At 51.8% G+C, this 286,976-nt stretch overlaps 3 protein-coding genes across 8 annotated transcripts in view; 1 reads left to right on the top strand and 2 right to left on the bottom strand.

Moving 5' to 3' along the window:
* The window catches only part of GLP2R (glucagon like peptide 2 receptor), a 49,913-nt gene extending 14,327 nt beyond the window's left edge, over positions 1-35,586 (top strand). Inside the window, exons 5-13 of the mRNA XM_059668617.1 lie at positions 7,573-7,679; positions 9,663-9,816; positions 11,893-12,052; positions 12,984-13,044; positions 14,905-14,974; positions 16,494-16,582; positions 24,120-24,258; positions 31,558-31,599; positions 32,746-35,586. Of these exons, the coding sequence (XP_059524600.1) occupies positions 7,573-7,679; positions 9,663-9,816; positions 11,893-12,052; positions 12,984-13,044; positions 14,905-14,974; positions 16,494-16,582; positions 24,120-24,258; positions 31,558-31,599; positions 32,746-33,081 (1,158 nt within the window). The 3' untranslated portion in view covers positions 33,082-35,586. The remainder of the gene's footprint in view (positions 1-7,572; positions 7,680-9,662; positions 9,817-11,892; positions 12,053-12,983; positions 13,045-14,904; positions 14,975-16,493; positions 16,583-24,119; positions 24,259-31,557; positions 31,600-32,745) is intronic.
* Positions 35,587-38,453: 2,867 nt separating this feature from the next.
* On the bottom strand, positions 38,454-44,026 carry RCVRN (recoverin). The gene is made up of 3 exons (XM_059671745.1): positions 43,557-44,026; positions 40,572-40,683; positions 38,454-38,909 (listed from the first exon to the last, which is right to left on the bottom strand). Exons 1-3 carry the CDS (start codon positions 43,935-43,937, stop codon positions 38,788-38,790), a joined length of 615 nt encoding a protein of 204 aa, XP_059527728.1. The 5' UTR covers positions 43,938-44,026; the 3' UTR covers positions 38,454-38,787.
* A 3,610-nt stretch (positions 44,027-47,636) lies between these two features.
* GAS7 (growth arrest specific 7) lies at positions 47,637-254,940 on the bottom strand. 6 transcript variants are annotated; one of them, XM_059668629.1, is made up of 14 exons: positions 254,289-254,940; positions 216,621-216,691; positions 127,527-127,647; positions 101,245-101,322; positions 80,034-80,087; positions 74,268-74,357; positions 71,874-71,989; positions 70,017-70,091; positions 65,960-66,038; positions 59,895-60,023; positions 58,826-58,949; positions 55,705-55,784; positions 54,286-54,384; positions 47,637-53,680 (listed from the first exon to the last, which is right to left on the bottom strand). In XM_059668629.1, the coding sequence occupies exons 1-14, from the start codon at positions 254,469-254,471 to the stop codon at positions 53,567-53,569; spliced, it is 1,413 nt and encodes a 470-aa protein (XP_059524612.1). In that variant the 5' UTR covers positions 254,472-254,940; the 3' UTR covers positions 47,637-53,566. The 6 variants fall into 6 exon arrangements, with proteins under 6 accessions (XP_059524612.1, XP_059524611.1, XP_059524616.1 ...); XM_059668628.1 differs by lacking the exon at positions 216,621-216,691 and adding an exon at positions 90,500-90,585 and having other exon boundaries at positions 254,289-254,635; XM_059668633.1 differs by lacking the exons at positions 216,621-216,691; positions 254,289-254,940 and adding exons at positions 90,500-90,585; positions 190,798-190,915.
* Between the last annotated feature and the right edge of the window lie 32,036 nt (positions 254,941-286,976).

Here is a 286,976-nt window from a genome sequence, read left to right as displayed (position 1 = left end):
TATTAAAATGATACCTGAATTAGATTCAGCTTATCTCAAGCATCTGTCTGATTTTCACCAGGAACCAGACGCATGCTAATTGCGTGGCTTGAATTAGACAAATTGTATGTCTTTCTTATCTCCCCTCCTGAACTAAGCTACTTGAGAACAATGACCAAATCGTAGTTCTCTCTGAATGCCACCACCCTGTCCCTGGCCTAGTACTGGGGTGCACAAAAGCCTTTGCATACGGTGGGCACCTAATAAACACTGAAGAAATGGTGTCACCGATTCTGAGTCAGCGGGTCTGTGGTGTTGCCTAGGAACCGGTTCTGGTGCTAAATGGGTGATTCTCATGTGCCGCTGAGGCCGGGCACCCAGGCCTCAGGGAGGAATTCACCGGCAGGTCCGAGATGCCTGCTGCTTCCTCTGGACTTAGGTCTGTAGCGGCCCAAGTGAGTGGACAGGGACAACAACACTTTCCAAGACAGGAAGTAAATATTTCTCTCTTAAAAAAGTGAGGACAAGGGCATTGGCTCCTCCCCTCTGCAAACGACCATATTTTGAAGAATTCAAATACTTAAAAGAAAAAACAAAACAAAACCAACTTCTGGCCATGTTTACCTGTGTTTCTAATAGAGGGTTGAACTCTTGCCCAAAAAAGGCTGGTGTTAGTAAATCTTTGTCCTTCAAAGTTTTGGCAAACAAAATATGTTCTCCCAACTGACAACACACTGGGGGTCCTTAAGCACATTAAAAAGTGCTTTTAAAAGGGATTGTGTATGTGTCTGCACATGTGTGTATGTGTGTGTGCACATGCATAAGTATTAACAAGTCTGGTTAGGTTCCTTGGTATAGAATTGTGCTTAGAAGTGTTTGAATAAATTGTTATCTTGCCTTACTTCAAGCTGTGGCCTTTGCCCTTATAAAAATTCTTTCTATTCTCAATTAAATACAAAATTTAATTGCTATATGTTATAATTTTAATGATAAATTTTAATTTTTAATATAACCTATAATATATATATAAATTGATACACATCTATTTTTCCAATATTTTATTTTGAAATAGTCAAACATATAGAAAAGTTAAAATAATAATAAACACTCCTAGATCCGCTATCTAGATTCAAAATGCATTCACATTTTGCCACATTTGCTCTCTCTCTTTCTGAAATATTTAAAAATAATTCGCAGACATTATGAGACTTTGCCACTAACTATTCCTCATGTATGAATTTTAAGAACATTATTCCATATAACTATACTGCCATTATTCCAACTAAATAAAATCAACAGATTCCATCATCTCAACTAATGTTTCATCGTATACTTCCCCCATTGTTCTTCCTGCCCTTCCCCCGTTTTTATAGCTTTTCTTCCCTGTTGATGTAATTGCTCCCCTGCTCTTCCTCACAAGTACCCATAGCCTTTGTCTCCTCATTAGAACATTATTCAGGCTTCTGCCCGGATCAGTGTGACAGGAATAGATATCCTTTGGATCTCACTTTGAAAGGCCTTTCTATTTTTAGGTTAACACAGCGTAGGTAGTGACAGCCAGGATCTCTCCCATGGCAAAGGCACATTTCTCCTCTTGCATTTAGTCACTAATTGGCAGGATGCTGCTTTGGTACCGTTGTTTACCTTGTTGCTGACACATCTTCATCAGTGTCCTACCTTCATTGATGACGCGTGCTTGAGGGGATTCAAACTCTATCAGTCCTTCCACATTTACTCGGTGGCAGTCTCCTGAAAAGAAGACCTCCTCCCCTTTCCCTCCTTTTTTTGAATATCACTATGGACTTAGAGATTGTTTTATTCACTTATACCCATTCTTTTTTGTAAATCCTCACCCAAGGATATGTTTTACTGATTTCTGGGGGAGGGGGGGGAGGGGGGGAGGTGGGGAAGAGAGAGAGAGAGAAGAGAATGCTGTATGAGAGGAACATTGTCTTCCATACATGCCACCAACAGAGATTCAACTCACAACCTAGGTATGTGCTCTGACCAGAAATTGAACCAGCACCCTTTTGGTGCACAGGATGATGCTCTAACTACCCAACCACACTGGCCAGGACTATCTAAACTTATTAGTTTTTATGATAAACTAGAGGCCTGATGGGCAAAAATTCATGCACTCGGGGAGGGGGTTCTCTCAGCCCGGCCTGACCCCTCGGGGGATGTTCACCTGCCAGCTTAGGCCTGGCAGCCCGGGAGCTTTCAGGAGATGTCCAAATGACAGCTTAGACCCGCTGTCTGCGGGGAGTGGGCCTAAGCCGGGAGTTGACATTCTTAGCGCTGCTGAAGAGGTGGGAGAGGCTCCCGCCACCGCCACTGCACTTGTAACCGTCAGCCCTGCTTGTGTCTGAGCAGAGCTCCCCGTGTGGAGCGCACTGACCACCAGCAGGCAGCTCCTGCATTGAGGGTCTGCCCCCTGGTGGTCAGTGTGCATCTTAGTGACCGGTCATTCCGGGTTGTGCCGCCTTTAGGGTCAATTTACATATTACCCTTTTATTATTTAAGATGTTTTCTAGATTTAGCTGGTGAAATCCCATCAAACTGGCTCTCAAGTCCTTTTGTTATAATCCTATTAGTCTTTGAGCACTTCCTTATTTTCTGGCAGAAGAAGGTGTTTCAGGCCCATCTTGCACAAATCAGCTGTTTCTTCAGAATCCTGGGCCCTTTAAGTGGAAGAATGGTATTTGAAACCAAGATCTCAGTGTTAGATGTGCTCATTGCCACTACTACAAGGTCCTAGAACCTTTAGTGTTCAGACTTCGAAAAAAACATTAAAAAAAAATCAAGGCTTCATATTGATAATTCTAATTCAAATCTAACATTTAGGATTTTACCTTATTACTTTGTATTCTATATCTTTTTTTCTTTCAGTGAAAATTTGCTTTCTAATAACATTACCATAATTATTTATTTACCTTATCATGCAATATACATAAAATAGTCTCAACCGGCTCAGTGGTTGAGCATCAACCCATGAATCAAGAGGTCCTGGGTTCGATTCTTGGTCAGGGCACATGCCTGGGTTGCAGGCTTGATTCCTGATAGCAGATGTGCAGGAGGCAGCTGATCGATGTCTCTCTCATCATTGATGTTTCTATCTCTCTGTCCCTCTCCCTTCTTCTCTCTCTAAAAAAAAATCAATAAAAACATATTTATAATAGTCTCAACCTTAATATTGAAATTTCCACTAAAAATATAAACCTATTTGGTAAAGTTTCAGATTTCTTTGAAGTGCTTTATATCCTTAGACTATAACCCATGGTTAGAGTACTATGTTCATAATACTTGAAATAATTAAATTCTCTATGTGGTCCTGTTATTAATTGGATATACAGTTTTATTTATTTGTGTCTATTAGTACTAGTGGCGTGCCTTTTTCATTTTTCTGTCTCTATTTTTTAAAATAAATAAAGTATTGGCAATGTTTAAAAGCCAAAACTATAGAAAAAAGTATATTCAGAGAAATCTCACTTCCATCACTGCCTCTAGCCCTATTTCTACCTATTCCCTATAGGTAACCATTTTTATTACTTTCTAGTTTATCCTTCCTCTCTTTCCTTTTTCTTTAGTTCTTTTTAAAATCAAATTGTAATATATATTTTACATTTCTTTGTGCCAAACTAAACAAATATATTAATATGTTATTTCCCCATTTTTCTTGCACAAAAGGCAGTATATCAGATACCCTATTCTGCATCTTTCTTTTCTCCCTTATAACGTGTCCTGGAAATTACATCAATTTCCAGAAATGGTTCTCTTCCTTTTTTTATTTCATAGCTGCGAAGTACTCCACTCTATATGTTTACTGTAGTCTATTCAGCCACTCTCCCATGGCCATTTGGATTATTTCCATTTTTTTTTTTTTGTTACTAATGATGCCACCTTGACTAACCTTGTGTATGTATGTCGGTTCATAGCTATGGGGGTGTATCTTTTGGAAGGTTCCTAGAAATGGGATTGCTGGATTAAAAGTAGAAGTACATATACTTTTGTCAGATATGGCCAAATCCCACCCCCCTTACAGGGGTTGTACTGTTTTGCCCTTCTTTGAGCAATATTTGAGAAGGCCAATTTCCCTGGTGGGTGCATACTACACACTGTTTACGAAGGATTTTATGAAGATATCTCAGTGATGTCAGATTCTCCAGTTGGTTCTGAGAGTGAGCTGGAGACTATCTGGGTGTTCTGAGACCGCTAGGGAAGTCGCCAGGTTTGGTAGAGCCCTGAATCTAGCAGACAGTTAAGGAACATTTTCTAACAGAGTGCAGTTAAAACCAACTGCCCCAGCTGGTGCCCATCTCTATCCCCTTGTTCTAACCCAGCGGTTCTCAACCTGTGGGTCGCGACCTCTTTGAGGGTCGAATGACCCTTTCACAGGGGTCGCCTAAGACCATCCTGCATATCAGATATTTACCTTATGATTCATAACAGTAGCAAAATTACAATTATGAAGTAGCAACGAAAATAATTTTATGGTTGGGTCACAACATGAGGAACTGTATTTAAAGGGCCAGAAGGTTGAGAACCACTTTGTTTAACCAACTCAACACACAGCTTTTTAGCTTGTTACCACTAGTAAATGCCTTTTTTTTTTTTTTTTTTTTTTTGTCTGCTGAAAAGCGGGCCAGATGTACTGGGGAATTCATGCCTCTGCTAACCCCAGAGCAGCCTTCAGAGGGACTGCTAATCTGCCACTTGGATTTTAGCCGAGGGAAACTGATTTTAGACTTCTGACCCCAGCCTGCAAGACAATAAATCATGTTATTTTAAGTCACCAAATTTGTGGTATTTGTTACAGCAGCCACAGGAAATTAATATAAAAGGGCATCTTTAAAAAATTGCAGCTGACATCATATAATTGGTGAAAAAAATAAATGCTTTCCCCTAAGATCTTTAACAAGATAATAAATTCACTCTTTCCACTTCTGTTCAACTGGAGATCATAGCCAGAGCAATAATGCAAGAAAGAGAAATGCATAGAAATAAAGAGTTTGGAAAAGAATAAGTAAAAATGTTATTCACAGAGAGCATGATCATCTATAGAAAATCCCAAGGAATCTACACAAAGTCCTACTGATATTAATAAGTGAGCTTAGCAAGGTTGCAGAATACTGATCAATATTTAAAAAACAGTTGTATTTTTATATACTAACAATAAGCAATTAAAATTAAGAAAACAATATCATTTATAGCAGCATTAAAAATATGAAACACATATGGATGAATTTGACAAAAGATAAGCAGGACCTATATACTGAAAGCTACAAAGCTCTGTGGAAAGAAATTTAAACAAAATCTAACTAAAGGGAGGGACATACTATGTTCATGGACTCTAAATTGATCCATAGTGTCAATGTAATCCAATTCAAAATCCCAGCAGAATTTTTGTAGAAAATAGCAAGCTGATTCTAAAATTTATATGGAAATGCAAAGATCTAGAATAGCTAAAACAAACTTGAGAAAGAACAAAAGTGGAAGACTAACACTAATTGATTTCAAGGCTTGCTATAAAACTATAGTATTCAAGCCAGTGCAGCACTGGCATAAAGATAAATATACAGAATAATGAAATAGAATATAGAGTCCAGAAACAGACCCACACATATAAAGGAATTTGATTTTTTACAGAAGTGCCAAGGCAATTCGAAGGGGAAAGAATAATCTTAGCAGCATATGGTTCCAGAGCAATTGAATATAAAAAACCAACTTCTATCCTTACCCCACACCATGAATGCAAATGAAATAGAAATAGATCACAGACCTAAATGTAAGAGCTTAATCTATTAAACTTCTAGGAAAAAAAAAACATAACTGAAAATCTTAAGGCCCTTGGTACAGGTTTTAAAAATAGGATAGAAAAATAAAAAGTTGATAAATTGGACTTCATATAAAAAAAACTTCTGCTCTTCTACAGACACTGTTAAAAAATAAAAAAGGCAAGCCACAAAATGAGAGAAAATACTTGCAAAACACAATCTGACAAGAGATTTATACCTAGACTATATAAAGAACACTTACAATGAGCAATTAAGACAAATAATTCAATTTAAAAGATGGAACAGATACTTTACCAAGTAAGATATACAGATGGAAAATAAGCACGGAAATTATTCTCAACATCATCAATCGTTCGAGAAGTTCAAATTGAAATCACAATAAGACACGGCTACACCCCCATTAGAATGGCTAAGATTTAAAAGACTGATGATATGAAGTGTTAATAGACTCTAGAGCAGCTGGAACTCTCATACATCGCTGGTGGGGATGTAAGTTGATAGGACTCCATTAGAAAACAGCTCGGCAGTTTTGTAAGAAGTTAAAACATACACCATCCTACTCCACCATTCTATGTCTAGGTATTTATCTGAGAGAAATGAAAATCTATGTCCATATAAAAACTTGTACAGAAATTTTTATAGCAACTTTATTTGTAAAAGCCAAATTCTTAAAACGATCCAAATGTCCATCAATAGGCGAGTGGACCAATAAATGGTGGTGCATTCCCAATGGAATGCCACTCAGCAATAAACAAGGAATGGGCTCTGACCTGGATGAATCTCAAAATAATTATTCTGAGGGAAATAAGCCTTGCAAAAAAGAGCACGTATCATAAAATTACATTTTATATAGAATTTTAGAAAATGTAAACTAACCTTTAATGACAGAACACAGACCAGTGCTTGCCGGGACGTGGATGGCAGGAACAGTGAAAGGAGAGGTATCACAAAGGGTCACAGAACCTTCTGGGAGGTGATGGAAATGTGCATTGTCTTGAATGTAATACTAACGTCACAGATATATTCATGTCCAAATTCATCCAGGTTTAGACTTTAAACATGTGCAGGTTACCGTACATCAAGTTTACTTTAATAAAAGGGATATGCAGAGAAGTGTAGCCATAATTTAGCAGATAGTAAGTATTTACTGTGGGATTTAAAAATAAATTTACTTAAATACACCATCAAGATTTTGTTTGTAAATACATTTCGTAGAACCCACAGCATCTTGATGGTGCTATGTATGACAGGCTGAATGAAAAGGTGAGATTCCATTGGAAAATCTCACTTAACAAAACAGAATTTCCAGTAAGTTATCCTCTTTTCACAATCAGGCTACCCTGGGACTCAGAGAAAATATTCCAGTGATTTGTAAGGTCTTTGTCTAAGAGGTCATCTATGAAAAGTTACTTTAGGAAGGAGACATCCCGTTGGAAACCTGGTTCCGTCTGAGAGAGAGAGAGAGAGAGAGAGAGAGGAGAACCATTATACTCTAGGGACAACACACCAGGGGCAAAGATCCTGCCTTCATTCCCAAGGTTCCCTCTTGGCCTGGCACAATTCTTCTATGACACTGTGACTCTTGGCGCACCAATGCTGGGCTGTGGGACCAGCCGTGAAGGTGAGCCCCAAGGTGGGCTCTTCACTCATCAAGGCGCCGTGGCCTCTGAGTTCTTTACTTGGGTGTCAACAAGGTGGGGTGCATGCCTAGAACCTTGGTGGTCTGGGCATGGAGCTCGGGGGTGGAGACCATAGCCATCTAGCTTGGTGATCATGGCTGCTCTTCCTCTGTGCTCAGGTGGAACACCACACCTTGCTGTCCACCTTGCAGCTGTTGTACACCGTGGGCTATTCCCTCTCCACTGTCGCCCTCCTCCTGGCTCTCACTCTCCTCCTGTTTCTTCGGTGAGTGGAACTCTGCGGGCGTGTGTTCAGGCGTGTGCCCTGGAGCTTGCGCACTGGCTACCTCCAGAATGCAGTAGAAGAGTGGGCCGGGTGCGGGCCTGGCTCATCAGAGCTGGAAAGGGGTCTGAGGGAGTTCCTAGTCCACCCATGCCCTTTCCAGAGGAAGGGGGTGAATATCAGAGGTCCACTGAGAGCCACGGAGTCACCCCAGTCACCAAGCACAGTGAGAGCTGGAATCTGGGGTCCTAACTCAGCTTTTGCCTCCTTTGGGTTGGATAACCTATGTGCCGGGCCCTGCTCCAAAGTCCTAATCACGCCCATTGCTACCACAGCCGGTTCTCACCACAGTGCTGCCAGAGGCATTATTTTTACAGCAGAGATTAAGAAAGCTCCCCAAAGCAGATGAATGAGGGCTAGAGGTGGGATTTCAGGCTCCAATTAGCTGTGTTTCCTGGTGCCCAGGCGCTGTCCTAAGCATGTTACATGCGCTGAGTCATTTAAATCTCATCCTGATCCGAATCAAGCTGAGTTCTGATTCTAGGGGATTAGCGCTGTTATTACCCCATTTTGTAAGTGAGTTACTGAACTGTGGAGAGATCGAGGAACTGGCCCAAGATCGCACAGCTGGTGAGCGATGGAGCCACGACCACAACCAGGCAGCCCAGCGCCTCAGCATTTTCACTCCCTAATACTCTCTGTCAGAACCCAAGCCTCTGTGCATTTTATTAAATCACGTTTTTAAAAATTCCCCGAGTGAGACATTTATAGAGCCACAGGGGGGCCCTCTCAGGCTCTTTCGGGAACATCACTGAGCACATAACAGGGCAGAAGGAGAGTTTGGCACGGAAGCAGGAGACCTGATGGGGACCGTGGAGACCTGGATGCCAGCTCCAGAGCAGCTCCCCTCCTCGGCTCTCCACGCCCAGGTCTGGCCCTCCCTGACCCTTAACCTCAGGGTGGTCGCTGGCTCCTGGAGCAGGGTAGCGACTTTCTGCTCCAGGGAGAGCAGTTCCTGAACAACAGGAGAATCGCACAGCCCGGGCCCACTGCTGCGGTGACCACCTCCACTCACCTTCCCAAAGTCTCAGACCCGAGCCAGGAGAAAGGCGCTGCCCGGCGCCGCAGGGAGTAAATTCAGCAGAACCCGGGTCAACCAAGTGTCCGTTTGTCTGAGGCACTGGGCAGAGTAAGGCCCCGTCCCTGCCCTGGAGTAGTCCCCAGTCTAGCTAGGGAGAAGGATGCATACATGCTGAAGTGCAAGGACCTGCTTCAAATCTGCCTTCAAATTTAGAAAAGACGAATAGCTCTAAAGCAAGGCATGTGCCGCCCAGGGGCCCAGGCAGGGCTGTGAGAGCCGAGTGATGCAGCTTTCATCAGCCAGGGCAAGGCGAGCTGCGGGAGGCTCCAGGCGGGTGAGGAGGAGGCAAGGAGAGCTGACCATTTCTGGGTGCTTGTTCTGTGCCTAAGTGAGTGCCTGTGTGAGCACTTCTCACCCAGGAACTGCCTGAACCCTCCCGCAGCCCTGGGAGGCAAGCACTCTTGTTCATTCAGGCCGCAGAGCCTGGGAGAACCTTACGTTACAGCCTCAGAGTTTCCGGGTTCAAATCTCAGCTCTACCGCTTACTGCTCTGGGACTTTGGACAAGTGACTTAACCTTCCTGCCGTGATCTCCCCAGTAGTAAAAATCAGGGCAATAATGGTACCTACTCCTTCAGAGGTTGGAAGGAGCAAGGGTACCCACAGGCACTGGCTTGGGACATAGCGGCATATGTGGGCCATGTTATAAAGGTGTTAGCTATCATTATCCTCGAATCGCGGTTGAGGAAAATGAGTCGCAGAGCAGTAAGGTCACATCTCCCAGCCAGCCCGCTCTGGAGCCTCCACCGAGCCTCCAATCTGTAGTGGGTACGCAGTGTTTCAGGCACAACCTGCTGGCCGGCACCGCCTTTCCTAAGAGAAGGAACGCGGTTTCCTCCCGCACAGAAAGCTCCACTGCACCCGCAACTACATCCACATGAACCTGTTTGCTTCCTTCGTCCTGAAAGCCCTGGCCGTGGTGGGGAAGGACATTGTCTCCCACAACTCTTACTCCAGGAGGCCCGACACCGAGAGGGAGTGGGTGTCCTACATGTCCGAGGTATGTCCTCCACCGGTGGGTCCGTGCGGGGACAGAGGGCAGGGAGGGGGGCTGGAGAGGGAGGAGGGAGATAAAGGGGGCCAGACAGGCATCACCTCTGGGAGTGGGGCAGGGTAAAGAGAACCAGCAGCAGAAACTTCACTGTGGGGCTGCTGAACAACCCTGGGGTGGGAAATGTCTTCGTCTGCACATACAAGAAGAACGAAACCAGATCCATCTTTTTTATGATTACTATTTTGTTGTTGTTGTTGTTGTTAATCCTCACCCAAGGATATTTTCCATTGATTTTTAGAGAGAGTGGAAGGGAGAAGGAGAGACGGAAATATCAATGTGAGAGAGACGCATCGATAGGTTGCCTCTTACACGCACTCCCATCAGGGCCGGGGGACCTGCAACCAAAATACTTGGCCTTGACCAGAATCGAACCCGGGACTTTTCAGCCTGTGGGCTGACGCTCTATTCACTGAGTCAAACAGGCGAGGGCTATTTTTATTATTTTTATTAAAGCAGCAAAGCTTTTCCACATTGAAATCTGCATCTGTGGACATGGTTTTTCCTTTATCCTGTTAATGACGAACGCAGTAGCCTGTCAAACTAACTGCATTCCTGGAATGAACCCAACTAGGTTCTGACTCATCGTTCTTCCTTTTCTATCGCTGGATCCCGATGGCTAATACTGTCTTTGGTTTAGCCTTTCTCACCTACATTCGTGAGTAATTTTCTTTTCTTGTAATGCCTTTGTTAAGCTTTTGGATAAAGTTTATGCTGACCTCTTAAATCGGACTTGTTCCCTCTTTCTCTAGTCTCTGGAAGAGTTGATTGAAGATCGGTATTATTTCTTCCTTAAATGTGTGCTAGATTACACCAGGGAAGCCATGTGGGCCCAGAGTTTTGTTTATTGGGAGGCTTTTAATTATAAACTAATTATGTCTCATATTTACATTTTCTATTTCTTCTGGTGTCACAAGGTAAAATTTATGTTTTTCTAGGAATTTGTCTACTTCACCTAATATTTTATTTATTTATTTTTTTAAAATATATTTTATTGATTTTTTACAGGGAGGAAGGGCGAGGGATAGAGAGTTAGAAACATCGATCAGCTGCCTCCTGCACACTCCCCACTGGGGATGTGCCCGCAACCAAGGTACATGCCCTTGACCGGAATTGAACCCGGGACCCTTTAGTCCGAAGGCCAACGCTCTATCCACTGAGCCAAACCGGTCAGGGCTACTTCATCTAATATTTTAAATTTACTGGCATAATATTGTCCATAGCTTCCTGAGGTCTTTAAAGGTCTATTGCGTCTGTAGTGGTGTTCCTTTCTTCCGTTCCGGATATTGATCACTTTAGTTTCACTCTCTTCCTCTGCCCCCTTTCTTGTCTTTGACTCAGTTTTATTAGATTTTCCAAAAACAGAACTTTTGGCATTGTTGATTCTCTTTATTTTATGTTCTCTATTTCATTAATTTCCACTTCCATCTTTATTATTTTTTTATGTGCTTTTGTTAGGTTTATTTGCTGTTCTTTTTCTGACATAATATTTAAGGTAATTGATTTTCAGCTTTTTGCTTAAATTATGTAATTAATGCATTTAAGGCTACATGTTTCATTCTGAGTGTGGAATTAGCTGCATAGCACACATTTTGACATGCAGTATTTTCCTTTCATTCAGTTCAGAAGGAAGTTCTAATCTCTGTTATCATTTCTTCTTTGATTCATGAGTTATGTAGAAGTTTATTTCTTCATTTCAATCATTTGCAGATTTTTTTGGTTGTTGATGTCTAGCTGAATTGAACTGAGATCAGAGAATAAACCCTTTAGTTTCTTTAGGGAAGTTGCTGATGAGATTCCTCTGTTTTTGTTTGTCTAAAACTGTCTCAAGTGTCAAGGAAGAGGCTAGGGTTTGAAACCCACATGAAGCCCTCCTGCACAGTTTGATATTGTGGTCACCTGTCTGAGAGGGAGAGAGGGGAGCCAGGAGGGAGGGGTTCTGCTCAGGGAGGCCCTTCTCCACCCTCCTGTGGCCCCGACTCTGGGGGAGCCTGGGCCCAGCTGCGGGCGCTCTGTCCTCTGCAGATTTCCACCTCCTGCCGCTCCGCCCAGGTTCTGCTGCACTACGTCGTGGGCGCCAACTACTCCTGGCTGCTGGTGGAAGGCCTGTACCTCCGCACGCTGCTGGAGCCCACGGTGCTCTCTGAGAGGCGGCTGTGGCCCACGTACCTGCTGGTGGGTTGGGGTGAGTGATGTGAGCCCCCAGCCTCTTTTTCTGGGGGCTCTTCGGATCATGGGGGCCCAGTAGAGCCTTTGGCCAGAGTTAGACACCCAACTGGAGTGTGCAAGCAATGCACACGCACACACAAACGTGCCGCAGACCCAACGCACACATGCAAACACTGGTAGAATCGTGACATTTCTCCTACCCTGTCCCCAGGGTATTGGGCTGCTCAGGACGTCATAACAAAATGCCATAGACGGCACGGCTTATACGATGGACAATTACTTCTCACAGTTATGGGGGGTGGGAAGCTTGGAATCAGGGTGCCAGCATGACTGAGTTCTGGCGACGGCCGTCTTTCTGGCTTGCAGACAGCTGTCTTCTTGCTGTCTTCACATGGTGGGGGGTGGAGGAAGCGAGAGAGAGCCTCTTCTTTCAAGGGCATTGATCCCATCATGATGACACCCCTGCCTCCCCGCACCTCTTCCAAATTCAGTTACCTCCAAAGGTCTCATCTCCAAATATTACTTTATTACGTTGGGGTATGGCTTCAACATATTAATTTGGGGGCAGGGAGGAGAGACATAAACCATAACACTAAGTCTTCAAGATGAGGTCTGGAACCCCTGCTGCCACAGCTTCTGGGGAATGTGAGGCCGCAGAATTCAGAGGAAATGACCTTGGCCTTCAGTTCAGAATATCTTGGTTAACGTCTCTGAATTGACTCCAAGCTGCTTTGTGACATGTGACAAGTCTGTCCTCTCTGCTTCCTGGTTTGCTGACAGTGAAGGGCTATATGCCACGCTAGGTCTATAGCCCTTGCAGCCCACCGTGCTATGATGTTCGGGCTTTTGTCAGATTCAACCAGCAGTGCTTGGCCCATCAGGCTGGGGCGGGGACAGGCAAGTTTGGCCAACCAGCAACTAACTGCACTTGCCTGTTCTCTCCCCAGGCTTCCCACTCCTGTTTGTTGTGCCCTGGGGCATCGCCCGTGCGCAGCTGGAGAACACAGGGTAGGCAATTCGTCTGTTTTCTCACTTCCATGAGCCAGTCATTCCCAAATATGCCCAAACGCAAGGCTACACATCATTTTTCCCAGAGACCACCCACCCCCTTCCATTTTGGCCATCTAAAATATACCTAGTGGGGGACTGGGTGGGGGTGATGGTGAAGGGATTGAGCGAAAAGAAAAATAAAGGGAAAAAACTCATGGACATGGACAACAGTGTGGTGATTGCCAGGGGCTGAGGGGTAGGTAGAGGACAGTATAGAGGGGATAAATGGTGATCAATGGAGACTTGACTTGGGGTGGTGAATACACAGTACAGTGTACAGATGATGTGTTGTGTGCACCTGAAACCTGTATAATTTTGCTAACCAGTGTCACCCCAATAAATTCAATAAAAAGGAAAAAATTAAAAATAAAATATATCTAGGAATGTAGATAAAAATAATCAAAGATTTTCCTTACAGCTTATTAAGTCATACCTGCAGATTAGCACAAAATTAGCTAGAACAAATTAGAAAATAACACAAAAATTTGCTGCATACCTTATCCGTGACCTGGGTATATAAGCATACAGGTATAAGAATGGTTATTGCATCATAATTCAAAGTGGGAGAAAAAAAAGCAAAGTGGAAAGGGTGGAAGTGGTCAAAAGATTCAAAATTCTGGTTATAAATGAAGAGTCCTGGGATGTAATGTACAGCATGGTGACTATAGTTAACATAACTTTATTGTGTATTTGAATGTTGCTAAGACAGTGAGTCTTAAAAGTTTTCATTATAAGAAAAAAAATCATAACCATGTGAGGTGATGGAGGTTACCTAGACTTATTGTGATGATCATCCTATATAATAAAAGCATAATATGCTAAGTGTCCGACCGATCTGTCGACTGTTCGGTCGATCGCTGGACCAGTCGCTATGATGCACAGGGGGCAGATGCTCTGACTGGTAGGTTAGCTTGCTGCTGGCGTTCGGCCAATTGGGGATTGGGCTAGAGGGCTGGACATACCCTGGAGTCCTCCCATGGTCCCTCCCCAGCTGGTCAACCTCCCACAGTCCCTTCCCGACTGGGCAGCCTCCATCGGCCCTGATTGGGACTGAGTGAGATGGATCTGATTGGCCCTGATCACCAGCCAGGCCAAGGGACCCCACCCGTGCATGAATTTGTGCACGAGGCCTCTAATTTCACTATATTTATATAGTAAATCATCACGTTGTACACCTGAAACTAATATAATGTTAATCTGGCAATTATATTTCAATTTAAAAAATAAAACAAAAACCTCTGTTTTCTCATTGTATCGTGTCATAAAAATAGTGTGGCTTCCTCAGAGGGTTATTGTGAGGATTAAATAAAACAAAAAGACCCTGAACATTCATCAATACAGAAATTAATGAATAAATTGTGACCTACCTATATTGTGGAATATTATGAGACTACTGAGAAAACATGTTAATTCTATATCTTCTGACTTCTAGGGGCTGAATCTCAATAGCACATTGTTAAGGCTGTTGCTGAATAATGCTTATGATCCCATGTGATCCCATTTTTTTCTCCAAATAATCCACCATCAAAAAGTCCTTTATGTAATTAAGAATTTATATTTCCATGAATACAAGACAGGTGTAGGAGGACATACACCAAGCTTTAGCATCGAGGAGCACTTTAGTGGTTAGAAAAGTCAACACTACTGTACTTGTAGGAAGGATTGTGAGTCCTCTCTTCTTCTCTTCCACCCCTCAGGAGAAGATGGCTTGAAGGTAAGTCTTGAGTATGAGCATCCTTTTTCCAGAGGTCATGCAGCTTTTGCATTCAACCTTACCTCGATTTAAAGTCTTCTTCTACTGTCTGCTCTTTGCTGTAGATGCTGGGTAAACAACCGAAATAAGGCAATCTGGTGGATCATCCGAGGACCCATGCTTCTTTGTGTAGCAGTAAGGACCATCCCATCTACCCTTTTCCTCCTCTGAGCTCAGCAGCTGTGGAGGACCATGCCCCCTCCCCCACCACCAAATTCTCTGGCTCAGAAAGAGCCCCTGGGCCAGATCCCTTGAGAAGGAGATGCTGAGCTGTGAGTAGGATCTGCTGAATGAAAAGGAACAAGTTAGAAACTTCTCTGTGTTCTGGTTCAGGACCCAAGTTCAGGGTTATATACAAGCCTCCTTCTCTCTGGGTCTTCAGACATGCCCTTGGTAACTACGGATTAAACGGTTGTGATGGGGATACAGGCGTATCCGCCACGGGCCAGCCCAGGGATAGCCTTGGGTTTTAACCCCACTAGTAGGAGGGAGGGGACACCCGGGAAGCTTCGTTTAGGGAGGAAAACATAGAATCAAGATTGACCCAAAGCTGTGATGGGCGTGAGAGTCAGGAGATGCTGCTACTGTGAGACCCTGAGGAGTAAGAGCCTTTATTCCATGTGGCCCAGGATTTGGGGGCTGGGGAAGGAATGCTTGGCCCAAAGTCCTAAAGCTTTCTTGGAGAGAGAGAGAGAGAGAGAGAGAGAGAGAGAGAGAGAGAGAGAGAGAATATAGATAAATAGATAAATAGACAGACAGACAGACAGATACCAGATGGAAGCCATCCTTTTGAGGACCTAGCCTTAGAAGACACATAGATAGCATCACTTCCACCATATTTTTTTCTTTAGATGCCAATAACGAAACCTAGCTCACACTCCAGAGGGAAGGGGGGACCTTAGGCTCAGCCTCTTGATGGAAGAGGCGTCAAAAATTCTGTAAACACATTTTAAAATTTCTACCAAGGCTGATAATGAAGAGCTGGCTTTTCCTAGTTCATGCAGTTGTGGGAAGTAGTCCAGATAGCGGAGAACATGTACTTTCCAGTGAACTCTGGGGCAGCAACAGGATCTCAAAATCAGACACCAAGAGCTCTGGAGTTCTTTCCAGAAGGGAGGCTGTGGCAGTTGTTTTCAAGTGCAGGGAGGTTTGGAATCACATAAATCTAGATTTAATTACCGACTCAGCCACTTACCAGCTGTGCCACCTTGGAAACTGCACTTGTCTCCTCTGTGCCTCTGTTTCCTCATTGTATCGTGTCATAAAAATAGCGTGGCTTCCTCACAGGGTTATTGTGAGGATTAAGTAAAATGATGTTTGGACAGTTAGCCAATGCCTAGCATGGTAAGTGCTCAATAAACATTAGATAATGATGATAATGTACGTGTCCTTCTGCCTTCCTCGGACGACTGTAGTGGTGGGCATTCCTGAGGCAGAAGAATAAACTAAATGACGTTTCAGGACCCTTCCCAGGCTTTCGGTGGAGGTGGCCTTAGGGAGAGTGGGGTTTACTGCAAGCTCTTTCTACCTCACCGCTGACTGCCAAGTTGCCCCCCGTTTACCTGGACAGGGATCTGATGGCCAGGCCCAGGGTGACCTCGCTATTCATAGCCACATGGACTCCATCACTTACCCTTGTCTGCTTTTTTTCAAGGTCAACTTCTTCATCTTCCTGAAAATTCTCAAGCTTCTCATTTCTAAGCTCAAAGCCCATCAAATGTGCTTCAAAGATTACAGATACAGGTGAGTAGCCTGAGGTCCGTATCCAGTAGTCTAAGACTGTTGTGACCCCTCTGGCTGTTCTGGCCGATGCCTGGGGTGTGTGGGAGGGAATGAGTTACATTAGTATGTTTATCTCCTCAGGCAAGGGTGTCAGGGAGAACCCCTCTGAGAAAGGAGTCATGGGATCATGTAGGGCTTTTGCCAATGGTGAGGACTTCCTGGCCCCAGGAAAATGAAGTAAGTGGTGAGTTGTCAAGGGCACACACATCCCCCCAGTAGGAAACTGTTGAGATGCTCCTAAGAATGGCTGGTTTACAGGGAAAGGGAAGAGCCACGTGAAGGGAAGTTAGTCACCTATCTTTGGGAGGGATTTGAGGTCACAGAATAAAAGACATATTCATAACTCAGAAGAGAATAGTTGGGTATTTTTGAAACCTTGGGATATCAGACCACAAACGTTTGAAGTCCCAGGAAATGCATTCAGCGCACAGTCACTCTTTCTTTGTGACGTGCCTTTGCTGTGTCCCATCTTCTGCTTTCCACCGTGACAGTAGTCCCAGTTCACAGCAAGTCAGGTCACAGGTACTGAGATCTGCATTGCTGCAGATACACATGAATGAATAAATGAAGGAACAAATAAACGAATAGGTGGCATAACAAGATCTCTCCTTCCTTTTCCAGTTACTCTTTACTGTCTATGAGACTTGTCCACTTCAGCAGGGCTCTTGGGAAAGGACTGTTTTAACTCAAAAAGGTAGCACTCAGAGTAGGGATTCTAGTCCACATGGTAGGACAGAGGCGTGGGTGTGAGTGGGGATGGCTATAGCTCTGTTTCTCACTCGCCTAGGCCAAAACGGGGCCTGACCCAGGTGTGTGGGAAGGTAGTTTTTCCCTTTACTTGACAAACATTTAACGAATGCCTCCAGTGTGTCTGAAACTGTGCTGGGAACAAAAGGTAAAGACGATGTGGACCCTGACAGCGAGGAGCAAACGCTCACTTGCCAAGTATTGGGACGTTGGTATGGAGCTCGAGTCAGCAGGGCTGATGCTGGCCATGACCTCAGACTCACTGACTGACGTTGGTCAAGTCACTTGGCCTCTCTGGGCCTGTTTTCTGGTGTGTAAAGTGAGAGTCCACACCAGGTTCCCCTCCCCCTCGTTATGAGGATAAAGGAGGCCATAGACACAGGTGTCCCAGTCTAATCAGATGTGGTGAGTGGTATTTGCCCAGGACTCAAGCCCCGAATCCTACCCACCTCCAGGAGGTCAGAAGAATAAACACATGTGGTTCAGGACTGGGAAAATATACACTGTAATTGGCCCAACTATTTTGCAAACACCCCAGCCCTGGGCCACTTGGGCTGGCCTGGACCACACAGGGCCTCCCTGTCCTTGGCGCCTCTGATCGAGCCTCCAAGTGCCTGACAGTTGCTTTGGCTCCTTTCCCAAGGCCCAGCCTCTCTTGCCACTCTCTGAGGGGGAGGCCCCAGGCCAAGAGCAGAGCTGCTCTAGTCTCCCCTGTGCGGGTCCATTCAGGGGGAGCCATTCTCTCACGAACTCCCTGGGAACCCCACAGAGGACAGCATTCCCGAAGACTTTCCACAAAGGCTGGGCGCCTAAACCCTGTCACGTTGTGCCCCCAAAGCCCACCATGTACCACTTGGTCCCCGTGCTCCAGGCCCAGAGCAGTCCTTCTAATAGCTTTCCATCTAATCGCTAAGTATCTCCTGACACTCGGCCAAAAACACAGGCTGGTGAGCCTCCACGGAGTGTTCTGACTCAGGGAGTGCGGGATGGAGTCCGTCGTTGGGCTTTTCACCGTCGACTTCTCCAGGAGATTCTGATACACAGGCAGAGGGGGGACCACCGGATCAGGTGCTCTAGAGCAGTGGTTCTCACCCTTCCTAATGCCGTGACCCTTTAATACAGTTCCTCATGTTGTGGTGACCCTCAATTTCATTGTTACAAATTGAACATAATTAAAGCATAGTGATTAATCCCAAAAACAATATGTAATTATATATGTGTTTTCCGATGGTCTTAGGAGACCCTTGTGAAAGGGTCATTCCACCCCCAAAGGGGTTGCGACCCACAGGTTGAGAACCGCTGCTCTAGAGAAACCAGGCCTGGATTGCCCGGTAAGGCCATGGCAAATGTGTTTCTAAGCAGCCTTGATACCTCTTTCCAAGGTCTCCTTCAGAGTTATCCAAGACAGTGGTTTCCAAACCTTTCTGGTCATGCATCTCTATTAGTACAGAAATTGCGAGCATGACCCTCATCATATATACACATGGTCTGTGGAACTGTTACATACATTATAACATACACCAAAAAATAGAAAAGGATAAAGGATGGGTAAAAATTAATATACATCGAACTTCTACTACCTTCTTTAGTTCTGTTTTTTGTTTTTTTTCTAACAGCACTGGAGTGTGCCACCCCATTGGGAGCAAGGATTGAGGGAAGTGGGACTAAAGATACTGGGGAGGCCCTCAGGGCTGAGCAGTGATTTAGGCCTGGCTATTTTGGGGAGAGAAAGAGTAACTGTGCCTGACGCACTCCATGCGTCTGAAAACTTCTTTTTCCTTTCCCCACTCTTGTGTGAGGAAAAAGCTTGAAAAGAGAAACGTGGGTTCATGCCTACCGGGAGGCCTCCCAGGATGAGACACCTCATCCTGGCAAGTTTGCTTCCACCTGGGACTGTACTGAGTGTGCAGGGGACCAATGAGTGTGCCCGAGGGCTGAGACTTTGTAGGGCTGACTGATGCCCCCTGAACTCACAAGAGACTAATATATAAACCAGACTATACACCTATTTATTCGTAGGGACTGTGGAAGGTGGGGGTGGGGTGGAGGCTCCTTCTAGTGCCCCCAGTCTTTGCAAAGTTGACACCAGAAGATCCAGAAACACAGTGCAGTCACTAGAACGTCATTGGTGATCACGTCATCCAAGTAGAGTAATTGGTGATGAAGGATCCTTGATGGTGGCCTGCGCAACCACCACTGTCCTCTGGTCCCACCTGCCTGGTGAGGGGAGGGTCACTCCTCAGTCCCCACAGGTAGAGCTGGCTAAGGCCTGAGACCCTCCTGCTTTTCTGTAGTATTTGCTGCCATTTGGGTTGGCCATCTGCTTTCTGTTCACTGACTTCCAATTGCAGAGTGCAGTGAAATCGATTAGCCTGTGCCTATTCATTAGCAAAATGTCAGGGCCCTATCTCTCAGGACACACCCAGGCCACCTTAGTTTACGCCCTGGGCTGGTGAGTCCTACAGCAGCGATGAACACGTTCGCCCACTCTTCTCTCCAAGCAGTGCTAGCGTTCTCATTTCCAAGTTCTGAGAGGGCTGCTTCTGGTTACCTCATGGGCCATCAGCACCCCAGCTCACACTGTCTCTTCCACGCTGGAAGGTTCTCCCCTGCACCCCCCTCCATGTTTGTTTTCTATGAGAGCCCTCTGCTAGGGTAGGGGGAAGGGGGTGACAGGGCCTCGTGCATTTTTGTACAAACTCCGGTAGGAACAGTCCTACCTCCAACTCTCCCAGATTTTGAGAACTTTCAGGAAGTCGCTCTCAAGAATTGATCCCCCTCCAGGAGTCTATTTTAGGAAAGTTTAAACTAAACACATTTAGACCTTGCCAAAGAGGCAAGCTGCTAGGACCTGGGGAACCTTCTGTAGGCCCAGCCCTTGTTTCTAAGCTTCTGCTCCTCAAGTGGAGGCAACTGTAACCAGCCTCAGACTGGGCTGGGAGGGACAGCTGGGCCCCACCTGCAGGCGAGCAAGGCCCTGGGATGCCCACAGACACCTCTGCGTGGTCCGTGATCTCTGTCCTTCGTGGTTCCAGCATGGCGGTGGCTCACTGCCTCTAGATCAGTGGTTCTCAACCTTCCTGATGCCGCGACCCTTTAATACAGCTCCTCATGTTGTGGTGACCCCCAATTTCATTGTTACAAATTGAACATAATTAAAGCATAGTGATTAATCACAGAAACAATATGTAATTATATATGTGTTTTCCGATGGTCTTAGGTGACCCTTGTGAAAGGGTCGTTCGACCCTCAAAGGGGTCGCGACCCACAGGTTGAGAACCGCTGCTCTAGATAAACCATCTTAACCATCCATGTGATGGGTGGGGCAGAGCGCTTATGGATTCACAAAGGAGAATCATTTAACATGCTAAACCCCAGAGCCCTTCTTGAAAGGACTTTCTGGCGGGCAAAAATGAAAAATATCACAAATGGAAGTAAAATTGATCAAAGTCATTGAGGTTGTAAGCAGCTTGAGGGTAGGGAGGGCTTCTTTAAATATTAGGATAGCTAAATTTTAGTGATCATTCATTATGTAGCAAATACCATTTATTTGGAGGGTTTACCATGTGTTAATCCTTATGATGACATTTCCAGTTGTTATTATTAGTAGTAACATTTTATTTTTATTTCAATATTTTATATTATATTAGTATTTGTATAGTCCTCATTTTTACCGATAAAAAGGTTAAATAATTTGCCCAAGGCCACACTGCTAGCAATTGGTAGCATTGGGATTTGAACCCAGGCCCCAGATACTCTACTGCTTTTGACCCTAGCTCCCCTTTCTCCACTGTAAATATTTATTGAATAGCTAAATGACTGCAATAAACTAAGCCATTTGGTGTGGCTGTTTTTAAAGATTTTTAATTGATTTTTAGAGAGGAAAGGAGGGAAGAGAAAGAGATACATGGATGTGAGAGCAATACATTGATCAGCTGCCTCCTGCACTCCCCCTACCAGGGATTGAGCCTGCAACCTGGGCATATGCCCTGACTAGAATCGAACCTGACACCTTTCAGTCACAGGATGGCATCAACCAACTGAGCCACACTGGCCAGGGCAAACTCAGTAATTTAAATAAACAAATGATTAAATTTGAAAAATAAGCATAAACCCAGTTCATAAGAGTAAACTGCTATAAATATTTATGGATTTTTATCTGAACAGGAACACAAATAGTACTTTGCCTAAGGAGAAGTTAGAATGAGGTGAGGCGACACCCATCCCAAGAAGTGGGGGTTACTAAAACACTCCAGAACTTTATGAAATGTGGTCATTCTTTAGAAACCATCCCATGCTAAATGGGAGGTCTTGGATTGGATCCTGTTATGAAAAAAACACTAGCAGAAAAACTGCTGAAATCCTAGTAAAGTCTGGACTATAGTTATTAGTCACCTACCCATGTGGGTTTCTCAGTTTTGACAAACATATGTGATTTCTGTAAGATCTGAACATTAGGGGACACGGAGTGAAGGGTATCCGGGAACTTTCTGCACTATCTTGGCTACCTTTCTCCACATGTAAAATTATTCTGAAATAAAAACTTTATTTAAAAATATAATGCTGGGGTGGGGACTGGGTGGAGGGGCTTCATGGGGAAAGAGAGGGGACATCTGTAATACTTTCAACAATAAAGATACAAAAAACCCCATAATGCCCTAGAAGCCCCTAAGAATAAGTTGATGGTAAGACAGGGGGTCTGAGGGGTCCAGAGCAAGGGTCACAAACTCAAACACTTGCGAGGGCCCAGCAGGCAGGTTGGGGGGTGGTAAGCATGTTCCCCCTAAAGGGACAGCCACCACCAGGCTGTAGCTGACGATTGCCGGGCAGGCATTTGGGCCTGATCTCCTCATTTTTTCAGAAGAAGCTGGAAATCTGGACATCATTGCTAAAGTCTCCTTAGCAATTAAAGGTGGCTTCAGTAACAAAAATCACTTCCTACAGCTCATGTTGCCACTGCAACCTCCGAGCGAGAGGGCTTTAAAGCACTCCTGGCAATTCTAAACAACAACAATAAAAAACTCTTGAAATGGACTCTCCGTGGGAGACCTTCCTGTTTGCTTAGCTCAGTGCCGTGCTGTGTGGGTGGACCTGTGGGTAGCAGAGCATGTGAGCGTGGCACAGGCCAACCACATAACCAGGCCTGTGTCTCAGGCTCCCACTCCTTGGCCGCTCTTTTTTCTTTTCTTTTTTAAATATTTTTATTGATTTCTTTACAGAGAGGAAGGGAGAGGGATAGAGAGTTAGAAACATCAATGAGAGAGAAACATCGATCAGCTGCCTGGGGCACACACCCCCACTGGGGATGTGCCCGCAACCAAGGTACATGCCCTTGACCGGAATCGAACCTGGGACCCTTCAGTCCCCAGGCCAACGCTCTATCCACTGAGCCAAACCGGTCAGGGCATCCTTGGCCGCTCTTGATGGTCAAGCCCGAGGGACACGCAGTCCAGGCGCCTGGGTGGGGTCCCTCTTTCTGGGTGACTCCTGCTCAGCTCGTACTGGCTTTAGATGCTTTTAGGGCGCAAAGGAGAGTGGTGTTGTTTCCTTGATGACATTGCATTTGAACGGCCCTCAGAGACACAGGATTCATGGTAAGCACTGTTCTCTCTTCGGCAGAGATACACCTTCTGGCAGACACTGCCCATTATCTGCTGCCAACCCTCCATGGTCCTACATCTTTAATTCCATGGGGTTTGGGGAAATCTAGTCTAGACCTTTAAGAAAGGGAGTTGGGCTAAAAAATATCATTAAAATGAGCTCTTGGCCCCCCGTAGGTATAAAACAGTAGCTTTGTTTGTGCCCTGAATATGAATCACGGTGCTAATGTAGTCAACTTCACATCAAGAAGCGGCTCAGTGATAAAGAGCAGTTGTTTCCAAAGGTGGCTCCTGAAAAATTCACATTCCCGGGACCCAGACTCCAGAGGTCTTGCTTCAGAGCCCCGTCCCTGGGACCAGGAGGATGTGTATGTGTAGACATAGCCCTGTAGGGAATTCTGATAGTCAGATAGCCATGTTTGGAAAGCACCGGTATGTGAGATGGGAGGTTGGACCCCAGCTGTGCGCTTTGCACGTGGGTGGTACAAAGCAATGTTTGTCCTTTTCGTGTACGGTTTATACAACAGGGAGCTTAGCCACGGCACTTTTTATGAGGAGGATCAGTTTCTCATTTCCTCGGCGTCACCAGGGTTCCAGGGCAGCATGGGGACTGGGGTGGAGCTGCGTGGAGTGTGCAGGGCCTGAATGTGAAGTCAGAAGCCCTGCTTCCAGGCAGGTTTTTGGTGCTTAGTGGCTCTGTGACCCAGGAAAGCACTGACATTAGAAGTCCTGAATAGAGAAAGAGACAGAGGCACCACCAGCTAGCCAGGTAATAAGACATTTGTCAAAGCTAGTAGAGGTGTAGGGCCCAGGGTGATAGCTGTGTGCATGGCAATCTACCATCAGGCAAAATGTAGATATATCTGTAGGTGTGTCATAATCCATATAGGGGAATTCATTCATTCATTCATTCATTCATTCATTCAATTCATGTTTTCTGAGCATCTGCCATGAGCCAAGTGTTCAGATGCACCAATAAACAAGACCACACAGGCCCTTAAGGCAGTCAATGTGTAGCCAAGAAAACAAACTGGAAAATCAACTGTTTATTAACATGATAACAGGTACAATAAAGGCATGCACAGGAGAGCAGGAAATGTTGCCTATTCCCAAATGGGGCCCTCATGATAGTAATTTGGTTGTCGTTGTAGGTTGGCAAAATCGACGCTGGTTCTCATCCCTTTATTGGGTGTTCACGAGATTCTCTTCTCTTTTGTCACTGATGATCAAGTTCAAGGATTTTCAAGACTTGTACGACTCTTCATCCAGTTGACTCTGAGCTCCTTCCATGTAAGTAGGCGTCTGAACCAGGATGCCTTGGCTTTGTAGAAAACAAAATGCTCTTGATCCAAACAGACTCAAAATTGAGAAAGCCCACAGATGGAAATAAAAGTTCTGGAATCAGCAGGCTTTATCAGTGAGGGCCTTTGGTCATAGAAGGGTATGTAGATGGAGGTGTTGCCTTGATCCTGCCAGCATGATGTGGTGACTAAGAAGGGAAAAGTGGCCTGTTTCCTGGGATGTAATAGTTGGTGTGACTCATGATCATATTAACTGTGAGTGTCAACATGAAACCTTTTATTAAGTGGCTATTTTTGCTGGGTCCTCTGCAGAACACTGTACAAAATGACTGCTGTGTATACTTCAGGTGATGTACTCAGAACACAAAAAACATAGGTAGGGACCAATGAGTTGAGACCAGGAGACTCTGAACCTTGACAGATGTGTGGGGGCTGAAACAAGAAACCAGAGGCCAGATGTGGTTAATTTACCTGGGTATTTTAATTACTCATTGCTTAAATTGTTATCCATTACTCAGCAGTTCGAAATGACAGTAACTATCATTCTCATGATTCTGGGGGTCTGAAATCCAGGTAGGACATAACAAGGATGGTTCATCTCGGATCCACATGATGCCTGCCAGGGTAGGAAGTTCCCAGATGGCTTTTCCACTCAGATGTCTGGAGCCTAAGCTGGAAAGGCTCGAATGGCTAGGGCTGGCCAGAGCGGCTTTATTTGGGTGAAGGTTCTGGGGCTTCATTTCTCACTGCCAACTACATCCCTCAGTCCCATACAGTCCTAAAGCCTTGCACTTGTCGCACGTCCCCTCTCCATGGTTTCTCTGGCAGGGGAGCTGAACTTCTACATGGAAGTTCAGGGCTCCCCAGGGCACAAAATCAGGAACTTTCAGGCCTTCTAAATGCCCGGGCCTGGAAGTCACTTAGTGATACTAGTAATGCATTCTACTATTTAAAGCAAGCCATAGACCCAACCTGGACTAAAGCGGAGGAGACTGAACGTGCCATGAAAACTGGGAGGCATGGCTCATCAGCAAAGGCCACTAATGCAAAAGACTACCACAAATAGTATGGACACACAAAAGGTCCTGTACAGTAGTAATGTTGGAATTAATGATCTCAAAATGCTAGCATAGGAGCAGGATTTTCAGAATGGATAAGAGAGGAGCTCAGCAAGTCCTATCTGCAAGAAACAAATACAAAATTGGACAAAATTGTCAACATCCATTTCAGGACCCTGGAAATCAACCAAAGGCACACAAAAGACTGAGAAGAGTTTATTCAAGAAGAATTACTGAACTTACTTGAGGAAGAGCAATGGGAATCTATGTGTGTGTTTTTTTCAGAGACTGTTCTGGTCCTCCAACCCTTCCTCCATCAATTAGCCAATTCTAGTGAAAACTATCAGCTTCATTGAAGAAACACCTGACTTAATATGGATCAGAGAGCATCTGGGCCTTGTCAGATACAGTAATGGTCTTAGTAGCAACAGAACAAGGAAAAACAATGTCACAGACTGAGGCTGTGATCCTAGCTAGGGCAGAGAGGCTCAGTATCAGATTAAGGTGGCAGAAGAAAGCATCAATGAACTTGAAGAAAGTTCAGTTACAATTACCCAGTCTGAGAAACAAACAAACAAAAAGAATGGAGAAAGATAATAGAGCTTCAGATATCTGTGGAATGCCATCAAGAAAATCAACATACACATAGAAGAGTCCCAGAAGGAGAAGGGAGATAAGAAAAAGTAGAAAAATCATTGGGGAAAAAAAATGGTTGAAAACTTCCCAAATTTGATGAAAAACATTAATCTAGGCATCCAGGAAACTCAATGAGCTCCAAATAGGATAAAACAAAGAGATTCACATTTAGAAACATTATAGTTAAACTTTTGGAAGCCAAATACAAAGAGAAAATCCTGAAAGTAACAAAAGAGCCCTGGCCAGTGTTTCTAAGTGGTTGGAGCATCTGCCTGCACACCAAAGGGTTCCAGGCTTGATTGCCAGTAAAGGACAGGTACCTGGGTTTCGGATTTGCTCCCCACCCTGGGTGGGGAGCGAGTGGGAGGCAACCGGTTGATGTGTCTCTCTCACATCCATGTTTCTCTCTCTCTCTCTCTCTCTCTCTCTCTCTCTCTCTCTCTCTCTCTCTCTCCCTCCACGCCCCCTCCACTCTCTCTGAAAAAGCAATGGAAAAAATATCCTCGGGTGAGGATTAACAAAACAAAAATGAACGCAATAAGGGAAAAATGACTCATTGCATATGGGGACCAACAATACAATTACAGCTGACTAAGATCAGAAACAATGGCGGCCAGAAAGCAGTGAGATGACATAATCAAAGCACTGCATGAAAAATTATTTAATCAAGGATCCTATATTTAGCAAAATTATGTTTCAAACTTAAGGTAAAATAAAGACATAAATAAAGACTCAGATAATTTATTGCTAGCTAGCAAGCCCTCCTTAAGAGAAGTACCATGGGACATCTGTCAGGCCGGAAGAAAATGACATTAGTCAATAATGCAAATCCACAAGAAGAAATAGGTAAACACATAGGTAAATGTGAAAGATATAAATATATATTTTCTTCTTTATTGAGCTGATTTTAAAGGCATAAGATTGCAAAAAATAATTATAAACTCTATTATTGTTTTAAACTGTATTGTATAAAGATCTAATATGTTACGACAATAGTAGCACAAAAGAACAAGGAGGAAATGGAGCTGTATTGAAGGAAAGTTTCTGTATTTTGCCAGAATTGTGAGTATTAATATGAAATAGATTATGATAAGTTAAGATGCATATTGTAATCTTTGGTACAAACACTAGGAAAATAACACAAAGAATATAGTAAGAATGCCAGCAGAGGCATTAAAATGGTACACTTGAAAATATCTGTTTACTCCCAAACACTTTCAATCTCATTGGATCCTCACATTATCTTGTGAGGGAGAAATTATTATACCATTTTCAAAACGAAGGAACTCAGACTCAGAGAACTTGCAAATACTAATAAGTGACAAATATGAGATTTGTATGCAGTGAGGTTAAGACCTTGCTTGTAACTATTATGCCATCATGCCCCTCAGGTGCCCATGAGGGTCAGAAACAGGAGATGCCCAATTCCCTATATCGGATTCTTAAAGATGTGCCCGCAGACAGGGTCAGGTGCTGCGATTCTGTGGACAGAGTGGAGACGTGTGCCTGCCCGCTGCACGCTCATGAAAGGCCCAGGGGATAGAGCCTGAGGCGGGGTCAGAGCAGTTGGACAGTGGCTCTTTTTAGAGCTGAATTTTGTGTAGCTTTGAACTAAAAAATAATCAATAACTATTTTTCATCATGAAACCATGTTTCATTTATGTCAGTCCTTTGGGAAATTTCAATAGCTAAGGTTTAGTAATTTGGGCTTCCTATGTTGTTTGGGCTTAATCTTCTTTAAAGGGTAATTCTAAATGAGAAAAAAACCAACACAATAAAAAGCTGCAGCTGTTATCTCATTAGTATTTGGTGGCCATTTTCCCCCCTAAAGGACAGATTTCTGAGAAGGAATTCTAGCCTATCGTACCCTCTTGGCAAGGGAGAGTGTTTGGATCATCTATTGCTATGCAACGAACTCCTACAAAACTTCCTGGCTTAAAGCAGTAATCATGTTATTATCTTTAATGATTCTATGAGCTGGGCCATCTGGACTTAGCAGGATGGTCCTTTTGATACGTGTAATATTTGGCTGGGGCTGCAAACATCTGAAGGCTCAATTGGGCTGGAACCTCCAAGATGGATCATTCGCATGACTGGACATTGACATGGGCGGTTGGCTGAGCTCAGCTGAAGCTATCCATTAGAGAGCTGCAGTTCATGTGGCCTCTCCATGCAATGTGGGCATCTCCCACCATGGCAGCTGGACCCTTGCAGAATCCCAAGAACAAATGTTTTGAGAGAGAGAAATAAGAAACTTCCAACGTTCTTGAGGCATGGGCTCGGAAGCCCCAGGATATCACTTTTACCACATGGTATTGGTAGAAAAAGTCACAAGCTAATCCCAGATCCAAGGGAAAAATAAGGCCCACCCACCTCTTGATGTGAGGATGAGCATATGCCTACTGACAGGGGAGGAATCGTTGGGACCACCTCTGGAGACCAGCTACCACACTGGATCCTTTGGTTCCACAGCCACGTAGAGCTCTGCTCACCACCATGCAACACTGAGGAATGTGACCAATCGGAGTGACTCGGTGGCCTGAGCCAGAAAACACGCTTGGAGGCCTGTGCGTAGTCAGAGGCATCCCACCTTCTGAATACCCTACACTGTTCCCCTCCACCCCACCAGGCAGAGGGGAGCATATGGGTGGGCAGGCGCGTGGGTGCATACATACATCCTGGTACATATTGTGGTGAATCATCAAGAATCAACATGGGATCTAACAGCTTCCTTTTCTTGCTGCTTTGGAGGGTCTTTCACTCTTCCAAGGCCTTGTTGCCTAGCAACTTTCACCAGCTTCCTCCCATCGAGGACTCTGGAGAGAGTGCCACTGGGTGGTGAGGTATGTTCTGTGGGACCTCTCCATTTGCATTTGCTTTACCCAGAATGCAGGTTAACCAGACTCCAGCATGTTCCTGAAACAGTGAATCAAGGACCCGAGGGAATGAAAGCCGTGTTTGTGATGTGGAATCCTATTTTAGCTAACTCGTTTATGAGAATTCCGGCACGCTCTCAGCCACCCTTCTACTATCAAGTGCCCAGAGGCAAATACTACTGGCCCTGCCAACTATCCAGGGCACCTGTGAACCTCCAATGAGATCGCATGTGTGAAGTGGTTGCTTGGTGTCACCATGCTCCTGTTTAGGAGCTATAGCCTTGGAATATCTAGCCACATAGGAGGGCAGAAATGCCACACGGGTGGGGAGGAGCCGAGCATTTGATTGATGCGGCAGCCAGATTTCTGGCTTCCACGGGGAAAGGCATAAAAATCTCCCCCCAGGGCAACATTTTATAATTCCTTCTCAATTTCATCATTTAAAAAAAAACAAACCAGTACTGAATCTCCCTTACCAGCAACAGGGCTGAGAGAAATATTCTTAAGAGAAGTGGGGGAGTCAGCCTGCACCATGACCTTCGTGTTGGAATGTGTTTTTTCCTTGTGAGTTCTGGCATTTCATGAAATTCTTCCTGTAAACCCTCAAGTAATTGGGTCTTGTATGCCTATCCAGCTTCATATGTCAGACACACAGCCCGGGTCCCACAGACCCTCACATCACAGGGAAAGCTATGGGAGGTAGGTTATCACATGTGCCTTGAACAAATCAGGAATTGCAGGAGTCTGGAAAAAAAAGAGTAGAAACAAACATTAACTCAAGCGTCTTTGATTGCAGACCTCTGGCAGTTAAGCAGTGAATCCAGAAAAATTTTCCCTTTATTGAAACTTCTCCTACACAAATTCTTTATCATTGAAAATGCCTTTTGCTTTCATTGTGATCCTTGTGTCCACAATTCTAAATAACTAGGAAGATGTACAGGGCAAGACTCTTAGTTGTAAGTTATAGAAACTGGACCCATTCATTCATCCACTCATTCAGTCATTCACGTATTTACTCAACACATATTGGTGAGCTCCTGTTATGTGCCAGGCCTTTGTTTCAAGTGCTGGGGATCTGGCAGTGAAAAGAGTAGATAAGGATGCTAGTCTTGTTTGGAGGGGCGGGGAATAAGGACAGATAATAATAATAATAATCACATTGACAAATAAATAATATAATTCTGGTGTTGTGAAAAAATATAGAATGGCCACCAAACATTGGGTGGTTAGGAAAGACCTCTCTTTTAGATGATATTTGGACTAAGACCTGAAGTTTGAGAAGTAAGTTAGGCAGAGATTTGAAAGAAGAATGACTCTGAAAACAAAAAGTGTGAAGGGGCCTGAGGAAGAACTCGGAAGTGGTAGCCGGTCTCCAAGATGGCGCCCAAGGATCTTTATCTCCTGGTATTGGAGGCTTTGTGTAGTCCTCTCGCACACTGAATGAGGTTCACATGTGTGACCATTGAAGTCGTGTAGGCATGAAGGTATGTGGCCTTTGCCTTGCTCCCTTGAATTGCACCTTCAGGGGAAGCCTGCTGCCATGTCATGAGGACAACCAACCCGCTCTCTGGAGACACACTGGGGCCTCCTACTAACAACTTGCCAGGCGTGATACAAGAAGCCAGTAACACAGACACAGCCCAGATCACCTTAATGCAGCGATTCTCAACCTGTGGGTCGCTACCCCTTTGGCGGTCGAACGACCCTTTCACAGGGGTCACCTAAGACCATCCTGCATATGAGATATTTACATTACGATTCATAACAGTAGCAACATGACAGTTATGAGGTAGCAACGAAAATAATTTTATGGTTGGGTCACAACATGAGGAACTGTATTTAAAGGGCCAGAAGGTTGAGAACCACTGCAATGTCTTCTGTGGTTATATTCTATTTTAATCTAAGTGTGATGAGAAACCACTGGTGCGACATTATCTATCTTTTCAAAAGAAATATTTTGACAAGAGCAAGGGCTATTTACTATCTCACATAAATAAAAATGTCAGAATCAGTCATAGCTGATCCAGATACTCAGACAATATCAGAATTCTGTCTTCCACCATCTCCAGCCTCCACTTTTTTCTCTGTTGGCATCCTTCTCAGATGGGTTTTCACCATGTAGCTGGCAAGACGCCCAGAAATATAAAGCTGTGACTATAAAGCTGGAAAATCTAGGAAGAGAGCACAATCCTCTCTTCTTTCCCAGTGAAAAGAACTCAGATTGGCTTCGCTTGGGTCACATGACCATTTGGACGAATTAGATTGTGGTGATGGTCATCCTAGAACATGGGGGCCCCATGATTGACCCCGGCAGAAGCCTAGGAAATAGGGGAGGGTCAGTTTCCAAAAGGAAAGAATTCAAGTGAAGGGAAAAAATTAGCTAATGCCTACTGTGGACAAATAGAAATGGGCAGTGGCCTGGCACAGTATTTGCATAGTTGAATGAATGATATAGGGTCTTTGGGACTTAATCATCATTGACCTACGAGCACCTAAGCAAACACTTAGGCTGATACGCATGGTGGGTGTCAAAGTAAGAAGAGACCTGATGGAAATCCAAGTTCACCTGTATGACTAGCTGTAGTTAGTGTGAGCAGTGTAGTTTCCTGCCTCCCCTGGGGACTACTAGGACCAGGGCAGGCCTTTGGACTTTCCCAGTAACTCAGACGCATCTTCTACCGAATCAAAGTTCACGCCGCCTCTTTTTTTTCACTCCAGGGACTACTTGTGGCCTTGCAGTACTGCTTTGTCAATGGAGAGGTATGTGTTCCATGCTGCCATCCTAGCTTCCTGTGAGGCTGGGCTGGCATCCTTCTGCCACCCAGCATTTCCTGTTTATGTGATGGTGCCATGGGGAGTGTGCAGTGACCATCAGGCAATGGGGCACATTTGTACCGTGAGTCCCAGGGGTGAGAGCAGGGGCAGCTGAGAGAAATGGGAAAAGGGGATGGGATGAGTGTAAGGAAGCTCAGAGCCCAACCTTGGCCCTGCTGGAAGTGCTAGTGTGATAGAGGAAACAGGCTTGAACTTGGCAGTCCAAAAATCTGGGCTCAAGCCATCACTCACCCACTTAGGAGCTTTGAGTTGGTTAGGTTACGGTGGCTCTTTGAGCCTCAGTTTCCTCATCTGTAAAGCGGGAATAATAACTGTCCCTACCCTCTAATGTTGTCCTGGGCATGCCAAGCTCATGGGAAAGGCCCAATACCTGATAGCTGTGATGGTTTTTATTATTAATACTAGAGGCCCGATGCATGAAATTCGTGCAAGTGAAGGCTTTTGCAGCCCCGGCTGCCTCGGCCCTCCCAGCCCCAGCTTCGTCCAGAAGGTCGTCCGTGTCCTGACGGTCTTTCCGCCGTTCGGCCATTCGGTCGATTTGCATACTATGCTTTTATCATTAAAGATTATTGCATATCCCCAACCAGCTCTCTGCTCCTCTGGAAAGAGTCTTGAAAGGGGCAGGGGCAGAGGCCAGACCAGTTTCTCCTGAACAGTTCTCCAGTAGAATTGGTGTATTTCCAGTCCCCTTTCATCTTTCCAGGTTTAGATGTTCATTTCTGTCTCCTCCCACTGGAACATAAGCTTCTTGATAGCAAACCCTCCTCCATCTTGCTCATGGCTGCCTCTTCTGTATCTTCTCCCATCAGGTGGGCCTCAAATGCCACCTTGGCACAGTCCTTTCCTTGGTCCTGCTTAATGGACTCCTCCCCGTGGTCCTGCTTAATGGACTCACAGTGTTACTGCCATGTGTAGGCTCATGGGTATTTGTTCACTCCTCTCTGTTCATCTCCCCCAATCTGATACGTTTCCCAAGAGTGGCACGGAGTTAGCCTCTCATTAATATTTGGTGAATGGACCCAAGACCAAATGACTCTGAGACAGTAACGCTGCCCTCTTCTCGCCCGGCAGGTGAAGGCCGAGCTGCGGAGGCACTGGGGCCGCTTCCTGCTGGCCCACCACTCGGGCTGCAGAGCCTGGGGCCTGGAGAAGAACTTCCGGTTCCTGGGGAAGTACCCCAAGAAGCTCTCCAAGGGAGACAGTGCCAGGGCGCTGCAGAAGTCACAGTCCTCGCCTGGCGGCGGGCAGCTCCTGCCGTTGACCACGCAGGGCCTGGGGGAGCCGGGCACCAGGTCCCACGGGGGCCACACACCCTGGCGCTGGGGTCGCAGCCTGTCCGAGAGCAGCGAGGGGGACTTCACCCAGGCCCACACCATGGAGGAGATTCTGGAGGAGAGTGAGATGTAGGCGGGCTCCTGCAACAGGTGCTGTGGGGTGCCATCATCGCTCTTCCTGGGCACCAGGTCCACTTCGACATGAAGTCTATCTCGAGGTTCTTCATGCTCTGATGAGGTTGTGCAAACAGTCACTGCTTCTGCCTGCCATTGTCATCTACAACCTCCACTGGCGAATTTTCTAGAATGACCATCAGCCCCTGGGGAGGCCCTAAATTAAGTGAACGGAGCCCCAAGATACAGAGAGATGTCCTCTATAAAAGAAGGGGTGGCCAATATCTTTTCCTTTATCCCTCATGGCAGAAGGTTTCCCTCTGAGGCTGGGTTTGGGGTGTATAAGGACCACATGGGAAGTGTTTTACATGCAGAGTTGGGCTCCTGGATGATTCTAAGAAAGTACGTCTGGAGTGATGGCCAGGGTTGGGAGTTGTGTAACAAGCATCCCAGATAACTCTGATGAAAGCCCAGTGTGCAGAAGCGAGCAGCCCCCTGAGTGATCAATGGTGTGACAAAGCCAGTGATGTCCTGGATTCAACAGCTCAGCTGTGACCCGCTCGCCCCCCTCAGACAGTGTGCAACCCCACGCCACCCAGAACCCCATTCATTTCCTTGTCCAGTCTTCCCCCCTGCCCCGCCCCCATCTCAGTTCTTCATCTGTGGTCAGCAGAAGTTCTGTTTGATTCTTAACAATGTCCTCCTTCCTGTCAGGGTTGGCCCCAGTCTCTCTGAAAGTCCCCATTGGTCCTTTCCTCCCTTTTTGGCTCTACCCATCTTTGCCCTTCTGAGCGTGGCTTCTTCAAGCCTAGCTTGCCCTCCCATTCTTGGCCATTTTTGGGTTGTCACTGACACACTGGTGCTCAAGGCTTGCCCACTGCTCCCCCTGACCCTAGTCCCCGCTGATAAGAATCCCACTGCCTCCATGGGAATGGGTGCTGACAGCTTGGTGGAGGGATGGGACTGTGCTGATCTGACATGCCAGGAGGGCACAGTGGGATCTGGTCTGGCTTGGAGCAATGAGTTGTGCTCCAGACCTTGAGAAGAGGGTGCTTCTGGAGGCTGAGGGGGGCCCAGGCAATTCGGGTCTGGCTCAGTGGCTGAAACTATAAGGCAAGAAACTGAAAGATCAAAGGAGGGGCATCCCATGGAAATGGGGTGTTAATGTCTCTTTCACAGTGTGCAAAACGTATGTGTATGTGGGTGGGGTATGTTGCCATGGGACTAAATACTGCCTCGTGTGAGAGGGGGGCTCTATGTTACTTCTCAAGTAGGGTTGCCAAATTTAGCAAATGAAAATACATGATGCTCAATTAAATTTGAACTCCAGATAAATAAACTTCCCGTATAAGTATATCCTGTGGCATATATTGTATTTAAAATTCCATGCTAATTGTGCGTCCTGTGTTTTACCTGGCAACCCTATTTTCAAGGACACTTTACAGTGGGACTGGGACTAGAGTAAGTGAGGGTGTCAAATTTAAGAGAGTACTACAAAGCCTCAACTGTCAAGATCAGGAATATTTTAATGCAATATTTTAAAAAATGAAATCTGCAAACTACAGCCCACAGGCCATTATAACAAATGTTCTATTGAAACCAGGGCCCAGGTGAGAGTGAGGAGAATTAGGCCAGCTCATGCAAGTGCATGGTCGGATCATGGCTTTATTTAACATTTTAATATTGCTCACTGTAGACTTCTTAACATTCATTTTTATTTTTAAACTACTGCATTAAAATGTTATTTATTTTGATTACTGAATTTTTGCCCCCTCCCCCTTAAATTTTGTATCTGAGGCCACTGCTCATCTTGCCCTCACCCTTGTCCTGGCTCTGCTTTGCAACAGGGGAAACTGAAGCAAAGGCATAGGCAAGTGCATAACCAAGGTTTGTTTTCCAGTGTCCCGATTATCCATAATTCAATCACCAAATCATATGTCCTTCAAATTTTTCCTTTCTGCAAATTCCTGCCTTTTCTCATGAGCCTACTAACTCCTAGAAAGCTGGGGCCATGTCGTATTCCAAGCTTGCTCCTAGCACAGCTGGTTCCGGGTAGGTTCGGGGGACACATGCATCGAATGAGACAAGACAGAAATGTCTCGGAAGTGATAGATGCTGTCTGGGGTCAATTATCCAGGACCCTGTCAAATAGGAGAAGTAAGTGGTTTTTTTCCATAGCATTTGTAAATATGTTTTTGACCCCTCACTCCACAAATGGGGTGGCACATACACACTACTTTCTAATAATTAAAATAACAGGTGCCCTAACCGGTTTGGCTCAGTGGATAGAGCAGGCCTGTGGACTGAAAGGTCCCAGGTTCGATTCCGGTCAAGGGCATATACCTTGGTTGTGGGCACATCCCCAGTAGGAGGTGTGTAGGAGGCAGCTGATTGATGTTTCTTTCTCATCAATGTTTCTAACTCTCTATCCCTCTCCCTTCTTCTCTGTAGAAAATCAATAAAATATATTTAAAAAATAAAATAAAATAACAGGTTTATTTGGTTTGTATTTTGTTGATTCTTTTACATTTGTTTCTCACTGGAGCTGAAGGGCACTGCACGAGAGGCTGGGATCCTGCGAGAGCAGGTGGTAACGGGGGGCAGGGCAGTTTGGGTTATTGTGATGAGACCCATTCTGCCCTGGAGTGCACATGTACTGGAGGAAGCAGAAATTCAGAAGTGAGGTGACTTCTGTTTCTATAATCCATCCCTCTTGTACTAAAAGCACCCAAATTTTCCTCTTGGAAACCATACATCTCCCACTCCCGGTCCCTGAAGCTGAATTGTCCCAACTCCATCCTCAGCCCTAAGGATGGACATGAAAATATGCCTGTCTAATCCGAGCATGTCTTTCTCCTGGCACCAGATACTGGATCAGGGATGGGCACATAACCAATCAGACACAGTCCTGGGATTTTGACTAAGACTCACTATAGAAAGGCATTTTCTCTTTTCGGCTGAAATCGGAACCATGAAGCCTGCTGGATGGCCATCTGGCCAGGCTGGGGTAAAGCCTGCCTGAGAATGGGGCCACCACAGCAGAAAGCAGATGCAGGAGATGGAGGAGCTCTGAATTGTTGCCGGAGTCCCTGGACTGAGCAAGACCCACAGCTAGTGCTCCTCCTGGCATTCCTGTTACATGAGTCAGTGAATTCCTATTTGTGCCATGACAATGCACGTTGGGTCTTCTGTCCTTTGCATCTGGGAGAATCTTGATGACATAGTTCATCACCACCTCTACCTCCTTCTCTTAAGTTGGACTCGCCACTGATTCTGGGTTCTCTGAGCAGCTTCCCCATAGCAGCCCTAGTAGCCCTGCCACCCAAGCTAACAGAAGATGTGCTAATTAGGTCACTACTCTTGGGTTCTCCACCGGCCAGTAGGCGATCCAGTGGCCCCTTTATGTCTCTCATTGAACCACAGGCCAACAAGGTCATTAGGCAGTGTCTATCATTTTAGACTCAGGGGACATGGATGCCCTGACCTCAGAGAGAAGTGAAAAGCCCGCACCTTCCCATCCCAACCAATCAGATTCATTCATGGAGGGCGGTGTGTGGGGTGGGGAAGGAGCTCTGGAGTGAGGCATTGAGCCCTTTGGCTCTATCCCGAGACCACCCTGGGGCACACCCAAGGTCTTTCTTCTCCCCCTGCATGGGCCCCTGGGTGGCCCACTGTGTCTGATACCAGAGGGGTGTCTTGGCAGATGATTCTAATAATAACTGTCCTTCTCCAAGAACTGCTGGACCAGATGCTGTGTAGCCCCATCAGCCTTCCACCTTCAACACTGTGGGAATCACAGAATTCTCGGTCCTATCATTTCCAGGTCAAAACGATTGAGGCAGCCTAGTGCAGTGGAAGGGATGCTGGTTTAAGTGCCAAATCCTACTCTCACTTTGTGGCTTCAGTGTCCCCATCTATACCCTGGGGATAACATCTCGAGCATCTTGCAGGGGTGCCTGCCTCCAAACCGAAGTGTTAGGGCTACTCTCAAGTTCACCCTCCACAAAAAGCAGCACTCTCTGCGGTGGTGAAAGTGCCATCACTGGGCTAAAGCTGGGTGTGGGGTGGAGCAGGAATGACCTCTAGCACCAGCAAGCGGGGACCCCCCTGCTTCAGGGGGTTGCATACAGGTCGGTCAAGTGTCCGGGACATCTGTCTATTTTCTGACCTCATCTTGGAACTTACAGCTGCAGACTACATTGGCCTTCAAAACAATGACTCCAGCGATCCTGAGAACCCCCTGGTGGAGTGATTTCTGGGGTGTCCCAGTCCTTGGAGCTCCGAGGCGACAATGTGGGCCGCTGGCAGCCTTGGCCTGGCCTCGGCTCATTAGCTGCCTGCTATCTGGGCTCCTCCCTTTCTCTAGAGTGAGGCACCTCCACCGAATCAACACGGAACTTGTCATTATCCCCTGAGGCCAGTGACTCTCCCCACTTCCCATCTCAGCAGGTGGCATCATTACTCACCCAGCACCCAAGCCACACACCTGACTGTCATCCTTGCTCCTCCCTCCTCCACCTGCAGCCCGTCAGGTGGATTCCACCTTCCGAACACCTCCAGAGCCACCCCATTCTCTCCATCCCGCTGCTGTTCCCCAGCCCAGGTCACCTAGGCCAGTGGTCGGCAAACTCATTAGTCAACAGAGCCAAATATCAACAGTACAACGATTGAAATTTCTTTTGAGAGCCAAAGTTTTTAAACTTAAACTATATAGGTAGGTACATTGTTATTAATTTATTTAGGGTCCTCCTAAGGCTTAGGAAGAGCCACACTCAAGGGGCAACTCCAAGGTGTCATCTCCAGCCCCCTGCCCCCAGCCTTGCCCCTCTGATTCAGTCCCACTCTGCCAGAGGGAGCCCTTCCAAACATAGAACCCTCTTATCCCAAACCCCACCGTGGTACCCACTCTCCCCACAGTGAAGCTCACTGCCTCCATGGGCTGCAGGGAAGGCCTGCTATGGTCTGGCCCCGCCTACCTTTCAGCCTTAACTCCCCATTGGCTGTCCCTCCTCTCTCTGCTCTCAGCTACCCTGGCCTCCACAGGAAATGCTCATTCCTGTGTTAGAGTCTCTGTGAGACACAATGCTTCCCCACCCCACCCTTTCCCCCACCAAGATCACCTTCTCTGATCCCCAGGAGGAGGAAGCCCCTCTGTTATAGCTCGCAGTGCTTTGCACGTCTCCATGGTAACCTCCCACTGGTCATGGCTGCTTCCAGGTCTGCAGTCCCCTCTGCACGCTTTTCCTGCGAGAGCAGGGCCGTGTCCACCTCCTTCACAACGGAGTCCCAGCGCCCTGGTAACCACTGCGATGGCAACACATTCTTGCCTTGGCGGCCGAGGCCACACAAATCATTTCCGTTTCCAGTTCAAGAACAACCAGGGGCTGTGTGTCCAGCAACTCTTGCATTTATTGGAACCTGCTTACCCAGCAATCCACAAAGGAGCTTACACAGGGGTGCTATTTAGGACTCTTGTGACCCAATCCTGGGATTATCATGGGAGGCCTGGGCTGGTGGGCAGGGCAGGGGAGGCGGCGTCATGGGAGGGGCTCTAAAGACAGGGAAGGGGGAACCAGCAGATGCTAAAGACACTCCCGTTTGGCGGGGAGCTGTGCTGTGGGTTTGGAGGCCTCTCTCTTGGCCGCTGGGGTGTGTGCGTGCATGCGTGTGCATTCGTGTGCTTATGTGAGTGGTAAGGGGAGGCAGGAGAGCTGAGCAATTGGCATCAGGGGTTCTTTTCCTTTTCCTTTAACCTTTCCTTCACTTTTTGAGGCTCAAATTGGATCAGCCGCAGAATTTCCTTGTTGGCCAGGGTCCCCTCGATGAACTCTTCCTCTGTAAGTTTATCTGCGGATGGGAGAAAATACCACAGTCAGGACTGGCTGTTTCAAGCTGCCACAAGGCTGACACCCGCCAGCATGTCCTGTGCAGATGTGTCCATCATGAAAACCTTGCGTCTTAGCGCCCCCAGGGTCCTCCCACCCCTGCCCCAGATACCCAACCTGCACCTCCCCCTGAACCAGCAAGGAGAGGGTTAATGGCTGGCACTACTGACGGGCCCAGGGTGCACTTCAGTTACGCTTCTCTTCTGATTGGCAATGCCCTGCCTTGCTGGTTATTAAGTATCTTGAGTATTACTCTAGGTCCGAGCCTCACGTTCTGGAAGAACTTTTGGGGCCTGGAGCAGAGCAAACAATTTCAGTTGACGAGGGAACAGCATCCACTCTAGAGAAGGGCGTGAAAGTTAAGGGGTCCAGGGGGGTGCCAGGGAGAGCCTGGCTTGTGAAGAGGCCCCTGATTCTCAGCTGACAGCTCCTCCACGACTCTTCCCTCTGTATCTCTGCATCTTCCATCCATCTCCCTGTGGGGCCAGGAGAGCGCCTCGCCCAGCCCCCGGGTTCAGTTCTGTCCAGTTCAGTGCTCTCCACTAGCTGTTCCTCTGAGCCAGAGCCACCGTGCTTGGGGCTGAGGTCACTTCAGAGGGTGGAGGGCAGGGTGTGGCATAGAGGGAAGTGAGGTAAAGTCCCTGGTCCCTTGGTGTGCTGGGGAAGACAGTCACATGTAGAAATAACTCTAAAAGGAGACGGTGCTCTTTCAGATCATGCGTACGCTCAGAGTTGCCTGCACGTAGTCGGTGGCTGAACCGAATTGCACGCCCATTAGCTTATGTTCCAGGCCTTTTGAACACCCGTAATCTTAATCCTGGATTAGGACCCAGGCTGGTTCCCTGCAGGTCTAGGTGGGGAAATGTAAAGTCCTAGCTGCCCTGTCAGCCTCACAAAGAGCTTGGAACCCCCACCATCAGAGCCGAGTTCTGGAGCCAGGCCTCGCCCCATGAAGGCACAGGGAAGGACACACACACCGCCTGGCAGGAGGAATACGGCAGCCCCCCACACCCACCGCCACCTCCTGTGACATCCACTTGGGTCAGCTTCTCCAGGACCCAAGTTAACTTCCTCAGGGAAACCACAGAACTGAAATCCCGCTTATTTGGGACCCCAGGCTAATTCCGACCCAGACTGGGCTAAAGTTTGCTCTAACTCTTAGAAAGCTTTTTGGAAAACAAGCGAGCAAACCCCAGTGTCTGGGAACTGACACCTTCTCAAACAGAAAGTGATTGGAATCCCTCTAAACTTGGCGTCCGCGTACAAACGTCTAAGGTGCTGTTGCCTTCACTTCTTCCTATTGCTTCACTGTGGCTGTTTTAACCAAAGCTGTTTTCTTCAGAAGCCCCCACCCCTCGGAGCCTTCCTTCTCCCCATCAGGCAGCCAGGGGCTATGTAATCCAGCGACGGGGCACCATGCCATCACAGTGGCAGCTCCATGGGGAGCAGGGCTGGACCTGTGGCCTCTGTCCACTCCCCGAGGCCCCAGCCAGCCCTGCAGCGCATGGCGGGGCGAGGTGTCCCCGTCCCCCGGGCACTGGCGCTGGGAAGGCTACAGGTTGGCGGGATCAGCCGGAAACAGCCGCGACTGTGAAGCGAAGGCCACGCGGGAGAAGGCATTCACCGTCATCTTTCTTTCCAAAGAAGCCCCAGATCTTGTCGGCTCGCTTCTCAGGGGTGTTCTCGTCGTCTGGCAGGTGCTTGGCGTCCTCGGGATTGATCATCTTGAATATCGCCTGCACGGAAGCAAGAGGAACAGAAGGAGCAGCGGAGGCTGCAGCCCTGGGTTGGAGGGCAGGTCCCAGGCCCGGCCGGCCTGTCAATCAGAGCTCCTGGGCGGGCACCTGTGTTTCTGGGACCTTCAGCTGGATGGGGAGCCTGGGGGAGGGGTGAGGAAAGCTTTTGCTTCTTATTTGTCCCTTTCTGTACTGTTTGCATTTCCTGACCATGTAGACATATGACTTTCATTTTATTTTTTTAAAAAATGGAAAAAGCTTCCTGGTGTCATCCCATGGCAGCCCGAGGCTGCAGTTCGGGAACCACTCCCTTGAGCCTACTGCCTAGAAATTTTAGAAAATCCAACAGCTTCTCCCAGGTCCATGTGGAACCTGGTTGCCCAGCCGGGTGGCCTGGCAAGGACTAACATTTGCTGAGCGCCTAACATGTGCCGCTTTCCTGAGCATTTTACATGCAACCGCCCCAGCCTTGTGAGGTGTGCATTCACGGCCCCCATTTTACAGATGAAGAAACCGAGCCCATTAACTTGCTGGGTGTCACGCAGCTGGAAGCACATGAGCAGAGCTTCTAGCCCAGCCGCTTTGGGTTTAGTTTGCCTTGCGCCACTCGCCAGCTGATGCCTCGGAGAGCATTCCAAGGCTGGGGAGGGAGAGGGGAGGCCTCAGCAGCCTTCCCAAAGGCCTCCCCAGGGCCCGGGAAGACCCTCAGTTCCCCTTCCGCCCAGGAAGGGACCCAGAGGGAGGTTGAGCTTTAGACTCTAGGAGCCTTCACTCCTCCCTCCACGCTCACTAACAAAGGAGCCGGATGTGCCCATGTGTGATGGGGGCAAAGCAGGAAGTGCCTCTGCCCCTGTGGTCAGAGAGAGGGACAGGTGGTCTCGAGCGGCCCCTCCAGCTCTAGGTCACTAGGATTCCACCAGCTGGGGGCAGGCTCGGGTGCAGGCACCATGTTGGGTGGCAGTAGGAAGGGCACCTTGGAGGCCCGGAAGCACAGCCAGGCAGGGGCAGTAATGCCTATAAATTAGCCTGGAGGGGAGGTCAACACGCTGAGAAGTGCCCTTACAGCGACCCCCTACTCTCCCCGGCTACAGCAAGGAGCAAGGAATCAAGCTGGCAGCAGGGGAAGCAGCCTCAGCTGGCAGGCGCCCAGCAGCCAGCGGGGAGGTGACTCTGCTGGCTCCTCTCTCTGTCCTGAGCCATGGGAACCACGTGCAGGCTGGGTGGCTAAACGCTGGGAGTAACTGGCTGCCTGCCCCATCCTGCTTCCAACACCAAGAACAGGCTGTCTACAGTCAAGGCCTCCATGGAAGAACCTAGAAAGAACCATCAGATGCTCACGCTGGGCCCTGGGAGGTTATATGGGTTTCCAAGGCCATGAAGCTGGTTGGTGGCATAGCTGGGACATGAATCTGTCATTTCTGGCTTCAAGGCTAGTGGCCTAGTGATCTGGTGAGTGGCAGAGCCTTGGCACCACCTTGCACAGCCTCAGCCATGGATTCTCCTCCCCACCCTTTCTCCCTTCCCTCCCTTCCTCTCCCCACCCCCAGCCCTGCTCCCATTCCTCCTCCTTTTTCTCCAGGAGCACCAACTTATAGGCCTCTGCTGGGCCTGGCGTCCTTTAGGTGGCTCTGAGGATGTGGTCTCCATCCCATGCCACCTGCCAATTCAGAGAAGTTTGAGCCGAAGGCCTTGCCCAGTGAGGTTCCCACACATGCCTGCCCTTGGCCGGAGGCCCGAGCAGAGTCTGCATGCTCAGCTATTGGACTCATGGTGTCACCTAATGAGGGAGGAAGAGCTGTGCGAATGAAAGCAGGGTTACAAATGCATCAAAAGTATAAAAACCATGAAAACGGTCTCCTTCTTAACGGGAATGTCATTAGGAAAATATAGCAAGTGGCATGAGGTAGAGGGATAAAAAAGATCAGGTAAAAGATACTAAATGATGGTAAATATACATAATATAATAGGGCAAATAGAAACATCCTAACTGTCCCCAATTTAGGAATGGTTAAATAATTTTATGACATTTCTATAGATGAAATTTTAAGCAGCTATTAAATATGGCTTGGAAGAATGTATACTGTTATGAAAAACATTCATCATAAAATAGTAACTGAAAAAAGTATAAAAATCCTATATGAATATTTCATAGCTCTAAACTTAGTTTAAAATATAGAGCTAAAAGACTGGAAATGTATATACCAATACGTTGACCGTTTTCTCTGGATGATGAAATTAAAGGTAATTTTAACTTTTCTTTTGCATATGTTTCTAAATTTCACGAATTACTTTTACATTAAATAAGACTGTTTTCAAGAGGCCTAAAATCGTCACAAGCGATGTGCTCCCAGACTGGTTGGGACAGGGGTGGAGAATGGGTGTGACAGGCACTGGCCTCCCAGGGGCCTGAGCATGGGATGAGGGAGCCGGGGTTCTGGGGAAGGGCCATGAAGACCAGCAGAACCGGAACCCAGGTCTCACTCCCTCCCCACCTCCTCCGATTGTGCATCTGAAACATGTCAGGGAATCTGACAGTGCACAGTGGAAGGTGTTGAAGGATATTTTAATGAACAGAGGAAAGAAGGAAGGAGGGAGGAAGGAAGGAAGAAGGAAGGAAAGAAGAAAGGAAGGATGGAAGGGGGGGGGGGGGAGGAAATCATAGGAAATACCCAGATTCTTTTTAGGAGGGAAACGAAGCTGTGGGAAAATGCCCAGCCTTCCGTTAATCTCAGTATATGAGAGACCCCTCACCACGCTCTCAGCGCCATTTGGGTCACAAAGTCTGGGCCCCCACGCCCCCTCCAGCCCCTCCCCCAGCTGCGCCCTGACCTGGGTGACCCCAGCCCTGCAAGGGGTGGAGGGTGGAGACTGACCATGACGATCTCCAGCACTTCGCTCTTGCTGATGGCCCCGTTGCCGTCCACGTCGTAGAGCGAGAAGGCCCACTCAAGCTTCTGGCTGGGCCGGCCGGCCGTGGTCATGTGCAGGGCGACCACGTACTCCTTGAAGTCCAGGGTGCCGTCGCTGTTGGCGTCGAAGCTGCGGAACACGTGCTCCGCGTAGGCCTTGGGGTCGGCGTCGGGGAAGAACTTGGCGTAGATGCCCTGGAACTGCTGCCGTGTGATGCGGCCGCCCGGGCACTCCCTGAGGAAGGACTGGTACCAGGCGCACAGCTCCTCCTGCGTGAACTGGGTGCTCAGCTGCAGCTCCTCCAGGATCTCCCGGGACAGGGCCCCGCTCCTGCTGTTCCCCATGGGCGAGGCGGCTGGGCCGGCGCTGCTGCTGCCTCGTGGGTGGGTGGGTGCGTGGGTGGGAGGGAGCGGCGAGGTCTCAGGCTGCCGCTGGACGCAGACCCACGGAGAGGCTGGCGGATTAGGAGGATTTGCGGCAGGTTCACCCCAGTACTTGGAGGGAGGGGGGCCCAGACCTGGGAGGGGAGGCAGATGAGCTCCCAGAACCCCCCTGAGATTAAAGTAAAGAGCTGGTCGCAGGTGCTGAGTCCATTCTAGCCTCTGGGAGGACAGGGGGGAGGTCAGACCCTTCAGGGCCTAAGCCTTGGGCCAAGGTTTTCCCCGCTGCCCCTGGCTCATCGCTCCCCACCCCCAACTCCAGCTCTCTCAGCGCCAGGATGTCCCAGCCTGTGCCCCGCCCTAACTCCCCTAACTCAGAGGGTCTCATCTTTCACTGAGCTCTCCGGTGCAGGGGCCAAGCTCAGCAGACCGCCTGGGCTCAAATCCCAACTTGGCAATTTATTAGCGGTGTGACCTGAGGCAACGTTTTGTAACCTTTCTCTGCTGAACGCTCTTCTCCTAGCCCTTCGCCTCCTTCCTGTCTTCCTGAACTGTCCCCTCAGCAAGGCCTATACCGCCCACTCTATTGCAATTGCACAGCCCACCCCCACCCCTCAGCACCCCCAGACTGTTCATCCTGCTTTATTTTGCTCCCTCCCCCGCACACCTTCTGGCTTCCTCTTTACTTATCCCATGTGCTGTCTGTCTGTCCCCTCCCTGGAATGAGAGCTCCGTGGATGGAGGATCTGTCTGTCATTGCCAGATCGGGGCGTGCCTGGCAGGTGGAGACCTTCGGCGAGCGTTCCTTCAGTGAACAGGCACGATAATAGATAACAGTGTCTATGTCATTGTTTTTGTGAGGCTGGAATGGGTGGATATGTGCAACATACTTAGAACAGAGCCCGGCACATGCTAAGTGCTAAATACATGTCAGCTTTTGTTATTATTCACCTACAACAGGGATTCAAAACTAAACTGCCTACAAGAGCCAGCAAGGGGAGGGGGGAAGCGAAACAACTGGATCAGGGAGACAATAGGGCGTGGTGAGGCCTGTGCTACACATGCAAGGGGTTGCCAGTGTTCAACTCCATTTGAATGTGGTCATATGGGATTATGGCCCAGTGATTATCCAAGAGAAACCCAGAAATCAGATTTTGAGATGCAATTTCCAAACTTTTAAACGTTGAGAGTCAATTCAAACATTTTAGAAACATGGTGTGGGCCAAATACAACATATCTGAGGTTCAGTTTCAGCTCGCAGGTTGCCAGTTTGCCCCCAGCCTGATGCCTGGACTAGCAGACTCCACGTGCTTGGGGGGTGAGTGGATGGATGCATGGGAGGTAGGGAGCCTTGCAAGGGAAGCCTTCACATCCCCACGGTCGGCTCAGCCACGAGCACTGGACACAGGAGGAGTCCGCGCAAGTGTGTTTTGTACCTGACTTCTCATCACCCACAGGAGAGGTCGGCAGTGCCCTGGCTTGGCTGAGCACAATGCTGGAGGGGCATGCACCTGGAACCCCAAAATTGCCAAATTGGATGGAAGAGATGTCTCCTCTTTGCTCAGGGCTCATAACAACAAAGAATAGACCCCACAATCTCCAGGCGGTGAGTTAGGGTTTGCACCCTATCACAACAGGCTAATGGCCGGGGCCAGCGGCCCTGCTGCTGGGAAAGCCACCTGCCAGGCCCACCTGCATGCTGCTTAGGAAGGACTGAGAAGTTCAGGCACCAGCAGTGCTGACCATCCCTCCTGCCCACGCATCCCCTGTGGCTCCAGAGTCTTCCTCAAGAGGCCTTCATGTTAGGTGTATGTGTGGTTTCATGTGTGTGTGTACTCACTCCTTCCCCCCATTAGTGTGTGAGAGCACATTATTTCTTATTAGAGGCCTGGTGCATGAAATTCATGCATGGGGGGGCGTCTGCACCCTCTCCAATCCGAGACCCTTGGGGGATGTCTGACTGCCGGTTTAGGCCTGATCCCGCAGGGACCGCTGGCTCCTCACCACTCACCTGCCTGCCTGCCTGCCTGATCACCCCTAACTGCTCCTCTGGGGCCTCATTGCCCCTAACTGCCTCTGCCTCAACACCCACCACTGCGGCTTTGTTCAGAAGGATGACCAGATGTCCGGTCGACCAGGTCTAATTAGCGTATTACTTTTGTATTAGTATAGATTAGGAGACCTTTCTCTTGTTCTAGATTTCACTATCCTGTAGCAAGGCATTTGTTCTCAAGAGCAGTTAGAAATAGGACAGTCACTGGACTAAAAACCAAACAAAACAAACCCAGGCCATGAAATGAGGCAGAGGCTTCACCCCTGACCTCGGAACCAGGTGTGAGAGGCCATGAGAAGTGCCTCCTGGTCCCGGGCTGTACACACCAAGCCTACAGGTGAGGCCAGGCTGGTGTCACAGGGAGAAACGGAGCTCCCAGGCACACTCCGCCTGCCTGGGTCACAGGGCGGCTAAATGGCAACGCGGGAGGAAAGCCCAGGTTCGCAGGCTCCCATCCAGGGCTCTTCTTGAGACATTACCATGGCCCGAGCCGAGGGGGCAAGAAGCTCCATTTCTATAGGTGAGGAGCTGGGGTTGCCATGACAACAGAAGATGTGGGCAAGGAAACAGGGCCCTGGGTTAACACAGAGGTAGCTGGAGCCACCCCCCCCCCCCTCTATGCCCCCGACCTCTCTGCCCTTTCCAAGGGCAAGGGAGGAAGGAGCTGGAACCGGTCAGAGGCAGCCTGGCACTGTCCACATTCTTCAGGTTGCTGTGCCCAGAGGGGCCGGACCGCTGGAGGGGACCACAGGCAGCTGTGTTGATGCTGCTGAGAGAGGGGTCATGACCTGGAGGTTTGTTTGAAAACCTGCATAAACATCTTCTATCAGAGGGAGAGTTTATGCTCCTTAGTCAAACAAGTTGTTGGAGATGATGTATTGTGAATGGATTTGTTAAGTCTGAGCGGGGACCATAAACTCTCCCCGAACCCCGAAGACCACTGGGGAGAAGGCTCGTCTCCAGCCAGTCTCAGTGTGTCTCCCCTGAGCCTGACCTTGACTGCAAGCAGCAGGCTCTTCCCAGAGGCTGGCCCTGCTCGCACCCCAAACCAGGAGCTGTCTTAGCCCCCAGCCCTGACCCCCATTACTCCCCCTTCCCCTGCTCTGAGCTCAAAGACAAGATGACCTCCCCCTCGGCTTGTTTCATGCACGGCGTTCCCAGGATCTGGAACACTGTAGTAGGTGCTGAATAATTCTGGCACGAAGTGAGGAAGGGATGGATGGATGAGATGAGAAACTATAGCCAGGATCCCCTTGTGTCTGTAGGGATAAGTCACCAGGAGAGCCGACGAGGCTGGGGCCAGGTGTGTGGGTACGGGGGCGTGGCACCTCTGTGGCCCTCTTGGCCCTCTGCTAAGCCATCAGGAGAAAACTTATCACCGATCCCGGGAGCCTGGAGGAATGCCAAGACCATTTGTACAAAGGAGAGCATGGCCGCGCTCCAGGAGGGAGGGTCACCCAGCGGGACCAGCGTCGCTGGACAGTTTATTTCCCATGGGGTGACTCTAAGCATTCAAGTGTCCACACAGAGCCGGGGGGAAAAATGGGAGCGCATTTAACTTCCTGAAAACGCTTTATGATAACGCAGAACAATTATAGATAGCAAATGCCTTCAAAATTTAAACCCTTTAAACATTTAATTCTTCAGCATTAATACACACAAATGCTATTACAGGGGGTGGGAAGGGTGCCCCCATAGGGATCGGAGTTTCAACAGTGTTACTTATAAATTATATTACATCGATTTTATTTACCGACCTAGGCAGCCAGAGGGGAAGGATATACAATTCGAAGTAAACACATTCATACCGGGATGAGGAATGCTGGCAGGAGACACAGCTTTGCAACATTAAAAATGTATAAAGTATTTAGCAAAAGTTACAGAAAACAGACCAAACAAGCAAGTTTATTTTGTTAGAAAATTCCACCTTCGTAGGGTTTGTGATGTGCTCGTGTCTGCGAAAGAACGGCCGTGCCGCTCTGCCCCTTCGCCTCCCTCCTGTGGGCAGGGCCCAGATGCAGACTCGGGGCCCATCACCAAGGGTGGCTGGGGTCCCTTTGAATGTCTGTCCCCGGGTCCACATGGCCGCCCAGAGGCCACGGCTCCTGAGAGCCAGGCTGCTGTTTATGACGCTGGAAGGGAGCGTCTCCGTTGACAGATGGGTCCACAGAGGTCCCGGGAGGGGAAGTGACTTTAGGTCACGGGACAAATGAGACAGCAGAGCGGCCAGTCCAGTGCTCTTGCCCCTGGAACCTCTGTAGAGCACCCATGTGCCCAGTAGAGCACCCATGTGCCCAGTAGAGCACCCATGTGCCGGACCCTTTGCATTCACCCTTGCAATCCCATCGGGAATCTCCCTGAAACACAAAGGGTCAGTGTCCCCTGAACAGCGCCCAGAGAGGTCAGAGGTGGTCACAGCCCCTCTCCCTCAGAGGCACCTCCCAGCAGAGGCGCCTGAGAGCCTGGCCCAGCGTCTAGATGGTGAGGGGGAGGGGGAACATGCTCTGTCACTTGTCTTAGCCTCACCCCAACCTACAGCCGCAGGAGTTGGGTGCCTCCCTTCAAGACAGGCCGGACAGAAATAGGACTCCTAAGGGTGGGGGTGAGGAGTCCTCCCTGGCAAAATGCAGCCCAGGGCCTCCCAGCGGCGCAGACCTGGGCTCTAGCACGGGAGCCTGTGGCCTCGCGCTGGCCCGGCCTGGGCTCAGGTGTGTTCAGTTTGCTTGGAGGGGGGCCTGGCTGCCTCCCAGGGCGCACCTGTCACTGAGCCGGCCAAGATCAAGACAGGTCACCTTGGGGGTCCTAGGGAGGAATGCCCTCTCTCAATAGCTCACAAAACTTTTGTCGCTTCATTTGTATCTAAATGGAGAAATGCAGGGTGTCCCTCTCGTGAGGAGTTTAGGTAACACCACGCACCACTGCGCTGATGGGACCCAGATTAGCTGTGGCCATGTGCACAGGGTACAGAATTGGGAAGGACTAGTGGGAAGACAGGATGCAGTGACTGCAGGAGGCCTGAGACCTTCTAGAATAATACCCTCGGTTTGCAGATGAAGCAGATGCAGGAAAGGGTGGTGAGGAGCCAAGGCCAGGCCCCTGCCTTCTCATCCATGCTACACCCATTCCCTCCCCCTCCCCCTTTCCCCCCAATGCTCAATGCCAAGGACTGTGCAAGCTGAGCAGACGTGCGGGTCCCCAGGAGAGAGGGGACCTGCAGGTTGAGATGCAAGCTTCAGGGCACAGCAGAAGTGAGAGGCAGCCCAGACCCCGCCCACCCCTCCGCCCAATCCCTGGCAACCTTCTGCATTGTGCAATCCTGACACGAACCAAAAAGGCAAGTGTGAGCCCCCAGGACTACCTGTGGGCACAGCTGGCATTTGGAGAAGGAGCCTCGGGCTGGAAGTAGCCACGCAAACAGGCTGACTCAACACCACCAGCTGAGTGAAAAAAGCCAGACCCAAAGGCTACACAGCGTAACTCCATTTATACAACCTTCTAGAAAAGAGAAACTATAAGGTCAGCAAGCTAATCAGTGGCTGCCAAGGGCTTGGGGTGGGAGGAGTGGATGGACGCCGGGGCTCTGGGGGAGTTTGTGGAGCGATGGAAATATCATGTTGATTTTAGAGGTGGTTCCAAGGCTGGATAAGTTTGTCAAAATTCACAGAATCAATATACTTCAAAAGGGCGAATTTTACTGTATGTCAATAAACCCCATACTGTATATCAAATACCTCAATAAACCTGGAGAAAGGAAAGGCAGTGTGTCCCGTGGGGTGGGAAGGACCAGGGGAGTACGTTGGGGTGCTGGCCAAGTAAGCACGCCGCCATCTGTACTCCACGGAGCATTTGCAAAGTGCGCTCCCTGCCGACACAGTAACCAGCAGGTCTGCGGGATCCTGTGCAGATGCTCTGCTCCGTGTCAAGGCCTCTCACAGCCGGAAGCAGAATCACTGAACCAAGCGGAGGTCTTCGACTCCTTTGAATTTTATGGCTTGTGTTTCTCAGAAGGGACTTGGGGAAACAAGAGCTTTCTGCACCCCTCCACTCACCTAGTCATTGATGGGGTTTCACACAGGGAACGGAAACAAATCCCTGGTTCATGAATTGGGCGGCTTCTGTGGCCTTCAGCGCTGAGCAGAGACGTGCCTCCGGCTGCGGAATCCTCCCGCCCCCTGGGCCTGGGTCGAGGTAGAGAGGAGGCCCAGGCGCCCGCGGCAGAACCTCCCTCAGGACAGCCCCTGCTGTGTGCAGTTCAGTTGCCAGGGCTTTGCAATACTGATCAAAAACACTAGAAAAAAACGGAGAGGAACCAGTGGCTTTTCCTGGAGGCTGTCATGGCCACCAGCTCACGTCGAAGACCGTTTGTCATAGAGAATTTTTTTTAAAAAAAATCAGGTTTTCACAGACAAAACTAAGTGAAGGCAGGTAGAAGGGGCTCACTTGTTTTCAGAAATGAACAATAGAGGCGCTCAAGAAAAACCCAGACTCACTCACTCACCCTTCTGAATAGACCCCGTCAAATCCTCTTACAACCTAAACACCAGAACATAAACGCGAAACAATGACCGGATAGAGTGTTTGCTACCCCGAAGTGCAGTTTTAGATGCTCTAGACTTCATCCTGATCTTGCCTTCACCCAGACTGCGGAGGTGGGGGTGGGGGGGGGTGGGGAGCTGTTGACAAGGACAGGGGGCCTGGACTGTCGACTCCAGCTCTGCTCTTAATTCAGTATTAATTTCACTGGCCAGCCTTAGGCTTCATCTTCTTTGTAAAGTGAGGAGTTATTTAAAACAAGAAAGAAATCTCAGACCTAACCAGTTGCTCAGTGGTTAGCACGTCAGCCTGTGGACTGAAGTGTCCTGAGTTCGATTCCAGTCAAGGGCATGTACCCTGGTTGCAGGTTTCATCCCTGGCCCTGGTCGGGGCACGTGCGGGAGGCAACCAATCAATGTGTCTCTTTCACATCAATATTTTTCTCTCTCTGTCTCTCCCGGTCCCTGCCTCTTTCTCTAAAAATCAATGGGAAAAATACCCTCGGGTGAAGATTAACAAAACAAAACAGAAAAAAGAAATCTCAGATATTCAAGTTGGATATGGGCTGGGAGTCTAGTGACTAAGGCACTGAGCCTTGTTGCTGTCATCTCCCACCAATTGGGTAAATGCCGTATGACGGTAGTTTGTACTATAATTACAGATTCCCAGTGGGTTAAATGTGGTAGGTTAAATGTTCTCATTCTCCAGAAAGGTCAAAATATCTCTGTCTACATGGGGAACAGAGGGGCGGGCAAGAGTGCCTGGCTTGTCCCAAGGATCTGCTGAATAAATGAATGCGGATCAGCACAACAGACAGTATCCCTGAAAACCCAAGGCCTACAGAGTACCTGTATGTGAACGCCAAGGTCACTGACCTGCAAGAACCCTGGAGAAAAGATGTCTATACACAATCACAGAAAATAAGCCCATACCTTGCCCGCGGATCTTAGCACATCACTTGTCTTCAGCTAAATGCTTGATGAATGAATAAAAGAGGGAAGAAAAACAGAGAAAAAGTAGGTGAAAAAGCTACCGAGACTGAGGTGAGGGGATGAGGAGGAAAGAATCACTTCATCAGACAGACCGGCCCGGACGGGGCCAGCTCAGGCTACCCCAGAAGAGGGAGGAGAGCTCGCTCTGTCTCAGGGAGGAGCAGAAGACTAGAATCCTCAGAGAGAAGCGAGAAGGCAAACTCACTGAGCGTATCCACTCAAAAGATGTGTTCATAACACGGCCACTGGCTTTGAATAGCTGAATATCATCCACAAATTACTCTTCTAAGCCACAAAGCAGTTCCTACTTGCTCCTGTTTTTAATAAAGAAACCGAGAGCGGATACCCTGAAACCGGTGGCTGGTGTCATGGCCCCATCGCAGAGCCGGGAGTGGTTCTCCATGCAGTGACAGATTCAGGTTGGACAAGGCCTTCACACGGAGCTTTCTGGTTGGGATGCTTCCGTAAGAGAAGGGACAAGGTTTGGTTGGCTTTAGTACATTCAGCATTTTTCTACCATAAACTGTGAGAGAGCGGTCTGACTCAATGCAAGAGGTACCGAAAGATTCAAAGTTAATACATCATCAGATACGTAAGACTGAAAGACCAGTGAGTTGTGCTCCTAGAATTCCACGCTCTTGGGAACATATGGATCCTGTAAATCCAAAGTAATCGATGGGGAAGATTAAGTAAGAAAGATGGGTTGGTTCTCAGGGCGCGGGTTGCCCCTGGCTAGCTGCACTTCCTCCTTCAGGTCCCTCTCCTTCCTCTGGTCCTTTCGAACTGATTCTCAGGACTTAACATGACAGAGAACATGTTTGCTGGGGTCAGGAAGAGGAGCACATGATGGGCAAGGACCCGACTGCAGCCCTGAAAGCTTCCTACGTCACATGCAGACCGGGTTTTACGAGCAATTGGGAGATGAAGAAAGGGAAGGTGGCACCACCCCCAGGCAGGGCCTGATGCTGGGCTCTGGACTGTGCAGGAGTTGCCAAGAGGCCACGGTGGCGAGACGCTGCCCAGTAGGCGACGACCTACTGTGGCCATGTTAGTCTTCGATGCCTGTACAGGGGCCACCACTGACAGGAAGCCATACAAGGGACAGTGGTCCCACTGCTGCCATATGCAAGCAGGGGGAGCCATGGGGGGGGGGGTCGGTGACAAAGACTTGCCCCAGACTGTCTCCCACGTGGGACTGACCCAGCCCCGTTTAGCGTGTGGAGAGGGGTGGGGATGGGAGGAGGGGGCATCTGCAGGTCGGGGGGCTGGGGATTCTGGGAGAGACTTTGCAGAGGATGCCTGATCTACTGGGGAACCCGACTCAGCACTATGACTGAGGGCTGATTTGCTGATGAGGTAGCTCCATCCGGACCTCTCCAGGCAGGTCAGTCTGGGAAGGCGGAAGTGAGGCCTTCTTCCCAAGACTCTTGATCATGAACGGAGACAGGGAAGAGCCAGGATGCGGACTCCCAGAATGCAACGGGGGGAAAATAAGGAAGGAAGGCCCCAAAGGATTCTGAGTGCGGGCTGTTGAACGCTGCCTTCCGTCCACGACGGCGATCCTGACACTTGGCTTGGAGACAGGGACCTCCCTGGAGACCAGAGGGCCAGCTGGAGGAAGGACCTCGGGGCTTCCAGGGGCACGAGCATGGGACGCAGCTGGCTCTGGGCGGGGAGATGACCCTACGGTGCTCAGCAGGGACCACAAAGTTCCAGCTTCAGTTTGTTCCCGGAACGGCAAGCACAACATGGGAGTTGGGGGTCTTCGGCCTCAGAGACAAGGGCGGGGCTGTGGATCCACCTTCTTGGCCTGGGAACACGGGGACCTCCCAGCGAGGCCGCCAGGCCGCCCTTCTGGAATCGCTGGCTGCAGCCCTCACCCTCCCCTCTCCTCAGTGGGCAGGAGAGTGGGGGGGAGGGCAGCTCCACTTGGCAGTGGGACCCACCACCTCCTCTCCATGGGCCCCCCGGCCCCTCTCCTTGGCAGGACCCCGGGGGCCGCCACGTGTGCCCGCCTAGATCTCCATGTCCACAGGGCGGATGTTGCCCGTCTTGTGCTCTCTGACCCACAGCTCCCTGTCTTTGGCTGGGTCCACTTTTCGAAGCAGCTGGTCCACAGGCTCGACTGTCTGCAAGGGATGGAGAAGAGAGGATGCCGTCAGGGGCAGCAGTGCCCGGGACACGGCCTCTGAGCCAGGCTGCTGTCACAGCAGCCTCTCAGAGGGTTGGGGGCCCCAGGGGAGGCCCGTGAGGGGCAGACGTGCAGAGGCTGGGAGAGCGGGAGCCGGGACCTCTCGTCCCACCCTGCTTCTCCCTGGAGCACTTGACCCCCAGACCGCAGGCTGGATGACAGGGCGGAGTGGCTCAGTGGCTCCAGGTCTGAGAGCAGTTCCACCCTTCGCTCCCACGGTTACCACCACAGAACAGGGCAAATGCATTGTAGCTTTAGCTATTCTGCATAGTCCTAGTTCTTTTGTCTTTTTGGTAAGAGATTCACTGGGGCAGGCAATATCGTCTTCAGCTGTTTAACTACCATGAGCTTTGTCCTGGGGAAACATGCGCTGTATCCACTCCTGCGTTTGGGATGGGTTCCCATGGGTGGCAGGACACCCTGCAGGCCCGTCCCCAGGCTGCCCACCGCCCACTCAGGTTCATCTGTAGTGACCACTTCACCTGCCACAGAACAGTGGTCCCCCCAGGGTCCTGGGGCCTCCGCCTGGGGCGGGGAACTCACGCTTTGGTTGAACATGTCTGTCTCGTGCCGCAGCTGTGTGTACTGGCACAGGTGCTGCCGGATCATCTCCACCCTCTCCACCTCCAGCCGCTCCAGCTCCTGCACGGAGGAAACGCAGACCCATGTGACATGTCCCTCCACCCGGACATGTGACATGTCCTTCCCGCCACACGGGCCCAGACCACCCTCGCACACACGTCGCCGCTGCTTAGGCTGGGTCCCACCTGACCCTTCGGGGTCTGATGAGGAACTCGTCCCACGTCTAGCGGTGCAGGTGCGGATGCTGACACAGCAGCTACTGCCGCCTGGACCCTGCCCTGCCAGGCGGGTGGGTGCTGGAGCGCTACAGACCTTGCCTAATCGTGCTCATAATAATCTGCAGAGACAGCCTCTGTTCCTGTCTGCATTTCCCAAACAAGGGAATGAACATCCAGAGAGGGAACGTCACCTGCCCATGGCGACATGGAATTATGGGAGGAGCGAGATTTGAACCTGGACTGCTGTGGTCTGACTCATGAATCTGCACCCGGTTCCCGGGGGTGGAGAGATGGGACACATGCAGGTGCCCGTGCCTCCCTGGGCCTCTGTCCTCTGTCCACCCCAAGTGCTGAGGGACAGACCCGAGACCAGGCCGGGGGAGGCAGGGGCGGGGGTGGGGTGGCCCCTGTCAAAGGGAAGAGTGGAAAGGTCTGTCCTTTGGTTTCTAGGTGGTTCCGAATCTTTGGAATTGAGGGGCTCAGGCTGTTGTTCTTGCATAACTAGGTCACTGCCCCGGTGATCACCCAGGGAGGGGAAAGCAGGGGCTCCATTAGGGGATTAAGCAGGAGGAAAGCAGGTCACTCCAGTGCGGACGGGCGTGGCTTTGGCAATGGGGCAACGTGATCGGCAGCTGGCACGATCCTCCTTTCTCCTCTGGCCCAACAACCCATGTGCCCACGTGCCCACCACATCTCACCGCGGCCAGTGCTGACTGAGGAGGAGGTGCTGCCCCTTCACAGGAAAATCTCGGGAAGGCAAGAGAAGGGCTCTGAGGCCGATCCCTCAGGCCCCTGATCGGGGGCCACCCTGCTCCCCCTACACAGCTCCCAGCCTCACCCTTACCCCCTGCCAGGATCTCCCCTGTAGGTGCTGAAACTCCTCTGGGGGTGAGAGGGTCACGCGTCCTGCAACTTGGCTATTTTTCCTAAAGGGGCCAAATTGTTGGGGGGTTCCTCCGGGCACAGCCAACCCTCCCCGTGTTTACACAGCTAGGAAGGGCCAGAGCAAGGGTATGGATGAGCTTGGACTCACCCAGAGGCGAGGTCTGGACCCCAGTGTGAGCAGACATAATGCCTACTTCCACAGTCACCTCACTCTACCACCCAGGGCGCCCTGAGTGCAGGCACGGAACCGGCCTGCTCACACATCTCGGGCACTCACCAGCGTGGTGGTCACCATCTCTTCAAACCACTTGGACTGGGCCTGGTTGTAGAGGTCCACACAGCGCATGAGGTCATCTCCTGGAAGAGGCCAAGGCCGCCGTCACACCCTGTCTGTCCTGGCTGTGGCTGCCCTCTGCCACTGCACCCCACAGCCATGCCCTCTCCCCTCCTTGGGGTCATGGAGGCCAGTGGAAAGCGGGGGCGGGAGTGAAAAGCAGAAGACAGAGAGGGCAACCTGGCACCACAAGAGACCAGCTTCAGTGCCCACCCGAACCTGACCCCAGGCACCGAGAAGTCAGGATGGAGGTTTCTCAGCGTGTGGGGTGAAGTGGGGAGGGGGTTCCTCCTAGGACCTCCCAACCTATCATCAGCCAAAGACATGCTTCCTCTAAAGATGGTAGCTTCATGTCACATCGGAGAGTCCTTTTTGGGTAAAAAATGTCACAAGCAGCTTGGTACTCATTAAAAGTTAAAGAAGAAAAATTTGCAAATTATGTCCGTGTGTGTGTGTGTGTGTGTGTGTGTGTATGTGTACATGCAGCAGGATGCCATGCTGAAATACAAAATAATGTGTCTGCCGGTGTATGGTTCATCCATGTGCAGTAATGGCATGGAAACACGCACCGAGCGCTACCCACCGACCCCAGGACAGCGCTGGCATGGAGACAGAAAGGCAGGGTGGGAGGAGAGGGGCTCTTTCCGTAGCACTTTATTTCATAAGAGCTCAGAAACAGACATCACTATTCAATCTTGATGCTACTACACTGTTTTCTGCAATCACAGGTACGTTTGAAACATTTTGTAATTAGAAAGAAAACAACCTATAAGGTAACCGCAAACATGACGAAGGTACCAGCACCCCGGAACCTTGCTACACAAAACACGCAGCCTGCCAGGATGCAGCTCTAGGACGATGCGACACCTGCTCATCAGAACTGCACTTTCACAAGATGCCCAGGTGGTCCACGTGCACCCCCTGAGGGCATGCCTTGGGCTATGTGTAGTTTAGATCATCACAGGGTCCCAGGGAGGACGGCGTCACGGTCTTTGCTCATGATGGGAAAAACTCGAGCCAGTCAAAGCTGACTAGTTGATGCTTTAAGTCTAGTACTGGGAGTGGATTAGAAGTTATTCCTATGACGTCACCTTGTCATTCTGGTGTGACGGTGAGGGCATACGTGCACACGACCCAGGGCCTGGCCAGCAGCTCCCCGGCACCTGACCCACACCACTGGCTGGGAGATGACCTTGAGCAACAGAACCAAATCAAGGGCTTTGTTCTTTTTGCTCCTGGTCCAAGGTCAAGGACTGGGCCCTTGAGCCCAAGAAAAACAGGAACCGGAAGGGAAAAGGTCGATATGCCACTGCAAGTGCGGGCCCACTAAGACCTCTGGCTGCTGACACTATGGCTTGACTGTGTGCTGCTGCTTGTATTTGCCTAAACTTTTAATTTTATTTTATGGGGCTTTAGTTTATAATTTTTAAATATAAATAAGTTATATTTAATGGAAAGATTTCCCAGCAATATATCTAATAGTCACAAACTAAGAAATAATTTTATTTTGTTAAAATGACAATGAAATAAATACTTAGATGACCAAGAAAATAAAAGTCTGATGTACATGGATGGCTGGATAATTGAGTGTATGGGTAATGGAACAGAGCTAGCTAGCTCTAAGGCATACCAGTTAAAATATAACTTCAGAACATAGAGTATATGACCTAACGTGTAGACATTTAAAAATAAACACCGAAAACATTAAAAAACTAGGAAGTATTGATGGTGATTAATTTGGCAAATTAAGGTTTTCTATTCTATGTGCTGATTAAATTTTTCCCCAAGCAAAGATATTGATTTTATAATGTAATTTTATTTAATAACTTAACTAATTACATGAATTTAAATATGCCTTTCCTCGCCCGAGGTTTCCCTGCCCAATCACTGTAAGCATATAATGCCTTCTATTTCTGGGTACGTTTCTATTATTTGTAATTGATCTATTTTACACCAGCTTATTTCAAAATGTCCATGGCTGCTTCGTTCCACAATGAGTTGACTGTATGAGGTTTACCAGAAGCTGCGTGGAAGGGACCTAAAGTCTAGGTCCTAGACCAGTGATGGCGAACCTTTTGAGCTCGGCGTGTCAGCATTTTGAAAAACCCTAACTTAACCCTGGTGCCGTGGCACATATAGAAATTTTTTGATATTTGCAACCATAGTAAAACAAAGATTTATATTTTTGATATTTATTTTATATATTTAAATGCCATTTAACAAAGAAAAATCAACCAAAAAAATGAGTTCGTGTGTCACCTCTGACACGTGTGTCATAGGTTCGCCATCACTGGCCTAGACCCATGGTCGGCACACTGAGGCCGAGAGCCACATGCGGCTCTTTGGCCCCTTGACTGTGGCTCTTCCTAAGCATTAGGAGTACCCTAATTAAGTTAATAACAATGTACCTACCTCTATAGTTTAAGTTTAAAAAATTTGGCTCTCAAAAGAAATTTCAATCGTTGTACTGTTGATATTTGGCTCTGTTGACTGATGAGTTTGCCGACCCCTGTCCTAGACCATCTGATCTGAACCCTAACCGTACGTCACACCTTCTGGCCTCAGAAAGCACCACGGCCTGTCCTTGCAGCAGTGAAACTTCTTTAAAGGGATACCTGGTAAGTTTTCACCGGTTCTATCTGGATTTTCTCCCCCTCCTTGGGCATTAGCTCATTTTTACCACTAGGTGGAAGCAGAGACCAACGCAGCCTCTTTCAGGGAGAATCTGAAACGTGGTTATTTCATGAAAATGTCATCTGCTGACTGGGAGGCGCCCATCTCCATAGGTGAGCCTCGAGCATCTCTCCCTGCTGGGGTGCAGTCTTTACTTCCAGGGGCTCCCTGCAGTGACAGGGCCCCACAGCTCCGGGCCATGGAGGAGTAACCACTTCCCGGTCAGAGAGCCAGGCCTGGAGGCAGCCTTGCCGGCTCCCACCCACAGCCCCCGGCCCCCATCTCATGGGAGGCACCTTCCGGCATCCCTCCCCCTGCTCCCCCTGCTCCCCCTGCTCCCCCTGCTGGGCCTCCCCGGCCAGGTGCCGACAGCTGGGCGTGGCCCACTCACCGGCCTGCGTGGACTTCCTCCGGGCCTTCTTGATGTCCTCCTCCGTCTTGTTGCTCAGCTTGATCTCCAGCTGCTGGGTCTTCATCTCCAGGTCCCTCTGCCGCTCCGTGAGCGCTTTCCGGGCCTGGGGGCCAAGGATGCGGAAGCGCTGCTCACGGGGCTCAGAGCCAGGAGGGGCCCGCGGTCACGTGGACGGCCTCCCTGTTTCTACATGAGTCCTTTCTTTTCCCTGTTCGTGTGGATGATGCCATCATGGCCCTAGGAGACTCAGCTAGACTAGCATCACTGGGCCGCCCAGTCACTGTGCTGAGCCTGCGACCCTCTCTCTCATCCCGTCTCTCACTGCACTTGGCCTACAGCCAGCCTCAGGCCAGGTCTGATGGAGCGTGTGCACTTGCAGACAGCCCTAAAATCACAGCCAGGGGGTGGGGTGGAGTGGGGCGGGGGGCAAGCACAGGGTGATCCACGTCACCCACCTCCAGCAGTGCTTAGTCTAGGTCAGGACAGGTCCTTGGGGGCAGCAGCCGGCCGTCTAGGGTGCCTGCAGCCGTGCGCTCCCTCTTCTCCCGCACCCTAAGTCCTGTGGTCAGCCCCGGGGACAGCTCCCTTCCCTCCAGGGGCCATCAGCAGCTGCCACCAGCTTAGCCCTCATAGGCTTCTGGGAGGGGGTGTTTCCGTCAGGAGAGAATCTGCCAGGCGAGGCCCAGACAAAGGGGCACGCGTGGACCAGCAGCACGTCCAGGCTCCACGTCCCAGGAGACCATGGCTGTATGCACCTCGTCTCAGGGACCGGGTGGAGCCCACTTACTTCCCACTGCAGGTGCAGCCTCGCCTGCCTCCACCGGCCCTCTGGGCAGTGCCATGGGGAAGAGCGCCCATCTGCTCTTTGGGGGGAGGCAGGTTCCTCAGGTGTGGGCTGGGGACCCCCCACCCCCCTCACCTACCCCACTCAGCCCACCCTCTTCCAGGAGCCGCCCCCGCCCCCCACCCCCCTCACCTACCCCACTCAGCCCACCCTCTTCCAGGAGCCGCCCCCCCCCCCACCGGCCCAGCACCCCGGGCCCCTCACCTTCTCCACTGCGGCGTAGCGGCTGGCAAGCTGCTTGCGGAGGTCGGCGATGTGGTGGTCACACTTTTTCATGTCTTTCTTGAAGTTCTCCCGGAAGTTCATCAGGGGCTTCTCCACCTCGCTGTGAAGCTGGGAGGAGAGAGGGGCACACTCAGGACCCCGGGCACCAGCTGCAAGCAAGCACTGGGGGAGGGCAGCTCCCACCCCCGCAGGTGAGGGGGGGCCTAGGGCGGTGGCCTGGCCCTCTGAGTACAACTGAGTGTCCACTTATGAGGAGGAGGTTTAGGAAGTCGCCTCAGCTGGCCAGGCCCGGTTCACTGCTGGATGGACAGGCTGGTGTCCCGAGCATCCCGAGTCCCTTGGTGGTCACCTCCTCCCCCTCTGAGCTCCCACAGCTCCTGGGAGGGCCCTGACCTTCCAAGCTGGAAGCTTTCTGGGGGCAAAACCACGCCACCGTGGTGTGCCAGGCACCCGTCACTGGCATGGGTGCCATTTATCTTGGGTGCCGCAGGGCAGCTCTGTTCACCGACACCTGCTCTGTGCCCGTGCGAGCCTGTGAAGGTGATCTGGGCGTGGTGCAAAGCTCCAAGAACCGATGGTGGGAGCCAGCGAGGCCGGCGGGGACTCACAGGGCCCCTCTGCCCTGTACCTGGGGGTGGGGGCTGCTCATCTCACTGGTCTGCATGGAGACGCACCTCCCATCCCAGCACAGGGAACGGCCTCGCAGGCCGGAGGCAGAGAAAGAGGTTTATGCTCTGAGGGGAGTGGGGGTATTTTTCAAGCATTTTCCTTCTCTTTGATTCCTTCCCTCGATCCCACTCCTTTTTGAAGAATTTTCACTTCCACCTTTTTTTTTGGTGTGAAAATGAGATGCATTTGATGAGAAAATAGGTAAATGTGGAGCTGCTGCCAAGCCAGGTGAGCAGCCGAGAGCAAGCATGTCAAACCCGCGGCCCACGAGTATTTTTGTGGCCCAGCTAATATAACGGTATGTCAGAAATGTTTTGATAAAAATTCCCTAACTTAATTTTTACAATATCCTGTTATACATAATTATTAATAATGAACTACAACGTTCGCTAATGACTAATTATTATAATCGTGTTTCACTCATTTCCCTTACGCACCTTATGCGCAGGCGCACCATTTCTCTCCACTAATACTAGCAGCGAATATTTTAGCAGCTGGTTGCCACTTCATTAGTCTTGGATGGGCTTGTTTGGTGTGCGCAACAAGAAATATTTCACTTTTGGAGAACAAGATAAATAGGTTTATTTGCATTACGTTTATTAATTTGTGCAGTTATTCAGTGTCTGGTAAGTTAATGTTCAAAAAAATACTAATTTTTATTAAAATATTCTATTATTTTATGTTAACACTTATTTATTTCAGCCCTTTGTATTCAGCATGTCTCTACTGAAATAAACCTACGTTTCTATGAAAATGGAAGCTTTTGTTTTTTTGTGGCCCGAGTTAGCCTTTGAGTTTGACATGCTTGGCCTAGGCAGTGATGACGAACCTTTTGAGCTCGGCGTGTCAGCATTTTGAAAAACCCTAACTTAACTCTGGTTACTTGTCACATATAGAAATTTTTTGATATTTGCAACCATAGTAAAACAAAGACTTATATATATTTAAATGCCATTTAACAAAGAAAAATCAACCAAAAAAATGAGTTCACGTGTCAGAGGTGACATAGGTTCACCATCACTGCCCTAGAGCCTTGCTGAGTCAGCCTCTCCGAGCCCCTCCCGTCAGCCTCCTGTGCCCTCGTGGCCTGGCCTTCCAGGGCCCTGGGCCTCCACCTGCCCCAGAAACGCCTCTGACAGGCACAGCTGAGCCTCCCTGTCAAAGGAACACACACACACACACACACACACACACACACACACACACACCCCCGGCTCTGGGATTCTGGGATCTCTCTCTTCCTCCTCACCAGGCTGCTGGTACATGATCTTTTTCCCTGGAGACCTCAAGGGCTGATGTGCTCTTAGTTCTACACAACCGGTCACACGTGACCGAGTCCAAGAGGCCAGGAGCCTGGCTGGCTTGGCCACCACGGTGAATGGATTCAGCTGGAGCTGGTGCGGAGCCAGGACCCCTTCACTTCTTGGGGAAATGACAAAACCCTCAGGGCCCAGTGGCCTGCGTGACAGCAGCTCTGTTCTTGGATGACCTTCGAAGGCTAGCAGGGAGCGGGCAGCCACGCGCCCCTCGCTCCTGGTGTCCGTGGTAAGTATCTGCTGGTATTCTTCTGACCCCGTTTCCTTGTGTAGGAAACACCCCACCTGGTGGCAGTTTGCGAGATGCTGCAGTGTGACAGCTACGAGGAAGGCAGACCCATTCCCACACAGGTGAGGCCTTTGCTGCAGGGGAGCTCAGACCTCAGCTGCCATGGCAACCTGCTCCGCATTGGGGCTGGGAGGGCTCCCCGGCCTGCAGCCTCAGTGCCTGGAGCGTCCCAAGCCCCTCAGTGGGGTCTCTTTCTGAGGAGGTGGGGGGGTTGATTTCTAGAGGTCAGGGCGCCCAGGAGTGACCTGGAGGGACATTCCACATGGCATCTGGGCACACAGTGCTGTAGCTGGCAGAGGGACCCAATCCCACTGCGCCGCCCTCTGTGTCTTCAGCACTTTTAAAGTAGGTGATTCTTCCTTAAGAAAAAGAAAACTTGGCCGCGTGTCTTTCATACTCATTTTTGACTTTAAGCATCTTTGTCACTGGGAGTCCAGTCCTCAGGAGCATGTCCAGGGAGGTCGGGGCGGGCCCGTCTGGGATGGGACAGGCTGCCGATCCACTCGGGTTGCCTGGTGGGAGCTCCTCACTCCAGCCCCCCCACCCCCCTCCTCACACAGGGGAGAGCAAGAGAAACCACGAGATGCAGACCACGGCAGAGACGGTCTGTCCGGCGTTTTCCAAACGGCGGGCAGCTGGGCGCAGTGAAGTGAGGTGAGTGGGTCAGGACCAGCTCCTGGTGGGAAGGGCCAGCCGCCAGGGAGACATCAGAGAGCACGGCAGGCGGGAGGAGTGCATTTCATGAAGCGTGTGTGTGTGTGTGTGTGTGGACGCTGGGTGTGGAGGCCGCGTGCTGCGGGGGCCGTGGAGATGTATCCCAGTGGTTCCCCCCAAATAGGTTTCAAATGGAAAATGGGGGCTCAGAGATGCCGAGTGCCCCGCCCAGGATCAGGGGGGGGTGGCGGCAGCGCTGATGGAAACTCCCGCCTCCCCTCCCACTCTGCCCCCAGCCTCTGACAGGTGCCCGGCGCCTCATCCATGATTAGACCGTCTCCCATCACAAGGGACAGGTCTAGTCTCCTCCAGCAGAGCCAGGCGTAGCTTCCTGTGTACACGGCATCGGTCCTTAGCAGCCTGTTGCTGGCAGCAATGGCTGGAGCCAGCAGACAAAAAAGCCTGGGAGATGGCCTAACAAAACTGCATTTCTCACAGGGCTCTTACGCCGACAGAGCAGTGGGGTTTCAGTGGGCCTTCTGGAGCAGAGGTTAAATGGGTTTGGGGCATGTGGAGCCATATTATCCATGGCAAACAGTGAATGCTTGGCGCTCTCTTCTTTGTAGAGAACAGCTACACAACGCTGGCGGCTAACGCGGCTGCCTAACTGCCCGGCCAGCAGCAGCGGCGGTTCTCAGAGAAAATCCCTCATACGCTTTCCAGCGGCAACGTCTTGGGCATCAGGAGGGCCGGCCCACCGCCCAGACAGCCCCCGAGAGAGGGCAGTGTGCTCCTCAGGGTGCCACTGGCCTCCGGAGAAAAGGTCCGGGGTCAGCACCCCGTTCACCCCGTACTCTCCATCCTGCTCCACCGCGGCCCCCTAGGCTGTGTGGCCGCAGGCTCCGCTTAACCTCTCTGCCCCTTCTCACGTGTGAGGTGGAGATGCCATTCTGCCAGGTGGCTGATAAGATTGAGATGAGTTATGTCCCACACAGAAACATCAAGAACATTATTTGATTGTGATTCTGCAACTTAATAATATATACGTCTATTCTCGCCCTTGGCTCCTGGCCAGAGCACCTCCCCTTTATAATTTCCTCGGTGATCACGGTGCTGGAAGCATCTTCTGTTCGAACAGTTGGTCGCTGACCTGGGCTGAGCCTGGTTCCCGTCACAGAGCTCCTGAGTCCCTTGCCATTTTCTGGGTGACAGGAGCCTCTTTTGTCCTAAGGAGGGGACCCTGGGTGGGCTCCTGACTAGCTTCTGGAGGGGGCTAGTAGCCAGAAAGACCAAGCCATGATTTCAGCTGCAGGCCCCAGCCGCTGGGGAGAGGAGAGAAGCTGGAAATAAATCGATCGTGCCCACGTGATGAAGCCGCCATAAAAGCTGTCAATCACAGTGTTCAGAGAACTTCGGGTTGGTGAACTCAGCATGTGCCAAGAGGGTGACCCTCCACAGGGACAGGAGCCCCAGGCTTGGGACCCCCCCAAGACCTCACCCTAGGGCCTAGAGACCTCTCCACATGGCTGTTCATCTGTATCATCCATCACATCCTTTAACGCAGGGGTCCTCAAACTATGGCCCACGGGCCACATGCGGCCCGCTGAAAACATTTATCCGGCTGCCGGGTGTTTTTGCCGCCGCTGCCTGTCCTGCTTAGCAGCCGACACGTCCCGGGCCCGCAGTGCGCATGTGTGGAATGTCTGAGGGACAGTGAACGGGCCCCCTGTTTAAAAAGCTTGAGGACCTCTGCTTTAACGTATAATACCCTGGGAAACCTAGGTCAGTGGTTCCTGCATTCTGGGAGCCATTTTAGCGAGTTATCACACCTGAGGAGGGGCCGTGAGAACCCCCAATTGGTAGCCTAGTCAACAGAAGTGTGGGTAACCCAGGGACCCACTGCTTGCCACTGCTGTCTGAAGTGGGGGGAGTGTTGTGGGGCTGAGCCCTGAACCTGTGGGACCCATGTTACCTCCACAGACAGTGTCCGCACTGAGTTATATTGTAGGACACCCCGCTGGTGAAGGAACTGGCCAGTGAGGGAAAAAGCACTTGGTGGCAGAAGTGGTGGTGTGAGCAGCAGCGGGAAAAGGAAATAGCAGAGGAAAACAGAGCACAGGAGAATGTTTGGTCTGTGAACAATCCAGAACCGGGTCCTGCTGAGGGGAAATAAGTGCCACGGGTCCCGGGATCCGCAGGAGCTCTTTCAGACGCTCAGGCTCCCGGCTCCCAGACCGGCTCCCAGCCCGCCCAGCCCAAGGGCAGCCTTCCCACCCACCTCCCCAGCCGACGGCGGGTTCACGTGCGCGGGAACAGAGCTGCTGGGGCCAGGACGGCAGCGAGACCCAGAGGGAGCACCTCCCAGGATCTGCGGCTTAGAAAGAACTCGCTGCCTTGTCTGCATGGCAGGAAGGAGCCTAATTCGCTGAGCCCCCTCCTCGCCCGGCTGGAGGGGCGGCTTCCGGTGCAGGGGCTGCTGCCTGGGTTAGTGAGCTATTGTTTGCGGGGCAGTCTCACATCTGGATGGCAGCTCACTCCTGGGCACTCCTACCCTTCACAGCAGGAGCTGGAAATAGCACTGGTTTTCCCTTCCGCTCAGCTCTGTAGACAGCTCCTCCACGTGGTTCATATCTGAGTCATTCGTTCTGCCCCGTGTGCGGGCACCACCACGAAGGGGGGGGGGGGGGGGGGGCGGCCTGTACTGGCTCCGAGTGCTGCAGGTGTAGGGATTTTATAAGCTGGTTGCTCCAGACAGCAAGTATTAAAAATTGTGATCTAAATTCAAAATTAATCAATTACACTAAAAACAAGGTACTAAATACTCAGCATGTATCACTTCCTAACTGCATCTCACTGTCTCATGGCTAGTTCTGATTACTCACTATTGCACTGGGATGGCGGAAACATCGTCCTGGGATGTGCTTCTGCCCATCCCCCAGCCTGGACGTGTACATCACAGACCCTGGTCCAGGGCTGTGCTACTGTGGTCTCTTCGGAACCCCTGACATTTACAGCATAGAAACTGGCAACACCACACCCAGGCGAGGCGGCTGTGCACAGCCTAGCAGCACACCACGGTGTAAGACCAGCCCAGAGAGGCCGCGGGGAGGGGTTACCTTGGCGGAGAACTTGAGGTGGACTTCTGCCTCGTCCGCCAGGCTCTTCTTCACCTGCGCCCACGCTTCTCCCAGGGATCTGCAACACGAAGCAGACTGTCAGACTCGGGGGAGCCGCAGTGACCCGATGGGAGACCCCGGAGACTGGGCTTGCGTGAGGCAGAGGCCAGGCAGGCACAAAACATACTTGGGCCCTGATTCAACCCGAGCCCCCCAACTGAGTCCAGGAGCTGAGAGAGCAGGCTGTAGCAGACGGGGGAAACAGCCAGAAACCCAGAGAACTGGGGGAGCTGCACAAAAGTGGGGTGCAGCAGCAGGGAGGGGCTCCAAGGCTGGCTGACTGCTCTCCCCATGCCTTCCCATCACCCCTCCCTGGATTGTTGACGAGGCACAGGTACCTGCTGGGAAGTCACAGAGGGAGGAACAGTCCTGCTCAAATGGAAGGTACCACACAACCCTCCCTGCATGCAGGCAAACCCCGGACAGCCTGGCTTCCGGGGGGGTAGTGGTGGGCCCTCTGGGTCTAGGGAGCTCCTGGGGACGCCCACAGGCAGATGGCTCTCCATCGGCAGCACAGGAGTGTGGCCCCGGCCGGTCCTGAGCCTGCAGTGAGGCCTGGTGCTGCACACAGCTCCACTGGAGAACACAGAGGCCTCTCCGCTCCGTCACTTCCCATGCCAAGATGCTCCAAGTACAAGCAACTTCCCGAAGTCCCCAAGACCCTGCAATGCAGGCCCCAGGCTACCCTCTGGTAATTTGCAACTCTTTAACCCTGGGACCTCTCCACCCAGCCGTAAACCCAGCCAGTAAACCCAGGCTGACTTCCTTCCATCCAAAGGCCACTTCCCCGGGAGAATTCCTTAAACTCCAGTGGCAACAGCTGACTAACGGACATCGTGCTGCGTGACCTCTGGGTTTGCAGTGGAGAAGCCAGCAGCTGAGAGCTACCCAGCACATCATAATGGGCCCCTCTGGTTCAGCCCAGGCCTGTCTGGCTGTGGTGCTGACCCATGAACTAAGAGGTCGCTGGTTCAATTCCAGGTCAGACTGTCCCCACCTCCAGGCTGGGCATTCACAGGTGGGAGGATGTCACTCTAAACATCAATTGGTCTGTCTGAGCTAATACATGCCCCATGCACCGACCTCCCCTCCCCCCCCCCCCCCCAATATCCCAGGCCCCTGGGGCCACGTCACCATTTCGAATAAAGCAATTAGAAATTTCCTCATTTGAAGAGAAGTTTTTCATCTGATAAGTGGTTAGTGAAAAAACTAAATTCTGAGATCTACGTCCGTTCCAATATGCAGTCTGAGGCCTTCCACGTCAAAATGCACGATGCTGTCACAACGCCCAAGCAGAAAACAGCCCCATCCTGCTTCCTCTCCACGCAGGAGAGACAGGCTGCAGGCAGGACGAGCAACCGGCCCTGGCTCCTCGCCGGGGCGCACATATGCTGGGTATCTGATTTGGACACGGCGCTCGAGCGGCAAAGGCAGCTCAAGCCTCCCCCTGGGCAGGCACCCCCCTAGGCTGCCCAGATCTCTAGGCTCCAGCACTGCGCGTTGGAAGGTTCTAAGTGGACTGGGCTCACGTCCAAAGCTGTGTGTGAGCAAAACAGCGTCGCTGCACTGTGAGGTGGGCTCACGGGCCCATCCCCCCGCAGCGCCTGCTGGAAGGAGTACGCGCGGGGTTAGCCTGTGTGCAAAGGCAGGTGCTCATGGCCACGCTGGAGGCGAGCAGCGCCGATGCACATTAGTGAGCGTGTGCCGAGTTCCCCCGTCTGTGGGTGCGTGTGTGCACAGCATGGCGGTGCAGGCCCGATGCCTTCAGCTGGGAGCATATGCTGTGCGTGCGGGCGGGACTGAGTGTCCTCGGCAGCAGCCCAGGCCGAGGAGGTGGAGGCGGGAAGACGCAGGGCAGCACTGTAGTCACAGGGTATGGAGATGCCTGGAAAGGCCCCTGGCCTGGCCAGTGGGGCGGCTCCTCCACGCTCCTCCTTCCTGCCCTCATCTCAGGCCCCGCGCACGGAGCAGAGGGGGCCGGAGGGCACCTCACTTATGTCCGTGGGAGAGACACCAGCCTTGCAGGGCTGTCCTGTGGCCTGTGGCTGGCGGTGGCCTGCTGGCTGCACAGCGGGCCCAAGCAGAGGCCTTGATCAAAACCACATGTGGTTGGCAAAGCCCTGCCGCTGAGGGATTTCAAGCCATGCGGGCAGGGCTGGACTCGTTTAACACTGCAGCTCGCTGACGACCGCAGCAACCGCTGCCTTCCTCTGGGGCTCGCTTCCTCTCAGGAGGGAGTCAGACACTGCCCTGGAGGGAGATCCCACCAGACAGAAGACTCCAGGGACCTTCAACGCTAACTTCCTGAGCCGTTGTTTTTATTATTGGGATGAAATTTCATTCAGAACGATCGCACTTAGCCCAGTCACCCTGTTGTGCAACCACCACCTCTAGCTAGTTCCGAACCATTTTCATCACCCTGCTATGGACTGAATGCTGGTGCCCCCTAGGTTACGATGTTGAAGCCCTAACCCCTAGTGTGACTGTGAGTTGGGGATGGGTCCTCTATCACAGAAACTGGGGTTACATGAGGTCATATGGGTGGGGCCCTCGTCAGACGGGATTAGTTTCCTTATAAGAAGAGACACTGAGAACTCACTCTCTCTCCTCACTAGGAAAGGCCATAGCAATAAGGCGGCTGCCTGCAAAGAAGAGGGGAGCTCTCACCAGGCTGGACTCCCAGCCTCCAGAACTGTGATAAGTTAAATTTCTGCTGTTTTAAGCCTATTTTTTACTGTTACAGCAACCCACAGAGATGAATACACACCCTCCACCAGAAGAAACCCCGTGCTCATTGAGCAGTTACTCCCCATTCCCTTTTTCCCCGAAACTCTGACAACCACCATTCTGTCTTACATTTCACATAAATGGAATCATATAATATGCAACCTCTTGCTTCTTGCACTTCATCCACATAGTGGTATGGGTCAGTACTTCATTCATTTTTATGGCTGAATAATCCCATCCTATATCCATATATCCAATGTGGACATAACGTAATTTGTCCGTCCATTCATCCCTTGATGGACATTGGGTTGTTGCTAACTTTTGGCTCCTGTGAACTGGGTGCTATGGACATTCGTGTGCAGGTATTTGTGTGAGTATCTGCTTTCAGTTCTTTGGGGTCCAAGCCTGTGAGAGGAACTGCGGGGTCACAGTAATTCTAGGCTCAGTTTTCTGAGGCACTGCAAGCTGTGTTTCTACAGTGGCTGCACAGCTACATTCCCACCTGCAGGCCCAAACGCTCTGTAACAAGGCAGAGCAGAGAAGGCGCCGTCTTCCTTCCACCAGGGATCCCTCTGTGGCTGGGAGTGTGGGTCTCCCCAGCCCAGGTCCCACCCAAAGAGGTCTGGACTGTCACAGGTGGAAGGGGAGGGGGGCCTGGGCCTCAGGCCCACAGGGAGAATTCTAAACAAGCGGCCAGGTGTGGAATCCTCTCACACCCAGGTTCCTACCAGCCTGCCCTCAGAAAGGGAAGCAGGTGCGGCATCTGGGGGCTGATTCCCAGCTACCAGGGGCCAGGGCCGAGGGGGTCCAGCATATGGCAGGAGGCCCTTGGCCATGAGAGAGAAAACAATGTGGGAGTGCTAGCCTTGAGCATGCATGCCCACACCTGGGTCACAGGTACCAACCTTGAGCATGCGTGCCCACACCTAGGTCAGGGGTACCCACCTTGAGCATGCATGCCCACACCTGGGTCACGGGTGCCCACCTTGAGCATGCATGCCCACACCTGGGTCACGGGTGCCCACCTTGAGCATGCATGCCCACACCTGGGTCACGGGTGCCCACCTTGAACCATAAATGCCCACACCTGGGTCAGGGGTGCCCACCTTGAACCGTAAATGCCCACTGTGAGCCAGGCCTATGGAGACTTCCCCTCCAATGGGCTCATGGCAATAATCAGTGATCGGTGAAAAGGGACTCCCCCTCTCCCCTCTCTCCCCCCCGAGTGTCTCCTCTTCCTCCCACTCCCATCGCTGTCCTCCCCACTCACCCTTCCTCCTGTGCAGCCAAGGAGTTCTGAGAGAGCTTAGCCAAGTTCTTCGCATATTCTTCTTCAATCTTTATCCTGCAAGGGGAGAAAACCCAACAGGTCAGCTCCCCAGTGCTAGTTGGTGGGTCCAACCTACAGCCCTGCTGTTTAATAACCGTGTAAAGGAACCCACTAGACCAGGGGTGGGCAAACTTTTTGACTCGAGGGCCACAATGGGTTCTTAAATTGGACTGGAGGGTCGGAACAAATCTCCCCGGGCTCCCCATGACATCCAGGCACGAGGCCCGTCTGCTTCAGCACGTCACAGCCACAGCCACAGCCACAGCCACAGCCACAGCCACAGCTGGGGCCAGCGCCAGCGCCCGCCTCACCCCCACGCCTGCCAGCTTCCTACACTGAGGCCAGAGCAAAGCCCCAGCCCTCGGCGCCGGTCCCGCACGCTCCCGCCTGTGCCTCGCTGCCCCTCTCCTGGCTCTGAGGCTCCCGACGCGACCCCAAGATGGACCGAGAGAAACTGTGTGTCTCAGGAAAGACCAGCGCTCTCAGACTGTAGGCGCAATTCATTTGCCAACATGACACCTTTATGACAGTATAAACCATAGTGTGCTCAAACTTTGGCTTTTACAACCATTTTCCTACTCGCCTGTTTTATGCTGTTGTTTTCTTGCACCTGAGCTATGCAACCTCTCAGTTCTCTGCCGGTTTAACGGGTCATAAAATAAAGATTTCATTATACAAACAGAAAATGGAGCTCTGAAGGAAAAGAGGTGCTTTAAGATGCTACAGAATTATTACTCGATAGTTGTTGTTATAATTAAAAAATAAAAAGTGTAAAAATAAATAAATAAATAAATAGTGTAAATATATTGCCATTTACTAAATATTTCCAGTGTATCTGGGAAACTCCAGATAGAAAGCTGTGTGTGTGTGTGAACACACGTGTGTATGCAAGCACACATGCATGTGAGAGCATACATGTACGTCTGAGCACACATGCACATGTGCAGGCACACACGTGTGAGCACATGCAAACATGTGGGGGGGGGTAAGGTGCATGTGGTGGTGGGTGTGTGAGGTGTGTGGGTGTGTGAGGTGCACTTAACGGGGTTTCTGAACTTGGAGGGGACAGAAAAGGAACTTTGTCTTTTTATAGCTTTTCATCTTTCCATCTGGGCCAATTCACTGTCTCCTCCCCTGTGTTCATCGGAACCACTATTACACTAGTAATCTCGGTACTTCCTTTCCAAAAGCACCTCACCTGACTCTCCCATTACACTGAACTCCTGAGGCAGAGGGCGTAGGAGGGGATGGGGGTGGTGGGTTCTGTAAGCCCAGGTCCAGGACACAGATTTGGTTCCAAGATTAACTGGAAGGTAACATTCTCCTTTTTCTCATGCTAAGGGGCAGTGCTCCAAATGAGGGCCATGGAGGTAGAGGAGCCAAGCAGCCTGTGTGGGGACAGCAGGGAGTGGTGGAGACTGTGGTGAACTGGGAACACATGCTCCCCCTCTGGCTGCGGCCACTCAGCTCCAGCCAGCGCCACCTGAGGGATGCCGAGCCACCGCTGCCAGACTTTCCTGCTTTCTCCAGAGACGCCAGACTTTAATGTAAAAGCCGACCAACTTAACAAATGGTCATTCAAATCTTTAAAAACAGGACACAGGCCAGAACCCACATGGCCCGAGGGCCGTGAGTTGTGTGGTTCTAGTTTCATGCTCCCCTTGGTGCTAACCGAGCCCAGCGCTGGGGGTGCAGGCTCACCCCTGCCACTCACTCCCCTCAGGCTAAGGGGCCGCCAGAGGCCCTGTCACCAGCGCCCTGAGCTGGGGGGGGGGGGGGGGGGCGCGCGGAGCTCACCTCTCCCGAATGAATTCCGACATCTCCTTCTGCATCTGCTTGCCCTTCAGCTGTTTCTGAAGCAGCAGTTCAAACCCAGCCACATTGCCGTTGCCCTGGGGGTCCTTCTTATCAGCCTAGAAAGGAAGCAGAAGCAGGAGCTTCAGTGATGGGGTGGGGGGGCCAGAGGGTGGAGCACAGGGCGGACCGACCCAGAAGGGACCAGGACACCTGGGAACCCTGCCCGCAGCCCGAGAGGGAGGACAGGGGCGGCCTTGGCTGCCTGACCCGTGCGTGTCTCCTGGTGCCCCGCTCCCACGGGCCCTCTGACGCGTAAGCCACCCCAGCCCCTCCCCCCTCCTCCCCCCGCTCCTCAACCACCCAACCTGGGAAGCAGGGGAGGGGCAGGTGGCTGAGAGCACAGGCTCTGATCCCCAGGGCCCATCCCTTCCAACCAGGGGCTGCCGAGGCTGGTGGGCCCTCGGGGGGTCCTGGCATCCTGACTCTAAGCTGCGACCGTCGGTGACCTTGGGGTCCTCTGTCCCTAACCCTACCCCATCCCATCTCCTGTCAGCTTCTTGCACTGGCCGGGCAGCGCCATCTTCCAATGCACCTTCACCAAGGGTCAGAGAGGCCTCTGAGAGAAGCTGGATTGGAGGAGGCCAGAGTGGACGAGGGCGGGCGCCTGGGCTGACATGGGGGCGGGGGGGGGTCGTCTCAGGAGCAAGTCTCCAGCCTGAGCTGCTTCGTCTGGGATGAACCACCCGTGGAAATGGCCGAGCACAGTGCTCAGCAGAGACTGCGTACTCAGTGAACGGCAGCTACTAGGAGCTCCTTTCAAGTAAAAGTCAGGACTCAGAAAAGATGGCAAGTCCATGACATGGAAACTTAGTACCCAATTCATTTTGCAAGCAATTCTCTTAAAGTTTCAAAATTAGACGGTTTAGCTGTGTTTGGCCTGCACTTCCTCAAGGACGCCTGTGCCTCCCTTTCCTGCCGCCCCCCGGCCCACCTTCTGCCTGCTGCCTGCTGCCCGCTATGGCCTTCCCTGTGGGACATTCATCGGGCACCTGCCCTCACAGCTCTTGGAGCCGCCCAGGTCCTGGGTGAGCCTCCTCCATCACAGCCTTTACCACCAGGAACCAGGGTCAAATGCTTTGGTATTTAATGGAAGGACTTAAAAGTATGACCTGCGACCTCACAGACAGGTGCGGGGTCAGCTCAGCCACTGCGTGACCCGGTCAGGGCTTCCCCAGCCTGGTGCGTCCTCAGGCCCCGCCCCTTGAAAGGGAACGGGTTGCACCTCTAAGACCCCAGAACGGACACTTTAGGAGAGGGGAATGGGAAGGGGTGGCGATGCCCGGCCGGCATGGCTCAGTGGTTGCGGTGAGTGTCGACCTATGAACCACGAGGCCACGGTTGATTCCCGGTCAGGGCACATGCCTGGGTTGCGGACTCGATCCCCAGTGTAGGGCGTGCAGGAGGCAGCCGATTGATGATTCTCTCTCATCACTGATGTTTCTCTCTCCCTCTCCCTCTCCCTTCCTCTCTGAAATCAGTAAAAATACTATATAATGAAAGTGCAGTATGCAAACGGTCCCCTCGACCAGGAGTTTGTCTGGAGTTCGACCAGGGGGCGGGGCCAGCTGGGGGAAGGGAGGGAGTACCCGGGTGTCAGCGGCAGCCGCTAGGGACCCTACCAGTGCACGAATTTCATGCACTGGGCCTCTAGTATAAAAGAAAAGAAAATGCCCAAGACTTCTACCAGTTTCTGAGGAGCTGGGCTGTGCATTTGTCAAGAGATGCTGACTTGTGGAAAAACACACATAACATGAAGTTACCATCTTGACCATTTTTAAGTGTGTAGTTCAGTGGCATTAAGAATTCACATTGTTGTACAACCATCACTACCATCATCTCCAAAACTTTTCTTTGTCTTGGGAAAGGGACACTTTGTCCCCACTGAACAATTTGCAAAGGCCCTGGAACCCCAGAATCTGGAGCTCGCGACACATCCTTAAGCCCAACCTCCTGACTTCGACGGAAACAGAGAAGCCCCAGGGTGAGGCACCTATCCCCGGTCGCCCACAAGTGACAGAGCAGGCCTGGAGCCCAGATTCCTTCGCTGAAGTGGACTCTTGTCTCCTGTCTTTACCCAGCAGCAGAGAAAGGGACCGCCCAGCTTACCTGCTTTCTGCCTGGGTTTCCGTGTTGCCACGAATGAAAACCCTATCAATTCTCTGAGGCTTATGGAACATTCTGGACTCCAGAGGGTCTTAAATCTCCCACCAGTCCATTAGGTTTCAACAGGAGAGGCCCCTCTGCTTTGAGCTCAAGGCCCTTCATGCCCCCCCGCCCGGGGTTCACTCTTGGTCCTTGGGGCCACAGTGTGGGGGAAACCGAGGCACCACTTACCCAGAAATAGTCGCAATAGCTCCACTCGGTTGGTTTCAGCAGCTGCTGCTCGGGCATCGTGTCTGGGTGAGGGAACGTCACACAGTTGATCTGCAGGCACAGGACAGGGAGAAACGAGGGCTGAGGGCTGGGAGGCTGGGAGGGCTCTGCTCCCAGACACAGCGCTGCAGAGGTGCCGGGAGGGTCAGCGTGAGAGAACGCACACGGGATCTCAAGATGCTCCAGGGCCAACATGTCAAATGGGGGCACCAGTACTCACACCCACCCTAGAGGGCTGCCCTTGGTACAAACTCTCTGGAGGGCGGACTGACAGCATCTATCAAAACTGCCAACATCCAGAGCCTTCGGCCAGCGAGTGCACTCGAAGAGTCTATCCTACAGGTGCGTTTCACAGGTGTGCAGCCGGCAGGGTGCCTCCCCCCAGCACCCTCTGTAACAGCAAAAGGCTGGACACAGGTCCTCTGTCCACCAGCAGGGGGTGGGGAAGCAAAGCAGGAGACAGGCGGGCATCCAGGGAAGTGGCTTCTAAGCAGGGGGTGTCAGGACAGACTGAGTGGGGAGGGGAGGGAGCAGGTGCAGGATATGACTGTATGCCGCCATTTGTGTTAAAGGGGAGGCATATACACCTTTGGTTATTTACCTATGGAATACCTCTGTGGCTGATATCACCGTTTGCTCCCGGGGAAAGGAGTTCTGTGGCCGAGGTCAGGGGTGAAGAGTCACCTTGTGAATTCGATCTCACACAATGTATTCTATGAACAGAGAGGCTGCGGTGCTAACCCGGGAGCCTGCTGGACAGTGCAGTGCAGATGCTGGGATGGGCTCAGATCCCTGGCTGAGCTGGTCCCGCAGCCCTGCTCTCCCTGCCTGGCGGAGCGGCTTTCTACTGCTCCTGCTGATGTCGCATCCAGCCGGGACCCCTCCATGGAGCCCGGTCCCTCCCATGGAGCCGGCTAACTTGTGTTCCTTGTGGGAGCCGCTGAGTCCCACCAGGCCTGAGCCCTGCCCTGTCCCTCTTTAACCCCTCACTGCGCCCCAGCTGCTGAAGTGGAACTGCACACGGTCAAGGTAAAAAGAGTGCAGAAAAGCCCCAGGCTTCGAACAGAGGCACACACTCCGAGGCCAGGCAGCTCACACAACAAGGGAGGTGCCCTGTGTCAGGGATTGCAGCTCAGGGCGGGGCGGGAAAGACCAGCCTCTGCTTTGGGAAGGGGTGGGGATCTACGGAGCTCCATCTGAGCCCAAGGGGCGGACTGCTCTCACCCCACCAACTGTCATCAAGACGGAGTGAGGAGCCCATCCTTGTCAGGTTATGCGATGACCGAGGAGCTTCAAATCGGGCATTTGATGTGAAGTGTCTCAGTTTTGAAATGTTGGCCAGTGAATCCAAGGCTGAGAGTTATGATGTCAACAATAATGTAGGCAAGCCAGCCCCTCTGCCCACTGGACCAGGCCTGTGGGCCCCAGCCATGGCCTGTTCCAGGGGCGGGAGGGCGGCTGGAAGTAAATCCACCCCCCCACTCCCCCCACTCCCCTGCCCCGCTGGCTGCTGGGGGCCAGGCCTTGCTTACAGTCCTGCAAGGAGAGTGTGGGAGAGTCCAGACAAGAGAAGGAGCCCCTCCCCCCAGAAATGGGGCTGAAGTCTGGGCGAGATTCCCACCCTGAAGGAAGCACGACAGGCAGGAAGGATCAGGGGCACGCATGGCCCAAACATCCCTGGTGACGAGCGGCACTGAATCCCACCCACCAAGGCCAACATGGAGGCTGAGGCACCCCCCAGGGCGGGGCGTTTTCTTCCAATGCTGCTCCCACAGGGACCCCAGGTGCCAGCGGCCTGCGGGGCCAGCTTGGGGGAGGGCCAGCCTCTCCATGCCCAGGAGCGGGCAGCAGTCCCCAGGCCCCCTTTTCGGGCTTCTACCCCAAGGGGTGCTCTGGCGACCCCTATGGCAGGGTCTCTCTCGCAGCAGCCATGGAAACGAGGGATGGATTCTGGTCTCCCACAGTCCTCGTTTCACGTGTTTCAACAAAGCACAGTGATCACAGTCCATCTTTATTTTACTTAATAATGCTGTCCGTGAAAATGTCATCCACATTTAATGATACGTTAGCTGACATTGGATTGAGGACTAAGAATCACGGAACTCAGAGGCTGAAGGCACTGGGGGTGGGACCAGCGTCTTCTCTAGTGCTGGGTCGGGATCTGGAAGGCAAGGGGTCGGCCTGTGGCCCTGGAGCAACCACTGAAGGAGAGTGAGCTGAGTTGGGGGGAGGGAAGGGGGAGGTCAGGGAGGGTAAGGCCTCCTCCCTCGGTGGCTTCTGCCACTCTGTGGGGACACTGGTCCCGGGATGGTCTGGCCCGGGGCCCCCAGGTGGCTGCTCCTGCCTCTGTCAACTCCCAGCTCTCCCAGGGGGGCTTCTCCGCATCCTCAGAGCCCTGCGCCCCCTGGTGGGCGTCTCCGGAACTGCACGGGCTGCCCTCCAGGAGGCAGTGGTGATGAATGCCTCCTGCAATTCCCGGGGAGCCCTCACCCAGGCGCCCTGCCAAGAGCTTCGCAGGGATTCTCACTTCATCTTCCCAGGAGCCCCACGGGCTGGGCAACACTGGCCTCGTTTGATGTGAGGAAGCGGAGGATCGCCCAGGTACAGTATTTGAATGCAGAGGATGACAGCAGAGCTCGCCCCTCAACCACCCTGCTGGCTGCTCAGCGGACTCCTGCTCGTCCACGTGCCATGTGGACGGTACGAGGAGGGCGGTACGAGGAGGGCGCACGTGGCTCAACCCTCCCAGCACCCTGCACGTGTGCATTTGTAATCACACTTCCCGCGACTGTTCATTTCCCATCTCTCTTCCTGCTCTCTCCCGCGTGCCTGGCCCAGCTGGGCACCTGGCAGGGGCTCAGTGCTTCCCGGGGTGATGACTGGAGGCTGGAAACAGCAGGTATAGTCCCTGCCCTCACGCTTTTACAGCCCCGTGAGGAAGGGATACACGGAATAAGGAACTGCAGTACTTTGGGAGGAATCTACCACTGGGTGAGCGTGGGGCGCTGGGGCTGCGTGAAGGGGAGGGATCTCGGAGGGAGTGATATTCAGTAATACAAGTGCGGTCAAGGCAGGGGGTGGGGGAGGGGAAGAGTGTGGCAGGGAGGGAAAGGGCCCGGGTCTGAGGGTGCCCTGCACAGCTGCTGGCTGCCGGGAACGTGCTGCTCTGTGGCCAGGATCACAGTCAGGGAGCAGACAGCACTGAAGCCAGAGGGGACCTGTGGCAAGGGTGGGGTGGTGCGGGGGGGGCGGGGGTGAGTTAGGGGCACGGGAGCATCCGGCCGGGGACTCTCAGGTGAGCCATCCGCTGCAGCACGGAGGACACACAGGAAGGAGCACGCGGCCGACCTCAGCCACCCGGGAGGCCCCGCAGTGACCAGGGGGCGTGGCGGTGGCTCGGAGCAGTGCAGTCAAGTGGAGAAGCGGAAAAATGCGGGACAGACTTCACAGACAGACTGCACACTACCATGAAGTTAGCTCAGCGACTGTCCACTGGGGGGCTGTCCCTTCCCCTGCCCCGGGGCACCTGGAGACCTGGAGACACTGTTGGTGGTCACACCTGGGGGGGGGGTGCTGCTGGCACCTGGTGGGGAGAGGCCAGGGACGCTGGTAAACACCCTACAATACACAGGGCGACTCTGCACCCTGCCAGCCCGCCTCCGGCCTGAGGTGAACGGCAGCCACAGACCCAGGTCAAGTCGGGGGCTCTGCCAGTCCCCCCACCCTCAGTTTCCCCAGCAATCATTCCCCAGGGTTGAGTGTTTACCTAAAACCCTGGGGGTGTTGGTTACAACCCAAACCTTCCTGCCGGGCCCCTGAGAGATGAACTGTAGTCTAAGGTCCCACGGAGGGACCCTGCATTTTAACACGCATCGCGGCGGCCTCAGGTGCCCACCTCACTTGGCAGCCTGGCTCCCGAGAAGCGGGAAGCGCTGAGTTGGGTGGGCAGGAAGCGGGAGGGGAGGCACCAGCAGAGATGGGCAAGGTGTGCTGGCCAGGAGATCCCGCCCCCGCCCCCCCCCCCCCCCCACCCTGCCAGGGCCCGAGGCCTGGCTCCAAGCAGCACCGCAGGGAACGAGGCCCATCTGCTATCCTGGGCACCGGCACCGAAGACCCGTCAGGCAACGCGGGGCGGCCCCATTCTGCTTCCCGCTCTTCATTTCTCCTTTTCACTTACCTTCTACAATCCCAACCCGCCCCCCCCCCCCCCCGCATCCTTCTCCCTCTCTCCCCCATTTCTGGAAACTTTTGGGAGTTCCCGCTCTGCTCCAGCACTCTAGGCATTCTGTGGCAATTCGAAGATTTGCCCTTGAAGTCTGCCATGCCCTGCCCTGCCCCATCAGCTCCAGCAACAAGGAAGCTGCTGATGACGGGTCCATTGGGGCTGAGCCACCCTGCCTGCCCAGGAGGCAGTGTCCACTGTGTGTGTAGGGGGTGAGGGGGTTGGGGAGAGGTAACAGCACAGGTCTGGAATCCGAATGGCTCCCAGCCGTGTGGCCTTGGGCGGCGGGCTGTGGCTCTGTTCCCCAGTTTCCTCATCTGTAAACAGGGTGGTGAGAGTATGAATGTGCACAGAGCACTCACCATGTGCCAGGCCTGTTTTAAGTGCTTTCCCCATGTGGACTCAGTCCTCACACCGTCCCTATGGCACGGATACCCACCACCTCCCACTGCACAGACGTGGACACTGAGACACAAAGACACAGGGGACCCTGCCCCAGGCCGCTGCACAGCAGACAGGCCTGCGCCGCACTCTCTGGCTTCAGAGCCCAGGTTCACGATCACCACACGACGCTGGTCCCCGCGCCCCCGCCTCACAGTGCGTGGAGGCGAAGCGAGCCGCTCCGAACACGGCTTATGCATTAGAAACGCACACAAGAGTGGCAGCAGTGATTGCCGTTATTGTTTGCCTAACCATTTTCCCTTCCACGCAGGACTGTCAGCCTGCATGAGCCAGGGCGTGCACCCACTCCCGGCTTCACCGCGGTGGGGGTGGCCAGAATGCTCAGAAGTGCGCGTGACGGAGCCCGAGAGCGAGCCCCCGTTCCCAGCTCCGCTGCGCTTGTGTCAAAACGGCGGCACAGCCAGGACCACACTTCTCACCTCTCCAAGGCCTTGGCTGTTTGAGCACCTGGGCACCTCACCTGCCCACCTGCAGGGGGCACTGCTGGCCAGCGCCCCTTTCCCAGGCACAGGGCTGACGGGGTGCTGCTCTTGGGGGCTTGCGGCTGCAGGAAGGGCTCTGGGAAGCGGTGTGGCCACTCCAGAAGGAAACCGCTTGCTTCCTGCCAGGAACTCCCGGGAACTCTATTCTTAGGGATCTTTCTCTTGCTTTTAACTCTGGCATCTTCCAGAAGTTACCAGGCACAAACGCAACCCTGCCATGGCTGTAATTTACACGTCACGTCACTTGCACAGAGCGCGGTCCACCCCCTCACCCACTCCCGCCCACCCTGCAGAAATGGCTCCTGCCTCATTCCAGCCTCCATCCTTCCCCTCGCACCCCCCCCCCCCGAGAGAAACGTGAGGGGTGACATTGACAGAAGGGGGGACCCACGGGGAACTCTGGCTGCATCCAAGCTTTGGAACTTCCCAGTTCCAGGCTGGGCATCCCTTCCACGCTCTGTCCACGTTGTCATGGCAACAGCCCATCTGTGGCCGAAAGCCCCAGTTTGCCGCCCAGCCGGTGAGCGCTCGGGGGGGGGGGGGGGGGGGCGAGCCACTTACCGTGATGGTGTTCTCCTTGCTCTGCTTTTTGCCTGGCGACGAGGACCCCAGGTTCTGGAAGGAGAGATAAGAAGCATCGTCAGAGCTGTCCTCCATCCTGGAGTCGCTCCCACTCCGGTCCCCTGAAGGCGGTGGGTTGGTGACAAGCGCGTGCTGGGAAGTTCCGGATGTTCGGCCTGCGGCTGACCCTAAGTCACCATCGTCTGGGAGAGGCGGCGGGCGTGCCCCTGACCCCACTCTGCTCCTGCCTCCTGTGCCCTAGGCTGGAAGGCTGGGGGAACCGCTCCAAACCAGGCGGCCTCCTCTTCTCTACGGTTTGGGAGTTAACCCTCAGCTGCCCTCTGCTGGTGAGCGGCTCCGGGTGCGCTTGCTGCCTGCACCTGCAGAATGCACTGGGGAGCAGAGGGTTAAGGCAGGAGGCAGGCTGCAGGCCACCACCTCCGGGCGGCACAGGCACCAGGATGCCCAGCAACAGCTTCATGTGAACCTAGGGCGGGCACATCCAGCCCTGTATCCATCCATCCATTCGTGCCCTGTGCCCTGGGGCCCAGCCACTCCCTGCTCCCCAGCCCCGGAGCAGTATGGGTCTCAGCTGAAAGCCCTGGGTCAGCCTCCACTCAGACTTCAAATTGCCTGTTGTCTTCCCGCTGCCGGCAACCAAACCACTATCCCAGCCGAGGACGGTTCTGGGTCGGACACGAGGAGGGCTGGCTGAAAACGCCACGAGAGCCTGGGAGCCTAAAGGGGGGGTCAGCTCTGGGTCTCGCCGTCGCACGCGCAGCAGTGACATCAGGGAGTCGGTAGGGCCTCCGGGCAGGACGGCGGTGTCCACTCCCGTCCCGAGCCACGCCCGGCCTAGTGCAGACTCACCCCGAGGCACGCGTGTGGCCTTCGTGGGTGGGAGAGTCCCTATCCTTTCTCTAGTGGAGCGGAAGGAAGCGGCTGTCAGGTTTTTCAGATAAAGTCCCAGAAAAGGCCTGGAGGGGCTTCTCCAGCAAGCCCCTGGGACCCGACAGCCCCCCACCCACGGGGCGGGAATGGCTTCTGGGGGGACAGAGGGGGGTCAGCCCGCCTCAGGGACGTCTCTGCTAACCCGGCAACACAGGGAGCTGCCAGAGTCCCTGCTCACGGTCTCCTCGGCCCCTCCCTCCCTCCCTCCCTCCCTCCCAGACCTACTCTGGCTGGTAACTAAAGTCAACTAATCAAACCGCCCACCAAGAGGGTCCAGATAAAAGAGCCTCACAGGTCATCGCTCTCACAGACAAGAGAATGAACTCGCTCGCCTTCGCATCCTGCCCAGTGATGTGACCTCTCTGAGCCTCAGTTTCACCATTTGTTACCGACGGTCCTCAGGCTTTGGGTGCATCAGAATCAACTGAGCCCCAGCCGTGTCTCCCAGGGCTCCCAGTCCCGCGGGCTCGGGTGGGCTGGCGCCTCCCTGGGACTCCATCAGGCGCCCCACTGCCGGCAGGTCCTCCAGCTGCCCTCCCAGGACCTGGGGCAGCAGCATGCTGGGGACCAATCAGCTTCTGCCCGTGTTTTTAACGCACCCACTCATCCAGCTCACCCACCCTGGACCCTCCCAAGTTATCAGTTCTGCCCGCGGGCACTTGCCAAAATGGGGCCGCCCAGGAGGAAGGCATGGCGGGCACCCGGGTGCCACTCTCCAAGGAGAGGAGACAGGTGCAGGGCCTCTCGAGGGCTCATTCATGCGAGGCACGGGCCAAGCAAACACAGCTGACCCTTAGCCAACACGGATTTGACCGCACGGGTCCGCCTGTACATAGATGTCCTTTTTCAATAAATATACGGTCTGCCCTCCTTATCCCAGGCCTCACACCCTCAGGTTCAAGCCGTACTTCTCATCTGTGGCTGGGAATCCACGACACAAATGCAGGTGAGCTGTGTGCACCCGCGGCCACGGCTCTGCGCCACTTTATAGAAGGGACTTGCATATGCGAGGGTTCTGGTAACCACTGGGGTCCTGGAACCAATCGCCCGCGGACACCGAGGGGCTGTGGATACTAGCAAGTTTGTGGGGAGTCAAAAGTTACATGTGGATTTTCGACTATGCAGGGTCAGCTCCCCGACACCCCCCCCCCCCCACCGCACTGTCCAGGCGGAACTGCCCCTGAGGGAGAAGGCGGGAGAGGTCTCTCGGGCGGGTTCTGCAGTTTGCAGGGTCTCCCTGTCGTCGACACCGGGTGCCCTCACTCCAGCCCCCAGGAGGGCAGCGGCGCAGGCTCCGGCAGCCCTGGCCACAGCCTGCAGTCGGTGTGGGTGCTGAGGGGATGGCGACGAGGAGGACGAGGGGCGCCCTGGCAGAGGGAGGAAGCTCTGCCACCCGGGCTTGCTTACGAAGCGGACACCAGGCTAAGCCTGTGGCACCAGCAAGTTCGAGGCATCACCTGCGCTTTACAAATGGTGAAACGGAGGCTGCCAGACACCGACGACTTGTCCACAGCCACAACGCACGTAAGTGGGGGACATCGGAAGCCAAGCCTGACTAACCCCTCCCCTGCCTCCGCCATCTCTCCGCCTGAGACCGGGACCCTCTTGTTCTCCAGGTGTCTGCAGGGGTCAAAGATCCCCATCACCCACAAGCACTGATTTTGGAACCACTGTGTCCAAGGCTCTGTGCAATGAGGCTCACACAGAGGTCACCTCCTCCCATGACTTGGGCCAGGGCGGGAGGGCAGGTACTGGGACGTGGGGCGGGGGCGGGCGCTCTAAGTGTGGCTGTCAGCACCTTCCCACCTCCGTCCTTAGCTGTGCATCCCAGCCAGTGCTGGGCGGGGTCTCAGGCTCTCTGGGGTGGTCTCAGGCTCTACGTTTGCAGCAGATGACTATTGTCCCAATGTCATATACGTATACATAGAAACATATCATATACATGCATCATATACACATACATGTAACACACACATGCACGCACACACATACACACACACACACCCTGCAGCACTCCCCTGAAAGGGCCCAGAAGGAAAGACCCCTCAGGCACAGTGAGAACCCCTACTAGCTAAGGGTTGGTTTCTAAATGCTATTCCCCCTAGAGGAACTCAGGCTCCTTGGGAAGTGGCCAATTCCAAAGGCCCGGGCCAACCCGGAACACCTTGTTCCCAAAATGATGTGATATAAATAAAAGGACACGGAGGCCAGTTTCCAGGGGCCCCCACAAGCCAAATTTGGGACAATCTGAACACGAATAGGAAAAACGACCACAGATGATTAACTTCAAAAGTGGTGATGGGCGAGGGGAGGGCAGCAGTCTTCACAGAAAAATGCATGAAGAATTAGCAAATCACCATTTGCAAACCCCAGCGTCAAAACAGACTCAGGCCTCGCTCACCAAGGATGCCCGACGCACTCGGTGAAAACTGTCAGGGCCCGGGATCCCCACACGCTCTCAGCCGATCACCCCGCAGACGGTGACAAATCACCAAGTCGGAAGGTGCCCCCGAGAAGGAGAAATGTGGCCATCGCCACACTGAGAGCTCACACTCGGCACCCCCGCAGGTGTGACCTGGGAGCGTGCGGCTCCAGACGTACACGTGAGAAGCACGCAGCGGGCCCCGGGTGGCGTTGTGGCCAAGCGGCCGCGCCCGGGCCGGAGCATAAGAAAGCAATTGGACCAAGCATGTAGGTCCTACAAGACAACCGACCTGGACTCCTTCCCAAAAAAGGCAACGCGAGGAAAGACAAAAGAACAAATGTGTAGGAAATATAAGAGAGACTGAAGTGCTAATTCAGACAGAACATACTTCCATGCAATGGAATACCATTTGGCTATAAAAGAAAGAACGAAGGGCTGATACATGCTACAACATTAATGGACCGTGAAACGCTATGAGAGAAGCCAGACACAGAAGACCATATGGTATGACTCCATTGATGTGAAATCTCCAGAACAGGCAAACCTGTGGAGACAGGAAGTAGCTTAGTGGTTGCCTAAGGCTTAGGGGGGATTCTTTTTGGGGTGATGAAATATTCTAAAATTCATGATGATGATGATGATGCAACTTGGTGACTATTGCACACTAAAAACCAGTGTGTTGGACACTTAAAATGGGTGAATTACATGATATGTAAATTATATCTCAATAACGATGTCTTAGAAAGAGAAACTAAAGAGATAGAGCAACCAATATATCCAGGTGTGAGACCTGAATGGGCCCTGGATTGTGGAGAAAAGCAGGGATAAAAGCCATTTTGAGGGCAATGGTGAATTTGAATGTGGATTATATGCATCAGATGATATGATTGAATTAATGTGTCCTTAAGTGTGTTGTTATTGGTATTGTGGCTATGTCTTCCCCTTTGGACACATTATAAAATGTTTACAGTTAAAACGGTATGTCAGGAATTTGCTTTACAATAATCCCAGTGGGGCCAGGGGGAGAACTGGGAAAATAAATGAGACAGGACTGGCTGAATAACTGTCGAAGGCGAGTGACTGGCCTGCGGCCCTTTACTGGAGTAATCCTTCTGCTTCTATAAATGTTGGCAAATGTCCATAGCAAAGTGCGTTTTTTTGCTTTTTAGTGCCCTTTGCCTATGATTCTGGAAAGTTTTTCTCCTTCCCTTTTTAAAACCCTCCCCAGCCTGGTCTCCCAACCTTGCCTGAGCCGCTCTGCTGTCCCTGTGCGGTGAGGCTGGTACATTGCAGCGGGGGATGGAGGGGTCATTCACAACTGACTCACAGCCCGCCCCACCCCCACCCCCGCGTGCCTCCTTGCCCTGTCTCCTTGCCCTGTGAGTAGTCTGGGTCCCACCCCTCGGCGGGTAGGGCCCAGTAGGAAACCTTCAATGGCTCCCAGCACCATTGGGACAAAATCCAAGCTCCTCCCCACAGGCCTGGTCAGATGCTCCAGCCTCACCTCCTAGTTAGTGAACCACAGCCCACCTGGCCTCTATGGGTCCTCCGAAATGCTGCCTCCAGGCACCCGCAGGTCCTGTTCCCTTCACACGTGCTGTTCCCTGCACCTGGACTGCTGTTTCCCCACCTGTTTGCTCATCTTCCGTCTTGGCTTAAGTACCTTTGCTTAAGGAGTCTTTCTCTCCCTGACATTCCCACTACGACACGCCACCACCCCGCCAGGCCCTGTGGCACGCTCTCCCTCCCTCCAGCTCCATCACTGCTGAAGGGAACCCATCCCTTCTCTCCTGTCTTTCTCCAGCCCCAGCTGTGACCCTGCATCAGGGCGGGGGCCACGCCAGCCTGTGACCCGGTGCCTGGCAAAGAACGAGGTACAGAATAGAACAAGTGTCAGTGAGTGGGGCGTGGAGTAAGCAAATGAGCTCTCAGCATTTCACCTCTTTTCTACCCCAAACACCACCTGTTGGAGAACAGGTCCTTTCGTCCATCCCCTTTCCCCTCGCCTGTGCCTTCCTGAGGGCAGGTTCAAGGAAAGCCAGAACCATGGAACGGTGGGTCAGAAAAGGCCTGGGCACTGGTGGGCAGGTCCCTTGCCCCCCTCACACCTGCTAAGGGGTCTGACAGGGTCCCACCACCACAGCCCCGGTAGCCAGGCAGGCAGGGGACAGGCTAGGAGGTGCTCTACAAAGGCCAGCAAGACTAAAGATCGGCCTTTGACACTTGGCCTGTGCAACCAGGTGGGCGGGCCCCAGGACCCAGTAGCCAGGCAGCCTACCCAGGGCTGCAGACTTGAAAACTTCCACTGGGTGGCGCCAGATCACCACCACTCATGCCCAGCCATGACGGTCTCCAGGGGCTGCGAGAAGGAGGGGCAGGCATCCTGGGGTTGCTGGACACCCAGCCATCAGTACTGCCCACCACAGGGCAGAGAGGGACACACTGCTAGTTTCCATGAAGATTGGGTCTGCCTCCCCCCGCCCCCCTCCCCAATTCTAATTTTCCTGATGAGCTTGTTCAAAGAGAGGCAGCTACCAAATAGCAGAAAAGAACACAGGGTGGGAGGGGGTTTGAGCGAGCTACTTGGTGCACCCCCACCCTCCATTGCAAATAGCCACGTGTTCACTTGCTCATTCATTCATCAAGTATTAAGTCGTAACTGTTATTAATGGTAACTGACAGCCTGGGGTGGTGAGTCACTACCACGCAGGCTGAGGAGAGCTGGATATACTCCGGGGATCACCGCGGTAGCACCCTCTGTAGGTGCCAAACCTTCGTGTCCTCTTCCCAGGCCTGGCCTCTAGCCCCCTGTGGATGCCAGCCCGCAGCCCACAAAGCCTCTCCTAGCCTCAGAGGACAATGCTCTAGTCCAGTGGTTCTCAACCTTCTGGCCCTTTAAATACAGTTCCTCATGTTGGGACCCAACCATAAAATTATTTTTGTTGCTACTTCATCACTGTCATGTTGCTACTGTTATGAATCGTAATGTAAATATCTGATATGCAGGATGGTCTTAGGCGACCCCTGTGAAAGGGTCGTTCGACCGCCAAGGGGGTCGCGACCCACAGGTTGAGAACCGCTGCTCTAGTCTATCTCGCAGCCTGGGAACCTGGGCACAGTGTGCGCTTGCCCCTCCATGCACTGCATGATTGCTCCTCACATCCTTGATGATACTTCCACTGTCAACTTCATCATCCCTAAGAACACACGCAACTCCCCATGTCTGACCAATGCAGCCTGCCCAGGCCTGGGTCACCGGGGCTCACCTTCCCTGCACCCCAATACCAGCACCCTAACTTCTTTTTTTAAAAAAATATATTTTATTGATTTTTTACAGAGAGGAAGGGAGAGAGATAGAGAGTTAGAAACATCGATCAGCTGCCTCCTGCTCACCTCCTACTGGGGATGTGCCCGCAACCAAGGTACATGCCCTTGACCGGAATTGAACCTGGGACCTTACAGTCCACAGGCCAACGCTCTATCCACTGAGCCAAACTGGTCAGAGCCTAACTTCTTCTTAAAGAAAAATAATGCTCATTCTATCTGCCTTCTATAAAAGTAAAATGTGTTCATTTCAGGAAACTTGGAAAACCACGGAAAGTATAAAGAAAATAAACCTCACCAAGACCGAGGCGTCCCAACCTCAGCGCCATTCATCCTTTCAAACCGGAATCATCTTTTCGTGACAAGGACTGTCCTGTGCATAGTGGGGTGGTTAGTAATACCCCTGACCCCTCCTAACTGGAAGCCAGCAGCACTCCGCCCCAGCTGTGACAACCACAATGTCCCCAAACCTTGCCAAATGTCCCGATGGGGAACCACAGTCTCAGGCAGATCGAACTACGATCCATGTCTGGTTTGGTTTTCCTCATTAGTTATCTCCCACATATAGATTTCCTCCGCAAATGAGACTGACTATATGCAGTGTGTGCTCTGCTTTTCCCACTCGATATTATGTCCCCAGCATTTCCCGAAGTCATTGTTTCCTCTGATAGAATGTGCTTTAGCGGCTGCAGGATGGCACGGGCAGGAGGGATGCCTGGTGCCACAACCGCATCCCTCCCGGGCCCTGGAGCTGGACAGTGACGGGGCCCAACGTTGCCGTGCTGCGCAGACTGCTGGAGCGAACGCTTAGCACATAAACCAGAACCCTGAGTCCATCCCAACAACAGACGCCGGGAGGGAGGTTCCTGGGTCAGAGGCCTGATGCTCGGGCGGCGGACGGCTTCTGAGAGGCTGTCATCGGGATGCATTTTGTGTTAAGTGGCTGAGCAACCACTCTGCGGTATTTCGGGGTGAGAGAGCCAGTCCTATTAGGGAGGGAAGAATGAGGGGCTTGCTTCCAGTGTTCTTCCTGAAGATGCCCAGGGCAGCCCAGCTTTTCCAGTGGCTCATCAGCCCCAGCAGGATTTAGGCTGTGTCTCCAGGACACCTGCCTCAGGCAGGTGGTAAATGAGCTTCATTTCAAACAGACAGAGGCTGCGCAGAAGGCCGCCTGGGGCTCAGCAGGAAGCAACATGACGTGTGCGATGAGCAGGGGAGTGGAGAGGACACACGTATGTGCGCCATCGCCGGTGCCTAGATCCTCGATGCCCAAGGTGTGTCCCGACCCGCAGCAGCAGCATCTGGTACCGGCTGAAAATGCAGAACCTCGGCCCCCTTCCTGGACCTCCTGAGGCATAATCTGCTTTATAACAACAAGCTCAGGTGTTTCTTGAGTCCATCCTATACAACAAAAGCCTAATATGCTAATTGTCTGGTCATCTGGTCGTCCATTCAACCAATCCAAGCGTAATATGCTAATGATATGCTCAGGCCGCTCAACTGCTCACTATGACGTGCACTGACCACCAAGGGGCAGACAGTTGACTGGTTGACCAGTTGTATGACGTGCATGGACCACCAGGAGCAGATGCTTCGACCAGTAGCTTGGCTTGCTGCTGGGGTCCGGCTGATCAGGACTGAGTGAGATGGGCTGGAGATGCCCTGGAGCCCTCCCACGGTCCCTCCCTGGCTGGCCAACCTCCCCGTCCCTACCTAGCCCCGATCGTGCACCCGTGGGGTCCCTCAGCCTGGCCTGCACCCTCTTGCAATCTGAGACCCCTTGGGAGATGTCAGAGAGCCATTTTTGGCCTGATCCCGCAGGCCAGGCTGAGGGACCCCACTGGTGCACAAATTCATGCACCAGGCCTCTAGTCTATATATGTATATAAAAAGCCAGCGACTAGAACACTGTAACAACCAGAACAACCAGTCACTATGACGCCCACTGTGGCCAGCAAACTGGCCAATCAGGGGGTGGGGCCAGCCAGTCAACCTCCTGCAGCTCTTCCCTCTGCCCAGCCCCACCACAGATCAGCCCCCCCACCCCACCCCATCAGGGGCAGGGCCAGCCAGCCAACTGCTTATGACCCCTTCCCCTGGCAGGTCCCCCTCCCAATGGGCTCCCACCACCCCGATCGGTCCGTGGCCCCTCCCACAAGTCAGCTCTGCCCCTGATCAGCCCCCCCACTCTGATCAAGGGCAGGGCCAGTGGCCAACCACCCATGGCCCCTCCCCAGGCCAATGGCCCTTGATTGGCCCGCCCCCCCCCCATCCTATTCGGGGACAGGGCCGGCTGGCCCACTACCCACACCCCTTCCCACGGCCAGTCCCACCCCTGATCAGCCCTCACCACCCCAATCGGTCCACGGCCCCTCCCTCCAGCCAGCTCTGTCCCCCATCGGGGTCCCCACACCAATCAGGGGTGGGGCTAGCTGGCCAACTTCCCACAGCCCCTCCCCCAGCTGCTGATCCCTGATCGGCACCCCCACACCCCATCTGGGGGCGGGGCTGGCAGACCCACTGCCCACAGCCCCTCCCCACGGCCAGCCCCACCCCCAATTGGCCCCCCCCACCCCAATCGGGGGTGGGACCTGCCGGCCAATCACCAGCCAACATCCCACTGTCTCCTCCTCCCGACAGGATTGGCCCCGATACGCCCCACTGGTGCACGAATTCGTGCACTGGGCGTCTAGTCCTAATATACGAAGCCTGAGCCCATGGGAATGCCCAGATTCATTCTCAGAGTTTTCACTGAACTGAACCTGAGCCCAGCACTCCACCTCCTAGGACAACGATTGAATTACGTTTCTGGAAATGAGAGCTATCACCTGCATTAAAGTAAGCGTCACATCTTAGCTGGCCGCAGTCACACCACCCGCCCCCAGGTGTTTCTTTCCATGATTGGCAGGTACTGCCCACTGTTGTTGATAACAAGCAGCTGTTGTCATCATCATCATCATCGTTATCACCACCTCCCTCGGGGCCTGGCCCTTTAATTCCTGGAAAGGTTGGATGGAGTTTGAGGCTTCATAGAGGACATCTAGATAATTTCTGAACAGACTAAGTAAATAAGACGAATCCTCAGTGCCTTCGACGCAGCTTAATGTGACTGGGAACCACAGGCTTGGCACCGAGGTCCGGTCTGACCACCAGTGACCATGGCCACCTGCAGGTGTCACTTATCCATCTGTGACCTCAGTGACCTCGCGGTGACCTCCCTGTGACCCCAGTGACCTCCCTGTGACACGGGAACTGTGCTGACACTGCCCTCATGCGGTCACACACGTGTTAACCAAGACAACGAATGCAAAGTCAGCCCGGGAATCTAAGTCACACTCCCATCCTTCCATCCCCGGGCTGTCCCCAGGCTAGATTAGCAAATGTCTACAACATCTTACAGAATTCCATCCTGGGACGTCTGGGGAAGGGAAGGTTGCAAAGGACAATGGCCGGGCCCGCTCCATATCCTTAAAGTCGTGAAAAATCCTCACTCGCTAACAGGAACCCAGGCAGCAAGATGGAACCACTGCCCAGCAACAGTTACAATCCCATCACCAAACCACCCCCAGCTCCCAGAACCAAAGGGCCCACGGCTGCCACTCTCCCCCAGCGTGGTAATCGGGGTGACCCAGCTGGACCAATGACTTCCTACTCAGGCGGAAGTGGGCTGTGTGCAGCCACCTTCACCCCGATGCACCCCTCTTACTGACACCTCCCTGGCCCTGCATCAATGCCTGCCCCTACCTGCCCTCACAGGACCCCTTACCTGGGGATCAGCGGCGGACTTTCGGACACTCATGTGGGCAGTCTCGGGAGGGTGTGCTGGGGTCCCTGATGCGTGGTATCCATTCACTGCGGGGAGAGAAACACGGCTCAGATGGGGCGCTGGCCACAGACTTCCTGCCCCTGCCGCCCCTTCTCCCGCCTCGGGGCCTGGCGCTGGGAGGGCTCGTCTCAGGCCCTCACCTGTATTCACAGAGCTGGAAAAGGGGTGCGAGCATCTCTCTAACCCCCAGCACCCAATGACTGAACTCGTGGCGGAACACGTTTCTTTTTGAGCCAGAGAGGAAGAGGAATGTGCTTGGAAGAGCTGAGGCCACGCCCACCCAATGGTCGTCTCTGGAAACACCATCGGCTGTGGTCACCAGTGCTGGGCAAGGGCCCTCTCTCTCTCTCTCTGGGGTCAGGAGGCCCCAACACCGTCCTGTAATTCCTCTCTGACAAACTTTGCTCTGAGAACCCCTCCATCCTCGCGGCCACAGTGCCATGTGAGGAGTGTGTTTCGTGGTTTCCATGACAACTGTTTTGCCAATTAATAGCCAGGTGATCTTGGCGTCCTTCTTAAGTTGCTTTTTCCAAGATTAAACACACACACACACACACACACACACACACACACTCACACACACACACACACACACACACACAAATCCAAGTCTCTAAAACTCTACCCCTATGACATTCACTCGTGCTCCCAATGTGAGCTAACAGACCGGCCCTTATGTGTGTGTGTGTGTGTGTGTGTGTATGTGTGTGTGTGTGTGTGTGTGTATGGGGGGATAATGGGGGGGTTGGTTCCCAGCATTTACCAGTTTCTGTGGTATAAATACCCCGCCATGGGGATTGGCAGCCCTAGCACCGCTGTGCAGCCCATGCAACCCCAGTTCCCACGGGTGGCACTGCTCTCACGGGCACCGTCCGGTGGCTCCTGCTCAGTGAGCCTCCGCTTCTGAAGCTATAAAATGGGGACAATGCTCCCCAGTCCCCAAACCTACTTTGCTGGTTTGAGTGAGACACCTGCAAAACGGACCTGTGAATTATAAAGGACTTCATGAAAAAAGGGGGTGGAGAGAGGGAGGTTTCCTGCTTAGTTCCTGAATCTAGTCGCCTTGCACCCCAAGACTGCACCATCACTGGGGACCAAGGCTTGGAGGGATTGCCACAGCACAGACCACGCAGGTCGGGCTGGAGGGACGCAGACTCCTGTCCGAATCACAGCTTGTCAAGGTCTCTGCAGTGTGGCGTGAAGCAAAACGGAGAATGACTGAACGTCGGGAACCCTGCTCATGTGCAGTGGCGGGGTGGGAGGCCAGCCATGGGGGTGAAGGCAACCCTGCGAGAACTTTCCTCATGCTGGGGTGCTCCCTCCTCCACGGCTTGCAGTGAAACAGAGCCACAATGAGCAGGTTCCCGGGGCTGCTCCCGACCTGCAAGGTGGGCCTGACACTGCAGGAGAAGGGGGGACACAGACACCCCGGGACAACAGGAAACTGGGCCCAGAGGCTCGGGAAGCAACGAGAAATAAATGAACCCCATGTGGACAGCCACACTCCCCTCAGGCAGCTGGTCAACTGCTGGTACCACTCAGGAGTCCCCCAGCTAAGGGGGGGCGGAGCAGGATTCCAAGAGCTTCAGAGAATGTCGGGGACCGTCTACTCAGATAGGCATAAGCTGTGCCCCAAGGGCATTAGACTGATGTTAAATATGACGAAACGGAAGGCATGACCTTTGGGAAGGTTTACTGGTCAGGCAACACAGCACTGAAATGGAAAAACACAAATGCTGGAGAAGCCAGATAACAGCAGGAAACTCAGCACCGGCTCTCAGCCCAGGACCTGGGGGACAGAGGCGCGGATGTGGAAAAGCTCGGTAACTTAATTTAAAAGGCTGATTGAACTGGATGTATGAAACATAATACCCTACAAACAAAGTTGATATCTGTGCCAAGAAGCCATGGAACGTTAAAAAAAAAAGTTGCGCATATTTAAATAAAGGATCGAAAAATTGCAAGAGGCGTACATAACACAAGCCACATTCTTTGAGCAGAAAGTAATAAAAGTAGATATTAATAACAAAAGAACAAATATACAAGTTCCCGTCCCCCCAATTCCCAAATGCTTAGAAAGGTGAGAAAATGCCCTGTTAAATAATCTGAGGCCAAAGAGGAATTTAAAACAATAAGTTCACAATATTTAGAAGATAATGAGGAAGAACGTATCGGAAGGGACAAAGCCTGAATTATATTTGGAGGAACATCTATAGCTTTCATTACCTCATTACCAAAGCCAAGGACAAATAAAAATAAATGAACTGAACATTCGATTTAAAAATTTAGAAAAAAATCAAAAGCCATGGAAATAAAGCAAAGGGAAGCACGAGAGAGAGATAGAAACACAGCAGCAGGAATTCCTGAGCTGGGAGGCAGGATGGCACTAAGGACCCCGCTGGTCCTCTCTGTGTGTTGGGGGGAGGGGCAGGGGTCACAACAATGGAAAAAGCAGATCAGCGTGTGTAAATGAGAGGGAGAGACCCCAAGTGCCTGGAATGGAGGATTAGAAAGAAAACAAGCACAACCAACATAGCAGATACTTTCTTTAATGCAATAGCATTTGATTTATAATTCTACTAGAGGCTCGGTGCACGAAAATTCGTGCACTAGGGAAGGCGGGGTCCCTCAGCCTGGCCTGCATCCTCTCCCAGTCCGGGACCCCTCGGGGGATGTCCACCTGCTGGCTTAGGCTCACTCTCCAGGGGATCGGGCCTAAGCTGGCAGTCAGACATCCCTTTGGCAGCCAGGGACCCCTTGGGGGATGTCCAACTGATGGTTCCAGGGGGAGCAGGCCTAAGCCGCAGTCAGACATCCTTTGCGCTGCCGAGGAGGTGGGAGAGCCTCCCGCCATTGCGGCTGGGCTCACAGCCATCAGCCCAGCTTGTGGCTGAATGGAGCTCCCCCTATGGGAGTGCACTGACCACCAGGGGGCAACTCCTGTGTTAAGCATCTGCCCCCTGGTGGTCAGTGCGTGTCATAGCAACCGGTCATTCCTGCTCATTCCACTGTTAGGGTCAATTTGCATATTACCCTTTTATTATATAGAATACTAATAAATACAAAGCCTTCCATAAGGTTTAAATGATCCAAATGGTTTCAAAGAACACTAGAAATGCCAAAATGAGTAAAATCTTTGAAAAGTGGCCTCCCTCCAAAGGCACTGGGCCTGGATGGTTGCATGGGCAAATTCCTTCAAACGCTCAAGCACAGACTGCACCACCGTATAGAAACATGTGGTCAGTTTCCCAGTTCATCACACAATGCCAACATCACCTGATCCTAAAATCTACCAATGGCAACAACAACCAGAACCACATTCAGTCTGACGATGACTACGGAGTCTGAAGTTCTTACCTGAGCAGGCCTTGGTTTCCAGTCAGTCACCACCTCTGAGGGGATGGGATCCCTGTAAACTAAGGTTGTCCCCAAGTTCTTGAGGGCAGAGGCTGCCCTCCTGACCTCTATGTACTCCCTTCACAGCACCCTCACCCCACGGCTCTCTCCCCCTGCTTCCAGGTCCCCAGGCTCCCAGCTGGCTGCTCACGGCACCCAGGAGTTGTCTGACGCAGAGCATTCAGCCCCTAATCCATTCTCTTGTTCTCACTTCAGTTCTGGTCTGTCAGCTGTTGGCTAATTACTGCTCATGTCAAAACAATTACTGGGAAAGAAAAAACAATTTTCCATTCAACCACTTGTCTGCATACAGCAGCTCCCCTCAGACACTGTGTCCCGCTGCACTGCTCTGTTGGTTCCGGCACATGAGGAAAGTGACAGCAGAGATCTGAACCGCATGGCCCACCCTCCGCACCCTGCATTGGGGTTCCCAGTCCTCCAGGCTCCCCCACTTACCAAGGGTTTACATACAAAACTCATGAGCCCAGAGGTGGGTGCTTCTGAGGCCTCCAGCTTCGGGGCGGGGTGGGGGGGGACGGGACGGAGAAGTTAAATACAAATTGATCAAGGACCACGATCACTCATAACCATAAGGAACATAATTTAGTTTGGGGATGCAAGTAAAAACGTAACATGCCAAATGAGCTGTTTTTAAGATAAGAAGAGGGAACGAAAAGCTCGATCTAGTAACTGTAGTAACTTCAGATACAAATATAAACACCCACAAGCACGCACTTCTTCCCTCTCTGTGAGCAGTTGCACAGACAGGCCAAGAGGGGGCCTGGGAGACGCAGGAGGCGGACTGATACTCCGTATGTAGAAAGGAGGAGGAGGCATTTGGGCTGGGGAGGAGGGAAGTGGTTAGAAACGGAAAAGAAACACAGAAAGCTCAAAGACACACAGCGACAGAGAAGAGCCTGCAACTTCTGCTGCCTGAATCCACAGTGCAACAGCTCCATCCTGAGCCCCACCGTCCAGGTTCCTGCTCCCTAAAGAGCCCCAAAGAGTAGATGCCCTTTTCCAAACAAGGTGTCACCCCCGGGCACCCCCTCTTTCCCCTAGGTCTGGCCCAATCTCCCTTCTCTCCGAATCAACACAGGCACTTCTTTCCTCAAGGCTGTGACTCCTGTGTGCACAGGGCCTTGTTCCTGAATCTGTCCCCTCCACCCTCCCTCCACCCCACAGTCAACCCAGTGGAATGCCACGTTTCCCGGAGGTACCACATGGCACCGGTTCTGCAGGGTGCGTATTATGACAAGAAGTGAAGGGAAAGGTCCATGGAGTTTGGACAAGTGCCCCCACCGTTCAGATTTCAATTGGTTTGCTCACAGTAGGCCTTTACAAATCCACAGATGTACTCTGTGACTCTCAAACAAGGCCTCAGTTAGCAGTATTCCTACACTTAGAGGGACGCAGCCCCTGTGTTGGGCAGAATCCCGTGGAACCCACTTTGGGAACCACGGCGGTGGCTGCTGCAGGCAGGTTTTGAATCCTGGCACACACGGTAGCCAGTGTTGTGCTCAGCACCCCTGAAGGCACAGTCCCTGCCCCCCACTCCCCAACCGCCACCCACCGCCACCACACCCAGTAAGGCCTTGGAAGTTGCTCTTCCAGCATCACGCTCACCTCCTTAGGTGCACGCAGCGTCTGCCCCGGTCTGTCTAGAGGAGCAGTTTTACAACCATAGCCTCTGGTTTGGAAATATCTGTCCTCACAGTCTCCCCTGGTTGTCTAAGATGCAAACGGTGTTCCTCACAATGGAACTCACAGTACACGTGTCCAGTGGTTGTGAATGGTGAAAGCCTGGGGCTTCCTCCAGGCCATCGAAGATGAAGCAGGCCCTGGGAAGGCCCCCTGGGGCCCTGGTGATGGGGACACTGTTGCTAAAGGGACATGCAAGCCCCTTCCAACGGGGGTGCCATGGCCTCCCCTGAGCCAGTGGTGCCGTCTGGCCGAGGGCCTGCGATGTGCTGATTCTGCAATGAGTGAAGGTCGGCTTGGCTCCCTTTGGCTCCCTGCAGAGAGGCACGCATTCAGGCTTCTTCCGCTAGAGAAGCAAGTGTGGTGCGGGCGGGCGGGACCCTGGGCTCTGAAGCCCCTTCCCAGGGGCCTCTGCTCAGGAGAAGCAGCCCCTCCTGGTGGCGCCCAGGATCCCAGGCAGGCCAGGGGGGCCTCAGTGGAACCCCGCTTTGACCTGGCTTCCGGGGATGCAGCAGGAGGCTGTTTTCCTGGGACGATCCCTCTGTGGCTCAAGCCTGAACCCAGGTTTCCTGAAAACCCCGCCCCCCAAGGGAAACTCAGCAAAAGACAGATTTCCTCCAACTTTAAAATCGCACACAAATTCACGTTCAATGCACATCCCAGGCTCAGAAGCTCCGAAGGGAATTCACGCTCCACACCTGCCCGGTCTGACAAGGCAGCCACCGGCCACAGGTGGCTAACTTAAATTCTAAATCATTTAAACAAACAAACAAACAAACAAACTAAATGCAATGTGGTATCCAGAACTGGATCCTAGCCCAGAAAAAGGACGATATTGGGAATCTTGGGGAAATCAAATAAAATCTAGTTTCATTAATGGTGATGTACAATGCTTGTTTCTTAGTTTTGACAAATGTGCCACGGTTATGTAGGATGTCAACATTAGGGGAAACTGAGTCAAGGTACACAGAATCCTCTGTACTGTCTTTACAATGTTCCTGTGCATTTAAAATGATTCCAAAATAAAAAAGGCATTCAATGAAGTTACACGACATTGAAAATGCAGCCACATTTCCAGCACCCACTGACCGCCGTGGCCGTGGCCATGGCTACCACAGCGTACAGCGCAGGTGCAAACGCTTCCATCGTGGTGAGAGCCCTGCTGGACAGACAGCTCCACAGGGTCACTCCGACCCGGTGACTCACACACGGAACTCCCACAACCTCACGCCACTCACAGGTCCTTCCCTCGGCCGGCTACTGTTCCCCTCTCTGTAATCCCTGCTTCCACACTGCACACTAAACCAGCCCAAGGATGACTTAGTACTTGCAGTGGTTGCCTAATCGTGCCTTGGGTTTTCCGTTTGGGTTTCATCTTGACTTCCGTGGACCTCCCAGAGGGCCTGGCATCAACTGTCCCCGGCAAGGTCCTGAGCATGCAAGTCTGTGAAGAAGGAAGCCAGTGGGGCAGTCCCCGGCCCAGCACCCACATCCGAAGAGCGGAATCCACCTGGTGGGGGCTGGGCCCGTGCCCCGCCCTCTCCCCAGCTGATCACCCCACAAACCTGCACTGAGCGGAAAGCAGCCCCGTCTGGAGGTGGTCCTCTCGGAGGCTCACGGAGCTACAACTCACAAGTAAAACCGAGCCCACGGCCTGCTTCACCCCCTCGCCACCCCCCCCCCCGGCACCCCGAGTCCATGCAGGGGGCCGCCTCAGCCTGGGTTAACCTGTGGTTCCCTCTGACATTCTTCCCGACCTGATTTTCCATGCTCTTCGTCAGCAGTGTCCATACTGCACGTCCGTGGTCAGTAAATGTGGCTGGGCTCCCCACACTGCCCTCACCACTGCCCACCGCCCTTGCACAAAAGTACCCCAACCCCCATCACGGCTAACCCAGAGCTGTCTTCACAGAGCCCTGGCGGCCTGGCTGCTCCCAGGAGGCGGAGAAGGCAAGGTGTCTCCGCTGAATTTTGCTGGAATCCCCACCCTGACCATTATGCTCAGAAGGAAATCCCAACAGCTTCCTCTCTCTGTCTTGAGAAGCCCAGCAGGCCCCGCTGACCGACTGCCCTCCCTTAATCCCCTACCGTCCAGCCACACTGGCCAGCTCTCCATTCTTAAACATGCCAAGACCACTCCTGCCCCAGGGCCTTTGCACTGGTGTTCCCTGGCCTAGGACATTTCCCTGCCACCCCCCGCCCCCCACACACACACCCTTATACAGATTCTCACTGTCCGCAAAGCGTCAGCGGAAAGGCCACTTCCTTAGACCAACCTTCCCTGGCTCCCAGGCCCTGGGCCCTGTTTTCGTCCCTTGCATTAGCGCATTCAGGGAAGTCAGGCAGATGTCACGTGTGCTTGCCGGTCCTGCGCCCCTGCTGGCTGTAGGTTCGTGGGAGCAGGGACCACACAGGTCTGGCTCGTCTGTGGCTGTATCCCCAGCACAGAGAACAGCATCTGGCGTATATTTTGAATGAAAAGGTTTGAACGCCATCGCTGTTGCTTTGCAGAAGCGTGAGCCGAACAGAAGGGGCTGAGATCCAGGGCCCTGCGTGGTCTCAGGAGGGGAGTCAGCTGCCACGGGAGATGAGGCTGCAGACGATCAGTGGTGAAGCGACCTCTTGTCCTCCCCGAGTCTATTCCTCTCCCCACAATAAATAGTCTCCGGAAGCTGCTTGTGAAACGGGATGAGGGAAGGGCTGGGGAAAACCCAGTGCGGCCCCGAAGACAGAAACCCAAGGCGGCTATTATATTATTCTCCAGTTACGAGGTTCAGGTTCAAAAAAACGAGGGGAGATGTCAAAACATCCCGATTCTGCTGTAGCCTCGCGGGTGGGCTCTCTTCCCTTCCACCCCAGAGGGGATGGAGGGCTGGGTGTGTTCTCGCCCCGGGGAGAGAGCACCACAGACACACCCCCTGGAGGCCTGGACGGACCCAGTCCTGCTCTTCCCCTGGCCCCTCTACTTATGAACGGGCACAGCGAAGCCTGGCAAGGAGACGCGAGGCGCCCGAGGCCCCGTCTAACCTGGCGTAACTTCACAAGTCGAAGCGGCCTGCCTGCCAGAGGCACCCTTATGTTAGGTGCACTAAGAAAGGAAAAAGATGCTCCCAATGAAACCGGGTCCACCTGACCTCCAAGATGCAGGACCAGGCAAAAGTAGCTGTACAGCTATTCATATGGAAAATCCTATATAATAAAAGCCTAATATGCTAAGTTTCCAGTAGGCCAGTCATCCGTTCAACCAATCAAAGCGTAATATGCTAATGATATGCTAAGGTCACTCAACCGCTCACTATGATGTGCACTGACCAGTGCACTGACCGCTGGGGGCAGACAGTCGACTGGTTGACCAGTTGCTATGACATGCACTGACCACCAGGGGCAGATGCTCTGACCGGTAGGTTAGCTTGCTGCTGGGGTCCGACCGATCGGGACTGAGCTAGACGGGCCAGACACACCCTGGAGCTCTCCCGTGGCCCCTCCCCGGCTGGCCAACCTCCCGCGTCCCTCCCTGGCCCCGACCGTGCACCGGTGGGGTCCCTCGGCCTGGCCTGCACCCTCTCGCAATCCGGGATCCCTCGGGGGATGTCAGAGAGCTGGTTTTGGCCCAATCCCACAGGCCAGGCCAAGGGACCCCACTAGTGCACGAATTTGGGCACCGGCCTCTAGTAGTACAATAATTGTAAATAATAATGCAAGAATAAACTCTGTGTTCCACATGCTCACAACCGTAAGCCTACTTTTATCCAACCCCGTATTGAAATGTGGGGGAAAACAAAAAGTGGGTCTCAGATCAAGGGACTGGGGTTCAGTGGGTTTTGCGTTGCTTCTCATGGCAATGGCTGTGGTCAGTCGCCCAGTGACCCTGAGCGGCGTTGACCCAATGTTCTGGGTGACCCTGGACCAGAGCTCCCGAACTGGCACTACTAACAGTCGGGGTGGGTAATGCTTTGCGCTGGAGCTGTGCTAGCCTGTGCATTGTGGGTGGTAGCAGCATCCCTGGCCCCAGCCCACCAGTGCCTGTAGCACCTCCACGAATGGTGACTGCCAAAACAACGGACATCGTCAAATGTCCCCCAGTCGGCAAAAACTCCTCGAGCTGAGGACCACTGCACTAGAGCCCGAGAAGTTTAACAAGTAAGGAGGGTGTCCCCCGCCTCATGGTTCCAATGCTCCAAAAATGTTACGTGGAAAATTCCAGAAACAATGCGTAGTTTTAAATTGCTTGCCGTTCTGAGTAGCTTGATGAAACCTTGCACCACCCTGCTCCGTGACCACCCCTTTGTGCGGAGTCTCCACGTGGTATGTGCTCTCGCGTTAGTCACTTAGCACTCGGTTCTCCGGCGGCTGTCACGGTGCCGACGGGCTGTCACGGTGCCGCAGTGCTGTGTTCGTCACCCTTACCTTACTGACAACGCCACATTCGTGCAACTTTTATAACAGCCCATTTTCTTAATGGCTCTGTTGTTTTTTTAGTTCTTGTTAATCTCTTACTGTGCCTAATTTACAAATTAAACTTTATCACAGGTATGTACGTATGTATGTGTAGAAAAAACAGTATATACAGGGTTTGGTACTAAATGCGATCTCAGGCATCCACGGGGGTGGTGGAGCACGCCCCTCACAGACAGCGGGAACTGCCGTGTGTATTGCAAACAAGCAAAGGACAGAAGCCGCCTTAGAGGGGCGTCTCCTCTCAAGCCTTCTGAGCCCTGGGACGCTGCTGTGCACGTGAGTTTCCGAAGGGGAGTGAAGAGGTTTCCAACCCTCTTTGACGGCAAAGCCCTTTTTGGCAGAGAACTTGACAGAATGAGGCTGCCCCGACTTCCCCTTGGGAGACCCTGACCTGGGCCCCTGGAGGGAGGGGCAGAGGAGGCAAAGTCGGCATCTGCACACCCAGTCTAACACCTTGGCCACCGGGCCAGTTCTCATCCCTGAGTCTGACCCGCTCCCCATCTCCAGCTTCCCCGGCCACACTCGGAGCCGCAGCACCCAGCCCAGGGCGGGCAGACTGGGCTCTCGCTGTGTCTGTCGGGGAAAGGCAGGAATCTGTCACACCCAGCCCTCGGCCCAGGGGGTCTGAGCCAACTCCCCCCCCCACCCCCCACCCCCGGTCCTCCTTTGAAGCCACAAACAGTGGGAAAGGGACAGGATGCGGCCGGGGAACAGCATCAGGACAGCAGGCTTTGGAGAGGCGACCCCACTGACTCAGAGGACAAGTTCCCTGACCAGCTCCGCCAGCACAGCAGGCTTGGCAGTACCCGCCCAGCACCTCTACGCGCCCGGGCTCCTCTGCCCGGGTCCCTGTCCTGTCTGCGTGGACCACTCTGGGTTCCTTTCTCGTGTCTGGCTGGCCTGGAGCCCGCCAGGATAGAGGGCCGACTCCCTCCCTAAGCACCTGAGAGGGAATGAGGTGAGCTATCAGGTTGCTGCTGGTGCCACCAGGACAATACCATCTGGCGAAGCAACAGGCTTGTAGGGCCTCCTTTCCCTCCAGGCCCCTCCCTGGGCTTGGTTCCTCAGACCCCGGGATCCAGAGTCTTGACCTTCCCAATCTTGACCCCAAAGCAGTAGGTGCACGGTACCTGTCGGAGGCAGAGGGCTCCTGTGAGTGCCAGGGCTGGCCGGAATCCCAGAACCGCTGGGGCGCTCCCAGGTGGTCTCTGGTGGGAGAAAGAAGCAAAATCGCTTTCAGAATTTCATAAGTAGAACCTGAGAGGACGACAGAGCAGAACTACCAGTAGGTGATCAGAGCTGAAAAAAATAGTCCTGGCCGGTCACCTTCCTCCCTAAACCCAGGGACGAGGAGCCTGCTTTGGGCTGCCACACCCTTCCCACCTCCCATGACGACAGATTCTCTTTGCTGGGGACCCTTCTCCACAGCTGGCACCAGAAGGAGGTGGTTTTCCAGCTGGGATCCTCTGAAAGGTTCCCCCAGGGCCCCTCCCGCTCTTATCCCCAAAGGCTGCCAACTCATGGGCCTCCTGGAACCCTTCTGTCTCTGGTCCTGGAACCCTAGCTGCCCACTGGGCATTCCCCCCAAATGCCATTGTCACATGAAACCCCAAAGCACAGAGGAAAGAGCCCTGGCCTGGGGGCCTGCACGGAGACATGGTCCTCTGTCAAAGGGGGTGATTCCCGCCCTACGTCTTGTTTGCATTACAGCTGCTGGCCTGGCTGGCCTCCCTTCCGGTGCCCAGCTGCTCGGTCCAGCCAGGAGCAAAGCCGTGGCTGCATCTATATTATCGTCCCCAAGCACTACTTTACCCATTTCACCGCTAGGAACAGGCTTCTGATCAAATTATCTAGTGATGAGAAATAGAACTTTCTTACCACGTAACATTGGGTGCAACGGAAAACCACAACGAAGAAATGTCGCCCATAACCCTACAACTTGGAGGTCATCACAACACTTTGGTATCTATATGTCCATTTGTTCCTTAGAACAAAAGCATACCACATGTTCTTTTCACGAATAGGCTTTTGTGAGTATCTTTCCAAAATCGCTTAAGGTGCCAGGTAGTCTAGAGGTTCGGACCTACTCACAGTAGGGGGTCTTACCTCCTCATCCCACACTGCCTGCATCCGAATCCCAGCTCTGCCTCTTACCACCAGTGTAACCCTGGCCAAGCTAATTGTCCTGTCAGTGCCTCAGTTTGCTCCTCTGGAAATGAGGTCAATAATGGTATCTACCCAAGACAGTCCTCGTATTCAGGCCACATGCCCATATACAAGTGCTTAGCATAAAGTTCTTTTTAAATTTGGCCCAGTGGCCTTGGCCGGGTTGCTCCGCTGGTTGGAGCATTGCCCAGTACACCAAAAGGTTGCAGGTTCATTCCCTGGTTGGGGTGTGTACAGGAGGCAACCAATAGATGCTTCTCTCTCCTGCTCTCCCTTCCTCTCTCTCTAAATATCAATCATTAAAAATCATATCCTTGGGTGAGGATTAAAAGAGATAAAAATAAAAAAAATAAAGTGAGTCCAATGTATGAATATAACATTAGTTAATAAAAAAAATCCTAATCCTGAAAATGCAATTGCCTCAAATGTTAAAAATAAAAACAAGCGAAACTCTTTCAATGACTTCTCTCCATCAGGATGCACAAGAACTGGGTTTTTGCCTCAGCTCTGCCTCTATGTCTGCTGTGCTGCCCAAGGCAAGACACTCTGCCTCTCTGGTCCTCCAATTCTTAACCCAAAAAGAAGGGGCTGGGCTAACTGGTCTTTTAGGCCTCACTCCTCCTGCCCTGGAGCTTTGATTGGTGATCTTAGAATCTGAAGACCCATGTGCTGACTGGCTCTCAGACACCAAGACGTGGAGACCCCACCAGGGCTGCCGCAGAGACAATGCAGACGTCTGAAGGATCTGTCCCTGCCCGTCCTGGCCTTGGCCAGCTCTGGCCAAACACAAAGTCACTGTGAGCCCGGGGCCGGAGTGAGGCCGAGCCAAGCAGACATCTGGAGAGACCACCAGGGCTCTGGCTGCGTGACCTCAGCAGTAGCAGGAAAAGCCGCCCCAGCTGACCATACCACCCACAGGGAGGGAGCCATTTCCAGGTCTTTTGCAATAAAAGACTCGCTAATCCACTTACAGCAGGCCAGGCCCCTTGACCAAGCCAAAGCAAAACTGCCTGGCAGCTCGGCCCACGCTACTCTGAATTGAAGCCCTTTCGCATTCTCTGGGGTTCCATTCCTGGGGTTCCAGGTGACCATCCAGACTCCTAACAGAGTCGCTGCCATGCAGGTCCCAGAGGCTCTGGGACACGGTACAGTCAGAGTGGAAGAAGTGAGACCTTCTCTCAGAGAGTCCCGTCCAACCCAAGTCACGAGGACACATTTTTTCCTAAAGGCAACTCCAACTCATTCAGGCCTCCACCACGGACCCCAGCGCGGCCCAGCGCGCACACACACATGCACACGCACACACACACACACACACACTGACTGCGGATCAGACCATGCAGGGGTCCAACCCCAGCAGGTCCAGGGGTTCCCAAAGGCGTAGACGGAGTCGGCGAAGAAGGAATGACATGGAGACAGCGTTCAGTTGATCAGCAGCCTAGCCAGGATCTCTAGCCCGGATCTCCAGTCAGGATCTCCAGAGAGGTTCTGCTTCGGATCTCCAGCGAGGTTCTGTACAGGCTCTCCAGTCAGGTTCAGTGTCCAGGTTCCAGTCAGGTTCTCCTGCCAATCTCTGTAGTCAGGTTCAGTCCAGGATCCCTTGCCATGTTCTCCCGCTAGGCTCTGTCTCTAGGCTCCGAGGCCAGTCCCTCTCCAGGATCCTCCGGCATGCTCTCTCCAGCGAAGTTCTTCTGTCTCTAGGCTCCATGTAGGTTCTGTCTTCTTGATTCTGTTCTAAGTTCTGAGTGTTTCTGTCTTGTTACAACTGTATTTATACCAGTTGATTCAATCCTATCAATCTCTATTACAAAGGTTAGGGCGTTTCTTATCTCCATTCCAGGGAGAAAAGATTATGTAGTTTAAGCATGATTGTTCGTAGTTAAAGGGATTAATTACCCGCCTGGCACTTAGTTGAGGGGTTTTATTCCCTCCCTAACTTCAGGGGAAAATCCCTACCTGGGGATTCAACCTTTCTCGGAGAGGTGACCTTGGTTAAAACACAGCGCCAAGAAGGTGAGCAAACATATTAAGAACCGTATGCCATATATGCCAGGTCCCTTGAAACAGCAATCATGGACCGGCTCCCGGCAAGACCAGCGAGGGAGGCTGCCACTCCAGGCCTCGAGGCCACAAGCCAGAAATGGCCATTTCCCCCTCCGAGGGGTGTCCTTTTCCTCTCCGTGGCTGCCCCGTGCAGAACAGAACTTTTAAAGAGGAAGTACACCTGAAAGGTGGAAAGTGATGTAAATTTCAGGCCACAGATGTGCCCTCCTTAAGACAACAATAGTAACACTAACAATGAACAGTGCATGAGGGAGAAGTAACTCTCCACAGTCACTTCTGGTCTTCGTTCCCCCTTGGCAAGACGAGTCCTGTTTACACTAGAGGCATTGGCAACCAGCCCCTGGGCCTGGGACGCTGGTCATGGTGATTTGCCTTAAGCCCACCTGTGAGTCACCCCTTAGTCCCCCTAATCCCCCCCACCCACAGGCCAGTGGACTCCTGCTCCTGATGGGCCCATTCCCTTGGCTGTGGGGTGACTCTCTGCTGCCCCCAGTGGCTATCCGGTGAAATAACCCTAGGTACCAGCCCAGGGGAAATGCAGCTTTCTGGTGCTGGCTGGAACCTGGGATGCCTGTAGTCCCCTCCTCTTTGCCTCTTTTTAGACTCCTCTTCCTGGGTTTCTCACTTTCTCTGCTCCCCCACCTCTTGTTTCTTTCTCTCCCTTGTTTGGTGGTAGCCCCCACCGTGGCTTCTCTTCTGGCCCCTGTTTTCCTCACCAGGAGGGTCTGCTGGACTCAGGTTTTCCTAGATTGACGGTAGCTCCACTACCCCCCTCTCCAGCTCTTGTCCCTCCTCATCTGGAAGCTCGATTTCTATGAGGCTGCTCTGCCATGTCCTCTACCCCAAGCAGGAAGGCATGTCCCAGGAGAATGACAGGAGCGCCGTGCCCTGGTCCAGGGGGGCAGCCTCTGAGAATGTCGGCTGCAGGGAGCCGTGGGCAATGTGAGCACCCGGAGGGCCTGCATAGCTGGTGAGCACCCGGAGGGCCTGTGCAGCTGGTGAGCACCCAGAGGGCCTGTGCAGCTGGTGAGCACCCAGAGGGCCTGTGCAGCTGGTGAGCACCCGGAGGGCCTGCGCAGCTGGGTGAGCACCCGGAGGACCTGTGCAGCTGGTGAGCACCTGGAGGGCCTGCACAGCTGGTGAGCACCCGGAGGGCCTGTGCAGCTGGTGAGCACCCAGAGGGCCTGCACAGCTGGTGAGCACCCGGAGGGCCTGCGCAGCTGGGTGAGCACCCGGAGGACCTGTGCAGCTGGTGAGCACCCGGAGGGCCTGCGCAGCTGGGTGAGCACCCGGAGGACCTGTGCAGCTGGTGAGCACCCGGAGGGCCTGCACAGCTGGTGAGCACCCGGAGGGCCTGCGCAGCTGGGTGAGCACCCGGAGGGCCTGCGCAGCTGGGTGAGCACCCGGAGGGCCTGCACAGCTGGGTGAGCACCGGAGGGCCTGCACAGCTGGGTGAGCACCCGGAGGGCCTGCGCAGCTGGTGAGCACCCGGAGGGCCTGCACAGCTGGGTGAGCACCCGGAGGGCCTGCACAGCTGGGTGAGCACCCCGAGGGCCTGCACAGCTGGTGAGCACCCGGAGGGCCTGTGCAGCTGGTGAGCACCCGGAGGGCCTGCGCAGCTGAGTGAGCACCCGGAGCGCCTGTGCAGCTGGTGAGCACCGGAGGGCCTGTGCAGCTGGTGAGCACCCGGAGGGCCTGCATAGCTGGGTGAGCACCCGGAGGGCCTGCGCAGCTGGGTGAGCACCTGGAGGGCCTGCGCATCTGTCCCAGGACCCTCAGAGCCAAAGCCTCTGGTCCCCTCCAGCACCAGTGCTTCTTTGGCCCTGGCTCTGTAATCACCTTGCCACTAGGGGGCTCTGGCTGCAGGATAGCCTAACCCCTTCCTAAAGCTAAATGAGAAACTACTCCTCTCTGAGCCTCCTTCTGTGCCTGGCCCACCTCGAGTCCCCCCACATTGCGTGTCTCCTTCAGAGGTCACAAAACACTACGAAACGGGTGCTATTGTTTCTATTTTTTGTGGAAGAAACTGAGGCCTCAGGAGAAAGAGCAGAGCTGGGACTCAGTGTGACAGCAAAGTCCGCCATGGTAGCCACACCAACACCTCTGAGCTCTGAGCTGGGGGTTCTGGGAGCTGTGGCCAAACTGAGCTGTTTGAGTCTATACACCACTCTCTACCGGAGAACCACCGCAAAATTATTATTATTATGTTAATTCAATATAATATGATAAATTTATAATAAATTATTATAATAATACTAGAGGCCCGGTGCATGAAAATTGTGCATTGGTTTGTGTGTGTGCGTGTGTGTGTGTGTGTGTGTGTGTGTGTGCTGGGGGGGAGGGGGGCGGGGGGTTCCTCAGCCTGGCCTGTGCTCTCTCGCAGTCCGGGAGCCCTTGGGGTATGTCCAACTGATGGCTTAGGCCCGCTCTCTGGGGAGCAGGCCTAAGCCGTCAGTTGGACATCCTTAGTGCTGCCACAGAGGTGGGAGAGGCTCCTGCCACCACCGCTGCACTCACCAGCTGTGAGCCTGGTTTCTGGCTGAGCGGCACTCCCCCTGTCGGAGCGCACTGACCACAGGGGGAAGCTCCTGCATTGAGCATCTGCCCCCCAGTGGTCAGTGCACATCATAGCAACTGGTCTTTCTGCCTTTTCACTGATTTGCATATTAGCCTTTTATTATATAGGATAATAAATTATTTATTATAAACATTAGAAATATTTATAATCTAAATATCATACATATTTAATATGTTATATTATTGATTATATTATTATTAATATACTAGAGGCATGATGCATGAAATTTGTGCAAGAGTAGGCTTTCCTTCCCCCGGCTGCTGGCATGAGCTTCCCTCTGGCACCTGGGACCCAGACTTCCCTCCGGCCGCTGGCAGGCACCTGGGACTCAGGCTTCCCTCACAGCCCCAGCTTCATCCGGAAGGTTGTGGAAGGATGTCTGGTCTAATTAGCATCTTACACTTTTATTATTAGAGATGATTTTACATATAGATATATTATTAGTATATTTGGTACTGTATCTGGCACTGTTCTTGGCACTGAAGACACTGCAGGGCCTTTGACAGGGCAAACTCCCTCCTCCTTCAATTACATTCTAATAGTCATACTATCGTATTTTTGAATATCAATATATTAGAGGCCCGGTACACTTGGGTCGGGGGGAGGGGGAGTCCCTCAGCCTGGATTGCGAGAGGGCGCAGGCCAGGTCAAGGGATCCCACGAGTGTATGATCAGGGCCAGGGAGGTTGGCCAGCTGGGAAGAGACTGCAGGAGGGCTCCAGGGCATGTCCGGCCCTCTCACTCAGTCCTGATCACACGGACCCCAGCAGCAAGCTAACCTACCGGTCAGAGTGTCTGCCCCTTGGTGGTCAGTGCACGTCATAGCCAGTAGTGGAGTAGCCTTAGCATATTATTAGCATATTACACTTTGATTGGTTGAATGGCCGACCAGACGACCGGACACTTAGCATATTAGGCTTTTATTATATAGGATAACATTTTTGATGAAAGGAAATCTAAAATATTTCTAATGGGGGTGAAGGGAGGAAGTCATGCCAGGAGACAGGTAATAAGTATGTAAGACATGTTAGGTTAGAGGGTGGTGTGTTCTGAAGAGAATACAGCAGAGAAGGGGGTAAGAAGTGTTATTAGGAAGGGATATAATTTGGTCAGGTGGCTTCAGAAGGCCTCGCTGAGAAAGGCACATTTAGTAGTATCTGTTGCTGCATCACACATTACCCTAAATTTAGCAGCTTAAATCAACAAGCATTCATTGTCACCCGGGTCGGTGAGTCAGGACTCGGGAGCGGCTGAGCCTGGCACTTCTGGCTCGGGCTCGCCCATGAGGCTGCAGTCTGCATCCACTATCTCTTACATCATCGAGCGCTTGACTGGGGCTGGAGGCGCCACTTCCAGGTGGCTCCCTGGCCACCAGCAGGAGCCAAAGTTGCGTGCAAACACACACACACACACACACACACACACACACACACACACAGACACACACACACACACACACACACAGCAGCTGCTTGCCCTGAGGGCGCAGGCTGAGATGTCTTTATAATCCAGCCTCAGAACTGACTTGCTGTGACGGCTTCTCACTTCTTCAGGTCACACAGCCCAATCCTGACAGAAGGTGAGGGACTCACACTGGCGTGTGCGACAGGACATGGGGGCACTGGGGCGGCGTAGGAAGCTGGTGGCTGCACAAATGGAGGAACAAGCCACGCACATATCTGAGGGAAGAGAATTCCAGGCCGAGGGAACAGAAGATGAAAAGGCTCAGAGACAGGCACATGTCTGTCATCTACAGAGAGCAGCAGGAAGGATGGTGTGGCTGAAGAGGCTGGAAGTAACGGACTGGAATGGGTCGCCCAGGGCCATGGTTCTCAAAGTGGGGTCCCCAGACCACCAACACAGCATCCACTGGGACGTGTCAGATGTGCACATTCTCAGCCCTAAGACGACGAGTTCCTGCATCCGAAACTCTAAGGAGGACCCTGTGGCCGATGTTTCCACCAGCCCCCCAGTGATTTGGGTGCTCGCCCAGGTTTAGGAGCCACTGCTCGGGGTCTTCAAGGTCACGGTGAGGACTGGCTCTTATTCTGAATATAGGGACAGTCACTGCAGAGTTTGGAGCACAGAAGTGACAGGATCCACTGGCTGCTGTGCCAGGACCTGCGACTGAGGAGGCTCTGGGACGTAGCGGACACCGGGCGCCCAGCTGGGTCATCTGTGAATGCCGCCTCTGCCTGGCCAGCCTGTCACTCCTGCAGAGGCCAGACAAGCTCAGGAAGAGGGAGAGGGAGAGGCAGGGCTGGTCTGTGTGCCACGCTTGGGGCACGGCCCATCCAGGGGCCTTCACCACGCTGCAGTGGCACTGGCAGCGCTGCCCCCACCAGGGGCCGGGACACTGTGGATCTGGGGTGTCTCAGGCAGGGTTGGGGAAAGGGGTGCCCAGGCAATGACCCCCTTGGCTCTGGAGCACTACTCCCGTGCTGCTTTCAGACTCTGCGGGCCTGGAGTTGCTTCTTGAATGATCCAGTACCATCAGGAAGGGCAGCTGGACTGGGAGATTCTTGCTTGGGAAGCTTCATCCAGATTCTCGCCCCCCCCCCTCCCCCCCTGCCGCCATGCGGCTTCCACTCTGCCCCACCTGTCCACACACAGCGCAGACCCTCTGGAAGTGGCAACAGGCGAGCTCTCAGCCAGTGGGAAGACACGGAGGCTCATCCCAGCGAAGGACTGCGCTCCGCAGGGCCGCCCAGGACTGACCACAGCTGGGTGCTGCCGACCTGGGCTGGGACCGCTCTCTCAGGCAGCGAGAGACTTCCCCGGGCCCAGCTTCTGCAAACACAGACCCAGCCAGGCGCCGGGACACCGGGACACGGAGGTCGCCAGTGAGAAATGCACGGCAGGAGTCCAGCCTGGGCAGGGACAGGGTGGGGAGGGGTAGCTGACACCCCCAATTCCCAGCGCACAGCCCTGCAGGCCCGGGGCACTCCCTGAGCCATGGCTCATCGTGCTCCAAGGAAGAGGGCGTTGGAGACACCAGGACTCCACTGTCACAGGCGAGGAAATGGGATGGCGAGCTGCCCTTGAATATGCTGAGGCCGCCTGGAGTTCTGAGGAAGAGCTGGGGCTGGCGCCACACACACAGATGTGTGAATCCCAGGTCGACCCTGGGTACACACGGCCGTGGGCTCAGCCTCGTTCCCTCAAGCTGAAGCGGGTAACCCATGGCTGCCCCGTGGTGGGATGAATAGTTAGAGGCACGGACAGTCTCTGACATACAGTGAGCCCTCAAAACACAAGGATGCTATTAAAACCAAACCCTCGCCATTCCTCCCTTCTCTCTGCTTCCCAACTTCCACCCTCCTAACCCTTCCCTCCCTGTCCTCCTCTCCATGCCTTCACAGAGCGCCCCCCCCACACACACACACAAAGGGAGAAGGAGGAAGGGCTCCTCTGTGGTGCTAGAACCTTCTTAGCCTTTCTGAGGTACAGCGAGTCCCCACTTCTTCCCACTTCACAGCAGCTCAGAGGATCCTTATGCAGCCAAGTGATCCAGGTGGGGCAGGGCCTGTGCCCATTTCACAGAGGAGAGAGGGCTGGTGAGACCCTGGCCTGTTGCTACTGGCCTGAAGCAAGCTCTGGACTGGCTCCAGCCCACACAGAGGGCCTGGGGAGAGCAGGGCCAGGAGCAGTGGGGGTGGGGGGCTCCAGAGAGGGGAGGGGGCTGCCTGAACTCTCTGAGCCTGTCTCTCAACCCCTCAATCCCCGATCGACCAGCTTCCTGAGAGAGTGCGCACCTGGGCAGACACACTGGGATCCCTGAACCTGGGCGGAGGGGAAATGAGGGTTGACCTCCATGTGGGAAAAAGGTGCCTTATCACTGAGCCGACAGATGCTGGCAGCCAACTGCCGGTTCACAGATATCAGGACCCCCGTCTTAGGGTTAACAATGTTGTAAGTAGACGCCAAGAAGGAAAATCTATTGAAACGAAAGCCTGGACACTCGGGACCTGAAACCTAAGCACAGGCTCCTGGCAGAGCTCCAGTCCCGCTTCCCAAATGTAGTTATTCACCAGGAACGCGCTCGTTAAAAACACTGATGCCCAGACCTTGCGCTTCCAAATTCTGGTTTAGCAGGTGTTGGGTGGAACCCAGAAGCCAGCATCTTAACCAGCAGTCTCAGTGACTAACCAGAGGGGGGAAGCTGGCAGAGGCCGTGGTAACATGGTCGCGGGAACCAGCCGCAGCCCGGGAGGTGCCCAGATGGACAAAACCGCAGGGCGTGGGTCTGGGTCAGGCGTAGGCTCAGCAAGGTGAGAAGCAAGATGCACAGTGGCCATGGGGGTGACCCCCCCAATGCCCACCACCTCCATCCCAACCTTCTATAACTACCAGGTTCATAGCTGTCCCCCAGAGAACCCCAACTTCAACATGAGGCTGTGTTATCTGCATTGGTTCCCGGGGGACTTGTCAATTAGAGTAGATTGTCAGAGTCCTTTAGCGTGACTGAGTCTTTAGCAGAGGTTCTCAACCTGTGGGTTGCGACCCCTTTGGCGGTCGAACGACCCTTTCACAGGGGTCGCCTAAGACCATCCTGCATATCAGATATTTACATGACGATTCATAACAGTAGCAACATTACAGTTATGAAGTAGCAACGAAAATAATTTTATGGTTGGGGGTCACCACAACATGAGGAACTGTATTTAAAGGGCCAGAAGGTTGAGACCCACTGCTTTAGAGCAAGGGGTGGGGAACGTCCATATCCGGCCCGTGAAATCACTGGGTCTGGCCCTGCTGAGGCATTAGGGGTGAGTTAATTAAATGACCGAATATAGCAGCTAATGTTTAAGTTGATCATGTTGTATGGCCCGAGAATGATGTTATAAATATCCACGTGGCCCTGGGCAGAAGAAAGGCTCCCCACCCCTGCCTTAGAGCCTTTCCGAGAACAGGGGGTGAAGAGGAGAGAGGAGGAAGACAGGAGGGAAAAGGCACCAGAAGGTCCTAGAGAGCGGGCACAGGGTGGCAAGGGAGGGGGAGGGGGAGCAGGTTGCTGCGCAGGACCCGCCTCCTTCAGGATGTGTTATCTTACGTCCTGGAGGGCAAAGGCCTGAGTTAGGACAAGAAGGATGAGTTTTATGCAGTCCTCTCCCCAGGTGTCTAGGGTAGACAGAGCTGACAGATCAGGGCGACAGGATATTGTCCTGCTGGCGGGACCTGGGAGAGTCCCGGTGACCTCATGGTCCTGTGTGCTCCCCGTCAACACCATTCAGACGTTCTGAGCGCTAACCGTGCAGGGACCAGGCTGGGGGGGAGCTGGGGCTCCCAGCATTCACGCTGCCCTCGGGGGCTCCCAGGCTGCCGGGAAGCCCGGCTGACCCCCTCCCACCTCAGCCTTAGCACCTGCTTCCAAGCCCATCCCTCCTGCAGACGTGCTCGGAGGAAGGGGTTGTGTCCATCCGTGTCTGCCTGTCCCCCAGGCCCTGAGCCCAGTGGACGCTCACTAAGTGCTGATGAATGAAGACCCGCTCAAAGCAGCTGTTAGAACTACGATCGGTCACATGGCCCATGGCTGAGTTAAAAAATGAGTGTGCGAGTGTGCGAGTGTGAGTGCATGAGGGCTCTCGGTACACCAAGGGAGGCCTAAGTAAATGTATGCGCGCGGAAAACTCCTGAAGGACTGCACAGCATGTGCTGCTGGTCAATTCTTAAAACTCTATAACAACAGAGTTTCAAAAAATCGCAATCAGAATTAGAAAACATCACGACGAATAAGAACTACCCATGATCAGGACCCTGCTCTAACTGTCCAAACCCCAGAGTGCTCCCCACACCCCCCCGTGCAGATCCCCATCCCAGGGGCATCCCTACTCGGCCACAGCAGGGACCAGCGCACGCTGTAGAGAATAGGACGTGGGGTGGGCAGCTCCCACTGTCAGTGACAATTTTCTGCTAAACAGCTGCTAATGCGAAGAGGCAAGTGTGCAGAGTAAAAACCTAAATAAATGTCTGGAGCAAACCCAGAGAAGGGGGCATGAGACACCACAAGACCCGAGGCGGGGAGGGACGATCGGCTCAACACCGGGTTTCCCAGTTCTGAGGGGGGCTGCTCTGAGACACCCTGTCTTTCTAAAATGGCTATTTCATAAGCTGTTTGAATAGGCTCTATTCCTATAGCAAGACAGCTCCTGCACGTCCACATCCCCAAACTGCACTGCCCGTACCCGGCCAACGCCGGCCCCAGGCCATGAGACCCGCGTCTGGATGTTCCGTGAACAAGCTGAACCGTGGCCTCTTCACATGCCCCGGAGGGTCTTCCATACCCTCGGCGTGCAGATCGCACGCTCAGCTGCCCGGAAGCTTCTCTCCCAGGAAGTGGCATTGCCCACCCAGGCGTCACCTTTCTGATTTGTTTCCTGAGAAACAGCGTTCATGAACTTCAATCGCTCTGCACTGCTGATCCATATTTAGAAGGCTTTCCAGTAAAAGGTGTGACTTCCCGTTTAGGAACCAAGCTCAGAATCCCTAAGAGTGTTGCTTTTCACAAGACGGAGGAAAGCTGTCAGAGAGAGCTGGGGTTATTTTGGGAAATAGAAATAATAATCATTTCTCTGAGGGATGGCCGCCGAGGCCCTTCCAACTGCTGGGTCCCGGGGAAGGCCAGCCAGCTCCCCAGGTGCAAAGGGCCCCAGCGGCTCCCCAGAGCCCTTATCATGGGCCGACACCGCAGAAAGTGTACAGAAATGCTGGGCAAAAGAAGCTATTTCCAAACATCGAGAAATGGCATTCCGGATAGAGGTGACCACACAAAATGGGGAAGAAATAGGCACATTTGGAGCGAATGAAATAAAATCCGTGGGAATTGCATGAGCAAAGAGGCCTGAAAGCCTCCTTAGGGAGCAGGTGGAAAGCTACAAACAGAGCAGCCTCCCAGGTGGGCTTCGGAGCCCATCAGCGCCACCTAGGGGACTGGGAGAGCAGGGCGTGGGGGCCAGCCCTGAGTTTCTGCTTCTCAGCTCTGGGAGGCCTGAGCTCCTGCCTTCCTAACGAGTTCCCAGGTGATGTTGATGCTGCTGTCCGGGAACCCCACTTTGGGAACCAGAGGCCTAGAGGAAGACAAGGAAGGGCAGATTTCTCTGCAACAGTTCACCCTTCCTCCAGGTGTTAAGGGTGGAGCCCTTAAAAAAAAGTTTGTTTAAAGGCACAACAATGAAAACAACCCACACATTCCTCTGACTTCAAAGCACCCACTGCTTATGCCATTTCCTCCAAGCAGGTGTTGCTGCTGGAAACCACAGTGACTATTTAAGTTGGCCCGAGAGACCCAAAAAAAGAAGAGTGAACCTAACAGGGCAGATGTTCTGAGAGCCAAGAAGAGGTTCCCCCAGAACCACAAACACTCAGGTTGCCATGGAGGCCTCTCGGGGGTTCCACCCCGGCTCGAAAGCCCGCCAGCTGAGACGACATTGCATTTGCACACCTGGGAATAAGAATCCACTCTCGGTGTGCGAGGCTTGAGCCAGCCGGGCGGGGATGTGGTGAACAAAAGCACCGTGTGCTCCCTGACCCTTTCTGCTCCGTCCCCAGGGCTCTGCCCCGCTGTCCTCCTGCTACCCTTTTCTGTCATGTCTCCACTCCCACCAACACTTATCGTATTTATAGTCCAGCAGCAGGAAGCAAGTGAAGTGAGGCCAGAAGGAGGCAGGCAGGGAGGGGGTCTCTTAGACTCCCAGCCTGGCGCACTCCTCCTCTGTGGCAGAGATCACGTGACCCAGAAGCCCTGGTGTTCCTCGCACTATGTCAAAAGGTTTGCTCAGGGCCCTTTCAGCTTCTGGTTTGTGCATCTCAGCCTGGAAGAAACCCCGGGACACAAGGCCACTTCTGTAGAGGAGCAGAGGCGGATGGGATGCTACGCTGGGGAAGGGAAAGCAAGAGAGAGCACCCTCTATTTCAGAGAAATTGCTCTCACCCTCCTCACAAAAGTAGTACAGGTCCTGGAGAAGCCAGTGGGAGACACACAGGAGCAAGAGAGAAAACAAAAGTCCTCCCTAACCCCCCGGCTCAGAAACCACCATCCGGCCAAGCAGCTCCCCCGCCCACACATGAATGCCAAGGTGGATCACGGAGCAGAGGAGTGGAGGGCACCCCAGCCAGCGGCAATCGGGGACGGAGACCGGTGGTGGCAGGGAGTGCGGCCCTGTCTGCATGGCCACTACGGTCTGGCCCTCGGGGAGAGACAAGGGCTTGAAAGGGCTTTCAAAGCCGGCCCAGTGCCCTCTTTCAGAGACGGGGAATCACAGAGGGAGGGACTGACTGAAGCGCAGAGAGGGGGTGTCACCTCCAGCCACGTCCTCTTGGGGACCTGCCAGGAGCCGCACAGGAGGGCCTGCCAGCCACCTGCTCGGTGGGCCTCTCTTCTGAAGCTTGGATGAAAGCTCGCACTTCCTCTGGGAACCCCCGGAACCTGGGACCCAGGCAGCTGTGTTAAGGCAGAGCCCCCCCCCACCCCCCCACCCCCCCACCCCCGTTCACGGAGACGCTGACAAGCTGAAGGCAGGCCACCTCCCCTGCTGCTGCTGCTGCTGCCTGACCCTCCGACCAGGTGCCACAGGTGCAGGTGACAGACTGTGCCTCTGTGGGCATCTAGGGGAACACACACACCTGGGCCTGGCTTGGCAGCGTCCAAAGAACCGCGAGCGGCGTGCTGGGCTGGGGCACGGAAGTGTACTGGTTTTCAGGGGCTTCCCCCAAATACCACAAACTAAAGCCATCGTGTCACCGCTCTGGAAGCCGGAAGTCTGAGATGCGGGTGTTAGCAGGTGGTTCCTCCTGAGGACGTGAGGGAGCACCTGTTCCAGGCCTCTCTCTCCTGGCCCTCGGGGCCCTGGCCAGTCCTTGGCTCCTAGCCATTCTCCCGTGTCCTCACACTGTCTTCCCTCTGTGGCCAATTCCCTATGGTCAGGGCCCCACCTATGGCCAGGCCCGTCCGCCCTGCTCCAGCACAACCTCATCTTAACTTCATCTGCAAAGGCCCTTCATCCAAGGTCACATTCACAGGGACTGGGGGTCAGGACTTGGACATCTCGGTGGGAGGGGTGCATGGTTCATCCCATACCAGGAGGCGAAAGGCTGGATCTGGCCGGGGGCGTTAGGAGGCCGGGATGGACGTCGAGCTAACACACGGAGTTCATTTGGGGGCAGGAAAGTCTAGATAAACAAAAGGCAGACGGATCCGGGGGGTTCAGCTGCAGAAGGTTTGGGTCTGTGGCAGGGCCCAGAGGGGCACCAAGGAGACCGACATCAGGGACCAAAGGCATCCTGGGCCAGATGGCATCCTGGCAGAGCACACGTGTACAGACAGGCTGCTTGTGAAAATGATGAAAATGTTCTGTACCAGCTGGAACTTTGCTCCCACCTTCCACGCCAAGAGCCCCCAGTCACCAAGCCTTCCACTAGGTCCCCACAAGGGCCACTGAGGGCTAATGCCAGGGTGGGGAGCAGGACCCCTCTAGTCCACTCCCCTGCTAGACACTTAATAACATCCTCCCCTCTCCCGGCTAAGGGAGCTATTTCTTCTCGGGCTGAGGGTGCCTTTGGGCACACAGCGAGGCAGCTCCCACGGCTGGCAAGGGGGCAGGAGCTGCATTCAGCAGGAATGCCCAGGGGCCCGCTGGGCGTAAGGCCCAGCTTACGATCTGTCCAAGGACAGCAGGACCCTGCAGGGTGGGGTCTCTGTGCCCCATGCACAGCCGAGCACCCGGCGACCAGGGAGGGGCTCCCAGTAAACAGGCGTCTTGCATGACTAACGCCTCACCCCGTTCTCCTCCTCCCACGCCTCTTGGATGAGTGCTGCCTTCTCTGGAATCCAACTGGGACCGAAATAACAGAAGAGCTGCTCCCCGCTCCATGCTCCTCCCTCCATAATAAAGATCTCGTCGTCGGGAGAGCGCGCCAGCGTTACACACGGAGGCCAACTCCCACACGGGGGCAAAGGGCACGTTGATGGTATGACTCCTGGCTGCATAGGAAAGAACACTGCCTGCAGCCCACAAGGAAAGTCCCACCTGGCACGCCCTCTCGGCTTCGGGGAGCTCTCTGTCTGCAGCCCTGCAGCCCTTGGCACTGTTTGCCCACCACCCCTGCGCGAAGCCATCCAAGTACGTAAGTAGAGCTGGCGCTTTGAGCAAACACTTGTTGCTTGATAATCAAGTCACAAGTCCCCTGCCCACTCACTCATCAGAATATAACCTACAGCCCATCTTGCTAGGCGTTCCACTGACTCCAAGGGACCTAACCCTTTAAACAGCTCCACTGGCTATATCTGTCCAGATGCCCTTCCCGGCACACCCTAACCTCCAGCCGTAGCCACATGTTCCCATGGCTCCTGCCCTCCCAACACGCACACGGGCCTTATACAAGCCCTTGGAGGCTGGTATAAATTTCCTGCATTTCAAAGCTCTGGGAATGAGGCAGAGCGAGGGCTGAGTTTGAAGGTCCTTCGCTTGAAGTTGATGTTGCAGATCTGTGGACCAACGTTAGCCACGTCTCCTTGGACCCTTCATTCTCTTACCTGGTCCCATAATCTCCGATTTCCAAGTGCATTTATAAGATATCTTTCTGACTGCCTGTCTCACGCCAATTCTCCCCTGCAATACTTAGTGCACATCCATGAGGCTCTGTCTGAACACAGGTCAAAGTCAATGCCCTCAAGAACTGGACATGTAAAATGAATGCATGAATATAAGAAAATTCAGGGTAGTGGCGACCCTCTCAGCTCCACTCAGGTGTGTTCAGGGGTGTCGGTGGGTCCAGGGTGGCCACACCTCATGATTTTTCAAGAGAAGACAAGTATTCAGGCATCTGTGAAAAACCTCCCAATATTCCAGTGTTGGCAACTGATTGAACATTGTGAAGCACTGTGTGCACAGCATAAGGTGCTTCTGCGGACAGCCTGTGGCCTCAAGACCACCAACCATGGGACATCCGCTGTACGTATTCTTTGCAGGACAGCCCACCAGGACCTGGAGGTCCTGACTCTGCCCTGACCGTCACCCCTGCCACCACACACAGAGGCACCATAATGCCGCTTCCCCAGAAATCCAGTCATTGGAGACCAGCACTGCTTAAAAAGAGTGCAAACCAAGCGAACGTCATTCCGAAAGGCACACAACTCACAGTCATCCTATACTGTGTTTGGCTTTTAACTAAGAATACTGGTCGATCTAATGACTCGCAGAGATCCTGCCACTTGAAACAAGTGAGCTGCGGGTTGTGCAGTGGGAGGGAAGGTGAGAACACGGAGACTGTCCGCTGGCACACACTTCCCAACCAAGCGGAGGTGAAATCTCCGGGCAGAGAAAGGTGGGAGAAGAATGACCACTCCCCATCGAGGCTGGACTGTCTCAGTGGACGCTGAGTGGCTTGAAGGCAGGATGGTGTTCATTGTGTCCCCATGTCAGAGTGCTATGCAGAGTAGGAACATAAAATTAGCATAAGCCCCAACCTCTCTGACTTACCCTCAGCCAGAATCAAAGTTGAAACCAGAGTCCACAGGTGTTTTTTTGTGTGTGTTTTTAAAAATTTTAAATAAAAATATTTTTATTGATTTTAGAGAGGAAGGGAGAGGGAGAGAGAGACAGAAACATCAATGATGAGAGAGAATCATTGATCGGCTGCCTCTAACACACCCCACACTGGGAATCGAGCCTGCAACCTGGGCATATGCCCTGACGGGGAATCGAACCTTGACCTCCTGGTTCACAGGTTGATGCTCAACCACTGACCCCCCACCTGCTGGGCCACGGGTGTTTTTAAAATAGCAAAAATGCTGAGGTTTATAAAAAGAACTATTGATTCAAAAGCTTTGAAATTATAAAACCTGCCATACATTCAATTATACAGGTAAGAATAAAGACTAGACACTACAGTCGCCTTTCCAATCTACGGGTTCACATCAACCACGGAGCACAAATTTTTTTACTACCAATAAATCAACAAACAACAAGTGCTGGCGAGGATGTGGAGAAAAAGGAGCCCTGGGACAGTGCTGGTGGGAATGCAGACTGGTGCAGCCACTATGGAAAACAGTGTGGAGCTTCCTAAAAAAATTAAAAATGGAACTGCCGGGCCCGGCTGGTGTGGCTCAGTGGTTGAGCATTGACCTGTGAACCGGAGGTCAGGTTCAACTCCCCATCAGGGCACATGCCCAGGTTGCAGGCTCAATTCCCAGTGTGGGGCGTGCTGGAGGCAGCCAATCAGTGATTCTCTCTCATCATTGATGTTTCTGTCTCTCTCTCCCTCTCCCTTCTTCTCTGAAATCAATAAAAAAATATATTAAAAATAAAAGCACACAATACAGTGACTTTTGGTATATTTCACAATTCATACAACTATCACCACTACCTAATTTTAGAACATTCTTATTCCCTCAAAAAGAGACCTCCTACCTCTTAGCAGTCACTCTTATTCACCCCTTCCCCAGACCCTGGAAACTAATCTACTTTCTGAGTCTACGGATTTGCCTATTCTAGGCATTTCACATAAAGGGAAGCATACAATATGTGGCTTTGTGTCTAGCTTCTTTCACTTAGCATGATGTTTCCAAGGTCCGTCCGTGTTGTAGCATGTGTTAGAGCTTCATTCCATTCTATGGCTGAGGTCCTATTGCAGGGATGGTCCACATTTTGTTTTCCAGTCATCGGCTGATGGACACTTAAGCTGTTTATGGCCATTATGATTAATGCTTCCGTGAGCATTCGTATATAGGTTTGTTTTGTTTTTTGTTTTTAAATATATTTTATTGATTTTTTACAGAGAGGAAGGGAGAGGGATAGAGAGTTAGAAACATCGATGAGAGAGAAACATCAATCAGCTGCCTCCTCCTGCACACCCCCTACTGGGGATGTGCCCGCAACCAAGGTACATGCCCTTGACCGGAATTGAACCCGGGACCCTTCAGTCTGCAGGCTGACGCTCTATCCACTGAGCCAAACCGGTTAGGGCTCATATATAGGTTTTTGTGTGCATGGATGTTTTCAGTTCTCTTGGGTATATATCTAGGAGTGGAACTGCTGGGTCCCATTCCACATTCTTTTTGTTTCACTTCATATCTAAGCCATTTGCTGCTTATCAGTGACTCCATCCACCAGACAATGAGGAAAGTTCAAAAGCAGTCATTTTCAAAGTAACAGCTTTTTAGAATACAGTCAACAATAAAATACTTGCTGTCTTTGTCTTTTGACTTTTATGGATCCTAAACTTCCTGGCAGTGAGAGCGACTCTCTAACCCACTTGGCATCTGCCAAGATTCCAAGAGATTATCGGTCTTAAAAACTGGTGAGAAATGGGGGGCGTGTTGTGCACTCAAGTGTTAACTTCACACTACAAATCAAAGTGGAATCTCTGGGAGAAAACATTTGCCCCAAACAGAAGAGATTAATAGTAAGCTCTAAGGTCTAACAGCTTTCCACTCAGAGTCCATTAGAGAAAAAAATCAAGCCAAAATAAGCAAAGTTCATGACCGCACGCACACACACACGCACACGCACACACTTCAATCAACCAAACCTGCCAAGTGAAAGCATCTTTTTAGTCTCACGTTTGTGCAACACAGATGGACAGAAGAAACTAAATCGATGTTTTTTGGGCATAGACGTTTCTCATGGCAACTTTTATTAATGGAATTATCAGGGCTGCTCTATCCTGGGAGCTAGGAAAGTATCCAATTATTTGTAACAAAGAAAAGCTCCAAGAATGCTTTTAAAAGTGCTCTATGGGAAACTGATCCAGAAACTCACATTAGCTCCTGGTGTAATAAAGTTAAATGGGAATCTACTCATTTAATGAAAAATTAAAACAAGAAATCAAGAAAACAACCAACTATTTGGCAAACAAACCCCAAAGCTCAAATCCTAGCTTAATCCTCCAAACTTTCACTCACAAACATAATAAAACATTTACACATATGGATTCTTTGTCAAAAGAGTTTAAAAACAATTCCCAGCTCTCCTGGGTTCCAGCTGACACTCTAACAGGATAGTTAAGTTTCCCTTAAAAATAAGTGTTACTTCAGACAATTTTTTCTACTAATCTATGGACTCAGCTCCCCTGCTGCTAAGTAAGTCACCACACCGCCCCCCCGCCCCATGCCCATCCTCCTAAATGAGGAGGCCAACATATCAAACATTAGAAGACTGGGGGCCCAGGCATATCCTGGCATATGAATGGCCAGGTGACTTAGTCTTTGCCACACGGAGGACTCCATTTCCTCAGGTGTAAAAAGAACGATTCTATTTGTTAGACCAGGAATCCCCAAACTTTTTCTTTCAAGAGACAGAGAGTAAATATTTTTGGCTTTGCGAGTCACGTGGTTTCAACTCTGCCATCGTCATGCCAGGACAACCTTAACCCATGTGTAAACGCAAGAGCACGGTGTGCTCCAATAAAAATGCATTTATAAAAATAAGCTACAAGCTGCCCTTGGCCCAAGGGCTATACCCTGCCAACTCCTCTGTTCGATGATTAAAAGTCATTGGCAGCTGGAACCCCATGAGCTATCAATTCATGGAGGTCTGACAGGGGAGAGGGGTGTACACCACCGCACGCAGTTCTACGGGCGTCTCTGCATGCGGACACGGGCATTGGGGTCTCCCTATTCCCACCACCCGCCTCCTCCTGTTTTGGTTGATACCTCGCCCGCGCCCCACTGACCTGCACCATGACCTTGGATAAAACATCACTGTGTGGGGGTGGAGTCAGGCTTTCTGAGAGTTTGCTGGGGGTCAGGTGGGACAATCCAAAAGCGTGAGGAAAGAGATCTGCAAGGGGAGAGCTTGGCCAATGGGAAATAGGAGATGAGAGGGAGGTGAGCAGATTGAACACCTCTGCTCTCCCTGGACTCTCACCCTCTCACAGGGAGAGTGCACCGACAGAGGGACCCTCTGGGGCTCTGCGGTTCACTAGCCACACCCACCAGTGCGCGGGTGTCTCCCTTCATCTCCTCTCTTACCCGCTCTTACTGCTCAGGGCGCACATCTCCCAAATGAGACATTAACACTTAATTCTTGCCTCAGGCTCTGCTCCCTAGAGAAAGAGAACTATGACTTACCCCTCAAATAACCTTCTTTCTTCAGAAATGAAAGGCCCAGATAAAATAAACACAACCACTGGATTTGAAGTGCACAGAGACTAATAGGAAAGAGGTAAAATCGTGATTCATAGATTAATAAACAAAACTAACCTTGGCCTTCATTACTGGCCTGTAATGTCCAAATGGTAAAATATATCCTAAACAATGTCTAGCAGCATCTCTCCAAAAAGAAAACCTGAACAGCTACAACCATATCACTGTTGAGTGATTACATGTGCATATCTGGCCTTCCAATTATGAATGGAACAAATAACGTTCTACTACATCCCTTGACAAGCGATCATCTGTTGTGCAAATAGTAGTCCCCCTACCCCAACCCAACACCAGTTCAGGTCCCTGGACAGGACAGCCTACTGATAACAGCTCACTATCTAAGAACTAAACACAATCCCAAGTTTTTGGCCATTGAGTCAACTTTTGGTGAGAACTGAAGCAGTTTCTGAAACAGTGGGGGACAAGCAATTTCCTGAGACCTGAACCCCTACCTGGGGTTTTGGCCTGAGCTCAGGGCCAGCCTGCATGACGAAATGCTCTGGCGAGCCACAGCATGGAGCAACAGGGGGCATGGGGACTTCCCAAAGTCTCATAAAAAGCATGTGTGATGGCCTTACTGAAAACAAGAACGTTATTACGTTAACGTACCCACTGGAACTTCCTGTTAGCCACCTGGCCCAACACTATCTACTAAATAGCCTATGCTTTCCCCAGTGATTTAACTAGCACCCCACTGTGAAGCTGATCCGTATTTCATTCCGTCTGTCTGTCTGTCTGTCTGACTGCCCCTGGCTGACAGCCGCCGCTCCCTTGCCTTTCCTGCCATCGCCCTCTCCTGGATTTCGCACATCTGACAATTTTGCAGTCTCCCTGCCCCTCCCTTGCGGTCTGCTCTGCAGGGCTCTCCCCTGGGGCTGCCTTGGGTGTCCTGCGATGACGTCACTTCTCAGATGCTGAAATGCAAATTCTGGGTGGCCACCTGCGGTCGTGCAGGTTGGTCACTGTACCGCAGCGTCAGGCCAAGTGGGATGTAGGGGTGAAATCCATTCTGCTCTCCGCTTGCCAAGCGGTGCACCCACAGAGTCCCCAGGTCCCCACCGCTGGCCCAGATGTCCTGAGTCACAGACCCATCCGTCCAAACATATGCTCGCCATTTCTCCCAAATGTCCCCCAAGGAACACACTCTATGTAGATTCACCTTCTTTCTCCTAAACCCGCTCCCCCGCCCTCCCCGCCCCCCCGCCCCATCCCGTCCTCACTGCATGGCTGCGGCACACGAGGCAGAAGACTCAGAGGCGTCCGAGCGCTCTCTGTGCCCTGACTTGGAGCATCCCCCCTGACAGATTCTCCCTCCTCCTCTCTGGCCAGCGGTGCACACGGAGCTGACCTCATTACTTCTCTTCTCATTTAGTCTGCCAGGCTCCGTGCTCACTGTCTTAAACCCTTCCCTCGGCTGCACAAGCAGTCTTGCCACAATGTCCTGATCCTGTCACACACAGCTCTGGATCCTACCACAGTCTCCACTGCCCACAGGGCCAAGTCCCAACACCTCCAAGAACCTCAGGGGGTCTTTCATGGCTCAGACCCCTAAGCCCCTCTCTCACTTCTCTGCTCCTTCCCAAACACATCAGCCTCCCCTTGAGGCCTTGCCTTTGCGCATGCAGAGACCTCAGCTTGGATCCCCGACTCCAGCGCCCCCTCCTGGAAGGCTTGATTGATACCCAGAAGAAGTTGATGACTCCCTTCCCTGAGCCCCAGATTCCCATGCGAACACCCACAGCGCCTGTTGGTGTCTGTGTGTCTGATGCCATGAGAACTGCGATCTTGAAGGCAGAGATGGCCTCCCTTTGGATTTTGTATCCCCACAGCCCAGACAAGCGCCGTGACAATCCCCGCCCATAAAGTCCCGAGTGGACTGGAAATAAGCGGATTCGCCAGAGCCTGGCAATACAGATGTAAACTGGGCTTTAAACGCCTGCTATCTGCATGCGGTACAAAAACGGGGACAGACGCCTATTGTGCCCAAGCAGCCTCTGTGAAAGAACTGATTAGGGATTAGGGAAGACGGAGTATTTGGGAAAGATGAGAAGAGAGGTATGGCCGGGCGGCTTAGAGCGGGGCCCTGGTGGCATCTGCCTCCTGGGCAGTGGTGCATGCCTCTGGCCTGACCCACAGGTGGGACAGGCCCCTGAGTCAGAGCAGAAAGCTGGATACAGTGGGCCCAGCTGGAGGTGACAAGCTCAAGTGTCAGGAGGTCAGATAACGCAAGTGTGAGAAGAGCAAGCAGCTATTCTAATAGGTCCTTTCCTGCAGAAAGGCAGGCAGATCCAGCAACTTAAACAGCAGCCCAGCAGCCAAACAAAACCACCCAAGAACGGGTTCCAGAGGACCAGAGAGGTAGGCGGGCCTCCCATCCCCTTAGACTAAGGAGCAAAATCCTTAACATGATGTTCACGGTCTATAGACAATCCCTCCAAACATGACTAACTCTTTGCTATCAGGAGGGCATTTCCATTGGCCGCCCTTTCCTCATCCTCTCCATCTGAGCTGAAGGGTACCTCCTCCTCCAGGAAGCCTTCCCTGATCTCCAGGGTCTCAAATGAATTCGCTCTCAAAACACCCTGGGCTTCCCCTTCAAGGTCCTGCTCAGAATGGTTATCAAATACGTATTCATTTAAATTCTGTTTCCACTATAAGAAGAAGCACTTAGAGGGCAGGGACTGATTCTTATCATATCCCAGCATTCAGCACTCTGCCTGGAGCAGATCTGAGGCCCACTGAGCAAGCGTCTGCTGAGTGAACAATTCAATCAAACAGCTGAAGAATGAATTAAACAATGAGTGGATAAAACTGGCCTGTGTCTAGAATGTGGGACCAGGGAGCCAGGATTACCCTGAGCACATGAGAGAAGGAAGGGGAGGGGAAGGCGGGCCGCTCCTACTGCAGATGACAGAGACCACAGTGGGGTCGGCAGCCAACTGGACCCGCGGCCAAACCCAGCCCACCCTGCTGTCATACAGCCTGTGACTCCTAAACTAACATCGTCTTTCACATTTTAAAATTGTTAAAAAGAAGACTATTTCAGTTTTTGAAATTCACACATCAGTGTCCATAAATAAGGCTTTATTGGAACACAGCCTCACCCCTTGGTTTCTGTACTGTCTACGGCTGCTTTAGCATGATAGTGGTAGAGCTGAGGGGCTGTGATAGAGATTATATGAGCCTCAAGGCCTAAAAGATATACTACCTTTACAGAAAAAGTTTACTGAACCCTGGCCTACAGTCTCTTGCAATCACTATATCCCAGAACTCACAGAAATGCTGACCCGGTGGCATATGCTAAAATCTGGGCCTCAGAAAAAAGCTGCCAGACACTGTTTGTTAATGTAAAATGAGACTTGAATATCCCCTTAATAAAGAAGGGCTAGTTAAACTAATATCATACACTAGCAATGGACTACTGCATAGCTATCTTTAAAAATGGGTTAGGCTAAAATGTACAAGTATAGAAAGATGTCCACAGTACACTGTCAAAGAAGTTTACAAAACAACATGGATCGTTTTTCCAATCTTTTAGAAAGACTAGCTGTACATATGTTTAGAAGGTGAGAAAATATGAATATCTGGAAGAATATGTGATAAATAGGGAACTGGGCCAGGGATTTAAATTTTTTATTTATTTTATTATTTTTTAAAAATATATTTTATTGATTTTCCACAGAGAGGAAGGGAGAGGGATAGAGAGTTAGAAACATCGATGAGAGAGAAACATCGATCAGCTGCCTCCTGCACACTCCCCACTGGGGATATGCCTGCAACCAAGGTACATGCCCTTGACCGGAATCGAACCCAGGACCCTTGAGTCCGAAGGCCAACGCTCTATCAACTGAGCCAAACCGATTAGGGCTCAAATTTTTTATTTTAAATACTTTTGCACTCACTGAAGTTTTTGCTGAGAATACATTTTTCTCTAATTTTATTGATTTCAGAGAGGAAGGAAGAGGGAGAGATAGAAACATCAATGCTGAGAGAGAATCATTGATCGGCTGCCTCTTGCATGCCCCCTACTGGGGATCGAGCCCACAACTGGGCATGTACCCTTGACCGGAATCGAACCTGGGACCCTTCAGTCCGCAGGCCGACGCTCTATCCACTGAGCCAAACCGGTTAGGGCTGCTATTCTCTAATTCAAAACACACATGCAAAGGCTGATTTTAGGACACCCCTCCCCACACCACCCTCCCCCCAGATCCCAACGCTTGATGATCTCAGGGTCATATGGTCCAGTTTCTGCATTGTGGGGAGCTGCCCAAAACACACTTTCCTCTGACACTTCAAAGTCTGATAACTGCCAAGCTGCTCATGTTTGCTTTGAGGAAGCGTAAGATTAGAATGGTCAGAATTAGTCCTACTTCCCTTTTCCTAGAAACCCTGGTTACCTACTCAACTAGAACACCCCTCCCGAGCCCGCGGAGGGCCAGGGTGCCAGGGGGCGTGACCACACTGGCCGCAGAGCAGCAGCGGCCAGCTGCCTTCTCTGCTCCTCCCTCTCACCACGGCTGGCTCTCCTGCCACCGGGACCCTCAGAGTGGATCTCAGTCAGCAGCCCTACGGGTGGTCCTGGGGGTGGGATGAGGCGGCCATCAGCCGAGGAAAGAGAGAAGCAAGACTGAGCCCCCAGTAGGTTTCAGGTTCTGCCCTGGCACACACGTCTATGATTCCCACCAAGCCTAACTCTCCGTTTCTAACCTTTGTTCCCCCGTGGCAGTTTCCCGGGGGAGTCATGCCAAGGGCAGAGCTATTAGCTGGCTTTGCTCTGCCAGGCCCAGGCCCGCAGGCCTGCAACAGGTCTGCTCAGCTGGCTGGAGTAACCTGCCACTCCTTCACCCTGCAGTTAGCATCCCAGGATCCTGGAGTCACTGTGAAGGCCCAGGAAGTCCCTAGTAGCTGGGGGCATGGAGGTGCGGTCCCACCTCAACTCGGAGATGCACACAGAACCTGCTCTCTGCTAGAATAAACCATCCATAAGTAGCCCCAGCATTTCCCAAGGAACATGCCAAGACTCAGGCAGTGCGATGATCCCGGTGAGAGCAGGAGGCGCGGTGGGGAAGTCAGGGAGGCGTCGATCTTGCGATGCCTGTCTGGGAACTCTTGCGTCATTTAGTACGCTCAGACCCCAAGACAGCGCCGCACAGCTCGAGCGCTCGCCCTGATTCAAACTAGCTGCTGACCACAACCTTTCTCCATCCCAATTAGAGGTTCCGTTCAGCAAACACGCCCGAGTGGCTGTAAGGGTCCGAGGAGGACCCCAGCCTTGAAGGGCAGGCAGGCTTCCCCATCCAGGCTCAGACCCCCGCCGCCCAGCACTGTGGGGAGAGCCGTCTCTCAGGTCAGCTTCTGAAGAAAATAAAAACCAGGCGGTGGCGGAGGGAGGAGAAAGCCTGGCTCTCGGAGAGACAGGAGCCCGGGGCTGGCGCGGGCCACTCCTGAGCGGGACTCACCATTGGTGGTCGTGTTGACATAGTAGCGCCGGCCCTGTGGGGACAGGTAGCTCTGCCAGCCGGGGGGCAGCACGACGCTCTGGCTCTCCTCTCCCGGCGGAGGGGGGACCATCCCAGGCTTCTGCGGAGGAGGAAAGGAAAGGTCACACACGTCTGGCATTTGTGCAGCCGTTTTTCAACCAGGAAGTCAGGGCAGATGAAGTCACCCTGGCACGGCTCGGCGTTGAGGATGCGTGGCCCACAGGCCCCCCTAAGGGAGGTCACAGGCCGCGGTTGTGTGAGTTTGGCGGTTGTCTGAGCGGGAGGTGTGAGGAGCGCCTGCTGCCTCAGAGCCACCGCAGGAGGGACAGGTTTCCCCCAGGACAGAGGGAAGTGCCGCTCAGCTAACACTGGGCTTTCTCCTCTGTTAGCCCCTAAAGAGCCATCCTCGGGGGTGAGGCACTTTCACGGGGTGGGAGGTGCCGCTCCCCGCACTCCCGTGTGGACGCTGCAGCCTGACATCCCAGGGAGCACCGAGCACAGCTGAGCACAGCCGCAGCCGCAGACGAGGCCAGGGCCTGCTGGGGAAGCTACCGGAAACCATCCATGCCAGCCTCGGCACAGCGAGCTGTGGAACCTTCTACAACAACGCCATGAATCGAAGAGCGAGGTGCGTTTTCTCCAAGTGCCCAAATCACCCTGCGAGGAGAACTGGAGTCTGAGACAACCCAGGATGCCCTTTCACCACATGCACTTATCTGCAGCTTAATTCTCGTCACCACACGCACGGAGCTTTTCCTAAAATAATCAGAGATTAACAGAGAGAACAGAGAGAAAATAGTAGAGACACAGATGCTACAGCAGGTGCTTCCCGGTGGGATTATGGGCAGTTTGTCTTCCCTTCTTTTTGCTTAACTCTTCCATCTAGATTTTCTTCAATAAACGCAAAAAAAAAAAAGTTATTAGCTCTGGCCAGTGGTGCTCAGTGGTTAGAGCGACGGCCTGGGCACCAAAGAGTCACAGGTTCGATTCCTGGTCAAGGGCACATAGCTAAGTTGCAAGTTTGCTCCCCGCCCTTGGTCAGGGCACGTGTGGGAGGCAACCAGTCTTTGTCACATCAATGTTCCTCTCTCTCTCTTTCTCTCTCTCTTCCTCTCTTTCTCCCTCCCTTCCTTCTACTCTCTCTGAAAAGCAATGGAGAAAATATCCCCAGGTGAGGATTAACAACAAAAAAAATAAATAAAAGTTGTTAAAGAACACTTAAACATAAGAAAAGGGCCCAATTAGCTCACATAATTTCTGTGCCTTGCGGAGAAATAAACAGATAAAGACCGTATTCTAGCCACAGCAGGATAGGAGCCATGATTTTCTCAGCGAAGCCGGACCCTGTTCAGAAATACTAAAACTAACCGGCCCCTAAATGTCACCGGCATCCCCCCGCCATGCCTACGAGGCAGTTTTGGGTCACTGATGACCACAGCTTAATAGCTGGCAAGTGAGCAATACAGACACGGCTCCCAAACTGCTGAGCTTTCTGCAGACTGCAGAGCCCGCACTTCCGTTTCCTGGGGAGCCCTGCACGCCCTCGGTGGGGATCGGGGATCAGATCAATCCCAGCTGCTCCAGGGACTGCGAGTGAGCACGGCTCCCCCTGGTCCTCCCTGTCTGTTTCATTATGAAGTTTCACAATTTAATGAAAAACCTTCCCCTCTGCCCTGAACGCTTCTGTCTCCCACACCTGTTGACCCGCAGCGCCTCTGTGGCTTCCAGACCGCCAGGTGCCAGAGGGGCGGACCGCCGCCGGGCAGGCAGCCTCCTCGCCGGCACAGCATGTCCGCTGAGCCCCAGCACACACCTGGGCACGCTTACCGGGGCCTCCAGACACTGCTCGGGCCTCTCCAGGTTGGAAGACGGTCAAAATATATGCAAGACAAATAGCCTGAGGATGAGTACAGTGAGAGTGTGAGTGTGTGTGTGTGTGTGTGTGTGTGTGTGTGTGTGTGTGAGAGAGAGAGAGAGAGAGAGAGAGAGAGAGAGAGAGAGAGAGAGAGAGAGAGAGAATACCCACAGTACAGGAGACACACATGTTGCCTCTGTGGGGTTGGGAGAAACAGGAACAGGGAGGTCAGGGGGCTTGACCGAAGAAAGAAATGGTCTAGAACTAAGTTGCTTCTGCCTGAGGCACAGCATCTAAGGGAAGACAGGACTGGGGCTTGTAGGGTAAGCTGGGAGGAAGTGGGAAATTGTGAAAGAGAATGCATTCCGCAAGGGCAGAGACTGGCATGGGCAGAACGAGGCTGCAGGGACCCAGAGGAGAGAGAGAGAGAGAGAGAAAGACCCAGCAGCAAAGTGAACCCGCCCTCCAGCCTGAGGCTTAGTGGGACTTAGTCACTGAGCAGCCTGGGGCCCAGGGAAATGACACACCGGCCGCCCTACCTCAGCATCTGTGAGATGGGGGACGATGTTAGCCCAGCGTGGTACACACTGTGGAGACGGACAGTAAGAAACTCCGCGCCTGGGAAAGTGCCTGTCACCAAGAATACTCAGGAAATGGGGGGGCTCCAGGAGAAGGGGGGCCGTCTGGATGCGAGTGAGACCTCTGCCTACTGTGGCGTGAAGTTCGCTCCCCCCTCCCCATCACTGCATCTAACATGCCACCAGTAACAGTCGCTTCCCCCAGCTTTCTGTTTCCAAGACGACCGGCTTAACACGGGCCTGCTGGGGCGGTCACCACGTGAAGATGCTGCTGCTGGGTTCGGGGAAAGGGCGGGCAGCGAGGAGGACTCCCCTTAGCTGGGCTGCTGGAGTGAGCGGACCGAGCCTCTGACCCTGTGTCCCACCTGTGAAGTGACGACCCCCAGCCCAAACCCACAAAAGCACGTGCTTTTCTCTTATTTACATAAATAAGTGTGAGGGGTCAGAGCTCTGGTTGACATCTGAGGACACTGATGACCAGGCGGGTGCCATACTGCCCGAGGCCTCCCCATCTGGGACATGTGGGACCCACCACCCTGCACGCTATGGAAAGTGCCTGCCAGGGAGGCACCCCCGATACTGAGCCAGGAAGGGCCAGGGGTGCTGAGTGGGGGGAGGAGGGCACCCAGGCCAATTTCCTAATTTGGCCAGCGTGGGAAAGGTGGTCTCCACACCGCCCCCCCTGGAACGGCCAGGGGTCCCCGCTCTGCCCGCCAGCTGACAGCGCTCTGCCTCCATCCCCCAAGGCCCCCAGCACTGCCTCTCCCTCTCCCAGAAGGAAGGTATCCTGTTGGCTGGATTGCAGCAGCCAGGAGCCAAAAGATGTGGAGACAACGGGGCACCCCCCCCCCCAGAGAAGTGAAGCAGCGCCCAGACACCTGTACACCCTGTTCCACATTATCCGCAATCACCAAAGGGTGGAAACAAGGCAAGTGGCCATTAACCGATGAACGGGGAAACGCACTGTGATGATGTAACCGCACAAAAAACAACGCTCGGCCATTAAAAGGAATGAAGTGCCGATGCACGCTGCAACATGGATGGGCCCTGAAATCACGCATGGGAAATGAGCTAGACGCAGCAGGCCAAGTTCTGGGATGATTCATTTATATCAAATGTCCAGAACAGGAAAACCCATAGACAGAAAGCAGATGAGGGGTGGCCGGGGGCTGCAGGGGTGCAGAGGGGGGCAGCGTTTCCTTTTTTGTTGGATGAAAACGTTTTGGAACTAGACAGTGGCAGCGGTTGCACAAAACTGTGACTGTTCTAAACGTCACTGATGGTACAGTTTATGTGAGGTGTATTTTACCACAATAAAAACGATTTTAGAAAGAGGTAGACGAGGCAGGAGTCGGCCTCCCAATCTGCAGGCTCTTGTTTAAGAGGCCAAACCCCCAGTCTTCCCTCCCCCCTCGTGGCGGTGGAGGCGCAGGCTCCTGGGAGGGCGGCCCCAGAGCCACCGAGAGGATACAGCGGAGCAACTACCCGATCATTAAGGTCTCTGCCAACTTACTGTTCTAATTAGTTCCCTTCCAAGTTAAAGCCTTCCCTTCCCTTCCTTAGTCCTCTGGCTTCTCCCCTTCCACTCTGTCAGCTCTTTCCCATGGGAACAGGCACGGAAAGCAGGGGTAGCGCGGGTCCTACCACAAGGAGCAGGGGCGGAGGGAGTGGAGTGGGCGGAGATGAGGGTGCTTTGCTTAGCCCGGGATGCTTAGCCCGTGTCCCAGGACGGCTCTGTGGGAGTCAGAAAATGCCGCCTCTTCCCCTGGATGGGCCGTCCCCAGGGGGCAAGGCGGGTCTCGGCCTCCCTAGGCCCCTCACCTGGGTCCCCTTGTTCAGTGAACAGCCTGCCCAGGTACATGTGGAAACCCATCCTCTGAAAGTCTGAATTAAACAGGATCTTCTGACCCCACAATGAATGCATGTGTACGCACACACGCACCCTATTTTATCAGAAGGTTTCGAGACCACTTTAGAACCCTAGCCTAATAGGTACTCAAGAAATGTCTGGCCCGGCCGGTGTGGTTCAGTTGGTTGGCCTCACCCCATACACCAAGAGGTCGCCGGTTCGATTCCTGGTTGAGCCTGGGTTGTGGGCTCGATCCCCAGTAGAGGGCATGTAGGAGGCAGGCTGTTGATGTTTCTATCTCTCTCTCTCCCTCTCCCTTTCCCACTCTCTAAAATCAATAAACACACACACACACACACACACACACACACGTATATTTTAAAGGAAGGCCTGCACTCAGACCCCATTTCTGCCATTGGTAATGGCTTTGATCACTTGCCACATGTCTCTAAGTGAGCCAAGGACTGAGGCACTTAGCGCTAATCTTTATAACAAGCCTGGCACATACATGCCATTTTTTCCATTTTAAAATGAGAAATCCAGGATTCAGAGAATTTACTAACGTGCCCCATGTTGTGCAGCTAATTAAATGATAAACCAAACCTTAAAATAGTAGCTTTGTTCTAGATGCTGCCATCCAGCTCCCAAAATCCAGGCTACTCCCAGTCCATCTCCCCAGAATCAACCCCATTTCTTCACCTGACCACCTGGCATCTAGCTCCCGCCCAAGGAGGATGACAACTCGGCTCTGACGCTCCTGCCGGTCGCACCTCCGAGTGTGCACGTGCCTCCCCAGGAGACCTGCAGAAATATCACCACCCACATCCGTGCAGTCACGTTCCCCGGCTGCAGGCTGGCTTCCCTGTCTCATTATTTAAGTCAACACATCAAAAGAAACTGTCCTTTTAATGATGGCTACGGACTCCCCCTGGGGGACGAGGGGGGTGAGCCTGCAAGCAAAGAGAAGTCACCCAGATATGAAAAGAGATCGCCCTACAGCAGTGTTTCTCAAAGTGTGGTCCCCGGGGCCAACCGTCATTCCCTGGGATGTGGGTTAAAGTGCAGATTCCAGAGCCCTGATCCAACCACCAAAACCTGGAGCCTAGAAAGCCACCTTTGAACATGCATCCTAGGGGAGCCTAGGGGAGCCTACACTCACTGACCTCGGAAGAGACTGGTTTGCAGCTTTAGAGGCGCAACTAAGAGAAAGCCTTGCTGCTGAAATGGAAACTGGGAGCAGAACATTTTAATAAGCACAATTTATGAAAAGACAGTGTTTAGCTACATGGCTACTTATGCATGAAAAGAGTCCTATCCCCTAGTCCAAACCTTTCAAATAGGTTCTTTTCAGAGAGATTCAATCTTGCCCCTGCAGCCTCCCGTCTGTGCAGCCCCCACACTTAGCTCCTCACAGCCTCTGCAAGTTCAGCCCGGGACGCCTGCCTGCCCCTCAGGAGGTTTCCGGGAGCACCGGGTGCTTACCTCTGGCAGGTGTGAGCAAACGCTACCTGGCGATGTTAAGGGGTGGTCGTCAGACACTTGATTTAGCAGCCAGAACAGACCGTTTTAAGGTCCCCCATTCCACGTCTTCTCACACCCCAAACCCAGAAGCAATAGAAGCTCTAAAGAAAGTCATACCCACTGGGCTCCACACCCCCACTCCCAGATCTATATATAACATGTCTGAAGTTGTCTGCCTAACAAGCCACTTTCTGGTAGACCCGTTGCCATGGCAATGACTGCTAATGAGCCCGGTGCCGTGATTGGCAGCGCTTGAAGGCTGCTCCATAAAGGACTCGCCAGCAAGTTCTCCCTTCCACAGCCACACGGCCAGCTGGACACCCAGAACCGGCCAGGGCAGGCTGGGTGGGCCTGGAAGGCCTCAGCCCCTGGGAGCTGGTTGGTGACTAGTGACCCTGAGGGGTCCCAGACCCAGTGCCAGGAGTGGGCTCCACCGTCACTCGCAGGGAGTCACCCAGTTAATGACAGGGGCTGCGAGGGAGCCGCCACGAAGACCAAGGAGAGTCAGGCCCACGCCACACCTTTCTGCTGGACACCGATTGAGGGTGCAGCGACGCCTACACAGAGCTGGGAACCGCTACCCAAGGGAAGGCCATCTCCTCAGGCTACAGGTTAAGACACAACGCGTGAAGCAGGGCCGCACCTCCCACAGCGATGCACAGCCTCAGGGTGCCTCTCCCCGGCCTCAGAGGCGAAAGTCCTGTTCTCTCCAGCTCTGGAGCCTTTCCATTCAGAGAGAGCGGCTCACAGCAAATGGCTGGGGAGGAGGCAGGGCACCATGGCAGTGGCGCAGTGCATCCTGGGAAGCATATCCCTGCAGGTGGTGTTACAGGCTGGTGGGGAGAGGATGGATACTGGCAGCATCTTCATGCTCTTCTAAGGGTGAGAGATTTGGAGACCTGGCCAGAGGGAGGAGAAGAAGCCACACAGCAGAGAAGCAGACTGTAAATTCAAGAAGGCAGGGCCACCTCGATCTTATTCCTCAACTTAGCCTCCACATAGTATACCCAGAATATTGGTCAGCTGGGTGGATGGATGGATGGAAGCTGGGATTGTGGTAGTAACTGGCCTTTAAACGGGTTTAAAGAAGCGATCTCACCAAACAAGTAGACAGGGAATGGCCGTCCCAGCAACGTGCGTGCCCCACTGTGAGCAAATCCCAGCTCTGGGGGGTGGGGGGGTGGGGAGGGGGCGGTGTCTGACTGAATGGATATCCAACATGGAATACAGGAAGCCTTACGCTGTGATGTCACTGGCACCCATGACAAGAGGTGGGCATCAGTGCCATGGGAGTTTCCTCCCAGCACCCACAGCGCTGCCAGCCACGGGCCTGAGGCCGAACCTTTTTGAGCCTGCACACGTGTGAGACTCCCAGGAGTCTCAGAGAGACCCCAGCCACCCTGCCCACCCATCTGCAAGCCAATCAACTCGGGTCTGAGCTGGGCCTGTTGTCAGGACTGGGCAGGGAGAGGACACAGAACAATACACTCTATTTTCTGATCCTAAAGAGGAATGGAGTGATCTGGTTACCCAGGAATGTTGATGAACACAATTACAGTGAAGCCCCTGCAAGGCTGCAGGAAGTCAGCCCTCCCAGGACAGCCCACTAAGCGGCCAGACGAGGGCTGCAGAGGGGCAAGGATCCAGGAAGAGTTTGCGAACGACCCTGGGAATAGCAAGGAAGAGTTGGGCGGCTGCTCTTGGTGCAGAAGCCATTCCATGACCTGAAGTGTGTGAGGGACACACAGCAGAGGGTGGGAAGGAAGCGATCCTGGAGGAAGTGGCTTCCACGCCGGCTTTACACACACTCCCGCGTGAGCGCTTAAGCCTCCGACACTGGAGGAAAGGGGCTTTATTATCATTGCACCTGCCATACAGATACAAGAGGGAAGGGCCGATTACAGAGTTCCAAAGCAAACAGCGTAGAAATGAAGACCTCTGGCAGTCAGCAAACTTCTCGGACGGAACTGGCTGCGGCTTTAGCTGGTGGCATCTGGCCAGTGGGACCACATAGCATGACGGATCTGAGAGGCGCCCACTTCAGAGCCTCAGCTTTGGCCAAACAGCAGGATTGTGCCACCGAACATCACGGTCACTCCTGCCGATGACGGGGGTTTGGAGCAGGTGCCCGAAGGCCTCATGGCTGTTTAAGGCCACTCAGGGGAAGGGGGTTCCCACCGGTGCTCCCGAAATACAAACAGCCCCGGGGTCACCCGGGAAACTGCGGCTGCTTCCTCACCTTGGCCTGCGAGGGCTTGGGGAACCCTAGAGAAAGGCCCCACGTTTTGCTGCATGTCTAAGGCCCGTCTGATCCTGAAGTTTTGCAGCTTGTTTTCGGCCTGTTACCACTTCCGAGTGACTTTGCCTGCACCTGTGATTAACAGACCTTCAACCCAATCATTCAACTTCCTCACAGCTGCCCGGGAAGGCTGGCCCCTCCCCTCCCTCCCCTTCCCGGCAGATACACATCACATGGCCCCTGGAAGCCTACCTGCTCCTCGGGCCGCAGAAGCATCGTGGAAGCACGCAGGCCGGGGCACAGAGACCGTGTCCCCAACTCCACGCTGTGATTTAAGGCCTGTGCCTCTCTGGCCATTTCCTCATCTGTAAAACCGGGGACGCCTGACCTCAAACACCGGGATTCCGCCACCTTCGGACCGTCTTTCGTCACAGAGACCAAAGCCACCACAGGGGAAATGGCAAGACATTTAAAGGACAAGCGCAAGCGTACAAAAGCAGCAGCCGCACACGCAGAAGAGGTGACCCAGACCTGACAGGAACGTTAATGTCCGTAACCCATGACTTTGTTTTTTGTGACATGTTTCCCCCAAACTCTTGGGGGCTGGCGATGGTTTTATGTAGTCAACCAAATCTGCTCAGCTGGGGGGAAGAAACGCTGTCCGAGACGCCAGTGAAGACCGAACAGGAGTGGAACGCATGGAACACAGGCCCCAGCCGAGACACTGACCGCAGAGGGTACAGCTCAGAGCTGCCGTGCCGCCAGCCGCTGCTCTGGCCTCTGGTCCCCTCTGTCCCAGGAAGGAGCGGGGCTGGAGCTCAGTGCCTTCTGTCGCCCTGAGGAATCTCCAAATGCCTCCCAGACCCTCTCTACCAGTTTATGTCCCTAGAGAACGCCTTTGAAGGACATTTTGGGGTTCGGCCACCATTGGTCGCCAACAGCAGGTCACCTCCCTAGGAAGCTCCTCGTAGCGTGAGGGCCCCTCCGGGTGACTCCTGGGCCAATTTCTTTGCAGACAGAAAGCCTGGGAACAGTTGCTAACACTTGGTTCGGGGTGTATGGAGGGGAGCGGAGAAAAAGAACTACTAGTGAAGCCCTTCCCAGCCTTCCTTTCATATTAAGATGCAAAACCCCATCATGCCCTATGCCATGTTTCTGACACTTTCTAACCTTGCTACACCTCTGAAGAAAACCCTGTAACCGAGTTTATCAAACATCCCGTTTCATTCAAAACTAACTGAAGAAGGAAAGTGAAGAGGGAGCTGAAAGTTGCTAGCTCAGCTGTCATAGGCGGTACCGGTGCAGAGCGGCCTGCCAGGAACTTCAAGGGCCAGTGAGCAGCTGCCGCCCACAGAGGCCCTGGGGGCAAGGGCAGGCTTCCTCTGGGGCTGGTGCCCTTTAGAAAGGCGCTGAGCTCATTAGGGCACCAGGGTGGCTGATGGGGCTGCAATCCCGCTACCCAGCTCTGCGGTCGCCCGGGGCGGGCGGAGGGCACCAAGGAAAACCAGGGCGCACGTCTTCTCAGCCAGAAACAAGCATGCCCATGCGCCAGGTGATGCCAGCCAAGATTTCTGACTGCAGACCCGGCCCCAGCCAGGCCTAGCTGGTTCTGAGCCACACACACCAGAGGGAGACTGAGGCTGACGCTGGAAGTTTCCCCAAGTCAGTACCATCCCTTCCAACCCAACTCAGCCGCACCTTTGGGCCTCTGCCGCGGGTGGGCTTAGAACCAGACGTGGTGAGCACGAGGCCTTGCTCCCAAGCCGGGACCCCCGCTCTGTGACCCGCACGCGACTGCGAGGGCTGGGCTGGGCTGTCTTGCTGTCAGATCTTGAGCAACCCACCCCATTTCTGCGGCTTGGCCTCAATTTCCTCATCTTGAAAATACAGAAGTTGGACCAGATGGTTTCCAGGCAAAGTCACAGTCAAGGGTAGACACGGGATTCAGAGGCATCAGCCTGTCCCTGGAGCACTGCCCAGGCCCGAGCTCCTGGGACCTGCCTCCCCGCCCGGGTGCCGGGCTTCCACCGCTCGCCGTGGTGAGTGTGGTGAGTCCTCTGACCCCTGAGCCCACGTCACCTGCCCCGCCCCGTCACGCCCAGAGCCACACTCAGCAGAGCTCTGTGTGCCAGCCCTCCGCTTTCTGCCTGGCATCCCGGGCTCCCCTGCATCTGCGGCTGGAATTCGCCTCGAGGCCCAGGCAGGCGCCAGTGGACTGCTCCGGGCCTGCTGGCTGTCAGCCCTTCTGTCCACCACTCGCCCTGCACCCCGATCTCAGTCCTCTGATGCGCGGGCACACCGCCGACCGCCCACACCCAAACCCACACACCTCCGAGTCTGCCTGACCCACTCTGCCAAGAGCATTGCCCGGGCCCTTCCCCGCTCCCTGAATGTCCCCAGTGTCCATCTTCTCTGTGAATCCCTCTTCCCACAAACCCCTGAAGCCCCCCAGGTCCTGGCTGATCGGTCTGGGGCCTTTACCGCCGTCTCTCAGGTGTGTCCCCGTGTGAGCAGCCTTGGAGCTGATTATAAATGCAGAGTCCCAGGCCCTGCCCTGGGGACGACTTAGATGTGCCCTGACCGCTGGGCAGCCCTGCTCTGAACTTTCTAGGAGGTGAACTGGCCCGTCAGTGGCTGCGCCTGGGTGACGAGCACCGTCCCCTTCTCTGGCACCGGTTCGGGCCCCATCAGAAGCCGAGTGGGGAAGAGTGTTCCGGAGGGAGGTGTGGACACGGACGAGCCTTTCCATGGAAACTGGACCTCCCCAGCTGCCAGAGCCTCAGGGCGGTGCTCACGGAGGCCTAGGCTGATGAGAGGGCCCGCTTCCCAAAGGAGGGGGTGGCTACCTTCCAGGAGCAGGAAGGTCTGCCCCAGTCTCAGGACAGCGTCCATTATTTCCATTATGGCCACTGCCGCCACCATCCAACTGGACACAAGCATCCAGCCCAGCCTGGAACCACGATGGGGACACTGGGTCTCCGGGGCAGATACTCAACTACCTTCCGGAAAGCTATGTCCCCTGATGGGCTTTCACCCTGTGGTGTCCCGGCTAGAACTGGGCCATGGGGCAGAAGGCAGGTGGGTAGGTGGCTGTAAGCCAAGCTTCATATGTGGGAAAGTTACACGGGCGGTGACAGGTGGACTGCAATCGCCGCAAGAGAAATCCAAGCAGCCAATCCGCTGCTCGGGGAACCGGGGGAGCTGAGACTCCCTTCCCGCCATGGACATCCCTCTTTCCATCTCTGTCCTCCTCCCCTCCTCTTCTCCGGACTTCTCTCACAACGGCCCAGCATGCTTTCCTCCCTGCTCATGCCTGGGGCCCGTGAAAGGCGCCCCCAGCACTCAGGGCCCCCAGGCCCTTTGAGTTTCACAGTTGGCGCCCACAGCTCAAGGTTGTCAGAGCTGCCTCCTTAAAAACGTCGAAGTCATTGTGGAAACACGCAGAAGAAAAGCAAGCTGAGCCCACACATGGGCAGGCGAGCAGGGCCAGTTCTTACCATCAGAGGACAGCTCATCTCCTTGGGGGCTGCTACTCGGAGGAGAGGCTGGGGTCCTGTCTGAAGTCCCCGGACTCAGGGCCAGGCCCCCGCCAGCCGCCTCCGCATGGCACCCTCTGCGGGAAATGAGGCTGAAGCGAGCGGCTCCCCAGGTCAGGGCTCCGGGCACCCGGAGGATGTTCCTGTGGCTGCTCTCAGGGCCTCTCTTTCACAAAGAACCCGCTACATTGCACAGTTCCTTCCAAATCCGCTCCAGCCCTTGTGGGAAGTCATCGCCGCCGGACTTTCCAGATGCAGCTTCTCGGGGAGTTCTTTCTCCACCCCCCCCCTTTTTTTTTTTTTTAACACTCTCTCTCTTTTTCCCCTTTCTCAGCTAAAAAAAGTTGGCTGAGGTCACGACATACAATGGCCAAGCCTGTGTCACTGACCAGATGCCTCCCACCCCCAGGCCTGCGGACAAGGGCGCCTTTGTCCACTGCAGTTTAGGCGGGACTCCCTGGGCCTGCCCAAGCCCTGCTGGGGAATGTTCCGCCAGCTTCTTCCCAGCCTGAAGTCAGGGCTCTGGCCCCGGCCCCGGCCCCGGCCCCGGCCTGGGCTGTGTGAACCCAAGGCCAGATAAGACCCAACATAAAAGGAACAGAGAGTGATCCCCAAAGAAGCCTGCGTTAGATCTTCCCAGGGCCGGGGAGCTGGCGCCCAGAGGGGTAAGATGAGGGCCCCCTGCCTTCCCTCTCCCTCCTCACTTCCAAATCCGGACAGACTGCGGGCGAGAGACGCTGTGCATCTCAGATGAAAAAGGGCTGCTGACCACAAAGCTGTTAGTTGCAGTGGGGAAAGGATTGGACCCTGAGAACAATGCTGCCTCCTCCCACGAAATGAACTTAGGTGGGGACTTGGGTCCTTGGTGAACGCGTCACATTGTTCCATTGAGAAAGCGTTTTCTGAGCAGCTGAGGGTTTAGCACTTCAAATGCCCCATGTTTCTGTGGGGTTTTAGGAAGTGATTCTCTATATGGAAGAAAATGGGATTTTCTGTGGGGACCCAGGTCCTGAGGCCGGGGTGGTTTCCTATCAAATCACTTCTCTCAAACGTGTGTGTGGATGAACTGCTGACTGAAGAAGCTGTTTCAATGCCAGCTCCCTGGGTGGGTGGGGCTAGGAATTCAGTGCTATCCCCTGGAGACCAGTCCGATCAGGGTCACACCCTGTTGATTCAGCAGCAAGGCCTCCACACTGTGGTTCCTTCAAGGGTAAAATGGAGATGATCACAACATAGTCCTCAACGGGTGGCTGTGAGGATAAAGGGGGGAAAATCCATACAAACACTTAGCACTGTGCGAGGGGATGTGAGGGCTCAGTAAAGGCTGGCCATGTTGTTGCTATCAGCAGCGACTGAAGATGAGAGCTGCTGCTTCCTGGGCACAAAATAGTTTAGGCTCAGCAACCACTTACAATCCTACAACCTAATTAGGAGCAGGCCAAGGACTGTTCTCCAAAGAAGATCTATAAATGGCCAATGAGCACGTGAAAAGATGCTCCGATTCGCTAACCACTAGGAAAATGCAAAGCACAATGACATGTTACCTCACACCCAGCGGAATGGCTACCAAAAAACCAGAAAAAAACAAGTGCTCGCGAGGATGTGAAACGCTGGAACCCCTGCTGGTGGGAATGTAACGTGGTCCAGCTGCTATGGAAACTGTATGGCAGCTCCAAAAAAATTAAACATAGAATCACCATATGATCCAGCAAGGCTACGTCTGGGTATATACCCAAGAGATATGAGTGCACGATTCGAACAGATATATCTGCACAACCCCGTTTATGGCAGCATTATTAACAATAGCCAAGGGGTAGAAACAACCCAAGTGTCTACTGATGGGTGAATGATAAACAAAATGTCACACACACATACACACACACACACACACACACACAATGGGGCATTATTCAGCCTCAAAAGGAAGGAAATTCTGACACATGCTACAACATGAATGAACCTTGAGGGCATTATGCGAAATAAAAAGAAGCCAGTCACAAAACCGCAAACACTGTATGAATCCACTTCTGTGAGGTTCCTAGAATAGTCAGGCTCATAGACATAGAAAGTAGAATGGTGGCTGCCAGGTGCTGGGGGAGGGGGCGTTGGGGAGTTACTGTTTAACGGATGCAGAGTTTCGGTTTTGCAAGATGAAAAGGTCCTGGAAATGGACGGTGATGATGGTTGCACAAGAAGGTCAATGTTTTTAAAGCTACTGAAAATGGTTGCACTGGTACATTTTTTGTTATGTGTGTTTCACTACACACACACACACACACACGTGCGCAGGCTGCGCACACACGGGGCACACACACGGTCGTTTAGATCAGCGGTTCTCAACCTGTGGGTCGCGACCCCTTTGGGGGTCGAATGACCCTTTCACAGGGGTCGCCTAAGACCATCGGAAAACACATGTATAATTACATATTGTTTTTGTGATTAATCACTATGCTTTAATTATGTTCAATTTGTAACAATGAAAATACATCCTGCATGTCAGATATTGACATGACGATTCATAACAGTAGCAACATTACAGTTATGAAGTAGCAACGAAAATAATTGTATGGTTGGGTCACAATATGAGGAGCTGTATTAAAGGGTTGCGGCATGAGGAAGGTTGAGAACCGCTGGTTTAGATGGAGATGTGAGCCACCTCATGAGATGCACAGGGGCAGGGTCTCCAGGGAAGGTGAACTGTGCGCACCCAGCCCCTGGGTGAGTGCAGTGATTAAGAAGACTAGAAAACGAGGTCGGGGCATCTGTAGCAGGGCTCACTATGGTCCCATCTCAGGGAAACTGAGGCAGTTCCCATTGTGGCCTCCAGCCAAGGGCAAGGGACCTTTCTGGCCACTATTATTCATGAGGCTAAACTGTTCTGACCTGCACCAAGCCGCACCAACCAGCCCTGTGGGTGTTCGATTCTAACCAAAGTTATGTCGGGGTGTGTACGACTTGCAAATGCAATCTAGGGGGTTACCATTGGGGTTACCCCAGGTTCTGAATGAGGAAGTCACTTTTCTTTTGCTTGATGGATCGTCGTCTATCATTAGAGTCACTGTGAAAAGCATGAGTTGTTCTCCCTTTCTGGGTTTCTGCAAACAGGTAGGTTTCCACATATGGGGCCATGTGAGCAAATGAGAAACAGTAGGAAATCCGAAAGCAAAAAGACACAATCATTTCCACGGAGCTGCATTTTCTGGGGTTTAAAGGCATCAGCTGCAACCCACCCTCTTGTTCTTAGTCTTTGTTTCAGCTGGGTTGAAAACTGAAATACACATACCCAGGCTAGGTTCACTAGAGGCCCGTCTCTTCCTCTTTTTTTGGTTAATCTTCACCCAAGAATGTTTTTTCCATTGATCTTCAGAGAGAGAGTGGAAGAGAGGAAGAAGAGGCAGGAAGAGAGAGGGCAGGGTGAAGAGAGAGAGAGAGAGAGAGAGAGAGAGAGAGAGAGAGAGAGAGATGTGAGAGAGACACATTGACTGGTTGCCTCCCACACGTGCCCTGGGAATTGAACCTGTGACTCTTCGGTCCACGGGCCAATGCTCTAACTACTGAACAACCAGCCAGGGCAAAGCCAATATCTTCTATAGAACAAATCATGTTGTCTCATAAAGATTATTAATACAGAAGAACATCTGGGCATGGCGATGACTCACTTTTTCTAACTGCTTCACAGTCACGAAGGGAAGAATTGTTCACGAGCTGGTGCAGTCTCCAGGGTGCAGGACCTCAAAGACCCCCAACTCCTGATAAGCAGCCCCTTGGCTACGTGACCAATCAAGTTACTGATAGTAACTAACAGCCACCGACCATCTTTTCCTGAATGCTGTGGGCAATGCAGGCAATCACAATACAAAAGCCTGGGCATCCGACATGGGGAAGATTAGTCACAAACACAGTGAAAAAAAAAAAAAGGAGATATAACTAACAAGGGAGTCTATACTAAGTGCCAAGTGATAAACTGACAGACAATAAGAGCTTTCAGAACCCAGAGCTGGGGGAGGCTTCTCAGAAAATATGGAATTTGCCTGGCAGCAGGAAAGGAGAGAAAGGGCTCACCCAGCGCAGAGGGATGTCAAGTAGGAAGCAGCATAAGCCTGGGTGACTGATGAGACGTGGGGGGCCTGAGAGAAAGTAGAAGTTGATTCCTCGGGGAACAAGGCAACCAGGACGAGTAACCCAGCCAAGATCAGCTGCGGTGGGAGTAGGATTGGGAGGGCGTGCTAGATGCACTGGCTTCATACTTAGGTTCAAAGTGACTGTTGAGCAACCGGGGTGAGTCTGGTCCTTAGCACATGGAGCAGGAGCACCTGCGTGGGGATGGCCTCGAAATCCTGGGGCTCGGCTCAGGGTTCATAGAGAAGGAGGAAGAGCTGAACCTTGGGGCATGTTCTCACTTACGTGATGGGAGAAGTCTCCCTGCTACTCCTTGGACCCCATGCCCTGCCCTAGTGCCCTCCTCCAGTGCGTGCAGACCCTGGGGCCCCTCTCCAGGACCCTCGAAGGCAAGAACCAGCTCTTCATTCTTTTCTGCTTCAACCCAGCCCATGGCTCAGACTCAGGGGCTACATGGTGGGGAAGGGATGAATGTGAGTCCTGGAATCAGAGTCACAGAAACCAACTGAGGAGGGAGTCCCAAGAAGAAATAGGAAGTTCACAGTGCCCAAGTGAGACACCGAGGAATGTGCTCACCAACTACAAGGAGGAGGCCCCCGTTCCCATCTGGCTCAGAAAGAGGGGTGGGTGTGGGAACCTGATCTTTGCACCTGAGGGGCTGTATGCGTGAGACACACAGGGAAGGAGGGAAGATCAATAGAGAAGAAAGCAGCAGAGAGGACAAATGGGGATGTGGGTAGTGGCTGGCCCCGGGCCCGCTGGGCCAAGGGCTCCTGTGTGGTGACTGGCAGCAGCTTCTTGCACTCAGCACGGTCGGGTCCAAGGCCCCTCATCAATCAGAATATCAGAGAACCAGGCAGTAGAACAGCAGTGCTCAAGGGAGAGCCAGTCTGCAAACAGAAAGTGGACTGGGAGATGTACCCATCAAGGAGCTCCTGGCAAGCAACTGAGGCAAGGATTTACCCCTCCATCAAGGTGCCACGGCCAGCGGCAGTCTACATGCATGCACTCTGTCTGCTGGTAGATGCAACACCTACACAGGTCCTGCCTTGTTCAGGAATGAATAAAGGAAGGCGGGAAAAGCATGTGGAACCAGGGTGAGTATGTGCCATCCCAGAGGCTCTAAGGAAGAGCACATCTCAGAAAACAATTCAGAAGAAAATGCCAGGAAACCGCTAGAATGCAAGAAAAGTCGTGAGCTCCCTAAAAGAGGAACAGAAATTCACAGTGGAAAAAAACAGCCAACACAGAAAGAATGACCCAAGGAAGCACACGGATGAGGTAAGGACTACATGAAATTGCTTATTTAAATCCACAGTAGGCGGATGTGAAAAAACACGAATATAAAAAGGTAATTCAATAAAGTGCAGGGTAAACTTAAAAAGAACTCCCTAAATCGCAAGACAGAAAAGGCAATAAAGAAGCAATGTGTGATTAAGAAGTGTTCCGTTAGAAAAGACCAGAATAGATTAAAATCAATAATTCATTATAAAAATAATAAAAGATAATTTTAAAATCATGCAAAAACAAAACCAAAACAAAACAAAAAACAGGCAAAGGGAAACGTTACCTAGGGAATCCGTTTTTTCGCTCACTGCTCCGCGGGGCCTGGCATCGCCCCTCTACGGGCGCTAAGGAGAATGCCACTGAAGCCAGCGTTTCGTGGGGCGCGCTCATTATCTTGTCCATCACTAAGGGTGTTCTATAAACACCTGTTGAATGGTGGGACGGACGGCACTGCACATATGAGATTCTGTCTGCAAGTTGGAGATCTGAGGCGTCCATAGCCAGCCCAGTTGCAGCCATGTTTCATGTGCAAGAAACAGGAAGGTTCTCTAAGGCTGCAAGTGAGGGTCCCGCCCACTCACGCCCAGGCACTGAGAGAAAGCGCAATTAGGGAGGTGACAAGGAGAAGGAAGCATATAGATGCACCTGTGCCTGACCGATTTCTACTCGGTGCAGACCCCCAACTCAGAAATCCAGCAAACCGTGCGCCCTCTGGTGGGCTTCCCAGCCCAGGGCTACACTGGGCCCGAGCATTTCCTCCTCCTCCGCCTCCCTCTTCTCTGGAAACAGGTATGTGTTTCTCCTGCAACATCCTTCGAGGCCAGTCCCGGCGAAGCCTCCGGCCATGTGGGGACACTTAGAGCTGACGCTGCCTTTTGCATCCACGCACATGCCGACCCAGGGGAACGCTGAGGCTCTGGGGGCACTGCTGGGAGAACCGACACACAAAAGGCCTTTGTCCCCTCCCTCGGCCCGGCAAGGCTACGCGTGTAGAACGCCACAGTGGCCACTGTCGTTGCCGGGGAACTTGAGTGATGATTTTCTGCATATTTAAAATTCATTTTAAATGAACCAAGTCTTTCCCCCCTCTGAAATAAATAAAGACTAATAAGCCACCCAGTGACTGATGCTTTCTGTCATCAAAACCCTCTTTATATCATCTTCTAAGAGTAGTTCCGGCTTTAGAAATCAGAGTACCCAGCATGATCTCAACTATGGAAAAAACAAAAAATAAAAAACAAAAACCCAACGCTGTGCCCACCCTATGAATAACTAAGGAGACACACAAAAGTGTTAACCAAGGTCAGCGCTGTATTGTGGGACTCCTCTGGCTGTTTTAATTATACTATTAATTTTATTACATTAACAAATTTTGTAGTTAAAAAATAAAAATTTGATTTTTTAAAATGTGTTTATTATGTTTACAATCAGTAAACCACTGCCCTTCCCCCAAATCAGCATATAAAATTCCAAATATATTATATGATCCCAGTTATGTAGACAAATATATACAATAAAAAAGGGGGAAAGAATACTAAATGTTTTTTATTATGTCTGCTTTTCTGTATTTTCCATGATGAGCATATTTATTTTAATGCATGTAAAGAAATATTTATTCCATCATGAGCTAATATATGAATATAGTCTTATTTTAAAATATTTAGATAATTTAATTTACTAATAAAATCTCCCTTGACATGTCTCATCTCACTCGCCATTTCCTAAAATGAACACTGTTGATCAGATTAGGATTTATTATATGATGCTTCAAATGGCAGGAAGACCTGGGCAGGGAATTGTGGGGGAAAGTATGTTTAAGAAAATGAACTGAATTAAGATAGCATGAGCAACAGTAAAGAACATTCTCCAAATTAGGGGTGGAAAGGAACTTAGAGATCATTTGATCCCATGTTGCCATTTACAGACGGGGAAACTGAGGCCCAGAGACAGATGGGGATTGAACACCAAGGCTTCCCAGCCCGAAAGCACAGGCTCCTCCTCCTCAGTCCTGGTGCGGATGTTGCCATCATGCCTACGGGACTAGTTCTGGTCAGATGGCAGAAGCCAGAGCCCCACTTAGGACAGATCCTGGGCTGACTCCATTACTGTCCTGTGCCAGGTGACCCTGTCCATCGAGTCTGGCTCTCCGCTCATCCTGAGCCACTGCCCATGTCTGTGGCCGGTGAGCCCCGTGAAGGGAGGGGGAGCAGAGAGGAAACAGCTGTGCACACAAGAGGAGTGAAGTCATGAGTGCACTTGATTTTCCCTTTGGCAAGTCCTCTTCTGCCTATGTTTTTCCACTCATTAAAATGCAAATCTCCGTCCCAACAAGGGGGCCTAGAAGATTCCAGAAACTTCTAGAAACCACTCTGTGACAGGGAGTCCTAAAACAAGGTGGGCATGGATGCGTTGGGATGTGGGCATGGGTACGAAACAGAAGCTACAGCCCCCACAAGTCACTCGGGTGCCCACAGACATCCATTTGCTTGTTCCCAAACCCAGCTTCTAGAGCAGTGGTTCTCAACCTTCTGGCCCTTTAAATACAGTTCCTCATGTTGTGACCCAACCATAAAATTATTTTCGTGGCTACTTCATAACTGTCATGTTGCTACCGTTATGAATCACAATGTAAATATCTGATATGCAGGATGGTCTTAGGCGACCCCTGTGAAAGGGTCGTTTGACCGCCAAAGGGGTCGCGACCCACAGGTTGAGAATCACTGTTCCAGAACCTTGGGGAAGTCATGTCACCTATCTGAACTTCATTTTTTTTTTCCTTTTCTACAGATAGATATAGAAATACCACCACCTACGTCACTAAATTCTTGTAAAGAATTGAGGGCCAAAACCACGGTGGATCCTCCATGATATCAGCCTTGCCCCAACTTCCTGTCCCCATTAAATCACGGAGCAACCTGGGAGGAAAGTCATCGGCTGAAGTCCCCAACCCCCAAGTCACTCGCACTGCCGTGCCGGCGTCCCCAGCAGCCCAGCCACCTGTGCACAGCGACACGCCCTGCCTCCTCTGACACAGACGGAGCCCATCGCAGGAGCGAGAGCGAGGGCATGGGAACTGGAGTTACAGCGCCCAGTGGACAAGGCTGGAATTTAGAGGATCGTGAGCCGAGACACCCACCTCCCCATGGGCCACTGGAAAGCAGGCGACACCCCCTGCCCCAAACCAGACCAAGACCAACACGGCCCTGGACAAGAGCTGCAAACTAACCCAGCAAGGCCCTGGCCGCCGTCCGGGAGCTCCTGCCGACACCTTCACGTGAACCCTGCTGCCATCGCCAAGGACACCCCAGGAAAGGACACCCCTCCACACGCCACGCTCCTAACAGCAAGACTGGCTGGATAACAGGAAGGACAATGGGTTAGGTTCCTTTTCTCTTTCTTCTTCTTCTTCTTCTTCTTTTGTTAATCATCAACCGAGGATATATTTTCCCATTGATTTTTAGAGAGAATGGAAGGGAGAGGGGGAGAGAGACAGAAACATCTATTTGAGAGAGAAATACCTGCTGGTGGCTGCACAAAAGGGACTGGGATTTGTGAGATCCTGTTGATTGGTTGCCTCCCACATGAGCCCTGACCAGGGCCAGCGATCGAGCCTGCAACCGAGATATGGGCCCTTGACCAGAATCGAACCCGGGACCACAGGCCGATGATCTATCCACTGAGCCAAACTGGCTAGGGTTAGGTTCCTTTTTTCCTCACTGCACACCGGCAGGGTCGGTCCCACTGCCTGGACGCCACACTAGGTACCGTTGGCTGTTCCCAGCTGCTGAAGCCCCAGCTGTGGGGGCCAGTACCGCGAACTCTGTAGCTCATCCGACCCTCACGAGAACATCAGGAGAGAAGCCATCGCCTCACCCCACCCCGTCCCCGAGGCTGGCCCGCAGGGTGCCCTGGGCTCCCCTGTCCAAAGGCAAATACGCCAGGAAGAGGTTCGGCGGGAGCCATGCTCAGCCAGCCCCTAATTACCCATTTCACACAGGAGAACGGAATAGCGAACTGCCAGTCGGGAGCGCCTCATTAACTGCAGCGGAGGTGCCAGGGGAGAGAAGGAAAGTGCCCAGAGTAGCATTTCCACAGCCAAGAGCCCTGACCAGCCACCACGCTGAAATGACACCTGAGAAGAAAGTCAACTGAGAGCCACAGTGGAGTTTGAGCTGGAAGAGCCGGCAGAGCTGGGAGCCAGGGAAGGCAGCCCCACCCACAGGGAACAAGGGGACAAGGCGGTACCCAAGCTCAGCTCCCATGAAATCCGGGAGCGTGGGGCCAAGGCTCCAGCCGGGACAGGGACCCGCCTTGCTCCGCCCAGGGGCCAGGGCCTCACTTCTTGCTGTCTCCTGGGAGATGCAGCCTCCGCCCCGCCTGTCTCCCTCCCAGGCAGGCTGGTCCGCTCCTCACCCCCACGGCGGTGATCGGGCGGCCTGTGACCAGCAGTCCTCACCCCCGGTGTCTGAGCTCCCCAAGTTCCCAGGCACAGAAACCACACCCAGGAAGTGTGTGCTGAATAGATGGAGTTCCCCGGTCTCGGTCCGGGATTTGTCAGCCCACTGAGAAAGAGGGGTTCTACTTTCCTGGGGTCACCTGGGCACCCACGTGAGGGTAGAGGCAGAGAGGGAGACAAGAAGGCAGAGGGAGAAGCACCGTGTGTGTATCTGTTGTACGCAGGAGGGGCTAACACTGAAATGCCTTCGGAGGCCTCCAAGTCTCAAATGAACAGAATGGGGGGGGCAGAGGGGGAGGTTAGCAATGGCGTGGCTGGGGGCTCTGAGAAAGCCCCTGATGGGCCTAGAGCCCCCCAAGTAGATACGCTTGGGGAATGCACTCTCTTGGCCTGCGGGGACTGCCCACTGGAGTCATTAAAGCCATCGGCCAGAAGGAAAGCAGACAGAGCCACGTGACCATCTAGGAGAGTGGTTCTCAACCTTTCTAATGCCGCGACCCTTTAATACGGTTCCTCATGACCCCAAACCATAAAGTTATTTTCTTTTTCTTTTTTTTTTTTTTATTGCTTAAAGTATTACAAAGGGTATTACATATGTATCCATTTTATCCCCCCGCCCTAGACAGTCCCCTAGCCTCCCCTATCACCCAGTGTCTTATGTCCATTGGTTATGCTTATATGCATGCATACAAGTCCTTTAGTTGATCTCTTACCCCACTACCTCCTGCCCCCCAACCCTCCCCGGCCTTCCCGCTGCAGTTTGACAATCTGTTTGAGGCAGCTCTGCCTCTGTATCTATTATTGTTCAAAAGTTTATAATGGTCTCTATTGTCCATGAATGAGTGAGATCATGTGGTATTTTTCCTTTATTGACTGGCTTATTTCACTTAGCATAATGCTCTCCAGTTCCATCCATGACGTTGCAAATGGTAAGAGTTCCTTCCTTTTTACAGCAGCATAGTATTCCATCGTGTAGATGTACCACAGTTTTCTAATCCATTCATCTACTGATGGGCACTTAGGCTGTTTCCAGATCTTAGCTATGGTGAATTGTGCTGCTATGAACATAGGGGTGCATATATCCTTTCTGATTGGTGTTTCTGGTTTCTTGGGATATATTCCTAGAAGTGGGATCACAGGGTCAAATGGGAGTTCCATTTTCAGTTTTTTAAGGAAACTCCATACTGTCTTCCATAGTGGCTGCACCAGTCTGCATTCCCACCAGCAGTGCACAAGTGTTCCTTTTTCTCCACAACCTCTCCAGCACTTGTCGTTTGTTGATTTGTTGATGATAGCCAGTCTGACAGGTGTGAGATGGTACCTCATTGCTGTTTTGATTTGCATCTCTCGGATGATTAGTGACTTTGAGCATGTTTTCATATGTCTCTTGGCTTTCTGAATGTCCTCTTTTGAAAGGTGTCTATTTAGGTCCTTTGCCCATTTTTTGATTGGATTGTTTATCTTCCTTTTGTTAAGTTGTATGAGTTCCCTATAAATTTTGGAGATTAGGCCCTTATCAGATATGTCATTGGCAAATATGTTTTCCCACACAGTGGGTTTTCTCGTTGTTTTGTTGATGGTTTCTTTTGCTGTGCAGAAGCTTTTTATTTTGATGTAGTCCCATTTGTTCATTTTTTCTTTAGTTTCAAGTGCCCTAGGAGCTGTATCAGTGAAGAAATTGCTTCGGCATATGTCTGAAATTTTCTTGCCTTTGGATTCTTCTAGAATTTTTATGGTATCCTGTCGTACATTTAAGTCCTTTATCCATTTTGAGTTTATTTTTGTATATGGTGTAAGTTGGTGGTCTAGTTTCATTTTCTTGCATATATCTGTCCAATTTTCCCAACACCATTTATTGAAGAGACTATCTTGGCTCCATTGTATGTTCTTGCCTCCTTTGTCAAATATTAATTGAGCATATTGGTTCGGGCCGATTTCTGGGCTCTCTATTCTATTCCATTGATCTATATGCCTATTCTTGTGCCAGTACCAGGCAGTTTTGAGAACAGTGGCTTTGTAATACATCTTGATATCTGGTATTGAGATCCCACCTACTTTGTTCTTTTTCAGGATTGCTGCAGCTATTCGGGGTCTTCTTTTATTCCAGATGAATTTTTGGAAAGTTCGTTCTAGATCTCTGAAGTATGCTGTTGGTATTTTAATGGGAAGTGCGTTGAATTTATAGATTGCTTTGGGTAGTATGGACATTTTAATGATGTTGATTCTACCAATCCATGAACACGGTATGTTCTTCCATCTGTTTATGTCTTCCTCTATGTCTTTTTTCAACGTCCTGTAGTTTTCTGAGTAGAGGTCTTTTACCTCTTTAGTTAAGTTTATTCCTAGGTAGCTTAATTTTTTTGGTGCAATGGTAAACGGGATTGTTTTTATAATCTCTCTTTCTGAAAGTTCACTATTGGTGTATAGAAATGCCTCAGATTTCTTGGGGTTAATTTTGTATCCCGCTACATTGCCAAATTCATGTATTAAGTCTAGTAGCTTTTTGATGGAATCTCTAGGGTTTTGTATGTATAATATCATGTCGTCTGCAAATAAGGACAGTTTTACTTCCTCTTTTCCAATTTGGATGCCTTTTATTTCTTCTTCTTGCCGAATTGCAATGGCTAACACTTCCAGTACTATGTTGAACAGGAGTGGTGAGAGGGGGCATCCCTGTCTTGTTCCTGTTCTTAGGGGAAATGGTGTTAGTTTTTGTCTATTGAGTATGATGTTGGCTGTGGGCCTGTCATATATGGCTTTTATTATGTTGAGGTATGATCCTTCTACTCCCACCTTGCTGAGAGTTTTTATCAAAAATGGGTGTTGAATTTTGTCAAATGCTTTTTCTGCATCAATTGATATGACCATGTGGTTTTTTTCTTTCAATTTGTTTATGTGATGTATCACGTTTATTGATTTGCGGATATTGTACCATCCTTGCATCCCTGGGATAAATCCTACTTGGTCATGGTGTATGATCTTTCTGATGTACTGCTGGATCCGATTTGCTAAGATTTTGTTGAGGATTTTGGCATCTATGTTCATGAGGGATATTGGCCTGTAATTCTCTTTCATTTATAAAGTTATTTTCGTTGCTACTTCGTAACTGTAATGTTGCTACTGTTATGAATTGTAATGTAAATATCTGATATGCAGGATGGTCTTAGGCGACCCCTGTGAAAGGGTGTTCGACCGCCAAAGGGGTCGCGACCCACAGGTTGAGAACCGCTGATCTAGGACAACAGCCATCAGCGGTTCTCAACCCGTGGGTTGTGAACAATGAAAATACATCCTGCATATCAGATATTTACATTACGACTCATAACAGTAGCAAAATTACAGTTATGATGTAGCAACGAAAATAATTTTATGGTTGGGAGTCACCACAACATGAGGAACTGTATTAAAGGGTCACGGCATTAGGAAGGTTGAGAACCACTGGCTCTGAGCTATCAGTTGTAGACTTGAAAGGTTCATGTGCTGGGCTTTTACTCATATGCTTTCAAATGCTTTTCAATTTTATTTTGGATTTTAGAGAGAGAAGGAAGGAGAAACACTGATTTGTTGTTCCATTTCTTTATGCATTCATTGGTGGATTCTTGTATGTGCCCTGACCAGGGTTTGAACCCACAACCTCGGTGTATCGGAACAATGCTCTCACCAACTGAGCCACCTGGCCAGGGCCTACCCATATGTCTTTAAAGAACTGGCATATTGTCTTCACCTAAGGACACAGGCCATGGATGCTTGGACATCTCTGATAAGCCTGAGCCGCCTACCTGATCTCTCGGGATGAGACTCCGTGCCCTGGTCTGGTTTGCTACCGCCACACGCCGCTTCTTCCATGGGAAGCCGGCCCGGTGACCATCTCTCTCTCAGGACCCTGGAAGGCACCCTGGAAGGCTGTTCACCACTGTGGCACCCGTGGCACCCACAGATGGAAGTGCCGAACAAAAGGGACTGGGATTTGTGAGATCCCGTAGCTGGCTGGACTCCGCCAGCCCTCAGAGCCCACACAGAACTCTGCCTGGAGGCTGTGGGGCAGAACCCCTAACTCATTCTCTTAGGCCAGGGGTCCCCGCCTTTCCTTCCTCTGGGTCATAAAGGATGGAGAGGGACAACGACAGGTGCCGGCACCCTATCCATGCCTCAGCTCTGTCTGTCGGGTCAGAAGGGCCATTACGACAGACGGCTGGCCCCTTCCTCCAAGTTTCTGAAGCAGCAGGTTTGGGTGACACCCAACAGCCTGCATTTCAAAAATGACCCCAAGTGCTGCTGCTGCTGCTGGGGTCCAGGAATCACGCTTTGAGAACCACTGGCTTGAGAGGGGAAAGGGAGTCTGTTCTACCTCTATTTCGAGAACATTAATCTGTAGGAGACGGATACATTCACTTTCAGAAATAGACTCTGAAGCATCTTGAAGAGCATGGCCCTCTTTTCATAGACACGAATGCAGGATGTGTTTCACATGTCTCTAAACATGAGGAAAACACCACAAATCAAATGAACGATGGCAACTGTGCCATTCTAGGTCTCAGTGCTGGAGCAGAAGAGATGGGTGGGGACTGCGGCAAACTGGGAAACCTGCCACTGATTGGCTTATTTCACTTAGCATAACGGTCTCCAGGTCAATCAGAGAAAGACAAATATCACATGATCTCATTTATTTGTGGCATCTAATGAATAAAATGAATTGCCCAACAAAATAAGACCTGAAGCATAGAAAAAAGACATGGAACAGACTGACATACCTGGGGGAAGGAGAGGGGGGAAGACAAGAAGAGATAAACCAAAGAACTTATATACTTATCTGCATAGCCCATGAAACAGACAATGGTGCGGTGAAGGCCTTGTGGTGGGGGGGCGGGTAGGGGATGGACAGAGGAGGAGGGTGGGGGTGGAGGACATTCGTAATACTGTCAACAATAAAAATATATATTTAAAAACCAAAAACCAAAAATCTGCCACTGATCACTGGCATATTGATGCCACACAGAATGATGGGCTACTGCCCATTTCTGCAAGAAACGCTGGAAATCAGAATTTTTTAATGTGAAATCTGCTGATGTTTAGATGTTGGCAACCAACTCAAAAATTTCTAAATGAAACCGTGGGCAAAAACGAAAACAAAGCATACAACCCAAACCCACAGCTCTGCTCCTGACTTTGCCCACTGGCCACCAGTGCGCAGCTCCTGGTTTTAACTGTCGGGTCTCTGCATAGGCAGTCATTTGGAGAAAGCGCTCCCTAGCTTTGAAGGATTGAATACCATCATCCTAGACTGAAAGCATGAATTAGCATCCCACCCTGAACTGACCAGCCACCCTGTACTGAGCAGCCTTCTGCTAAGACCTCTTTGCCACGATCATCTCCTGGGTGCAGCTGGGTGCCAGCTTCCAGGGGATCCACGCACCCTCTCCAAGGGCTGTCAATGTGTGGCCAACTCCCTCACCCCCAGAGCAGGGCTCCCCAACCTGGGTCTCACCTTCCTTGGAATGGAAGCACAGGTAGGTGTCTGGGGCAGAAGGAACCATGAAAAACCTGTCCTCCTCTGTCTATGGAAAAGCAGTACCCCATCAGCTGATGAGAACCTTCGGAGGGGAGGAGGCGTGTGAGGGAGCTGAATAAACAGGTTAGGAGCAAGGCATGCACCACCAGCTGGGGACGCAGTCAGAGAAGGTGGCCTGAGGCACAGCCCGCACGGAGCACTCTGAGAGACGAGCAGGGGTTCGAGGGGCCCCGGAGCGAGCGAGCAGGCACGGGAGCCTCGGGGAGGACACGTGCACATCCGTGGGGCCTGAGGTGAACTGACACAGTTGCCACCATGGGCAGACTCCCATGGGCAAACTCCCACGGGGTAGCAAGACAGAGCTGCAAGCCAGCCCCTGGAACATGCGGGTGGGAAGGAAGACTGGATCGTCCTCCTGGGAGGAGCGCGGGTCCCAACCTGCAGGCTCCTGGCCTGGGAAGGAAGGTGTGTCCCGGGGCCACTGGGAGGAGCACAGGGCCGCGCTGCCAGAATCATGGGCGTCCTTCTCAGTCTGACCCTGGGGGCTCCCCCCCAAGCCCACCCCCCACCCCAGGCCCTGGGAGAGGGGCTGCCACCTCCAGCCCCAGACCTCACGCCCCCCAGCTGGCCTGCCGGTCCCTGTCTGTGTGGCCACTGCGCCGCATCGGCTTCTCCGAAGGACGCTTGCGAGGGGCTCTCCCCAGGAGGACCCTGCCTTCTCCTCCCGGCTTTCCCAGGGAAGGAAATCACAGCCCCCGGAGCAGAGAATTCAGGTTCCTTCGCTCTCCACGCATTTGTAAAGAGCGCACCTGACTTCCCAACGCAGCACACACACAAGCGTCCGCGTCTCAGCGCTCAAACATTGCGAGTCTGAGACTTTCAACGACGGTACAATGCTCTGCGCTTGGCAGCACGCCACGAACCCCGTCTTGGGAGAACTCCTGTTGCTGGCGGCACCCCCGCCCTGTCCCGGGGCACGAACTTGTGGGGAGGCCTTATGGTTTCCAGACACATCACCCCACTGGGGCCCAGAGGATGGCCTCGACAGGGTCAGCGGGCGTGAGGACCCTCCAGCCCATGCTGGGGCAATGGGGCCTCGGAGACGTGGACACAAGCATCCCTGGGAAGTGGCTGAATCCACACGAATCCGCTTTCTAGACTCTAACTTCCACGCTCTTTCCAGAAACCTAAATGGCCCCTCATGCTGTTATGTAACCCTGTGCTCAGTGCGTGCCCCTAACTTGCGACACGGGGAAGGTGCTGCCCCGGGAACTCCGGTGTGTGCACCCACGAGCTGCCCTGACCGCGCACACACGCACACACACACACACACACACACACGTGTGAACCGGGAGATCCCTGTGGGCCTGCTTCCAGCCTCTTTCTCTCTGCCTGGCTGTGTGGCGTCTGGCAGAGCGCGGCACCGCCCGGGGCTTCTCCCGTACCTACAGCCCGAAGGAGCGGAACCCGCCCACTGCCAAGGCCCCAGGCTTCTCCTGAGAGCTCTACCCACACCACTCGGAGCCAGCTGGCCCCGACGGCACTGGTCACATTCAGGATTAAGAAAAGGCGAAACAGAGGAGGCGAGAAGATCCAGAACAGGGAACGGAGACAAGTCCAAGAAGCAAGAAAAACTCACTTTGCGTGAGCTCACCTCGGACAGCACCACCTGCCTGGGTGCCCGCTCCTCTTCCCAGAGCCTCGGGCCGGGTCCCCGGAGCAGCCCGGACTCACTGAAAGAAGGAGGAGGCACACGTGGGGGACCGAAGTCCCTCCAGAGCACAGCCACGCCCCTGCCCAGCAGGAGGCTGTCCAGGGAAGGCTTCCCCACAGGAGTGGCAGCCCCCCATGTCCCGGGCTCCAGTGAGCTTCCACACCTGCACGAAGACAGCAGCTCCGCGGCGAGTCCCCACTCACCTCAGCCCCGCAGTCCCTCCGCGTGCAGATCTGACACGCTGGTCATTTTCTGCCAGGGTCTCCACATCTGCTGCTTCCCCGTGCCATCAGCTAATTCACTGTGCAAAGCAGCCCTTATATATAGAAAGTTGCAGCCACGCAGGTTAGCATTAAAATAGAGCCGGCGTTGCCACGGCAACCAAACAAATGATATTCAAAATGAAAGAGAAGTATGCTGCAATTGGGAAAGCATGTCCACAGCCTTCCAGAGCAGCTGCGCCCGGTCCCCCCGGGCGGGCGGGACGGCCTCCGGAGAAGGGGCCTTCCCTGCATGAACCTCTTCCTCCCCATGAAGTCACCACTCTTGTGTCAGCTGCAGCCACGGCCCCTGCACAAGTTCCTTCCTAACGCCAACTCCTGCCTGGAGCCGGCCCGAGGCCGACCCTGAGGGAGGGTGATGAGCCGCGCCAGGTATATCCATTTGCAAAAGCTGTGCTCCTCAAGCCCCAAGGGGAAGCCGCCGTGGCCCTGCTGCCGTTACTAAGGATGCTTCAGGAAGCCACGCTGGCTGCGGCCACTGCTCTCCACAGGCAGAGTCCAGAGGCAGCCGTGAGCTGAGTGACATGCTTCCCCTCTCTGAGCCTCGGCCTAAGAATGAGAAGGGAGTCGGGGGTGAGGGTGGGAGGTAGGAAGGGGTGGGGGGTGGAAAAGCACCCTCGTGCCATCCGCCTCTCTGAGTCTAGCATGTGCACCTTTTCTACTTTGCACCTCCTTTTCCACTTTTCTCTTGTGTCCCTGGTCCCTGGGCAAATGCCTGCCTTAGCCTGGCCACACATGCCCTGATAGCGCCGGTGCCCCGTCCCGCACTGCAGGCCCTGCTTCTGGCTCTGGTTCAGCCCAGCCAGCAGCAGGGTGTTCGCAGCCTTCAGGGCAGCAGGGCCGGGTTCCAGGATCCAAGGGCCAACCAAGGGGCTAGGGCCGTGGACAACTTGGAGCCCTTCCCAGACTCATTTACACCATTAAGACTCAGACGTGACCCAAGCGCACTGGACCTTCATCCACTGCTGGTGGATCAGGAGCACAGTTTGGCAGTTTCCTATACAGATAAAAAATACACTTAAATAGGACCTACCGACAAAGGAAAACATATGTCCACACCAAGTCTTATATATGAATGTTCAGAGCAGCTTTTTAAAAAAAAATAATCCCAACCTGGAAAGAATCCAAAAGATCATCAGTAGGAACTGATGAACATGTGGAAGAGCCTCTACACAGTGCAATACTACTTACCGACACAAAGGAATGAACTACTGAGACACGCAACAGCCTCCACACCTCACGGATACCGAGAGAAGCCAGTCTCAAAAGGCCACACTGCAGGGTTCCATTTATACAACATCCTCAACAAGACAAAACTGTAGGGATGGAGGACACATGAGGAGTTGGGGAGGGAGGGGTGAATGCAGAGGGAGAGCATGGGACAGGATCTTGGGGTGTGGACCTGTTCTATATGCTGTCTGAGGTGCTGGCTGCATAAATCCAGAATAGATATTAAAATTCATAGAATTCTATACCCCTCACAAGTCAATTTTACTGCATGACAATATAAAAAATAAAGTAAAAGCTACTTTCACCTTCAAAAAGAAGAAAAATCACGGATGATGACACCATCTCCCCACAGGATCATTCAGAACAAAATCAGGGCCCTGACACATAAACTGTAAAGTCCTGAGAACCAGTCTTATTCGCACCACTTTCTAAAATACTTTTTGAAATATTGTTTTATTGATTTCAGAGAAGAAGGGAGAGGGAGAGAGAGAGAGAGAAACATCAACTTGTTGTCCCATCTATTCCTGCATTCGTTGGTTGCTCCTTACATGTGCCCTGTACCACTTTTAATTACGAAGATGCTCTTCTTCTTCAAGACCAATGGTTCCCAACTGTGAACCAGCCTTATCAGCATCACCTGAGAGTTTGTTTGAACATATGAACTTTACAGCCTCACCCCAGCCTCACGCCAGCCCTTCTGAGTCAGAAACTGAGATGGTCTGAACAAGCCCTCCAGGTGAGTGACCTACGGCATTCTGAAATTTGGGGACCACTGGCCTCCATACACCAGGTATCCAGCTAGGCCAGCCCATCACGGAATGGCCTGGCTGGCCCTTCAATATCGAAACCACAGATACAGGCGATGTCTTCCTCCACATCCTACTGACTTCCCTATTCTTCCCTTCCAACCGCTGCCTTTGGTCTGCCCCCAAGCGTGGCCTGCAGGGAGGAGCCAAAGGCATGACTCCATCTGACCACCTGTGGCAGCAGGTGACATGGAACCGCCTGTTGTTTCAGCCGGGACCCCTGGAATGAAGAAGGGGACCAGCAAGGGGCTCCTGGCTGTGCAAGTGCCCTCTGAGCTTCTGACCCGGCCCTTCCCCTCGACCTGACCGACCGTGCCAGCCCACTTCCCACTCTCGACTCTCGGGAGTGATTCTCAAATCCAAGGGGAACCTAATGGTTGTCCCAGTGAACCCTAGCAAAGCCCAACTTCCTACTTGCCCCAGAACAACAACTTCAAAGCTGATGCACGTGGTTTCTGGCTCCGAAGCCACAGAGATGATGGATCACAAAGAAGAAATCAGAACCATGTGGATTTCATATTCAGCAAAATAAACAGAATTACAGCATCGGGGTTGGGCCCAGAAACCAGGGGCCTGTGCGCCTGGCCCCGCGCCCAGGCTTGTGGCCCTCAGCGCAGGCTGGGCTCCGGCCTCTCCTCCCCACGACTCCCACAGCGGTGCCAGCAGCGCCCGGAGTGCTGACCCTCCCTGCTGAGCCCTCTGCCTGCAATGCTGTTTCGGCTGACATTTCAGTGTTTTATTGAGTTTTTATGTTCTCTTTTATGGTGCAGTTGAAGGGAGTTCGGCTTCTTCTCTAGCTTCATTCACATATGCACAAGCAGCGACAGGAATTCTGTGCGTTAATGACAGGGGGACAGCTCAGCAGCCTCCGGGAGGGGGTGGAGTAGCAGCTGGGGCACCCATCCCCTTTTACACCGTCAGTTCCTTCCTCCCAGAGCCAACCACGCCCGGGGTGCCCACTCCCAACCTGACACTCCTCACGGAACAGAGAAACTCAACTCTCCCGGTTTCTAGGCAAACACTATGGCCTTCCACACAGCCAGGGCCTCTAAACGGGGGTGGGGGGGACTCTGCCCCACAGGGGACACACGGCAATGTCTGTAGACATGTACTGGCTGTGAGGATGGGGGCCAGAAATGCGGACAGGGACCTCAGTTTCCAACTGCTGCTGCACCAAATCACCACAAACTCGGTGGCTCAAGACAACAACACGAATGTATTACCTGGGAGTCCTGTAGATCAGAAGTGGGTCTCACGGGGCTAAAATCAGGGTGTTCACAGGGCTGTGCCCCCTGTGAGGCACGAGGGAAGAATCTGTTTCCCTGTCTTTTCCAGCTTGTAGAGGCCGCCCGCATTCCTTAGCTTTGGGTCCTTCCTCCATCCTAGAAGCCAGCAATGGTGGGTCAAGTCCTCTTCACACCGGCATCTCTCTGGTTCTCTCTCTTCTGTCTTCTTCTTCCACTTATGGGATAATCCGGGATGATCTCCTATCTCAAAGTCAGCTGGTCAACAACCTTCATTCCATACGCAAGCTCAATTCCCCTTTGCCATGCAACCTAGCACTCACAGGTTCCAGGGGCTGGGACCGAGGATGTGGACATCTTTTGGGGGAGAAAGGGTCATAATTGTGCTCTAGGGGGCTACTGACATCTAGGGAGTAGAGGCCAGAGATGCTGCTAAACATACTACAATGCACAGGACTTTGCCCACAAAAGCATTATCCAGCCCAAATGTCAACTGTGCCAAGGTTGAGAAATGCTGGTACCCTTAACAATGACCGTGTCTGAGTTGGTTCCTAGCGACTGTGACTCTAGGCCATTTCCACAGAGAGGTCACCCATAGGACTTTTGGAGGTCATGGAGAAGCTCTGACCCACAGTGAAGGAGAAATTGTTTTACTATTTCGTTAAATATTTTAAAGTAGATTCTATAACTATTCTGGAACCATCCTCAAATGATTCTTCTCTGATACACAGAAAATACACACAGATGTTAAAAACATAAATGCATCTTGCTTACAGAAGGCACATGAACACATACACCATTTAAGTCTTTGTGTGAATAACTTCAAATAACAGGCTAATTCTGCTTCGCTGCTGGGATGCTTTGTCCTAGGAATCCCTGAATTAGCAGCCAGAGCTGCTCACATCCCCAGCCCCCTCCCCTCTTGGGTGGTTAGCCACCGCCAGCAGATGAACATTCCTAATGCCCTGCAGACCGCAGTGCCCACACCAAATGCCCTCTGACCCAGAGCGTTTGCGGGCACCCATGGAGTCCTGCATTCGGTGGGTGAGGGCTGCAGGGGGTGGGGGCTGCCCGGGGGGCAGGATGGCAACTCAGGGGGCCTGTCAAGCCCTACAGGTAGCAAAGGATGATCCCCACAAAGCTCCACCCCCACCCCAGCCTGTGGTCCTGCTTGCTGGCTGGGTTTCCCAGAGTGGATGGAGAGGGGCTGCAGGGGGTGACTCTGTGTTTTCACGGGGACGCCCCTGCACCACCTTTTTGTCATTGTGACAAAAGGAGTCCCTGCTCCCTCCCACCCCATCAAATGATGAGCAGAGGCCCAGTGATGCCTAGTGCTCAAGCACGTATGTAGGCACCCATGTGTGTAGGCACCCATGTATGTATGTACGTATGCACCCAGGTGTCCCGATAACCCAGGCGAACCCTGCTATCCTGCCATCTCTACTGGGCCCAATGAGGCGCTTATTTAACTTTTCTGTTGCATTTACCCTGCATTTTCTCCAAAGCCACATGTCTGTCCCAAAGCCTGGAGGCCATGGTTCTAGCAAAGTCCTCACCCGACATCTGAGATACTTTGGGGCTTGGAGCCACGTGCGTCAGGATGTCGCCTGCAGAGCACGCAGCATCTGTTCGCCGGTCCATCAACCCACATTCGCGGTGCGTCTCCTATGCGCTAGGCACCCCTCTCCTCTCCACCTGAAACCGCAGCAGCCAGCGACACAGAGGGCCTCGCCCACAGGGAGCTCACATCCACAGGAAGCATGGTAAGGCCTACTCTGAATACTCACGTGCATTATCTCATTTAATGTCGCCCCAATGCTGGAGGCAGGTGACCGTCAATTGTCTCCACTTTCAGGAAATTACAGCCACAGCAGTAAACACGTGTGACATTCAGTCATTCAACCTTCCCCACCGTCCTCGGGGTAAGTTCTGTAGTTACACCCGTTACAGAGGAGCACACTGAGGTGCGGTCATTAGCAGCTGACCCCAGGGGTGCATGTGTGCATCTACAGCTCGCAGGGGCAGCTCTGCCCTGGGCCCCAGGTGGCACTGAGGCTCTGTCAGGACAAGCCCAGGTCACGCCCTTAGTAACACTGGCTCCGGAAGTCCTAGTGCATCACCTCTCCTTTAACCGCTCACCGCACCTGGACAGCTTCCTGACCGACACCCAGCACAGCTCAAGCGCTGGTCACCGCCCTCCCCCTCCCCTGCCCCCGGGCCTCATGCTCCTTTAGGACACCCAGGCCCCGGCTCCCACTTCCAAGGGGCAGAGGAAGTGCTGCAGCCACAGCAGTCCCTTTGTTGCTGTCTCCCAGTGAGTCACCACCCTCCAAAGACGGTTGCCAAAGAGAGCTGCATTGTAGCAGGAGTGCTCATCCACTTCCCTTTTCCATTTCCCAAACACAGCTTTCCCCAGATCCAACATTAATCACGTAACTGTCAGCTGGAGTTCAAAGATGCTTTGATAGCGGGATTTTCCACGGCGAGGGTCCAGCAGCGGCAGCTGCGGCGGCTCCCCAGCGCTCTCCCTCGGCCTCCTTTAAGACCTCCCGAGCCAGCTTCATCTCCCATCCTGTGTGGGGCTGCGGGGCTGGTTTCCACAGTCAGGATTTTTGTGGCAGAGTGAAAGCCTCAATGGCATCATGGGGCACTTCCCAGCACATGACGGGTGATATGGTGGCTTGCAAACCACCCTAGGCTCCCAGGGTGTTTCACCAGCCTCAGAACCCACCAGGCAGGCAGCCAAGGGGGAGAGGGGTCTTTGCAGAGGTAATTAAATTAAGAATTTCCAGATGAGATTATCCTGGATTATCCAGCTGGGCCCTAAATGACGTTCCAAGTGCTCTGGCCAGAGGGGGGCAGAGGGAGATTTTGTGACACACAGAAGAGAAGGAGGACACTCAGGGACACAGAGACTGGAGTGATGTGGCCACAAGCTAAGGGATGTGGGCAGCCACCAGGAGCTGGAAGAGACTTGAGACAGCTATTCGCTGTGTGTGCCTGTGCCACCGCGATGTGCACCCTCGCTTCTGGGGAGAACACCCTGATTTCCCTTCGGGGAAGCACTTTTCCCACCTCTCCAATGAGCAATTCCATCCCCCTGGCCCTGGTGACTGGTTCAGGAATGAGCAGGTGTCCCATATCCGTCATCTGAGACTCAATCCTTGGACTCTGGTTGGAATTATTGGGAAAGGAAGTAGTATTATGACAGGACGCAAGCCTGAAGCTGCTGACACCTGCAGGAAAACCTCCCAGAGAGAGGAGCCGATGCAGAAGAGAAGGGGCTGGTGGGGAAGGGGGGAAGGCAGAGAAGGACAGCGCACCATGCTGCCACGGAGGCCCCTCGGAACCGTGTCTGAAGCTGACACCCTGGGAGTGGCTCAGGTCACCGACCTATCCATTCCTCTCTGCTTGCAGCCAGGTGGAGTGGGAGTTCTGTGGCATGCCCTGGGCAGAGTCCTGATGCTCCTTTGGGCGGTCAGGTCCCGCACGCCTCAGCAAGTTTTCCAACACCAGTGCCTGGCAAAGTCCTGGCCGGGGCTCCATAGACTCTCGGGACCAACTAGGCAAGTTGTGTGGCACGGAGAGAAGGAACAACAGGGGTGTTGGGAAAATGGGCTCATAAAAACATGCAAGAGACGCCAAGCACAGCTTAGCAGGGCTGGCAGCCTGGGGGCGGGGTGGGGGGGCGGGAAGTTCAGGGACATCTGAGGAGCTGGAGGCAGGGGCCTGTCTCCTCAGGGGTTAGATGCAACCTGACCTCAGAGTAAGAGGAAGATGATTAGACTACCCCCCACATGCCCCTAATTTCCCAGTGACCAGGAGATCTGTGGGGTGGGGTGGGGTGGGGTGGGGTGGGGTGGAGGGGCACCTTCTGTATTGGAAGCAGGAGGCAGGTGGGGGAACTGAGGGAGAACATGAGAGGATGACAGGAGCCCAGTCCAGCCGAGACCGTGTCTTATAACTCAACCGATTCTGACCAGCAGATGTGGTCAGCGGCCTCTGGCCTCTGGATGGAGGGAGGGCGGGGCGGGGGAGGGGGGAGTGTGGTCCATGCCAGAAGCTCCCTAGAGAAGGCAAGGAGAGGGCCACCAGCTGGAGCGATGCAGGTGCTCACCACAGGGGGCGCAGCAGGTATTCCCACCCGTGTCCCTGGGAGGACAGGCTGGCCATGCCTACAGGGTCCGGGGTGGACCTGGATCGAAGCAGGGGGTTGCTGCCGCCACCCCCACAGGGGACTCCGCAGCTGGGAGAAAGTCCCGGGGCTCTGACCACATCCCAGAGCCCTCGCCTGCCAAGTGAAGTGCTGGTCAGGACACGCACAGACTCGGGGCAGAACCAGCTCGAGGGAAGCGCCTGGTCAAAGCCGGCCCTGAGCTTCCGCTGTGGCTGCAGACCTGGGGGTGAAGCCTGCGGACCTGGGGGTGAAGCCTGCGGACCTGGGGGTGAAGCCTGCGGACCTGGGGGTGAAGCCTGCAGACCTGGGGGTGAAGCCGGCAGCACGCTGGGCTTCCCAAGGCACGGAGCTCCCACAGCGCTGCAGCAGCACCCAAGGCGATCCCTGGGTGGTCCCAAGCCTCCAGCCCAGGCCAGCCACCCTCCTCCACCACCCATTTCACCCTGGCTCCCTCTACTCCTCCATGCAGGTAAATGCCCCACCTCCCTGAGCTTGACTCTGTCCCACCTCCCCTCACCTCCACCGGCTGCGGGCGTCAGACAAAAAGGCCAGCAGGACCCCTGGCCAAACACCTCCCTGGAAGCCGACATAGAAGCACCAGGCCGCTGCTCTGCCTGTCTCAAGCCCGGGATGTCGGCCCCTGTGACCCTCCGACCGTGACGTGACGGTTCCCTGAGAACAGACACTGCATGCCCTGCCCTACCCTGGCTCCAGGTGGCTGTGCTCAGAGATAGGAAATCATCCCCTGGTCGGGTAGCTCAGTGGGTTAGAGCATCATCCCGATATGCCAGGTTCAATCCCTGGTCAGGGCACATACAAGAAGCAACCAGTAAATGCATAAGTAAGTGGAACAACAGATCGATGTTTCTCTCTCTCTCTCTCTCTCTCTCTCTCTCTCTCTCTCTCTCTCTCTTTCTCTCTCCCCCTCCCACCTTCCCTGTCTCTCTAAAATCAATAAATCAATTTTTAAAAAATCATTCCCTGAAGTCTGAAGAGAGAACCAAATTAGTAGACACGATTCCGATTCCTTCCGTATCTGAACTGGAGGCCTTGGAGGGAAGTTGATACCCACATTCCTCAACCTTGACATTGACCCTGAGGTGTGGTCACATCACATACTGTAAAGAGCCAGGGTGTGGTGTCTCAGACACTGCAGTGCCAACAGTCTCCTCATTCCTGGGTCCCTCCAGGGAGAACTGGTTTGTGATCCGTCCTGCAGGATTCAGCAGGAGCCAGGCTAAGACAGAACCGCACACGAAAACGCCCCCTGGGCGTCCCTAACCTTTCAGCTGCTTCATGAAAAGCTCTATGAGCCACTCTCCCCTCACCCCCCATACACTACTGACATCCTGACAGGCTAGCCCTTCCCGGAAGGAACATCAGCCCCACACCACCCCTCCCCTCAGTCTGACACTAGCAGACCTTTTGCTCAAAGGGGCAATGGAGCCCTGGGTCTCCTCTGAGCTAAAGGCAGCGCCTGGCGGTATTGGGGTTGCCAGGACCACCCTGGGTTGAAGGAATCATTACTTGGCATGTAGTCCTGCTCTAGGCCATCACTTCTTACAGCAAAAGGAAACAAAGCAAAATCAATGAAGGGAAAAGGTAGCCGGAAGAGGCCCGAGGAAACCAGGTGCAAGCTCCCAGCAGTCTGGTCCCGGGCAGCCAGCTTAATTCCTCCAGCGACGAGCTGGGGCGGTGGTGGGAGTGCTGTCCACCAGGGAAGCTCAGAGACAGCGCCCGGGGTTCCATTGGGACCTGGCCCTGCAGGCACCCCTGGCCTACCACGTACCCAGACTGCAAATCGCAGCAGGAAAGCACATGGTCACTCCAAACCCAATTGTTTGTAGGAAGAGCTTAACCGTATCCTTCAGGGAATGATGGGAACCTTCCCTAAATTCAGGTTCCCAGTCGCCAGGCAAAGGTCAACGGTGCAAAGTAGGCCTCAGGGGAGCATCTCAGGCCTGCTGCAGTCACCATTGCAGCACACTGGCCACTGAGTGCTCACTGGAAGGGACCTCCCCTGTGCCGGGCCCACTGAGTAGCAGACTCCCGCCACCAAACCCCAGACAAGTGACAAGCCTCCCAACATCTGTGCTGACAGAGCTCACTCCTCCCAGCCAGGCTAGTCCAGGGCTGGCCTGCGCTCATCCTTCGCACTTTCCCAGGACACCAGCTCCATGTGCGGCATTTCAGGTTGATGGACACCTCCTGTAAGAACAGCCTCCACTCACCAGTTTACTCTGTGTCAGGCACTGGGCCAAGCACATGACATACATTTAATTGAATATTAAGTATTCATATCGATGCCCATTTACTATTATTCACAGCTTACACTGGAGTCAACTATGGCGTGAAATGACTTGCCCAAGATCCCACTGAAACGACCTTTAACCCCTACACCCAGCTGCTCCTGGGAGCCTGTCTTTCGCCGACCACATTACATACTTCTTTTTGTCTGTGTACTTAATATTTTTTGTTGATTCACTTTTTTACTTTAAAAAAAAACACGAAACACCTCTGTTTCTCAGACAATGTTATAGTATTCTCTGAATGGAAAAACTAGTAACATTTGCCAGAAATATAGAGCGAGCACAAAAATAACCACAATGAAAATCAAGCAACGGTCCTCCATCCTCGCTGGATACGCCACCTGCTGAGGCCGTTCCTGCCCAGCACCTGGAATTCTCCTCCTCAGTAGGACTGGAAGCACAGAGAGAACTGCAGAGGGGAAACCCTCTCCTTTGTGAGTCCGGGGCACTGAAAGCCTTGCCTGCAGACCATCCAAACCAGTGTTGGCATGGTGTCTGGGTGTCTGGGGAAACACTACACTTACCACATGTGCTACACACACCTGCCCCATCTGGGGCTCCCACTTCCTGTGCACCCCACTCCCCAGCCACGCTCTGGGGCGGTTCCAGCTCCTTCCTCCCGCTTGGATCTCATTGGCTCGCCAGCCTTTGTGGCCACAGCCTGGCTCCTTGCTCTCCCTTCCTTCCTAGTTTCTGCTTCTATAGGCTCCACTCAGCTGGCCTGGCTGCCAGTCTGGCCTTAGACAGAGAAAACACCAGCAAAGAGGCCACCCCTCCAGCGCATTTCCAAAATCAAAAGGAGGCCAGGGAGAGAGGGCAGGGCTGCCTCAGGGCACGTCAGGTCATAGCTAGAAAGTGAGGGTGGGGCTAAGGGGCGGAGAACACACAGAAGTGAGAAATGTGCCATTTCTCTAAAACAGGGACTGCGTTGCAGGCTCCCACTTCCCCCTCCCTACCCAACACCACATAACACTCTGGTCCAGCCCGACCACGGGCTCCCAATCAGAGTCACAGGGTCCCACCCAAAGGCCATTCCGTGGGGTGTTCCGGGCAGCAGGCCAGAGGGCACTGAAGAACTCTAAGCAGAGAAAGGCGGTGGGGTGGTTGAGAGCTTGCGTTTATGACTTTTCACACCTGAGAAATGGGACCAAACAGAATACCTACCCCATAAGGTTGTTATGGGACAATATGAATGAAAACCCTAGGGTCTGTGCTCAGTGACGTATTACTATAGAGCTGGGCCCTGAGTCAGGAGCCAAGAACCAGAACAGAAAAGGGTGGAGGGCAGGGTGGGGAAGGTGAGCTCACGCAGCCACGCATGCAGAGACTGCCAGGCAGGTGGACCCCAGCCCGACCTGAGTCCGCATCAGAGGCGAGGGCTCACCCCTATGAGACCAGGGGCTGCACACGGGACCGTGGGCCCAATCCAGCCCCCTGGCTTTGCGTGGCTCAGAGACACTTGAAAAATATTCAGTTTAGTGGCCAACATGTAAAAACTAGGAAATTTCCCATGAAAAAATAAAGATTTCAATTGTTTCTTGAAAAATCAAGGTCAAACCGAAGTCCCCACTGGGGGAGGAGGAGAAATGGTGCCGCCTCTCCCCTTCTCTGACGCAGCAGTTTCGACCCTGGCTGCCGTGAGAGTCACACGGGAACTTTACCATCACCCTAAACCTGTGGTTGGCAAACAGGGGCTCCCGAGCCACATGCGGCTCTTTGGCCCCTTGAGTGTGGCTCTTCCACAAAATACCAACTTCTGCGCATGGGCCACGAAGTTTCAATCGCACTGTACATGCGCGCCCGCACGTGGTATTTTGTGGAAGAGCCACACTCAAGGGGCCAAAGAGCTGCATGTGGCTCGCGAGCCGCAGTTTGCCAAGCCACAGTTTGCCGACCACTGCCCTAAAGGGCTTGTCCCCAGTGTGGGGTGTGCAGGAGGCAGCCGATCAATGATTCTCTCTCATCACTGATATTTCCATCTCTCTCTCCCTCTCCCTTCCTCTCTGAAATCAATAAAAATACATTTTTTTAAAAAGAAGAAAGCGGGTGTAAGGATATCATCACTCTCCAGCCTGTGTCCTAATTCTGCGTGTGCGTAGCCAGCTGCCTCTGTGTGGTCCCAGGGCCGGCAGCACACCGAGGCAGGAGAAGAGGGCCTCCCTGCCCGGGCTCGGATCGAAGGCAAGGTGAAGGCTGGCAGGAATGAGGCGAGGAAGTGGGATTGTGATTGCACTGATAACGTGTGGCGGGGCCAGAGCACAGGGACAAGTGATACGTGAATCGCAAAAACAAGGGCTGCTTTCCAGCATGGGACGTGTCCAAACAGGCCGTGTGGCTCGGCCTGAGAAACAGGAAAATGAGGAAGAGTGTGATCCCTGCGCAGGTAGTTCAGCGACCTCATCCCGCCCCCACCCCATACAAGGCTGGGGCAGGCCCGTTCCTGTCATGCCAAGGGTTGACAGCCAAGGGTACCCCTCCCTGTGCAGCCAGGGCTTGGATCTTTCAAGCTCACAGGTAATAATCCTGGAAGTTAGAAAAGTTGCCATTGGTGCCTATTCTCCGAGTACCTGGGGAAGAAGCGCCGGTGGGAGGCTGGCGGGGGGGGGGGGGGGGGGGGGCCTCAGTGTAGGTGACAGCCTAAAGCAGGGGTGGGCAAACTTTTTGACTCGAGGGCCAGAATGGGTTCTTAAACTGGACCGGAGGGCCGGAACAAAAGCATGGGTGGAGTGTCTGTGTGAACTAATATAAATTCAAAGTAAACATCATTACATAAAAGGGTACGGTCTTTTTTTTTTTTTTTTTTTTTTTTTAGTTTTATTCATTTCAAACAGGCCGGATCCGGCCCACGGGCCGTAGTTTGCCCACGGCTGGCCTAAAGCCTGGCTCCATCAAGCACGCCCATGAACCTGCAGCACTGAGCTTACCAGTGAGGCATGAGCCCCTCCCCAGACCTCTGGCGTCAGAATCGCCATGCCGACCAGTGCTCCCGGTGAACTACGCAAGGGTTAATGCTTGGGAAACACTCACTTGCAGCAGCAAAGCTATTTTACCGGCACAAGGTAACTCTCAGGGCACGACCATGTACTCATCAAGCTCACAACAGCTACACAGGCAGCTGAGGAATGCATAGGCGGTTTCACCTTCCGCCCAATGACTTTTCTCCCAGTGGGATCCCAGCTGCAGGTACCGCCTCAGCTCGCCTCAGCTCCCTAACACACAGATCAACCAAGGCGATCAGATTCAAGTCTCCCCACAGCCACTGACCCTGATAGAGCAACATTTCAGGATTTATTTGCCCATCGGTTCACTTATTTATTTGTTTGCCAGGACAAGTCAAACACTGATTGGGCACCTACTACATGTCAGGCACTGGGAATGAGCAGATAAATGACCCGGCCCGGTCGTAGGTAGAATCTGCCTCCTGTAAGAGAGAAAGATGGCAGACAGGCCGTCACGGTGCAGAGTGGCAGGTGGCAGGCGTACATGGTGCTGGGAAAAAACCAGGGGGGCCCCGAGGAATGCTCCTGGGAGGAGGAGCTGCCTAAAGGGCATCATCATGACATGCTTTCTTTTCTCTTAGCTGTTCCTGCTCTCTCCTGTCTTGCTTTGTAATGGATGGATTGCATTTTCTTTATCCTCCCTCCCACCCCCACGAACTTGGCATTTATAGGGTCTATTTCTACTACTCAGGTGGTTACACTGACATTTTTAACATGTACACTTGACTTCGAGCATCAAGTTAATCAGTAGCTCTTTTCTCCTTCTGAATAATACAAAAACCCTGCAAAGCTCCAACTTCGATCTCCTCCCTCCCATGTTCGAGGTGTTGGCAGCGTGAGTCAGCGGAAGGTGCTGCTTCCCACAAGTCTTGAAACCACCCGGTTATTTGCTATCTCCTGTCACTGGTCATTTTCCAGAAAAACAAAAAATTCCAAATTGATTCAAGAGGAAACAGAAAACCTGAATAGATCTGTAACCTCCAAAGGAACTGACCCAGCCGTCTAAAATCTACCTTAAAAACTAGAATGGGTCTATATGTGTTTTTACTGACAAGTTTTTTCACATCTTGAAGGAGAGGATAACACTTATACAGTTTCTTCCCAGAAACAGACAGAAAAACTCTCATTTCCTTTTAAAAATACCCTGATACCGACCTCCAAAAAGTAAAAACAAAAAAAGTAAGGAAAATTTTAAAGCCTACCTTCTAACCTCACAGGGCATATTGTGAAAGTCTTAAATACACAGGAGCGAATCCTGGAAATGGAGGGATATTAAACCATCCAAAGACTCATTAGGTAAACTCACCACATTAAAATATTATTTTTTAAAAAATAGGATCATCTAGCTGCAGAAAAAGAATCTGACCAAACTGGGCACCCTTTTGTGATTAAAACTCACAAACTAGGGCTAGAACAAAACTTTCTTAGTCCGATAAATGCTAACCCTCAGAGATTAGAATAAACTCCGTCCCGAATATAAGTCAGGAGTGAGACAAGGCTGCTCACCACTTCTGCTTCTTTTCAATCCTATACTGAAGATCCCACACCACCATAAGCAATATAAGAAAGAAAAATATAAGGACTGCAAAGAACGAAACTGCTGCCATCTTCATATATCCAAAATATCCAAGAAACTCTACAAACATTCAGAACTAATAAGACAGTTCAAGATCTATGTATAAAAACAAGCTGTATCCATTCCTAAATATTAGCAACAATCATAAAATAGAATGCTTATGTTTAAAATGGATGACTAGAAACAGGTTGTTTATCTCCATGCTTTCCTGAAATCCCATTAGAAATGACTGGGGGAAAAATAGATACAAAAACCACAAAAAAGTAAATAAATAAAAGGAAAGAATTGGCAATAAATGAAACATATCCACAACATTTATTTTTAAAATATTTTTAATATATATATATGTATATATATATAGTATTGATTTTGTACAGAGAGGAAGGGAGAGGGATAGAGGTCAGAAACATCGATGAGAGAGAAACATCAATCAGCTGCCTCCTGCACGCCCCCCACTGGGGATGTGCCCACAGCCAAGACACATGCCCTTGACCGGAATCAAACCTGGGACCCTTCAGTCTGCAGGCTGCCGCTCTATCCACTGAGCCAAACCGGTCAGGGCTTTAAAATATTTTTATTGATTTCAGAGAGGAAGGGAGAGGTGAGAGAGAGATAGAAACATCAATGAACGCCCCCTACTGGGGATAGAGCCCACAACCCAGGCATGTACACTTGACTGGAATCAAACCCAGGATCCTTCAGTCCACAGGCTGACGTTCTATCCACTGAGCCAAACCAGTTAGGGCTCCACAACATTTTAGACCAATGAAAACAATTGGATAAATGATAATGAGCTAGCAGAGAGTAGAAAACTGAAATCTTCGTGACCTCAAGGGTAAATAGCCACAGGAAACAAGCCAATTTATAATGCAGAACCTCAGAGAGGCCCAGGAAGACTCATAGGCACAAGGTTATCCACAAGGTGGAAGTTTAAAAAGGTGGGGATTGCTTCTTAGATCACTCCCTACCCTTGACCGCAAGTGACTCCCACTACCCCACTTGCAGGAAGTGGCAGACCAACACTCAGAGGGACAAGGGCAGAACTCCTGGACTCAGGGACACCTGGAGGATGGGGTGAGAAGTGTTCATGAAAACAGGGCAATTAGGCAAAGGATTGCATACTGCAGGTTTCAGATAAGACTCATTTCTTTTCCAGGAAGTTAGTGAAGTGCGTGCTCCAACAAAACAAGGATGAAAACAAAAATAAAAGTGGGAAATTTGAGACCCAAGAAGTGGCCAAAAGCAGAAGAGAAGCAAAGGAAGGAAGATCCCAAGATGACAGCTGATCATCGACCTGAAAAGAGGGACCAAACCAGAGCAGATAGATTCTTCTATCACCAGTGGGAAAAGCAGCCTTGACAGGTTACTTCCTGTTGGCAGGATTCAGGGAATTGTATGGGTCTGCCAAAGAGTCTGGGGAAAGAACTGGTGCAAGAGAAGGAGAAAACTTGGGTATGACAAACACACGGTAAAAAAAAGACAAGTGAAGAGAAAGCGGTGATTAAAACACAACCTGGTAGAAAAGTGAGCCGAGTATGAATAGGAAACACAGAGGAGAACAGACCAGAGCCACAAACACACACATGAAAATATAAACAGCCCCAACTAGCAATGAAGGAAGTGCAAAGAGAGTTAAACCCAAGGTGCGAGATCTCACACCCTGGGATGGAGCACTAAGTCTGACATGTTGGCAAGGGGAGTGGAAATTCCAACTCTGTGGGTGGCAGCGCATTTATAATTGCAAAACCTCTTTGAGAAACACTGTGGCACTCGTTAGCAAAATCCAGAGGTGCGGACTCAGATCCAGAAATCCTTCGAGGTGTCTAGCCCCAGAAAAACGCTCGCTCACACGCGTGTCCCGTGAGATACCATGCACAAGGATAAACCCGTAGGTTGCTTATAATAGCCTAAAATGCCCACCCAGAGGGCTAAACTGTGAAATTTGCACATGCTAGGACACTGTACAGCAAGTAAAGCCATTTCTGTCTGTTTCAGTGGAGATAAACCTCAAAAATGTATGACAGGAAAAAAAAGCGAATTGCAAATAGATAAATACAGCATGACATGTTTCTTGTCAGTTTAAAAATACACAAAAAACATTAGCGAATACTATTTTGGGCTCGTATGTGGTACTACAAATTTTAAACATGTTTGTAGAAAAGATACACCAACCACAGACCAGTGGTTACCTCCAGGGAGAGAAGGAGAGAGGGAACAGAATTAAAGGAACACACAAGGATGTTCAATGCCAAGTAAGTGTTATTTCTGATTGACATTTGGCAAATGTTAATACTTGTCAAATCCAGAGATGGTGATCAGCACATGAAAAACGCTCAACATCATTAATCCTCAGGAAGATGCAAGTTAAAAGCACAGTGAAAAACTACTTCCTACTCACTAGAATGACTACCAAAAAAAAAAAAAATGCTGGCAAAAAGCTAAGGAGCTGGGTGCGCAGACACTGCTGTGAGCAATGAGAAAGAGGGGCGGCCACTTCAGAAAATAGTTTTGCTGTTTCTTATCAAGTTAGACATACGCTTACCCTATGATCCAGAAATTTCACCCCCAGGTATTCATGCAACAGAAATGAAAACACATCTGAAACACTTACACCCCAAAGTTCACAGCTACATTATTCACAACAGCTAAAAACTGGAAACAGCCCAAGTGTCCATCAACTGACAAATGGATAAGAAAACCAGAGTGGATTCAACGAGTGGGATCCTACTTAGCAATAAAAAGGAATGAACCATCAATACAACAATATGAACAAATCTCAGACATTATCCTGTGCAAAAGAAACCAAGAGTGCATACTTCATGACCCATTTCTATGAAATCCTACAATAGGCAAAACTAATCTATAGGGTAGAAATCAGAGGTGGCCTGAGGACATGTGTGGGAGAAGAGGCAGGGGCTGACTACCAATGGGCACAAGGGAACTTTCTGGAAAGATGTCTTGTACTTTGATTAGAGCACTGGTTACATGGGTGGATACATTTGTCTAGTCACTGACCTGAACACTTAAAGTAGATGCATTTTACTTTCTGGTACATTATAGCTCAGTAAAGTTGATTTTAAAAATATGGATGTAGACACATGTTATAATCTCTACTTTTCTGTAAATAAATTTTATTAAAAATTACATGGATTTTATAAAACACTAGAGGCCCAGTGCACGAAATTCATGCACTGGAGGTGGAGGGGGTACCTCAGCCTGGCCTGTGCCCTCTCGCAGTCCAGGACCCCTCGCTCCTCACTGCCCACCTGTTTGCTGCTCCCTACCATTCAGCTCGCTGCTCCTTAGTGCTGCCTCAGAGGCTCCTGCCACCGACGCTGCGCTCACCAGTCATGAGCCCCCGCTTCTGGCTGAGCAGCGCTCCCCTTGTGGGAGCACACTGACCACCAGGGGGAAGCTCCTACATTGAGCATCTGCACCCTGGTGGTCAGTTCATAGTGACTAGTCATTCCACCTTTTGGTTGATTTGCATATTAGGGTTTTATTATATAGGATTGATTATTAATTATGTACATTGGAGAACGGGAGGTTTCAGGGGGAGAATGAAAAAATCAGAAGGCTAATAATGCTAATCCATATTGCTTCCCAGTGGGAGAGTTGTCTATTTGATTATTAGAGTAGTCTTATTAGAATCCAAAGGGTTCTTTGAGCTCATCTAGTTCAATTCTCTCATTTTCAGAAAAGAAGCCCACAAAAAGAAAAAAAGAAAAAGAAAAGAAGCCCACAGTGAGATTTGTTCAAGAGCACTATAGCAGACATTTGTTGCTTAAGCTATCCAGTGTCCTATACCCAGCCCAACAGCACCCACTTCTTTTTAAGGGAATTTTCTCTCCCTCCCTGGGCACTTGCTCTGTGAGGCTATTAATCAAGGGACCAGCCCTCCCACCACCAATGCAAAGGGGTCCCACGTGGCTCCTCCGCCTTCCACAGGGCAAAGGTGTGTGACCCAGGCGTGCCTCCCGATGCTCTCTGCTGACATGGGCAGCACCAAGCAACCTGACCACACTATCTGTGCTCTAAGATTGGCCCTGTAGCCCCTACCTCCTGCCTCACTCCTCTCATTATCTTGGTTCCTACCTGTTTTCATGTTTTGCCAGCCTTCTGCCCATTCTGTGACCTTCCATGATCTTTGCAGTATGTCCACTTCTCTTACATCAGCTAGAATCAGTTTTTGATGTTTGCAACTACGCAATTCTGTGTGACACATCACCCAACCGGCGCAAGGTGGACCGGGCCCACAGCCCAGAGTTCTGAATTCTAGACAGCTGTCCCTGGGTGTGGCAGCCACCTGGCTAACTCCTGGGGAGCCTCAGCGCCAATAGCTCAATGGCGGGGGAGAGAATGAAAGAGAATGATCACTTGCTAAATGACTTGCCAAATACTTTGACAGGCTTTCATTCAGCCCTTCCCATCGTCTAGTAAAGTAGGGGTAATCCCAACTTACCTTTGAGGACACTGAAGAGGAAAAAGAAATATTTTTTCAAGGTTACAGTGCTCATAGATGACAGAGAAGGCACTTGAGCCAAATCTGTACAACGTTAAAGCCTAGTTCTTGTCACCTCACCACACTGCCACACCTCAAGAATATACTAGTAGTGGGTCTTCTGCTGCCCCTCCTTCACAATGAGGTCACTGAAACTTCAAATGAGCATACGAGGCATGGCTGGCTATTGGCTGCACCTAAAAGCAGTGAGAGGTCAACTATGTGCACTGGACCGGGGCACCCGCCCAGGAGGGAGCAGCGCTGGGTGGGGTGCCCGAGGGGGATGCGGAGCACACTGCAGCCTTAGGGAGAACAGATGTGCCTGGGGGACGGTGTGGGAAACTGCCACATACCAGGGCAGGAGTGAATTCTTTCTGCTTTGAGATGAATACATGGTCACGTTCCCATGGCAACGGAGCATGCTCACCGCAATTCATACCTGTAACTGAATGACTCACATTTTTGGCATTGCACTAGCCCAATCCAAAGTCATTGGCTGATCAGCCTAGAACGTGTGCACCCTCCCACTGATAGCGCCTTGGAGGATAAACAGTGTCTGTGTGTGTCCTTCTGAGGCTCTGGGAGCAGGAATCTCGCCTCTGCTCTCGCACAGCCACTAGCTCACGTGAATGCATCACAGCTACTCAAGGACCCATAAATGAAGAGGAGGGTGGCGCGGTAGCACAAATGCCAACGAGATCCAGTGCCGGTGGCCCCTGAGAGAGGAGGCGGCCTAGGAGCTATGAGGATCCCACCAGACAAACCTGGAGAACCCCGAGTGGCTTCTGAGTTATTAAACAATTTTATCAAAAAAAATTTTTTAAATCCTCACCCAAGGATATTTTTCCATTGTTTTTAGGTAGAATGGAAGGGAGGTCGGGGAGAGAGAGAGAAACATCAATGTGAGGGAGACACATTGACTGGTTGCCTCCCATGCCCCTACTGGACTGGGGGGTCAAGCCTGCAACCAAGGCATGTGCCCCTGATTGGGAATCAAACCCACAACCCTCTGGTGTGTGGCCGATGCTCTAACCACTGAGCCAATTTAATGAAGGACCTTGACAGGGCACCGCAGATACTGCTAAGGGAGTCTGTAAAACTCAGTGGTTACATGAAAGGGTTTTTTCCCCTCTAAACAAAGGGAAAACCTATGGCTCCTGCTTAGTTTCTTGAGAGAAGGTCAAGAGGTTTGGGTGTGCCTGGGGAGACCCAAAGGGGAGGACCCTCAGGGAAGGAGCATTAAGAGTAAGGAGACACCCTACCTGCCAGATTTCAGAGTGAACTCAGCCTGGCCGACCAGGAGGTCCATACACACAGACTCAACAGCACTGCGTGGGCTCAGCTGTCCCCATTCCAGGAGCAGGCAGCCCTCGCCCCCAGGAAGTGATCACTAAAGAAGTGGGCCAGGACATTGAGGGTACTCACCAGCTCCACCTCAACAGCACTTGTCATGGAAGGTTTCTGCGAGCCCTGGCCGGTGTGCCTCAGTTGGTTGGGTGTCATCCCATGCACCCAAAGGTCACCAGTCCGATTCCCAGTCAGGGCACATACCCAAGCTGCGAGCTCGATCCCCAGTGGAGGGCATGCAGCGGGCAGCTCATCAATGTTTCTTTCTCACATCAATGTTTCCCTCTCTCCCTTCCTCTCTCTCTAAAATCAGTAAAAACATATTTTAAAAAGGTTCCTTTGGGAGCCTGGCATGTGCTTGTCCCAGCACAGCAAGGACTCTGTCAGTCCCTGGACACGGAGACCGGGTGTCTATACTGCTGTCTACATGGCCCACAGCACCTGCAGACATGCTTCCCCTATTGAGAAATTCAACAAAGCTTCCCCGACTTGTGTGAGTGAATAAATGAATGGAGAGGGCTTTCTGAACAATTTCCTCAAGCAGTCTGGAAGCTTTCCTGTTATAAAGAGGACAGACCCAGCAAGCCTGAGGGTCTCAAATAGCCCGTGGGCCACCACTGAGCAGGGAAAGAAGGTGTGGCTGGGTCCAGGGGCAGGTGACGGGCTGCAGGGAAGGAAACAGTGAATAGGATGCCCTTCTCTCTTCTGAAACCCACGGCTCCCTAAAGTCCTCTATGCAGAAAGTAACTGACAGTAGCGAAAGGCATCAGCGTATTAGGGGGTGTGTTCAGAGTGAGGGAGGGAGGGAATAAAACCTGGGGGGCTGGTGCCAGAGGGGTCGTCTCGGTAGGAGGGACAAGGTCAAGATATAAAAGGGGGAAAAGGCCCTGCAACTTAAAAAGGAAAAGCATTAATGAGCCAGCAAAACTGTGGATCTATTTGGAGTCGCAGGATCCCTGGTCCAAATGAGGGAAGGAGGGGCTGGTACAAGGCCCCCGGCAGCCTGGCTGCTGGCGACCACCCTTGGCACTGACATTCCGACATTCTGAGCCCCTGAGCTGAGGCGATGAGAGGTTTGGAAAAAGGGGCCCCGAGTGTCCCAACAAGAAGTGCCTTGGCCACTGGCTGCCCCTCCTTAAACCCGTGCAGGCCGGGCTGGCGAGCGGCTCCACGCGGCACTAATTGCCGAACATCTCATACAAGCTCAGCCAGCACTCTCCCGGGATTCGCGGGAAACGCTCACAGGCCCGGTGTCTCTAACAGAGAAATAAATCATCCTTAACTGCACAGGGCGCGTTGCCACGCCATCCTGTTTGTGGAGTGGCTGCTCCAGAGGGGCGAGTGCAGCGTGGGCACAGGACCCAGGGAGGCAGCGCCGGAGTCAGCAGGTCCTGCTGCAGAGCAGGCAGGGCTGGGCGTGAAGTGACAGTTGTCTGGTGGCAGTCAGGAGAGAGAATTCCTGAAAGTCCCCCTTGCCCCATCTTCCTGATCCAGACGCCTGCAGAGCGGCACTAACAAAGAGGAAGTAGGAGCAGAAAAAGCACCATGAGGTCTGGGTGAGGCCAGGGGCCTCTCCCAGCCAATCCTCCAAGCCCAGGGGGTGGGCCCCAATTTGGCAGAGCTCTGCAGCCAGTACAGAGGGAAACGTGTTTGGCTAAGGGCTCCTCGGTGTCCTCAAGATAAAATAAGCCACCTGCTCAGGGAAGCACAACCGTTCCTGCCCTAACACTAGAAGACATTGCTCCCAGGGGCTCAGAGAAAGAGAACACGCAGTTAAAAAAACATCTTTAAAGACCACGAGTTTCATAGCGCTGTTCATGTTAACCCTTGTTTGAACCAAATCCTTACAAAGCCCTGGCTGGGTACCAGTTTCCGGCTGCCGTTCCCACCCCCAGGTGTCAGGAGGCCTGGCTAACAGGAGAAGGGAAAATCAGCAGCAAGGAAAGGAGGCAGGGTCTGGTGTAAATAATTCCTCACCTTTCATAACAGGGAGGCAATAGAGGGCTGGAGTTAATACGTCTTGAAACATCTTAGCATTTTACTTAAAATGTTGGAAGTAGAGGCCAGCAGAACTAAAATTAAAACGCGGCTGGAAGGGGAGAAGCGGGGGTAAGTGTGTTGCTTTGCACTCTAAGCCCTTCGGTATGGTTTTCGTTTATTTTTAACCACGTGCACGTTGTTACTTTTGCTAAAAGTAAAAACAAAGGGTTTGAAGTTATGGCATGGAAAATGAAGACAGATGGATGAGAGGCAAAGGACAGAGTGTGCTGTTCCAGGGATAACCTTGAGTTTGCTTTGACTGATAAAAAAAAAATCTCTCGCAAACTTCAGAACTATTCAGAACAGATCTCTGCAACACCCCTCACAACCACAGACACAGCACATGACACCCCACAGCAGAGAACTTAAAGTCCTGACAAGGCCGTCCAGGCAGGTTTCCTGAACTGACTCTTTCAAGGCAACTAACTTTCATGGGAATGCAATTTGCCTAAGAACTTAGGTCCACTTTCCCGCCCTGGTTACAGCCCGCTCTGGGCTTCTGGAACCTAGTGGGGGACGTGGAGAAATTCAGGCAGCGACACCAAGACACCCCGTTTCCAAAGATGCTGGAGCATTTGCACAAAGGATGGCGATTTATCCTCAGGCACAAAATCACTGACTTGTGGGGTCTTGAAGCTGGTGAACGTCCTCAGTTTCTGGGGAGGAGTGGGAGTGCCAGATGTGACATGAGATTGGCCGGAAGTCATGAAACTCCAGGGCAGCAGCCTCAGAACTGGGGTCCGGGAGCCCCGACCCAGTGCTCTCTCACTATGCTAGTCTCCTGGAGCATTTCGGCACGTGGAGCAGCTACGTGAAAAGAGGGCTTCATGTCAAGGGTGGAGTAAGCCAAGTCTTTCCCCTGAACACATCCTGAACCCAAACCTGATTCCCCATCTTCCTGCACGACCTCTGCCTCAGCCACACACAGCCAAGCATCGCTCACACCTGGAGCAGCAGGAGCCACACACAGCCAACCATCGCTCACACCTGGAGCAGCAGGAGCCACACACAGCCAACCATCGCTCCCACCTGGGGCAGCAGGAGCCACACACAGCCAACCATAGCTCCCACCTGGGCAGCAGGACCCACACACAGCCAACCATCGCTCACACCTGGGGCAGCAGGACCCACACACAGCCAACCATCGCTCACACCTGGGGCAGCAGGACCCACACACAGCCAACCATCGCTCCCACCTGGGGCAGCAGGACCCACACACAGCCAACCATCGCTCACACCTGGGGCAGCAGGACCCACACACAGCCAACCATCGCTCCCACCTGGGGCAGCAGGAGCCACACACAGCCAACCATCGCTCACACCTGGAGCAGCAGGAGCCACACACAGCCAACCATCGCTCCCACCTGGGGCAGCAGGAGCCACACACAGCCAACCATCGCTCACACCTGGAGCAGCAGGACCCACACACAGCCAACCATCGCTCACACCTGGAGCAGCAGGAGCCACACACAGCCAACCATCGCTCCCACCTGGGCAGCAGGACCCACACACAGCCAACCATCGCTCACACCTGGGCAGCAGGACCCACACACAGCCAACCATCGCTCCCACCTGGGGCAGCAGGACCCACACACAGCCAACCATCGCTCCCACCTGGGGCAGCAGGAGCAACACACAGCCAACCATCGCTCCCACCTGGGCAGCAGGACCCACACACAGCCAACCATCGCTCCCACCTGGGGCAGCAGGAGCAACACACAGCCAACCATCGCTCCCACCTGGGCAGCAGGACCCACACACAGCCAACCATCGCTCCCACCTGGGGCAGCAGGACCCACACACAGCCAACCATCGCTCCCACCTGGAGCAGCAGGACCCACACACAGCCAACCATCGCTCCCACCTGGGCAGCAGGAGCCACACACAGCCAACCATCGCTCCCACCTGGAGCAGCAGGAGCCACACACAGCCAACCATCGCTCCCACCTGGGGCAGCAGGAGCCACACACAGCCAACCATCGCTCACACCTGGGGCAGCAGGACCCACACACAGCCAAGCATCACTCACACCTGGGGCAGCAAGACCCTAACTGCTCTCCTGGTTTTTATTGAGGCCACCACCTCCCATTCATTCTCCAGCCAAAGTGAGTCTTCTAAAAGACACATCCCAAATCATGACATGATAGACAATCCACAGAGATCCAGAGCAGACTGGTGACTGCCAGAGTCTGGGGGTGAAGGATTTGGGGGGGGGGGGGCGGTGAAGGGGGGAGAATATGGGCAGTGACTATAATGGTACGAAGTCTCCTTTGGGGGTAATGAAAATGTTTTGGAACTAGACAAAAATGGTGGTCACGTAATATTGCAAATGTACTAAATTTCCAGTGAACTGTACACTTTAAAATGGTTAATTTTACGTGAGGTGAATTCTATCACAATAAAAAAAACCATGCCCTGCTTCAAATCAAATCTCTCCAGTGGCCCCCCACCTTCCTCGAGGAGAAGCCCATGGCCACAGTGGCGAGAACGGCCTCCCTCTCTCCTCCTCCCTCCGCTGTTCCAGACACAGTGGGGAGGCCAAGTGCACGTCCGCCTCTAGGCCCATGTGTTTTCCCTCTTCCTCCCCCAGCCAAGCATCGCTCTCACCTGGGGCAGCAGGAGCCACACAGCCAAGGTAAGAGGGCTCTCTCTTACCTTAGACACCCATTTAATGAGGGTCTCTGTTCCAGTGTTAGCAACCACAGACCCCTCCTGTCAACCCTGCCTGAAATAGCCCCTCCTGCTGCCCTCCGCTGAGAGAGAGAAACAGTATGTCCCTAGCCGACACTACATCACATGGCTGCTTTTACTAGTCATCTGCTTTCTCCAGTAGAATCTAAGCAGTGAGGGCAGGGGCTGTTACAAATGTCCCGCGCCTAGGACAGGGGCTAAAGTGCCACAGGCGCTCACTAAAAGTATTGAACAAATGAATGTTCATTTGTTCAAAGTTATTTGACCTGGTATTATTTTTCTCCAAGGGGCAAATTGGCAGGCAAGAGTTCAGCAGGCTGACTTTGACAAATCCTCACTGTATTATTCTCTTACGGCTGCTGTAACAAATACAGTAGACCCCTTATTCAAGGGAGATACCATCCAAGACCCCCAGTGGATGCCTGAAACCGCAGATAGTTCCGAACCCTATATATATATACTGTGTGTTTTCCTATACACACATACCTATAAAGTTTACACTACTCTTGTACTTCGGGGTCATTATCAAGTAAAATAAGGGTTATCTGAACACAGGAACTGAGATAGAGCAATAGTCAATCTGCAGAGAGGTGGGAATACATTCTCAACCCATGGACTAAGGGGAGGGCCTTTGGGTTCATCAAACCAGCTTGCAAATGTGGGGGCACCTCTCTGTAGCAATATCTCTTCCAGGATAGAAAAGGCAGGTCATAGCTGCAGCCCCGAAACAGAAGAACATGGCCCATGGCCCATGGCCCATGGCCCCCGGCTACAGGCTGCTGACCACTAACCTAAGGCAATGACCAGCCTCTTGCCTTCCCTCGCCTGCATCCTGATGGGTCACTCCCAAATCCCACTCAGCTCCACTTGTGTGACAAGCCACATTCTTCCACCACAGAGACACAAACACCTCAAATTCAACACGTCCCAAACCAAAGTCCATTCCCAAACCACTCCCTTCCATACATCCATAGTTATGTTTATATTTATACTAGTGACCCAGTGCATGGATTCGTGCACACTGAAAGGAAATTAATTAGAAGGTGGCTGGCGGGGTGGGACTGGGTGAGATGGGCCAGACACGCCCTGGAGCCAACCTCCCGTGGTCCCTCCCCGGTGTCTGCGGAGTGAGCAGGGTCCCTCTGGCAGGTGAGGTCCCTAGGCCTGGCCTGCAGGGATCAGGCCAAAACCAGCTCTCTGACATCCCCCGAAGGGTCCTGGAGTGCGAGAGGGCACCCTGCAAAGTTGCTGTCGTATAGGGTGTGGAACGCAAATGCAAGTGTGCAGTAAACCAGATTCGGAGTCGACAGTGCCCCAGCCACAACATAACCCATGGTCAAAGGTGGAATTGTGCGGCCCCCTGAGGAATCAGGCTCCCTTCTCTCTTGTTTTGGGGTGCGTCACCCGGGAACCGCAGCTGCCAAGTCACTGCAGCTCGGCAGCTCCTGTGTTGAGCATCTGCGCCCTGGTGGTCAGTGCGCATCATAGCGACCAGTTGGATAGTAGGAGGGACACTTAGCATATTAGCCATATATATATATATATATATATATATATATATAGAGAGAGAGAGAGAGAGAGAGAGAGAGAGAGAGAGAGAGATTCCTAGCTCCCAGAAGCCCAAACCCCACATCTCTGACATCTTTGATTTTTTCATTTATCAAATTCCCCACTCAATCCCTTCCAAAATGGTCTTTAAACACCATGAGTTTCATAGGGTTGTTAATTTTAATCCTCAAACTGAGCTAAGTCCAGAGGAGGCAATCCTGGGTATGTTTCCAGCTCCTACCACCCAGATGCCAGTGAAGGCCCTGCCAGTAAAGGTAGTGAAATAGGAGAAAACGATCACATTTGGGAGAAGGTAAGGAGGGGACCTCCCAAGTCCTGCAAGAAGGAGACCGCCCAAGTCTTATCTATTCAACCACCAAAATCTCTCCAAGTTTTCTCCCCCACCAGCTCCTCTTCTGTTTACCATGACTGTGGCCACTTACTGCACTACATGCAAAACAAAACCCCCAAATCCTTCAAGGATCTCGGCGAACCAGTGTGAAGATGTGTTGGTTCCGCCTGCCCATCCCCAGATCCTTCTCACACTGCTAGCACCCACTTTTCCTGTGGGGAGCCACACCTTTCCATTCTCAGGTGTGGGCAACGCTACCCACCTCCCCGGCCCAGGGCCAGGGGCAGGGCCAGGGCCCGTTCACCAGTCATGTAGTTCAGCCCATCCCCTGGGTCTGGTTCTGAAAGGCCCGCTGACTGTATGGGGCTTGATCTCGGGACTTGATGGAAAGAGCAGCCCTCCTGCTGACGGCCTCAAAGCCACCAGGACGCCAGTCTGAAGATGCCAGTCTTCAACCCAGGGTGGGCCCAGCGAGTGGGAGACTGAGCAGCTGAAGTGAGAAAGCATCTACCAGGACATCTCTGGAACCTCCAGGCGAGTCCGAACATCCCCTTCTTTGCCTCGGCAGCATTGAGCTAGGCTTTGACAGTTGCAATAGAAAGTGTCCCTTGGCAGCAACAGCTTCTCTCCTTCCCTCCTCCTCTCACATCCCCCTGCCCGCCCCCCAGCCATGCCAGGGCAAACATTTCCCAAAGCAACACAAAACACACTCTGTTCAAGCAAGTTCCCTTATTTAACACCCAAGCACACCTCTGGCCCCTCCTTGGCTCATGCTGATCCCGGGCCTGGGTCGCCCTGACCCCTCTGGCCCCTGGGGATCCTGTGTGTTAGAGTAGGCGCCTTCTCTTCTGTGACATCCTCTTCACCCTTCTCTAAGCCACTGAAACCCTCTTAGTAGGTTTACCACAATTACTGTTTATGGCCGGTCACTGCCCCCTCTCCGCAGCTTACCCAGGAGTATCAGTGCACGCTGTCTCGATGCCCTGGGAGGAGGGGGCAGAGCAGAAGTGCGGTCACCCCTCTCGGTGCTCAGACACTCAGGGCTCGGCCAGGGTCCTGGGACACCCAGAACACACGGGCCTGTAAATCAGAGAAGGAGGGGCATCCGTGCCAGCGCCAAGCCCTGGCCTTGTGAGCTCGTGAGCTCCCCTCCTGTCTGCTTTCTTTTTCACGTTTTCACAAAACTGCGGCCTCAGAATCGCGGGAAGCCACCTGGGCTCCAAGCCTCTGGCCAGCTCTGCAGCAGGCATAGCCGGGACACACTCGGCAACTTCCAGCCCTCGCTCCGCGTCTGGAGGGGCCCACTTCCTTTTGCCCAAGAGATCCTGGGGAGCCCCGGATTCCTGTTAGGTCCCAGCTCTCCCATTCACCTCCCACCGCCCCTCCCTCCTGCCCAGGGAACCCTGAGTGGGAGCCCCAGAGGAGCAGCGCCTGCGGGGGAGCAGCACCTGTGGGGGAGCAGCACCTGTGGGGGACCAGCACCTGCAGGGGAGCAATGCCTGGGGACTCGCCTGGGGCTGCCTGGCCAGGAAAGCAGGAGGGGCTTCCTCAGCTGAGATAAAAGGACTCTCCCAAGCACATCTCCCATCCGCTCCCGCAGGTGGGCCCGCCCTTGCCTTTCCCCTCTCCCATGCTGCCCTTCAGCGACCTGTCTGCTCAGATATTTACTCTGCATTCACTACACAGAATGAGCCCAACAGGGCAGAGTGAGCAGGTGGTCCAGGCACCTAGAAGTAAGGCGCTTCCCTTTGCCTAAAGTGGGCCAGGGCTTCCTGTCCCAGTGACCACCATGGCGATGCCAGAGGGAGAGTAAAAGATGGGATTCGATAAGGTATGGGGGTCAGCTCAGGGCTGTGAGAGCCATGCGTGCCCCCGCCCCCTGCCCCCGGCCAGGCCCTCACCCCCTCCTGAACATAAATGATCACAAAAGGTTAACTAAGGGGCAGAGTTGTGGCCATGGGCATGGAGACGAGAGACGGGTACCTGACATCCACTAACTGCTCCCAGAACCTTCTGGAAGGCCTGCCTCCTCATGCTTGTGAAACAGGCCTGCGGGATTTGATGATCTATCTCAGAGGCCCCTTCCAGCATCGCTGTCTGTGAGTCACTGGAAAAAGCAGGGGAAGCTGGGGACACGCCAGTCCAACCCTCCCTTCTGCCACGCCCTGTTTACCAAATCGCGCCTGGGCACCAGCCACTTGGGTCAGGATGCGCTCCTCGGAGCTCCTGGGAACAGGTTCCACAGGGCCTGGCGTGCAGAAGGCCTGCTGTTTCCACCAGCCCCCGGAGCCTGAGCAGGCAGGGACTCAGTAAAGCCTCTGACCAGTGAGAAGTTTACACATGTCACAGTGTCCAGTGGTCCGAGAGGGGCATCCTGCCACCGCCCTGGGGGGTTCTGGCAGAAGTCCACTGCCCACCCTGGCGCTGCACAGTCCTCTCCATGCAGGTGCTGAAAGTGAGAATGAACGGTATTTCCTAATTCCTCCTCCACCTATTCCCTCCAATATTCTTGCTTTAGGCGGCCAAATCTCATGGTCAAGCATAAGCTGAGGGCTCTCACCCCCTGCAGGCCCAGTGAGATGGAGACGCCCAGCCCGACAGGAAAGAGAGCCACCAGGCCAGGCAGCCAGCGCAAGCATGCCCGCGTACATGGCACTCATTCTGAAAAGTGAATTTCCGTGACTTTTGCAAGATCAGTCGCCTGGGTGCGCCACTAAGTGTGCCAGTCCATACGGTGCCCTCTGCCCAGTCTTCCTCCCAAGGCTAGTCTCTCCAAACCTAACACACCCAGACCTGACAGCATGAGCAGCCAACTTCCTCCAGACGCACTGGACGCTCAGCCTCCGTTTCATACCAAAAGGCATACGACCGGGACAGGCAAAGGCGGGACTTGTCTCTCCGCTGGGCCTGAGGAATACTCTTAGCTCCCGAGTCCAGCTCCTTAGCACCCACACTGGAGCCCAGGAAAGGAAAGAGAGAGGAGAGGATGGATCTATTTATTCCCCTCTTTTCTGTTCTAAAGGCCCAGGAAGAAACAGACACTTGTTGAAAGGAGGGCTTGGTAGAATCATTCAGGTTTAACTGCTGTTGAAATGAGTAATTTCCAGGGATCCTTGCAGCCTTGCCTTTATGATTAATTTCATTATATTTCTAGCCCAACCTGCAATTTTGTCTCCTGTTAGCACAGATTATCAACATTTTACTGTCAGGCTCCTTTAAAGAATGGTCTCTATCTGCCTGCTTTGGCGCCTCACCATCATGTTTCCCTCTTAATGACTTTGCATGGATATGGGCTCACACCCTCTCACAGTTAAAACAGGGAACACTGCCTCCCGCAGGCCTTTCTCAGCCCTTATTCCCGCCCCCACACCCATCCCCCTACCCCTCTCCGCCCCCATCTCCTTGAAGCCTCTGCCTTCATCGTTTGAGAAGTTTCCATTAACTTCGGTGACACTAACCATTGAGCACCCCCCTCTGCCTGAGAGCTGGACCAGTTCTCTCCAATCCCATCCAGGCCAACTTCAAGGACTCCATCACTTCCTCGTCTCACCGGTTACCATTTTGGGTAGATTTCCATTCTCTTATGTCTAGAATCAATCAACGTGATTTCCTTTTGGGTACCACTCTTATTCCTTTCTCAGTCCATACGGTTAGGGTGGGACTGACCCCACCTCTCAGCCATATCACCCTAGACTCCATTTGATTTTCTCCTTTCTTTCTTTGTGGAATGACTGAGAGCTTTCAGAATCTTTCTGAGCAGGTTGCTAATGTAGAAAATGCAGCCAACACAGAGAAAAGGAAGGCCAAAACATGGAGACTCCTGATGTGACCGCCTTGGCCTCCTCTCTCAGTTGGACATTGCCGTGCAACAAATTACCCCAAAACTTAGTGTCTTTAAACAGCAGATATTTATGATCTCAGTTTCTGTGGGTCAGGAATCTGGGCACAATTTACCCAGACCTTGAGCCTCACCTGGGGTCTCTCACGATGCTGCAAGCAAGGTGCTCGCAGAGCTGTGGTCGTCTCAAGGCTCAACTCGGGGAGAATCTGCCTCAAGTGCCTCACGTGGCTGCTGGCAGGCCAGGCCCTCGCGGGCTGTGGAGGCATTGGTCCCACCCTTACTTTTATCAGAGTCCTGCCATGAGTTTTGATAAATCGATGGTAGGATCCATCTTAAAAGCTGGGCTCTCAGCTTTCCACCTCTATGCTCCTCTACCCTTGTTCATGACTGGGCTGCATGGTTCAAGAGCCCTATCATTTGAGTGCCTGCTTTGACATTTTCTAAGATGCCGGGGACTACCAAGGGCTGGTAGAACCATCTGAGTAACCCCATCCCCAGGCCCAAATGGGTCCCTCCACATATCAACCCCAAACATAAGGTAGACCAGATGCCCTGAGGAACTCTGAACTGTGTGTGTAGTAGGGTCATCCAGGACAATGTGAGGATCCCAGGAGGGCAGCCTGGTGAGCAGCCTCAGTAGGACTATGTGAGACTGAGCACCTAGAATGGCCATGCTGATCTGGAGTGACTCAAATTGTTTTATACAGACAGGGGCCCACACATCCTTGGAACAGTCCTGCCTCCACCCCACCTTGGCCACCTATGCCCATCGTCATCCCCTTGACCTGGTATTTTAAAGCAATGCTTCTTAAGCCTGGATAAACATCATCCGAGGAACTTTTAAAAAGGGGGGTGCCTGGGACTCATACCCATTAATTCAGAATCTCAATCAAAATAAAAATCCCCAGGCCCTTTTTTAAGTTCCCCATATAATCCTGACAATGAGACCTGCTTTAAATGGACAGCCACAAATCTCAAAAAGGTACTCAACTCGTGCTACTCTGCCCTAAATGTAAGGTCAATGGACAAATAACTTAGGCATCTCCTGGGCACAGCAGGAAACGGTGTCTTCCTGCGCTTCCCTTGCAGGGGGCTGTGGATTCTGGCTGGTCAGTGTGGCACCCAAGGACGGCACATGAACATCCCCTGGCAGCGTGTGAGAAATGCGGAATCCACACTTTAACAAACCCCCAGGTGGCTCACTTGCACATGCAAGTTCGAGAAGCACAGTTTAAGCCATCGATCAACCCCACCAGAGTTAGCCCGTGGATTTGTTTTCCATCTTCAAAACAACCGTTTCATACTCTTTCTCAGATAATGGACTTTCTCACACTTCACTTAGTCATAAGCAATCTACCAGTGACTGTTCAACCCAATGCCCAAATTCCATCCCACCCACAGCAGTGCCCACATTCTCAGCCTTCCCTCCCATTATAGGGGCTAAAAGGCAGTTCTACCTGCTTTCTACTTATCAGCACATAACGCCTAGTTTTGAGAGAGAGAGAGAAATATCCTTGGACCCCTAATTCTCCAGTCCTACCTATTCCTTCACTTCTCATCACAGCAAATTTTTCACCTCTAATGCTCTCCTACCCACTCCACTGAGCCTGCTCTCCCAGTGCACCAGTGACCAACCTCCATGCTGTTACCAAATCCAAGGGCACCTTGAACTCTTCTAGAATCCTTGGCCAGCCAGCAGCATTCACCATTCCCTCCTTCTGGAAACCATGACTTCTCCTGGCTTCCATGGCCCCTCACATATATTCTCAGGGAGTCTCCTTCTGGATATTCCTCCTACGCCCAATCTTTTTAAAATATGTTTTTATTGATTTTTTAGAGAGAGAGGAAGGGAGAGGGATAGAGAGGTGGAAACATCGATGAGAAACATCATCAGTCGGCTGCCTCCTGCATGCACCCCTACTAGGGATCAAGCCCACCACCCGGGCATGTTCCCTGACCTGGAATCGAACTGGTGACCTGTTGGTTCCTGGGTTGACGCTTAACCATTGAGACATGTCAGCCAGTCCTATGCCCTGCCTTAAATGCTGCAGCAATCTCTTATCCCTGCCCCTTTCCTACCTATTCACTCTCCTTAATGGCTTGACCCTAAGCCACCCATGGCTTTATATACCTCGTTTCCTGATGACCCTAAATTCACACCTCTAGCCCTGACCTTTCCCCATGTCTCCCTAGCTGCTTGCCATCTCTAGATGGATGCTCAGCAGGAATCTCTGACAAGTCCAAAAGAGAACCCCTCTTCGTCTCCAAAAACAAAACAAAACCTGCTCTCCACACCTCGTTTTAGCAAATGCCACCGCAATCCATCCTGCTGCTTACGCCCCCAAATCTAGGATCATCAAGTTCTCCCACCTTCCCCACTCAGTCTCTCTTTATTCCCGTCAGTCTGCTACCAAAACTTGTCCGGAAGCCATCCACATTCCTCCACTTCCACTGCCACCACCCTGTTCCCAAGGCGCCATCTACACTCCCCTATAGCATTACAATGATCTAACTGCTCACCTTGTCCCACTTCTCATCCTTTACAACTCATTCTCAACACGGAGCAGCCAGAGTGAGTGTATAATACATGAATCAGATTATGACAACCTTAAAGTAAAATCACCTGAAGACTTTGCACTCCTCTTAGAAAAAAGATCCAAACTATTTAGCCTAATTTACAAAGCACTGAAGTCTGCCTTCTTCATCTACCTCACCTTACATTGTTCTATAACACGCTCTCTCCAGCCACACTGACCTTCTAGCTCTGTGCTGTTCAACACAGAAGACACAGCCGTGTGTGGCTAGTTGAATTTCAGTGAGCGAAAGCTAAAATGAAATGCAACTTCAGTTCCTAAGCCTTACTAGCCCCATTTCAAGTGCTCCGTAGCCCCACGGGGCCAGCAGCCACATGGCTGGTGCCCACACGGAGCATTACCATCCCCCAAAGTTCTCCTGGGCAGGGCTGCTCTCGCTGGTCCTCGCATGGGGCAAGTTTTGTCCTTCCTGGTGGCCTGGCACTCACTGTTACTATGCCTGACGTGTCTTTCTCCCATCTCTTCCCACGGCTGGATCTAGACATCAGCTTCAATGTCACCTCCTTGGAGAGGCCTTCCCTGGACACCTGGTCTAAAGAAGCCACCAGCCGGCTGTTCCCGATCACAGGAACCAAGCCAAGCCTCCACAGCATTTCCCACCGGCTACTGCTCTTCTTGTTTATTTGTGTTCCCTTATTGCCTAGCGCCCCCATGCCACTCAGCCCAAAGTGTACCTGTGTGATCAGGGACCTTGTTCATCTAGCTCACCTCCACATCCCAGCTCCTCCTCTGTGATCCAGGGGTAGAGTGCCTGGCACACTCTGCTCAGTTAGTATTAACTGACCGTTAGACCTGGGTCAAGTTCACATTTCCCCTTACCTCTCTCACAACCATCACCGTTTCTCCATTTTCCCTGCCACCACCCTCTGCGGGCCTTCAGCCATTCTACCCTGCCAGTGCTACACAGAGCTCTGGCTCTGCCTCCAGCCAACCCTGCCAGTACGAGAAGGTTCGTCTTGCTGCTATTCCTCTTGTCAAATTCGAGTCGCTGCCCCTGCCCCTCTGGACCCAATGGCCTCCCTGTCCCCAGCTGTGGCAAGTGTGCTCCTACCTCAGTGCCGCTGGGAAGGTCTGTCACTCTGCTGGGAGCACTCTCGCTGCTCCTTGTGAAGCCACACCTTCGCTGCCTTCGCTGCCTTCCAGGTGTGGCACAGGTGGCTCCTCGGCAGGCACTGGCCCCTCCTCTGGTCTTCCCTGGCACTTCCTGTCTGCAGCCCTGCTCTGGCACTTACTCAGAGAAGACAAGAAGTTCCACCTCCCACATGCACGCACACAGATAATCCCTGAGATTATTACTAAAAGCAATGGTTCTCTGGCTTTGCTGGGGATCAGAACCACCTGGAAAGTTCAGGAAAAACACACAGGTCCAGGCTCACTGAAGTAGGCTACGGCCCGGGCCTCTGGCCTTTGTCCATGTTCCCTAGGAGCCTCGGAGACGCACCAAATTTGAGATCCACCGATGAAGAACATCAGATCTGCAACATAAGTTGCTCAAGCTCTGCCGTTTCCACCAGCTCAGAATACCTGGACGTGAGCAACTTGATAACAGCCTGCGCTCACAGACTTGCTCTTCACCAAGTACTGAGAGTTACCCCAGTGACAGGCTGAGGATGCCCCCCAAACACATCCCCATCCTAATCCCGGGACCCTGCAAATGTTACCTTAGATGACCAAAGGGACTCTGCAGGTGTGATTAAGACGTTTTAGCCGGGGAGGTTATGCTGGATTGTAAGAGGCGGGGCCTAAATACACTCATGGGGTCCTTATAAGAGGGAGAAAGAACAAAGAGTGCAGGAGCCTTTGTGAGAACAGAAACGGGGGGGAGGGGGAAGAGGCAATATGATGGGCAGCCATGAGCCAAGGGAGGCGTCTCTAGAAGATGGAAAAGAGAAGGAACGAACAGATTGCCCTGCAGCCTCCAGCAGGACCCAGCCCTGCGACACCTGTTTTAGTCCCATAAACTCAGTTCACACTGCACACCTTAGGAACTAGGGAGAGTACATGTTTAGTTTTAAGCTAAGTTTGTGTTGATTCATTACAGCAGCAACAGAAAATGAATATACCTCCTGTTCTTACTACCAGGTAAAGTTCTTTTTAAAAATATATTGTTTAACTAGAGGCCTGGTGCACGACATTCATGCACTGAGGCGGAGGGTCCCTCAGCCTGGTCTGCACCCTCTTGCAATCCAGGACCACTTGGGGGATGTCTGTCTGCCGGCTTAGGTCTGCCACTACCATAGCGCTTGCCAGCTGCAAGCCCAGCTTCTGGCTGAGTGGTGCTCCACCCGTGGGAGTGCACTGACCACCAGGGGGAAGCTCCTGCATTAAGCGTCTGCCCCCTGGTGGCCAGTGCGTGTCATAGTTCCACCACCGTCGGTTGATTTGCATATTATGTAGGATTACAATAGACATACAATAGTTTTGGGTATAAAACACAGTGATTAGACATTTACATAACTTACAACGTGATCACCCCTATAAGTCTAGTACCCACCTGACAAAACACATAGCTATGACAATATTATTTACTATTTCCCCTATTCCGTACATGACATCTCTGTGGCTATTTTTATAACTGGCGACTTGTACAGCTGAGTCCCTTTCAACAGGTAAAGTTCTAAGTGTACAGGATCATGATTTTCTAACTCATGCATCTGTATTTAACTCATATATTGAAAAATAGCACAAGATACCTACCTGGGCAGGGCTAGCTTGCTTCTTTCACACCTGTGCCCACAATGCCTGGCTCAGTGCCTGCTGTTACATCTGTGGATGTTGAAATTCCTCAAGGAAGGCCAGCATTCCAAGTTGGAATCTGGGGCCCTCCCTGATGGGCATGGAGCCTAACCCCAGTGGTGCTTCCAATAGGGAAACACACAAAATCCAAAACAGACAGGTCACTGGACCTGCACATCTTTGGGGAGAACGGCTGCTATATTTGACTTGAGGAAAGTAGACAGAATACAGCCTGCTTCTCAGATTCTTCTCCTCCTGAAAGTGCCCAGCTTGGAGGTGTGCGTTTCCAACATGGCATCCACTAAGCACAAGTAACTATCCTATATAATAAAAGCCTAATATGCTAAGTGTCCGGTCGGGTCATCCAGTCAGCTGTTCAACCAATCAAAGCATAATATGCTAATGATATGCTAAGGCCGCTCAACCACTCGCTCTGACTACCAGGGGGGAGATGCTCCAACTGGTAGGTTAGCTTGCTACTGGGGTCTGGCCGATCAGGACTGAGTGAGATGGCTGGACATGCCCTGGAGCCCTCCCGCAGTCCCTCCCCAACCCCGATCATGCACCAGTGGGGTCCCTCAGTCTGGCCTGTGCCCTCTCACAATCCGGGACCCTAGGGGATGTCAGAGAGCCAGTTTCAGCCCAATCCGCAGGCCTCTAGTTTAAATATAAATTGATTGCCCTGGCTGGTTTGGCTCAGTGGATAGAGTATCGGCCTGCGGAATTAAGAGTCCTGGGTTCAATTCTAGTCAAGGGCACATGCCTGGGTTGTGGGCTCAATCCCCAGTGGGGGGCGCACAGGAGGTAGCCGATCAATGATTCTCTCTCATCTTGATGTTTCTGTCTCTCTCTCCTCTTCCTTCCTCTCTGAAATCAATAAAAAAATGTATTTTAAATATAAATTGATTAAAAATAAAACTGAAGACCCATTCCTCAGTCACACTAGCCATATCTCAAGTGTCACACGTTGGTGGTTACTGTATTGGGTGGCACAAATATAGAACATTTCCATCGTCATGGAACATTCTAGACCTTGCTGGCTTAGAGCATCTCTCCAGGCAGCCTTGGCTCCAGCTCCCCCTCCAGCCCTCCGACCAGAAAAACTTGGAGGGGAACTCAGCCACCACGCCCCACTCTACCCTGGAATCCCCTCCAGCATGTGTCTTAGGATGCACAGCTAGAAATGGTATCCAGAGATACTTGCCCGAGTCTGACTTTCCACTGAAAAGACGGCTCTTTGGAAAGTGAGAAGCAGAAGTAGCAGGACGGGGAAGCTGCAGTCATACAGGCCTCGTGCTGGGCGCGGTGGGGGGAGATGGAGATTAGAGAAAGGGAGAAGTAGAAAAAGATAAGGGAGTGGCGCGTAAGAAATGGATTCTAGTGATGTTATCATGAGCAGAAAATTCAGAGGCCAAAAAAGGAGGTCTCCCTCGAGGACTGAAAGCATGTAAACAAGCTGTGAGCTGCTCTGAGAAGGGTCCCGGGAGCAGGGTCCTCTCCCTGCGCCTGCGTCTGCAGGAGCCTGGACGGGCCCCACCCACTCACTGCCCCCTGGGAGGCAGTGACAGTGCGGGGAGAGATGAGGGAGGAAAGCAGCCCAAAGCAGAGACACAGAACTCTTCCGGACAGAAGGTGTGAAAATGTGAAGGCGCACGGCGCTGGCGGGGCTGGGGGCAGCGGGCACCTAGCCATGGCTGGTGGACGGGATAAGCTAGACCTGCCTGTCTGGAGGCAGTACTGCACTTTCCATCAAAACTGCAAACACTCTCATTGCTCCAGCCTTTCGACTTCAGGATGCAACCCTTCAAAGACACTCGCCCATGTGCGGCACGATGGACAGACAAGGGCACCTCAGCGGGTAAAGGTAAAAGGAAAAGATTAGAAGCGACCTGTACACCCATCAGTCCGGGGAGGCGTGAAAAAGAATGCTTTCTAGTGACTAAACTCCAAGATATATCGTTGCATTTAAAAATCAAACAGTAGCGGCCGCAGGTGCAGAAGAAAGAGGGCGCTACCTCCTGTGTGAAGGAGAAGGGAGGTGAAAGCCTGCACTGTTTCTGAGGGACCCGTTCGCCTCTGCGGAAGGGAACTGACAAGAAGAGGGCAGGAGTGCACAGGGGCCAAGCTTGCACTCTGTATTCCAGAGGACCTTTCAAACGTCAGACCTGATCTATGACTTACCTGTTCAATAAGGTCCAATGAGCCAAGACACCCCTCTGGGTGTATAGTCAATGAAAAGTCTAAAACACACCGTTCGCCCCTTTGCATTGACGCTGCCATCTCAGTGGGAGGCGGCACCTGCCTGGTGAGGGGCCCGGGGCACCAGCTGCACCGCAGTCGTGAGCTCCCAGGGGTGCCACGGCGCCCCCGCTGCCTCTCCCTGCTGAGAGTGTCTGGGGACTCTGAGGAGGAGTTCCCAAACCCTCAGCCCTCAGCAAATCCAGGCTGTCACCCAGCCTTGGAACTAACCAGGGACTGTCCTCCTCCCACCCCCCAGCCCCCGCCTAAATCCCACCCTCCAGGTCTTGTGTCCAGCCATGGTGTCCCACAGCCACTGCCAAATGACCCCCTGCCAGCCTCTCACTCGGGACAAGATGAAAGCCAGCCCCATGGCTACCGTCTGATAATCACTGTGGACACCAGATACCAGCCTGTGTCGGGTCTGGGTCCAATCAGCCGCCCCCACAACGACGCCATAGCAACAAAGGTAATATTATTGTTCTGAAAAGAAACCCACACACACACCATGTTGTGTGGCAGCCTTGAAAGCCACAGAGATAACGTATTCCACACCCTACAACTTTCGCCTCTCACTTCCCGGCGAGGCGGCTTCTTCAGTGGGAAGTCACAGGCTTGCGGCTGTCACCTCGCCAACCACCCCAAGATGTGTGTGTGCCCAGGGAACAGGCAGGAAGATGAGTCCCAGGCGAGCCAAAGAGGGGCTGAGCTCCGCCCCGGCCTCCCCCTCGGAGGCAGGGGGCAGGGAGGGCCTGGCCAGCTGGAGGCAGGACAGCCACAGAGGTGCGGCTCCAAGCTGCCCTCCGTCCCTCTGCCACTGTCTAGTTGCCCGGCTGCCTTCTCCATGCCAGACCCCAGCTGGGCACTGGGGGTTTGGTGGTTGCAGCCATGAGCCAGCCACACATTAATCTTCAGACCTACATGTGGAAAGCATTAACCCGACTGAAAAGACATTAATTGGGAGGCGAGCTAATGGCACAGAGGAGAGCAGCTCTTCTCAGAGAGCGAGCTGCGTTGCACAAGAGCGAGTGAGTCACCAGCCAGCAGAGGGAGGACCAGGGAGGAGGGCGGCGCAGCGGGACTGGGTACGGCAGGGGGAGTGGTGCGAAAGCACAGCTAGCTGTAGGCTCATCCTAATCCCACTTCAGCAGCAGCCTGCAGGGAGGGGGCACGATGTACCTCCCCGCTCCCCTCCCCAGCTCAGGAAGCGTTTCACATGTGACCTCCCCGGGGAACATGGCAGGAGGGAGCCTTCCTAACAGCCAACTGGTCACCCTCACCGCCTGCAGCTGCCTCTTAGGGAAGCCAACCTCACCTTCTAGGGAGAAGGCCTCCCTTTCCTTCTCTGCTCCCCCCTGGTGGTGTCATACCCTGTTGGGGCCCCCAAGCCTGCGGTGACCATCGTGGGCCTACAATTCTTGTCCCACCTGCTCACCCATCCTCACGATCCTTTCTGATCTTTTCTTCCTTTCCTTCTTTCTTCCAAATATCCCATCCTCTACACAAAGTGCTGTTGACAAGAAGAACTCCCCCCCGCCAGTCGCCCCAATTCCCTGGGAGAACCTCCTACTTTCCTTCAAGACCTTGTCTCACCCACCAGCTGCTCCACCAAAGCTGACTCCCAGCCTCCAGTTCCACGTGCTGCCACGAGCGGGCCCTGCTGCCCCTGGTGTGGCTGTGGGGAGAAGGAGCCCCCAAACACACCATTCAGCTGGGAGTGGAAGCACCAGGACTTTGAGCCCTAGGCTCTAGCAATTACCATGGCAACGTCCTAACTTTAAGCAGGACCGCCTCTCTCAGTCATCAGAAACAAAACTAATTCCCTAGAGTCCCCGGCTTCTGCGGGACTTCACAGAACACGCAGAGTAGGGGTGCCCTACACAGAGAGCAATGAACAGGAAGTACCATGGCGCCCTGAGAGGGAAACCGCGTATAGGAGAGACGTTGGCATGTGAGACTGAAGTGAACTTAGGGGGCACAGGCAGAGAGGACAGGGTAGGAAGTGAGGGCACTGCCATGGCAAGGAACCATTCATTCATTCACTCACACATTCCACCAATGGGGACTGAGCCCCGCACGCACCAGACACAGCTCTGGGTGCTGGGTGCAAAGATCCGGAACCCATGGCACTTCACTGCTGTGAGGCAGACACACTGTCCACACTCTGAGACGGAGAACGATCCAGTTTTGTTGGAAGGTGACAAGTGCTGATAAAATGGAAAAAGTGGGGCAGGATGAAGAGACGCGCATGGCAGGGTGAGCAGAGACTGAAAGGAGATGGGAGGGAACTAGCTTCCAGGGGCTAATCAGCACGGACTACGGGGCTTAGAGCCACTGCACAGATCTGTTCTCGACAGCTCTGGGTTCAGAGGCTGAGTGGGCCTTGCTGGGCTAAAGTCGAGGTGCTGGCTCCTTCCAGAGGCCCCACCAGAAAACCCGTGTCCTTGGCCCTTCCAGCTTCTGGAGGCCGCCTGCTCCCTTAGCTCACAGCCCCTTCCTCACATCCTCCAACTCTTGCTTCTGTTGTCCCGTCTCCTACTGACCCTGCCCTCCTGCCTCCCTCTCATCAGGCCCCCCTGGGTAACCCCCTCCTCATCTCCAGGTCTATCACTTCATCACACCTACGAAGACCCATTTGCCACGTAAGTAACAGTCACAGGCCCTGAGGATAAGGACGTGAAATTCTCTGGGGGACCATGACTCACCCACTGCCAGGAGTCAGCTGTGTGGGCTGCAAAGGCCCTCATGAGGAAGCGTGCCTGAAAGTGTGGGGGGACACCACGAAGGCCAGTCCGCAGGACAGCAGTGAGATGAGTGGGCGAGTGACCCCAAGGTCAAGGCCACGGTGGGGCCTGATCACGTAGCTGCTTGTTGGCCACCGTGGGGCTTCCAGCCTTTACTCCGGCCACCCCAGGGCCCCACCAAAACATCCTGAGGAGAGCGGGTCAGGATCAAGCTTACTGTGTAGAAACAACAGGCTGCAGGCTGGCCGAGCAGTCCCGAGGCGGCCGCAATAGTCCAAGGGCACAGGCATGTGCTTGGGGCTCAGACCAAGAGGATAGGTGTGGGGGTGGGGTGGGGATGGGGGCGGTGAGAAGTGGGGGTTTTTTAAGTCTTTTTGAAAAGAAGTGTCAACATGCTTATCTGACAACCTGAGCACAGGATGTAAGAGAATAGGCAGTGGTCCTCGACCTTCTGGCCCTTTAAATACAGTTCCTCATGTTGTGACCCAACCATAAAATTATTTTCGTTGCTACTTCATAACTGTCATGTTGCTACTGTTATGAATCGTAATGTAAATATCTGATATGCAGGATGGTCTTAGGCGACCCCTGTGAAAGGGTCGTTCGACCGCCACAGGGGTCGTGACCCACAGGTTGAGAACCGCTGGAATAGAGGGATTCGAGGGTTATGGCCCAAGCGGCTGGGAAGACAGACTTGCCACGTGCTGAGTGGAAGAGGCTGCGGGTGGCCCACACCTGGGAGGAAAGATCAGGTGTGAAGTTTTGGACAGGCTGAATGGAGAGGTCGAATAAACAACTGGGTGCAGGAGTCAGGAGGTCAAAAGCAAAACTGTGTGCAAGGATGAGGAATGGGCTCGCTGATCCACAGCGGAAGGCTCCCACGGGGAGGCTGCCGGGGCTGGGCTGAGGCCCCACCACAGGGCGGAGACTCTGGGTCTGGACTTCACCCTGAGAGTAATGGGAAGCACCCAGGGTGTGGAGACGGCGTGATCACCCCGGATTAAGTCTGTGAATCCGGCCCTGGTGGAAAGACAAGAAGACAGAGGCTGAGTATATAAGGATTTGCCTTAGCCCCCAATTGCTCAACCGAACATGTCCCACTTCTCACAGCCTTAGCGTAAAAACCGAGCTGTGGGAAGGGAGGGGGAGCAGGGAGGGAGTCTGGAATGCAGTCCTACCAGAGACTCCAAAATCCTTAGCTGGCTCTACCTGGTGGGCTCTGGCTTCCTGGGGGGCCCTCCCCGCCCTGGGATGGGGTCTGGAAACCTTGTGTGTCAGCGTGGGCAGTGCCTGTTGTGGTTCCACCTCAAGTGCCCAGTAAACCAGGAGGACAAAGCAGGGCCAAGCATGGGTGGCCAGGCAGTGTGCACGCCTCCCAGGGGACACAGGTCGTCCCCACTTCCCCCGGGGACACTAGCACAACGGGTAACACGATCAACCAGGTCAACAGGCAATGGCTACTGCGAGCAGATTCCAGGGCTAGGCGGCACAGGCGCGTGCCTCCCGGGCCCTTCCACCCGTTCATTCATTAGACAAATATGTAGTAAGCACCCACCAAGAGCCAGGCACGGCTTCTAAACCTTTGGGGCCCGTTAGTAAATGAAACCAAAGGGGGGAAAGCCTTGCCTTCATGGAGCATTCATTCCAGAATGGGGGGAGGAAGGGAGGAGCAGAAGACAAAAACAACATATAAATAAACCACACGGAATATTAAAAGGTGACGGAGGTTGAGGGGGAAGGTTAGGGGATTCAGGAGTGCAAGGTGGGGGACACGGGAGTTTGCGGAAAAGGGTGGCAATTTTAAAGAGTTCAAGATGTTACCATTGCTTCTAAGTCACAGTTGATGATCTTTCCAGCTCATCTCCTTCCTTCCTTCCTTCCTTCCTTCCTTCCTTCCTTCCTTCCTTCCTTCCTTCCTTCCTTCCTCCACCCCTCATTCATTCATCAACTTCATCAAATAGTCACTGAATGCTCAGCACAGGCCTGCCCAGGCACTCCCTGCTCTCATAGAGCTTACATTTTATCAGGGACACAGACCTAAGACAACTAACTTGGAAGGGTTCTGAGTGAGCAGAAACTCACTAACAGCATTCCTGCGAGCATGCCAATCAAAACGACACACAAAGCGCGCCAGAACAAAGCGCTGCACGTTCCCCAGACAGTCTGATTCCTGGTCAAGGGCCCCGTGCACTTCCTTCCTCCTACTTCACGTCTCCCCCCACAGCCCCCTCAGCACCCCACCTGAGTCCGTTAACACTGCTCCCTTCTCAGCTACCAGAAACCACAGCTCAGTGTTGTGGCTGGAGGCGGCCCACAGACATCCTTGCACCTTGCCACTCGCTGTCCCAGAACATCTACTGGTTTTAGGGCCTGTCAAGGGCCTTGTCCGTTCCATGCTGCAGACCCAGCGTCTCGGGAAGAGCCAACCGCAGCTGCCCTCTCCTCTGACCTGAGTCCTGGGTTAGGCAGGTTTAGCTTCCTCCTGCCTGGCTGTGCTCACTCCCAGGGCCACAGCAGCCTGGGGCAAACGCCCAGCAGAGGAGGATGTCACACCTAAGCTGGTTTGGCACCTAGGAGACCCAACTAGCACGGCAGCTCACTCCTCTGACCACAACTTGGAACTTCTTGGCGGGGGGGGGGGGGGGGGGGGGGGGGACTACGAGTGAGTTGAGCCCAAAGGCTCCTTCCATTTGGAGGAAAGCCAAGGCTGACCTTTGGTGTTCACCCCTGACCGTCTCTTGGCCTCTGGACCCTCCATCTCTTCCCACTCCACATCCAGCTGTGAGCCAGTGGGACCAGTGGGTGACACAGCCACCAGGAACTGGTCCTGCTGCTGTCCACCCCCCTCAGCCCTGCCATAAACTCTCCCAGTCTCGCCAGCTGTGGGCACTATTGCGTTTCCTTCCCATCCCAATACTGTGCCTACCCCAATGGTTCAGCTAGACCAGGACTCAATCCCAGGCCACGAGTGGAAGGTCTGCTCTTCAAAACACAAGCACGGTTCTCCGCAAAGCTGCTCGGAGCCCTCCACACCTCAACAGCTTCGCAGGGATGCTCAACAGAGATGCCCTCCAGAGGACTCAGGTCAAGGAGAGGGCAGCTGTCCGGCCACTCAGCACTGCGGTTGGCTCTTCCCGAGACGCTGGGTCTGCAACATGGAACGGACATGGCGCGTGACAGGCCCTAAAACCAGGTGATGCTCTGGGACAGCGAGCGGCAAGGTGTAAGGACGTCTGTGGGCCGCCTCCAGCCGAAACACTGCGTTGTGGTGCCTGGTAGCTGAGAAGGGAGCAGTGTTAAGGGACTCAGGTGGGGGTGCTGAGGGGGGTGGGGAGAGGAGATGTGAAATAGGAGGAAGGAAGTGCACGGGGCCCCTGACCAAGCTGGGCGGGGAAGAAGAAGGCGTACAGAAAAGGGGCGACGGGGGCCTCTTCCCAGCTCCTCCCGTTCAGATCCTTTCTTCCCCTTCGCAACGGCCACGGGAAAGCAAAGGCCTGCTGGGACCTTAAACTGGGGAACCGCCTAGTTATTCAAACGGGGTGTGCTGATGCTTTATGGGGTGGTGACAGAGCTGCAGGGGCTGGGGTCCTGCACTCCCTTCTGTGGGATGGGGACAGAAGGACGAGTATGGGGTGGGGCCCAGAGGCATGGAAAGCTGTTTTCAAACACCCTCCCCACAGCAGTTGTCCTGGAGCGCTGGGATGGGCCGAATTCCCCGGAGAAGAGGGAGGAGAGTGTGCTCAGCGCAGACTGGGGCTGGGGGCACTTGTTTCTGGAGGAGCAGGTCTGGAGGTGGGGCCGGCATCTCCAGCAAATTCCGGCTGCAAGTCCAGAAACCACTGTGAGAAGCTGCCTTGGGCTCTGACGGCTAAAGTGCACTAGGCCTCGCCCCAAAGATTACAAGGGGAGCCGGGAGCACTCCTCCCCTCCTGTTAATAGTCCAGTCCTGCTGTTGAACTTGGGTAGGGCGGTTCCACCTCCCTCCTCTGACACAAGCAGGCTGAGAGGGGACGCCCCAGCACCGTCACCACTCACACAATCATGGCCCCTGCTTCCTGTCCCTTGGGGTTGCAGAAAGAGGCCACTGGGGTCCCCGAACTGCTGCCTTCAACTCAATGCCCAGCCACTAGCCCTCTCCTTGAGCTTGCTCCCCACCCCCACCACCCCCACCAAGCAAGGGCTGTAGTCTCCCTCCCAGGAACAGACAGGCCTGGCTACTCAGAGATTTCTCAAGTCTGGGAGGGTTCAGTCCGAGGCCCCAGGGAAGGGAAGGGAAGGGAAGGGAAGGGAAGGGAAAGGGACAGCAGAGCCCTGGGCAGCCGATCCAGGCCAAGCCCCTCCATCCTGAGTGGAGCCTGGAGACAGTGGGTGAGGCGGGACGGGGGAGTGTCCACGCATGCACACTGGACCCAGTGTCCCACCACACAATGCACAAGGGGCCAGGGGGGCAGGCAGCCAGGGCCCACTCATGCCAGTACCATCTGGGAGCCCTTGCCAGGTCTTGGAGGGCCAGTGAAGAAGCCAGACTCTGTCCTGGGGCACAGTCAAGCTCTATTCTTATCTCAAGGGGGAAAGCGTGACTCTCCTCCAGTGAATGGAGGCCCCTGGCGAGGAGGAGGAGGAAACAGAGCCCTCACTGTGCCCCAGAGGGCTCCCCACACGGCTCCCGGCTCTGACCGGCCCCTCGTGGCGTGGCCTTGCACAAACCTTCGACAAGGAAAGGCCAGTCCAAAGGCGGACAAGGAAATGGATGGTCCAGGGCAGCCCAGTCCTCACTCACACACACGAGTCCTGGAAGAGACCCCCAAACAAAGTCCTAAAGGAAACATAGCCTGTGTCCCAAAGGAGGGAGCCCAGGGAGCCCATGCACCCCACACACGGGCATGAGCCTGGCTGGCGGAGATGGGCCTCCCTCTCGACCAGCTCCCCTGCACCCTTCACAGGTGGCAACAGATCTCCTCAGGAACTCCCGTTGGGCCCGCAAACCCCAGTCTTGGCCAGCAGATGAGGCGCCGGGCGCTGGAGAACTCTGAGGGGCTGTAAAATGGGGGCCTCCCTCTTCTTTCTAGGGGGACAATCTCAGGAGAAAGACGCCATCACAGGAATGCAGCTCGGTGGCTTTAATAACAGCAGAAAAAAACAAACAAAAGGAAGCAACCTCACTGTCCATCGCCAGGGGATTTAAATAATAAATCGTTCATCCAGGCAACGAGCTAATAGCCAACACTAAAAAGAAGGCCGTAGACACGCTTACGGACAAAGAAAGATGGTCAATTAATATTAAGTTTAGAGAGAAAAGAGAGTGTACAACTGCGTGTATAATAAGATTAAAAACAGGGGAACAAGGGGATTGTTCTTCCTTTCCCAACAGGCGGAGAGAGGGGAGTCATGGTGACAGCGTGGAGTGTGGAGGGCAGGGAGGGCGGGGCTGGGAGTGAGGCTGGGTGAGGGTCGCTGGGTGGGAGCCGCTGCAGAGTTGGACCAAGTCCTGCTTAGCTTTCCTCTGAGCAGCTCACAGGACTATGAAAACATCCGGAAAATATTTAGCCAGTAAATCTCTTAGAAGCCCTCCACCCTGTTTTATTTAGTAACATTTCCCTCCCTCTCCCCCCCCCACCCTCACAGACATCCAACCTCCCCTCCCCACTCCCTACCACGGAGCCAGAGGGACTCTGGTTCCCAGGGCCTGACCACTGTGGGTGCTGCCTCTGCAGCCTGGACTCAGGTCACACCTGGTTCGCCAAGTCCGAGCGGCCCCTTAATCCCCAGGGGCCCACAGCAAGGGCTGAGGCCGGCAACACTATTTGCCTTCCCTGGACACTGACTCACCAGCAGCGACTGACTCAGTGACTCCAGGGAGGGCACGGGTTAAAGGGGCCTTCCTGACAATTCTTCTCAGAAAGAGAGAGTATTCGCTCCAACTCTTTCTTCTGGGGAATTCCTTGGAGCTGTCAGGGAGGAACTCCATGAATAATGAATGAGTGTGAGGGACAGAGGGAGAGAGAATGCACAGGCACACGCGAGCACACGGGATCACGGCCCTCAAGCTTCCCTCCTGTCCCTGCAAAGTCCACAGAGGTCTGGGGAGCTGCCTGCTGGCCCAGCAACAGCCCTGTTTTGAGAGTCAGAAGCGGATCCGAGCTGAAGGCCGGGAATATGCGGCAGAACCCAGAAGACCTGAATTCTCGTCCCCATGATGGCAGAGTGGATAGAGCCAGCTGGTTCTGGGTTCAAATCCCAGCTCTGCCCCTGCCTGAGCCAGCTGAGCTTCCTAAGCCTCGCTGGGGCTCCATTTCCTCAGCTGGGGAGTCCTGGTAGTGTGACTGGAGGCAACCCTGGAGCTGGGAGTCTGGAAACCGGGGTGCAGGTGCAGGCAGCCTACTGCATTGGCCCGTCTCCCCAGGTAGCGGATACCACCTGAAGGCTGGATCAGGCCGCTGCTGGTAGGTTTGGGCCAGCACCGCATTGTTCGCTGCCCTTTTTTAATTTGAAACAATGACCAACATTACAAGACAGAGAGATTTCATGTCTCCAGCTGGGCACGTGGTCCCCATGGTTGCTGAGGCGGCCAGTTTCCAGTGGCACATAATCCCTGGCCCCTGGCATCTGCATCTGTCACCAGCCCCGAGAAATGATCCAAGGTCCATGACGTGGGTATCAGCTCTGCTCGGAACGCTGGGGTTAATGCATACACGGGGGCTCGCGGATACCGGATGAGAAGCCAGCAGTGTCTCCATCAGCCCCTCCCGGACCCAGCTCCAGCTTACATCAGGGGGACCCTTGGTCTCTGGGGGCCGAGTAGCCCTCCCACTTCTGCACGGCCCAGCTGGGGGCTGACGGGGCGGGGGCTGGGGCTTTGCGAATAGCTCCGTGGTCCCTGGGCTGTGGTACCACGTGGAATGGTTACTGCTTTGCTCCAGAACCCTCATCGTCAACAACCCCACCCGGCTCCCCTGGGAGCACTTCAACTGAACACACATGGAGAGACGGACTGGAGGCTACAACAACCTTCCTGAGAGCTTTGAGTTTAGAGACACAAACCTGAACTGGAGAAACGCTGCACCTACGCAGAGAATGCCCTAATCCAGAGCTCTGAATGGATCCCCTCCAAGATGTGAGTCCCGTCTCCATCCCTCCATCCCCTTAGGCCCCCGAGGATGGATGGGGCAAGCTCCCGCAGCCAGGCTGAATGGACCAGGGCAGAAAGCTGAGTAAATCCAGAATCCCACGCCCTCCCTACAAATGCTGATTAAACACCAGAACCATGCAAAGATCTGAGCCAGTTCCAGAACCACCTCTGGGGCCACATGAGCTCTCGACAGAGCACACGCAAACACTGAGTCAGGGCTCTCAACATCTGGGGCTCAGCTAACCCTCTGCCCTTGGCGTTCAGTTTGGGTGGACTCCCAGGAGCGGCCAGACTGGCAGGGGCTCCGGGTCCAGTGTGCAGGGAGCCAGGCCAGGCCTGGGAGGCCAGCGCACAGCCCCGCCTGGGCTGGGGGCCCCGAGTCACACACGAGGCCATGCGTGCATCCTCCTGGCCCACACCCGAGGTTCCGGGGCGGCTCCACCGCCCGGCCCCACGTGGGAGGCGGAGGCCACAGTGTGCTCCAGAATTCCATTCTGCGGTGGAGCTTCTAGAGGAAACAATTCCCTAATCCCCTTCCTAAATCAAGGCCAAGAAACAACTGGTGGAGCGTCCCACAGATGACGGCTCCCTCTGCCCGGCTGTCCCTGCGCTGACCTCCTGCTGCTGCCGGACCAGCGGGGGGGGAGGGGGGAGCCCGGGGACCCTGTGCTCACAGACCCACACTCCGGGTCCCCCACGTGGTGCGCTCTGCTCTGATTTTCGGTCCACAGGCCGTGGAATTCCAGAGCAAGCTGAGGCCAAGTGCCTCCCCCGCGCGCCCGTCACTGGGCCAGAATATAAAGCGCAGTGTTTCCTTACTTGTATTTATCCAACAACATCGTTCACTGCCCGCGGTTCATGTTCAGGGGAAGTTTTCACTGAAGTCTTGTTTAAAACTGCCAACAAAAGCATCTTGTAATAGAGATGATCCTTGCTTGATTTGATTTCTCCCTGTGGGTCAGTCACGAGAAGACGGTTCCCCACCCAGGGACGCAAGGAAATAACACAGTTAAAGGAGCCCTGGCGAGGGAAGTGCCAAGGATGTACGATGGGGAAAGCACGGCCTTTGTAGCAAATGGTGCTGTGGCGGCGGATGCCCACATGCAAAGCACAAAGCTGGCCCCCTTTCTCACACCGTTTTTACAAAATTAACTCCAAACCGGCCCAAGTTCTCAACGTCAGACCTAAAACTTCACCACGCTCAGAAGAAAACACAGGTGTAGATCTTCATGACCTTGGACTAGGCAATAGCTTCTTAGGTAGGACAACATAAGCACAAGTGACCAAAGATTAGACATCCAAATTGAAACCGTTTGTGCTTCGAAAGACACCATCAAGAAAGTGAAGAGAGAACCCACAGACGAGACGAAAAGTTTTGCAAATCATACGTTCGGTAGCAAACTTGTATCTAAAATGTATAAAGAACACTTACAACTCAACAACGAAGACACTTGTTATTCAACCCATTTTTTTTTTTAAATGGGCAAAGGCTCTGAACAGATCTTTCTCCAAAGAAGATGTAAGAACGGTCCATGAGCACATGAAAAAGATGCTCAGCATCTTACCCCGCAGGGAAATGCAAATCAAAAGTACAGTGAGATACCACTTCACACCCACTAGGATGGCTAGAATGACAAATACAGACAACGGAGAGCCTCCGCAAGGATGTGGAGGACTTAGACCAGTGGTTCTCAACCTTCTGGCCCTTTAAATACAGTTCCTCATGTTGTGACCCAACCATGAAATTATTTTTGTTGCTACTTCATAACTGTAATGTTGCTACTGTTATGAATCTTCATGTCAATATCTGATATGCAGGATGGTCTTAGGCGACCCCTGTGAAAGGGTCGTTCAACTGCCAAAGGGGTCGCGACCCACAGGTTGAGAACCGCTGACTTAGACCCTCATACGTGTGGGACCGTGAAACTGCAGAGGCACGTGGGAGACCAGCCTGGCAGGTGCTCGGACGGTTTGTAATCCCTGCTTCTGAATTCCTGCTGCTCAACCCCACCCGCCCGGCACATGCCCAAGTGCACACCCGGCCGAGTGCGCTCACCATCCACGCCCATGTCCCCAGCGGTGGCTCAGGCTCCGCGTGGTGTCACATCTGAAGACACACCACTTGGGTAACCAAAACTCACTTCAAAAGCAATTTGATTTTTAACTAAAGTCTCTTTAAGGGGAGGAGAGGAAGTGGGGAGCTCCCATTCCTAATGAAGAGCAGAACTTAAAGATCTTCTCATCCTCCCTTTGAACCCGACTGCCCACATCTCCTCCCTCCCTTTCTCCAAAGGTCTGTGAATGCCTCCCACGCCAGCCCCTGCCTGGGTCTTGCTTCCCTGCAGGCAGCCTTCCACAGGACAGACAGAGGCCAGACCCTCTCCCACATCTTCAAGATCATCCCTTCTTCCCCCGGACACCCCTCCGGACCTCTCCATGGCCCCCTGCCTGCTGCTCAGACTGGCTCTGCCCAGGAAGGCAGGGATTGAGCCGGCCAGGAGAGTTCTCCGAGACTAACACGGTGGGGGGGCAGCCCGAACGCCCCGACACACTCTGTTGGTTTACATGGATGTTTCCGATTTCACCTTTTAATATCATTTTTAACGTGCTTTCCAGTCTCCACGTGGAGGGAACTAAGCCGGCAGTGCGGGCACCGTACCTTCTTCTTTCCTCTCCACCCAGAGCTCTGGTGCCTCCTCCAAGCTCCGTGCCCGGAGCACACGAGACACAGTCTGGACACCCCCAGGCCTCAGCACTGGGGGCGTGTGGAGGGGGTGCCCGGGGAGGGGGTGGGGTGCATGCTCAGAGCTGGAAGCCTGAGCTCTGGGAAGGAAATTAAATTTTCAGCAGAAGATCAAAGGCAGGAACATGAGCAGAAAACAGTGGGGAAGACTTGGAGCTGTAATACTCAGGGAGGGATGAGACTGCTTCCCGGCCAGAGGCAGGGGGAGCGTTTAAAGAGCCAGCACATAAGTCAGCAGCCTGGCCCCCCGGAGCACAAGGGTGGGTGCAGGCTGCACCAGAGAAAGGGCTGTCTGAGGGCCTAGACGCCCCGAATTAAAGCAAACGCCTCCCAAATGTTGTCTGTTTTATTAATTAATCACAATGTCCCCCGTGGCGAAGTGTCCCAGGACTGATGCCGACGGTAAGACGGTAACGGGCGGCGTGGGGCCAGCTTGCTCATCGTCCTTCCCAACGAACCGCCCAGGACCTGCGGGAGTTCCTCTTCTGTGGATCGGATCAGCCCCAGAGCCTGTTTCTAGGCCTGGCCTCTCACCAGAATTTCCCCCGAGAACGTTCCATCTCTGCAGCCAGCCAGGTCTGAAGAGCGGCTGGGGTCCACGATGATGCTGTGGGAAAGGCAGGCCAGCTCCCCCCGCCTGCAGGGCGGGGCTGACACATTTTCTTCTCACAGGAAAAGCCAAGTCAGTGTCTCTCACATGACCCTTGCCATCCATCAGCAAACCCTGTCGGCGCCTCCTTCCAACGGGACCCCAAATCCGATACTTCTCACCGCCTTCTCCACTGGCCCTCCCTGCAGACTGAGCAGACCCTCAGGGCCGCCCGCCTCGGCTCACACCCGCTTCGGTCCGTTCTCCACAGGCAGCCGGTGATCAGTTTAGGACGGGAAGCCTGCGTGTCACTCACAGCTCTCCTCCCAGCCCAATGGTTTTCCTTCACACTTACTAGTAAAAATAACAGAGTCCCTGGGACACCCACAGCGCCCTACATTACCCAACCCTCCTCGACCCCTCAGACCGCCAATCTCCCCTGTCCCCCTGCCTGTTCACCCAACGCAAGCTGCCTGGCCTCGCTGCCGCTGCTCAGGGACTTCGCACTTGCTGGTCCTCTACCCAGAGCTTTCCCCACCCCACCCCACACCCCCCTCCACCCACCACCCACCACCCACCACCCACCGCCCGCTGATCTCCTATGGCTCATCCCCTCTCTTCACTCAGTTCTCTGCTCCAATGTCACCTGGGAGAGGTCATCCCTGACCACCCCACTTAGAGTATGCCTCCCCCCAACCTGACTCACCCTCCAGCCCCTCCCAGCTTTACCCGTCTTCACAGGATGTGTCACTTAGCCGACTAAGTGTGTGTGTTTTTACTGGAATATAAGCCCCACTGAAGGGAACAGTCTCCCTTGTTTGCTACCCTATTCCCAGTGTCGGGAACAACTCCTCCCACACTGCAGTTGCTCAATAAAGCTTCGCTGGATAAGTGAGTGGATGAGCAAAGGAATTCTTGGTTGATGATGGTACAATAAGTAGGACCAGGATACCCCGTCATCTGACACTTTTTTCACTTCCTTTATACAGAAGGGAAAGCATTTCAATAAATGTAGAGGAAGGAACTATCAATTCGTTATCCGTCCGACTGGCTAGTAAGGAAGGAGGGCAAGCCTCACCACGCCCCCTTCACGGGTGAGGAAACGGGGGTGGGGTGCTGTTAAAGGGAATAATGAAACGAACTGGCTTGTCCAAGGTCAGATCTGTAATCAAGAGTCAAAACAGGGCCCTAGCCGGTTTGGCTCGGTGGATAGAGCGTTGGCCTGCGGGCTGAAGGGTCCCCGGTTCGGTTCCGGTTGAGGGCATGTGCCTGGGTCGCGGGCTCATTCCCCAGTGCAGTGTGTGCAGGAGGCAGCCGATCAATGATTCTCTCTCATCATTCATCTCTCCCTCTCCCTTCCTCCCTGAAATCAATAAAAATATATTTTTTAAAAAAAGAGTCAAACCAGACCAGAATCCGGGTCTCCAGAGACTGTGCTATGTATGCTCTTGCCACCGAACTGCCTCTGATTTCAACATTCTGCCCGCCTAGAAAAATCTATTAATATCATTAATCACATTAATATTTCAAAAGTAAATAATGATTATTTTGAGAGATGCTAACCAGGCATCATTTGATAGAATGCCAATCTAGTTGTGGCTTCTGGTTGGTATTAGGACCGGCCTAATCTTATACTCTCACTGAGGACATGGAAAACACACATAAAAGGGATATTAAAATGCGGAGCAGGAAATGCATGCGCTATCTAAAACCAACAGCCAGGGCCGGAGTTATGAGGAGACCCCGAGGGACTCCCATTAAAGACCGACACGACTATTTATTAGCATCCTTCTGGAATCATATATCATAAATATCCAATTTAAAAGCATAATTAAATTTCACTCACAAGAAGGAATTTCAACTTCCTAGGAACGAATGTAATACAGGGAACACACAAGCCCTATACGAAGAAGCCATTTATTGAGGGACCCGAGTGAAACTTAATTATGGTAACATGTTCCTGGATAATGTCGAAAACTGTGCGGGGCCTAAGATTTCTTACCGAGGCCCACAGGCAAAGTGGGATATCCGATGTCCCTGAGTCCATGTAACCCATCCAATTAACAGTGGTCCATAAAGATCAGGTAATTTCCCTAAAGGTAGATTGTTCTGACTCCCAAACCGACAGTCTTTTCACCAGCGCCCCAACCTTCTGGTGGCATGACGATCGAACTTCAGCTCCCAGAATTCATTTTTTTGTGTGTCTGGCTCGGTGGACCACGGGAAGACTCCTCAAAGGAGGCAGCAGCCCCGCGTTGATGTGCTGACTCCCTCGCTGCTGTGAGGCGCTGGCCGGGCCTCAGCTGCTCCCTCCTCCCCCGGGTCTCCCTCTGCTTCTCTGGCTCCTGGGCCGGGTGTGTGTGGTTTGCTCCGTGACAAAGGCTGGCTTCTGCAGGACCCCCCCCCCCCCCCGCCACCAAGGTCAGAGCAACTTGAATCCACCTTGAGGGGTTCCAGCTCATGACCGTCCCTTCCTGACTCGGCCTGCCCCGTGGGCTCGAGCTCCAGCATCAGACGTAGGTAGAGATGTCGGCCTAACAGACAGCTTAACCAGCCCACAAGGGCGGGAGACCAACTCCCTCCAAAACTCTCTTCAAAAATGTATATATTTGTTTGTGGGTGTCTATTTCTACCTGTGTGTCTGTGTCTGTGCATGGCGTGCATGTCTGTGGATGCGTCTGTCTACATGTGTATGTCAATGAGCATGTACATACGTCTATGTCTGTGTGTGTGTGTGTCCCACTGGCTCAGCGCCTCTGGTTGAGCCTGGCTGATACTGCTGGGACGTCGCTCCTCACCAAAGCCCCAACGACAGGTGATCGTGGAGCGGGAGCGTCACTAAAGAAGGTGGAGATGGGACACTGAAGGGGGGTGTGGAAAGAGTAGAGATGAGGGCACCCCCAGCCCCTCTGTGCTTCCACATTGAGTAAAAAGAATTTCCGAGTCCTTTGTATGTCCACGGCACTGCTGACCCTGCACTAAAGACGGAGGGCCCCATGCTGGTCACCACCCCACTGTGCCTCAATGAGGCCCCCAAGCAGGGTGGACCCACACAGAGGGCTCTCTCCCTCAGGACTGCCGGCTGCTGAGCTGACTCCACCCAACCTGCCCCAGCTGGGCCCTCTGAGAGCCTCTGCGGGCTGCTTCTGGATGCCCAGGGCCTGGCCCTGACTCCCTCTGGAATTTCCTGCCTGAGGAGGCTGCTCACCACAGCGTGAAGGGACATTAGAGCCACTGTTTGCATGAGCGCTGGGGCAGCCCTGAGCAGGCCCTGCAGACACCCCAACACTGGGGCACCCCTGACCAGGCCCTGCAGACACCCCAGCACGAGGACAGCCCTGACCAGGCCCTGCAGACACTCCAGCACGAGGACAGCCCTGACCAGGCCCTGCAGATATCCCAGGGCTGGCCCAAGCCCATGAAATATGCAGTTCTGAACTCTCCCCTCCAGAGAACTCAGCTCCAAAGAAGTAAAAGGAGAGCAGGGCGGGGGGTGGTTACCTCAAACACGCAGGCCCTAAAATGACAGGGTTATGGGCAGGGCTTCGGAACCAGCGCCTGGAGCACCGGCATCAGGTCAAATTCCAGCTCTCCTGGATCCTAATCCGAGTGGCCTTGGACACATTTTATCTGAATTTCTCACCTTTAAAGTGTGGTTAAGAGCCGAGGCCAGTGTTGCTAAGTGGTTAGCAAAGGGTAGAGGGTTTGATTCCTGGTCAAGGACATGTACCTAGGCTGCAGTTCAATCCCCAGTCCCAGTCAGGGCATGTGCAGGAGGCAAGCAATCAAAGTGTCTCACATAGATCTCTCTCTCTCTCTCCTTCCTTTCTCCCTTCCACTCTCTCTAAAAATCAAATAGAAAAATATCCTGGGATGAGAATTAAAAAAGGAGGAAAGGAAGGAAGGAAGGAAGGAAGGAAGGAAGGAAGGAAGGAAGGAAGGAAGGAAGGAAGGAAGGAAGGAAGGAAGGAAGGGAGGGAGGGAGGGAGGGAGGGAGGAAGGTGTATCACAGATACCTTACAATGCAGGGTTGTGGAGAGGGTTACAATTTTATTATTTTTTAAATAAAGTATAATAAATGCTAGTTTTTTGTTAAGATCATCACTCTTCATAGTAATTTTGTCACAGCTCATAGTAGTGAGTAAGTAGGTAAGTGCATTTAAGGAAACAGGGGATGGAATATATTATAGTTGTGTAGTAGTTACAAAGATTTCTACCAAAACTAAAAGCAGATTGTAAACCGTTCAAAGAAACACAAAATAAAGTCACTATAACAAACTATACAGTAAGTATATAGTGACTACATACTTTTAGATAAAAGATCACTAAAACCAATCATAATTTTCCACAAAGAAACATCTTAGATGTTCCCAGTATATTCCAATCTTACGTAAATTTCATTGGCTTTTCAAATTCCATGTGACCTTGATCAAGCCACACGGCTCTTTATGCAGGCACAGCTGAACTTGGGGTTCAGACAAGAATCACAGTGTATGATACATGCTGAATTGTGTTGCTTCCAAATCCATATGTTGACATTCTAACCCCCAGTGCCCCCGAAGGTGACTGTACTTGGAGATGGAGGTCTTTAAAGAGGTGATTAAATTGAAATGACTACTGCTGTCCTCCTAAGAGAGGATCGAGACACGGAGGAACACCCACGTGAAGACAGCGAGAATGCACCACCTGAGAGCTCAGGAGAGAGGCCTCAGAAGGAGCCCGGCCTGCTGACACCTTGATCTTGAACGTCCAGCCTCCAGAACTGAGACGATAGCGTCTGTTGTTCAGGTACTGTGTTCTGGCTGCCCAAATACACTAATCCAGCGTGTTGTCTGAACTCCACAGGCAAAGGGATGTTACAGTTCAAGCTTGCGAGCATGGAGGAAAAGGGAGCTGACCAGAAGGGGGTTCAGGTAGGCACAGCCTCATCCCTACCCCCACCTGGCCCAGGGCGGAGAACAGGGCCCCCCGCCAGGCGGTGGGCTCCGCCCTCCAGCGGCTTGGAGGAAGTAGACAGGGTGCTCACAGTGGTAGACCAGCAGTCCACTCCAGATGCGATCACAGGAGACCTTTGTAGTTTCACGGGCTCCGAGAGGCAGGGGAGGCTGATAACTGATTCCATTTTGGGGTCCTACTTGAACTGAGGAATCTGCTACTATGCCCATCTGCATGCCTCACTGCCCCTAAAATAGAGCCACTCAGAGCATGTCCTCACCATGGCTGCTAAGGGGCTCACCGAAAGTGCAGGAGGACCTCTGCCTCTACGGGCACTGCCAGGCACAGGGACACCATCCCCCTGACAGAGAAGGACTCAGATCAGAGCATGTGGCCTCAAGATGCACTTTCAGGGGCCTAGGCCTACCAGCCCAGAGTGAACGCCACGCAAAGTGAGATCAGTCCAAAGTGGTCAATCTCTGCAGAACCCCTAATATCAGACAAGAGGGGGTCTGAGAAAGGACTATATAAATCAATATCCATGGACCCTGGATTCTAAGAAAAAAGTACTGCCTTTCTTTCAGCCAGAAGAGAAAAGATGGCAGACACCACTGGCCAGATCAGCAGCTCCTGCGGCCATCTGTCCAGGGCCCTCCGGACACAAACCCCCAATCAGACGCTGGCAACTGAATGGGGGGCGGAGGGGAGGGGAAGAGCACATGCGAGAAGCCACTCGATATCAAAGATCATGAGTGTTTTCTGGAGCTGCAGAGCCAGTTCCCGAACCGAGAGGCGCAAGGAAGGCGGGTTCCCCAGGCAGGGGAAGGCCAGCCGAAAACCTCACTCAGCTCCAGGCTGCAAACGCCCTGGTGTCTGGGCTGTGTGCCTGGGGCAGGGGGGCAGTGCTAGTAAGGCATGCCCAATACATACCCAACAGAAAGAAAACAGCCTCTGTAGAGCACAGAAGCCCTGGAAAGGGTAGGAAGAAAGAACAGAGCTCTCAGGATCATCTGGAACAAGTCACGCCAGGTTGGTCTACATCAGCGGTTCTCAACCTGTGGGCCGCGACCCCTTTGGCGGTCGAACGACCCTTTCACAGGGGTCGCCTAAGACCATCCTGCATGTCAGATATTTACATTATGATTCATAACAGTAGCAACATTACAGTTATGAAGTAGCAACGAAAATAATTTTATGGTTGAGTCACAACATGAGGAACTGTATTTAAAGGGCCAGAAGGTTGAGAACCACTGGTCTACATGAACGGTGCCAGGGAAGTGAAGGCAGCATGGGAGACCAGAAGGGCCCCCAACTCCATCATTAGAAAAGTTCGTTCAAGATGGGCAGAGGCTTGGAGGAAACCTTCAAAGCCACAGAACAGAGCGGGAGCCCAGCCCAGCCCCGGCACGAGGTGAGGCAGCACCCCGGCCTCAGGACCAGGATCAGGCTCCTGCAGGTGCGGCAGCCCCTCTGTGTCCTGACCCCCCGGACCCGGAGGTCACCTGGGGCCACTCAGCTTGGCTGCACCTCAGCTGGAAACTGACGCCCTGGGCATGTGACAGACCACACCGCAGCACAGGGCAGCAGCTGAAAGCGCTCGTGGCCGCTGGACAACACCCACGCCTTCCTTTAGGACCCGCTACTTAGAATCCGCGCTCCTTTGCCCGCGCTAGAGTGAGATCTACCTATTACATCAAACATTTTGCTCAGCCAGAAAGAAACCAGAAAGTCCCCTTTAAATGCTTAGTCACCCACTTTACTTTTATTTTTTTAATGTGCTAACAGCAAAACACTTATCTGTAGGTACCCGGCTAGCTTTAAGACGTTCTTGAGCATTTTGTTCATCATACTTGCGCAAGATCCACGATGTGCCTCGTTGGGGGCTGATGAATAAATAGGTGTTATCGCGCTTCCAGGCAAAGCTGAAGCAGTGGGGTTGGGTTGTTTTTTTTGGGGGGGGGGGGTTGCGGGGCAGGGGGCGGAATGTATCCATCTGCTTAACCACCGTGAAGTGTAAATAACACAACTGCGCCTCTGAAACGTGCCCGCCCCTCAGACAACCTCAACTAAGCCGGTTTTTAGAACACTCAGACACAAGGGAACATCCCAAACATGCCTATAAACGGTTTTCGGCCCCACAGCCCAGCCGATCTACCAGTTTGGAATTTACGGGCTATTTAAAGCAACAGGAACATCCTTCTGTTTCCTCTTACAGCTCAAAGTGAGGCTCTAACACCAGCCAAGCAGGACAAGAAACCTCACACCCAGAAAGGGAAAATGAACTTGTAAAAACATGCTGGGTAACTATGTTTGTACCCATGAGATGGGACTGGGGGGGGGGGGGGAGGGGCGGGGGGGGGGAGGGGCGGGGGGGGGGGGGAAGAGGGGGCACACACGGCCATTCCACTCTCTCACGCCAAAGATCCAACCACAATTTTATCGAAGCTTCCCAAAGCCAAGCTCAAACTCTCCGGCTAATGTAATTCTCAAAAAAAAAAAAAAAAAATCAGAGTACCTTTATCTGGATTTTTACATGAGTGTGAACAGTGCCAAGAGCTCACGCTAGAAGAGTACAGAACTCCCAGTGAAAAGGTCTGAATGCTGCGTCTGTCCTTCACTAACGGCCCTTCCTAACCTGGAGCGAATCGCAAACTCTGAGGCTCCCATGTCCTCCCTGTAAAACTGTGGTCCTGCCCTGACCGGTTTGGCTCAGTGGATAGAGCATCGGCCTGCGGACTGAAGAGTCCCAGGTTCGATTCCCGTCAAGGGCATGTACCTTGGTTGCGGGCACATCCCCAGTGGGGAGTGTGCAGGAGGCGGCTGTTCAATGTTTCTCTCTCATCGATGTTTCTAACTTTCTATCCTTCTCCCTTCCTCTCTGTAAAAAAAAATCAATAAAATATATTTAAAAACAAAACAAAACTGTGGTGCTGAGAGGAATAGCTGCTCGCCCCAGCTCAGGGAGTGGTGGTGAGGACCATCACAGGTTACACATGAGACAGATGCTCACACGGACCTCACGTCCCTCAAAGGAGCTTGGGGAAGGGCAGTGGTTTTTCATTTCTTGGTGGCATGTTGGTGCTGGGGTCACGTTTGTGGGGTAAGGAGTTTCCCTGTTGCTTTGGGTTAACCTGAACCATTCTCCACCCCTATCCCTCAGGCGACCCTTTCTTGCTGGTCAAGACTCACCACGGGGTGTCCTCTCTCAGGACACTGCGCCCCAGGTGGACTGGACCGCAACCCAGCCTGGAGGAACCCACAGGCCAAGTTCCTCCTGCTCCAAAAGGTTGCTGCCAGGCACGTCAGCTTCAACAGAAGATACCGGATCCCATCTCACGGAAGTTTAGGATACTACAGTGCAAGAACGTAACACCAAGTTGCATGTATGCAACCTCCCATAAAGAACATTTAAGAATTAGGTGTTGAAGAGCTAAGAATAGTCTGGCAGTCCCTCAACAAGTTACGTCTCGAGCCACCATGTGACCCAGCAATTCCACCCGTAGGTGTACACCAAGAGAAATGAAATCATGTCCACACAGGAACTTGTACACAAGTACAGCAGCATTCCTCACAGCCAAAAGGTGAGAAGAGCCACATTGGCCAACAACTGATGAATGGATAAGTAGAACGGGTTCTGTCCACACAAGGTAATATTACTCAGCCATAAGAAGGAATGAGGTACTGACGCACGCGCATGGGAGGGATGAACCCTGCACACATTACACTACGTGAAAGAAGTCAGACACAAAAGGCCACATACTGCACGAGTTTCTTTATGTGAAATTCCCAGAACAGGCAAATCAGTAGACACAGAGAGTAGGTGAATGGTTGCTGTGGGTGAGAAGGGGGAGAGGGGCGTGTCTGTTAACGGGTGCAGGGTTTCTTTTCGGGGTGATAGAAATGTTCTCGAATTACATAGTGAGTATAACTGAACTGTACCCTTTAAAAGGGTGAATTCTATGTTATGTGAATTATATTTCAATAAAAAAATTAGGAAAACAACTGGCTATGAATAGTGGTTAACCAACTAAGATTTAAGAGGACAGCCCTAACAAGAGTTAGTCACCAACTCCCAAGAGGAAGTTGGCGTGACATACACAGTTGATGCCACCTTCCCTCACCCTCATTAACCCCGTGTTACCCTTTTGCACGCAAACTTTGTCTTTCCCTTCCCCACTCCCTCTTGCCTCTCTCCTCTCTTTCCTTTCTCTGCTTTTCTTCTCTTCTATTTCTTTCTCTCCCTTATCTGGTTAAGTCCTCAAGAAAAAGAAAACCAGTAGCTGAATGAAGTTTAGGTAATGGGCCTTCTAAAAATAAAATAATTTCTCTCCTTTCAGATAGCAGTCGTTCAATAAATGCTGGTGAGAGGCAGCATACTGGAGTTGCTTAGATTGGGAGAGAGGCTGGGCTTACTGTGTGACTGTGCACACCTTACTTCTGTGCCTCAGTTTTCTCATCTGTGAAATGGGGTAATAGTAGAACCTGACTCATAAAGTCGCTATTGGGATGAGAAGAGTTAGGAGATATGCCTGGCATGTAGCAAGTATGCCACGAGTGTTTACTAAATAAGGAAACCTGTGGACTCAGGTGGGTTCTGAGGTTCCCACACCTGACTTTGTAAGCACTCTTGCTGATGTAAAATTTATTTCAAAGATCGCTTTCTGATTGCAACACATACCCATTGGTGATAGTTTGCCTTCTTAGATGTATTCCTCCACGTCATTTACTGGTAGTAGCACAGCATTTGATCATGGGATGATACTGTAAATATATTGTAAATAAAACCCTCCAGCTTTGACTTTTTACTCACATCACTCTTTCTCTTCCCTTTTGCTTATGGGACAAGAGAGATCATCACTGCCTTCCAGGAGAGAAGGAAATGAGAGTCAGGGCTTTCACATCCAAGTGGCAGAAATCCAACCCACAAGTTTAAGCCAAGAGAGGCAGGGAGGCAATGTATGAGTTCAGATCACTGGGTGGAGCTCAAGGGTGACTGGTCCCAGGGGCTCCTATCATGTCAACGGGATGCCATCTCTCACCTCTGATTGGTCATCCTCTGCGGATGGACTCCCCCCAAACAGGGGACAATGAGTAACTTCCTCCCTGCTTAGCAACCTCTTTGGTTTATAAGGCCCCACCAGGACCACGAGGTGAGATGGGGATAAAGGGAGTTCCCCCAAAAGAAGGGAAACAGGACATCATGACAGACGGATCAAAACAAAGGCTATATCCATGCACTTTGGAAAGCCATGGACTCCCCAGGAAGGTTTTATTGGGAAACTATTCTGTGCTCAGCACTGGCGAAGGCAGACTAGTGCAACCAGAGGATTAATTTAATAACAGTACCCTGAGCTTCTATAACCACTTCCTGTGAAGAGTTGATTTCACATACATTTCTCTCTTAACCTTACATCTCCCAGTATTATTAGGTCATTTTTACACACACAACAACGTAAGGCCTGCCTAGACTGAGTGACTCATGCCAGGTCACAGAGCCAAGATGGGAACCCAAGTATACGGTCCCTAAATCCTGGTGCTTCACGCATCACGCACAGGGAACAGGGATCGTGTTAAAATCATAGAAGAAACAGCCCTGGCCGGTGTGGCTCAATTGGTTAGGCGTTATCCCCTGCACCAAAAGGTTGCCAGTTCGGTTCCCAGTCAGGGCACATGCCTGGGGTTGTAGACTCGATATCTGATAGGGAGCACGCGGGAGGCAGCCGATGAATGCTTCAGGCTCACATCAATGTTTCTCTCTCTTTCCCCTCTCTGTAAAAATCAATCTTAAAAATCTTTTTTTAATATATTTTGTTGATTTTTTTTACAGAGAGGAAGGGAGAGGGATAGAGAGTTAGAAGCATCGATGAGAGAGAAACATCGATCAGCTGCCTCCTGCACACCCCCTACTAGGGATATGCCCGCAACCAAGGTACATGCCCTTGACCAGAATTGAACCTGGGACCCTTTAGTCTGCAGGCCAATGTTCTATCCACCGAGCCAAACTGGTCAGGGCATTAAAAATCTTTTTAAAAAATCATAGAAGAAATCGATATAGCCCCTGCCTTCAAGGACCTCTCTATCTCAACATACAGGCAGCCCTCGGGTTACGTCGGACTGGACATACATCATTTCATGGTTACAACACCATCTCCCATTTATTTATATAAAGAAAAAGTTCCGTAATTTCGACGTATGTACATATGTGCTTTATGTTTTTTATTATTTATTTACCACAAATAAAGGTCAGGAATTGGTATCTTTCTTTTAATTTTTTTTTACTGTTTCACTTCATTACTGCTGTGTATGTGCTCCATGTGAGTGACGTAGGTGGGTTCCGACTCACGGCAAAAATAGCGTTATGTCGCACCTCAGGAACGGATCTTCGACGTAACCCGAGGACCTACTGTATATGTTTAAAACTGCCAATTCAGGGCAGTATATGACAGGTGCCTCTGAGGTGCTCCCTCCCCAGGAAGGAGAGGCTCCAAAAGCTGGAACGTCAGTTAGATTTCCTGGAGGAGGGCCTTGCAGGGTGCACAGAGGTGGCGGGAGGGCCAGACCGGCCAGACCAGGGCACACAAAGCGGTCATTTGTTAGACTTTCTTCAGAAAGTTCCCCTAAGAAATCAGCAGGGGGAAACAAAGATAATTTTTAAAACATCCATTATGAACCACTGTTCTAAATTACTTACATATATTCACTCCTTTATTTAATTCTCCCAATGGGTCTATGACATGAGTCCCATTATTATGCCCATTTTACAGATGAGGAAATTGTTGATTTGAGAGGTCTGAGTAGCTTGCCCAGGCCAAAAGGACCAAGCAGAGATTCAAAGCCGGCTTGAACCCCTCGGGTTCTCTGTGCTCGTATTGGCTGGATTATGCTGCCGACTGGTGATGCTCCAAGCCCAGCTGAAAACATCTTCATTCCAGTTGAAAAGAGATGTTCCTTGAACTGTGTTCTAGGGAGACCTGCCCTGGAGAAATGTTTCATAAAAATTGAGTCACCATCAACCCCAACCCCCACTAACGCCCCAACATACACACACACACACACACACACACACACACACCCAGAACCCATCTCCACATGCTTCATGGGCACCGCCACCCCTAAATCCTTCTGGCCAGTCGCTCTTCAAGATGAGAAGCAAAACATTTCAGTAAAGTTTTCCTCCCCTTCTACCTCCCTTCCCCCAACAGTCTTCCTTCTGATATCCATGTCCTTGGGCTCTCCCCCAACTTCGCCCTATTCAGAACTTGACCGTCCTAGTACTTATTCATACTAATGTGTAAATGACTCCTGAGCTCCCAACAGCTGCCTCTGTGACAAATGGCCAGCCTCCAATTAGCAGCTAACTGAGCCAGTGTCCTTGGCTCCCGTCCCACTGCTCACTCCAGATGAATTTGGATCACGGCTTCCTTCCCATTTTCTCTTCCCTGACGGTACCACTCTACTCTTCCTCTCACCCCCACACCCCAAAAAACTCCTCCACTTAGTCCTTTCCAATGCCAACGAACCTGAAGGTTAAACCACAAGGGCTCTCAGGTGCACAGCAGGACAGCCAAGGGGCTTTTCAAATTTGCTAATGCCTAGGCCCAACCTCCAGGGATGGGTGCCGGTTCATTCGTGTGGCCTGAGCAACAGGTTTTGGTTTTTCACTTTTATTAGCATTTGTTTTATGCGGAATGGACTCCTGGGCCATATGTTTTTGTTTCTTCTGGGAGACGGTTTTTTCTGTGCAGCCTCCTCTTCTGGTTGAGGGACGATCGGCTCTTTTTCAGTAAGGATCCTCTCCTGTGGCCGGAGGGCGCGCGTGGGTGAATCGCCCACGGGCTCTGCGAGTTCTGCATCTTGGGATCTCTCTTCGCCTGGAGGTGCTCAATGACCAGAGAATCCACATCTAAACCCTTAAGCTCTGCGATGCTTTCTGCATTTTTAAGCAAGTGCAGCAAAAAGTGAGCACTCTGCTGACCCCGCGCCCAGCCCCACTGTTGGCCCGGGCACGCCGACCAGCCCCACCATTGTAACGACGGAACGGCACCCATCGCTTGTGTAAAGGGACATCCTCAGATACTTTGTGGCTTTTCAGATATGCATGCCCTTGCTGGCCTGAGCAGTTTCACAAGTGTCCTTAAAGTGAGCACGCAGACTTGAACCTGTTGATTTGCATGATTTTGTGGGATTTTCTGGATTAAGTGAGTAGAAAACAGTTTTCAGGGGTTCCTTCAGGCTGCTTCTAGGAAGAGCTAGATATTTTTAAAATAACAATCATATGAATTGATAACACTGATTACCTGGTTGCCCTGTGCTGGGCATTATGTTGAGGTTTATGTCTATTTTCTCACTTGAACCTCAATACAATCCTTTGAGATAGATATACCATAATGTTCCCGTTTCCACACGAGAAATCTCAGACACGGAGAAGGAGTGACCAGCCCACACCTCACAGCTAAGAAGTGGCAGAAGGACACAGCACTCTGCTCCCGTGCGCACGGAGCCAGCGTCCCACACACCACGAGGAGCCCCACATCGGGGAAGCCACGTCCCCGGGGACCAACCTGGCCTCCCACCAGCCACGGGCTCAGCTCAGCCCATCCCACAGCCCCCGCTCCTGGCACTGTGCTTCCTTTCCTGTCCCACCAGCCGGCCTAGAGACGGGTGCCCGCTCACTGCTTCGTCTCCCACTCTGCCTGGCGCATCCTGACTCTGCCACAATCCCCCCTTTTCCCATCGCTTTCTGCTACTTGATAACATTTCCTTAAAAAGCGGACTTCTCCGGTCCCTTCCTCCCGGGGAGCTCACTGTGGCTCCCCCCACCTCCTCAACCCTCCTTTCCTCCCAGGTGCCTCTGCTGCCCCCAGCCCCAGGCGCACCGCCTCCCACTGTTTGCTGACAGAGCCACGCAGAGGAAGGATCTCCATGGTCAGCATCCACTCCCCACATCTCTGCATTTGCTTCCAGGCCTCAGCTCCCTTCCACATGCACCAAGAGGGCTTTGGCTATCTCCCTCCGGAGCAAACATGTTTGCACTAAACACGGCACCAAGGTGTAGAAGCACCTCCAGGCTGGTAACTCTCCGCTCATCCATCTGGCCCTACATGCAGCCCCACGCTGCATACCAGGGGTCTGACCTGGGGGGGGGAGGGGCTCTGCCTTAGCACTGCCTGTCCACTGGCTTCCAGGTGGGTTCAGCCAAAGGGAGGGCAGGTGGGAGTGAAGCTCAGGGGCTTTCACCAGCCCCTCCTGGTGCTGTGGGCCGGCCACGACTTCCTCCCAGCAGCCCGCCCTCCAGCGCCAGGTCTCTCTCTAGCTCTTGTCACTGCTCCCTCCTCTTGCCTCCGCAGGGCTTGTGTGCCCCACCCACACCCACACCCCTGTAAACTGGTCCTCTTTAAACTCCCCACTATCTCCACAGTTCTGTTGGTTTCCCTCTGGAACCTTGTGGACACACCCTCCTCTGCTGGGATTTGGACACAGTGGCCAGGCTCTCTGGGGGGCCTGGGGCATCGTGGCATTTTGGTGACTGCGCTACTTAGCAGCAGCTCCCTTATCAGAATAAATGATAAGAATCAGAAAAGCTAAAGGAGGCCCGAGACACCTCACTTCTCCCCGCACCCAGTTCATTCATTCCTCAAAAGGTCACATGTGCCAGCACAGGATTAGACAAACAGGACCCAGCGAAGGAGGAGGAAATACTCACTGCTTACAAACCCACCGCAAACCCAGAGTCCCCCCACCCCACCCCCTCTAGGACCGGGCCAGGGCTGGGGCCAGGAACAGGGTCAGGGAGGGGGCTGGGGCCTGAAGCGCTGCAATGCAAAACTCGCCAACCTTGTAGCCCACCAGGGAAATAATTTTTTAAAGTATATTTTTATTGATTTCACAGAGGAAGAGAAAGGAAGAGAGAGATAGAAACATCAATGATGAGAGAGAATCACTGATTGGCTGCCTTCTGCACGCCCCCCACTGGGATAGAGCCAGCAACCCGGGCATGTGCCCTAACCGGCAATTGAACGTGCCCTCCTCATTCATAGATGCTCCACCACTGAGCCATGCCGGCCGGGTGGGAAAGAATTTTTTGAAAGATCCATTTCTGTCCACTGAAGAACGTGTGCCATCACACCCGACCCTCGCCTTTCACTCTGAGGGCACGTCTGACAGGACATGGGGCGCTGGGGGTCACGCTTCCCGTGGCAGCGGCTGGTCACATCTCTTTGTCGACCTGCTAATGATGCTGGCTCTCCTGCTAGGCTGACACTCACTGGGAGGAAAGTTCTGTAACTGCCGATGATTAGAAGATAAGGCTTCAAGTGACACGCTTAAATTTTTCATTGCTCTACCCAATTTTCAGGTGAGTTTTTAGCAAATCAGCATTTCCTTGTTGGGATGTCTTACTGGGTGGCAGACACCTTGGAAGAATACTGTCACAGGAATGCACTGTTGGTCCCCCCACACCACCAAGCAGATGGACTCTTTTCCTCATCCTCGCTTCCTCCCCCCCCCCCCCATAAAAATTTCAAAAACATCCTCTGACATGTTACTAGAGAGAAAACCCAACTGGCCAACAAACACATCAAAGGTGCTCCGCCTCATGAGTCATTAGGACATGCCAAGGAGACCACAGTGTGATTCTAGAGTGAAAACAATTAGAGCGATGGCTGCTGCTGGTGGGGGTAAGGGCGGGCATTAACACGAAGGGGTTTGTGGGTGGTGGTCAAGTTTTTTCAAAATTCAACGAACACCACAGAAGATCTATGCACCGGACTGTAAATGAAACCTCAAAAGAATAAAATAACTGTAAGCTGTTCTGTGGTTACTGTTAGGAATGCTGAGGTGTACTGACCTTCCCAACGTACTTGGAAGCGTTTCAAAAAAATAAGATTGAAGATCTGTACCTGTTGCATTTCTTCAGCTTCTGGTGTCTGTTTACCAAGTCAGTTAGGCCTTCCCAGACAACCTTTTAAAAAATAGCAGCCACTTCTCAGAAAGACAAAAAAGAAGAAGACTGGTGGACGGATAGAAGGACAGACATGTGAAAAGCAAGCATAATAAAATGCTGCGGCAGAATCCCAGTGACGGCGTAGGAGTGTGCACTATACACCTCCTGCGACATGTCTGCAGAGTTACAATTCTGCATAATAAAATGAAAAACCTTTTCATTAAAAAGGTAGAAACACATTCAATGGGAGACCACTGCACACTCACCCCCGTGCCTTAAGTGAACAGGACGACTATGGCAGACTCAGACAAAAATGCAGAACTACCGGAACTCAGACTTGCTGGTGGGAATGGAAGTATTCACCAAAGCTGCGTACATGCAGACCCGATGGCTCACCAGCCCTACTACTAGGTGTATACCGAGCACAAATAGGGCGTTCGTCCACCGAAACATGCACAGGAATGTTCGTGGTAGCACTACTCACAAGTGTGTGAAATAGCCCTCGTTTCCAAGAGTAGGATAAATAACTGCTGGTTTAATCACAGCAACGTGCTATCTAGCATTGAGAATGAGCTGCTACACAAATGTGGGTGAATCCCACAAACAGATGTTGAGTGTAAGAAGCCAGACACCCTCCCCCCAAAATAGAATGCCTGCTCTATGCTTCCGTTTAAATAAAATTCAAAGGGGGCAAAACTAACACATGGTAAAGCCAAGATGCTGATCTCCTGTGAAGGAGGTGCCGACTTGGAGAAGTGAAGGTTTCCAGCGTAAAGTTCTATGTTCTGGTCTGATGGTCATTACGTGAGCGTTCTCATGTTGTGAAAATTCACTGTACCATGCTTTTAATAATGTGAACAATTTTCTATATGTGACCTGTCTTCAATTTAAAAGTTCATGTTATTTTTTAAAAGGTGGGTCCTTAAGCAATCTGTAGCAATCTGGAGTTTGGGGGGTATTTTTATATTTGTTTTGGGGTTTTATACCTATCCCAACTGTACATTTAAGCTATGAACATCTATAATAATCAAAGTGTAATATGCTAATTAGACCAGACATCCTGCGAGGGAAGCCCGGGTCCCAGGTGCCAGAGGGAAGCCGGTGCCGGCAGCCAGGGGAAGGAAGGCCTACTCTTGCACGAATTTTGTGCATCGGGCCTCTAGTTAAGTATAAAACTGTTACAGGATCATATAGAGCTGAAAGAGATTTCAAAGAACAAATAGTTTAATGCTCCATTTTTCAGGTATGGAGAGCCTCAGCTCAGAAAGGTTAAGAGACTTGTCCAAGTTACCCAGCCGGTGAGGGCCAAGGCACCCTAGAACCTGTGAACCCCAACCCTTCATCTAGCGGTCTTTCCATGGCATATCGAGCCTCAGCAATCTCTCTTGGACTTCACGGGTCCATCCTTGCCACCAGGCAAATCGCATCAGTGCTCACCATACGGTGCTTCCCTCGACGATACAGAAGTGCATGATGTCATTGTCTTAGACGCACACAATAGATCGCCAGCCACAGAAGCTAAACCTAACTGTTGTAAATACACAACCATACATGCACACACACATGCACACACACACACACACAATCGAAGGGCAGCAGTGTTTACCCGCTTATATAACTTGAAAGTCCACGAGTATACTGCCTTCAGGTAGCAATGGATCCAGGTGCTCACACCGTGTTACCTTAGCTGTTTTCTTTTGTGCGAATAACTTCATTCTCAGATGCTCCCCAGGTATCAACAAAGATGGTCATGGCTGCTCCCAGTTCATAATTCCACTAGTTTAACAACTCCACAGGGGGAAAGAAGGGGAGAGCATCTCTTCCCAAACTGTACAGCCCAAGGCCCTAGGGAGGGAGGAACCTCACAGGACCAGCTTGGGTCACATACCCATTCCCGGATGGATATCCAGAAAGAGTCAGGGCAAGCCTGGGTCATGTGACCCTCAGAGCTCAGGGGTAGCCCAGCTCCAGCCAAACCACTCACTTTCTATGACTTCACTGCACCTTTGGTTTCCAAAGAAAAACTCAGGTGCCATCACCAGAACGAGAAGAATCAGAGACAGCAAACAATAGCTATCCCCCACTGAAATGTCATCTTTGTCCCCTAACGCAGGCATTCTAACGGAGTGCTACCACGTCACCGGGAAGGAAGGTCACAGGCTCTGAACCTGAGCTTCCTGCGGGCTCGCCTTCCCACGCATTTCAGCTGCCCACTCAGCAGTTCATCTCCTCTGCGAGCTCATTCGTTCCACTCGGTGACTACGTATTGCTTGTAAATCAAATATGCCCCTCGGTCCCGGCCAAAGGCATCCAATGACAGATGAGGGCATCAAAGACAAAATGTCCATTTGCCAATCAGCCTCATCACATGCCTTCTCAGGAGCCCGCGGAGTCCTCCACGGGCTCTCGCTCTGGGCGCTGACATCCCAGGCACGGGCTGGCCCTCGGCTGGTGCAGCTGGCAGAGGGACTCGGCTCAGGACCATCCCTACTCCGACAGCCGGGCCTGCGGACGTGGGAGCTGCCTGGTGTTAGATCACACAGCCACGTTCAGAGGGGAAAATCACATGAAGCTCTCTCTCTCTCTCTCTCTCTCTCTCTCTCTCTCTCTCTCTCTCTCTTTCTGTTGCATATTTTATGAACAGTGTGAAAGGCTCCTGGCTGTCATTTCCCAAATGATTTGAAGAGCTGAATGTATCCTTCATGTTTCCTGGGGCCCCTCCCACTCTCTCTTGGCAAGCATTCCAGAGGAGCTCCTATCTCCTGATTATGTGAAAAGGAAGGAAAAAACCCTCAAGGAATTGCAAAGGTCCCAGTTTGCTCCACGGGTTTTTTTGTAAAAGTTCAATCTTTTCATGTCACTGGCCGTTGGTCACGTTGGTTTTCCAGACAGGCATACAGAGAGATAAGCCCGTCACAAAAGGACGAACGCTGCATCATGGCATTGTTCTGCAGGTCTTAGGGCGGTCAGTTCCCTGAGACGAGAGCACAGTGGTGGCTTCCAGGCCGGGAGGGGTGACAGCTACTGTTCCGTGGGCACCGGACTCACTTCTGCCAGATGGAGAGGTTGTGGGGATGGCGGCGGCGGCGGCTGCACAACAGCGTGAATGTACTTGATGCCACGACACTGTGCACCTAACACAGCCAAAAACGGTAATTTATGTGTGTGTTACCATAATTTTTTTAAATTATAATGTATTTTTTAAATAAATAATAAAAAAACAGACAAGGAAACATGTTTTAGATAGGAAAACATATGAGAACAAGGTTTAAAGAAATGAAAATATCTAGGTATAAAAGCGCTTGAAGAGGAATACACAGGTTAGAACGAAGTGGAAAGAAAGAAAAAGATCTTTCTCACACACGTTAGTGAATTCACTTTTTTAAAGGAAATGTTTGCCTATTCTGCTTAGTCAGTGAAGGCAGAGGATAATAAAAACAACTTTGAGCATTCGAATATTTGAAAAATAAGGAACCCTTAACTGAAAAAAAAAGACTAGCACATTGATCAAACCAGGCCCCAGCCCACAGGAGCGCTGATCAGCCCCCAGGAGCAGCCCCTGGGCTCAGGGGATCCAAGACTCAAAAGACCCCCCGAGTCACCTTCACCTGCCAGGGACAGAGACCGGCTCCAGCTCTTCACTCTCCCACTCCCTGTAGGGGACCTCACTCGCGTTATCTGACCTCTCTAACCTCCCGTGTTCTCAGGGCATGGAAAAAAGACCTGTCTTTGGGGGTTGCCACGGAGCCTGTCCCAGAGCCTGCAGTGAGCTGGGTGGGTGGCCAGCAGCATTAGATGCTTCCCCTTCCCCATCTCCCATCCCTAAGGTTTCAGCCAGTGTACAGGCGGCTGGCCGTCTCACAGGAACCCGCTTCTGCTACCCCCGAGAAACAGTCATCAAACGTGGGCACGAAGGCAAAACTAAACACCACGACAACATTTCCAGAAGGAAAAACACACAAAAAGACACTGTAACTATCCATCAATACAAAACAGCTATGCCATAGCCATACCCTACCGCTTTTATAACTGACCACTGATGTAGATGTGCTAACAAGGAAATGTCTTCAAGCTATATCATTGAGTGCCCAAAATTTAAGAAATAATACATTCTGGTGATTTATTTAAAATAAGAACTAAACCCACAAATCAGGAAACGTTTCCACGGGGTGCTGGAAAGGACGTCCAAGGGACTTGAATCTAATTCCGGTTTCTCAGCCTTTGTTCATGATCACCCTCTAAAGCACCTCTGAGGACACGTGCTTCCTAATCACTCCCACCACCGTGAAATGTCCATGCCACAGACCTCCGGTGGGTCTGTTGGTGTTCCGTGGCCTTCACCTCCGGAGGGCCACACACCACTGACAGGCCTGGGTTACTTTTTCCACCCAAGAACCAGTTCCTCCTCCCACTGCAGAAGGACGCAGAGTCTAATTCATACGTGACTTGTGTGATTAAAAACTAATAATTTTAAAAATCCATTCCTCGTTTGTGGATGGGACTGCCGGTGAGGCCTGGGTGGTATGAAGAGAAAGGCGAACACAGACTTCAGCCGTGCTAACAGGTTTACGCCTGTGCGAAACAGATGTTGACAAGACTAGAAAATGCGCATCAGAGCTACAAGGACAAGGCTTACCTCAGACTGTATTTGGAGTGTGCCTCTGTCCCTTAGAGCCTCTAACCCTTAAGAGCTCCCAATGGGCAATGTCCCATGACCCTGGGGAACCTGCTCAGAGCCCAGTGCCAGACTGTCCTGGTCTCCAGGTTTTCTCCCCACGCCCCTGGCCAAACCTCCTTTGCAGTTGGCTTCCTCCCCACCTGCTTTGGGGTGTCCGAAGACCCCATCCCTGGATCTCTTCTCTCTATGCACATTTCCTGGGTGATCTTATCCAGTACAGCAGCCTGAAGACCATCGACACCAGAAGAACTTCCAAATGATCACGGCAGCCCAGACTTCTCCCCTGACCTCAACAGTCATCTCCCCAAATGCCTACTCAGTGTCATTACTCGAACACATTCAAGATCTCACAGTCAACACGTCCAAAACACACTGCATCGCTTCCCAAAACCCACAGCTTCTAACCCTCACTTTCTCACTTAATACCAGCTCCTTCTTTCCAGTGGCTTAAACCAAAACCTTGGAACCATCTTCAAGTTCTCCCTCAAACCTGACACATCCAATCCATCACAAAACCCCAGTGGGTTCACTTTCAAAAACCCCCAAAATCCAACTGTTTCCACCATGTCAACACCTATTACCTTGGACCAAAGCCACCATCATCTCTCACTTGTATTATTGCAACAATCTCTTTACTCATCTCCCTCCCTCCATTCTTGTTTCCTGTTTACCTGCGTCCTCCCCTGACCCCCCATCTGTTCTTAACAGAGCAAGAAAGTGATGTTATAAGCGTTAAGCCAGGACATGTCAATCACCTGTTCCATGGTCTCCAATGGCTCTGCTTGGCACTCCGGGTCAGGTCCTCATGCCCTGGGCCCCACCACCCCTCACTCCAATCACCTTTCTGCCCCCATCTCCAGTACTCCCCTCCACACACGCTCTGCCCAGCACACTGACCTTTCCCGTGGCCCTGAACTTCAGGTGTGCTCAGGCCCCAGGGCCTTTGCACTTGCTCTGACTGCCGGCTGGAATGCTCTTTTACCGGAAATCCACACACTTGCTCCGTCATCTCTTCCAGGGCTTTCCTCACATGCCCTCTCCTAATAAGACCTTCTCTGCCCATCAGATTTAATATTACAAATCACTGCACAGTTTATTACTTAGTTTTGTTTGCTAAAATTAAGCTAGAATTAAAACTCGACGAGGGCAGGATGTGTGTTTACTACGTTTCCCACCATTCCTCCAGCTTTGAGAGTGGTAGCTTGCACACTGTAGGGCATTCATTCAATGAATGGACTCCTTGCCTTGTCATGTGCCAAAAGGTTCCAACATGAAGGAAGTGCCCTACACCCAGCCCTTCTGTCCCCTCGGAGGTCACTAAGCTTAAAAATACTACATCCATCCCCCTCCCCATCACACACACACCATCACACACACACCATCACACACACACCATGCCACCAGGGGTCCCTGAGCGACTCCAAGGCTGGTGGCCACTTCCTGTGGCTAAGTGAGCAAACACCACTACTACCAGATGCTTCCTGAGCTCAGCAATTTGCCGAAGGGCCAGCCAAGGGCAAGAGCCCCCTTTCACTGCGCCTTGCAGGCCCTAGGATCCAGCAAGCTCTGAGCTCCATTCATGGAATTCTCTAAAGCTGCCTTCCTCCCTCCACCACAGTCCTCTCCTCGTCTGGTTTGGAAGAGACCCAGAGTGTGACAATGGAACATCTTGACCGAATTTCCTCCAGGCAAGCTTTCCTTGGGCTGCCTCCCTCCAGCACACCCGTCCCTCCCGCCAGACCGAGTTGGAGCCAGACTTCTCAGCGACTTGGTCCAGCGCAGAGCTCAGCCGTGAACCGGAGCCTAATTCCAAGTTGCACTATCGTCGGGGCTGGCTCCATGCCTGTCACCAAGAACGACAACAGTTCCTTCCATCAGACCCTCTGGTAGCAAATGAGGAACACCCTGATTTAGCAGGAAAAGGGCTTTCCTGGAAGCTCCTCTGAAAGTTTGCTGAGAAAAAGGTCTCTATAGTGATTAATAGGAAAGGCCACCTGCAACTTCCCCGGGACTTGAAAATTCTGACATTAAGAAAAATGCCTCCAAAATGAAGGTTGTCCACCGGCACAGGATCCATTTCCCATTTCCCTAAGTCAGTGCTGCCACAGGGTTCTCTTTGCTGCAAATTCCCTGCGAAGGGGGTGGAAGCTGCAGAGAGCGCTGGTCTCAGGCAGGGACCCCACATGCACCTCTGGCTGGCTGTGTGTCCTGGGCAAGTTTCTTAACCTCTCTGAGGCTTAAGTTTCTTTGTTTGAGAAAGGAAATCCACCTTGCCAGGCTGTGGAGAAGATAAATGAGAAATCCTACGTGCAAGCCCTCGGTGACCATTACAGGACTACAACAAGGTTATCACATACTAGTATATTCAACACCACGTACGTTCCGAACTCTCCGAGTGCGCCGTGAGCAAGCCACTGGGGAGAAATGAAAGACCATCGTCGCCCTTGCCTTCAAGAAGCTTAAACTTCACGGGGAAAGCATGCGCAGAGCTGCAGAAGATTCAGTATTTGCAAAGCAACGTAAAGAAAAGCGCACACCTCCATCTGCTGCTTCCCTCCCAGGGCCCCTGGGGTCTGCCTGTTTGGATTCTAGAATCTGCCTAAGTATCCGTCAACCTGGCCTGCTTCCTGGGCTTCTAAAGGCTCAAAGCTGTCAGGAAACTGGGTCTTCAAAGCCAAGCCAGAAGGAGTGGCAGGGCCTTTGCAGTCCACCTTTCCCCCGCTCAGGTCCAGCCAATGCTGACCTCACCCCATCACCCAGCCCCCTTCCCAAGGATGCCCACGCAGCACCCCATTACCTGTTCACCTCCAGTGAGGCTTGTACAGAACACGCCTACGGAGTCCCCAGGCCAGCTGAGGAAAGAGGAAAGGAGGAGACAGGAAAAGAGGATTCAAATGCAGCCATTAGCAAAAGGAGAAAAGAGGAAGCAGAGAAAGTGAAAAAAAAAATATATCAAAGGGGAATGAGGAACATAAATAGCTATCATTTGACATCAAAGGGCTTAGCCCCACAGTCTACGATCTGTGCCAACCTTCTGCAGGGCTGAGTACGGAAGGCAGAGAATCTTACACCCGTTTCGGAAATGAGCAAACTGAGGCTTGACAAAATCTCACAGGTGGAGCAAGAGGTAGGGCTGTGAACTTGTCTCCTGATTTCACATCCAGGGCTTCTCCCGCAGCCTCCACTGAGACTAAAGGGCAGCACCAGAGGCAGCTAAAGAAGTGAGGGTGCTATTCCCAAAGCCCAAGTGTGGAAACCGCCCGAATGTCCATCAACCGCTGAACGGATAAGCAGCTGGGGTGCGTTCATACAACGGAAAATCACTCAGAGGAATGCAGCCCTGACGTGTCACAGCGCGGACGCACCGCGAAGGCAGCGCGCTGAGTGAAAGAAGCCAGAACCAAAAGCTCACTTACCGTTTGATTCCTTTTACATGAAATGCTTAGAACGGTCAAATCCACAGAAACGGAAAGCAGACTAGTGGTTGGCAGGGGCTGGCGGGAGCGAGGGGAGAGGGGAGTGACTACTTAAGGGACATGGGGTTTTTCTTTGGCTAACGATAAAGTTCGGGAACTGGACAGCACAATACTGTCAATGGTCTAAGTATCACTGAATTCTACAGTTTTAAAAGGGTTATAATTGTGAATTTTATGTTATGTGAGTTTCACCACACATTCTTAAAGTGGGGGCCGGGGGAGGGGGAGGGCGAAGGGGGAAATGGAAAGAAAAGAAAAATGAAATTTGGACACAGGGTAGGAGGAATGGGAAGCAGCCAGAGACTCATGGGGAATCATAACTTTTCCTAAATCCGCTGCTCTTCTTACCCTGAAGAGGTAGCAAGAGGCCTTCATGGGGGCGGGGTGGGGGGGGGGGGGCGGGGTGGGGGGGGGGGGCGGGGGTCGGCTGCAGACAAACACGGAGCCACCAGCAGCCAGGGAAGGAGAGACCAGAGGGCAGAGGGAAGAGGGGAAAGGCTCAGGCCTGAGCTGGCATCCCTGCAGAGACCTGCTGATCCCAGTGGGAAATGCGCAGTGTCCACTCACCTGCCCTGTGTATAGACAGACCCATTCAGTCCCCAAATAGGAACCCAGCTCCGGGCCGCACTGTCACTGGTACGAGGGACACTGCAGGGATCAAATCCCTGGCCTCGCGGAGTTGGCCTAACTCAGTGGTCGGCAAACTCATTAGTCAACAGAGCCAAATATCAACAGTACGATGATTGAAATTTCTTTTGAGAGCCAGATTTTTAAAACTTAAACTATATAGGTAGGTACATTGTTATTAACTTAATTAGGGTATTCCCAAGGCTTAGGAAGAGCCACACTCAAGGGGCCAAAGAGCCGCATGTGGCTCGGGAGCCGCAGTTTGCCAACCACAGGGCCTCAACCTCACCCTCTGAGGGTGACAGTGCTCAGCCTCACTGGCTGGTGTGACCTAGTTTAGTACAACCTGGAGCTCCATCCGCCAAGTGGAAACAAAAACTACTAAATGGACCGTTCTTCTCTGATTCTTAGCACATTTTAATCACAGGTGGTGGCTGGGCAGAGATTAGAGAGCTACAGGGGACACAGGGTAGAAACAATGGTAAGTCGCCTCGCAGGTGAGCTCCAAGCCGAGACCTGACTGTGGGACAACAGCTACTTTCATTAAAAACACGGGTTTCGACCCAGAGTAAGGAATTTGACTTCTGGCCACAGGTGGAATTCATCCAAAAGACATGTTCCCATGCCCACAGCGGCCTTCGCCTGTGCTCAGCCTGGGGCCCTGCAGGGAACAGGCCAGACACAGAGCTCTGTCCTCCCGGGGCTCCTGTTCTAATGAAGGAGACATGCAACATGGAACATACTACGTGTTTGCTAGGGACATGTGTTAAGCCGAAAAACGGGGACAAGCACCGTGTCCCTGTAGTTTTCCAGGTTCCAAACCCACACAGAACCACATAATTAAGCCTGCTTCCCAAACCCAGGTTAGGGCCCTGGCTGAGCCGGCTCAGAACAAAGTGCCACAGGCAGGGGCCTTGGACAACAGTCTGGAGGCTGGAGGTCTGGGATCGGGTGTCAGCAGGGCTGGTTTCTCCCGAGGCCCCTCCTGGAGGGCAGATGCTGCCTCTCCCGTGTTCGTGGGTGGTCGCCTCCGCAGGTGTGCCCTATTCTCCTTCTCTTAAAGAGGATATTCCTAACCTCATCTTCACTTAATTACCTTTTTAAGGACCTTATCTCCAAATACAGTCAGAGTCTGAGGACTGAGGGTAAGGGCCTGAACACGGGAATCTTGGAGAGGACACAGCCCATCACAGGTGCCCAGTGCTCCCATCATCCTGACGGCCTCCGAGGGTCCCTCCCGGCACAGGGCGTGTCTCCCGGCCACTCCCTGGTTCCCCATGGAAGCTGAGCCCTCTGACGGGGATGTGGGAGTCTTAATCTCATTCTCAAGGAGCAGTTGGCCTCAAAGTTCAAAGAGTCCATCAGGACCACCACAGCACAGCACTGTGCACTGGGACAGGCTGCTGGAGAGCAGAACGGCTAGGACCACGAGCACAGCCTCTGCCCCTCTTTGCCCCCCACCCCCGCTTCTTGCACAGCCTCCCACCCCTATAGGCCCCGCACCTGTCACTGGCTTGCCCCTGAATTTTAAAGCATGCCCACTGCACTGCCACCTTGAAAATCCTTCCAGTCAACCTAAGAGGCAAAAGAATGGTTGGCACATTCCTTTCAGACAGATGAAGAAGCTGAAGGTCAAATGTATTAAAATGAATATTAACAAGGTCAAAGAACCAAGAGGTGTGGGGGTGGGGGCTCCTACAATTAGAACTCAGGGCTCCTGATGGGGCCTGTGGTCTCAGCTACACCCACTGTGCCTGGAGGAGACCCACAGAGAAGCAGGACGGGGAGGGGAGGACCTGTCCATGCAACACCTGCTCACCTTTGACCTTGAATATCCAGTCCTGCGGCCCACTTCCCTGCGGCCCTCTTGTTCTCAGGACCCAGTGGCCTTACTCTGGTGTTCGGCTCTCTGAGCTGACCTGGCTACACTTCTCTGAACCTTGGTCTTCCATGACCTCAAGCTTCACTCATGACACGGCCACTCACGCCTTTCGGAGAAAGGCTGGTTAAGCCATGAGTCAAAATCAGAGCAAGATGTGCCTAATTCTCTAAGGCAAGTGCTCTCCGTATCCTCTTTAATTCAACCCTTCATCTGGCCAGCCAGCAAATACTTATAGAGCCAGACCTCACAGAAGCCAAGCGCTGGGCCGGGCCAGGAGGTTACAGAGACTTAGGAAGGGGGTTCCAGCCCTGGAGGAGCTCAGAGCGCAGCCACAGAAACAAGTCACTGGGGGGTCCCTGTGGTATGTGGGTCACACGTGGGCCCTATGGCAGCCAGAAGGAGACTGGGAGAGCACCGGCCACCTGGCCTGGTCTGGATGAGGATTCTCCTCCCTAGACAGGCATGAGACGGAAGGACTCCAAAGGCGGCCAAGTGTGTCCAGGAGAGGACAGTGGGGAGGCTGGGAGAGGCTGGGAGGAGGCTGGGAGGAGGCTGGGGAGGGCAGGCCCCTGTTGGCCCCAACAAGGAGCGCCTTGACTCAGGCATGGAGCCAGTAAAGATGACTGTACGGGACCCAGGTTTTAGGAGGCCGCGATGGATGGCCATGGGAAGTTAGCGTGAGGGTGGGGACACCAGCCCTCAGCCTGGGTTCCTGGCCCAGTGGAAATACAAGAACTATTTATAAGAATCAGGTTAGTGGAAAACTTGTCCATTGCTCGGGGGTGTCTGGCACCTTCAAACCACTTCCCTCCGGCCCTCTCTCGAGCGAGCGGTCCTGCCCTCCAAGGACAACTGTTGCTCTTCCTTCCCCCATAAACCATGAGAAAACCTGGCGCCCCGTGGCTATCAGTCATGCCAGCCGCATGTCCCATCGCAACCCTTCCTGGCTCGCCTGCGTCTCACATCAGTTCTCATTTGCAAGAGACTTGCAGCTCCAGCTGAATGTGTAGGCTCTTGCTGCTCTGCAGTGAGGCATAATTTACACCTGCTGCTGCTTCTCGGAGAGTCATTTCCCCAAGACTAATCATAAAACAGGCCAGCCGCCGGAGGAGCAGAGCACCCCAGCAGAGCACCGCCCGGCAAGTGAGTGGGAACAAGCCAGAATGGCACTCACTCTGCACAATGCTGATGGGCAGAGAGGACTGGGAGCACCTAGCATCCCCTAACAGTAGGCTTTTCAAACTCTGTCCCACAGAGCCCTGCGGCTTCCAGGAGGAATCCCCCGGAGTCACCCTGGAAAGGAATGGAGTGACCAGGGCCCACCCCACAGTCCACTGGAGTGTGTCCCCAGGGACTGAAACCACAGCAAACAGCGGGTCTGGGAGCTCAGACTCCCCTGTCTCCCTTTCATGCCCCACACTGCTGTCTCCTTGGGCCCCGGCCCAGTCAGGAGCCAAGGGCTCAGGCCTGAGCTGGCTCTACTGGTCCCCCTGGAGTGCCTGGTAATGCCTTCGCCAGCCCCCATTCAAACATCTCCCCCATTGGCAGGGCTTCTCTCCCCTCCTGCCCCTCCCCTCCCCCCAATATGCTGGGGGCGGGGGGTGGGGGCCGCACAGAGAAAGAAGACGCTGGCTACATCTCATTCTGGCCATTTCCTCCTGGGTGACACAGGACGGCCACCTGAAATTCCAAAGTTTATCAGGATCTCTGTGGCCACACCCACCACACAGATCAGGCCTCAAAGCTTCCTGTCCCTATGAACGCCCACAAACCCAGCCCACTGTCTCTCAGATCCCAAATTCCTAGCCGGCATGCATGAGTCGTCTGGCCAGAGCAGCCAGCAGACCCCTTGGGAAGATTCACTCCACAACAGGATCCAATTTTAAGGCCAGGGCACAGGGGAACTGGGCACAGCATCGCCCACTACTGACCCCAAAGAACCTACAATGTGCTCAAAAGTTCAGCGGCTGAAAGCAGGAATCAACGTCCCCTTGGTGGTGTCACAAAACACCTCAATGAGAGGTGGGCCCTGTGCAGCACTCGTGACCTGCCCACGGGCAGGGCGAGTCTCGGGGGCCGGTGGATGCAATCTTCTGCAGAAAATCTGTGTTCACAGGCTGGCTTATCTGCCACGCGCTCTAGATAAGACTCCCCTTAATTACCACCTGTGGCTCAGATTCTCATCCTGGTCGCACCCAGGGCGGGTCCGGATGAGAGGAGACTCAGGTGGTTCAACAACAGAGTTTCCGCTTTAAGTTTGTGGTCTGAACACCCTGTGACAAAGCTGAAGACGCCCCCACAGAAGCCCCGGGCGTCCTTGGGCAAACGCAGCTTCAGTGACGCTGACCCGGACAGAAGGGGCTTAGAGCAGCGGTTCTCAACCTGTGGATCGAGACCCCTTTGGGGGTCGAACGACCCTTTCACAGGGGTTGCCTAAGACCATTGGAAAACACATATATAATTACATATTGTTTACAGTAGCAAAATTACAGTTATGAAGTAGCAACGAAAATAATTTTATGGTTGGGGGTCACCACATGAGGAACTGTATTAAAGGGTCGCGGCATTAGGAAGATTGAGAACCACTGGCTTAGAGGAACCATGATGGAAACTGAGTTGAGGTGATGAGAGCCAGAAAGACACGGTCACCACCAGAAACGGAGACAAGAGGTCTGGAGTGACTCTCGGGGAAGCAGACTTCTGCTACTAAGAAAAAGCAAATAATACTGCTCAGCCCTGACGGAACCAGGGGGAAACCAGGGACACGTGACCACAGGGCCACCGGCACATCCTGAGCCCTGGCGCCGGGCTCTCCGTGGGGCATTTACATTAAAGCAGACAATTCTAACTTTCACAGCGATCCTCTGGCGTGAGCCTACTTATCCCCATTTTAAAGATATGGAAACTGAGGCCCAAGGTCAGGTAAGTAATGTCTCATACAGCCAGCACCCAAACCCAGGTGTGATCAGCTCTAAACACCATTGCGGCAGACTGCCTAAACCAGATCACTCCCACGCCGGGGTCCCAGGGGTGCCCCGTAATCAAACAGTCCAAGGCGGCGGGAAATGATCATGTGCTGCACTTCACACAGAGCGGCAGCCCTACGTCAGGTAATCCGAGTCACCTGCTCCCATGGCGAGGAGGCTGTGCTCTGGGGAGCACACACTCTCTTTCCCGGTCTGTCTTGTTCCCCACAGTTTGTAGGTGCCAGACGCCTGGGTGGGGAACAGAGATTCTGTAAGAACGTCACTCAGCAAACTCTTTATTATTCTTTTTCCCCATGTGAAGCCAAATAACTAACTACCTTGGTTAGCAAACCCAGAGTCTTGTATTCATCAGCACCACAGATGAAATGACTGAATTATGTCCTTCATTTTTGAATTCAGTGCCTATGCCTGGTTATGCCCCGAGGACGAAGTCTATGAAGATCAGAGGCCCAATCCTTGACCTTGAAAAACCAACAATGTAGTGAGGACAACAGGCAATTCCAGTAAGTGGGGTGAGCGCCGAGAGGCCTGGAAGGACAGAAGGAGCTGAGTCGGCAGTCTTCCCAGCAGATTACCACTAAAGCCAGGGATTGAGAACAAGTTAATCCAGCTACAAAGGAAAAGAAAAGAGGGTCCATAGCAAAAAGATGAGTAACCCCGTTAAAAATGGGCAAAGAATCCACGCGGCAGCATGAGTCAGTACTTACTCCTTTTTATGGCTGAATAACACTGCCTTCGACGGATATGCCACATTTTATTTATCCATTCATCAGTTTCTCATTTTTGGCTGCGTCTTGCTCCTATGAACATTTGTGTACAAGCTTTTGAGTGGATATATATTTTCATTTTTCTTAGGTATCTACTTAGGGGTGGAATTCCCAGGTCATGTGGTAACTCTTCTGTTTAACATGGAGAAACTGCCGGACTGTTTTCCAAAGTGGCTGCATCAAGTCCCACCAGCAGTGTGTGAGGACTCCAATTGCTCTGCATCCTTACCAACACTTGTCATTATCTGCCTTTTTAATTACAGCCAGGCTGGGGGTGTGATGGGATCTCCCGGTTGTTTGGTACGCTCTTTGCAGATGACTAAACATGTTGAGCATCTTTCATGTGCTTATCAGCAGGTTGTATATCTTTGGAGAAATGTCTATTCCTATCCTTTGCCCATTTTTAACTGGTTGCTCATCTTTTCTGCTATGGCCCTCTTTTCTTTTCCTTTTTAGCTGGATTAACTGGTTCTCAATACCTGGCTTTGGCGTTAATCCGCTGGGAAGACTGCTGACTCAGCTCCCTGCATCCTTCGACCTCTCAGCACGCTCACCCCACTTACTGGGATTATCTGTTGCCTTCACTACATTGTTTCTCTTTCTCTCTCTCCCTAAATATTAATAAAAACATATCCTTGGGTGAGGATTGTTTAAAGAGGCAGTGAGAGTGCTGGCCGACGTGGCTCAGTGGTTGAGCATCGACCTATGAGCCAGGAGGTCACAGTCTGATTCCTGGTCAGGGCACATGCCCGGGTTTCTGGCTCGATCCCCAGTGTGGGGCATGCAGGAGGCAGCCGATCAATGATTCTCTCTCATCATTGATGTTTCTCTCTCTCTCTCTCTCTCTCTCTCTCCCTTTCCCTTCCTCTCTGAAATCAATAAAAATGTATTTTTAAAAAATAAAAAGGTATTGAGAGTAAAAGAGCAGATGGGGGAGGCAGGTTACTTCAGAGAAGTGGCGTGTGCCAGGACACAGGAGGAGAAACCGAAGTTGGCCCTGGCAGCTGTGGTTCGGTGGTTGGAGCGTTGGCCCACCCACCAACGGGTCTCGGGTTCCAGTCAGGGGCATATACCTGGGTTGCAGGCTCATTCTAGCAGGGCCTGTGCAGCAGGCAACCAACTGATGTGTCTCTCTCACATGCTTCTCTCTCTCTCTCTCTCTCTCTCTCTCTCTCTCTCTCTCTCTCTCTCCTCCCCCCCCCCTTTCCTCCCTCCCTCCCACTTTATCTAAACAAAACAAAAAATTAAGGGGAAAAAAATATCCTCAGGTGAGGATTAACAAAACAAAAAAGAGAGAAGCAGAGCTGCATCCTCTGACAGCATGATGCACGTGAAGAAGTGGTGAGAAGGCAGCTGGGACGCAGGCTGAGGCCCGCGCACAAAGGACCCCGTGAGCAAAGCTGAGGCGCATTACACAGCAAAGGTGATGGAACGCCTACGAGAGGTCTTCACCAGCAGCTTCAGACCCAACTGGCCAGAAAAATGACCGCCCCGGAGCCACTATGGAGAATGGACCAGGGCGCCCCAAGGGCTGAGGGGGGGCCTGATTTGTGGAGCTAGCATGGCCTCCAGTTTTCAGCCCTCAGAGCAGTAGCTTCTGAGCAACTTGCAAAAGAGAATTTGGACCCAGAGGTTTGTACCACTTCCTCCCCTTCGCCTTTTTCACCCATCCCCCCCCCCCCCCCCCACCCTGCCAACCATCAGTTTGGTCTCTATCTCTGAGTTTGTTTCTGCTGTGTTTCACTGGTTCTTTTGTTTGTTTTGTTTGCTTTTAGATTTCACCTATAAGTGGCGAAACAAGTCATGGATATAATGTACAGCATAGGGGAGATAGTCAATATTATTGTAATAACTGTGTATGGTGACAGATGGCTGCTAGACTCCTTGTGGCAATCACATTGTAAGGAATTGAAATGTCCAATCGCTATGTTGTACACCTGAAAATAATATAATATTGTATGTCCACGATACTTTAATAAAAGTAACCAAACAAAATAAATCAAGAGAATTTCCACCCAGCTCCGGGAAACAAACCTTTGCTTGGCTCTAGGACTCGGCAAAGATAAAAGAAATGCTTAAGCCAGCGGTTCTCAACCTGTGGGTCGCAACCCCTTTGGCGGTCAAAGGACCCTTTCACAGGGGTCGCCTGAGACCATCCTGCATATCAGATATTTACATGACGATTCATAACAGTAGCAACATTACAGTTATGAAGTAGCCACGAAAATAATTTTATGGTTGGGTCACAACATGAGGAACTGTATTTAAAGGGCCAGAAGGTTGAGAACCACTGGTTAAGCCGTTCCAGCAGCCTCTTGCATTTCATCTCTCCTGCCAAACAGCCTTTCCCTCCTCACAAGAACCTCTTCTGGGGGCAGCTGGGCAGCCAGGCAGCCAGAGGCCCATTAGACCCAGGTAAGAAGCAATTAAGACTAATTAGCCCCGTCTGAGTAGCAGCAACCATGACGCAGCAGTTCCACAGTAAACCAGCACTGGCCAGCTTTACTCGCTTTATCCAGTAGAATCTGTGTCCTGGAAACCCCCCAAAAGTGCTCGACAGCAGTGATGGCGAACCTTTTGAGCTCGGCGTGTCAGCATTTTGAAAAAAACAAACTTAACGCTGGTGCCGTGTCACACATAGAAATTTTTTGATATTTGCAACCATAGTAAAACAAAGACTTATATTTCTGATATTTATTTTATATATTTAAATGCCATTTAACAAAGAAAAATCAACCAAAAAAAATGAGTTCGCGTGTCACCTCTGACACACGTGTCATAGGTTCGCCATCACTGCTCTACAATCTTGCTACTCAAAGTGTGGGCCCGACACCAGCAGCTCCTGGGAGCTTGTTAGAAATGCAGACGCTCAGGCCAAACCCAGTCCTTCTGAATCATGAGTCTCCATCTAATAAGATGCTCAGTGAGCTGTGCCTACCTGAAGACCTTGACCACACAGTCAACCAGATAGTCTTGCACCGTGACCTTGGAGGGGCCCATGGAAACAGGATTCTCCCACCCCAGCAGCCCCCCCATAAAAAACCCAGTTAACTGGCAGCTCTCAACTAGAATGATCCCCAGAACATATGGGACAAACGCTCCATGAACAGAGTGTATCCAAGGCACCGGCTACCTCACTGGAGCCCCGGGAGACTTGCAGAGATTCTGCAATTTGCCCAGGCCTCTCAGGCAGCAGGGGCTGAGGCAGGATTTTAATTCAGAGCTGCCACTCATGCCCTGCACTGGACCGCCCGCATGGGGAGAGAGAGAGGTTCTGCCCTACCCTTGAATGTGGTCTGGGCAGTCCACACTGGGGTATCTGCAGGGCTCACATCTGGCCCACAAACCAAACCACACAAGGCACGAAGCATCCCCTTGGAACCAATAAAGTGCCTCGAGATGTGGAGGCCGAGTCCCCACTGTTTTCCTAACAGCGTTGGTATCTAGCAAGTCCATCCCAGGCTCGCTCTCTGCTATTGTGTTCACACAGCAGTCAAGACCCTGGGCCCACCACGCCCATGCACTCACCACTCTGCCCCAGCCTTTCTTCCTCCATAGCCTGGTCCCGGCCGAGGGTCTGAGTCCCTCCTCCACCCCCTGATCAAGGCACCCTCTGGGCAAAGAAGAACACCAGATGCCACTCTTCCAGACCTGCTTTTTACCACCTAATATTGTTGTCCTCACATTAAACAGACTCAAAGGGAGGTCTATTCCAAAGCCTGTGTTCTTTCCTTGACCCTGAATACCCTCTTTAAAAAAAGAAAAAGAAGCCCTGGCCAGTGTGGCTCAGTTAGTTGAGAGTTGTTCCATACACTGGAAGGTCATAGGTTCGATTCCCAGTCAGGGCACATAGCTAGGTTTCAGGTTCAATCCCCAGTCAGGGCGTGTACGGGAGGCAGCTGATCAATGTCTCTCTCTCTCTTTCTCCTTTGCCCTCTCTCTAAAAATCAATGAGCATGTCCTTGTGTAAGGATTTAAAAAAATAAACTAACTGCCCAGACGGCGTGGCTCAGTGGTTGAACGTTCACCTATGAACCAGGAGGTCACAGTTTGATTCCCACTCAGGGCACAGACCTGGGTTGTGGGCTTGATCCCCAGTGTAGGGAATGCAGAAGGCAGCTGATCAATGATACTCTCTCATCATTAATGTTTCTATCTGTCTCTCTCCCTTCCTCTCTGAAATCAATTTTAAAAAATAGATAAAAATTAAAAAAAGGAAAAAAAAAGAAACTAAATCCAATCTAATTCCAGGATTGCAAACTTAAAAACTCCTTAGGGTGCTCAAATGCTCTGCTGCTCAAACTGTGGCCTACAGAGCAGCACCAGCGTCATACGGGGCTCAGTAAGAAATGGCAGTGTCTCGGCCTCACTCCAGACCTACTGCGGCAGAATCTGCATTTTAACAGGAACCCCACGTGGCCCGCATGCACATTAATGCCTGAGAGGCGCCAGGCTTCGTGCCCTACGCTAATGTTGTAATGTTGTTCCGGTAGGTTCCATGTGCCCACACCAGGAGACAGGCCCCGGGTACTCCAATCCTTTAGTAATCTGAAGACATGACACTGAGTGCCAGGTCAGATGTTGTGTTGAGCATATCCTTGGTTATCGAAAATGCAACATGGTTTTATTTTTCACGCGAAGCACAACAAAGGCTTGCGGCTATTTATCAAGAAAGCACTTGCTCAGTGAGAACAGTAGCCTCCAAGTTCCTATTGCTGTTTCTAAATTATCTGCAATCAAAAACAAATGCCTCGATGACACCCTTCCATGAGCCACTGCTAAAATAAGGATCCTCTGTCTTGATAAAATGAGGACAAGGACTCATTTGTGTAGAATTTGTAAAGCATCATCTCTACAGAGTTTTTATAACTTAATTAGCTTTTTGTTGACTAATCCTGGAGTGCTCTGTGCATTTGACAAGCAAATGGGAAGGGAGGAGGAATTAAGGCATCGAGAAAAAAACGATGAATGCTAAATGTCTGGGAGGAATTCATTCCAACAGAACATGCATGAAACTTAAGGCTAGAGAGGTGACCTGAAAGTCAGTCACCTGGAGGGAACAACACATCTCCAAGGGCTCCCCCAAGAAGAGCTGCTAACCTCAGCTCCAAGTCTTGGCTGTATCCTTCGAGCCTTGCAGGGAGCAGGGCACACAGTAGGTGGTCAAAGGTTGTGACAGATGTATTCACCTCAAGGAAAAAAATCCCCAAGAAGTCTGGGATCAGGCCAAGTATTGGCCAACTATCTACAAGCATGTCTGCAGATAAAGGCAGCTTGTGGGAGGGCAGCTCTGACTTGAAGAGTAAGAGTTCATCCTGGCTGTCAGGAGCAAGGGCACCTGCCAAGGCCTGCACTGTGGCTGTAAGTCCTTGTAGCAGTGAACGTTTGTCAAACATGCAGGGTCTCGGGCCTCCTCCTAGACCTATTAAGTCAGAATCTGCATCGAACAAGATCCATCAGATTAATTCTGAGAAGTCTTGCTCTAGAACAGTGGTTCTCAGCCTGTGGGTCGCGACCCCTTTGGGGGTCGAACGACCCTTTCACAGGGGCCTCGACCTAAGACCATCGGAAAACACATATATAATTACATATTGTTTTTGTGATTAATCACTATGCTTTCATTATGTTCAATTTGTAACAATGAAAATACATCCTGCATATCAGATATTTACATTACGATTCATAACAGTAGCCAAATTACAGTTATGAAGTAACAATGAAAATAATTTTATGGTTGGGGGTCACCACACCATGAGGAACTGTATTAAAGGGTCGCGGCATTAGGAAGGTTGAGAACCACTGCTCTAGAAGCACTGAAATCTGTATGAGAAGCACTGAGCAGCTACCCACAATTGTGTTAGGATACAGAACCATTCTGGTAAAACGCCAAGCCTGAAATAGAGAAGACAGAGGGCATCCCCTGAGTACGGGTGGTCAGTAGAGCTGTCCGTCCGTATGTATTCAGCTTGCTCCTTTTCTCCTTCAGGCACCCTAGGACTGACTTTTCCCACCCACTTAAAGTTAGGTGTGGCTGTGCTGTAGTCAATGAAAATATGAGCACAAATGTCAGGTGTCACCTCTGAGCAGAAGCTTTAAAAACACGCTGTTTTAACATGGTCACTAGCAAGATCCTAGATACTGGTTGCTCCGTCATCCTGAGTCCCAGAAGGTCTTACAACCCTAACCCAACTTGCAGCAGACTTGCAGCATGAGAAAGAAGCAAAACCGTGTTGTTTTCACCACTGAGATGAGGGTTTGTTATGGCAGCAAGTCCTAACCCATCCTGACTGATACAGCCCATAAGCACACAATGCTGCCCGTTTTCAGGACATTTCTGTTACTGGCCATGGAGAACTACTCGAGCACTTCGTTACTTGAAGGTAGGACCTTTTATACCGTAAAGGGCATTACTTCATTAGCCTCTTCACTCTTCAGACTTCACTCCATCTTATTTTCTCCTTTCCCCAGATTTCCTCACATAGTTATGCTTTTATCTTATTGTACCATATGCTTTTTGGTAAGCTGCTCTCGATTCTATTTTTGCAACATGGTGATAGCCAGACACACCAGACTTGGCTCCCAATGAATTTTGGCTGTTTCCAAAAAAAATCAAATCCACCCCTCGAAAGACAAAGATTTGCTGTTGCTAAGGATATTTAAAAGAACGGGGCCCTGGGCCAGCAACTGTTTCTTCAACCTGTTCTTCCCACAAAAGGATACGTACAGAATGCATGGCACACACAGTCCCTGCTTTTAGAAAGCAACTCATTCCTGGACACACCATCTCTTTTTGCCTCGTCATAGGCAAACCCTGAACTGTACTAACTCCATTAAAACACTTAGGCATGGTTGACCAACAGTTTATATGTTTCCAATTCAGTTCCATTATAGAGAGCTCCCCCCTGCATGCCTGACCTTGTGCTGCTCACAGGTGAACCGCATTTTAACAGCTCGTGTTCCGTGAGAAGCAACGCTGCATGGGGACTCTGGGCACACAGCTCCTCCATCAGATGCTTCCGGAGTCATTCCCACAACTGGAATTGCTGGATCAGAGCGCACGTGCGTGCTACATTTTAAGGTATACTTCCAGATTTCCCCTGAGGGGGCATATGACGATTTTCCTACACTCTTGCCAATACACATTCGTTTCTTTTTGACAGTTTTTATTAAAGCTATCTTTTTAAAAATTTGCAATTCTCTGATTACTAGTGATACTGAATGTGCTGGTGACCTTGTATATCTTTTATTATAAAGTATCTACCCAAGCTCTTTGCCATTCTTGTACTGGTGTGTTCCTGTGTTTTAAAAATAATTTATAAAAGCACTTTCAGCATTAAAGATACTGATTTTTGCCCAATTTTTATTTGCTTTTTACATCATTTTTTCAAGGAAGAGATCTCTGGTGGCCGAATGAATGGTTCACCAACGAGGAAAGTCCAGCAGGAAAAAGTGCACTGCAACTGATCTGCAAGAGGTGAGGCCCCTTGCTAGCCCCACTCCCCGCTCCAGTTCATCCACCTTCTAATAGATTCCAAATCCATCCACTTCTCACCATCTCACTTCCACCGCCCTGCGCCAAGCCTCCTGACTGGTCTGGCTTCCCTTCCAGCCCTCTTCAAATCCACTCTCCACACTTCCATCAAACCAAAGGCTTCTGCTGCACTTCGGAAACTATCTACCAACCGCTCTAAAGAAAGGTTAATTATGTAATGTAATAGAGGTGCTAAATATTGCTGTAATGGCAATCATTTACGATATATAAGTGCATCAAATTAACACCTCAACTTTAGCCAATGCTACTAGTATATGTCAAATATGTGCAATTAAAAAAATTATTAGATGCTTGAAACATACAGCCATGGGGAGAGTAGTTACACCCCTGAAATTGACAAAAGCTACAAATTGGGACTTCCCTCTCTCCACCTTCAACCCTCCACCCACCCCCCCGCCCCCAGCTGGTTAAACATTTACCAGCACAGCAGTGGAGGCGGAAGAAGAATACCTGTCCTCCCAAAAATTGCTCAGCAGAGGAGAGAGTGCCAGACGGAGGGACCCTTCCGACAGGAGGCTGTCTCTGGCAATCGCGCGGACAGACAAGAGAAACGCACACAGCGGGGAGGCAGCACAGCAGATGCCCAAGTGACAATGAGGAGCACCTGGATCCTTGGAAGGAAGTTTTTAGCTAAGTCCCCAAAACATAAATGCAAACCTGGGGGAAGGGCAACAAAATCCCAAATTATCTGACAGGACATGCCTCCCACCACGCAGAGTAGGGACTCAAAACATAAATTACATCTGCCTGGTCGGTATGGCTTAGCGGCTGAGCGTTGACCTATGAACCAGAAGATCCTGGTTCGATTCCCAGTCAGGGCACAAGCCCCAGTTGCGCTCGATCCCCAGTAGGGGGCGTGCAGGAGGCAGTCGATCAATGATTCTCTTTCATCACGGATGTTTCTATCTCTTCCTCTCCGAAATCAATAAAAATATATGCATAAATTAAATTCTTATAGAAATATAAAGTGTCATATATCGGGGGGTGGGGGAGACTGTCCCACTTACCTCCCTCCCTCTCTATCCCATCCCAACCTCTCTTGCCCTTGCTCACCACTCTCTAACCATTCTGGAATAGTCTGGTCTCTCAAATATATCAAATACACTCTCCTCTTCAGGGTTATTTGCATTTGTAGTGCCTCTGCCTCAAATCATGTCTCCCCAGATACTGCCATGGCTGGCTCCTGTGCCTCAGTCAGGTCTCTGCTCAATGCCGCCACCTCCTTGGAGAAGCCTTCCCTGACAGTCTTACCAGCTCTACCCCGCTCCTCCCACTCCATCGCAGTCCCCTGTTTTATTGGCCACACGCTCCCTAGAAAGGACCTTATTTCTTCTTGCTCCTTTACCATCTACACCTTTCACGACTTCACCACCAGCACCTACAGTGCTCACAGCCCATCAGAAGCACTCAATCAGAGATTGCTGGATGAAATGACTGACTAACTTTTGGTCAGGGACTGGCAAACTACATACAGCCGTAAGCTAAGAATGGCTTTGACGTCTTAGATGGTTGAAACAAAGCACAAGAAGAAGAAGACTTCAGGGCACATGAAAATTAAAGCAAATGCAAATTTCGGTGTCTATAAATAAAGTTTTATCAGAACACAACCACTCCCATTAACTCGGGGATCATCTGTGGCTGCTTCCACACTCCGAAGGCAGAGCTGAGTGCTGTGACAGGGACCATATGCGCGCTCTCACGGCTTCTCACCGCCTCTGGCACCCCGCGAGTGACAGTGACGCAGCTGTGACTCGACTTTGTCTCCTGGGCGCGAAGCCTGAAATGTTTCCTGGCCTCTACAGAAAGTTTGCAGACGCGAGTGGAGAAGGAGAGGCTTTGAGGAGTGTGTCTGAGGGAGAACCGGCAAGGCTTGCTAACCTGAGGAAGCAGCGAGGAAGGGAGGAGGGCAGAGGGACAGTGTCAGGTGATGCGGTGGACAACAGATGCTGGTGACTTTCGCTCCAGCATGAAGAGCCGGGGGAGAAGGCAGTGAAGGGAGGAGAGACCGAGTTCAGTTTGCACATGTGAAATCTGAGTACCTGGAATCCAGGCTGGATACCAGCTCAAGAAATGAGGCAAATTCAGTGAACCAGAAAGTTCCCCTAAAAACAACCTTTATCAGATGGTAGTCAGGAAAAACACTAAGTGTGAAAGGAAGAGGTGGGTGAGTCCCCATGAGTCCACAGAAACCTCACACGATCGTACACCTGTTACATCTACACCTCCACAGTCCTGCAGGCTCTGGTTCGCCAAAGGACATGCCAAACCCCTGCTGGCCACCATTTCCACTTCTCTCCATAGGTACCGACCAACCCCTGGAGCCTGGCCTCGCAGAGAGAGAGGCAGACACTAATTGCACAATGAAGTACAAGGGGATCAGTCCTGCCGTTCTATTAGAAAGCTTGTCATGTGTCACCCTGCTGCTGTGAGTAATAAGAGAGCAATTTGGAAAAACAACGTCCCCTGGAGTGGCCTGCTACAAATCTTAATTCCGCCCTGGCTCTTATGGCTCAGTTGGTGGGTGTTGTCCGGTACACAGAGAGGATGCCGGTTCGATTCCCAGTTGGGGCACATGCCTAGGTTGCGAGCTTGATCCCCAATAGGGGGCATTCGGGAGGTAGCCAATCAATGTTTCTCTCTCACATCGATGTTTTTTTTCTCTCTCCCTTTCCCTGTCTTTCTCTCTAAAAATCAAATTTAAAAAAAAAAACACAAAAAAATAAAAAGCCTAACACTGTACATGTATACAAGGCTCCCTGGTTTACCAAACATTTTCTTTCACCCGGGAAGTGGGGACCAGCCTCCATGCTCACAGGCGAAGTCAACCAGGCCATTAGGTAAAAGCTGGGCCCTTTCAGGCTGGGACGAGTACAGGAAGGTCAGCATCTCATTCATGCTTCTAAGTGGTAATGGACGTGGGACTCGGGTGGTGGTTAACATGTCATGGATTCCTGCCGACTTGTTGCCAGGCGAACTTTTCTGGAGATGCCCTGATCCACAGCATCTGTACGCCCTGCCCACTGCTCTGCAGTCCTGTGGTGAGGCCATCTGAACAGACTAGTACATGAGGGAAGGCTCCTCCTGAACAGAGGTGGGCGGGCGGGGCTGGGCCAAAGATAGACACGCAAACAGCAGGAGCTACAAATGAGGGCCACAGCCCGCCCGAGTCAAAGGGCAGGATGACATTAGTGAAGTTGCTGAAAGCAGCACCTTGGTCTTCTAGGTCACGATTGCATTCTCCACGAGCCACCGGCCCTAATTACACCTTTTGTGAACAGAGCTGATGACCGCCTTAAAAATTATTGGCATGAGGGACAAGGCCACACCCACATTAGGAAATGTTCCCATCACAGAAAGAGAGGCCCTGAACTAAAATCAATTTGTCAAACATCTGCCAGATGTCAGGCAGCTCTGTGTCTATTAATAACTGGCATCAAATAGCTCCGACCTGAGAATGCTGGACTGGTATGTCAACGGGCCAGTGGACAGACCCAGGCTTTAGGGACAGGAAAATCGGGTTGCAAATTCAGCTGCATCATTTACTGTGTGGCCTTTATGAAGAAATCCCTGGCATCTTGCAAAAGAAGAAACTCCGCCAAGGATGGCAACGGAGGATTTCCTAGTAGACGGCCAAGCCTCCTGCAGTTCCCTCCCTCTGGAGGCCCTCTCCTCCGTCTGGCCTGGCACTGCTTCCTCTGTAATGGATCATCTGTCCGGACTGCTTTCCCCCTACCCTTCTGAGTAGCGAGTCTGCAAAATGGTCCTCCGTGAGCCCGGCCTCCCTGAATCCACCTGTGTGCACCTCCCTCCCACACTGAATCTGGACTGTTCCTGTGGCTTCCTTGACTGAAGTGCCTTAAGAAGGCTGGACAATCTGAACTTTCGCATTCTTGGAAGCCAACCACCGTGTGAAACTTCAAGTGCCCCGCTGAAGCAAAAGGCCACGTGGAAAGGCCCCAAAGGATGAGCCACCACGTGGAGAGAAAAGCCACACGGAAGAACACCAAGGCACCATGTTGGAGGGTCCAGGCCAGGGGACACTCCAGGACTCCAGCTCCGGGCGCCATCTGCCTCCAGATGCACGGGAGACTCTAAGACGGACCAGCAGAAGAAACACCCAATGAGTCCTGTCAGCCCACAGAATGTGTGCGGTAACAATAAACGGTTGTTCTGAGAACTAAGTTTTGTGGTGGCTTGTTGCATAGCAATTAGATAAAACATCGTTCCTTAGTTATCGATAGCACAGCCATCTCCCCCAGCTCCACCTCTCTCTCCCACAGCCAACCTCATAAACTCTGCAGCACAGTCACAGCAGGGAAGAGAAAGCAGAGAGAAAGAGGCCAAGTTCAAGGGTGACTCTCTCCAATTGTCTAGTTCCTGGCAAACAGCATCCTCTTCTGTTTGTACCTGAGGTCCAGACCTTCCAGCCAGCTCGTGGATTCCAGGAACAGCATGTAGGTCAAGGAAAGTTCTGTCGTGTTTGCATTCCAATCTTATTAACCCCAGAATTATTTCCCAAAGCTCTGGGGGCTTCTTCAGATATCTTACAGTATCTTCCAGCTCTCTGACCTCTTATCTCCATTCCACGTAAAAGCAGGCCACAAGGAATTCCTGGGCCAGGGTTAGGCCCTCCAGCTACTGAACTTGTCCAGCCATTGGACCATGTCTGCCTCTCCAGCTCTTCCCTGGGGATGGAGATCTGGGCCCCCTCCTCCATCTGTCCTTCCTAGAAGCTGTTCCTCAGCCTCCATGTACCCGGAAGTCTGGTGGCAACCTCCTCCCCTGCTAGGCCCCCCGAGTCTATGGGAGGTGATCGCGGGCCTGGCTTGGAGCCCACAGAATGTACTTCTGCGGACTCCAGCCTCCTATCAGGCCTCCTTCATCACAGCTCCTCCTCAGCCATGTCTCTAATGTTAGAACAGTTCTCCACCCCGCTCCCTCCTCATGGCTGAGGAGACCCTCCAGAAGGATTTTTTCTGGCTGCTTTTACCTATGGGCCTTTATGCGTTATAGGCAGCAGCTGTGGGTCTGTCTGATCTATAGGCCCCCTCCCTTTTGTGGGAGGAGCTGCTCCCCTCCCCTTGGCAGCCCCTGGAAGGCTGCCCCATGCCCTGAAGAGCCAGGATCCTTGGGGCCAGTCCTTAGTTCCACCACCAGGGCCCTCCACACTCCTCTGAGGCTTTTCTAGAGGCTGCGCCTTTCCACGGAGTCTTGACCAAAGAGGTTTCCCCAGGAACCAGGCTCAGAACCCACCAAACTGGCCGCTCCCCGAGGCCTGGCGGGCCGCCAGGGCAGATCTGTCAGCCCTCTCAGGGTTAGCTTCCAGCTCCCCTTCATGGGCCATGCTTCCTGCAGAGCTGGGCTCTCAGTTCTCCTTTTTTATTTTTCATATGAACAAGGAAGAAATCCTTGGGGAGTGTCCATTTTGCACATACTGCTCTCAACCCCTAGTGCCATCTTCCACCAAGATGGAGTTTCCTGCCTGGCCGGCGTGGCTCAGTGGTTGAGTGTCAACCTATGAACCAGGAGGTCACTGTTCAATTCCCAGTCAAGGCACATACCCAGGTTGCGGGCTCGATCCCCAGTGTGGTGCGTGAGAAGGCAGCCGATTGATGATTCTCTCTGATCGTTGATGTTTCTATCTCTCTCAATAAAAATATAATAATAATAATAAAAAGATGGAGTTTTCTGGTATCACTCTTTCCACATGGGGTGGCGGTTACAGTGGAGGTGACATTCTCAGCTGTGCACCCACCATCCCACTCCTCCCCTAGGAGACTGGTGTTGCCCATTCTGTCTACACTGCTGTCTCCAAGAGCTCCCCTGGCCTTCTGAACTCCAGGCCCCAGCAAGCTCGGTGCCAGTCACCCCTTTGGCAAACATCCATGAGGTTTACCACTGTCAGGATCAGCGGGCTCCTTCTCTGGCTTCCTGGTCTCTGCACTAACTCTGAGCCTTGACACACATCTGGCTGGTGTTCCTCCAGGCTCGTGTTTCCATATGCTGGCCAGTCCACCCCCAGCAACTCCTCTGAGAGCTCTGCATTCCCCATAAGTCAGTCTGTCCTTGAGGACTCTCCCATCCCCAGGGGCTCTACTTGCATAGCCTCCATCCCTGGCCAGTCCTCAGCCCTGAAGCCCGCCTGCTCCTGGATGAGGCTCACAGACACAAAGGGCCTGGTCCACAATCCTCTCTGTCAAAGCTGCATCACTTTGGCCCTGAAAAGTGCCAGGGCTCAGGGCGCAGACCCCCACTTCCACCCCCCACCCCACCCCCTGCCTCCACCTGTGGGAAACCAACTGGCTCTGAGGGAAATCAAGCTTCAGGGTTAGCGCGAGAGATGCTCCAAGTGGGAAGGAGCAACTGACCTCATTTCAGCCCCAGTATTTCAGCCTCCCCTTAGGGATGCTGTCGCCACCATGCCGACCTCCAGGGCTGCACTTGTCCCTTCCCACATGGATCCACACCCTTCCCTCACTGGCCTTTTAGGACAACTGAGCCCAGGCCGCCGTGTTTAAAAGAGACACCGTCACAGAGGTAATTCTGAGCCACCTGAGCTGCTAAGCAAATATGCAAGCATTACTCCTTGGGCAATCCCCTCCCCCTCTCTCATACTCAGTCTGCTTGCCTGTAAAATGGGTATGGTGCCCCCCCCCTTCACAGAGCTGTGAGGGGAACTGGCGACAGTGTATGTACCATGCCTAGCACCGAGTATTTCAGCCTAGTAGCTACTCCACAAATGAAAGGTCTTCTCATCAGAGCTGCGCACCCAGAGGTCCTTCTGTCACAAGTCACAGTGGGAGTTGTCTGAAAAGCCCCTTAGGCACCAGAGATTTCCTAAGTATGTAAATACCGCGGGATGTGGCAGACACACCCAAGACTGTCCCAGCAGATCATTCAGCTCGTCCCCTGGGTCTGGTCCACCCTCCCTTCCCGCCACTAAGAAATGCAGACACTCCATCTTACTAACACAGGCTACACATCCACCAGCCTCGCCCCCACCCAAAACACAGCTGGCCGAGTCCAGCCAGGGATGCGCCTCCTCGCCAGACAGACATCCGACAGCCAAATGTCCACATCAGTATTTCCTGGAAAAGTGTGGCCACCAGAGGAACTCTAAAATAGGAGTCTCCCTCGGGGCTTCGGACCTAGAAAAAAGAGAGGGTCCAGGCCTTCATAGGAAACTATACTTGCTCACCCTCACACCCCAATCTGTGCACCTGAGCTTCTCCTACACTCACAGGTGCTCAGAAATACAGAACCAAGAGGGTTAGGAATGTACTCTGCAGCCTACATACTCTCAAATGCTATTGCGTAATTCATTCATGGGGACTTTGTGGTTTTGCTCTGGATCATGTGCCTCTATGAGGCCAGGCTCCATCTCTGATAAGGTTTCCACAGGGTACTTCCCAGGTAAGCTCGCCCTGTAACCATTGCACCTCTACCTTTCTTCTTTGCTTTCCTTTCTCTTCTTTCTGGAGCTGCACGCAGCATTTTCTGTCAAATTTTGCTACTTTGTTCTTTGTGAAGTAGGTCAGGGTTAAATTACAAACAAATTCAGTCTCCATGATTTGGGCAGCCTTTTACCAGGACGTTCTGTATACCCACACAATGGCGGGGAACCGCTCATTTAATTACAACACTCCCGGGGTCAGAGGGCCTTTTACTAAAGGAGATGTCCTATAAGGTCATCTCTCCCTCCCCCTCCCCCACCCCGACCCTCCTCCGCCTCCAGGACTTTAGAAACTTCCGATCCCCGCTCAGGCTGTAACCATGAGCTCAGCGATTAGAGGACGGAGAAATCTCCCAACTGTCACCCAGACAATAAGCAGCCAGTGGACTTGGCTCAACAGGTCCCCTGTAGCCCTGGGGTCAGGCCAGAACCCCAGGAAGGAGCCACTTTCAGATTCTGAACGGGAGGGGATGCTGGCTGGAGGCTGTGGCACCCCTGAGTCAAGCCTGCTGATGGGGCTCGGGCTGATGGCCAGATAGGCTCAGCTGACCAGCAAGTGGGCGGCCCGAGGCGGCCAGGCAGCCTGATCCGGGACAGCAGGACCGTCCACGGGTCTGCAGGCTCCGGGCTCCGGGATGCAGACGCGGGGCTGGGGGGACAAGTGGGTGCCACTTCCCAGTCCCAGATACTTGGTGCATCTCCCGTAGACCGCTGGACTCAGCCCTTCGCCGGCCCCTAGCACTGCCGGGAACGCGCCCGCCCTCCCTCTCCAGAACTCGCACACGCAACAAGTTCTCGCTTCCTCAGGGCGCCGCGATGTGCCGGGAGGCGCGGCACGGGGGGACGGTCAGGGGGCGATCGCAGAGCTGCACGCTCCCCAAGGGGCGCCCGCAGCCTTCACCATCCACAGGAGCGCGGAACTACGGATCAGGCGCGCAACTGCTGCCCCCGGGGCGCCCCTCCGATAGGGGCGGCTCCGGCAGCCCCGGTGCAGGCAACAGGTCTGCTAGCGCGCCAAGGACCGGAGCCCCAGACCTCCCCACCCCCGGCCCTTCGCCCCTTACCTCCAGCAACTGCACGTAGCTCGCTGGGAACCAGCCGCGGAGACCGTCCTCCTTCTCGCCTTCCCACCAGCCGCCGTCCGGGACCTGCAGCAGCGTGATCAGCTCGCCCGCGGCAAAGCGCAGCCCCTGGCCGTGCCGCTCCCCGGAGAAGGGGTACAGGGTCCGGCAGCGAGCGCCGGACATGGCCTTGGCGCCTGGGCTCACAGCGCAGCCTGCATCCCTGCCGAGCCCCGCGGGCTGGGCAGTAGCTCCGCGGGGTCCCAGGCGCCCGGAGCTCCGGGCTCCCGCGCTCTGAGCGCGCGCCGTCTCGGGGGTGCGCGGGGGTCCCCAGCCAGGCGGAGAACGCGCGCTCCGCGCAGGGAAGCAGAGACTCGCTGGTTTCGGAGAGCAGGCGGCGACGCCCCCGGGCCGGGCGGCTCGCCGATCCCAGCTCTGGGCGGGGGGGCGGGGCTCAGGGGGAGGAGACCCAGGCGCCGCGGGCTCCGGAGACAACTTCCCGGGGACGCGGAACGCGGGCCACCGCCGCGAGCCCGCCGGAGCCGGGGCCGCCTTGGCACGCGGAAATGCGCAGCTCCCCGGAGAGGTGGGGTCCCGAGCATCACCCTGCGCGGGGCTCCGCGGCAAGGGAGTGGCCCGGCGTACGTGGAGAGGGGCTGGCGGTTGGGTGGCCGAGCGAGGATCTCTCTCCGCGACGAGGGGGGCGGGGCGGGGGCTGGACCAGAGCGGCCACGCCCGCTGAGGGCTGGGCGCTCGCTCGCCAAGGGGGCTGGTCACTGGGGAGGGGTCTTCTCATTCACACCCCCAACACCTAGGGCCGCTGGAATAGAAACGCCCCCTCTGTGCCTGTTTTCTAGGTATGGTGGTGGGTGGCTGTGGGCGCCCCCTCCCAGGTGCCCGTAGGGGAATGTGTTTGTGGCCATCACCTTGGTGGCTGAACCTGGGATTGAACTTGACTCGCTGGAAACTGAACAATGGGTGAAAGACAGGTTTGAAGGCTGGCGCCAGAGCCGGAGGCCTGCTGGGTGGCAGTGTATTACCAGGAGGCACCACCGGGAAGGGACGAATTGGAGTTGGTAGAATTAGAAGCAGACGCTTGGAAATAAATGAAGGGAACGGTAAGAGGACGGGCCCTCACTGCTTTGCATGCAAAGGGGCTAGTCCAGGGTGCCCGTTCTCCTGATGCGGAGATGGGCCACACTCATTTACTCAGCAAACATTCCTGGGAGGCTGCCACATTCCTCGGAATGTTCCAGATACCGACCAAGACCAGTGAATATGGGAGCTGAAGGAAGTTGACCTTAAACTGAGAGTAAAGCAGTAAAAGAAAGCTGGGTTTCTTTGTTAGCCTACTTCGTAGAGAAACTTAAAGAGCATTTTCTAAACTATAAATAGCTGGACCTTCTCTGTATACTTCTAACTGCCCACCCTTACATCTTGCTCAGTAACCTTCCATGGCTCCCTATTGCCTATTAAATAAAGTAGAGGCTTCTCAACCTGTGTGTCGCAGGCCCTCCACAATACCTTCCCTGGCCTTATCTCTCACTATGTTTGCCTAGACATACTTTACAAAATCAGTCCTCTAGGTTATAAGAGCCTTAAGATCTTTCACATCTTTCTATGCTTTGAGTCAGTGGTTCTCAGTCCTGGCTGCACTTTAGAATCACCTGAGTAACTTAAATATGCTGATGCCCAGGCCCACCCCAGCTTTGAGATTCACTACTGAGCCATATTCTGCATTGAAGCCATCTCGCCTGAGCAACCCCAGTCTGACCTCTGGCCACCACCGGCAAGTTGACAAGTGCAGATTGTGTATAATACTCCATCGATTGCAAATTCACAAACCCTTGCTGGGCTTAGAAACCCGAGAAACAAACCTTGACCACGGCCACCATTAAGAGTTCCTTAAGCCCTAACCGGTTTGGCTCAGTGGATAGAGCGTCGGCCTGCAGACTGAAAGGTCCCAGGTTCGATTCCGGTCAAGGGCATGTAACTTGGTTGCGGGCACATCCCCAGTAGGAGGTGTGCAGGAGGCAGCTGATCGATGTTCCTCTCTCATCGATGTTTCTAACTCTCTATCCCTCTCCCTTTCTCTCTGTGAAAAATCAATAAAATATATTAAAAATAAAATAAAACATTAAAAAAAAAAGAGTTCCTTAAATGCTGAGCTGCAAAATGTGTTATAGAAAACAGTCACTAAAAGTAACCGACCTTTTCGAGTGTTTGAAATGCCCGGTATCAGGGGAATATGTGACTGTTAGCAGGCTGACCTCCGGTTTCCTATCTGCTGCTAGGGCCCAGCACAAGTTAGGAGAGTGGTCCAGAGCCTGCCTTCCACCCAGAATCCACCATGGGCTCATGAGTAACCTGTGATCCAGTTTGGACTTGAGAAATGTCAGCCTATTCAGCCTTCCTGACACTTCAGCGCTAAATCACCCACCCAAGCAGTTCTGCAGCACCAACACTGGTCATGGCTGTCCATGTCTTCCAGTTCTTTCATTTCATTTCTGTAACCATGTGAGCTGGTGTGGTTACTGCCCCCAGTTTACAGGGAGAGAAACTGGGCTCTGAGGGTCTGACTTGTCCACCCTCAGACGGCTGGTCAACAGTAGAACCAGGCTTTGAACTCAGGGCTGGCTTATTGTACATCAAGGGCTGCTTTCTGTAGTCCATCTTGCCAGAGCCAGGGCACTGTCCTTGTAGCCCATCCACAACTAGTATCTTAAAAAGGGGCTCTCCGCCCTGGCCAGTGTGGCTCAGTTGGTTAGAATGTCATCCTGTGCACTGGAAGGTCTCGGGTTCAATTCCTGGTCACAGCCGAGCGTGAGCTCGCTCGCTCTCTCTCTCTCTCTCTCTCTCTCAAAAAAAGTTAACTGTTTTGAAAGAAAAAAGAAAGGGCTCTCTGGTGATACTGCACTCTTGATAGAAGTGAAACAGGACTGTCAGTGAGTGAAACTTCTGGCCTGATCTAATCAATGACATACCCTCTGACAAATCCCTAAGGCCTTCGGGTCTATTTCCCCATCTGTGATTGAGACTGAATCCAATAGCTGAAATATGGGACTTGAGATGGTTAAATGGGTAGGCTCTGCACTCCCTGCATCCAAACCTCAACTCTGCCACTTTCTAGCTATGTGCTCTTGGGCAATTTACTTAACCTGTCTGAGCTTCCTTTTTCTCATTATGAGAAGAAAATAATAGTAATGTTTATATCATAGAGTTATTCAGAGGATTCATTGAGTAAAAATGTAAACTAGAGCAATACCAGGTACATTAAGTACTCAACTATTAGCCATTATTATTATCTATCTAGTCCATTGGTCCTGGTTATTTATTATCAACGCTCCTTTTTCCTGGGCAACAATGGAAGTGAGAACTCTTAGGTCTTTGGAATGCCAAAAATGTTAAAGCAACACACCCTGGGTTTCTGTTTTCTTGCAAGATTTTGAAGGAAAGATGAGTTTCTCCCTTATCTGCTTTCCCCTTTGCCTTCTTCCTCCCCGATCTTCTATTACTATCTTGAACTTTTATTTTTATTTGAATTTTTAATTATTTAATGTTTTGATAACTAAGCCTTATTTTACTGATTAGACTCGTAGTAACTCAGGGGAGGAATAGCATGTTTGTTTTAAACCTCCATTTATCCCTCTGAAAGCTTAGCATTGAGTCCCGTAAAGAGTGGGCGCTCAGTACTTCCTGCCTTCATTTTGCATAGATTATCCGGACCCCTGTTCATATTCCAGTTTTCCATATTGCCAAGTTCGTCTATAACGAACATCCAGATGTTAGAACATCCAGATTAGACTGTAAACACCTCAGAGCAGGCTTTAGTCTCTTTCTTAGCTTTCTCTCAACACTGTGCATTTAGCATCCAGATGCTGGCAGATGTTTCTTCTCTAGCCAAGACAGCTTCATATGCCTTTCCATCATCAGCCTCTGGATGGCAGAGAAATATGAGGGTTTCCGTTTCTTAAAACGTTGAACATAAATTTGCCACGTGACCCAGCAATTCCCCCCTAGGTATCTACCTAAGAGAAATTAAGACAAACGGCCACACACACCAAAAAAAAGTGTAGGGAATGTTCGAAGCAGCACTATTTACAATAGCCAAAAAGTGGAAATAATCCAAATGTCCATCAGTTGATGAACACAGAGACAAGATGTACGATGCCCATGCAATGGAACATTCACTGGGCCATGAAGAGGAGTGAAGCACTGACACATGCTACAACATGGATGAACTTCAAAGACGTTGCACTAAGTGAAAGACCAGGCACCAAAGCCTATGTGTACTGTATGATTGCATTTATATGAAATGTCCAAAAAGGCAAATCTAAAAGAGACAGTAAATAAATTAGCAATTGCCTGGGGCTAGAGCTGGTAATAGAGCGTACATAAGCTTTCTTTCAGGGGTGCTGACAATGTTCTAAAATTGGATTGTGGTAATGCTTGCACAACTCAGGAAATCATTGAATTGTACACTTAAAACAAGTAAATTTTTGGTATGTAAATTATACTTCAATTAAGCTGTTAACATAAACCAAAAAATAAACAAAAAAATATAAAGGCCTCATTCATTCAACAAGAGTAGTTTTCCCTACCATGTGTGCTAGTGCATTCTACAACAACCTGAAGAGCCATAAGCACATGCTATAAAATAGACAACGTGCTGGGCCTGGAGACAGAGAGAGAAAAATGACAGCATATATAAAGAATTTCTCTCTTTTTTTAATTTTATGTATTGAGTTTGAGAGAGAGGGGGTAGTGGAGAGAGAAACAGAGAGAGACATCTATTTGTCGTTCCACTTATCCATGCACTCATTGGTTGCTTGTATGTGGCCTGACCAGGGATCGAACCCACAACTTTGGCGTATTGGAATGATGCTCCAACCAACTGAGCTACCTGGCCAGGGCTAAAGAATTTCTATGATCCATGAGAAAAAGATGGATGGCTCAATAGAAAAAGGGCAAAAGACTTGAACAGGCATTTCACAAAAGAAGACATCCAAATGGCCAATAAATGAAAAGATTAACTTCATTAATCATCAAGAAAAGCAATCAAAATCATAAGGAGGTAACAATATACACTCACCAGGTGGTAAGCCTAAAAGCAAAATGGAAAATACCACATATTAGCGAGGGCGGGGGGGGGGGGGGGGGGACCCATTGGAAAACGCCGTATCTAGCAAAGCTGAACACAACATCTCTATGACTCAGCAATCCCCTCCGAGCTATGGCTTCACTGAGGTGTGTCCACCTGTTCACTGGAAGACACATACAATGTTCACAGCAGCACTATTCATAATAGCCCCAAACCGAAAACAGCCCAAGGCCCGTCGCTGTGAGAGTAGATACATGATGACATTTATCCGTGGAAAAGGATGAGAATGAGAAAACTATTGCTACATATAAGTGAGTTCCACATTTGTAATGTTGAGCAAAAGAAGCCAAATACTAAAGCCCATATAGCATGGTTCCACTGACGTGAAATTCCCAGAACCGGGGTGAGTGGTTATTTTGGAAAGGGTGGCAAGGTCATTTCGGGGTATCTGGGAGCCTGGTAATAAGCTACTTCTTGATTCCGGTGCTAGTAGCACAAGACTATCCTCCAGGCTGTGTACTTATTTGTACACTTTTCTGTATGGATGCTGTATTTTAACTAGAGGCCTCTGCATGGATTCATGCACGGTGGGGTCCCTTGGGCTGGCCCGCAGGGATCAGGCCGAAACCAGCCTGGTGCACAGATTCGTCCAGGGCATTCCCGGCCCATCTCACACCATCCTGATCAGCCAGACCCCAGCAGCAAGCTAACCTACCGTTTTGGAGTGTCTGCCCCCTGGTGGTCAGTGTGCATCATAGCAACTGGTTGAACGGTTGAATGAACAGTTGGAGACTTAGCATATTAGGCTTTTATTATATAGCAGTGATGGCGAACCTTTTGAGCTTGGCTTGTCAGCATTTTGAAAAACCCTAACTTAACTCTGGTGCCGTGTCACATATAGAATTTTTTTTGGTATTTGCAACCATAGTAAAACAAAGACTTACATTTTTTATATTTATTTTATATATTTAAATGCCATTTAACAAAGAAAAATCAACCAAAAAAAATGAGTTCACGTGTCAGAGGTGAGATAAGTTTGCCATCACTGTTATATAGGATAGTTTGTACAGAAAATAATCCCTGACCTCAAAGAACATATAATCTAGATTCTACCCATGCTCTCCAATCTTTTTGACTGTGTACCTCTATCAGTAAAACTCCCACGTATCTGTATTTCTATTATTTATCAATTAAGTATGTGAACCACTAAACTAGTATGTATCTTATAAGACACACAGTTAGAATTTTAAAAATTATATTAAAATATATATTGTATGCAAATAGAAAATGGGAATTTTCTTCCCTCACTGTAGCAGGTGTTGTGTGCACTCCTTGGGACTAGTGATCTTGAGAGTCAGCTTCAAAAAAACAGAGAGTCTGGCCAGCGTGGCTCAGTGGGAAAATGTCGACCTATGAACCAGGAGGTCACAGTTCGATTCCCAGTCAGGGCACATGCCTGGGCTGTGGCTCCATCCCCACTAGAGAGTGTGCAAGAGGCAGCCGATCAATGATTCCCTGTCGTCATTGATATTTCTATCTCTCCCTTCCTCTCTGAAATCAATAAAAAGTTTTGTTTTTTGTTTTTTTCGTTTTTTTAAGAAAAAGTGAGAAGGAAAAGAAAGTCAGTGGACAGAAAACAAGCATTTTGGAATCGTGACTTTGGAGAAGATAAATGGATTCGGTGCTCCCCTTGGAGCCTTGGGGAAACCCGGCCACGGGCTCCGAGAAGAGCAAATGTTCGCAGCCCTCAGTCCACCCCTGCCCGGCTGTCTCTGAGCCAGAGGTCCCGCTAAATAAAGTTTCTGGAATTGCCACGAGTATGAGAACCACCTGAGGAGCATGTGGAAAACGATGCCTAGACCCAGGCCTCGCTACCAGAGATTCTGATTTAGTGGGTCTGGGGTGGGGCCCAGGAATCTGTGTTTTTAACAAAACCCCCAGGCCTTTCTGTGGAGTCCTCACACCACACTAGAAACACCATTCCAGAGCAGACCACCCTAACCACCGAGGTTGTCATGTTTTCAGAAGTTGATTGGACCATCAGAGAATCGTATTTTACATGTAGGGTTTGCGTTTGCATCCTATTGGGCCAGGCAACCCACCCTGTGAATAGATGACAGGGGAGGGGGGGTAGAGCCCTAATAGATAAAGGAGGAGAGGAAAGAACTGTGGGGAATAGGACAGACAGAATATAGAAGAAGAAAAGGAGATGGGATAGAAGAGAGAGGTGCTGGGGCGAGAGAGCAGGGAGGGAGGAAGAAAGAGAAAGGCAAGCCCATCTTCCCTCCCCCCCCCTCTCCCCCCCTTCCCTGGGGTCCCTCACACACCCACTGTCCAGCCAGAGGAGACCCCAGACCAGGGGTAGGCAAACTTTTTGACTGGAGGGCCACAATGGGTTCTTAAACTGGCCCGGAGGGCCAGAACAAAAGCATGGATGGAGTGTTTGTGTGAACTAATACAAATTCAAAGTAAACATCATTACATAAAAGGGTACGGTCTTTTTTTTTTTTTTTTTTAAGTTTTATTCATTTCAAACAGGCCAGATCTGGCCTGCGGGGCCATAGTTTGCCCATGGCTGCCCCAGACCAACCCTGCTTCCCTGGTGAGAACTAGAGGCTTCATTTGCAAAAGGAACTTGAAGGGAAGAGAGGAGAAAGAAGAGGGATAGAAGAGAAAGGAAGGAGGGCCTTGGAGAAATGAAATTAGTTGTGGGACCAAAAACATCATTGAAACCAAAATCCGGCTTTTCATGGTCTTGCTGGCAAAAGGAGTTTTTGCCCCCTCCCCACCAGTCCCCAGCCACAGCAGAGAAGTATGGAAATGAGATTGCCCTTCGGGAGTAAATAACAACAAAATATGCACGGAGGAGCCAAGCAGAGAGATGCAAAGACACATTAAAAACACCAGGAGCCTCCAGGGCCAGGACCCACTCCAACTCCAAGGCCACTATTAACATATCTAAAGCCTGGGAAACCCGCCCCCAGGGCTGGGCTCTCTGGAAGCTCAGGGAATAGTCGAAGGGGTTTAGGTCACAGTGATGGTGAACCTATGACATGCGAACTCAATTTTTTGGTTGATTTTTCTTTGTTAAATGGCATTTAAGTATATAAAATAAATATCAAAAATATAAGTCTTTGTTTTACTATAGTTGCAAATATCAAAAAATTTCTTTTTTTTTTAATTAAATCTTTATTGTTCAGATTATTACATTTGTTCCTCTTTTTTCCCCCCCATATCTCCCCTCCTCCCAGTTCCCGCCCCACCCTCCGCCCTCACTCCCCACCCACTGTCCTCATCCATAGGTGCACGATTTTTGTCCAGTCTCTTCCCGCATCTCCCACACCCCTTTCCCCCCCAAGAATAGTCAGTCCATTCCCTTTCTATGTCCCTGATTCTATTATAATCACCAGTTCATTCTGTTCATCAGATTATTTATTCACTTGATTCTTAGATTCACTTGTTGATAGATGCATATTTGTTGTTCATAATTTGTATCTTTACCTTTTTCTTCCTCTTCCTCTTCTTAAAGGATACCTTTCAGCATTTCATATAATCCTGGTTTGGTGGTGATGAACTCCTTTAGCTTTTTCTTGTCTGTGAAGCTCTTTATCTGACCTTCAATTCTGAATGATAGCTTTGCTGGATAAAGTAATCTTGGTTGTAGGTTCTTGGTATTCATCACTTTGAATATTTCTTGCCACTCCCTTCTGGCCTGCAAAGTTTCTGTTGAGAAATCAGCTGACAGTCGTATGGGTATTCCCTTGTAGGTAACTGAGTTTCTTTCTCTTGCTGTTTTTAAGATTCTCTCTTTATCTTTTGCTCTTGGTATTTTAATTATGATGTGTCTTGGTGTGGTCCTCTTTGGATTCCTTTTGTTTGGGGTTCTCCGCGCTTCTTGGACCTGTAAGTCCATTTCTTTCACCAGGTGGGGGAAGTTTTCTGTCATATATGTGAAATGGCACAAGAGTTAAGTTAGGGTTTTTCAAAATGCTGACACACCGAGCTCAAAAGGTTCGCCATCACTGAGGAGGGCTGCTGCTCCTCCTAGGTCAGCGGTTCTCAACCTGTGGGTCGCCAACCTGTGGGTCGAGACCCCTTTGGGGGTCGAACGACCCGTTCACAGGGGTGGGCTGAGACCATCGGAAAACACATATATAATTACATTGTTTTTGTGATTAATCACTATGCTTTAATTATGTTCAATTTGTAACAATGAACATGCATCCTGCATATCAGATATTTACATGACGATTCATAACAGTAGCAAAATTACAGTTATGAAGTAGCAACGAAAATAATTTTATGGTTGGGGGTCACCACAACATGAGGAACTGTATTAAAGGGTCGCGGCATTAGGAAGGTTGAGAAACACTGTCCTAGGTTCTGCCCTCATTGAGGTTCACACTCACACACACACACACTCACACACTCTCACATACATTCACACATTCACACATTCACACACTCTCACACACTCACACATACACACACATTCACATACACACTCACACACCACACATTCATATACTCTCTCACTCACATACTCAGACACACACTCTCACACACCCTCATCCCCACTCACATACATGCATTCGCAGATTCTCTCACACTCTCACACATACACACACACACTCACACATACACATACCCAGGACTGCCTTTTGATTAGCATCCCCTCCTGCTTTTTTTACCCCAAAGATAAGCCAGGCCCTAACTTCTTCCCCCAATAATGTGGCTGAAGCAGGGTTGGCATGTGTGGGTGGTGCTCCTCTCCTCCAGGTGTGAAAATGCTTCTCCAGGGTTCACTCCAAGTAGCTCAGGTTGACACAGGTGGCCTCCCGTGGAGGGGTGGGGGTGGGGGTGGGGGCGGGGGCGGGGGGAGGGGGGAGATGCACTGGATGAATGGCTGCCGGTGTTCTCCTGGGAGAGGGAGAGGGGGCCCGGCCACGGAAAACTGCCAGGGATGGCACGTTCCTCCCTTGGAACAAAACCTCACCAGTCTCCATTCTTCTAAAGACTAAAAATAAATTCAGAATTAATCACAACAGAAAAGGAACAGTCTCTTCCATGATTATAATTAGCTCTCTGCTCATTAATGAAGGCTTATTGGAGTCCCCACTTTTTTGCTTACTAATCACACGCCTGGCACATGTGGCTTCACCTCTCTAAGCCTCCACCTCCTCATCGGCAGAATAGAGTCCGTGATCGCTGCCCCATAAGACCCTGGGAGGACCACGGGAGGCCACCTGCGGCAACGTTCTTGGTCAAGGCCCCGCTCTATCCCAGGTGCAGAGGGCTGAGTTCAGACCAGAAGAGAACTCACTCTGGGTATTTGAGAAGCCAGAGAGAGTGGGCTATGGAAACTTCTAGGGCTGGTATCATAGGGAGGTGGAAGTAATGCCTGTTTGCTCTCCAGACGAATAAAAATTCCTTCCTGAGCCTCCCATGCAACTAGGGTGAGGAAGTCACACACCCATGAGGAAGCTGACCGGGGCAGGCTTACATTCTGCCACCTGCCCAGCAGGACGGCCCTGTCAGGCCCAAGCGGCTCCCTCCCTGTAGTAGCATGAACTACTTCGTGGGAACTGGGGCCTCCTGGAGACTGGCCTTTGGAGCAAGCCGCCCATGCCAGCATGCACCTCATGTCAGGGGTCCTCGCTGGGTACCCACACTTGGCCACAGTGGTACAGGAGTATCCAGGTGCTTCAGGAATCCAGAGTTCACCAAGGGAAATTGTGAACAAGCAAAGCAAGAAATGGGTACCATGTTGTTCATTGTTGAAGTTGCCCAACTCATAAGGAAGGTTCATAATGCTATTCTCTCTGCTGTTTAAGTAGGGTTTGTCCGAATAAACAAATCAATGCAGCCATTTAAAATGGAGCCCTAGCTGCCTTCTCAGAAGAACTGCCTTGCTCTTCCTAAGCCTCAAATGTTTGGATGCCAAAGCGGTCCAATCACCTCTGACTGGGCCTAAAGCCACGCTGGGCCCAAAGAACTGTCTGCGGAGAGAACAAGAAAGCAGATAGTATGCCTGCCGGACTGAGAATTAAAAACATTCCTTGGAATTGGCATCCTATGTTACCTGCGCCTAAAGAAATGCCTTCCCTATTGACGCCCTGTCCTCCTCCCCTTTCTCACTAATCCCCTGGCCTTTGTCTCCCAATCAGAACATTACTTGGGCTTCGGCCTGAATAGCTATTCTTTGATTTCAAATGAATGCTTGTGACCTCTCACTTTGAAAGGCCTCTTATTTTTAAGAGTTTGAGATTTCCCTGTAATGAAAAAGGAAGTGCCTGCACCTGAGCCTCCTCTGCATCCCTAACTCTCAGGAAAGGCCCACAGAATCCGTTGGAGTCTGTTCACTCACAGCGTGCAAATTCTGAGACTAATTTCCCCGTCTGGTTCTTCAGTTCGTGGCATGTGGAACAAGGTATCTGGACCTCAGGAGGAAGAGCCAGACGACAACTTGTCATTGGCTTTGGAGGGGAAGGGGGAGGGATCAGGGAGAATCACTGAAAAAGACTCCAGAAAGTAAGAAGTGGCTTAGCCCAGAGTCATTTTGCACACCTGAACGCCCCTCAGGTATTGGTAATGAGCAGTCATTAACATACAGAGCAGCGGTGTAGACAGCGGGACAGTTGAGTAAGTAGAGTTGAATTAAGCTTCAAGAACAGGAGGTGTGGATGCTGCCATGGACGCGGTGCTTTCCAGGGAGGGCCTCGGTTCCTGGTCTGTGCAGCAGGAACACAGCTGTCTGCTCTACTAATCTTAAAGGCCCATCAGAAAAACCAAAGTAGGAGATGCATCGAAAGGTGGCTAGTGAACTATAAAACATTCTCAAACATAACATATTATAAAGCATGGCAATAACGCTGAGTTTTTCCACTTTAAAAATCAAGGCACTGCGTAGCACTTTTTTAAAAATTATTTTAAAAATATATTTCTTTATTGATTTCGAAGAGGAAGAGAGAGAGATAGAAATATCAATGATGAGAGAGAATCATTGATTGGCTGCCTTCTGCACACCCCGCACTGGGGATCAAGCCCGCAACCCAGGCATGTGCCCTGACCAGAATCAAACCTGAGACCCTTCAGTCTGCAGGCTGATGCTCTATCCACTGAGCCAAGCCGGCTAGAGGTGCGTAGCACTTTTTAGAATGATCTTTGTCCATTCCACTGCCACAGCAGTGACCTATAGACTGGGTGGCTTAGAAACAAATTTATTTCTCACCGTTCTAGAGGTTAAGGTCAAGATCCAGGTGTTAGCAGATTTGGGGCCTGGTGAGGACCCGCTTCCGGGCTCATAGATAGCTGGCTTCTCTCAGTTTTCACATGGCAGAAGGGACAGGGAGCTCTTTGGAGTCTCTTTTTTAAAAATATACTTTTATTGATTTCAGAGAGGAAGGGAGAGGAAGAGAGAGATAGAAACATCAATGATGAGAGGGAATTATTGATTGGCTGCCTCCTGCACGTTGGACCAAGCCGGAAACCCAGGCATGTGCCCTTGACCGGAATTGAATCTGGGACCCTTCGGTCCACAGGCTGATGCTCAATCCACTGCGCCAAACCAGCCAGGCTGGAGTCTCTTTTATAAGAGCATTGATCCCTTTCAAGAGGCTGTACCCCATGACCTAATCACCCCCAAAAGGCCACAGCTCCTAATGCCATCACATGGGTTTCAACATATGAATTTGTGGGGGACACATTCAGCCCATGGCGATCTTTGTCTCTGGTGGTTAAACTACTTCCAGTTACTTCATGTGTTTGCAAGTAAAAGGAACAGTTTTGATGAGTGGGCAGATTCATTTATGTGGAAAACTTACTTCCTAACAAAAATTAAATGAGGTGGCTGTTAACGTTAGTCACATGGAGGGAAAGGCACTGGGAATGGAGGTGAGGGCGGGAGGAGATGACCCTTTCTTTATAAATCTTGACATCGTCTCATACGTTACCATGAGCTCACATTACTTCTGTAATCGAAATCTCAAAAAGAGTAATAGAGAAAATGAGATACTCATATAAGCAAGGGAATAATGAACATAGGTGTTGTACCTGTGGCCCTTCACCAGGTTAGGTAAGGGGACCGAGTTCTTTAGCTCATGGTGAGTTCCACCTTCTATCAATGCTCTTTCTGTAGCTCTTTCTCTACAGAGACCAGATCTCTGGCCTCCTAAGCAGGGAGTTGGGGCTGCAAGCAACTCTGAGCAAAAGGCTGTCCCTGCTGAGATGGGGAACCCAGGTCCATGAAGGTCACAGGATGAGATCAAGAATTAGCACCTGGAAGATAACTCTAGCAAGTGCTATAATTGCATGTGCATCACTTGCAGGCATCCCTGTGGGGCTACTTAGGACCTTGAACTCTGAGCTTCCCCATCCCCACCTTGGTTCCAGAAGTCTCTTGAAGCAATTGTCTCCTAATGAGTGGGTATTAGATTGAGCCATACAAAAATAGCAATGCCAGGTCATTTTTTGCTTATACAACAACTTTAACTTCATAGTTTCAGTGGAACATCCCCATCCAGATCTACTCCCAAGAGGTAAAGTGAGGCCTGTGGAAGCCTCCTTATCGGCCATCCACTCTACAAAACGTTATGTGATGCTGGATTCCTGATATGAAGCTCCAGCAGCTCACCAGACTTGTTGGGAGCTTGTGACAAATTCAGACACCTGGGACCAACTTGGGAGGTTTGGGTTGAGGAGGTCTGGGTGCGTGCATTCTTGTTCCCCGGGCGGTTCTCACGCACAGCCCTGGCCGAGACCCTTGACATAGCGCCCTGCTTCCCGCCCTTTGCTACATATCAGAATTACCTGCAGATTTAAAAGTCCTGATGGCCAGGTCGGACTCCTGTTACAGCAGAAAGCCTGGGAGTGGGAGCCAGGCTCCGCGTTTTGTAAAGATCTCCGGGTGATGACAGTGTGCAGCCAAGTTTGGGAACCACCGACATCGTGAGCGATGGAGTTTGCTGACCTCCACTTCTGGAGGCAGGCGTCACCTGCAGCCCAGAACGGATCACATCACCAGGGAGTAAAAACAGTGCGGGAGAGTAAAGATCTGCCCACGTGGGTGGCTCTTGTCAGGCCCTGGGTCGAGCTTATGCGTTCTCTAGTGCCAGACTCGCTGGCTTTGCCCACCTGTCTGCCGGCCTTGCGAGATGGGACACCAGCTAGGCCTCGCTGCCCCAGCCCCCTCTGTTCCCTGGGCAGACTTGCCTTCTGATGCCCACCCTGTGAGCGACACACACACTGGGGAGCAGCTCCCCCAGCCTGGGAGTGCAGCCCAGGACCCACCAGGGAGTGTGTTGCCATGACGATCGTGGCTTACGCTCCCCAGCCCCCTCTGCCACTGCAAAAGCCCTGTGAAAAATCAGAATTCACAGGGCTTTTCAAGCTGTCTGGACTTCACAGGAAGGGGGTGTGGGAGATTTTCTTTCTTTCTGTGCTTTAGGAAGATGGGGCAAAGGAGAGGACAGCAGCCTCAAACCCAAACCAAAAAATTCCCAGTCTATTAGGATACATAAATCAGTCTATGTTCCTCTAGCAAGGGCTACCAGCCGTAATTGTTGTCATGATGATTGTGGAGAGGAAAGTGACTGGGGACGTAGGAAGGAGAAAAAACTACTCAGGTGGAAGAGGAAGGCAGGAATAGAGAGAAAGGTGATTCTTGGAGAGGAAACTGAAGAAAGAGGATGAGACTGAGGGGCTGCATGGAGCAGGGGTGGGCAGCCTGTTAAGGAAACGGGGAGTTTAGCCAGGAGGAGGAGACTGATGCGGAAGGGTGGACTCGTTACCCATTGCTGTGGAACCAACCACTGCAAAATGTAGTGGCTTAAAACATCAATCAGTATCCATTACCCCTGTTTCTGTGGGTCAGCAATTCGAGCAGCTCAGGTGGGTGCTTCTCACCTTGGGGTCTCTCATGAGGATTCAGTCAAGGTATCAGCAGGGGCTGCATCATCCGAAGGCTCAACTGGGGCCGGAGGAGCCACTTCCCAGATGGTCCATTCATGTGGCTGGTGAACTAGTGCTGGCTGTTGGCAGGAGGCCTCGCTTCCTCAGCATGTGGAGCCTCTCCTGGGGCTGCTGGAATGTCCTTGTGATGGCAGCTGGCTCCCCCCGCCACCCCCTCCCCCCGCACCCCCCCCCCCCCCCACCAGAGTACCAGGAAGACAGAGCTGCACTTCTGTGCAGTTTTATGACACAGAAGTTACTCGTCTTGTTTCCACATCTTACTGGTCGCACAGTCAGCACTAGGCAGCAGGGCTGGCAAGGACGATAAAAGGGTTAAATCCAGAAGTTGAAGATCACTAGAGGCTGGCCACAAGGGGAAAATCCCGAGTCCTGGGATTGCAGGGTTAATGCAGGTTAATACCTGCACGGAAACCCAGCAGATAGGGCAAGGGGGGATGCAGTGCAGGCCGAGCCCTGGTAGTCTGGCCACACCCCGGCCAAAGCAGCAGATGGACCTCTGTGACAGGCCTCTCTAGAAGAGGTGTGTGCGCTGTTTCTGCAAAGGTGCAGCCCGTGGCCCCGCCTCAATCATTAGGACACTTTTAAATGTAAGGAATGGAAAATCCAACTAAAACATAAAAAGAGAATAATGCATTGATTCGTATAAAGAAAGGGTTAGGGTACAGCCAGCCGGTGTGGCTCAGTGGTTCAGTTTCGACCTATGCACCAAGAGGTCAATGGTTCAATTCCCGGTCAGGGCACAGGTCTGGATTGTGGGCTCAGTCCCCAGTGGGGGCATGCAGGAGGCAGCCGACCAATGTTTTTCTCTCATCAATGTTCCATCTCTTTCTCTCCCTCTCTCTTCCTCTCTCTCTAAAATCAATTTTTAAAATTTTAAAGAAAAAGAAAGGGTGCAGAGGTGTGAAGCTTCAGGCATGGCTGGATCTAGGGTTTCAAACAATGGTGTGACCTCTCTCTGTATCTTAACTCTGCTTTCTTCTGCTTTGATGCAACTCGGTGTCAACTTGACCCTCATAAAGCTCTCTCATTACCATGGCACCAGCAGCTCCAGTTTTACTGACTCAGGTTCAGCCCAGGAATGGAGACTTTTCCTCCAGCATTGGAAATAAAGTTCCGAGCCTGGCTCTCTTTGGCCCCTCCCTACACATTCACTGTGCCCAGTGAGATGGGAAATGCTGGTTGGCTTAATCTACAATATATGGCCACCCCTAGAAACACAGGGGGCTCCTCAGCTCCACCCAACAATTTCAAATTCCCTTTCCAAAGGGAAGTCTTAGAGTCTGGTGCCAGAAAAAGGAAGAATTATGCTGGGAAGGTAAAAGGGGGAGGGTTCCTCCCGGAGCCTGGGGGTGATAACGGCGATTAGAAGACGGGCCAGATCAGTGCTGAAGCACAGAGAGGGGAGGGGAGGGGGGGCAATGTGACCTTTGACTTAGGTGAGGCCAGAGGCCTTGGTTTTCTCCACTCTGGCAGGTAGAGCCTCCGATCATAGGTTTGTGAACAAAATACTTTTCTCAGCAGAAGAAATGTATACTCTGAAGGAGAGAATCTATTTATTTACCAGTTTTTCCATCAAATAGGTTTGAAGCACTCACTAAGTGCCATGATGCCTTGCCACAAAACACAATGAACACACGTGCCACACGCCTTATGATGAACACGACGTGAAAGGAGTGGGAAATAGACGAGCGGATCCCGGGCTGGCTCCTTTCAGAACCTGTCAGTACCCGGTGCTTGCCCGTATCCACTCCCAGGACAAAGCAGGGCTACCCTGACTCTCTCTTTGGAACTGGAAACCTCCCCAGCTGGGCCAGTTCCAACTTTGGGAAGGAAAGTTTGTCGCTTTGCCCAACACCCTTTGTAAGTCACGGGAAACTGTTAATAATCATCATATCCTTCTCCAGTTGGATATGGAGAAGGATCAATTCTACCACCTCGTCACCCCTCAGCATTAAAAGTCCTTGCACCCTCCCTTGCACAGCAATTGCCACTTTACCCTCCGTCCTGTAGGCAGGGAAGAGAGAGAGTAGGATTCTGGATGGAGCTGGGAAAACAAGGCCTCCATTAACCGGATTCTGCCACCTGATCCGGCTCCTGGCTAGAACTCTCTATGGCTCCCTCCTTCCCTTTTGAGGGAACTCATCTGTATGCCAGTAACTCTACCAGGATGATTGAAGATCCTGCTAAATTCTGCATTTTAAAATCTGGTTCTGCAAAAATTTGCAGGAGAAATGGCTTCTATTTTTAAAGGGGCTGATTCTTTCCTTTTTTCTGATCATTTTCAAGTGAATTTTGAACTTAATAGAGCAGTTTTGAAAGCCCAGCTGTGCCATGGATTCTTGCTAAGCTGTGCGGAGCTGGGTCAGTGTTCCACAAAGGGAGGGCACTCCCACTGGTGGTCGGTGGCTCATTGGATACTTGTAGGGGGTGCGGGATGAGCATTTACAGCGAGTGGAATGTTTTTATGGGCATCACACTGTGGTTTCATGAACATTAGTGCCAGCACAGGTGACAGTAGATGGCTATGCGGGCTCAGGACTGATCTAAACAGTCATGCTATTGGTGGGCAGAGCTGGCCACAGTCAGGAAGGTGACTCTGTTAGCGTCCCGTGGCTGCTGTAACGAATTACTACAAGCTCAGTGGCTGATGGGAACACGTTTCTTCTCTTACAGTTGTGATCAGAAGCCCGAAGTCGGTTTCACGGGGCTCAAGGCAGCGCAGGCAGGCGGGTTCCCGCCAAGGCTGTGGGAGAGTCTGTCCTTGTCCCTCCCAGCTTCTCTGCGGGCTGTCCATCATCCCGGCTTACGGTCACACCCCTCTACTCTCTGCACCTCTGGTCACACTGCTTCTCCCTTTTCTGCAATAAAACCTCCCTCAGCCTCCCTTTTCTAAGGATACGTGTGACGGCAGGTAGGGCCCACCGGGATGATCCCCCCATCTCAAGATTCTTCACTTCATCACATCAGCAGAGACCTCTTTGTGGGGGGACTATGCAGCCCCGGGCAGTAGCACGGGAAGTTTGGAAGAGCCCAGGGCAGCCAGCTGCTGCCGGGGAGGGGCCCCTGCTCTCTGCCCCCACCTCCCTCTCACTGAAGATGCTGGAGGGGTGGGATGTCTGGGGGAAGGACAGTTGTCCCCAGGACCCTGCTGCCTTTCCAGAAGAAATATTTTGGGGTAACCTAACCCATTCACTCGCCGTAATTTGAGGTTCTTGGATATGGCTCGAGTCACTGGCACATAAGGTGGCAATGGACAGCCACCCCAGAAAACATGACTTTACATTGCCCAGGCCGTGAGCACGGCTTTGCTCCACCCCGACCACTGCCTTGGGTCCCAGCTCAGATTTGCACTGTATTGACTTAAATTGCTGTTTAACTGTTAATCACCGAATGTTACTAAACAGAGTAATTCTTTTTGATTTTCAAACGGGTCCATTTATCAAAGGGAACTGACGTTATTCATGGTTTCAGGAGGAAGCAGGAGATCTTTAAGTAGGCTAATGAAACATTTGCTTCTTGCACCAGCAGCAGATTAGGAATGGGACTGTCGCATTTCAGGGAAAGGTGCTGTAACCACTCACTCAGTCGGATGCACAGCCAGCGCTTCCTCCTGGGAGCTGGTCTGGAAGGAGGGTTTATCAACTGACCTGTCATTCAGCACGGCGAGTTCAAGTGCACCAGTGAGGCCGGTGGACAGAGGGGTCTGTCTCCATCCTTTGGGTCAGACAGGTCTCTGCCCCCCCCCACCCCCCCATGCCTCACCCACCCTCGCACATCTGCACAGGCCTGTGGTTGCTCTGGTTCCAACCACTCCGGTCAGTGACCTCGCCTCTGGCCCAGGGAGCAGAGGGAGCAGAGCTAAGGAGCCGGATGCCCTGGGAGAGGGGATGCCGCTCTGCAGCTGGTGGGAGAGGGTGCCCGAGTGGCCAGCTGTCTCAGAGCCAAGCCCTAGAACCTTGGCAGGGAGGGTGTGCAATGCCTCCCAGGGCTCACAAGGGTGAATAAGAAATGTTGCCTCGGCTCCACAGTAATGGACCCCATTGTTTTCACACTGAGCTCCTGCTTCCGACTGGTCCTGCTTCAAACCCCAGGAGGGTCTTGACCCTAACCCAGCCGTGGGCAAACTACGGCCCGCGGGCCGGATCCAGCCCATTTGAAATGAATAAAACTAAAAAAAAAAAAAAAAAAGACCGGACCCTTTTATGTAATGATGTTTACTTTGAATTTATATTAGTTCACACAAACACTCCATCCATACTTTTGTCCCGGCCTCCGGTCCAGTTTAAGAACCCATTGTGGCCCTCGAGTCAAAAAGTTTGCCCACCCCTGCCCTAACCCCTAACTGGGGTCCTTTTAAGGGAAAGAGGCAGGTGCTGTTAGAGGAGACAGGGGGCTTCTCTCCTGCAATGAGGTCTTCAGTCAAACACCGCCCAGACCTCCAGGAAAGAGGAGAGGTCATTCCGAGGCTGGGCCAGGACGCCTTGCAGGTTTCCACTGCTGACCCATAGAAGCAATAAGGAGCCGTGTCGAAGTGAAATTTATAAAGAGCTTGAACGTGACTCTAAAGGGCCTTCTGGTCCTGCGACTCTGACTCTTTGTTCACTTACACAGCCCTTGTGGGTGGAGCCGTGGGGTGGCCGGAAAGTGGGCCCCGTCATTAGACATGCCTGCTTTGAGTCAAACCCCACCCCTCACAGCTGAACGGCCTCGGGTTTGTCCCGCCTCTGGATCTCTTGTTCTCGTCTACAGAAATGGAGATGCCACCTCCCTCATGAGCCAGAAGGACATTGGGGTAGGTTCCCCTGTCCAGCTACTCTTGGCAAGCGGCTTGTCCTGCTGGGTCACGGGGCAGATATTCAAGCTCCCCGGTGTGCGCACCGAAGCTTCTGGTGATCGTTCCAGCTTGAGCCTTCCCGTCCCTTCCTCCCAGCCCTGGTCTCGCCTTGCTCCTGCTTCACTTTTGCAGGTGGACACAGCCCAGGCACATCTGGGCACCCAAAGTTTTCCAGGAAGGATTCGAACCAGAGGAGCCAGAAAAATTCCAGTACAGGGAGGAAGGGCACGAGAGAAATCCCAAAAGAGGTCTGCTGAGACCTGGCCGCACGGCCCCAGGGCCTTAGGCCACTTTGCCTGCCACACCAGGTGCCTCCCTGTGCACCGGCTGCAGTGCCTTTCCTCCCAGAGCGGAGGGTGACCAGGTGTGACCAGAGGGCAGGAAGCTGTGAGCTGTCCTCCGTGGCCACCACCAAGCATTGGTCAGGGGCCTGGTGGGCTGCTGTGGTCCCTGTCTTTGCCCCCACCCCACCCCACGCCACCTTCGCAGGCCCCGTCCTCTCTGAGCCTGCACTCCAAGCCTGGCCACTGCCCCTCACATCAGGCCTCTGAAATTGGAGTGACTTGTCATATAGCAAGAGATCCCTAGAATAGCTCTACTTCAAGGAACTTTAAATCAGGTTGAAAGCCGAGAAGTGAGTGAACTTACCCAAGTTTATTACAACAGTCTCAGGGTGACAAAGGCCCAAATCGCAATGTCCCATCTTCCCTCCCCCATCCATTCCTATACCTGCCCCCTTCCTTTGCCCATAGTCTTGACTGTTCCTCCACATCCTTGATTCCCATCATATGCCTGCAATTCACAGCAGGGCTGACACTTTCTCAAACTCTCAAGCTGCCAGGGGCCTGAATTAACAAGCTACCTGGTCTCCCGGACGTCATGTTGGATCTACTGCAGAGAGTGGAGTCAAGGATGTTTAGACTACAAATCCCGGGTCTTGGCTCCTGGCTCTTGGCAACACTTATCACATAAATTTCCCAACAAGAGACACATCCGCATAATGAGACGGAGGATACCGCAGACTCAGACACATGCAAAGAGGGCCGGCTGGGAAAAGGGTGCTATTCATCAAAACCTCATCATAAATTCAAGTCGAAGGATTGAAAAGATACAAAACAAAAACATGGACACTTCCCAAACCCGGCAGCTGGATCTCTCACTGAAATCCTGAAATCAATGCAGCTCAACCCAACATCTGGGAGAGAATAAAGAGTAATAAAGATTTAAAAAGAACAGACGTTGGGCAATTACCAGCTGAAGTGTGGATTGGGAATATAAATTCTCCGAGAGCCTAAAGACAGAAATATACATTGCCACATGGGTCTCGGACTGTGAATTTCACCCAGCTGTCCCCACCATTCTTTTTTTTATCACGGCTAATATTTAGTGAGCAAATGCACTTTCTAGGCAATGAACATAATTATGTTCAGGTTGACATGACCTGAATTGGGGTTACCGAATTTTAACGTATTCAACATTGGCAGTGGACTAAATGGTGCAAAATGGTTTTGGTACTTAGAAGTAACACCAAAGAAGATTAGGAAGAATGCTGTATTTAGATTTGGGAGATCTGGGCTTAAGCGCTGACTCTTCCATTTATTAATTGTGTCAAATGGGCATTGTTGAACCTTCTCAACTTGTGAAGAAACCTGTACAAGGAGATAAAACCTGCCTCCCAGAGTTTTTAGGAGGATTAATTAGGTAACATACCTTCAAAACTCCTGCCACATTGCTCTCAGCTTTGTCACCTGTGACATTGGAACAATACTCTGTCACAGAGTCATGTTATGTTGTAAGAATTCCTTAGCTTACGGTATTACTTAAAATATGTTTAAGACACATAAGATATTTTGGTTGTAAGTAACAGAAAGTAATTCTTATAGTTGCTTCAAAATGAAAGGTATTGAATTGTTCTAGTTAAGAGAAGGCAAGTGGATGGTGGTTTCAAGGTACGATCCACGATATCAGTGATCAGAGATACAAGCTTTGAGTCTAAGTCAGCCGTGGGCAAACTACGGCCCGCGGGCTGGATCCAGCCCGTTTGAAATGAATAAAACTAAAAAAAAAAAAAGACTGTACCCTTTTATGTAATGATGTTTACTTTGAATTTATATTAGTTCACACAAACACTCCATCCATGCTTTTGTTCCGGCCCTCCGGTCCAGTTTAAGAACCCATTGTGGCCCTTGAGTCAAAAAGTTTGCCCACCCCTGGTCTAAATCAATTAATCTGACTCTTCCCGCATGGTGGCAAGATGGCTGCGTCAGCTCCGAGCATCACGTCTTTATACCAGAGCACCCAAAGCATGAAAAGAGAGGGACTTTTGGCATATCTCTCCTATCAAGGAAGAAACATTCCTTAGCCACCTCGCACAGATTTCCCTTTACATGTCATTGGCCAGAACTGGCCCATGGCTGTCTCTTGCTGGGTGGGAGTCTGGGGAAATGAGTTTCTAGCTTTTCGAAAAGCTAACATGGGAAGCAAGGAAGACGGGAGAGGAAAATGACTTCGGGTGGGAAACACAGAGGGCCCGCCACTGTGATGTATGTGAGAGCATTTACCATGATAGGACCCATGGCGGTAACAGTTATTGAGTACTTCCTATATGCTAGACATCATTTCAAGTGTTTTGCATGTGATCACCTCATTCTAGCATCTCAACAACCCTAAGAGGAGGTGCTACTATTACCCTTGTCTTATGGAAGTGGAGACTGAGGCACAGAAAGTTAACAAACTTGTCCCAGGCTACACGACCAATGAGTGTCGGGGCCAGGATATTCGATCTGAGCCACAGCATTGAGTCTTCACATGAGGACAAAGGTGGGTGCTCAGCTCACCTCTGAGATCTTGCTGCTCGTCCTGATTCTCACCACAAGTTCAAGTGGGTTTGAGTTGTCAGGTAGTTGTTAGCATATCTCCCTATATTTATCTGTCTATCTTAGTGATGAACATGTTCGTGAAGCATTAGCATCAAGTGATGAGCTCTTTTAAGTTGTCTGGAATGTACATGTTCAAATTGTAGTGGTCGTTGGGGAGGGAGGGTCTCAAGGTCAGATTCACTGGTTCTGCGAGGTCAGCGACCCAGACACGTGCTAGGATTAATTTGCAACCATCACTTTATCAGTGGTTCTCAACCTTCTGGCCCTTTAAATACAGTTCTTCATGTTGTGACCCAATCATAAAATTATTTTCGTTGCTACTTCATAGCTGTCATGTTGCTACTGTTATGAATCGTAATGTAAATATCTGATATGCAGGACGGTCTTAGGCGGCCCCTGTGAAAGGGTCATTCGACCGCCAAAGGGGTCGCGACCCACAGGTTGAGAACCGCTGCTTTACATGGAGGTTGAGACATGATCTCAAGTGGAGTTTAGCTTTGCCCAGGAGAGTCTTGTAACCTGGGTAGGCAGGCCTCCAGCGGGCAGACCCTCAGCCCAGACCTCGGAGCCCTGGGGGGAGAATTTGAGTCGGGCATCGGGGCGGCCTCAGCCACTAGGCCTGGAGCTTCGGGGTGCAGCAGGGGAACTCTTCCCTGAGGAAAAAGGTCCTGTGTGGACCACAAAGAGCATCCCTAACTTTGCATGAACCCAGGCCAGTGAGAGGGGAAGCTCTTTCCCAAACCCACCTGGAGGTGGAAAGCAAGCCCGTGTTCCGGGAAGACCGGAAGAGAGCCTTCTGGGGTGGCACCTGGTGTGGCAGGGCCGCTGGCACAAACGGAGTCTCCAGAGCCTGGACAGAGACAGCCAAAGGCTCGCCCCCAGCTGCGGAAGAAGGCCTTTCTTTGGCTTCCTTCTGTGGCCAGGCCTGCGTTGACTCAGTCCTGCCCTCTGCAGATCTACTGAGAAATAAAAAGGAAATTAAGCCAGTGTGCTAAGTGCCATGCTGGGGGAGGAGCAGGGTGACTTCTGGAAGTGGTTGCATCTACTGCTCATAAGAATTACTCTGAAGTGCAGTGACTTAGACATGCACTATCTTTCAGTTTCTGTGGGCCAGAATCCCATGAGGTGGAGCTGGGTCCTCTGGCTCAGGGTGTCCCACAGGCTTCAACCAAAATGTTGACCAGGCGAAGCCATCTCAGGTTCAGTTGGGAAAGGACCCATTTCCAAGCTCGTTCATGGAGCAGCAGGTCTCTGTTCTTTATAGGCTGTTGCACTGAGGACCTTAGTTCCTTGATGGCTGCTGTCTGGAGTCGTTCCCCTCTCCCCCCAGTTCCTTGCTGTATGTGCCTTTCCATAGGACAGGGAGCTTTTAACAGGGAGCTTTCTTCATCATTGAGTGTGTGTGTGTGTGTGTGTGTGTGTGTGTGTGTGTGTGTGTGTAGAATGAGAGGGAGAAAAAGAAGAGAGGGCAGGAAGAAAGAGAGACAGGCAGAGAGGGGAGAGAAAGAGGAAGGGGGAGGGAGAGAGACAGAGAGATAGAGATGGGAGAGAAAGAGAAAGGAAGAGGGAGTGAGAGGGAGGAGGAAGGAGAGGGAGGAAGAGGGCAAAGGGAGAGAGAATGTGTAAGCAAGACAGAAGTCGCTGTCTTTTGTGACCTGTCTCTGGAGTGCCGCCCATCACTCTCTCAGCGTGCTATCCCTTAGGAGTCCCTGGGTGGGTACCAGGAGGCAGGCTCTTTGGGAGCCATTCAGAAACTGCCTATTGCAGGGTAAAGCTGAACATACAGGTCAGAGAAGTCAGGCCATGGTGGTCTAGGTAAAGTGGATGGTCAGCAATCCTGCAAGCGGGAGGCCTGTCATTAAGGCAAAGCCATGGCTAGGACCAGGAGGTGGCACAGAGGCAGGCATCTGCAGAGGTCAGAATTCCAAGCAAACTGTCAGGTCAAGCCTGGAAGGCAGCCCGGACCCTGGGGGTGTCGCCTGGCCAAGCAGCCCAGGCAGCAGGGATGGCCCAGGGCAGCAGGAAATGTTAAACTCGATGATAACTTCTCAGCCAGGAGGCCTCCCTGATAAAGATGGCCCCCAGATTTTGCTGGGCCCAGGGCCTGAAGGTGGGGGCATGAGCCTCCTTAAGGAGGGGGGAAATTGGGCAGCAGAGAAGCAGAACTCAGAACAGATAGGGAAGCAGCTCAGGGAAGGCTCCAGAACCGGGCAGCTGGGCTTAGCATCTCAGCCCAGCCGTCGAGTGGTTGTAGGACCTTGGGCGGGTAAATTTACCTCAAAACTGAATTTCTTCCTCTCTGAGACAATACTTACCTCACAGTGAGGCTGACAGGGTGAAACAAGACACAGAAAGCCTTTCCTACAGTGTCTGCTGCAGAGCAATATTCCATTCTTGGTCATTATTATTATTATACTAGAGGCTCGATGCACAAATTCATGCACAGGAGGGGTCCACCTGGCCTGCCTGATTGGGGCCAATCGGGCCAGGCCAGCCTGGGGGAGGGGCCGTGGGTGGTTGGCCGGCTGGCCCCGCCCCCTGGTTGAACTCTGGGTTGAACTCCCGGTGGCGTGGACAAATTGCCTTTCATTATATAGAATAAAAGCATCCATTTAGAAAAGAACATGAATCCATTTCTCAAAATCAAAATAACAGCAACAAAAAGAGCCTAATCTTCTCTTGTTGAGCAGATGCCAATTCCAGATTTAACCCGATTTCATATTTACTAGAAAAAGGTGGTAGGTAGGATGGGACCCAGGGTTGTCAAATGGCTATTTCATGTCTCAGGCGTTGAGCAAGGTGCCTTATAAGTCTACCTTTGTGTCATCCTTTCAACCCACATATCCGATAAAATTATTGTTCCCACTTCACAGATCAAGCAACAAAGCTCCAGAAAGTCTGAGTGCGCTGCTGAAGGTCAGGCAGCTCACAGGAGAAGTTGTAGCCGGGGATTGAACACAGGCCCCGTGGGGCTTGAGCCCAGGGCTTCCTACTTTACATGAAAAACCCAGTTGGGTACCGATGTTAAACCAGAGCCTGCCTAGCTTCCTCAGGTGCAGGAAGGAGCTGGTGGTGGAGTCCATTCTAGAGGATATGACAAGAAGAGATGAGCCTGCCAACTCATCTCAAGAGGGGGATGATGTTTACAACCATGACCTTTCGGGGAAGGAGGAAGGCTCCTCTTTAGGGAACCAGAGTCAGAACCCAAGATAGTAGAGAACCCTGTCCAACCTTATTCATAGGCAACTATTCTTCATTATTGGGGTTTCCCCTGGGAAGGGATGCCCTCTCCTGCAAGCCATTCTCACGTACCAACAGACTGAAATTTACACATGGTCTCCAGAAGGCTCCTGGGCTTGCCAGGAGGTTTCCGTTAAGGATAAAACGGTACTCTCACACCGTGGCTAGATACCACGGCTCCATCAGAACGCCATCTGTGGATGATTACACACCAAAGGTCAATGTCAATTGTGGATCCAAGATTTGAGGTTCTTAGTTGCAGAAAAATTTAAGCAGAAAAAGATTTACTGCAGGACATTATGACATTCACAACATGCCCATGAAGACTAAAGAATCAAGCTTGGATGTCACCCGCCAGAGCAATGCAGCCAGCTAACCAGACTGTAGGCCTTTTCCGTTTGTTTTTTCTTTTTTTAAAGAATAGTTTATTGATTTTTAGAAAGAAGAAGGGAGAGGGAGAGAGAAAGAAACATTGATGTGAGAGCGTAGCATTGATTGGCTGCCACCTGCATGACCCCTACCGGAGATCAAGCCTGAAACCCGGGCATGCGCCCTGACCAGGAATCAAACTGGCAACCTTTTGGTACAGGGATGACAGCCAACCAACTGAGCCACACTGGCCAGGCAAGAATTTTCTGGTTTTAATTCTGTATTAGAAGACATCTATGGTCTGCTTCAAAATAACATGGGAGTGGGGGAAGCGCACATGGGAGTATAGATAAAAGAAATTGGCCTCCAGTTAATAGGTGTTGAAGGTGGAACAGATAAATGCAAGTCTTTTACTACTCTATTTTCAAAACAGATTTATTGAGGTATAATTTACACACAGTCAAATCCATCTCCTTAAACTGTACAATCTAATGATTTTTAGTATTTTACAGAATTGAGGCACCACCACAATCTAAATTTGGAACACTTTCATCAATGCCTAAAGAAACCCCTGTTCCATTAGCAGTCACTTCCCTTTCCGTCTCTCCTCAGCCCCTGGCAACCAGTCATCCTCACTCCATCTCTATGGATTTGCCTCTCCTGGACATTTCATAGAAACAGAATCATGCAATATGTGGTCTTTCATGACTGGCTTCTGTCACTTAATATAGTGTTCTCTAGGTTCATCTGTGCTGTATCATGTATTAGTACTCATTCCCTTTTGTTGTTGAATAGCATTCCATTATTTGTATATACATATCACAGTCTGTTTATCCATTTATCTGTTGATGGGAACTTGGGTTGCCTCTACCTTTTGGCTATTGTGAATAACGCTTCTATGAACATTGGTATGAAAGTCTCTGTTTGAGTCTCTACTTTCAAGCCTATTGGATGTACACCTAAGAGTGGAATTGCTGGATCATATGCTAATTCTGCGTTTAACTTTTTGAGGATCTGCCAAACTGGTTCCCACAGCAGCTGCACCATTTTACATCCCCACCAGCAATGCACGAGGTGCCAATTTTCCTGCATCCTTTCCAACACTTGTTATTTTTGATTCTAGGCATCCTAGTGGGTGTGAAGTGGTATCACATTGTAGTTTTGATTTTCATTTCCCTGATGGCTAGTGGTGTTGACCATCTTTTCATGTGCTTATTGGCCATTTATATATCTTCTTTGGGGAAATGTCTATTAAAATCCTTCGCACATTTTTAAAATTGGGCTTTAAAAAACACTTTTAATTGATTTGTAATACTTCTTTATGTGTTCTGGGTATAACCTTATCAAGAAAATGATTTGCAAACATTTCCCCCTATTTTGTGGGTTGTCTTTTCACTTTTTAAAAAAATCCTCACCTGAGGATATGTTTTTTATTGATTTTTAGAGAGAGAGGAAGGACGAGAGAGAAACACCAATGTGAGAGAGAAACATTGATTGGTTGCCTCCCATACCAGCACCGACTGGAGATCGAACCTAAATAGGAACTGAACCCCAAATCTTTTGATGTATGGGACAACGCTCCAACCAACTGAATCTGGCCATGGCTGTATTTTCACTTTCTTGAAGGTATTGTTTGAAGCACAAAAGTTTTTAATTTTGAAGTCCAATTTATTTTTTTTTTCTATTGGTTATGCTCTTTGTGTGATATGTAAGAACCAGAATTCTGCTGTCTGTTTTAGCATTAATATACTAATAAGTGGCATCTATCCTCAAGGCTGCCTCATGGTCACAAGGTAGTTGCTGGAACACCCACCAACATCTCTGCATTCTGAGCAGGAAAAAAAAAGGTAAAAAGGGAGTCATTCCTCTTTAAATAACTTCCCCAGAAATCAATTTAAAAAACTTGGGGTTACAACTCTGGCTACTTCTATGGTAGGGAGGCTGAGCACATTAACATTCCTGTCAGTCGGGGGTTGTGACAGTAAGCTAAGTGTGTAGACGTGATAGCCACCAGGTTGTGGGGAGAGTGGCAGTTGCCCACCTAATGTTCATTCTTTTCTTAATATATTTTTTTTTATTGATTGCAGAGAGGAAGGGAGAGGGAGAGAAAGGTAGAAACATCAATGATGACAGAGAATCATTGATCGGCTGCCTCCTGCACACCCCACACTGAGGATCAAGCCTGCAACCTGAGCATGTGCCCTGACCGGGAATTGAACCATGACCTCCTGGTTCATAAGTCGACACTCAACCACTGAGCCTCGCCGGCTGGGCCAATATTCATTTTTTAGGATCCTTCGTGGCCAGTAGGCTTGTGGGATCATGAGCCCAGTGTTGCCAGAGCTTCCAAGGTTTAGAAGCTTGAGTTCTGCATTTTATACATGCCCGCCAGATCTTTCAGTGCTGGCAACCCACCAATGAAAATATTTTGCCTTGCCTGGGCCAAGCACAGTACACCTGTGGCCTACATTCCATCTCTGTGCTGCTTGTTGGCAACTTCTGCTTTCAGGTGAACATCCGAGCCCTTTACACACCTGGAGGCCACGGGAGCAGTATTTCAGTTCCTCCGCGTGGCTCAGAGCCGGCGGGGGAAGTCACGAGGAAGGAAGTTTGGGCTCAACTTGAGGGAGAACTCCATCCGCAGAGCTGTCAGAAACAGAAGGGCTGCTCGGGAGGTAGAAAGTTCCCTGTCCCTGGAGGTGTTGGAGCAGATGCTGCAGAACTGCTTGGCAATGACGTCTAAGGTCTCCCAATCCCAGAAGTCTCTGAGGCGGTAAGAGGACTACCGTGCTGACTACTGCTGCTGAGATGACTTGCTGAAAGGAGACCCTGTAGGAGGTGAGAGAAAGGCGAGACGCTGAGCATCTGGATTGTTAGGAGCTAGAAACCCACAAGTTTCTGTGTCACCCCAACCCCCCAATGACAAAGCAATGGGAAATGGGATACACCCTCACTGAGATGACCTCTATTAAGTTTAGCCTGTAGGGACAGCAAAGATTTCCTTCCTAAATATTCACAAGCATGATTTGATTTCTCTTTGCTCCTGGCATAAGAGTACACAACAGAAATGTGACCTTTCTTACGGAGGGTGACTCAGGCTATTCAATTTACTTACTTATCCCACTTTCAGGGCTTGCTTCATGGGCATGTGACCTGTGCAGGTGCATGGGGACCTGCACTCAGAACGACCCCATGTTTGGTTTAATGCTCTTTTGTCATCTACAAATTCTTCATCATTTTTGAACAAGGAGTTCCCCATTTTTATTTTGCACTGGGCCCTGCAAGTTAAGTAGCTGATCCTCAGACTGTATTACTCAAACTGTATTCAATGTCTAGGCATTAAGGACACAGAGCCACACCCAGCATGCTCATAGTCTAGCTGGGCCAGGGAGGTGGGTGAAGCTGAGAGAGAAGCAACTACTTAGATAACTGCTATGTAGGACACTAAGTGTTTGCAAAGGGACAGCTAACCTAGACAGAGAAGTTAGGGGACAGAGAAGGCTATTCACGGGAATCAAAGTCTGAACTTCAATTGTTTTTGGAAATTCATTCTTCCATTATAAAAAAACTATAGAAAGGTACATAGCTGCTTACCTGGGAACTACATTTCCCAGCATCCCCAGCATTTAACTGTGATCACATGACTAAGTTATTACCAATAGAATGAGTGGAAAAGATGTGGGCCAATTTGAGTCTGGACTTCAAAATATCCCAGTGTCACTATCACGACACGCATGTGGTCGTGACCCAGCTTCAATCATGCAGATGACGAAAGGCCTGGAGGCTGCAGAGCAATGACTGGAAGAAACCTGGGTTTCTGAATAACCACTAGAGCAGAATTCCCCAGTCATCTGGACTGCTCATCTCAGAATTGTTACATGAGCAAAAAGCGCTGAATTCTGGGATGCCTTTGTTAGCCTACTCTGCCCAATACAATGAGTAAACAGAAGTTAGCCTATGACAAAAGGGAGAAAAGACAGACTCCAAAGCACTCAGGAGAGAAGATGACACGTTCTGGAAGCTGGGAGTAGTTCAAGATGCCTGAAGTGATGGATGTGGGAGGGAGGGTGGTGTCTCTTAGTCAGCTCAGGTTGCTATAACAAAATACCTTAGACCAGGTGGCTTAAACAATAGGCCTTATGTGACACGGCCCTGGAGGATGGAAAGTCTAGGATAAGGTTCCTGGTGAGAGCTCTCTTTCCGGCTTGCAGATGCCACTTTCTCACTGTGTCCTCTCATGGCAGAGAGAGGAAGCTCTGGTCTCTCTTCCTCTTCTTAGAGGAGCACTAATCCCATCATGGGGCTCCTGACCTCATTGAACCCTAACCACCTTCCAAAGGCCCCACCTCCAAAAATAACCTCCACATATAAATTTTGGGGGTAGGATGGATACAAGCATTCAGTCTGTAACAGGGGGGAAGAAGGAAGACTGGGCCACATCTTGGGCCTTGTGTGAAGGCAAGGAGCTTGAATGTCATCTTGTCTGCTATGGGGAACCAAGCTGGGGAGCGACCAAATCAGATTGGCTTTTTGCTTTGTCAGTTTGAGTTGTAACCTGCAATTTTTTAAATTTATGAAGTGTTTCAGAAATACAATGAGCACTCAGGTACCCACCACCTAGCTTAATAAAAACATTACAAAGTCCCTGGTAATTATTCCTTTCTAGAGTACATCTTCAGCTTAGTATTTTTATTTTTTGAATTATTTTTTTAAAGGCCACCTAGATAGGGCAAGAATGGAGACAGGACATGTATTATTGAACATCTAGTGTACCCTTAGCAGTGTGCCAGGCAATGCAGTGTACAGGTGGAAGAAACAGCCACAACTGGGTGGGAGAAAACCCAAAACTTGTGCATTTCCAGAATGAGGTGACTCCCTTCTGAGAACAGGTATGGCGTGCTTGGAGGGCACTGTGTTTCTGGAGCACAGATACAAGGTGTAAGGGAACGTTTCATGGACTCTCCAGCCATTGCCTACTTCTGATTCAGGTGCAGCTAATTGGCACGGTCCAAAGAAATCTGAGATGTGTCTCCGGAAGGTTTTAAGGCTGTGAGAAGGACTTTGAAACATTTGAAGATACAGGTGGTGTTCCATATTTTCATCTGGGTCATGGCTGTGACCTTGGAAGAGAAAGGAGAGGATACAGGGAGTGAACAGCTGGTGATGTGGATGGCGTTGAAGAGGATTTCATTTCCTCGGCAGGAGTTCAAGATACTCGACCATGAGGTTACTGGCAAAGGACAGAGCCTGCCACAGCGACAGGGAAGAATGTGTTTGGCAGGATATTTCCCAAATAACATCAAAGGGCATTAGAAAGATTGTTATGGGATGCAGAGTGGACAGCTGTTGTTTTTTTTTTTCTGCTCCACATTCATTTGCTATCTGCTTTTATCAGCCTCTTATCTTTGAAGGGAAACTATCCATCTTCTACTCACAGTCTATGTGACTAAAAAGGGTTGATGCCATCGTTTGGCTTCAGAAAGTCTATCAAAATCTCAATGACTGGTGCAGAGGTGGCCACATGACCTAATCTGGACCAATGAGAGCTGCGTCTAGGACTGGGCCCAAGTGACTTGGGAATGAAGAAAGGAAATGAAGTATATTTCCTTTCTCTACTAGAGAGGCTAAGTGGTAGATTATAAGCTTGGAGTTGCTGAATGCCGCCCTGAGAATGAAGCTGACACAGCAGAAAGCTGAGCCTAATGATGAAGAGAGAAAGATTTGTGAAAACAACAGAGCACCTGGATTTAGCCATGTCTAAAAGCTAACCCTACCCCTTGGACTTTTCAGTTATGGGAACCGGCATCCTCCTCCCTTGCCCCTTCCTCACTTGCTATCTCTCCGGTTTAGTGTAATTTGAGTTGATTTACTCCACTGATAGTCGAGGAGAAAGTGGAAAGAAGCCTTTGTGATGGAGGCAGAAACAGGATAATAGAGACAGTGCCGTTATCCTCCAGCTCAAATACAGACACCTGGACCAGAACCTTATTTATGGCCTTACATGTCTACCTCCCAACACAAAGGGGGTAGGAATAGAAGAGGCAAGATTTTCATGTTACTGAAGGAAGAAAACTGTAATGTCATAAGCATCACTGTCACTTGGAGGCGGTTCATAACTAGAAAGTGACCATGGAAGGATACACCTTGTTTAAAGATGCAAATTTAAAGAAAGGGAGAGTGGTGTGGCATCATCAGCCAAGAAGGTCTGTCCATCAGTGGACAGTGGAGAGCTTTCAGTCCCGAATAATGAGGAGAATCATAGCAATAAAGCTTCCCCTCTCCCCCCCCTCGCCCCCCAT

The sequence above is a fragment of the Myotis daubentonii genome, chromosome 16 (assembly GCF_963259705.1).
Source record: "Myotis daubentonii chromosome 16, mMyoDau2.1, whole genome shotgun sequence".
NCBI classification, from domain to species: domain Eukaryota; kingdom Metazoa; phylum Chordata; class Mammalia; order Chiroptera; family Vespertilionidae; genus Myotis; species Myotis daubentonii.
Note: the sequence above shows the minus strand (reverse complement) of the source record. Positions and strands in the feature narration are given on the sequence as shown.

Coding starts and splice junctions, on each gene's coding strand:
- RCVRN (XM_059671745.1), bottom strand. CDS start 43,937: ATGGGGAACAGCAGGAGCGGGGCCCTGTCCCGGGAGATCCTGGAGGAG. Junction 40,684..43,556: donor AAGTGCTGGAGATCGTCATG/GTCAGTCTCCAC, acceptor GCTTCCGTGCAG/GCGATATTCAAGATGATCAA. Junction 38,910..40,571: donor CTTTGGAAAGAAAGATGACG/GTGAATGCCTTC, acceptor TCCCATCCGCAG/ATAAACTTACAGAGGAAGAG.
- GAS7 (XM_059668628.1), bottom strand. CDS start 254,471: ATGTCCGGCGCTCGCTGCCGGACCCTGTACCCCTTCTCCGGGGAGCGG. Junction 101,323..127,526: donor TGTCAACACGACCACCAATG/GTGAGTCCCGCT, acceptor TTCTCCCACCAG/AGACCACCTGGGAGCGCCCC. Junction 74,358..80,033: donor GCAAGGAGAACACCATCACG/GTAAGTGGCTCG, acceptor CTGTGCCTGCAG/ATCAACTGTGTGACGTTCCC.